This window comes from Schistocerca americana, chromosome 11 (genome assembly GCF_021461395.2).
Source record: "Schistocerca americana isolate TAMUIC-IGC-003095 chromosome 11, iqSchAmer2.1, whole genome shotgun sequence".
Taxonomy (NCBI): Eukaryota; Metazoa; Arthropoda; class Insecta; order Orthoptera; family Acrididae; genus Schistocerca; species Schistocerca americana.
In genome coordinates, this window is record NC_060129.1 from 85,887,115 (window position 1) to 86,175,472 (window position 288,358).

Sequence of the window (288,358 nt, forward strand, 5' to 3'; positions counted from 1 at the left end):
TTGCTAATAGCAGCGCTATCCTCAGTGAAACTGAAGAATGACAGGATCTGCTGAATGGAATAAACAATCTACTGGACTACAAGATATGAATTGAGACTAAATCGAAGAAACGCGAATACAATGAGAAGAAGCACAGATGACAATAGCAAGAATTGGTTATCACAAAGTACATGAAGTCTAGGAATCTACCATCTAGGCAGAAAAATAACCAATGATGGACATAGCAAGGAGGACATAATAAACAGACCGGCACAGAGAAAAAAAGACATTCCTGGACAAGAGAAGTCTGCTAGTATCAAACATAGATCTTAGTTTGAGGAAGATTTATGAGAACGTACATTTCGAGCGCGGCGTTATATGATAGTGAGACATGGACCGTTGGAAAACTAGAACAGGACAGGATCAAAGCATTTGAGATGTGGTGCTACAGAAGAATGTTGAAAATCAGGTGGACTGATAAGGAATGAGGTGGTCATCCCCAGAAAATACAAGCAAAGGAATGTATGAAAAACACTGACAAGATGAAGGGAGAGGATGATAGGACATCTGTCAAGATATCTGACAGTAATTTTCATGATACTGGAGGGAGCTGCAGAGAGTAAAAACTGTAGAGAAAGGCAGACCTGACTAATCCAGTAGGTTGCAGTTTCTACCTAGTAGGTCATAGGTTTGATATGGGTACCACTCAGTAAGGGTGTGCAGTTTGAGTGAAGCAAATCAACATTTGTGACTTACTATGTGGAAATTTTTCCAACAGCTTGCTTCAGTTATCTAGTAAAGGAAGATTTCATGTGTAGGACACGCTTACAGCAACAGTCAACATAATCCAATTTAGGGACACAAATATCTCAGTCAGTTATTTTACAGTATTTGACGGAGTGACACTGCACATCGCCGTAGACCAGAATGCAAATTTGTGAAATGTAGAGCTGAGCGTGTACAAATAGAGAAAAATTAAACCATCCCACCTAGTCAGATGTTAGCTCTGACATGCCTTACATGCCCATAGCGTTCTTGTTGCACATGAAATGCCTCCATCATGGTGATAAAACCATTGTTCATGTAGACTGCCAATAAAACTGTGCCAAGTGATGACTAAACCACCTAGTGCTTCCATCATTCATTTGACATTCATTTCCTACCCCGCCCATTATTTTGGTTCATATTAGTTCCTCAAAGTGAATTCTATTAGGCGAGTGTCACAACTGCCCACCCTAACAGACCCCATACAAGATGAACTCTCACTAGCAGGGTCCAAGAATCTATCACTGGATACACTGTTGTAGCTCCTTCGTCACTTAACACAGTTTTATGAGCAATCTAAGTGAACAATGCTTTTATCCACATGATGGAGAAATTGCAGATGTTAACTACTATCCTCTTCAATCGAAAATTCATTTTAAGACCACATTTAATAAGGAGTCACCATATAACACCCTGGGATGGTTGTAACAAAGCTTTGCTCTCTTAATGAGTAATGAGTTTTGACACTTTAGACGTTCACTTTAGCCTCTAGAATTCAGAGTTAAGCTAATCTGATAACATTTCCATTGGTTATACAATTGATCAGTTTACAACTTCAATGTTGGTATATCCTACATCGTTCCTAGCCTTATGCAGTGTAATTATCACTGTACATTAGACCTATAATGGTGGTTGTGTTGTCTAATAAAAGAACCTCTATACAGCTAATGTGACCCTGAGGCATTTTCATCCCTTCTCAGAACAAAATTTTAATCGATATTTAAAATTTTGGAGAATTTCTGTAAATTTCTTTACACTAACAATGTACGAGTATAGCTAAAGCTGTTGTTGCTCCGACTACGAAATATTCCGACTCTTCAATATTTGACTCAATGTCCAATGACCAACTACATGAAGGACATCAGTTTGCAGAAATGAGGAAACAATATGGTCGGCAGTCTCGTTTTCTGCAAACTGATTCATTAATTCAGCGCCTAGATACTGATATCATGACAGCATAATACACACATCAAAAAATGTTTTGCATCACCCCAGTTTCCAGAACTCCTTTTGTTTTCTGCAAACTGCCAAGTTCTATCTATCTGCATAGCTATTCCATAAAATGTAACAAGTACAGTTTTCTTCCTTTTTTTGGATTGGGGTGGCATATGTATCTATCGTGAAGTGCTCCTTTTCGTGACCTAGTTGTCTACAGAAGTACGTCACGTTCTGGTATCGGCTGTAGAATTCCTGCAATCTGTAGTTACAAAGACTGCCAACTGGGGTAGTGAGGGTGCTGTCAGCAATGGCGCCTGTCTGTCCAGAGTTGCTACAAGCGCTCATCTGATGATACCTGGATAGGAGAATGCACAGAAGGTTGAAAGAACGGAAATGTGTAAAGTAGTGAGATTTGCCAAGGCATCCCATACGTGGGGGTATTCAACACTGTCTGTCAGATCGTAACATGTTTCATGTCAGCAGCATTACAGCCAGATGAAGATCATGAGATTTGAGATTGTGCTTTGCTTCTCTGTAGTTAAACAAGAACTGCTTTTACAATTACAAATGACCAGCACATAAGGTAATGCGAATTATACTACCAGTATGACACAATAATAAAATATATGAACTATTCCATTATTGCAGCAAACGCAGAAATAGATACCGTCTTATATCATAGAAACATATTCTTATCTTTTAATCTGGAAAGTTGGCTGTGTCCTTTTCCTTTATAAGAATTTAACTGATTTTTATACTATTGACGATGATGCTTCAGCTGCATTATGACATAGGACCATGAACAATTATCATTATAACAGTTGTATGATTGTACTGTATTCTATCAATGTGTAGAATTGCTTGTCTAATCATTTGTGTGTCAAGTCTGTGTGGCAGGCACCTTGCATGAATGGCTGCTTAACCCCAATTGCCTCGCACAGCACAGAATACGAAGTCTATGATAATGAGACCACTGTATTTGAGTCCTACTTAAAGGTGAGTAGAAATGATGGACTGCAGTATTCACTTTTGCATTCTTTATTTAGAACAATATCACAGACAGATGCAGAGAGTCATTTCAGCATTATTGCAGAGATGTTTGTTGAACTGAATCCTTCACGATAGCATCTCCACGAGCTGCTGCTTGCCGTTCTGCCTGGCGATGACCCAGGGTTCGTGCCCGTGTGCGTCCCTGGCCTCAGTGTCAGCTCCTGCATCGAGCAGCACAGCCGCCACCTTTGTGTGGCCGCATCTTGCTGCACAGTGCAGCGGCGTCCACCCATACTTATCCCTGGCATCGGGGTCAGCAGAGGAGTCCAGCAATCGCCGTGTCACAGCCACGTGACCGCGGTATGCAGCCCAGTGCAGCGGCGTGTTCTGCCTGCTGTCCCCGACATCCACCTCTGCTCCACCTTCCAACAGACATGTTACTGCTTCCAGGTGTCCCCTCTCAGCTGCCCAGTGCAGAGCAGTCCACATGTCCTCGTCCCTCGCCCCCACTTTCGCCCCTGTCGCGAGAAGCACCCTGAGCTCCTCCACCGCCCCCTCCTTAGCTGCCTGGATCAGTCCTCGGCTAATCTTCTTTCCAGGAAGGCTCCTGCACAAAACATAAAAATTCTCACACCTTCCTTAAAACACACACTTAATAAAGAAAACATACAACCAAAAATGTATACATATGTCCAACAACGACCCTACTATATTCCCCTTCTATGATACGAAACTCGTATATTAAGGTATAGTGGTTCTGTCTTCAACCACTATCCATTAAAAGTTTGTTTATGCAACCTCTCAAGATTTTCATCTGTCAAATTCCGACACGCTGATTGCTGTAACTCACTTTCTTTCAACTAGGGGTGCTGTTTCTTAGCAGTCATTATATCCGCTACGATAGATGCTTCAGGAAGCTTATACTAGTTCTCAGTGAAACTATCAAAGATTACACACAAAACAATTTACATTTACATGTTAAAGACTTTCCTGACGTTAAAGCAAAATAATCCTTCAAACCTCTTATTGGTATATTTGGTGACCTTTATCAGCAAATTTTGCCAGCTTCTGTTTCACATAAAAGAAATTCATCAAAACATTTTACATGTAACAATGGCACGTAATCTACTACTTCTCCATCGTGTGTGTGTGTGTGTGTGTGTGTGTGTGTGTGTGTGTGTGTGTGTGTGTACAACTGAAGCCTGTAACAGTGTACAGTCTTCTAGATGAACATATTTGAAAAAACAGGGAAACACTGACACACACACACACACACAAAGTGTCACTTGTATCTGACAAGTTCACTACAGCCATCCTAAAAAAGAATACATATTGTAAAATACGTGTGGCATGTGCTGGTAACTAAAATGTGGCAACTTCTGGACAAACAAAGCAAATAAATGATATGTACTTTTCTTATTCTGCCAAGAGATTTATTACAACTTATCAACATAATATTCATCTTCCATATGCCCAGATCCATTCTGTTAAAATATCAGATGCGCACTAAAATGGTAATACGACTGTTCCAGTTAAAATAAATCCATGAAATGGAATGAAAAATTAATGAACTCTTACATACATCATGTACTCTGGATGAATAAGTTTTTTGAAAATTTATGTAACATTCCATAACCTGTCCTATTGAATAATGAGGTATAGAATGTGAATCGTGAAAAAGTCTACAATATTTAACAGCCTGCAAATCGTGTTGACCCCTATAGTGCTTTACTAGGTCCACCAATGGTTGTGGTGGTTGTGGTGGTGGTGGTGGTGGTGGTGGTGCTCCACTGCCTACCTCTGTTGTGTCCACTGGTTTACAGGGAACAACAGTGACATTTACTACATAGTAGCAATGTTGCTACTTCATTTTAGAACACAGAGTGCACAGAGATACCAAAATCAAGTTAAAGCATCATGGGACTGTGTATGAATAGACCCTGTTGTTTGGAATCCGAGGCTATGGTAAAGAGCAACTAAGTCGCTTCATCTATGTCTACATGTATACCATAAAATGACATGTCATGAGTAATGGCAAAACGACTCATTTTTGCCTGATCAACTGACGTAATAAAACCATTTAAAATATTTACAAATACATTGCAATAGCACTACTAATACCATAAAAGAGCTTGGATCCCAATTCCCACCAAATTTTTGCAGTTTGTTAAAATGTTTGTCCGAAAGACTACATGCCCGTCATGGGATAAATAAGCCATGGAAAGGGCCATCAGTATAGTAAACAAGAATGAAATCGGCTGATTGAGAGCAGCCAGACTGTTTGGTGTATCACAGGTGACTTTCTGAAGGCATGCCACAAACGAAGGGTCAGAGGTTTCAGACTACATTTGACGAGGGGTTTATGCAGGATATACTGTCCCAAAGGAACTAGCTTACTAAGCCGCAGAACAAAATAGTATCTCTCAAAAATTTAATAAGGACTGACTGACTGACTGACTGAATGGATTTATGCCACACAATCCTGATTTATCTTTAAGGGAGCTGGAAGCTGCTACTTTGGCTCATGCAATGGTATTTAATAGAGTTCAGGTTAACAGATTTTACACGCTATATGAATGTCCTCAATAAAGAAGGAATTTCACCAGCATGAATTTATCTGTACTTTCATGTGTGGACATGAGGCAAAAAATTTTTGCAATGACTGGAGAAACAAGTGGGGGTACTTACAATTGTTGAAAGGAGGTTGCACATTACAACATTAGCGTGCATGAATTCTGCTGCTAACTTTATACCTCCAGCTTTACTCTACCCCAGAAAAAACCGAAAGAGCAATTAACTGATGGAATACCTAGAAGAACTCTAGAAATAGGGCCAGAAAGTGGATGAATGGCTGGAGAAATTTTTCTAGTTTCATTAAGGTAAGCAAAGAGAATAAAGTGTTTATCACTGATGACGATTGCTGGAATCTCAAACATGTTCAAGTGCTGAAATGTGCCTATGAAAACGGAGTTTCTCTATTTTGCCTACTATCCCACTGTAATTGCCAACTTCAGCCAATACACGTTTGCATTTTTGGGCCCAGGAAGACCCATTATAATGAAAGTTTCAAACCTCCTAGAAACACACCCAACGTCACCCAGTGCCAAATGCGTTAGCTCATTGCCACTGCATAAGGTATAGAAGCATGTGTGGTTAATACTAAGAGTGGATTTCCTAACGTTGCTTGACTCACTCCAGGTCACACTGTTGCTGCCCTCTCGTTCGCCTGCATCACTTAGCTAGCTGAAATGTCCACACGCAAAAAGGGAGGCTAAGTCAAGGGAAAGTGAAAGTACCACTCAAGCAGGGCTGGGCTTCAGTTCCTAGTCAGCAGAATCCACCCTCTTTTGCGCAATGCTAAGTATGCAGAGCCTGTGGGTGCCTCGGCACCATTCTACCTCGCCGCCGTCACTGAGTACCTCGCAGCTGAGTGCTTGAGCTGGATGGAATTGTAGCCTGCAACAATAAGACATACGTAACCCTGCACCACTTGGACCTGCAATCTGCAACAATAAGATGCGCAACAAGCTGCCCTCTGACATCACCACAGAGGCTTTTGTCCTGCCCAACATCCAAGCAATCCTGTTGCCAAAGGAGAGTGAGAAGAAGGCATAAACGGCGGCCGCCTCTCTGGCTCGTGGGACACACAGTGCTGCATGCTCCCTGTATGCAATGGGCTCGGCCGGCAGCTTGGACGAAAACAATCTTCGCCTGTACATGGTGACCAAAATTCACATCCACCTAAGCGTGACAACATATATCCCAATTTTCCTGCATGTTCACATGTTTTACAGAATATTTCACCATCTGAAGAGGAATACTTCCACAAACAGCTTTGAGACTTGTAAAAGATAGCTCTAGATGACTCAAGGCACCATTTGATGAAGTATTTCCAGTTTGTGCTGCAGTACAATGCTCATTAAAGAAACGTAAAATAACTCTGGTTTCTTCTGGCTTTCTGAGTAGCTGTACCAACAACAAGCTTCTAGAAGAGAAAGTGCACCAGTGAAAATTAACTGAGGATTGACAGATATTTCGACAAGCTTACAAAAGAATATAGTTAAGCAGGGTGGAAGCCTATAACTCAGATCTCAGTGCAGATGATGACTGTGTTTGTATGTTCTGCAATATCATCTTCCATTCAAGACCAGGGGAATCGTGCATTAAATATACTAGATGTAAGGTATGGGCTCACAGTATGCTGATATCCCAGCTACAGTTATGAATTTTGTGAGAAATCTTTTCAGACCTTAGAAACATATGGATGGATATGTATTAAACCCTCAAGAGGTTTTGGCTTAGGGTGTTTACTTTTTCTGAAAATTGTGCACTATCATTTTGTCCCTATTGTAAGTATAAAATGACACATGCGCATAGTTTCTTGTCTTAATTTTTTCTTAGTATTGTAGTTTCATGTTTAATGATTTGTAATAATTTTTGTGGACGTCCTGGATTTTGAAGTGTTTACATAATAAAAAATGATTAAATTTTTGAATAAAAACAAAACATTAAAATAGTGTGTCATTTCTGGAACTGTTTCCTACAGCATTACAGGTCACTAAGGAACCAATGAAAAAGGAAGTTCTGGAAAAACAAAGCAAAATGGTTGCTGGAAAAGTGTGAGCATTCAAGATCAGGAGTAAGAAAGGAATTCTGTTGTTAAAAGCAGAGCAGGGCAAGGTTGGAAACAGTATAGTGAAGACCTCTATGAGTGAAAGGAACTATCAGATGACATGACACAAAAGAAATGGTTATCAAATAACAAAACATAGGGGACTCAGTATTAGAACTTAAGAAAAGCTTTGGAATACTTGCACACATACAAGACAATCTGGTTGGATAATATTACTTAGGAATTTCTATAACGTTTGGTGAAAGTGACACCCATATGACTGTTCAAGTTGGTTGCACAACCTATGACAAGGGACATACAAGCAGACCTTCAGAAAAAAATGTCATGCAAATACTATAGAAGCAGGCAAAGGCCAATAAGTGAAGAGTTCCACACAATCAGCTTGACAACTCATGCATCCAAATTTATGACGAGAACAACATACAGTAGAATGGCAGGGAAAGTTTAAGATCTATTATAGTCTGATAAGTTTGGATTTAGGAAAGATAAAGGTCTCAGAGAGGCACTTGCACTTGGTAATGGAAGCAATATTTACCAAAAATAAAGGAATGTTCATTGGGTTAGTCTACCTTTAGGAAGCTTTGGCAGTGTAAAATGGTGCAACTCATATAAAATCCTTAAAAATAGTTTAATAAATAGGGGAAATGCAGGTAACATATAGTTATATACAATAATCGACAGGGAAAAATAGGAATGGAAGAAAGAGGAACTAATTCAAAATATGCTAGAAATGGTTCACGCTAATCGCTTAAAACGAAAATCGAGGTATCACTGCTGCAACTGAAGAGATTCAGGAATAGAATTGAAATTCAGAATGAAAGGATTTCATGATAGGATTCGCTAATGGTATTGTTATCATTAGCAAAAGTGAGAAAGAATTACCAGAGCGGTTGAATGGAATGAACAGTCTAATGAATACAGCATTAGGATTTACAATCAAAAGAAAGATGAATGTATTGGGTAGTAGTAGAAATAACATTGATAACAAAGTTATGAAAATTAGGGACCACACTACTAGCAACAAACATAGACATGAGGGACAATGAAAGTTGCTCCAGCAGGGTAATACGACATTCCTCAGAAAACAAGACTACAAATACCAAACACAGGCCTTAATCTGTAGAAGAAGTATCTGAGAATGTACAACTGGAGCTGAGTAGTGAATGAAAATGAATCGTGCGCTGCGAGAAAAGCAAGAAAAGAGAATACCACATTCAGAATGGGAGGCTATAGGAAGATGTGAACTGATAAGAAAGGAACTGTGGAAGTTCTCTACAAAATAGGTGAGGATACTCATATGTGGGAAACTGACAAGAAGAAGGGACAGGGTAATAGTATGTGAAGACATCAGGGAATACAGCCATGGTACTACAGGGAGCAGTATTGCTACTCTCATGTGAAGAAACTCAGTTCCTCCCCCCACCCCCATATCTCACATAAATGTAGGTGGTGCTATCAACACTAAATTTCTTGGAGCAGCCAGAAAAGTAATCTATAACGGTTACAGTTTCTGCTCTGTATGTGTGTCAATGCTGGGACAGGCTGTTATGCAAAACTGCAGCGGCGCGACCAAGGTGCTCCATATCTTGAGGAGCTGAGGCAGAAGAGGCCTTTTCCACTTTCTTCTGATTTGATTCTTTAAGATCGTGTTTATTGTTACCAGTAGGTATTTAATTCAGAATTCTAGGAAACTTTCTCCTCTCTCATTCTTTCCAATAATTTTATATTGTCCCTTAACTATGTCTTTTTACCTTAGCCCTATTACAGCAACCCAATGATTATTAGATGTTTCTCTCTTTTTACATACAGAGATACCTATTCATTATTGTTGTATACTCTCTTACTGTCAGTTGATTTTCTGGGAGTGATAATGGCTTCCTAACCCGAATTATTGTTGCTATTGTTTTGCTAATTATGACACAAATAAATCACTGAACTCTTCAAAATTACTCCTGGGTTGCTATTCAGTGCTGACCTTTTCCTCAACTTCCTCATCCTGTTGATATCATCACATTCCTCTAACATGCCATCCTTCTTTCCATTTCAGTTCGCTGGTCACGTTAAATCTAGATTCAGGCATAATATTTTCTTTTTCACATTTCCCAGCCTTCCTACAACTCCCCCCATTCCCCCTCACGACTCCAATCGAGGATCTATGGGACTACCTCGAGTGTGCTGTTCATGCCATGGATTCTAAACCGAGAAGCCTAGTGCAGCTGGCCTGTCTGTACCTTCCAGAAACTCATTGACTCTCTTCCCACATACGTTGTGCTGCCAAAGGAGCTTATTCAGACCTTTGACAGGTTGTCACATTAATGCGATTAGATAGTGATGTGTTTCGAAAACAGCTTCTTTAAAAAAAAAAATGTAGAGCAGTTTTAATATACACTCCTGGAAATTGAAATAAGAACACCATGAATTCATTGTCCCAGGAAGGGGAAACTTTATTGACACATTCCTGGGGTCAGATACATCACATGATCACACTGACAGAACCACAGGCACATAGACACAGGCAACAGAGCATGCACAATGTCGGCACTAGTACAGTGTATATCCACCTTTCGCAGCAATGCAGGCTGCTATTCTCCCATGGAGACGATCGTAGAGATGCTGGATGTAGTCCTGTGGAACGGCTTGCCATGCCATTTCCACCTGGCGCCTCAGTTGGACCAGCGTTCGTGCTGGACGTGCAGACCGCGTGAGACGACGCTTCATCCGGTCCCAAACATGCTCAATGGGGGACAGATCCGGAGATATTGCTGGCCAGGGTAGTTGACTTACACCTTCTAGAGCACGTTGGGTGGCACGGGATACATGCGAACGTGCATTGTCCTGTGGAACAGCAAGTTCCCTTGCCGGTCTAGGAATGGTAGAACGATGGGTTCGATGACGGTTTGGATGTACCGTGCACTATTCAGTGTCCCCTCGACGATCACCAGTGGTGTACGGCCAGTGTAGGAGATCGCTCCCCACACCATGATGCCGGGTGTTGGCCCTGTGTGCCTCGGTCGTATGCAGTCCTGATTGTGGCGCTCACCTGCACGGCGCCAAACACGCATACGACCATCATTGGCACCAAGGCAGAAGGGACTCTCATCGCTGAAGACGACACGTCTCCATTCGTCCCTCCATTCACGCCTGTCGCGACACCACTGGAGGCGGGCTGCACGATGTTGGGGCGTGAGCGGAAGACGGCCTAACGGTGTGCGGGACCGTAGCCCAGCTTCATGGAGACGGTTGCGAATGGTCCTCGCCGATACCCCAGGAGCAACAGTGTCCCTAATTTGCTGGGAAGTGGCGGTGCGGTCCCCTACGGCACTGCGTAGGATCCTACGGTCTTGGCGTGCATCCGTGCGTCGCTGCGGTCCGGTCCCAGGTCGACGGGCACGTGCACCTTCCGCCGACCACTGGCGACAACATCGATGTACTGTGGAGACCTCACGCCCCACGTGTTGAGCAATTCGGCGGTACGTCCACCCGGCCTCCCGCATGCCCACTATACGCTCTCGCTCAAAGTCCGTCAACTGCACATACGGTTCACGTCCACGCTGTCGCGGCATGCTACCAGTGTTAAAGACTGCGATGGAGCTCCGTATGCCACGGCAAACTGGCTGACACTGACGGCGGCGGTGCACAAATGCTGCGCAGCTAGCGCCATTCGACGGCCAACACCGCGGTTCCTGGTGTGTCCGCTGTGCTGTGCGTGTGATCATTGCTTGTACAGCCCTCTCGCAGTGTCCGGAGCAAGTATGGTGGGTCTGACACACCGGTGTCAATGTGTTCTTTTTTCCATTTCCAGGAGTGTATTTCGTGTTTCAAACATGAATTTTCATGTCATGCTAACCAAACAAGAGAGAATCAGGCTGAATAATTAACAATAGGGGCTAGAAGTTAATTATCAATGATCTAGGGAGTGCAGCCAATTTAACCAAAAGAGAAAATTTCTAGTAAGTAAACAGCACAAAGTATTGCATAAATATTTAAGTCTAGCCAAAAATTTTATTAGCTATCAGAAATTCAGGGGAATATATAACTAAGTGGTGTGGAACAAATGGAAGTTAAATATCAGTGACTCTTCAATGTTCTGGTTATCGGAGAAGGTACAGCAGCAGCAATGGGTAGGGTAGAGAAGGCCGTCAGCAGCACCCTAACTGAAGGAAATCCTGTGGTAGTAACTGGAGAGTTTTGTGAAGATACGGAAAACTTGAAAGACAGGCAGACAAATATGACGCCTTTTCATCAAGGATGCAAGCAAAGCATGTTGACCACTAAACCCCTTCTGTGGGAGTGAGTGTTGCATGTGCTCTGCATGATGGCTAAACAGAGAGAAACAATATGGGGGCACTCCACACTGTATGGGAGCACCCAGAGCTGCCGTTAGGCCTGGGTTCTTATCCTTTGAGCTGGTCGCAGGTTGCATGCATAATGATCAACCTCACATGGGTGCATAGACGCTCACTTCACCTTTTCTGTGAATCTTCTATACAAGCCATTAATGAGAAACAGTTTCATCTGCTGTGCCTTAAATGTATTTAAAAAGTTTTCTTGTACCGTCTAAAGACAGTAAAGGATTGTGCTGAGAAAATTATTTTCAGATTGTTAACTCCGAGTTGGGAATAGCAATTGCTCTGAGTATCTACTTTACACGAACTGATTTCCTCAGGTCTATATTAGCTACATCATCAATCGAAAACTGTAAATATATTGTTGCTCAACATGATCTGTGCTGCAGTAGGCTACTTTGTACCAGGTGTTGGTTATGAGTGACACACTTAGTCCTCATCTTTTCTTGTGTTTACGCAGTGTGACACTATTGCTAGGTATTTTACTGTGAGTAGCAGTTGCAGAAGACACACTGAACCGCTTTAAACTCTACTTTATGCAAACAGGATTTTAGTGACCTGCACAGTGCACAGAATGAGGTCTGAGGCACAGCTCGTCTTGGCCCCAAACTAGACACATCACTGCTTCGGCTTATGTGCTGAGCAACGCATCTTTGTGCCCACAGCAAAATGACTGATGCTGTATACAAAGGGTTTGTACCTTTGTTGAGATACCTGATGCAGAAAGCTATAGGGCAACGTTTTGTACACATGCAATTTAACAGTGACAACAAATAATGAGGGACTGTTTAAAGGTCAAAATTTTTGAAGCTACGAAAATTTGGGCTATTTCATGACATGTGCTGGTAAACACTGTTAAATTTAGAGATATGTCTGAATGTGACAAAACTGCCTATTGGCTTCTGTCGCTGCTTCTTTGGCCGATGTTTGTCTGATGATTTTACTGATGTTACGGCAGCATGAGTGGCTGGCATTGTCAAAGCTTCACCCTCCATTGCCGGTGATGAACTGGAGCCGAGCTCACAGCCACAGACCATATGTACCTGTTGCATCAATGTCTGAGGGCTTTTCCGCGGTCATTTCCGGTGCAGTTGTACTCTTGCTACCTGCGACGGTCGTTCGCTGCATTACAGGAATCCAGGATCCGTTTACCTTAAGGCTTTCCGCTTTCTTGTTGAAGCCATTCACGTGTTTTTATATTTCTACAGCTTCTCTAATAAGCGGCTGATTTCTCAAGCTGGCCCAACCTGCAATGTCTCTTATGTTCTTTCATCCTGGTAATGATTGATCGTCCAGTCATCCCGTCTGTGGCAGTGAGGTGGGCTCCATTTCACCACTGGCAGTGGTGAAGCTTTGACAATGTCAGCCACTCGTGCTGGCGAAACGTCAGTAAAATCATCAGACGAACATCGGCCAAAGAACCCGAGATATAAGCCAGTAGGCAGTTTGCCAACAAGTGCCGACGAAAGCCTTAACAATTCCCTTTTAATCTGCCAGGCAACAAAAGTATTCTGAGGTACCAGCAAATGGCTGTTGTAGGCATCAATGAAGCTGCATTTTACAGGACAGAGACATCTATACAAACTCAGTGGCAAACATTATAGCCTTGAACACACACACACACACACACAGGTATGGGGACAGAGTTTCACACTTAACAATGGGAAATGCAGGTGATCATCTTGTGTCGCACTTACCTGGTTTCTGTTAGTGGCCCACCGAGCAACTGACTCACTTTGACCACCTCATCAGGGTGGCTGAGGACCGCATCGGCCCAACCCGCTGTGGCAAACACCAGCGAGTTGGCTTTTATGAAGGCGACAGCGACCTCTGCGAGGCTGGGACAGGAGTGCCTCACTGCCAGCACCGCTGTGCGCGCCGCGTTCTCTGCTGACAGCTGACTGGCCAGCTGCTCCTCACACTGGACCTTCAGCCCCCACACGCCGTACCTGTCGGCAGCTGCCAGGAGTTGTGGGGCCATGCGGGGCACCTCGGAAGCACGGAGGGAGTACATGTAGGCCAGCAGCTGGTGCAGCACCGGGCCCTCCACGTCGGGGACTGCGACCACACTGCTGCTGGCCTCCGGCGTGTCCTGGCAGAGCATGGCGGCCAACACGGGGCTCCTGCCTGCCAGGACGGCCCTGTGCGCCTCTAGCCGCGTGTCCCCGGCCACCAGAGTCACCGTGGCCCCTTCCCCAGCACCCGTAGCAGCAGCCTCTTGCACCTCCTTGGCGGCTGCCATTGTGAATGTTTCTGAAACAAGGCATCACTGAACAGCCATTTGCCCTTACGCAGCACCGTAAATTCATGTATTAGGCATAGGTGATCTGTGCTCAGCAGCAGCGGGTAAATATCGCCCATTACATGTCAATCACAACTGCATGACATCCTTCCCTAGCCACAGATGATAGCCACGTGTCTTCAACAATACAATATTATCAAACACCTGTATTTCTTACAAGAAGTCGACAGAAAGGGGTGATGACACTATTTCTGTAATTTCTAGTCGCAGTACAGTGTTACAAAACAATGAAGGTTTTAAATATGGAGATCAGGAGCAATACAAACAAGGCCTGGCGAATCTATAGCTCATAATCACTCCAGGTATATAGGAAACTGCTAGTAATTACCTTTCCTGTTCTACTCCCAAGTAGAGCGACAGTGAAACAAGTACTAAAATGTAGACTTTCACGGACGGAAATATCATGTCCATTATAATTATCCGGGCTGTTATGCCGCGGTCGGTTGATGAATTCTGTGTCAATTCCCAACGTTTCGTCTCCGACTGCGGGAGACATCTTCAAGGGGGTCAGTAGCTCGATGGAAGGTCCAACACACCCAGTACAGTCAGTAGCGAGCCAGTGGGTGTGTTGGACCTTCCATCGAGCTACAGACTCCCTTGAAGATATCTCCCGCAGTCGGAGACGAAACGTTGGGAATCGACACAGAATTCATCAATCGACCACGGCATAACAGCCCGGATAATTATAATGAACAGTGAAACAAGTGTCTATATGCCTCCTTATAAGTCCTAATTCCTAGCATCTTATCTTTGGGTTCTTACGCTAAATGTACGTTGGTAGCAGCAGAATCGTTCTGCTGTCAGCTGCCAAAGCCAATTCTCTACGTATTCTCAATGGTGTTCCTTGAAAGAACATCAGCTTCCCCCCAGGGATTGACATTTGAGTTTCCACAGCAGCTCTGTAACATTTTCTTCAAACCTATTGCTACCAAATGTCAGAAGCCTGCCTCAATTTCTTTGATGCCCTTCCTTCAATCCGACCCGGTGACGATCAACACTCACGCAGTACCCAAGAATAAGTCGCACTACTGTTCCATAGACATCTACTTTACAGGTTAGTTACACATTCCTAAAATGTACTGAGTACTTGCCTTCCCTTCTACCCTACTTACGTGCTCGTTCTATTTCATATCGCTTTGCAGCGTTACTCCAGGATATTTAATCGACGTGACTGTAAAGCAGCACACTTCTAATGCTGTAGTGGAGCACTACTGGGTAGTTTTTCCTAATCATCTGCCATAGCTTACATATTTCTACGTTTAAAGGTAGCTTTCATTCATTATACAAACAAGAAATTTCGTCTAAGTCACCTTGTACATTGCTAAGTCACTCAAAAACACCACCTTTCTGCACCTCAGCAGCATCAGCAAATAGCTGCAGAGTGCTACCCACCCTGTCTGCCAGCTCATTTATGTGTGTGGAGGACCACAGGGGTCCTCTCACAACACCCTGCCGGTACCCTTGTCACTGATGAACGCTCTTCATCAAGGACAGCATATTAGATTCTATTATTGAAGAAGTCTTTCAGCCACTCACATGTCTAGGAACCTTTTCTGTTGCTATCTCCATTAACAGGCTGTAGTGCGACAGTTGCAGACGCTTTCCGGAAATCTAGGAGTATGGACTACCTTTTGCCGTTCAACCAGAGTCCGCAGTATAATCATGTCAAATGACAAGGCGAGATTCACACATGCAATTATTTGTGAATTTGTGCTGATTTGCACACAGAGGCTCTTAAATAAAGGAAATTTATTTTCTTTCAAGAGATAACATGTTCAAGGATTCTACAGCAGACGAATGTTGACAACATTTATCTGTAATTTTGCAGATTCGTTTTTTTATTCTGGTTATATGGATGCACTTTTTTCCAGTCGCTTGGAGTTTTGTGCTACACAAGAGATTCACGACAAATGAAAGCTAAATTAGGGGCCTATGCCGTATATCGGGTGTCGCCAAACATTTTAGCCTAAGGGTCACACTGGCTGTCCTGCTAAATCCCAAGAGCAAGACCTGGCTACAGCCTCTAAGTTTCCCTGAGGCCTGATACAAGTATTGCTCTGCTCTCCTCGGTGCAATTCAGTTTTTGTGACGCTCATCACTGTCGTCATTCTTTACGAGCTGACAGTGGCACTGCAGTTGCCATTACGCAATGAACAGCTATTATTACTTGTAATCTGGGAGGGAACAAAATGTGTAAGACTCTGAAGTCGGAAACGAAATATCAAGCAAAAATTGGAAACATTAACGGAAAGGTAGAAAAGCTGTTAAAAGTGTTAAAAACAATATAGCAGGTGGCCTTGGATGGCTGACTGCAGTAATAAAATTGGATGAGCCAGACACTGCCACACACTAAAATCCCCAGCCTAAGAGCAAATGGCAAGAGAAACACAAAAGCTGAAAAGATGAATACCAAGTCGAATAGACAGCACCAGAGGGGGCAGGGATGAGTTAAAATGCAGGTAGGGTGAAGGGATGGAAGACAAGGCCACATGCCAACCCTTAGACTGAATGTTAAAATCCTCCTCTCGAATAAAACTTGAAGCTAGATCGGCTGTTCAGGCACTGTCACGTAACACTGCAGGCAGTGCGCCAGGAAGGTTAAAGGTCCGTCTCAGGGCGGCTAAATCTGGACAGTCCAATAAGATGTCAGACACTCAAGAGTGAACCACAGCGACACTTTGGTGGGTCCTCGCAACGTAGGTGACCGTGAGCCAGCGAAGTATGTCCGATGAGGGGCCAGTAAAGGACGATGTAGTCCTTGTGAAAAGCTCGCATGGAGGACTACCACACATTCGTCATCTCCTTTACCATTCGTAGCTTATTCAGCAAAGTCAGGGAGCAGCATTCTGTATACAAGAGCCCGAAAACTTTGCGGCATAATACTGAACCGAACAACAGATTCCGGTAGGCCGATCTCCAGACTTTACAAGTAGTCTATCTAGCTAGACTTTCAGCAAATTCATTTCCCAGGATTCCGACGTGACCTGGGGTCCACAGAAAGACTGATCGTCCACTTTGTTTGAGGATGTAAACAGACTCTTGGATGACCGTTAGCAAAGGATGGCGATGACAGCACTGGTGGAGAGCTTGCGAGGTGCTCAAGGTGCTCAAGGAGCCGCTACAAATGAAGAAGGACTTCTGATGCAGGGACAGATATGCTCAAGGGCGCGAGAGAATGCTACCAGCACTGCAGTGGAAACACTGCGGCCATCTTGCAAGGAGCGCTGTTCAGTATGTCGTGCATGACCGTAAACGAACCCAACATGACCATCGACCTTCGAGCCATCCGTGTATACTGTAAGTAGGCTGTTTATGTTTTCTTTATGTAAGTTTGCTGTTTATGTTTTTTTATTGGCAACGTTACGTAGCACTCTGTATGAAAATCACTGGCTGTGCTGTGTGCAGTATGTGGCTAGTTTGCATTGTTGTCTGCCATTGTTGTCATGAACTGCTATAGCTGGATGCGAACAGCGCGTAGCGCTGGGCAGTTGGAGGTGAGCCGCCAGCAGTGGTGGATGTGGGGAGAGAGATGGCGGAGTTTTGATAATTTGTAATACTGGATGTCAATTATGAATATTAAGGTAAATACATTGTCTGTTCTCTATTAATATCTTTCATTTGCTAACTATCCCTATCAGTAGTTAGTGCCTTCAGTAGTTTGAATCTTTTATTTAGCTGGCAGTAGTGGTGCTCGCTGTATTGCAGTAGTTCCAGTAACGAAGATTTTTGTGAGGTAAGTTATTTGTGAAAGGTATAGTTTAATGTTACTCAGGGCCATTCTTTTGAAGGGATTTTTGATAGTCAGATTGCGTTGCGCTAAAATTATTGTGTGCCAGGTTAAGCACAGTCTTGTACAATTGTTCTAAGTGGACGTTTCATATGTTTAAATTGTTCTAAGGGGACGTTTCATATGTCGACCCTTAGCCTAGGATACCTCACTGGAATCTTCTGATTTTTTCTTGTAGTTTGTGTATTTAGTGTAGCTTTTGTTTATTGCTAGTGCGTAATTGTAGAGAGAATCTCCTTTGTAGTTGCAGTCTTTCATTGTTGTACAGTAAAACAGTTGTGGCATGCATGTAGCTTTGCGCCAAGTATTTCGCTGCTGCAATTAACTAGATATTATTTTCAGTGCTATGTTAATGTGTTCTCTTATTTTTGCTATTCAAATTGTGCTTTTCTGTGTTATCGTATGAAATATTGTGACAATAATGGCGTGTGAAAAACGTAACACTCGGCTCCAAAGTAAACTAAGAAATGACAGTGAAGACGAAAGCAGTGTGTTGGCCCCACCATGTAATGAGTTAACTAATGTTCAAAGTAGTAATTTGGTAACTGTGCATAGGGAAATGGAGCGGGCGTCAAACAATGGCGTAGACAGTCAAACAGGTAGTGAACAGGGAAGCATTATCGATCGATCGGTCGGCAACAGCTCGCCTCAGGAATCCGAAATGATAGGACACAATTTTGCAAATACTGTAGATTCAGGTTTTGCGTCCTCACCGTTTTCTCAAATAAGTCAAGACACATTGTCAGCTTGTCAAAATGTGAATGTTGCCGGTGCAAATTCACTGCCGAAAAGCACTGAGGAAAGTGTTTCAGACACCAATGCATTGTTATTACAATTAATGCAACAAATGGGAGAAAAGCTTCAGAAGTTAGACACAATGGAACAACACCAGAGACAAACACAGCAACAGTTAGACACAGTGGAACAAAATCTTAAAAAGTTAGACACAATGGAACAAAATCAGAGACAAACACAGCAAAAGCTTCAAAAGTTAGACACCACACTCGAACAAACACGTGAAGATTTAACTGCTGAGTTACATAACATTGTATCGAAGTGTCAGAAAGTGTGTAATGACGTAAAAACACAAATTTGTGAGCATTTTCAACCTATTTTTTCGCGGCATGAAAATGCATTACAGAATCACGAAGTAGCCATAAAAGAACTGCAAACTATTGTTCATGAAAATCATGAGACCTTGCAAGCTAAAATGGACTCAGTTGCATCTACCGATTCGGTTACGCAACTTGCAAAAACTCAGGAAAACTTAAAGGACACAGTAGATACTCTGAAAATTGGTTCAGAAAGACACATGGAGGAAATTAGTTCATTATCAGAGAAAGTAGCCGAACTTTCGGATCAGGTCACTAACTTATCTACGAAGGTAGATGATAATCTGAATGACGCAAAACCGGTAGTCTTTAATGACACAGAAGAGTGCGAACAAATTAGGAAACTGAAACAAAATCTGAATCAAATTAATACGCAACACCAAAGAGAAATGCGGGAAGTACAAGATCAGCTGACACAGGTAATACAAGAATTACGTATTTCAGAGGACACTCGCGCCCCAATACGGGAAGAGGGACACAGAAATGCGGAACAGCCACAAAATAATAACACAGGGCATTTCGGTAATTATGAAAGAAATTGGCAATGGGCACCGAATTTTGAGATCGAGCCGCCGACACGTCGTAACAATGACCGACATGCTACTCGCCGACACGATGATTTTGATTATACGCTGTTCATTATTACACGTAAATTCAAAACATTTAAGAATTCTGCCAACGACATTCATCCACAAGCGTGGCTCCATCAATTCTCTCATTGTTTTCCTCCCAACTGGTCATTGGAGCACAGGTTAGAATTTATGTGTGGCTACTTAGAGAATGAACCAGCTGTAAGAATGCGATCGGTCATTCACGATTGCCACAGTGAAGGAGAATTTTACCATGCCTTCCTCTCAGCATATTGGTCTCAAGCTACACAAGACCGCGTAAAACATAGCATTATGATGATGAAACACTTTGAACAATCTGAATTTTCCAGTCTTGTCAAATATTTTGAAGACATGTTGCACAAGAATCAGTACCTGTCAAACCCATACAGCCCCTCAGAACTCATCCGCATTTGCTTAATCAAATTACCTGAACACTTACGGCATATTATTTTAGCAGGACGTTGCAAAGACGACATTGAAGCTTTTCAGGGACTGTTACAAGAACTGGAAATTGACATAGACAGTCGCGGGATGCGAAAACAGGAAAACAATCACTACAGGTCACATCCGTCACAATTCCGTGACGACAGAAACAATAAATGGCCACGACAAACCTATTCTTACAACGTAAATCGTGACCAAAACAGACACCACCCATATGACAACCACTGGCAGAGTAATAATAGTTACAGAGAAAGATCGCACTTCCATAGTAATGAATATGACAGAGACCCTCATAGAAACAGACAATTTAGCAACCAGAACAATTTTTATCACGGGAGACAGAATAACTTTAGACGCAACGGTCCAGCACGCAGTTACGACTCAGAGAGAAATTCTCCACCGCGTGACAGACAAGAAAGAAACTATGTAAACTACCGACAAAACGACAGACGTGAATTTCATCAGAACTGGCGAGCTTTAAACATAGCTGGGCCCTCTCGGCAAGCCGAATTTGTGGAAGTTAGGCCTTCTAATCCCAGTAACGGCGCGCGCCAACAAAGAAACAGACAATGACTCACACCGCAGGCAGCCGCGTGCGACCGCTGGCTCAGGGAAAAATAACATTGACGCTAACCTTGAGAAAAATTCCCGTATTCTTTACGGAGGAATACCGCATGATAATTGCATTCAAGTTGAAATCCTGCGTACTAGGAAGAGTAAAGGTTTACACCATATTTCACATGTAAAACCATTTATTGACAGATAATCTGCTTTTTAACTTAGTCTTTGCAATTGTCACTTCACGCTACTTGTACAATTTGTCACACTGAGAAACTGTTAACATGCAACTATGTTTAAAAGCTAACTAACCATCCAGCCAAGAACATAGGTAACTTAGACAAGTAATTGCTAATGCATTGTTATTGCGAACAGACGACACAGTGTAATTGTGTGTGTACATTCTTGCTTGTTAGTTGCACGATTAGAACATTTACCAGTACTGCTAATGAAATTTTCATGCAACATTTTGGTTTGCTTGAGAGTGGATTCAGGATTTGAGGTGCTTTCTGTGAAATGCCAGATGACACAGTGGTTAGTTTATGTGACAGCTACACGATTTTGTCACGACGCTGCTAATGCGTGACAATTTACAATATTGCTTTTGCGGTGTATCTGTTTTATATCTGCACAGTTTTTTCTGAATTCTTCTATAAAGTGAGACATGTTTTAGTGGTGACTTTTGTGCTATTGCTACAAGGAAACAGCCTTTTCTGTAGCACAACAATACGTTACAGCACAGTACTTTCTTCACCACGGCAATAAGCGTAATAAGTATGATATCTATACGCAAATCATTTCACTTTGTTTATCATGAGGTAAGTACATTGACTTCTGCAGAACTTAGCTTTCGGAGGACAATAACTACGACACTTCCCAGAGATTATCTTACAGCAAGACGCACATTTAGCGCTACAGGACATGTATTTGAGTGATTAATTTTGTACTAAAAACATTTATTTTCAAAGATATTTGAAGTACAATGATACAAAGGTTTTCTGTAATACATTTCATTCCATAGCTGTAATCTGTAACACCTGAGGGTATAATTACAATAAACCTCAGGGGGGTACACGCCTACTTTGTGTACCATGTGTTTGGCAAGCACAAGGAGCCCTAGCTAATATGGTATTTGCTTATACAATTTAACACATCGGTACCATATTTCTCTAACACATAAATTACACAGCTATCTGATCATTTAACTGAGAGAGACAAACCTTTTTACTACGTCAGTGACAGATGTTTACGCAATTACACAGTTGGGTAACTTCACACTTATGAAATTGTATTTTGTCTGTACTTTGTGAAATGTTCATATTTTTTCAGAACCATTGTGATACTATGAGAGCTTTGAATGATGTATTTGGTATGAGATCATGATTTTTAAAGTACGTTTGAGGTAGATGACACTACTGAAATGAGCAGAGAACTTTCTTTAGGTTTTGAAATTATTGGAGGAAGCTACGACGTTTTTGAGATTTGACTGAGGTGTTATGATGTTATTTTTACAACGACGATGTGTATTATGCTGTTGAGGTATGTTTATGTCAATAAGATGATGCTACCATATATGAGGAATGTGATTACGTGTTTATATGTATATGAATAATGAATAGAAGTTAGGGACTCTTGACTTGTGAAAAAGGATGTTGGAAACCGAGAATCATACTTTAAGAATTATGAAATGTGTGTGTAGATGCGTGAATGTATCACAATGCCGGCGAAACTTTTTTGGACGCTGTTATATTCATAGGATTTTGTTTCTACACATTTGCAACGTAAATTCTCGACCTGTGAAACTTTTATATGAGTCTGTCACTGTAGCGGAAAAATGTCGTAAATATTTCCATAAGAAAGTTAAGTGACCACCTGCACGTGCGTCGTCGGCACACAGCTGTGTCAGACACCTGGAGAACAAGCCATTAGGGTGTGCCTTTCATCGCTAATGCGACACGTCATTACTTGAAAACATATGATTTTTGTAATGCGTTGTGGGCACACAGCTGTGTCAAACACCTGGAGAACAAGCCATTAGGGTGTGCCTTTCATCGCTAATGCGACACACTCGTTACTTGAAAACATATGATTACTCGCACTTTGTGCTAATTACTGAAATGCTTATGAATTGATGGGAAATATTCGTACATCTGCACACCTGATTATGACAAGTGTCTTTCTACGAGAGTTGAGAGCCATTAATTTATGAAATGAAATGTCACATGACTACTGAATGATATTTTTATGCTTTGCTTTTCATAGTAGCTTATTTCATTTAATATCTGGTTTCCAGCTGTGTTGCAGCATTGCTTTTATAAAATAAAATGCATTTGCTAATGTGAACTCTTTCTGTCAACAGATCTATTAAATAATTATTTTATGATCCACATTCTTTAAAAAAGGAGCACTTGGAAAGGAAAGAACAATACGAAGGAACTAGTAACAGTAAAACATAATTTTCTTTTCTAGTACATGGTAATATTTTTTTTACAATAAGTTGTTATGGTGCACCACTTTAATTACATAGACATTAAGATGTGAATATGCATTTCCCTTGTCTGCATTGTTGTTTTTACTGTAATTTTTTTCTGCTTGAGCTATGTCGTGTTTAGGTATAAGTTGCTGCTGTTTGCCAGCCATAGTGTTACTGAATTGGACTTTGTGTTACTCTTCTAAGCTAGTTTTTCTTGTTTCCTGCACAGTGCCTTATATTAGTTGTAATATTGCACTTGCTTTGCTAATTTATGCTGCTAGCTTTGCCAATTTGCATTTTTTTGTCATTTCTGTTTGTGTTGATTTGTTATGTTCTGCTGCATTGCCTCGTCCCTTGGTATATATATCTGAGCTCAGTAGATTTAAGTTAGCTTAAGAGGGGGTAGACTATATAAGAAACTGACTATGGAGAATAGGTAAAGAATGCATTGCGAAAAAAGGATTTGGGCCCCAATGAGTATTGTACCATCAGAAATAATTATTTTGAAAGAAATATGAATAGAATACAGGAAGGAGGTATAGGTAGGATTTTCTTGGAAATAAATGATGAGGCAAGCAATGTGTGAACATATAAATACAGAAAGCATGCTTAGATAGAATTTTTTTGGTGGAAACAAAGGATGATATACGAGGAGAAAGCATGCTTAGATAGAATTTTTTTGGTGGAAACAAAGGATGAAATACGAGGAAAGATATAGGGAATGAAGTTTTGGGGTGGACTGCAGTACCAAATGTTACACTGAAAACAGACCCTGTCCTTTCCTTTTGTGTTATTCCGCTATATGTTTGTGTACCCTTGTGTATTTGTGTTTTTCCTGTCTTTATGTGTTTAGCTGATGAGAGCTATGTTGTAGAATTTTTCTAATACTCTGTTATTTTCTTTGTAAAGATGTTAGACCTTATTTATTCTGTTTTGTTTTAATGCTCATGTGTGAAGTTGACATTTCAAAAGTGATTCTGATCTTTTATTTTTGTACACATGTCATCATTCCTGTAACACTGATGTATATGTTTATTTCTATTCTTTTGTAAAGCCCCTATTACTACAAATATTATCTGTATTGTTATGTTTTTAATGATGTATTTTGTATCTTTGTAATTGTATTCTTATGTTATATAATTGTAATTGACACCAGTTCATCATATTATTAACTTGAAAGCATTCATTTCACTGCACACATTTCTGTTGGTCATAGTATATGGACAATATGTGAGAAGTAGGGACTGTTAGTATTTGCACGTGTGTCACTAATTCAGCAAGGGACTGGATAACAGCATTGCTGGTTTTAAAGACAATTCCAAAAACTTTGTGAGTGCACAAGTGGTGGTTATGGACTTGCTCTATTATACGCAAGACTCTTCAATGGTGATTGTGCACCTGCACAGTCGCAACAGATGGCTGCTGGCCATCTCTACAAGGACTGCAGTGGGTCTGCATCTTTGAAGACCCACCAATACCACACTTTCTACAAGGACTGCAGTGGGTCTGCACCTCTGGTGGCCCACCATTACCACAATCTCTACCAGGACTACAGTAGGTCTACTCTCTGATGACCTACCTACCAATCTTCTTCAAAATGTCGAATGACTCTGCTGTGGGTTTGCTCTGATGTGGCCCATTACCTGTCAGCATTTCAAGAATCCGCACTGTCTTACCGTTGGAAGGACAATACTACTTCTTCAAGACTGCATGGACATCCACTACTTCCGTGTGCATTGCCTTTTATTGCTCAGACTTTGATAAAAGAAACGGCAGTTTTACTATGGTGAATGATCAGGACTGTCTTTATTGACTGTGAGAAATTTTAGCTGTTGACCAACATTGTATTAATAAGTGTGTGCATTTGATATCTTTCTTACTGTAATTATGAAAAAATTTTTCAAATCTGTATTGGCCACTGGCCAAAAATATTTGTAAAATTTTTTTGTGGGGAGCATGGGGGCTATGTAAGTAGGCTGTTTATGTTTTCTTTATGTAAGTTTGCTGTTTATGTTTTTTTATTGGCAACGTTACATAGCACTCTGTATGAAAATCACTGGCTGTGCTGTGTGCAGTATGTGGCTAGTTTGCATTGTTGTCTGCCATTGTTGTCATGAACTGCTATAGCTGGATGCGAACAGCGCGTAGCGCTGGGCAGTTGGAGGTGAGCCGCCAGCAGTGGTGGATGTGGGGAGAGAGATGGCGGAGTTTTGATAATTTGTAATACTGGATGTCAATTATGAATATTAAGGTAAATACATTGTCTGTTCTCTATTAATATCTTTCATTTGCTAACTATCCCTATCAGTAGTTAGTGCCTTCAGTAGTTTGAATCTTTTATTTAGCTGGCAGTAGTGGTGCTCGCTGTATTGCAGTAGTTCCAGTAACGAAGATTTTTGTGAGGTAAGTTATTTGTGAAAGGTATAGTTTAATGTTTGTCAGGGCCATTCTTTTGCAGGGATTTTTGATAGTCAGATTGCGTTGCGCTAAAATTATTGTGTGCCAGGTTAAGCACAGTCTTGTACAATTGTTCTAAGTGGACGTTTCATATGTTTAAATTGTTCTAAGGGGACGTTTCAATACTACCACTGAAATGGGTACACTTCAAGAGAAACAGGCGACAGAGAGCCGCGGGGTGAACCGAGACTTTTGGGACTAGTGAGAGGTCTAGAGGAAGCTGCAGTCGAGGTACAGACCTTGGAGGTGTACGTGAGTGGGCCTGGAAGAGAGGTGGTAGAGGAGAAGACGAGTTCAGAGAGAAGGCACCGGACACACAATTTCTGTTCACCTATGGGAAGCATCCAGGTCATTTCATTGCCACGTTGATAGCCGATGCACGTGCTGCGCTTTACACATTGTTACAACTACTTCTGACAGTGTTAAATGTATGGTGCTGACGTCTTCCGAGGAGTACAAAGGTGCAGTAGTATAGCACCATGTTGTATTCAACATGTGCCACCCGAAAAGCAAAATGTAATGGACTATTGTGTTTTGCGACTGCTGTTTCTTAGTGAAGATACAGTCAGTTTAGCACTGAGTAATTTAATTTAAATTGCCTTAACGCTAAATTCAATGCAATTGCTTACTCAGAACCCAATTTTTACATCAGCTCCGCAAACTGTTGATTCGCAATGTAGCGATTTTTATGAAGATGGTTGCTGGAATTTAATTCTTCCACTCAAACAGTTTGACCAGCTGCAGAAGTTTGCTCATGTCCTTCCCTTCCGCTTCGTTGACCTGTGAAGAAAAATGCTGCTGCCGGCCGCGGTGGTCTAGCGGTTCTGGCGCTGCAGTCCGGAACCGCGGGACTGCTACGGTCGCAGGTTCGAATCCTGCCTCGGGCATGGGTGTGTGTGATGTCCTTAGGTTAGTTAGGTTTAAGTAGTTCTAAGTTCTAGGGGACTTATGACCTAAGATGTTGAGTCCCATAGTGCTCAGAGCCATTTGAACCATTTTTTGAAAAATGCTGCTAAATGAAACAGACAAAAATATTTACAGATGTAAATTAAGTGATGAGCAGCATTTGAAGTCCTGCTGATGATTTCCACTAGTAAACATGATTCACAACCATAGACAATTGTGAGTGGTGGTGGTGGTTTGTTTCTAGGGCCCTCAACATCCATCTTTTTCACATTCCAGTCTCCCCATTTTTCTGAATGATGATGGTGAGGAGAACAGGAACACCCAGTCTCTGGGCAGAAAAAAATCCGCCGATCTAGCCGGTAATCGAACGTGAGACCCTGTGATAGTCAGGTTCCAATACTAACCACTAGACCACGAGCTGTGGACAATTGTAAGTGGGATGTTACAGTTACATAAATTTTATTAATCATAATTACCATGCTTAATTTCATTATGTTTATTGAATTACGTTACTTAGGCACAGTAAAGTTTCAGGAAGTGTCATAATTAATTACAATTAAAGCGTTCATTTACACTATATATATATATATATATATATAGAGGTTCGTTGCTGTTTCATCTCAGTAACTCACGGAGGTAAGCCAGACGTGAGGTATCCACCTTCCTACGAAGAATCTTACCAATAGATTCGCGGTAGCATCGACATCAAAGCCCATGGCTACATTCATGATGAAAGAAGATACCGAGGAAGAATTACTCGTTGCTGCTGCGGAACTAACAGCGGCTTACGAAGTTGTCACGCATCGTCAGTCCTTCAGTTCTCTCGACTGTGACGTAAAAGTGAATGCCTCAATGTATCCCGACTACAAAGTCGCAGCAAAGCAGTCTTACAGCCAGAACCAAAGCTATAGCGATTGTTAAAAATATTATCGCACCACACTCCGTGTATGAACGCACAAAACATTTGCAGAGAGTTTCATTTTAGAACACTGGCACCGACGCATCGAACCAGGAGGCCGAAAAGGTGTTTCCTTTAGTTGACCACTACTTAGCTGAAACTGACAGAATCCAAAAGAAGCTGTTCAAGTTTGAGTCACGTAATAAGGAAACATCGGAGACAATTGCAAAGTTTTCTTTAGACCCTTTAAGACAACTGCAAATTCCATCAGATAAATTAATCGCTTTAGTGGAGGCAATACCAATAACTTCGGAGGGCTTCAACGACGCGCTCAGCGGAATGTGTTTCACCAAATTAAGGAGCGACTAGGAAACAATGTAGAGGGAACTGGATGGCCTGCCCGTAATCTCCACAGTACTAGTATCAAGCGCTGCTGCAGCCTTAACTCTAGACATTGAAACAACCGTCGTGAAAATACGTAATTGTGTTTCAATACACTCTGGGAGGACAAGTTGAGTAAGTTCTGCTTATACGTTGATGTAAATCATCAAACTCTTCTATCTCATTGAAAAGCAAGATGGCTCTTCTTAATGCCCGCAGTTGAGAGAATTCTTAACCTTTGGACAATTTTTTGACGCCAAAGAGGCCACTTAAAATAATTGGATTTTTTCAGTAATCCCATGCGCGAAATTTATTTCACGTTACTACAGTCAAACTTGGCTCTGTTTGAAAAATGTATAAAAAACGAGAAGAGTAAAGTCTCGATTATTGAAGTAAGAAATATATTAATTTACACTTAAAGGTGTCTAAATGAAAGGAACACAGCCAATTTTACGGGCATGCAAACAAACATGTATTTGAAGAAATTAAACAATGAGAACCCTAACCAAGAAATAATTTGATTTCAGAATTTGAACTAGACACAATGGCTTTCTGTACCATAACATGGTACAGAAATGGGGTAGTTATCTTCATAAAGATCAGGTATTTGATTGGATGACGCCATCTGAAACCACAGATTGCTCGACGATTGAAAACGCTGCTATGTACCTGAATAAAAATTATGCGAATATTTCAGGCGACAATTGTTTTCGGTAATAACATATGAGAGAGAGGTCTGAAGAGCTTTTCGAAACTCAGGGGAATGAACTGTTAACACTCCGTGGAAGAAAGGTGGATTTCCTTTCTTAAGGAAACCCAAAATCCTGAACACAAATGCCGACTACTAGAATCTTGCGAGTATTTTTGTTCTATTCCCGCACACAATGCCACTGTGGAAAGAGCATTTTGGCTGACGTCGACCCAGTGCACTGACGAAAGAAGTCGACTGCTGACAGGGACTGTGGAATCAATCTTACAGTGCCAGTTTAACTACAAGCTGACTTGCATAGAGTTATATAAATACGTAAAGGGAAAAAAAGATTTGCTGAAAGAGGTGAAATCTTCAGAAATATGTGGTGTACCAATTATTTCTCCGCAACAAATTACTTGTAAATGTGTTCTAAATAAAAATAATTTTAATAAATGAATTACTTGCTTCATTTCTAGTGCCCTGTATGAAGAGTGTCCCGACGAGTCCCAACTAGATAGAGCAATCCTAATCACACAGGAGATCGAATTTCGTGCAACATACAGATACAGTCATGAACGTAAGTATGCATGATAAGGGATGCTACGTATATACGAAGGACGCACGGAGATAACGATCGAGGTCCATCAAAATCTTAAACTTTATTCGTGATGTCGTCTCAGAAAGGAATGGAAGTACTGCAATATGCCAAAGTTTTTCGTGAAATCGATCAAGTCAACTGAAAATCCGCGTCGAAGCTTTGATGTACTTGAGAAGAACGATGTTGGTCCATTCGATGCCGGAGAAGAACGACCTCCGCCCTCTGTGGTTCGTATTGTGTGCTGCAGCTCCGTGCTACTGGCGTAACAATACTTGACCGTCACTCACACAGTGAGAACCGAGTTCGAATTGTTACGTTGTTTAGTAACAAAGCACAGACAAGTGAAGTTAAATGAAAGCGACAGAAACGCAGGAGGATGAAGAACGTTCCGGTCCTGTGCGGAATGCAGGGAAACCAAGTGCTGAGGCGTATTTCTGGTTCTTCAAAATGATCATGGACCTCGAGTCACGTTACAGCTACGACTGTAATTATTTACGACTGATAGCCTTTTAGAATGTTCCACTGATGGAAAGGTATAGATTAACGGACGCCGGCCGCGGTGGTCTAGCGGTTCTAGGCGCTCAGTCAGGAGCCGCGCGGCTGCTACGGTCGCAGGTTCGAATCCTGCCTCGGGCATGGATGTGTGTGATGTCCTTAGGTTAGTTAGGTTTAAGTAGTTCTAAGTTCTAGGGGACTGATGACCATAGATGTTAAGTCCCATAGTGCTCAGAGCCATTTGAACCATTAACGGACGAATTCAATCAAATGGCCTCCTATGTTACGGACAACTCACCTGATATTTCCCTGAAGAACTTAATATTCAAGAGTTATGCCTATTATTGCGTATAAAAATCCTCGAAACCCTGTGTCGTACGAAAGAAACAGATGGATTTTTGTGACAAACCACAGTGTAAGTTTTGTGTACGCCAGAACTGTCATGTTGAGTGTGACAGATTTAGAGCGACTGTTCTAAGAGTGATTTACAGATAAATAACGAAAAATACACAACTCAGATTCAAAGTCTGAACAAGCAGGAATAGCAACTTGAAATGAACTACGTAAGTGGAAAGCAGGGAACTTTTGTGAGAGCAAAAAGTTACGGACGTTTGAAATCTAAAAAAAAAATCTGATTACTAAAGCAATGTATGCGGACTACTAGAAGACTCTTCCGTTTCGTAAAATTTGAACCAACAAAGCATATTACAGCAGACAGCTATCATTTTATTCGTTCAATATCCATTTGCTTTCTTCTGGGCAATCAGTTTTACACATTTCTTCACGTGATCAGAATGAGTAGTACACCCATAAACGACGCCATCTGGCATTTTTCATCAGACAACTTTCGCAGTTTTTTTCTAGCAATTAAGATGGCGGACTTCGGAGGAAGAGGACATGATTGTGTAACGTCACGTCGACAACGCGACCATTAGAGACGGAACAAAAGCTGAGGTGAGGAAACGATGGAGAGGGGAAAATGGTCGTGCCCTTCCGAAGGAACCGTATCGGCATTTGCCTTAAGCGATTTAGGGAAATCACGGAAAACCTAAATCGGGATGGCAGGACGTGAGTTTGAACCAGCGTCCTCCCGACGGCGAGTCCAGTGTGGTAACCACTGCGCTACCTCACTCGATGCTGACGTCGTCTTGACGTTTTGAACGCCATGACAACTCCCTTTATTTTTACCTCCATGCATAATGACAGATTCACAATCACTGAAACTGAAACACCACCTCTGGATTTACGCGACGTAATCTACTCTGCAAACGTTAACCATCACAACTGTCAATAAACAACATGTAAAATTATTTGAAGTCCAATAACGAAAGAAAATATGTGGTTCGTAATAACGACACGTTACAACACAGAAAACTCGCTCTAACATGCAATAGAGACGTAATATAACATAGAAAATGCATAGACCCTTATACAGTACAACAATAACATCCCACATAGATGTAAGCACAATCTAATGTAATACTAGGTGGGAAGTACAAAGACGTACGTATAGTACAACAATTATCTGAAGAGGAACACTTGAAAATGGCAATTCTGCCGAAACGAACCCTTTGTGAATCAATGTAATGAACAGGAGTCAAAACAACTGGCAGCTAATTAGTACAGTCGTAGGAGAATGTCATTTTTACCTCATGTTCAAAAAAATGGCTCTGAGCACTATGTTTACCTCATGTTCGCAGCAGTCCCAGTAGAGAAGGTTTTATTCTTGTGTCGGTAAAAACAGGTAACACAAATTCAGTTTAGGGCCTAGTTAAACACACAATACCAATCATCGTGAGTAAGCGGCCCAGACTCACTGTGCAATACCTCGATTTCCAGCAGTTCCACGTAAACAGTGGGTGACCAAAAACCTACCATTCGCGTTGCTGCTACGTGTATGCAACGGAGCGCGGCTGCGATGCACGTGTGTAATAAATAAGCACCAATACGTAGGCAAGGCATCATCAGTGTGGCATTCCTGTCTCTCCGGCGTGCGTTCGGTAAATGCGAAAACGTGGACTATGTCGATGTTGCCAAACGAAACGGGACCAACGCGTTGTTATTCTGTTCTTGGCTGCCGAAGGCCAAACAACAGAACACATCCACCGGAGAATGAGGATTGTGTATGGGGCGGCACGGCTGTTGACAAGGGGGGGGGGGGGGGAGGGGCAGGAGGGCGTTGCCGCTTCATGGAAAAGCACGTCCCCATATCACAAACGATGTAACGCGGAAGTTACGCCAACAGGACGACGAGGTGGTCTGACGGGTAATGAACCCCTGTGTTCAAAGGATCCGATCTGATGTGATCCCTGCCTTTTGTCTGATGATGATGGTAGCGAAATGATGGGATGAAAACGTCGTGATTGTGTGTTTGTGTTTAGTGTCTGAGTGTGTGTATTTCGGTGTCTTTAGCTTGTATGATTTGATTAAATGCGTACGTTATAGTTCCTGGTACTTGTCATGATGGGGAATTTGGTTCTGGGGTCAGGTGGATTTTTTCCCAGATTCCTGATGAGTAGGTGTTTGGAGTCTGAGGATTGGTGGAAGAATTTAATGGACTTCTTTTGGATGATTTCTGGATTTTTTTGTATACTGTGAGCTGTGTAGATATGTGTCTGATTGATACCGGCTAGCATCAGCAGCAATTCTGAAGTATTTGTTTTGAAGTCTCTGTACTTTTGCGATATTGGTGTCTGCGGCCATTGACGAGATTTCGGAACCATAGGTGATGGCTGGTTCCATGGTGGTTTTGAGAATCTTCTTTTTGGCTTTCATGTTGGACAGCGGATATATGTACGGGGCGCGCGCTATGCGCCGACATCCCCCCTCCCCCCTCACCTCCCCCCCCTCCTCGCCAGACCGTATTGCCACCCGCGCTGCACCCGCCAGTCAGCCCGTACGCTGTTCGTTCTTTTCTTTCGACAGTCGACTCGACAATCGAGTTATCGATTACTTTCCTATGTAGCACGCGCGTCCACGTCATCGTATTTTATACGTTTCTCTCTAGCACATAGGTAGCTAACACATACCTACGAGAAAAGTAGCGGCCATTCTGGTAATCTTGATACGTTATTCTGTCTGGCATTTGTCGAGAAAAGTTGGGAATATTCTACTGTTTTCTTGTACAGAGAACCTTCGATACGTAGCGTTGTAAGTACGGACGATGTAATTAACCAATTTTCCAGGATGAATAGGTGCATAGTATTCATCATTTAAGAAAGAGGACCATAATTTTACCTTTTTTTATATCATAAAGGGCAATGTCTTGTATATATGTATAATCAGTTTAAATAAAACAAACTTTGCATATGACTTTCTTATTACGGTAAAAGTAAAGGTAGCTCAAGATATCTTTTGGGCTCCTCCTTGAGGTTTTTCTGTATCCACCAATGGCACCCGCCCCATATACATCTACATGGATACTTTGCAAATCACATTTAAGTGCCTGGCAGAGGGTTCATCGACCCACCTTCACAACAATTATTTATTATTCCAATTTCGTACAGCGCGCTGAAAAACGAACACCTACATCTTTCCGTTCCCTTATTTTATTGTGATGATCGTTTCTCTTATGTATGCCGGCGTCAATAAAATATTTCCGCATTCGGAGGAGAAAGTTGGTGACTGAAATTTCGCGACAATATTCCGCCGCAACGAAAAACTTTCTTTTAGTGATGTCCACCTCAAATCATGTATCATTTTAGTGACACTCTCTCCCCTTTTTCGCGCTAATACAAAACGCGCTGTCGTCCTTTTAACTTTCTCGGTGTACTCCGTTATTTCTTATCGTGTAACCGAAATTTGACGGATTCCTTATAGCACTTATGTCGATGACTTCAGACTTTTCGTTAATTAGGGTCAATTTCCGCACCATACAGATATCTTTTCTAAATCGTTTTGCAATTTGTTTTGATCTTCTGACGGATTTATTAGTCGATAAACGACAGCATCATCTGCTAACAACCTAACAAAATTGCTCAGATTGTCTCCTAAATCGTTTATATACATAAGGACATATAAGACTACCTTGGGGAAAGCCAGAAATCACTTCAGTTTTATTCTATGACTTTCCTTCAATTACTACGAACTGTGACCCCTCTGACAGGAAATCACGAATCCAGTCACATAACTGAGACGATATTCCATAAGCACGCAATTTCACTACAAGCCACTTGTGTGGTACAATGTCAAAAGCCTTCCGTAAATCCCGAAATACGGAATCAATTAGAAATCCCTTGTCAACAGGACTCAACACTTCATGTGAATAAAGCGTGTGTTTCACAGGAACGATGTTTTGTAAACACATGTTGACTGTGTGTCAATAGATCGTTTTCTTCGAGGTAATTCATGATGTTGGAACACAATATATGTTCAAAAATCCTGCTGCATATCGACGTTAACAATATGTGCCTGTAATTTAGTGGATTGCTCCTACTGCCTTTGTTGAATATTGGTGTTAGCTGTGCAACTTTCCAGTCTTTGGGTACGGATCTTTCGTCTAGTGAAGGGTTGTATATAATTAGGTATGGAGCTAATGCATCAGCATACTGTGAAAGGAACCTGATTGGTATACAGTCTGGACCAGAAGACTTGTTTTTGTTAATTGATTTAAGTTGTTTCATTACTTCGAGTATATTTACTTCTACGTTGCTCACGTTGGCAACTGTTCTTAGTTCGAATTATGGTATATTTACCTCGTCTGCTTTGGTTAAGGAATTTCGGAAGGCTCTGTTTAGTAACTCTGCTTTGGCAGCTCTGTCTTCGATAGTATTTCCATCGCTATCGGCCAGAGAAGGCACTGATTGTGTCTTGACGCCAGCATACTTTACATTCGACCAGGATCTCTATTTTGTGCCAGGTATACTTTGTTCAGCATAAGAGTAAACCCGGTGTAAACAAACACAAGCTGGACGATCAGTCAGCAGCCGCAGCTCTGCTCTCCCACACTGGCGGTGTCCCGTTCTTTGAAGTGGATCCAACGCACGAATTACGTATCTTATTACTACGTCACTGTGAATGAAACTAAGACATTCTTATCTACTAACAGCCATCAAAGTTTTTTCTTAACCACACTTTAACTACGTTTTATTTCAAAAACCGTGTTCTCTCACAGTTTCCATAAACGCCACTTGCGCTCTGATTGTCGCGCTGTTGATACGAATCGTGTAAATGGATAACTGTTTCCTGCTTAGTGAAACACGCACGCAGTGTCAAGAAACAAGTTGTTCTTAATGTTTTTCACGAGCTTACAGGGGAAAACCAGCTCTGACGTTTCTCGAGAAACACTATGTAATAAAAATAAGAAGGTGGCTCATTTATATGCGTGATGTAATCTATAGATTGATGGGTACGTGTACTTGCGGGCGGCGAATCGAAAATCGTAATTTAGTGTGTTTTTCTTTGTTCGGTTTGAAAAACTAAATCACTTTAACATGAAATTCATCAAATGTGTGGTAATTAATTCATACGTAATAACTTTTTCAAGAAAGTGCACATCTAGTTTCCAATTACATATCGCATGAAAAATTCTAGTTTTCTTTGGAAACACACATTCTTAGTTGTCGATATTTTAAAAAAGATTCTTAAATATTGTTGAAGTTAAGAATACATTACACAATTAAAATTTTTCGAGGAATATGAAAAGTCAAATACTCTGAATGTGCCCATTGTTTTGTAGGACAGATGTGATGTCTCGCGAGCCAGAGCGGTGAGCGTGGTAGAACAATGGCGAACAACAGTTTTCACGGCGTCGAGCTCACTACAACAATGCTGCAGTTTTGCAGTTGTTACCTTAACGCTGCAATCTGAACCCAACCGAACTGATCTGGAGCAGAGGTAATGGATTTATCGCGAGAACTGGCAGGACATTTAAGCTTGCAAACGTACTAAAAGCTTTGTGACACGTCACTGCTGAACGATGAAGAAATGCCGAACAGTACCTCATAAAAGAGGGCGAAATGTGGACCTTTTGCTGGCTTTGGATTCTGATGGCGTCCTTATGAACGTAGCAGCACTGAAATTTATTCCTCTGTCTCCGATAAGGAAGGAGTTGGATTACCAGGCGACTCACTGTAATACCATCAGCGGCTTCAATATTTAAATACCTAGGAAATCCTCTGAAAATGTTGAATGATGGTTGGTTGTGTATTTAGGACAGAATGCTGGAAAACTGGAAGCTTCAGGAGTGTTATAACTATTCTGTGGACCAGTGACTCGATAACGAACATTTGACAAGAGAGATGTAGAGCTGCAGTGGAAGGCGCCATCGCATTAACAGCGTCTCAAAAGCGTGGAAAAGAGGAATAAATACATTAGCATCTGAAGCTCATCCTGATGTTTACTCATTAGTGAAAAATCTTCGAGAAGATGCACAATACCACGGCCACCTAAATTTCGATGGGAAAAGAAGACAGAAGGGCGTCAGCAATGAAGAATGGCGAGTCGGTTACGAAGGCCAAAGAAACTTCAGACTTGTGTAAACTTAAACCATCTCAAGGACCAAGCCTTTTCTACGCAATAATCGCAGCACTTGTCTTGAGAGGGTCTTTTGAATCAAAATCTGTACGGGCAGACACCGAATAAAAATTCTTTAGAGTGCAAACTTCGGCAATAAACATGGAATTAAATCCATACCTCATCCCTCCGTTAGAAGGCGAGCAAACCTGCATGAAACTGGTGAGGACGAAATAATCATAAAAAAGCGACAGGTCGCAGTTTTGCAGCCTTTCCACACTTGCTGAAGCTAATTTCCAGTAACACATGTCGTCGACTACAGAAGGCCTGTTCAGGATGTGGTTAGGCGCTCCCTCGCCGCAAAATGGGACGACCAGACGATGTTACGTAGCGCATCTTTTGCTTGTAATTTTTGACTTATGGCGTTGAGGGTACGTGTTTTTCTTTTTGCTTATGTATTTTCACTTTAACTCCTTTTCCACAATTTTTGCTACATTAACTGTTAGTTCATTCCCTTCAGCCAGGAACCGCGCTGCTGCTACGGCCGCAGGTTCGAATCCTGCCACGGGCATGGATGTGTGTGATGTCCTTAGGTCAGTTAGGTTTAAGTACCGTAGTTCTAAGTCTAGGGGACTGATGACCTTGGATGTTAAGTCCCATACTGCTTAGAGCCATTTTTGTCAGTTCATTTTGCTTTCTAATTGACATGCTTGCCATATCGATTGCTACTTTTGTAGTGGCTATTACAAGTATGTGTTTTAAGGCATTTTTGTGTTATTGTAAGTAAACGGTGCAACTGCAATAAAATCTGATAAAGGAAATTTTACAGTTATAATCGACCTCAATGACTACAAGGTTTTGACATTTTTCGAAGCTAACAACATAACAGAACTATCAAATAAACCAACAAATATACAGCATAACTAAAGAAAAGTACTAATAGTTGTAATGCAATACTAACGGAATACCAAAAGAAATCACGTATTTTAATTAACCCACGCACACTGACGTTATGTGCTTAACTAAAGATACATAAATTCAACTCATACCAGCTCAACTGTCAATCTGATAAATAGCGCAATATATTTGATCAGCAAAAACTGAACAAACTACTAACAGAGCTGTATACATATAACAAGAAATGTACCACAAAAAATTCAGGTACTTTTGCAAAAGCAATAAAAGACATCCGGATTTCACGTAATGCGAAATTTCTCCCTTTTCACGTTGCAAACCTATATACAAAGATACCAGTACAGGAAAGAATATGAATTATGTAGCAAAATCTATTACAGCAGAGGAAAACGACTGTAGAAACTTATTAAATCAGAGGTCTCCTTAAAACGAATTTGTCAAAAAATTATTCTGAATGAAATGGAAAGATCTATATTCAAGCATTGGAGTAGCTATGGGAAATTCTGTAGCTGGCACAATTGTGAAAATTTTTCTCAACACATCAGAAGAAAACTTTTTACGCTAATAGTGCCCTGTACTTAATAAGATCGTTTACTATTATAGATATGTTTATGACACGCTAATGTTGATTTATGGAGACAATACAGACAATATTATGCTGAAGTTACTGAACATCCTCCATCACAATACCAAATTTACTGTGGAATTGGATATGGACAATTTAGTAAACTATCTTGACATAAAAATTAGCAAAGGCAACAATCGCCACACATTTGACATATACAGAAAACCGACCACCAGAGATAATGTAATAAATGCTAACTCTAAGCATCCCAAAACAGTACAGCATGCCTTCCTCCACTGCACGATTAATATAATTTACTTCTAGAACAACCAGCTATATAAAAGGAACTGAAAACACTGTTACATACCCTACAAAAATGATTTTGATCCAGATACACCAACCAAAAAAACACAACCGAAACTCACCACGATACATAACATAAATCTTACCAAAGGAACCTCAACAAAACATAGAACCTACATACTTACAATTTACTCAGGACGAATGTCAAATAAAGACAAACGCACTATTTAAAACCCCAAACATAGAACTGGCTTTGCATACAAACAACAATGTTACATCGAAATTTCGTTCAAGTGCAACCAAAATCTCAGAACATGCCACTTCTGGAATACACAAAACTGACGATTGCAACAATTTCTATATCGACTAAACCGCACGAACTTAATACCAGATTTTGAGAACACACTAGAAGCGGTAACTGATCAATCACGCTTCAGTTTCCACCTGAAAACTCAACACCACGAAGTAGAGCTAATTGAAACTGTGTTAGAAATATTACACAAAATACTATGAACATTCTGGAAGAACTGAAAATTTATATTCTTACCAGGAAATATCCACACGAAATTCTAACTGAACACAGATTTTAAACAGAAATACTATCTAGAAAACTGACAAAACAGAACACGAAAAGACAGTCAAATGTTAAACAAAATGTACATGGACCATAGATAAACTTTAAAGGAAAATAAGTTCACCGATAGGTAATAATCTCCGGTAAGCTGTTATTTATTTTGCAAACACATAGTAAAGAACTGTCAAAACTGAATTGTCAACATATCTGACAAACTTATTTTTACGTTTCGTAAGTACAAGATCTATTACACTTTGTGAGACATGACAAAGACTACTATATATGCAATATAGTCGTCACTTCCGACTAGATGTAATTACCAGTGCTAATGAAAATGCGAATCAGCCACAGTTTATGTACAGTTACTCTTACTGATGTTATTTCACAGGTCACTTGATAGCGGCAATAAGCTGAAACAGACCTGTCGTGAAAAATATTAAAAGACGTACCTCATTGCAGATAGTTTGCAGCATTAGTATCCATAAGGGACATTGAATTTCATTGTCAGTTCTCATTACGCTGAATCTTACTGTCAGTTCTCATTAATACAACAGACCTAAAACTAAAATTCACCACGGGACGTGATGACGGGCCGCCCTGAAGCGACACGCGGTTGGCCGCTGCTCTTGTGACCTCGGGCTGTGGCGTCGTAACTAGTGCGCGATCGCCCATTTGTCTATTAAAAGCTTTACTTCACAATGTATGTGGGCTGCAATGTAAGCCGCTAGAGTATTACACGGTCAGTAACGGACGAGCTGTGTCCTGCAGACTGACGTCACGACCACCTGTTGCAGCTGCGCGTGTGAAAGCAGTGGAGTAACGCTGGCTGGCCACTTATTATACGAAACTAAAAATATTAATAACTAATAAAGGAATAACCCGAGGAACGTCATATTTGATGTACAACATCTGTTGTGAAAACAAACAATATGTCAAAGTCTGAGATCAAAAATAGTTGTATTTTGGAAGTTAGTAAAATTCCATAAAAAAACGTAATTTTCCGACAGTCAAGAATTTAAATACAGTGCTGTAATAGTTCACCTTCAGATGTGACAAATTTGGAAAGTTTTTAGTTTCAGAAAACCTCTGGGACTTTTCTATAATAATAACTTCAAGAATTCTAAGTAAATATGTGTATTGTGTGTTAGGGTGCGTGTGAATGAGAATGCGTGCGTGAGAGTATGTGGGACGTTCGGCATTATTAAAAAATCATTCATGTAATTCTCTACAGGAACTGGCAAGTGTTCCAACTCTGTAACGTGGGAACGAATCCACTAGTGGTTCCCCTACTAGTGAATGTCGCATGTCCAAGTATGTATGCTTATGTTAAGACAGCCAGAACATTCGCGACTACATAATAAATTTCCAGATATAGAGTAAAGCTCATATTTCATTTTGTTCTGTTTATTTAATTAGACAAGTTTCGTGTTGCTTAATTTGATGACGTCAATGAGCCTAGAGAAGTGGTTGGTGCTTGCTAGATTTTGGCGCGAGCCGCGCACTAGAAGTGAGTTCTCATTTGTCGTAAGTGATGACAGCCAACGAGAAGCGAGACGGCTGGCCGTCTAGCGAGGAGATATAGTTTTGACTGTGGGAGAGTGAGAAAGGGGTAGTGATGGGCTAAACTGCGATTTTCCGATATCAGTGATTTCTGTGAATGCTACTTTTCAGTATCTGTTATTCTTAACTGTGATTTGTCGCAGTTAAGAGTCGCAGTTAAGAGTCGCAGTTAAGGAACCTAAGTCGCGTATCCCTCCGCCACTGCTATTTCTGCGATTTCTGCTACTTCCGCGATTTCAGCGACTTCTGCTACTTCTGTGACTTCTGCGATTTCTGTGACTTTTGCTACTTCTGCGATTTCTGTGACTTCTGCTACTTCTGCGATTTCTGTGACTCCTGCGATTTTTGCGACTTACCACCGCATGAAAAAGCTACATCTGTGCACACAGAAAATTGCATCTCAACAAACCTGTCATTGGTAAGTATGTTTTACGTTTGTTCTTCCGTTGGCTTTAATCTTGTATTAAAGAAACAACTGTGAAAATATTAATAGTGTAATTAATATGTAAATAGCCATAAAGTACTGTAATAGTTCGTGTTTAGAAAATGAACTCTAACGTATTGTTATGTTCTCAGGTACCCGAACTACATTTCAGTCACTCAGTAAAGTGATAACTCAAAATATCATTGTCAACAGATCTGAAGAAATTGCCACTGCGTCTTTAGACCGTTTTCGTCAGACGAGAGGTTAGTTTCTAAGTGTTTCGATGGACTTAATTACTTAAGTGAGATCGTTCTTGCAAATGTGAAATATACTCCATTGAGTGGCTTTCATTACAGCAAATATTAGCAATCTACTCTGCCAATTATATTGCTTGTAATTAGTGACAGCAAAAATTGTTTAATAATCCTTGTGATTTTGCAGACACAGTTCTGGTTGCTGTACGTATCTATCCACATCAAGGCTGTAGGGAGAGACTCGTGAAGATTCAAGAGAGCTCTTAGAGGATTTGCAGTTTAAAAGTGACATTATTGCGAAATAAGTGTGCAGATGAGTGATTAAACTGTGTTTTATTCAAGTTGTTGTGCGATTTTAAAGGAATAATAAATGTTAAATACAGTGAGCGAATAATGAAAATCTCATTTTCCACATGTTAAGCCGTCCTATACCCGTAATTTTCCGCCACATATTTATTGGTAAACACATGTTGGAGAGTGACATGCCCCCCCCCCCCCCCCTCTTTCTCCACAATCTTGTTGTGACACTGACCTGTAACATATCCCGAAGTCTACAATATGCATTTTGAGGCTGTTGATACGAAAGTGGGAAGTACAGATCTTACAGTCAAATCAGGAATAGCTTAACTGAATCCCTTAAAAGTAACACAGGAAAAGCTTACTTATGTAGGTGGTAGTAGTGTCGGCAAAAATTTCTTGTGTGTGAAGTCGCCATGTAGAACACCAGGTGTAAAACTTTTCTCCTGAGTCTTGAACTGTGTCGGAACAAAAGTGAGGCATTCATATGACTGTTTTCATTTCTCTACACTTATACAGATGTCTCTGAGTTCTGCTGTGTTAACATTGCAAAGTCCTGTAGGCATGTGGAGTATTAACCAAAACTGTCATATTGGAAGCAGAATCAAACACATTTGTTACGTAACTTGATATTTTCAGGAGAAAAAGGCAATGTTGCTTCTTATTAATACTGTATAATACATTCAGAGTCACAGCAGTATTTGACCAACCATAACTGATGCTGAATGTGCATGTCTTCATATAATATGAAGGACGAGTCCATTACCTCCACTTTTCTGTCTATAATGCTTCTGAAATTAGTGATCCAAACAAACATAAATAGAGGTTCATCTCTAGCAAGAAGCCATATGCTTGAATATTTCTGGTGTCTCAAATGCAGATTTGTCAGCGCTCATTTAACTTTACGACTCTGTATCTCAAAATGAACAAAAATGGACTTGTACCACTATTGAAATAAGCCCTTCATACGCACACACAGCACATCGATCTCGTGAGGCACAAGGCTATCATAACGAAGTACGTACGTCGGTCAACAGATGACACTAGGAAAAGTATGTTAACTGCGCTTTTTAGTTGCTACTTGCGACTCTCAGTTGCGATTTGTCACAGAAATCGCAGTTTGACTCGGTAGCGAGTAGCGTAGTATGAACTGTGCTCAACAGATGGCAGCGCTAACTCCGCTTTTTAGTTGCTACTTGCGACTCTTAGTTGCGACTTGTCACGGAAATCGCAGCTGGACTCAATAGTGTATCGCAGAGATGGGCGTAGTACGAACTTTGACCCACTGATGGCACTGTTAACCGCGCTTTCTAGTTACTACTTGCGACTCTTAGTTGCGACTTGTCACTGAATTCGCAGTTAGACTCGATACCGTATCGCAGAGATGGACGTAGTACGAACTTTGGCCAACAGATGGCACTGTTAACTGCGCTTTTTAGTTGCTACTTGCGACTCTTAGTTGCGACTTGTCACGGAAATCGCAGTTGGACTCCATAGCGTACCGCAGACATGGACTTAGTACGAACTTTGGCCAACAGATGCCACTGTTAACCGCGTTTTTTAGTTGCTGCTTGCGACTCTTAGTTGCGACTTGTCACTGAAATCGCAGAAAGCAGTGCTAAATTCGACCAATAGATGGCTCACATCTTTGAATATGAAATACTACTTGCGACTGCTAACTGTGACTGAAATCGCAGTTAGATTCTGTAAAGTTGCTACTGTGATATCTGTGACTTCTCAGTCACTGTGATTTCTAACATACGCGATTTCCTGCCCACCACTAGAAAGGGGAGTCACGAGCTACCTTTGATTGGAGGCGGTTATGCTGTATGTGACTTTTCGCATTTTGTGTAAGATGAAGTCTTGGGATCACTTTGGCGTTATAGTCCAGTGTTAATGGTATCTGGTAGTGACCAGAAACTGTTTATGAAAACTTTAGAGTGTTGTGATAATTCGTTTCGACGAAAATCGCGAGTGAACTTTGAATTATATAGCATGGCGGTACTGAGTATATTCTTACTGACTATTTTATAGCGAGCATAAACTTCTACTAAAGACAACCACTGAATATCGTGTGCAGATGTAATTGGCCGATCATTGACTGTGCTACAAGTAATAGGTTTCGGAATTCGGGAAGGTAGAAGTTCTAGCTGTTTTAGGTATGGTGATAACTGTGAGCAGAAACTTTAGTAATTTTCGTAAATGTGGACTGATGATCTTGCTTAACGGCAATAAAGATCTACTGACGGTTTAAATTTGAACTTCATGTTTAAAGTACGAGTGACATCCCCTTTCCGAATCATTTCTTTAAAGTACATAGAAAATTTTCAGAAAATTTTATAGCGGCCTCCGGCGTGTAGCTATGAAGTTACAGTTTCCTCAACACTGCTTTTCTGTGATCTGGTAAGTAGCTGCAGTCAGGAGTTTACGTGCGAAGATCTACCGCTGTAATGAGATAGGTGAACAAAAATTAAAAAAGAAATTGCATTGCCGCAGCAACATATAATCCGTCGCAATTGGTGCATCGCACGCACGCACGTAAAAACAAATCCGTCACAGGGCCACATCTGTGCAGAACCGCTGGACGTGTCAGCCAGTGCGCCTGTTGCTGTGAAGAGCCAGCCAGTGTGTCGCTCCGCGCAGCTGTCGTAACCCCGAGGGAAGTGACAAGACCATGACTCAGAGAGAACGTTTCACACTTGCATAAGCAATGCTAAGGTAATCGGCAGACCTACATCGACGGATAAGATGGTAACAGATCGCTTCTGCATACAAAAACATTGAGAAACCAGCCAGTGACCGGACACTCTTGCTCACTGACCGATGAAGGTGTCAGGTTTACCGCAAGGGAAATCAAAATTTTAGAATCAGCGTGCCTAGTTTATTCGATACACCAGTTCCCGTGAGATCACCGAAGTTAAGCGCTTTCGGGCGTGGTCGGCACTTTGATGGGTGATCATCCGGGCCGCCATGCGCTGTTGCCATTTTTCGGGGTGCACTCAGCCTCGTGACGCCAACTGAGGAGCTACTCGACCGAATAGTAGCGGCTACGTACACAGAAAACCATCATAACGACTGGGAGAGCGGTGTGCTGACCTCACGCCCCTCCTATCCACATCCTCCACCGAGGATGACACGGCGGTCGGATGGTCCCGGTAGGCCACTCGTGGCCTGAAGTCGAACTGCTAATTTATCCGAGGAGTTAGAAGCAGAGGGACGAAACAGTATTTGCCAACACAGAAGTACAGGTATAATGGCCAGATAGCTCGAAACACATTTTGGGTTTCAACAGAATGCGAAGAAATGTCTGTTTTGCTTGGGAACAAGAATCCAAGAAGGCGAACTTCTGAAATATTTATATTTTGTGACGAAGTAAATATAGCACGAACAGATTGGATGGCAGGCAAATAGTGTGGCGTATGAAAACACAGATATTGCCAAGGAAGCTTGTACACACTGCGAAACATGGTGAGGGTTTGCTGACGGTGTGGTTGCTGCAGGCTGTGAAAATTTGTATTTTATAGAAGGTACAATGGATCAAAACATGCTTGTATACATCTTCAGAGAATATACTGAAACTACACATCCCTTCTCAGGACACAGACAATACCACTGAATACTTATGGAAACTGCTTGAAGAGAACATCAGCAAAAGGCAAATGTCTAACAAGAAAGACGTAAAACAAGCTCTTCAAGAAGAACAGGACAAAATTCCATTGTAGATTCTTTCCAGGGGAATACAGAAGCGTCCGATTCCACTCGTCTGCTTTGACCCATGACGTCACCAGTATGGCGGTAACGACGATTCTCAACGTCTTCAATACGGCGCCTACGATGTCATTGCATAAACACGACAACAGACACGAAAATACATATAAACCAACAAACACATCTCCCTCCAAAAATATAATGAAACTAACGGGACCAGCGCGGGAAACTGGGGGTTTTTGGGTGGCGACAAACCAATTATAAATACATACACACACTACGATCCCACACCACACAAAATGACGACATAAAAACACCACAAAATTCCCAAATTCCGCTACACTCACAATATCGACAGGAATCGGTCGCTTCCCTTCACCTACATAGCTCAACCGCAATTGTCGAAACCATAAAATAAAAACCAATTATTCCAAAGATTATAATCACACCACAACTCTCCATACCACAAAACCAACACCTAAAACAACAGAAGTTGGAATCGGACACTTCCCTTGACCTATATAGGTGAACAGCAGCTCACGATAGCAAAAGACATACATAACTACGACACATTGGAATCTGACACTTCCCTTGACCTCTATAGCTCAAATACAACTGACGATACCAAAAAACTGAAATTGAGTACTTCCCCTAGGATACATAAATCAACCACAAGTGCCGATACCAAATCATCAACCACGAACACATGCAGCAAATAACACTGACCCAACAACACATAAAAACCCCACCAAACATCATAACACGCACACAATAGACCCAAAAAAATATTACCTACCACAAAAAGGTTCCAGCGCTATACACTAGGTCAGCCACCCCAATCACACACACGCACACAGACATACACAAAGAAACAAACCCCCAACTCGCATATTCTGCTTGCATACGCCGGATTTCACTATCTCAGCCACAAGCCCAAAAAGTTGCAGAAACTTAATGACGGAAATATGTTGCACCCCATTTCAGCCCGCATACGTGCACTATCAGACTTAGAAGTCACATCCATACCTAACTAAAGAAGCTTCCGTTGACCCATTCCCAGGCTGTATAGATATATATATATATATATATATATATATTAATTGAGTGGACTAATACTTTATGAAGTAGCTTTTGCATGAAATTTTCTATTTTATTAACTTGATTATCGCTACGAACGTATTCTGTTACTTGTTTTTCAGTAAAATCACTTATCGAATTGTCCGCCCCTGGTAGCTGAGTGGATAGCGTGACGGAATCTCATACGTAACGGCCTTGGTTCGATTCCCGGCTGGGTCGGAGATTTTCTCCGCTCAGGGACTGGGTGTTGTCTTGTCCTAATCATCATTTCATCCCCGCCGACACGCAAGTCGCCGACGTGGCGTCAGCTCTGAAGACTTGCACCAGGCGAACCGTCTACCCGACGGGAGACCCTAGCCACACGGCATTTACATTTACATTTATTGAGGTACTGTTGTTTCCACAGCATTGGCTCTTCAGATTTTGCATTCGCTTCATTTCACGTTCCATAACCTTACTTTTTTAAAAATATACAGCTAGATTACGTCTTGTACTCACTGTACGCTGGTCTGTGTGCTTGCGAAGCTACTATGCCGTATTTCATACTTTTTCATTCGCACTTACATATTACGACAATGTGCAGTTTAACTGATACACCACGTTAAGGATACCTTCAAGATAAGTCAGTGTTCTACGTTTCCTTATGCTACTGTCGGGAAACGGGACCTCATAGGCTGCCCATGTTTCAAAGACCATGACTTAACATCACTAGTACTGCTGACTTCTCGTAAGATTAGCATTTGGCTAAGTAAAATCTACTTAAACGTATTTAACAAATGCCTGCATCAGTTTTATAATTCCGACATATTTCAGTCCTCTGATGGAAACTAATAGCAAGAGCCAAGTCAATTCATACAGTTCTCGCAATGGAAATGAATGGGTCGTTTTGGGTTCAAGATGTTTCTATCGTCTGTAAAGAGGGGCACAGAAATTTATGCTGCACTTTCATCGTGACATTTTAAGGTCGAGGGCGTCGTGTCCACTAACATTCGCTGTTTTGCAATGAAATATACGACAAACGCACAGTCACGACTGCAACATCTTGCCTGCACAACACGCCACACGGAAACCGACGCCGTTCAGGTGGACCATTCACGCGCTGCGTGACGAGACGTCACGCTTTCCTGTCACGCAGATTTGAGTACAGCAAGAGCCTGGTAAGCGCTGCAAGGTTTATAAAGTCGTAATGCCGCCTCGTCCGTTTACTCACATCAGCAAATCACACAACATAACATTTTACGTCACAGAACTATGAAACACAGTCTACAAAAGGCAAAAAGATCGTAAGATCGGGTTGTAACTATGTATTTGTTTACGTTATGGCAGAATTAAATCCGACAATCCAGCTTATTTGTTGTATATCTCTTTACAAAAATTTAATATGAGCAAGTCCGTTCACTGTTATGTTCGTATTTCCCAAAAGCGGCGTAGATCTTAATTTGTTTGATATAGAATCTTTCGCACTAGTTGGTTGTTTACGTGCAGTTTGCATACAATGAAGTTACATTTTATTGTCATAAAGACAATTTAGCGAATTCTGCAGTTGAGTGAGTGCTTAATTACTGTTGCAAGCGGTAATAACGTTTCACGTTATATCACACAGCTGACGCGCTAACCTGTAGGCCTAATTCTTGCTGCCCATAAGTAACAAAAATTCGTGTAGGGAAACGTGTGGTAAGTGATTTAATTCTATTTTTAAGCGTGTAATCTGTGTTGCCAGGCGTGACAAGTGTGGATGGATACTTCTCAGTGGAAATCACTTAGAATAATTAGTCACTAGAGGGCAAATTGTTTCAGAAATAGCGTACAGAAGATGGCACAGGATGTAATTTATATCAAACCAAATGCTAACAAATAATTTAATGTATTCCATGATAAATTCATATTATTTGAAAACAGCTCTCTACACAAGTTAATCAGAAAGGATACTAAACAGCCACGTAAAAAACCAAGGATCACTACAACGATTGAAGTATCTTTTGAAAGGAAAAGGAAATTTATCTTTTTGCAAGAAGAAGTAGGAATCCTGAGTGGTTGCACGCTAAGAAGATACTTAAAATTACTAAGTGACATTATTAAAAATGAAAGAACATGTGCATAATGTTAGAAAGAAGACTATATGAAATTTAGTGAAGTGAGAGACAGCATAACCAGCCATAAAAAAACATTACCATTTAACCGAACAGAAGGGGCATAAATAACGAGTCACAGGTCATCATCATCATCATCATTTAAGACTGATTATGCCTTTCAGCGTTCAGTCTGGAGCAAAGCCCCCCTTATACAGTTCCTCCATGATCCCCTATTCAGTGCTAACATTGGTGCCTCTTCTGATGTTAAACCTATTACTTCAAAGTCATTCTTAACCGAATCCAGGTACCTTCTCCTCGGTCTGCCCCGACTCCTCCTACCCTCTACTGCTGAGTCCATGAGTCTCTTGGGTAACCTTGCTTCTCCCATGCGTGTAACATGACCCCACCATCTAAGCCTGTTCGCCCTGACTGCTACATCTATAGAGTTCATTCCCAGTTTTTCTTTGATTTCCTCATTGTGGACACCCTCCTGCCATTGTTCCCATCTACTAGTACCTGCAATCATCCTAGCTACTTTCATATCCGTAACCTCAACCTTGTTGATAAGGTAACCTGAATCCACCCAGCTTTCGCTCCCATACAACAAAGTTGGTCGAAAGATTGAACGGTGCACAGATAACTTAGTCTTGGTACTGACTTCCTTCTTGCAGAAGAGAGTAGATCGTAGCTGAGCGCTCACTGCATTAGCTTTGCTACACCTCGCTTCCAGTTCTTTCACTATGTTGCCATCCTGTGAGAATATGCATCCTAAGTACTTGAAACCGTCCACCTGTTCTAACTTTGTTCCTCCTATTTGGCACTCAATCCGTTTATATTTCTTTCCCACTGACATTACTTTCGTTTTGGAGATGCTAATCTTCATACCATAGTCCTTACATTTCTGATCTAGCTCTGAAATATTACTTTGCAAACTTTCAATCGAATCTGCCATCACAACTAAGTCATCCGCATATGCAAGACTGCTTATTTTGTGTTCACATATCTTAATCTCACCCAGCCAGTCTATTGTTTTCAACATATGATCCATAAATAATATGAACAACAGTGGAGACAGGTTGCAGCCTTGTCTTACCCCTGAAACTACTCTGAACCATGAACTCAATTTACCGTCAACTCTAACTGCTGCCTGACTATCCATGTAAAGACCTTTAATTGCTTGCAAAAGTTTGCCTTCTATTCCATAATCTTGTAGAACAGACAATAACTTCCTCCTAGGAACCCGGTCATATGGCTTTTCTAGATCTATAAAGCATAGATACAATTCCCTGTTCCACTCATAACACTTCTCCATTATTTGCCGTAAGCTAAAGATCTGGTCCTGACAACCTCTAAGAGGCCTAAACCCACACTGATTTTCATCCAATTGGTCCTCAACTAATACTCGCACTTTCCTTTCAACAATACCTGAGAAGATTTTACCCACAACGCTGATTAAAGAGATACCTCTGTAGTTGTTACAATCTTTTCTGTTTCCATGTTTAAAGATTGGTGTGATTACTGCTTTTGTCCAGTCTGATGGAACCTGTCCTAACTCCCAGGCCATTTCAATTATCCTGTGTAGCCATTTAAGACCTGACATTCCACTGTATTTGATGAGTTCCGACTTAATTTCATCCACCCCAGCCGCTTTATTGCACTGCAATCTATTGACCATTTTTTTCCACTTCCTCAAATGTGATCCGATTTCCATCATCATTCCTATCCCATTCTACCTCGAAATCTGAAACATTACTGATCGCATTTTCACCTACATTGAGCAACTCTTCAAAATATTCCCTCCATCTGCCCAAGGCATCCACAGGATTCACCAGCAGTTTTCCTGACCTGTCCAAAATACTTGACATTTCCTTCTTACCTCCCTTTCGAAGACTGCTAATTACACTCCAGAATGGTTTTCCAGCAGCTTGACCCATAGTCTCCAACCTGTTTCCATCATCATTCCTATCCCATTCTACCTCGAAATCTGAAACATTACTGATCGCATTTTCACCTACATTGAGCAACTCTTCAAAATATTCCCTCCATCTGCCCAAGGCATCCACAGGATTCACCAGCAGTTTTCCTGACCTGTCCAAAATACTTGACATTTCCTTCTTACCTCCCTTTCGAAGACTGCTAATTACACTCCAGAATGGTTTTCCAGCAGCTTGACCCATAGTCTCCAACCTGTTTCCAAAGTCTTCCCACGATTTCTTCTTGGATGCTGCAATTATCTGTTTGGCTTTGTTTCTTTCTTCAACATAACTTTCTCTGTCTACCTGGGTTCTGGTATGTAGCCATTTTTGATACGCCTTCTTTTTCCTTTTACAGGCTGCCTTGACTGTATCATTCCACCAAGCTGTTTGCTTCATCCTACTTTTACACACTACTGTTCCAAGACATTCTTTAGCCACTTCTAGTACTGTGTCCCTGTACCTTGTCCATTCCTTTTCCAATGACTGTAATTGACTGCATTCAACTAACTGGTACCTTTCTGAGATCGCTGTTATGTACTTGTGCCTGATTTCCTTATCCTGAAGTTTCTCCGCTCTTATCCTCCTACATATGGACCTGACCTCCTGCACTTTCGGCCTCACAATCCCAATTTCACTGCAGATTAAATAATGATCAGTGTCATCAAAGAATCCCCTGAATACACGTGTGTCCCTCACAGCCTTCCTGAATTCCTGATCTGTTATTATATAGTCAATGAGAGATCTGGTTCCCCTGCCTTCCCAAGTATACCGGTGAATGTTCTTATGTTTAAAAAAGGAGTTTGTGATTACTAAGCCCATATTGGCACAGAAATCCAAGAGTTGTTTCCCGTTCCTGTTGGCCTCCATATCCTCTCCAAATTTACCCATAACCTTTTCATACCCTTCTGTTCGATTTCCAATCCTGGCGTTAAAATCACCCATGAGCAGAACACTGTCCTTGTCCTTTACTCTAACAACTACATCACTGAGTGCCTCATAAAAATTATCCATCTTATCTTGATCTGTCCCTTCACAATGCGAATATACTGACACAATCCTAATTTTCTTGCTAGACACTGTCAAATCTATCCACATCAGTCGCTCGTTTACATACCTTATTGCAACTACGCGGGGTTCCATTTCTTTCCTGATGTAAAGCCCTACACCCCATTGTGCTATTCCTGCTTTGACTCCTGACAGGTAGACCTTGTATTCTCCCACTTCTTCTTCTTTCTCACCCCTTACCCGAATGTCACTAACAGCTAAAACGTCCAGCCCCATCTTACTTGCAGCCTCTGCCAGCTCTACCTTCTTCCCAGAGTAGCCCCCATTGATATTAATAGCTCCCCATCTCATTACCATTTGTTTGCCAAGTCGTATGTTAGGAGTCCCTGGTTTGTCAGTTAGAGGTGGGACTCCGTCACCTCCAAAGGTCCGAGGCATTTTGCTCTGATTGTTGCCAGCATCATATTTAAAGTACCAGGGAAGCAGGTTGCTAGCCTTACTTGCCCCGAGTCCCATTGGGTTTTACCCCTAATGGCTGAGGGACTAACCGGTGGATTTAGTAGTCTTTGCCGTATGAGCACAAAGGTGACCACGACTCAGAATATGTCCGACATGCCCAGCCTTATTCCAAAGTAACTGGTATCCTGACTGTCGGGACCACTTACTTGGCCACTCATATGTTGCCCGCGGTTCATGAACTAGGACATGACTACAGGAACCCACACCACGAGTCACAGGTAGCACTTAATAATCATTTTTCATATATAATAGAAATCGGTAGAGACAGACAGTTAAAGAGCAAAATCAGAGCAGTATCTTGAAAATATAACTTCCATAAAATTCAATCATATGAATATATTCCAACTTCGCCTTCTGAAATTAATAAAATTACACATCGCCTCGAAAATAAAACTCTTCTGATTTTGATGGCATTTCCAACAGAGTACTAAAAATTTTTCCCATTCAATAAGCGCAGTCTTATATGAAATGTGTAATGCATCACCAACTCCAGGTCATTTTTCCGTGCGACTGAAATGTGCAGTTGTTAAACCTCTGTTGGAGGAAGCTAATGAGACGGATGTCGGTCAGTACCGACCTGTTTCATGGCTGACATCCTCAAAAATTTTTGAGAAGATGACGTATTCTATGACATTATCTCACCTTAGTGACAATAGTATCCTTATCAAATTACAGTTTGGGTTTCAACAGAGCTCCTTTACTGAGAATGCCAATTACACGTTCACTCACCAGATTTTACAAGCATTACATAATAAAACAGCGCCAATTAGTATTTTCTGTGATCCCTCTATGGAATTTGACTGCGTGGATCACAGTATTCTCCTAGATAATTTTAGGTCATATGGGACTGATGGAATAGGCAACCAATGGATAATATACCTAAGCAAAGAATGTAGAAAGCTGTACTTAGTAACTCAAGCAATATAGTTCAGGGACATAATTCTGACTGGGAAGAAATCACTTATGAGTTCAGTCTTATACCACTACTATTCCTAATACAGGTAAATGATCGTCCATCGAGTATACAACATCTAGAATTGGTTCTTTTTGCAGATGACACTAGTATCGTAATTAATCCAAGCCCACATACGGAAACAAAAGAAATGGTAAACGAACTCCTCAAAATTATTAACGGCTGGTTTTCTGCTAGTGACAGAAGACATTCAGCTTCACACATCTACCGGTAGTACAGCAAGGATGAGTAACATGGTGAGAAAATATATAGGGAGGAAATTTCAAAATTCTTATGGGTCCATACTGATGAGAACTTAAATTGGGAAAAAACACTTCGCAACTCCCAAAACTTAGTTCAGCTACATTTGCACTTAGAATCATTGCAAATTTTGGCAGCAGACACACCAGTAATTTGGCATGTTTTGCATATTTTCATTCAATAATTTCCTGCAGAATAATGGTCTTGGTAACTCATCTTTCTTGTAAATAATCCACTATAATTCAAAAGGAACAATGATGTACATAATTACTATACGAAAATCAAAAATAACCTTACTACCCCACATTAAGGTTGGTGCAAAATGTTGTGACAAAAACTTTTGATGACTTACACAGTCATATGAAACGTCAGATAGCGAAGTAAAATTTGATAACAAAGTGATAAAGTTTGTCCATACAAGTCCTATTCCGTAGAAGAATTTCTATTACCGTAATGCGTAAAAGGAGGTAGGTAGGAATTACCAACTCGTGTCGGTATATTTAATTTTTTTAAAAAGTAAAAAGGCTATCAAATCTTCAGAATTGAACCTATATACAGATCAATTTGCGATGTAAAAGTACAACGACTCGTTCCCCATCATTAAGACATATCATGGAAAATGATCAATTGAACACTTAAGTAACAGCATATAGAGTACTCTTTCATAATGCACAAACATTACACAAACTTATTGTGAAATCACGAACTCCCAACGTAATTTTCGCCTCTCAACCTAACCAACATATTGAGTAATGCCACAGATCATTCCTTCACAACCTAAACACCACAAGATTTTAGAAGTGTTGAAATAAAGACAAAGTGTCGTTTTGCCGCCGGAGGCAATGTTATACGTAGCGATTGGTTGACAACCATCAAAGACAACGAATTTGGATTAAAAATTGTCGAAGACAAGGTATGTAACGAATTTTAAGCATTGCATTGTCAAATAGTTGTATTCCCATTTTTATTGGGACCAAACGATTTCGGTCCACCATCTGATCGTCTTCGGGTACCCAGTACCGAAACAAGAAAATCAGGTAAGTGTGTACAATTCTAATATGTAACTAGAATGTGCAAATACATTACATGCAGCCCATCACTCATTATTATAAGATACTTACAAAGTCGAGCTCAGCTATGCACTTTTACAGCTGAAATAACAAACGTAGCTTAAGTGATGTTCCATTACTGTTATTAACTGTCTACGAGTAACAGTGGTGTCCTGACAACGAACCAGCGTCCTATGCGCACGGGGTCGCATCGAGGCATGGCTGGCACTGCAGTTTCGCAGGATGAGAAACCTGACACATCGGAACACTAGCCACCTGAATCAGACGCCGTTTTCCGTTCACAACGTTGTTCTCACGTTTTTCAGAGATTAAATATGCGATAATGGGCGACAAATGTCGATCAATAAGTTATCAAAGGCTAGAGATGTAAATTTACCACAGTAAAGTCCCCTTTCTTTTGGTCGAAGCGGTGCTACTTTCTCTTGGGTAAAGCCTAATTTACACGTCGACACCGGGTTGCGTGCAAATACGCTACTGCCCACTGGGCATGCGCGGCGCGCGTTTGCGCATGTCATTGGTGAAACTAAACATTTTCGGCTTCTGCCAGGTTTGGAGATTAGTGGCGAGAGTCTGGAAGTTTGGTGTGGCGATAGGGTGTAAAACTGGCGTATGAAGTGAAGAAAGAAGGAAATGGTTCGTTTATTGGATACCTATGCTAGGCATAGGTGTTTGTGGGATTTAAATGGTGTGTACTAAAAAGCAGCCGCATTGTGCGTGAGACCATCATATGCGATTAGAGCATGAATGGGTTGACAGCGTCTGAGCTGTAAAGGAGAGTTCATTCGATTAGGAGTGGATACACAAAAGAATTAAGAAAAATACAGGCATGGGAAACATCTAGCTGTGGAACAGTTCACTTTTACAAAACTAAACCCCCTTGGTTTGAGTTGGCAGATTCTTTTTTAACGGAAACTGTTAACAGGAGGAAAAGTTACACAAATCGTTATGAATTTATTTGAAGGCGACAGCAGTGTTCATTGAGAAACGTAATTGAACTTCGCAATGTTGCCATGATTGTTGTAGCTTTTCATTCATGTCCCTCCTTGTTCCTAACTCAGTTATCGAGACGCTCCTGGTCTGTTAGCTGTGGTTGTACAGACTGTTGAGGAGCTGCTTTTCTCTGACAAACTACCGTCTGCAGCACTGACAATTTTGTCAACTGTTTCTAGCAGCGGTGGTATTGGTTCTTCATATAAGCGAAAGTGGGAACCCGAATTCCAAATGCATTTTTCACAAGACGGTGAGCTACATGCTTTGTTCGAAAATTAGTGAAGCATGTGGCCAGAAAGGCTAAGTTGAATGTTGTGTTAATGCAAAAGCGTCACTAGTTATTACATCTGAACCTTCTAGCACGATGAGAGTTCTGGACACTATACAATGTGATTTGTAATTTCACTTCCGGCGTCTTTACTTCACACACAAGAATATTTTCCCTTCGTCACTGCAGTACTGACTATTTAGGGGAAACATAACCTATTCTGGTAGCATTCTATGATAAGATAACTTTAAGGGTTTTGCATTACAATTTGCTTCTGCAAGATCGCTGAGCAACGGAGCTGACGTCTTATCTTTTTTCACTCATGGACCCAAACAGGTTTCTTATTTCTTTTCTCATGCAGTGATTTCACGCAAAGAGGCATTAATTAACTACGCCACAACTCGTACAGCTGCCGAAACTTTCAGTTTAGACACGACTACGGCACTCACAAAACTATGAAACTTACGTGATGATGTTTCGTTTGTGGGTCGCTCACCTGAGCGGTTATCGGCGCCCGTACAAATTCCCAATCTTTAGTCAGTCCGATCTCGCCATTTTGATAAAATATGATGATGAAGACGACACAAACTCCCAGTCCCCAAGGGAAGAATAATCCCCAACCCAGCGGGGAATCGAACCCGGGACCCCGTGATGCAGTTGTAGCAATGGTAGCCACTAGAACACGAGCTACGGACGTTAACACTGGTGTCACCGTGTCTTCTGTCATGTATTATAAAACCATCTGCGTGCGACTCGTTTCACAAATGCCGTAGTGTACACTAGCCTTAATGGAACAACAGCCACATAGACACTAGCAGTTAGCGAATGAGGAAACCGGATCGCTCCGAACGGCGCTCGTCTTAAGACATTCCAGCAGAGTCCAGCTGGCCGCCTTACCTGTCTCTCTCTCGGGTGCTCCAGCGGACGCCACTGCACCGCCCCTGGCTGCCGCCCGCCTGCCTTCTCTGTCAGAACTGAGCCGGGCGAGCGGCGCACCCAGCTGAGAGCCGCAGCGGCAGCCGGCGCTGACGTCACGGGGTGGCGTTGCCAGCTCGCCCCCCAGCAGCAGGCCGACGGCCGGGACCGCACTGCGCGGCACAGAGGCCGGGTGCGGCGCGGCGCGGCGCGGCGCGGCTGCACTTCGGCCGGACTGTGTGGACGTCGCCAGCTGGGGATCGAGTCTGACGACAGATGAGAAACTGAACCATCTTCTGGACTCAGCTGTACTGTGTAAACGCTATACCTGGATCCACCGGAGCAGGTTCAGGTGTCATCTAAGCTAGCACGTAACACGCTTTGCAACACGGCTCAAGTCGCCTATCGAGACGAGTATTGCGCTGCCACGCGGGATTAGCCAAGCGGTCTAAGGCGTTACTGTTATGGATTGTGCGGCTGGTCCTGGCAGAGGTTCGAGTCCTACCTTGGACATGGGTGTGTGTGTTTGTCCTTAGTATAATTTAGGTTAAGTAGTGCGTAAGCTTAGGGACTGATGACCTTAGCAGTTAAGTCCCATAAGGTTTCACACACGTTTGAACATTTGATTACTGCGCTGCGACCGCATATACAGGGAGTTTAAAAAAGAATATTCGTATATTGATTGCATATATTTATTAAACTTTAAGACATACGAATATGAATCATTACACACATATTTACGAACCTCTCAAGTTCAGATTACAGATGTTTCATATGTCCTCCATCAGTGACACGAACATTATCACATCGATACTCAAATTGCTTCCATACTCTGGCTTGTCATTTATCACTGTTGTTATGGCGGTATGCATCCAGTTCTTCAACTCCTCGAGGTTCTGTGGGAATGTTGGAACATAAACGTTGTCTCTAACGAAACCCCACAGGAAGAAGTCAGAGGGTGTCAAACTCAGTAACTGTGGAGCCCAGGTGACACATGCTAAGTCGCCAGCTCCTTGGCGACCAATCCAACGGTTCGGTAGAGTTTCATTCAGATACTCGCGCACTTGGTGACTCCAATGAGGGAGTGCCCCGTCTTGTTGAAAAATTAAGTTGTCTTCGTGCAGCCTCAAAAACAAGCAGTTTTGTAACATAGCGAGATACTGCTGACTGTTAACTGCCTTTCCATCAATGAAGAATGGGCCATAAACAGATGATCGGGATATCGCACGAAACACATTGACTTTGGGCGAACCTCGTACATGTTCAATGGCTGCTTATAGGTTCTTTAGGCCCCAAATTCGAACGTTGTGTTTGTTTACCTGACCACTAACATGAAAAGTCGCTTCTTCACTTAACACAATGTGTTATGCGAAAGTGTTATAATTGTCAATAGCATAAAGAATCTTGTTTACTAAATGCCACACTTTTGCGTTTGTCGTCGCGACGCAGAGCTTGTAACGGCTGTAACTTGTATGGCGACACACCAAATCGACGTCTCAAAACACGCCAAGTTGTTGTTGTAGGCAGTTGTAACTCCCGACTGGCACAATGAGTTCATTTTGAACGACTACATTGCAAAGTAGTATGAATTCGTGCAACATTTTCTTCATGAACATGACAGCGGGCAGGACTCTTTCCTTTACATACAAATCCTGTATCTAGAAACTGTCGATGCCATCTGCGAATGTACCACCCATTCGGATGGATCAATTTGGTACCTCAGGCTGAAACGTCTTTTCACTGTAATCACGGAACTGCACCCGAGAACACAAAATGATTTCTGCTGCGGAGTAGCCATTTTAAACATATGTCGGTTACCAAGCAAAACAGAAGACAACTGACACCTAGCGGCTATTAACATAAACTAGACTCTGTATTCCTTGCTCCAATAGCCAAGCCGAGGCGCAGCGATCGATAGTTTGCACAAAATAATACTTTGTAATATGTATATTCTTTTTGAAACACCCTGTATTCATCGTACATCTTACATACACTGTATTTATTATTGAAGATGTCGAGCTATAACCGTGGAGACAAGCAAACGGAAAAAGATCATCAAACTTTTCCTAAATACAAGCAAGATTTGCTGCTGTAAATTGTGTTAGATCAGTACAGAGATACAACCGGAAAGAAACGAAAACTCAGATTAAACCCATTGCGGCCAACAAGGTAAAGGCATGGAGAGAAGTTGCTGTTGACTTTAATTCTCGTAACACCACGGCAAATGGTGACTCGAAGAGCCTAAAAATGTGATACCAAAAAGCTAAGAAAAGGATCAACAAAGCATTCGCGCATGACGAGGTCTAATTATGTATGTGATACTTAAACTGGAGCAAAAATGATGGCTTAACTCTTCAAGGCTGAAATGTGTAGAGCAGGAGACAGTAATTTCCTAAGGCTGTAATGGAAAGTGGAGCTCCTGAAGCCACAATTTTTTTGTGCACTGATCTGCAAGTTTTTTGCAACCAATTTTGCTGTTTAGAAGATATTTTATAACCCCATTCGTTATGTTCTTGTTCTGATACAGATTTAGATAACACAGGCTGCCGTTCATTCACATCATCAGTAAACGAGGAGACAGCTGTATCTTCACGCGAAATTATTGCTCTCGTGGATGACAATGAAAACGAAAACAAAGGAAAGGATGTTTAGTCGAGCTGGTAACAACGATACTAAAATAATGTACAAACGTTACTGTAACAGCACAACGCAACGCATTTTGCACTGAAAATAACCTCTAGTTAAATGTATATGAGCAACATGCAAGCCAGTATTCTGTCATACGAGGGTGTGTAGTCTCCTTGGTCCAACGATGTTCCAGTGCCTTCATCACATCTCGAAAATGAGTTTCCTCCAGGCCTGCAAACTAGTTGTCAACTCTGGCTATCAGTTCTTCGTTTGAGGCGAATCTTCATCCTCTGAGACAAATTTTCAGTTTTCAGAAGAGATGGAAGTCTGACGGAGCCATATCAGGTGAATTAGTTCGCGTAATTTAGCCACGGCGACGGCACATGTGAGTGGGCGAGCATTGTCTTGATGGAAGATGATTTCCTTCCTTGCACATGGACTTTTTTAGCGTAGCTTTTGTTGCAATTTCAGCAGGAGGTTAGCATAGTATTCTCCAGTAATTGTTTGCCCAGTGGGGAGATAATCTACAAACAGAATCCCCTTCGCATCCCAGCACACAGATGCAATGACCTTTCCTGCCAACGGAATTGTCTTTGCTTTCTTTGATGGCAGAGAATCAGCACGTTTCCACTGCTTTGACGGTTGTTTTGTCTCTGGGGTATAGTAGTGCACCCAGGTTTGATCTGTGATCACAAACCGTCGCAAAAAATCTTGTTCGTTTCTCCTAAAACGGGCGAAACACTGTTCCGATATGCCCATTCTCGTGTATTTTGGTTCAAATGGTTCAAATGGCTCTGAGCACTATGCGACATAACTTCTGAGGTCAGCAGTCGCCTAGAACTTAGAACTAATTAAACCTAACTAACCTAAGGACATCACACACATCCATGCCCGAGGCAGGATTCGAACCTGCGACCGTAGCGGTCACTCGGCTCCAGACTGTAGCGCCTAGAACCGCAAGACCACTCAAGCCGGCTCGTGCGTTTTTGACCCAGCGTCGAGAGTCGCCGCACCCATCTTGCAGATATATTTTTTTTCATATCTAATTCTTCAGTTAAGATGTGATATACCCTTTCAGATGATATCTGGCAAATGTGAGAAATTTCACACCCTTTCAATCGGCGATCCTCCTTTGTGCACTTTAGCAATGATTTCTGGAGTAGTGACACATCTTGGCCGACCACTGCACGGATCATTACCTAATCTCTCCCGACCAAGTCCCTCAGTGTATTCTGGAAGTAGGCACGAATGACCTTTGCTTTCACACCTTTCTTTAATCACTGCTCGAATCTCAATTTTTTCCATCTTCGCAAATCATTGCGCCGGAACAACAACAGAGCCACGTCACCGCCACAGCTCTCTTCAGAGAGCGCTGACGTGGCCCGTGTTTACAGGCGACAAACAGTCCAGTCTAAGAATTTTTAACGCGTTGCAGCCCTGTCAGCAACTGTGATAAATTAATATATCAAAAATCCACCTCAGTTGCGAAATGTTACTGGTCTTTACCCAGGTCTTAGCTAGACTAATCTAGCCCTCTTCAGAAGCGTAAAATAAACTAACACACTCCAGAACAAGGCACGGTCAAATATAGAAAGCTACAGTACCGTGGGGCCAGGTGAGGCTACGCCACTCTGCTGAGGAACTGCCCTATGCCCCACTTCGTGGAGAGCGGTCGGTTAATCGCGGACGCTACGTCGCAACTGACTGCGGCACGCGGGTATGTACTGAGACGGCGGACCACGCGCATGCGCGCACGGAAAGTCAGAGGTGCCTGCCATTGGCTGTCTTTTCCTTATTTACTAGGAAATTACCTATAATGTTAAACTGTAAATTTGTGAGAGAACAAGGCACTAAGTAGATAGGATCCCGATGAGCGTTAACTGTAACCCAACACCATATTAACTGATAAGAAATTTACTTAGACGTTAAGTTCAGATTGTTACTTTAAAAACCACATATTATCACCGCTATGTTGTATGTTTCCGCACGATTTCATGTGGGGGATGAGCAAGGTTATATGTCCGTAATGCGAGAACTTCTCAGGGTTAGGACAAGGTGGAAATGAAATAATTTCCATTATACAGAGAGCAATACATAAATTTGATAACGCGAAATTTGACTAACGTTGTTATGCTACGGCATTACATTACTACGGAATTATAACTGACTGTGTGTGTAAAGGTTAGGGCATCATTTATAACTTTATGCACAGATGGTCAACGTTGTGTCTAGGAAACCTGTAGTAACTTAACCAAACATACACTAACTATAAATATAATATGTACGACCGTTCGTGATACAGGGTGGTCCATTGATCATGACCGGGCCAAATATCTCACGAAATAAGCGTCAAACGAAAAAATTACAAAGAACGATACTTGTTTATCTTCAAGTGGGAAATGAGATGGCGCTATGGTTGGCCCGCTAGATGGCGCTGCCATAGGTCAAACGGATATCAACTGCGTTCTTTTTTAAAATAGGAACCCCCATTTTAATTACATATTCGTGTAGTACGTAAAGAAATATTAATGTTTTAGTTGCACCACATTTTTCGCTTTGTGATAGATGGGGCGGTTCCGGAGGAGGTTCGAGTCCTCCCTCGGGCATGGGTATGTGTGTTTGCCCTTAGGATAATTTAGGTTAAGTAGTGTGTAAGCTTAGGGACTGATGACCTTAGCAGTTAAGTCCCATAATATTTCACACACATTTAAACATTTTTGATAGATGGCGCTGTAGTAGTCACAAACATATGGCTCAAAATTTTAGACGAACAGTTAGTAACAGGTAGGTTGTTTTAAATTAAAATACAGTACATACGTACATTTCAACATTTTATTTCGCTTGTTCCAATGTCATACATGTACCTTTGTGAACTTATCATTTCTGTGAACGCATGCTGTTACAGCGTGATTACTGTAAATACCACCTTAATGCAATAAATGCTCAAAATGATGTCCCTCAACCTCAATGCATTTGGCAACACGTGTAACGACATTCGTCTCTACAGCGAGTAGTTCACCTTCCGTAATGTTAGCACATGCATTGACGATGCGCTGACGCATGTTGTCAGGCGCTGTCGGTGGATCACGATGGCATATATCCTTCAACTTTCCCCACAGAAAGAAATCCGGGACGTCAGATCCGGTGAACGAGCGTGCCACGGTATGGTGGTTCGACGACCAATCCACCTGTCATGAAATATGCTATTCAACACCGCTTCAGCCGCACGCGAGCTATGTGCCAGACATCCTTCATGTTGGAAGTACATCGCCATTCTGTCATGCAGTCAAACATCTTGTAGTAACATCGGTAGAACATTACGTAGGAGATCAGCATACATTGCACCATTTAGATTGCCATCGATAAAATGGAGGCCAATTATCCTTCCTCCCAGAATGCCGCACCATACATTAACCCGCCGAGGTCGCTGATGTTCCACTTGTCGCAACCATCGTGGATATTCCGTTGCCCAATAGTGCATATTATGTCAGTTTACGTTACCGCTGTTGGTGAATGACACTTCGTCGCTAAATTGAACGCGTGCAAAAAATCTGTCATCGTCCCTGTAATTTATCCTGTGTCCAGTGGCAGAACAACTACACACGACGTTCAGTCACCACCATGCAATTCCTGGTGCATAGAAATGTGGTACAGGTGCAAGTGATGTTGCATTCTCAACACCAAGGTTTTTGAGATTCCCGATTCTCGCGCAATTTGTCTGCTACTGATGTGAGGATTAGGCGCGACAGCAGCTAAAAACACCTTCTTGGGCATCATCATTTGTTGCAGGTCTAGGTTGACGTTACACATGTGGCTGAACACTTCCTGTTTCCTTAAATAACGTAACCATCCGGCGAACTGTCTGGACACTTGGGTGATGTCGTCCAGGAGACAGAGGAGCATAGATAGCACACGCCCGTTAGGCATTTTGATCACAATAGCCATACATCAACACGATATCGACCTTCCCGGCAATTGGTAAACGGTCCATTTTAACACGGGTAATGTATCACGAAGCAAATACCGTCCGCACTGGCGGACTGTTACATGATACCAGGTACTTATACCTTTGTGGCTATTAAAGCGCCAACTATCACAAAGCGAAAAAAGTGATCCAACTAAAACATTCATATTTCTTTATGTACTACACGAATATGTAATAAAAAATCGGGGTTTCTATTTAAAAAAACGCAGTCGATATCCGTTTGACCTATGGCAGAGCCATCTAGCGGGCGAATCATAGCGCCATCTGGTTTCCCCCTTCAAGCTAGACGAGTTTCGTTCTTTGTAGTTTTTTGTTTGATGCTTATATCGTGAGTTATTTGGCCCAGTCACTATCAATGGACCACCCTGTATCTAGTCACAAGGGTGACGTGGAACAAAACTCTTAAGGGAAATGGTTAATTATTAGTTAGTAGTGGGTTCAAGACCCCTATGCATTTAAACAGATTATGCCAGTGTAATCGTTGATATACACACTCTAGTGTATCAGATATTAGCAGAACTGAACTCCCACCTGGACCTGGAAATCCGCTCTGCCCGCTGTATCCACAATGCCTCTGGTCCCACCTACCTCATGCGGGTGTTCTCTGAGTCCGCCCCATCCATTGACCATCTCCTCACCCAGGGTGCCCTGATATACCACCGTCGCCACCCTGTCGAATCCTCCAAATCTCCTCCCCAATCCTACCGTTGCCAGCGGTGCCTGATGCGCAATGACCACCTGACTCCCAACTGCAAAAACCCCCCCACCTGTCCCCATTGCAAGGCCTCCCACTTTCTTAAGAACTGCCCCAACCTCGCTGCTCCTCCTTCCTGTAATACCTGCAATGGCCCCCATCCCACCTACTCCCACAAATGTAAAGCTAAACCCCCTCCAGCCACCCCTGAGCTTACAGTCCCTGTTTGTCCCGTCGATCCCCCTGTCCATCCCAACAATTCCCTCCGTCCACCCCCCACGGCCGAGGACATCATCCAGTTCCTTACCGTTGTGCTCCAAAACATTCACCCTTTTCAGCACCCCCACACCTTCCAACAAATCTCCCTTGCCACTCGCTCCGTTTTCCACCTGAACACCTTCGCCACCTACTACCACAACCAAGCCCACTTCACCTTCACACACCTCAACACCCTAGTTTAAGTTTCTGCCCTTCCCTCTCTTCCCCCCCTCCTTCCCGCCATGGCGTGGCACGAGAATCACATCCTCTTCCAGAACATTCGCTCCTTCCCCTCCAACAAATACCTCCTCATGCACACCCTCTCCCACCACCAGGTCGACATCTTCCTCTTGAACGAAACCTTTCTCCAGCCCCACCATTCTATCCGCACCCTATATCCTCCACCGCACTGATGCTCCTGGTCCTCGTGCATAGGGTGGAGTCGCGATTGGCCACCTTAAGCATATCCCCGTCCGGCCACAACCTCTCCTCAATGACCCCACTGAACACCTTATCCTTAGCGTCTTCTTCCCCTCCCTCACCATTACTTGTGCCACCGTCCATGTCCGCTCCACTGCTCCTCTTCCTTATGACTTCATCTCGGACATTGACCGCACCTTCTCCACCTATGTGATGGCCGCCGACCTCAACATCCATAGCTGCACTCCTGCTGCCCTTCGGCGGTGGCATCAGTTGCTCTCCACAATCCAGGGTGACCTTGTTCCCCTTCCCCAGCACACCCAACCCGAAAGTGACACCACCCCCAATGTTGTCATTGCCTCCGCCAACCTCCTTGGGCTTATTGCTGTGGCAGTCCTTGACCCCACAGTTAGCGATGACCTCCCTGTCCTTCTCACCATAACGTCTGCTCACCGCCCCCCTCCGGCTCCGCACCCTCCACCCCCTCCCAAGGTCGTCCATGACTATTGCCGTGCCAACTGGGATGTGTACCGGCACTCCATCTCCACCCATGTCGAAAGCTGTCCTCCTCCTCTCATCAAACAGTTTTTTTTTCTTTATTGTGATTTTAAACACCTTATACAAAGGCGGGCTGTCAGCAGCACAATACGCCGCTCTTCAGCCTTGAATTGAGAACAAGTAGTACATAAAGGTGGCACAGAGAAGACAGTCAAAACGGTGGGCAAAAAATGTAGACACTAAAAATCGAAATAACATGGAGCCGTTCACGCTGGACGAGAAACAGCACTAACACTAGGCGACATGGTGCACATAACATGGATGATGGCGACGGCATATGAACGGTGGTGGCGTGACGGCGAACAACACTACACACAAACGAAGGCACACACACGAAACATTGACGGCGACGATCTCCGGCGCGCGAATGTTCAGTGAGCGTGTACGAGTCCGGGGACCTGCCAAGAGAGGAGGAGGAGGAGGAGGAAGGGAATGGGAGAGGGGAGAGCAGAGATGCCAAAGACAGAGGAGAGAGGGGGAGGGGAAGCCTGGGGGAAGAGGGGAGAAGGGAGGGGGGAAAGGCAAGAGAAGGGAAGGGAAGGGAGGGTGCCTAAAGAAAAGGACATAGGAATTGGGGGGGAGTATCAAAGTTGATAGGAGGGGTAGATAGAGGAGGACATTATCAGGGAGGGGGAGCTGGCAGAAGCCACCTTGGGAGAGGGTAAGGAGGGTGGAGAGATGGAGACCGGGTGGGACGTGGGAATACAGGTGCGGCAGTGGGCGGGGGTGGGAGAGGATCGGGGAGACTAGCAGGTGAGGAGGATCGAGTTTACGGGAGGTGTACAGGATCCGTATCCTTTCAAGGAAAAGGAGGAGGTGGGGGAAGGGGATGAGATTGTACAGGATCCGCGTGGGGGAGGGGAGATGGATGCGATAGGCGAGGTGGAGAGCATGGCGTTCAAGGATTTGGAGGGAGTTGTAAAAGGTAGGGGGGGTGGAGATCCAAGCTGGATGGGCATAACAAAGGACAGGGCAGATGAGGGATTTCTAGGTGTGGAGGATGGTGGAGGGGTCCAGACCCCACATACGGCCGGAGAGGAGCTTGAGGAGAATGAGTCAGGAGCATGCCTTGGCTTGGATTGTTCGGAGGTGGGGAGTCCAGGAGAGGCGACGGTCGAGGGTGACGCCAAGGTACTTGAGGGTGGGAGTGAGGGCGATAGGACGGCCATAGATGGTGAGATAGAAATCAAGGAGGCGGAAGGAAGGGGTGGTTTTGCCTACAATGATCGCCTGTCAAACAGCTTTTTATTTTCTTTATTGTTATTTTTAGCACCTTACACAAGGCGGGCTGTCAGCAGCAGAGTACGCTGGTCTTCAGCCTTGAGTTTTACAATAAATAAGACATAGAGGGGGCACAGAGAATACTAACAAAACGGCTGGCAAAGCAATGTAGACACTAAAAAACAAAACAAAAAAAAACATGGAGTTGTTCACGCTGGACGAGAAAACATCACTGACACTAGTGGACACGGCGCATAGAACATGGATGAAGGCGACGGTTCACGTGAACAGTGGCGTCGTAACGGCGAACAAACACTAAACACAAACGAAGGCACACACATGATACACTGATGGCGATGACCTCCGGCGCGCGAATGTTCACTGTGCGCGTACGAGTCCGGGGACCTGCCAAGAGAGGAGGAGGAGGAAGGGGAATGGGAGCGCGAGAGGGGAGAGCAGAGATGCCATGGGCAGGGGAGATAGGGGGAGGGAGGAAGGGGGAGGGGGAGCCCGGGGGAGGAGGGGTGGAGGGAGGGGATGGGGGAAAATGAAAGAGAAGGGAAGGGAAGAGAAAGGAGGGAGGGTGCGAAGGGAAAGGACACAGGAAGTGGGGGAGGATCAAAGTTGGTAGGAGGGGTAGATGGAGGGGAGGAGGACATCATCAGGGAGGGGGAGCTGGCGGAAGCCACCTTGGGAGAGGGTAAGGAGGGTGGAGAGATGGAGACCGGGTGGGACGTGGGAATACAGGCGTGGCAGCGGCCGGGGGTGGGAGAGGATCGGGGAGACGAGCGGGTGAGGAGGATCGAGTTTACGGGAGGTGTAGAGGATCCGTATCCTTTCAAGGAAATGGAGGAGAAGGGGGAAGGGGATGAGATCGTACCGGATCCACGTGGGGGAGGAGAGACGGATGCGATAGGCGAGGCGGAGAGCATGACGGCAAGGATTTGGAGGGATTTGTAAGAGGTAGGGGGGGCAGAGATCCAAGCTGGATGGGCATAAAAAAGGATAGGGCGGATGAAGGATTTATGGCAAACAGTATTGGCCAGCTTGAAGTAAAGGTGGGCATAAGCCTTAATGCCTGTGGGTAGAAAGGAAAGGCAATGTATGCCAGCATCGTTAGTAGGTTTGACTACCATATTGTCAGTTCTGTTGGAACTAGAACTTTATTTACCGTAAGGAACATTAATTAAACCTTAGTATTGAACGTTACCAAATACCTGATACTTCGACGCTTAAAACATAGAAATTCACCACGACGTCAACAGCCCAACGAATATCGCGTGAACAACTCGTTGCGCTAGGGCTGACCTCTCGTGGTGACTCCGAGAACTTTTCAAACCACTCTTGCGGTGTCAGACTCTCGTAGCAAGTGCGAAAGAACATAAAATATTCTCGATAAGAAATTCCAGTTTGGGAATCAAAGATTTGCATGCCTCGAGCGTGAACATAAAATCAAAGTATTGTGCTCTCATGCAGAACATGATATAAGAATGGAAACCCTTGAAATACATAAAGAAATTAAAGAATTAGAACTTGAAGAAATTAAAAGACTATCAGACTTTTAAACTGACACACTGTAAATTTCTTCCAGTCTTGTAATGTTTGATACTTACCTTGTCAATAAATTTCGCATGCATTGCATTGTGACCGCTGTTACCTTCATTTCCTTGGGGTATGTAGTCTGTTTTAATTTCTTTGTAGACTGATTCTTATCCTGGAATTATATGTGGGGTTTTGTATATATATTAATACAATCTAATCAATTTTCTGAGACCAATTTGTTATATAGAAGGCAGTTTTTTATATTATTCGTGGTGTTCTTCTTCTGATGGGGAATTAAATAACCAGGAGAAAGGGAAGAAAAATCTGCCTTTCAAATTGAAACTTTTCACATTTATTCAGTTTTTTCAAAAACTTTTTACATAAATTTATTGTTAATAAACGCCGCCCTCACGCCATAATTATCTCTGTTGTCTTCATGTTCTGCAGATGCTGGAATTTCTGTGCACACTCTTCTCCCAGCAAATACGTAGTCATCATTTCAGGTAGCCGCTCTGATGCATTGACAGCCATATTGTGGAAGACAAATGTTGCAACTGTGGTGTCACCGCCAGACACCACACTTGCTTGGTGGTAGCCTTTAAATCGGCCGCGGTCCGTTAGTATACGTCGGACCCGCGTGTCGCCACTATCAGTGATTGCAGACCGATCACCGCCACACGGCAGGTCTAGAGAGACTTACTAGCACTCGCCCCAGTGGTACAACCGACTTTGCTAGCGATGGTTCACTGACAAAATACGCTCTCATTTGGTGAGACGATAGTTAGCATAGCCTTCAGCTACATCATTTGCTACGACCTAGCAAGGCGCCATTACCAGTTACTATTGAGATTATGAATAATGTATCGTCAAGAGCGATGTTCACCATTTATGGATTGAAGTTAAGTATTCCACAGCTACGTTTTTTTTTGCTAGTCTAATTTCCTTGTCCTGTTCCAGACCTCACGCCAGCCTGCGTGAGCTAAAACGCGTGCCTTTCGGCTTCCTCTCAAAACCGGGTTGGCTCTCTTGCCAATCCACAACAGCAACTATTACAACTGCTGCACGATTTACTTTCATTCTGAGTCCTAAACTCAAACAGGGAAACCGCCTTTTCGCCACTCCAAACATTCTTTCAACTTCTGGTCTGGTCTTCTCGTGGGCACGATTACAGATTCGCTCAGCCGCCGTTTCTTCGCGAAGTACCGGCGTCAGCAAATACCTCCTTCACTGACAGTCACTGTCTCCCAGAAGTACGCCTTCCAGAATTTCTCTTGTTCTTAACTGAACATGTACATGTGAGTTTCCGTACATGTTGCTGTCATGGGCAGATCCTGGTCATCTAGCCACGATATTTAAATATCGCCGCTGAGCGTTTGACATCGATTGTACATAAAATCACCCGTGACGATTTCTAAATATCTCAGCACTGTCGCCAAAACTTTTTTGCAAATTTTTGGTAAGTTCCTATGGGACCAAACTGCTGAGGTCATCGGTCCCTAGGCTTACACACTACTTAATCTAACTTTGAAAGGGTACAGTACCGCCCGACATTGAAAATAGGTACAACATACTTCATTATTTTTGTCAGAACAACACATTTTTTTTTGTAAAATAACTCAATTTCAATTAATACAGTGAAGCCGGATACCAGTGTGGGAAAGAATGACAATTTATTTATTTAATTGATCACATGTGCACTCCCACAAAGTAAATCCCTACATCCAGTTTGGTGAGATCTGTGAAATGAATGAATGTATGGTCGTCTGCTAACCGCAGATAGTGAATGTGAATATATGATCATCTTTGAGTCGATCCTTTGGCCACCTTTGGTGGGACCAAAGAGATGAAATTTACCAGAGCTCTGAGCGTCTGAAATGTGGCTGACCAATACGATAGCAAGGTGCTTCCCCCACCTCGACACAGGTGCGAGAGGACCTAGAGAACGGCCATGTTTCAGCACTCTGCCGCTGGATCTTGTGCTGTTAAGATTCTTTTAGTTGTGCTTCGTAATGATGAAAGAGTGGAGACATGGTATGCATGTGGAATATTTAAGAGTAGTTTGAAATAATAATTTCTCTATTTGAGGAACTTTTGTGGGAGAATTAAATGTCAGGCTGGTAATATTAATGGGATTGTAGGAATCTTCAGAAGTGACCAACGGTCACAATGAAACCACGTGTAGCAATAAGTTGAAATACTTCCGTGTGCTTAAGTTAAGCTGAATTACTAGCGTGTGTACAATAAGTTGAAATATTTAAGAAATAGCGTGTGTACCATAAGTTGAAATATTTAAGAAATGGCGTGTGCAGGACTCGAAATTAGAGACGAGTAGTTCCACGTGGTCAGTACTGTGTGAGTCTCAAACTGTGTATGAGACAAAAGATAGAGAGAAGTACTCGTCCATGGTATCAGTTGAGGACTCGCGTGTGTGCTTAATATTAAACTGCATGATATGATTCCGTGTGACGCTAGATTTAAACTCTGAGAGAGAATCAAGGTGAGTCGGCCGTCTATCCAGCAACGCCACTTGGCTTGCATTGCACAGGAAGACGTGCAATTATCTCCAGAGTTCACGGTAGGAAAGTAGAATTACAAAGTGGGGCAGTGTCGTGTGAAACTGGGATAAATATTGATTGAAGTGGGAAAGCTGAAAGTGATAATGTTGTAACCATTCTTTGTGTAGTATTTCATATTGTTGTGTGGGGTATGTCATGTAATTTGGGTATGTGTGATTTGCATGGGGGAGTAGCAAGGTAGTTTCAAAAGATTTGTGGGTTATGCTTGTTCCTTCTGTATCGCTCGATCTGGACGAAAGTTTCGTGATGATGATTGTGAGAGTCGAAGTGTGAGGTATAATAAAAGATCCACCATCCTATCCAGAAAGTGCACTGTAGCCTTAAATAAATTACGAGACCATAATATAGAGATTCATTAATGTAAAGCCATGCCCACTGGGCGGAATTTCTCATGTGATATTGTTGTAGGTTGTAGAATTTGTGTGTTTAGGAATGAATCAGATAGTGAAAAGAAAGAGATTGGTGGCCTTTTTCATTGAATTGTATGTTGTCATAATGTCCCGAATTTATAATGTGTGCGCCATTCGTATTCAGTGGGATGGCCACGTGTTAATAAAAGCCGTTAAATAAAAGACAAAGAGTAAATGTGGTATTGCCAGTGCGTAGTGTACAGTCAGAGTTCTATAAATCACTGATAGTCAGATGCGTGTTTCCGTTGCGTATTATTCATACAGGAGAGTAATTTGTAACTAAATAGTAAGATACGAGAATTCATGTTACTCGATTAATTAAGGAAGAATCCACTCGCTTGGCAAACCACTCATCTTGCAGGCCTGACTGCTTGATGCCACAGTATGAGCAAGGCAAGTGGGTGCCTCTCATCTTAAACTAATTTACGCTAAGGACATCACTCACACCCACGCCCGAGGGAGGATTCGAACCTCCGACGAGGGGGAGCCGCGCGAACCGTGACAAGGCGCCAGAGACCGCGCGGCGATCGCGTGCGGCCACTGTCACCGCCAAGCGATTGATGGAGATTTGAGTGCGGTCAAGAGCACCTAAAACGCCAGAAAAATGTCAAATATCTCCTTCTACATCTACATATATACTCTGCAAACCACCGCGAGGTGCATGGCAGAGGTTACGTCCCATTCTACCAGTTATTAGGGTTTCTTCCCGCTCCATTCACGTATGGAACACGGGAGGAATGATTGTTTGAACGCCTGTGGGCATGCTGTAATTATTCTAATCTTATCCACACGATCCCCATATGAACAATAAGTAGGGGGTTGTAGTATATTCCCAGAGTAATCATTTAAAGCCGGTTCTTGAAACTTTGTTGATAGACTTTCTCGGGATAGTCATCAAGAGCCTTGCAATTCAGAACGTTCAGTACCCCTGTTACAATCTCCTACGGATTAAACAAACCTGTGGCGATTCATGCTGCCCTCAGTACGGTTCACGCACACACTTGAGCAGTATTCTAGAACTGGTCACACAGATGATTCGTAAGCAATCTCCTTTGTAGACTGACTGCACTTCCCCAGCATTCTACCAGTAAACCGAAGTCTACCACCTGCTTTACCCACGACTGAACCTATCTGATCATTCGATTTCATATCCCTACGAAATGTTACACCCAGGTTTTTGCATGAGTCGGCCGACTTCAACAGTGACTCATTATATTAGAGTAATATGACAGTACGGTTCTTCATTTTGTGGTCTGAAATTTTACATTTCTGAACATTTAGAGCAATTTGCCAATCCTTGCCCGATGTTGAAATCTTATCAGTGCAGCTTCTTTGAAATAGAACTTCATTATAGATAACTGCATTATCAGCACAAAGCCTGATTTTGCTATTAGTATTGTCTGTAAGGTCATTAATATACAGCATCAACAGCGAGTGTTCCAGCACACTTCCCTGTGGCGCACTTGAAGTTACTTCAACATCTGACAATAACTCTGCATCGAAGATAACATGGTGTGTGGCTGAATGGCTCTGAGCACTATGGGACTCAACTGCTGAGGTCATTAGTCCCCTAGAACTTAGAACTAGTTAAACCTAACTAACCTAAGGACATCACAAACATCCATGCCCGAGGCAGGATTCGAACCTGCGACCGTAGCGGTCTTGCGGTTCCAGACTGCAGCGCCTTTAACCGCACGGCCACTTCGGCCGGCCTAACATGGTGTGTCGTCCCTACCAAAAAGTCCTCAGTCCCGTCATAAATTTCACTTGTTACCCCATACGAATGTACTTTTGACAATAAGTGTAGGTGTGGTACTGAGTCAAATGCTTTTCGGAAATCAACAAATACTGCATTTTCCTGCTTGCCTTGATCGAAAGCTTTCAATATATCATGTGAGAAAATTGTGAGTCAGGTTTCACATGATTGATGTTTTCGAAATATATGCTTGTTGGCTTTGAGAGGGTCATTCTGTTCAAGATACCATATTAAGTTTGATCTCAGAATATGTTCTACGAGTCTGCAACAAATCGATGTTGGGTGTTCGTAGCGCCATTTTTTACCCATAAGCAGTTTGATTAATACCTTGTGGACAACTCTGCATGTCGACAGCTTAGGGTATTCATTTAATTATCATTTCATTCTAAGTGAGCTGCATGGTCACCGACGGTATGTCCGAAAGAACAGATACCATCTTCATATAGGTAAGGCTAACCGGCCATTGACCTTCTTCGTCTGTGCTGGATGCACACGCATTGCCCCAACTCTTACGGGACTCGGTAAGATGGTCTGCGGCGAGTAATGAGTGCAGTTGGCAGAGACACTACGAATGTAGTGTGTGGGCATTAAGTTGGAAATGTGGGTCTCACGGGGAGAGTGCGAGGGATAAATCCCTGCAGTCCCACTATCCTCTGTGCCCTCGGCGGCCATGTAGGCAGGAGATCTCGGGTTCGAGTCCCTGTCGGGGTACACAGTTTCAACTGCCCACGTTGATGTATCAACATCTGTCGACAACTTAGGGTCTTGAATTATCATTTCAGCTCTGCAAGCTGTTGCTACGTTTCATTTACAATGTTATCCAACATCCATTTGAAAGGTTCCTGTGGCGTGAAATCTTCAAGTTAACAGCAACATGCACGTTGCAGTCAGTGGCTGGTCTCTTTTGGTTGGTTTCATCTGATAGTCTCCGAGGCTTAGTTGCAACCGCTCTGCAGCGTTTTTGTCCAAGCGAAACCTCAGCATAATCCATTTGTTAGTTACCTCCAACAGTGGATTTGCCCCTTCGTGGAACGTGTGGGGACCTCACTGGGTCTCGTCGCCGTAGTTTTCAGTGGACACACCCGAATGCTGAGATATCTGTAAAATGAAGGAAATGAAACGATGGAATTCATATCGTGTAGGGTTGTTGCACACATAATTTTGCCCAACATTGGTCCAGAAAGCTCGGAAAACGGAGAGTATGGTTTGGTTTCAATAGTATGTAATGGAATCACATGGTAGTATTGCTGTAATTATCGTTACGACCAGTGCAGTGGTAGAACTAGTAACAAATGGAAAAAACCTTCCGAGAATTGACGTGGGTCCTAACATGAGATCCCTTGCACTGCAGTGCATGACGCAACCTCTGATCCAGCGACAAAGCTGAGATATTGGACGTCATTAGTGGCATATCGCTATATACACGTTCTAATTATCAACACACGTAGTATTGCCATAGCAGTCTGAGGACGTACTCGATAGTTAAGAATTTGACACGAACTCCATAGTTGCTGCTAATGGAGCCAAGAGATACCATACATAAGAGATGGTGAATAGTTATTGGTTGCTGTCAGAATTCCCATACTCAGCGGCAGAGTAAGAAAGGAAAATTCGTATTATTTGCAGTGAATAGTTAAGGGCCTAAAAAATGTCTTTGAATTAATCACCTAAATTGGCAACTATTATGAGATTAATCATTACATACAAATGGTCACCGGTAATTTCTTTAACTAACCTTCCAGGTCGAGGAGGAACGTATTTCGGGCATAAGTGAGGTGGGAATGGTGTAGTCATGTAATTACTTACCATTTTTGGTTTTAATAATAATTTTTCATTATTTCTATTTCTTTTTGTTAAAAGCAAAAGCGATGTTTAGCAATGCCATTACACTATAAACTGGCAGCTACAGTGGGAGGTGACAGGGTGGAGAAGAGTTTGTAACTATTTAATTCTAGCGAATTTTGCATGAAAACCAGAAATGCACTCGACCCTCTCCTTACCTACCACCTAATTAATTATGTGCACAACGGTAAGGAAGGGAGTTGATGGTGGACCCTGCTAGTTGGTAAAATGAGTGCATGCTCACAATAAAAATAGTAATCTACAGATTAAAGACAGGAAATGGGATTCTGCGTTTATCTGCGAAACGCTTTGCTGATTAAACATTACAGTGAGATTTATTATGAATCAGAACAGAAAGGTACTTTGCTGTCGATACAAACAGTTGGCTAAAAGATAGGGTATACTGAACTATTGTGAGAATAAGAGTTGGCTCGAGAACAAGGGGCTCCTACTGTCTGTGAGGCAATAGACTGACGATAATGACTGTAGGTTCTAATTAATCAAATATTACTCCCCCGACTATAATGCACCGAGCGAGGTGGCGCAGTGGTTAGCACACTGGACTCGCATTCGGAAGGACGACGGTTCAATCCCGTCTCCGGCCTTTCTGATTTAGGTTTTCCATGATTTCCCTAAATCGTTTCAGGCAAATGCCGGGATGGTTCCTTTGAAAGGGCGCGGCCGATTTCCTTCCCAATCCTTCCCTAATCCGAGCTTGCGCTCCGTCTCTAATGACCTCGTTGTCGACAGGACGTTAAACACTAACCACCACCACCACCACCGATTATAATGCAGTATCGCGATTAGTAGCGAGAGCTGAAATGGGAACACATGGGGAAACAAACAAGGTGGACTTGTAGCAAAGCGAGCCCTCGTGCTGCCGAGGACTTCTGTGCAGAAACGACAGGTCCTGCAGTGCTGGAGCCGCAGAATACTGTACCAGACCTGAAACCCGCAGCACGTGGTCGGAAGGCAGCGCTCTGATGATGTAGGCGCCGACTACTGCCGTGCAGCAACTCTGTTTCAACCCGTGGCCTCGAATGCTGTCCGAGAATTCTGTTCTGTTCGCGAAGCAGGGAAACTCGTGGATGCACAAGGATGTATCTCCAGGAAGAGGCACAGCAAATCCGCCTAAACCCGCCCTGTCGGTACAGGTGCGAAAACGCGGAGAAAGAATCTGCGTCTTAGGTCGCAGAACGAAACTGGAGTATGACCGAGGTCATGCTCCACAACGATTCCGAAAGAGTGAGACTAAGTCGCAAGACCGTCCGATTCTCATGAACATCAGATCCCGAATGCCATGCGCCCGTGCAACGCAAGAGCGAATCCAACGTGACTCAGCTCACCACTACCCTCGAAAAGCCGCGAATCTGCATTCAATATTGATTCCAGAATTCCTCCACACTATGTCAGAACATCATTCGCGCCGTTAGCGTCCGTTCCCTCCAATTTTGAGCAGGTCTTTGTGACGTCAACTGGCCTCAGTTTAAGTTGAACAACCATGCCTCTGCTATTTAGCTGGGGGCAATGAACTTGCCGTTTTACCGCCTACAGAAAACAACCTGGCAAGACCACCGGCCATCTGGCGCCAGACAGTCTCTCCCACCAGTGCACCGACCACAAGAATTCTCAGAATCATGAAGACAGTACAGTCAGTCAGCGCCAACAACCTTCGTTCCAGACGCACCGGGACGGTAAACACACAAACTGGGGCGACACTCAGACAGCTCGTAGGTCGTTTCGCCGCTCATACAACAGGCGAAACTCGATCGAGGTCAGTTGCCCCGCCAGATGCTCAAGCCCATTGGTGTACGACCCTCTCCGTATTTGCCGAAGTACAGCCCCCCCCCCCCCCCCCAACAAAAATGCAGTGTGTCGCGTCCTCCGGTGCTCGCCTTGCCACAAATCACCCAGAGAAATAGCAGAGAAAACTAAAAGCAAGACCACACACAGTTCCCAACATGCATAGCAGTCAAGTGAAAAGTAATTTGAGATATCAGTACAAATACTCTCATCAGAATGATCTTATTCGGCCGGCTCCCACCGTGAAATGATACAAAACATTAATCAAATGCGTGAAAATGAGAGGCGAAATGCAAAAGAAGGCATGGGACCTCTCTACAAGTGAACCTGAGTTTGGAGCGCCGATTTCCGCGTCAAGCGGGATCCTGTTTTCAGGTCAAGCTTGATCTGAGGTTATTTACTGTCTCAACCCAAGGATAAATGCTTCCTTCATACAACTGGTTGCAGAAGTAGCAAGCGAACTGTATAGCATTGCCCATGACAAACATGAAGCGAACACTAATCATTCTAGCATATCTATTCAAGGGCGTCGACTTTCGAAAACATAGGTGGGTGTCTATCAATGGCGGAATGTAGTATATGTTTTCTGGGGAGTCTTGATAGATTTTAAAATGCTTCTCTTTCCTTTATAATCTTCTATGAACACTGCCTGTGTCAAAGATCTGTATTGTGATAAAGTAAAGTGTACCAGTACTATTAGAGTGTGTTGAGACTGCGCTAGCTCAATCGGTAAGGCAGCTGACTTAAATGCAACAGAAATGACATCAAACTCGCGTTCAAATGTATTTGGACGAACCTACAGACTCAAAGGCGCAATGTATACAATATGGATCCGCCTACAAAAATAAAAATCTTGACCCCCTAACATAAAATGTACAACTTATCATTAATTAATGTAACTTTTATTACAGCGGTTAAAAATAGAAATTGGAGTGTGTTGTAAAATCCCATGTAATATAAACAAAGAGGTCATTCGTTTATTATATTCAAAGTATCTATCTATTGTTTGATTGCTTTGTACGTATAAAACCCGATTGTAATCAAATTGACCTCTAGAGAAACTGGACCATGGGGTGAACTTTCTGTGATGGAAGGTATTGATTATTTCACTGGCATCAACAGATCATTTTGAATACTGTGGAGGCTGAGTTCACTAACTCTGTCTTGGGTCATAAAACTCCACAGACTGTTCTTTACGAGTATCAAAAATAAGCATTCAGCTGAAGAAACAGCAAAAGGAATAGTTAAAACAGGCAACATTTTATACACTAATCTGGAACGCTATAGCTAAGATTGAATTCTCTGTTACTGACAGTTCTGTCAATTAACTGTCCAGGTTAATGAGGCTATTTCTTACTTCTGAGCTTTTTTGGTCTGGGAATTTACTGGATAAATCCTCCTCACATTCATTTCCAAGAATTACTACTGCAGTCTCTTCGTCGGAAACAGAATTTCTAAATTTTGTGAAAACAATTTCGAAGAAATAGTTAACTTTATGCATACCCTGAAATTTGCTCTTTTATTTGCCATTAAAATGTCCCACTTCTTCTTCAAAGTTGTAGCGTATGACACTCCTTCTTAAAAATTTTATTGATAGCAAGATAAATTATCAGCTGCATCTGAACAAGAGAACACGCTTTATCAAGCTCTACATATTCCCACTGCAATATCTGAGATGCTAAATTGCAGAGATTTTATCGCAGCGCTATCTCAAAAATGAATTTACATCTCTCTAATTGGTTTTCCGAAACAACCGCTTGTTCTCTTCCTTCTCTTTACTTAAAGCTGCACTAAACTGCACTCGAACAGGGCTTGGAAGGCCCAACGGTTACCGACCGGCTGCCATGTCATCCTCACTCAAAGGGGTCACTGTATGCGGTTATGGAGGGGCATGTGCTCAGCACACCGCTCTCCCGGCCGTATGACAGTTTACGAGACCGGAGCCGCTACTTCTCAGCCAAGCAGCTCCTCAGTTTGCCTCACAAGGGCTGAGTGTACACCGCTGGCCAACTGCACTCGGCAGACTGGGTGGTCACCCATCCAAGTGATAGCACAGCCCGACAGAGCTGAACTTCAGTCATCTGACGGGAACCGGTGTTACCACTGCGGGAGGACCGTTGGCTTCCCTTTACTTAGATGTCAATATTATTATTTACTGGGCCTTAAGTAGCCTAATAGACGTAAGCATAACGGATGGCTTTTACAGACTGGTCTCACAAGGACCAACGTGTCGGACGAAGCTTTTTTAAGGTACAAGAAGATACCAGAAGTTTCCATCTTTTAATTGTATGATTGACGGAAAGATTCAACGTTTCTACTACGTCGTAAAAGGACCTTACTTCTTGAATTCCACATGTAGCATCGTTATAAGTTGCTAGACATAAAGTGAGCACTTCACAATGCACATATTTTGCAGTCTTTTGTCTTTCTTGAATTCTCGTTCTGATCACTTTGCGTATGGCTGACATCTTGGCACCCTAACTGCAGCATTTAGTTAAAAAGTCCCCTTTCATCTATTGGACTAAGCATATCCTTTTCTGGTCCTAATGCACCTTCATCTTCACGAAAACTTAAAAAGCTTTCATTTATCTTCATGTCACAGGGCTTTGCACTGTAACATATCTAAATATCTGAGTTAACTCCTTTTTTTAGTGTAATATGTTGCTCGTGTAATAATATAAAATTATAAGGCATCATCATTATCACAAATAATTTTTTCAACGGCACAGGATAGGATATTCTGAATTGAAGGGCTAAGGTATTTTTGCGTATAGGCCTATTTTCGTTTACATGTTAGATCGAGTAATACCGGATTCTACTTTGCGAGAAATTTGCTGGTTCCTAAACAGTTTACTCTGTTGGATTTTCCTGTTTTCTCCCTGTCCCCGAAAAGCTATGTTATTCGATTCCGTTCATATTCACAATGAGCTCAAGCCCCTATTCACCCGTTCTGACTTTTCGTTAGTTATGAATACATACCGGCCTCAAATGTGATCTTCTTACACCACCAGACGGGCAACCTCCCACCTCGAACCACTTCCCTCCAAGCTGAAGGATTTTGTCAGGCAAATAACTTTTTAGTTATAACATAATCTGGGCGGTCATTTGTATAGTCCACCATATTAACAGGCCTAATTACATTAATAGCGATTTTGCTACTGTCTTCTTCTTCGCCTTAATACTTCCTGTTACAACTTCTGTCTTCATAATACCACTGACTTGTAACACTGCAAATTTCTGTAACCGTTGTTCTAAACTGAGTGGACTTGCCGTTATTACATCATTACTTCTTCCCGGATAATTGATGGTGTTGTCGAATAAAGATATGGCAAAAGTTAAATGTTCAGACACATGTGCATTACACAGTCTCCGGTATACAAAACATCTAAAATGGCTGATTATTTATCTAAATGAGATATTTTAGTATGCATATTGATTGTTGTCATTGTTTTGTTATAACTAATCTGTGCCACACTTTTGTGAGGTGCAAGGAACATGGTGCAATCAGAGTGTTACGAGAGACGGCAAAGACAAGGATTTTTTTGTACTCTCTGCTAAAACTTTTGCGTTGACTGATTCTATGAAACAGTGTTGATCTGACCATTTCTATGGGGTTGACTTTACTGTTTATCATATACACATTTCTGTGTTGATATCTGTATATATTTCAATATTTTATTTTGATTTTTAATTCTTAGTGAAATAACAATAATATTTTACTTTCTGGGAGCTGCCAAATTACCAGGCCTGCCCGCACTGCTGGTCCTAATGTTACAGCCCTGCACAGGCAGTGCGTTTCCGAACTCTACTCAGTCTAAAATGAGTACGTGGGGGGGCAACTCTGGGACAACAGCGACCCACCGACCACGTGTCTGCCCACACAAAGGCCTCTGTGACAGACCCTGGCCTGCGAGGACTATCGTGGTAGTGGGTTTAGCTTATAAGGATACGTTACTGTAACGAATATTTTCGAAATATGTCATTGTGACATTAATCGATTCTTCCTCTGTTAAATTTTTTGTCTTTTTTCAACTTTTATTTCACTGACGAGATACCGCTTATATCTGTATCAGGCATTGCTAACTTTAAAGAACTCACATACACAGTGGCTGTAAGAGGCAACAATATTATCAACACATTACTAAAAGAATATAACACATTCATACAAATCAAAATGAAAAAAATCCTTATAAATCAGATAGTTTGAATTTATTGCAGACAAAAAAAAAAATGCAAAGATTTATTTGTGAAAAGAACTACAAAACAACTCCTTTTACATACCAAATAATAATCATGACATGTTAACTTTCAGTATACAACATTTTCCTTCTCAGGTCATTTTCATATATGAATTTGTTCGCAATATTGGTACTATCAATATTTTAGTCATTTCTTTATCAACGTGCGAAAATTGCCCAATAATTCAATCTTTATTTATCATTGTTGACAGAAAAAACGTTTTCAGTCGTGTAAGTGCTGAAAACGACTGCTCAGAGGTACAAGAAGTAACAGGTATAGTTAAAATTATCTGAACAAATATCACAAATTCTGTGAGCATTTCACGCATGGGACAACTCTTTTCCCCACTTAAGATATTTTTAATGTTTGAAAGTTGGCCACTTCGTCTTCCTTCATTCTGCACAAATCTAGAAACATGCCCCCTACGCAGTGTTAGCTTATCTTCATCGAAAGTCTGCTCCATAGAACTGCACGATTCGATCGGCGCCAATTTGAGCGATGGCAAAAGCTTCAAATTATAAGTTCCAAAACATTTAAGTCAAATCTACGATTTAGCGAATCCACATCCACGTCAATTATTTAAAAAAATGTTCGTCTGTACATTTCCTGTTGCGTTTGACAAGTATGAGAATCAATATCTTCATTGTAGCAATTTTGGCATCTTCCTTCTTCTGTGCACAACTGGTTTATGAATGTTACATTCGACTCCTTTCCAAATCGTTTCATTCCACAACTCAGAAAATGTATTCCTTTTTGAAGATACACTTACAGACAAAGTTTCCACCAATGTTTTGATTTCCCAGTATGAGAACGGTTTCTTCTGAAAGGAAGATTGAATTTCCTCAATCCTCCCAAAAGCTGAAATTAACAGCTGTCCAGCGAGCGTTCTTGAAAACGTGGATGAGTTGCGGTTTCATTTCGCAACAGCTTGGGACACATTGGTGATCCAGTGACCTACGAGAAACCACTCGTGTTTGTGGAATACGTTCTATTGTACGATCGCTGTAGCGTCTCACAAGTATGTCGCCTGGTCCAGATGCCTTTCGTCTGTCGAGCACTTTCAGTTCATTCTTATATTCTATCACTTATCCCATCAAGGGCATTTCGGCGTTATTGCGATGACTGAAAGGAGGAACTGTATTAAGATATAGAGCTGTGAAAGAACCTCCGAAGATCGAGTTCCGTTTTTCGTTTTTCTTTATCTCACGTTTCAGTCTGAGTCTGGTCACTGGGTGGCTGAACAGATGACGTCTAAACCGTCATAGACAACGTAAGAGCCACAATTCTTATGGTTTGTAGTCAGATCGGTTGGCAATATTTCGTATGCGAACTAACCGAACGCTTCCTACAGTGCCATCTTAACACTTATTTTGGTTTTGTTGAGCTGTTGTTTATCAACTACACTTTGAATTCGCTTAAATCGGAGGTGAAGCTCTCTTTGATGTCGTAGAAAATGTGACGACATGGTTATGGGATCACAGTGGATTTCTCCCCATCCGTCACGACATTACTCAGCATATACTCGACTGTGGCGTATTGTGCAATACTTCTGACGTTTTCCATTCCTGCTTCACATCTCGGTTCCCACAGCTGAATATTTGATGTTGAGTACTGCCATCCTTCGTAATTTGTTTCCTGTAACTCTTGCTAAACGAAGTGTATCCTATCTTTCCTAACACCTTTACTAATTGACGCTATAACAGACTTAAGAACGCTGATGCTCTCACGCGTCAGCAGCCTATCTATCTGCTCGAGGCACATTTTGGTTAAGAACTTCGGGATAATCTCAAACTAATGTTTGGCTGTCGGACAACTGTTTTAACCTCGAGACTTTCCGCTCTGCACACGGCATACTGAAGTCCCGCCATCCATTACAGTTTAGCTCGGTCAGGACACTTGGTTGAGACGTCACTGCAGGTCTTCTCTTGAAGCGCTCTGCCACTGTGGGTCCCGCACTGGAGTGTAACGTACAGTCAGTACTGACGTTCTTTCACAATGTTTGCACTACGACAGTTTGCGATGATTCGATTCACTGACCCCCATTTTATCAGACTGAGCCTTAGCATTTGCCATTTCAGAGTTTTCACCTTCCCCACCACGATCAAACTTCCGACATTTCTTGCCACAGGTCATACAACGCAACCCTTTCGTTCGTTATTTCACCTTTTCTTGCAGGCACCTCCTCCTGATAGTCGTCTCCTGTGGATGGAAATGGCGGACTAATCCGGAATCTTTTGCCAATGGAGAAATCATCACGCCTCTTTCTCAGTTACATGCCACACGTCCCTGTGGATACATTCAGTCGAGACCGTTTGTAACGACGTCACTTTTAACGACTTGTTCGCTATAACACTAAAATCTAAAATCTAAACCGTGTGTGAACGCTATATTTAAAAAGTCGCTTAGTGCGGCAGCTCTTTTTGCGACTTATGGTATAAAATTAAGATTTTTGTTCCATTTTCGAAGAAATGCTTCGGCTGTAAGGTCAAATCTTAGTTTTTGTTTGTTGGGTATTTCGGGACGTAGCACTTTCTTTCCAACATTCGATTTCTGCAGACTGTTCTCTTCAAATCAGCTGTCGCAACGAATACATCGTCAAATGCAAAATGCGGACGCACATCTTAGATGCGAAAAGCAAACTATTATAACAGATTACTTTCAGTAGGAAAGTATATTGTAGTACTCGTTAGTGTACAGCATTTAAAGTTAAGGCAACTGATGAAAAAAGTAACAACATTGACAATGCTGTGGTCATAGAAAACTAGAAAATTAAACACCAATGTGTGTTATTTTTTCATAGAATAGAGATGGAGTAAGAGTGTATTCGTTATTGATGTCTTGTGGCCACATGTGTTAAGTATTTCCAGTGTTTCAGTAGTCTTCATCACACCTGTAGAACATTTTAAAGAGAAACTTAGGAGGAAGTGTAGGCCTGCCTGTAACGTATGTACAGAGTGGTCTGTCTTCACCTTGGTACCCTTGGTTAAATTTCATGAAACAGTGACTGAAGCTCAGGGGTGTCCTTCCTGACTGCTCTACCACACAGCACTCAGTTCAAGTTCTAAAAGTGCCCAACACTTTATCTCTTTCACCGTCCAAGACCATGTCCGACGTGAGTGAACAGTTTACATTGTTGCTCCTTCTTTCTTCACTTATTGAAGGTTTTCGAGTTTTGATGGCATTTTATTGCTGAACATACTGCACAATATTCTTCAGTCCCTCTCCACAAATAGTGCTTTTTAGGTACTGTATGTGTTCTGTATCTGTGCTACTTTTTCAACAGTCAACTCCATGACAGCCTAAAACTTACAGACACGAAAATTTTGTTAAAAACCAAAGCAAAAACCGGTTTGCGCAACTGTCGGATGTAACTACCGTAAACCCTCGGTTCCTTCTACGTCGTTACAACCGGTTTCGACTGTACGATGTCTCTGATGCAGTGTGGAGTACATTAACACACAAATCAAGAGTTCCGCTCAGTTCAGACATTCGCTAGAACAAGCCAGAAGGCCATTTCGCAAAAAAAGAGTAACAAAAAAGATGGTTACGATTTTCTTTTCCTTTTCTTGTAATGTTTTTCTGTCATTCTCAATGATTAGAATGCTTATGATATAGAATTGTAGTTAAGTTTTTCCGACAAATCCGTACTTGCTCTTACAAATTTTTGCAGTGACAAAATGTTTTATCACCTACTAAGTACCAACACAGTGGTTTCCATTGCCTTCTGCATCCTCATACCGTCGATCGTGGCAGATTCTTCGGCCTTTCAGAAGCGAGAGGGCGCCCTGGACCTCTGCCCCCTCCTCTGCCCTCTCTGACAAGGCCGCTGGCCGAACGAGGGTGACTTTCTATGCAGGAAGTCTACGGCCGCCTATGCTGATGGTTTTTATTCAAAATTTAATCAGTGGCGAGATTGGTACCGAAGACGAAGGACGTCGTGGTTATCAGTCAAATACGTTACGCCTAGACCATGCGTACAGTAATTTATAGACACACACACACACACACACACGCACGCACAGAGAGAGAGAGAGGGGGAGGGAGAGAGAGAGAGAGAGAGAGAGAGAGAGAGAGAGAGAGAGAGATGGCAGCCGCTCCCAGTAGCACTAAGAGCAAATAAAGAAGGAACGCATCCTGCAGCAGCAAAACTAACTGCACGAAATGGTGCAACCCCCCCCCCCCACCCTCCGCTATCATCTAAACCACGTAGTTGCCATGTAGTGATATTGAAATATATTTTGATTTTCAAATCTCATGACGGAAAGGGGAATTCGCACTATCAGTAGTCAGTAAGATCAAAGATAGATTTCAGTTGTCGACACATTTGTAGCTACCGCTACCGCCCATCGATCTCTTAGCCAAAACCAATTGTTGGCCTTGCTTGAGTTCAGTTTTGTTAACCAATTCAATCGGTAATTTCAGCTGAAGTTACTGACAAGAAAGAAGAGACAAGCAAATTTTGATTCGTCCGCCAGCGTTATGGTAAGTTGAGAGTATGTACGCACTACCGTAATAGCCTAATTACCTGCCTATAGCAGTTCAAGTTTAACATGGAGTCGCTATTTGGAGGCAAGTACATCTTTGGGGTTGCAATATTTCAGTATTTCACAAGGCTAAGGAGCGCTAAATATTATGGAAAATAACATTAAATTAAAATCAGTGCATAAAAATACACTTGGATTCTGCTATGTTGCTCAAAAATCGCGCTGATAAAGAAAAATATCGCCTAAATGGTGATGGCTGTATTACTTCAAAAAGAAATTGCTGAGTATTCTGTCATTAGTAGAGGAAATGGCAAATTATCACCGAATCTGGTCACTTGGGTAGTATCAGTTATGAAAATCAGTTCCAATGTGGAACTTTTTTTTTTTGGGGGGGGGGGGGGGGATTGGAGAGCGGAAGGATGACAACACATTCTGTAGTTCGTTCGTTTCCAAAAGCGGGCTGCTTGAATTCCTCCAAGCCGGCAGCGCCCTTCATCTCTCCCCTCAAGCCAGCAATTCCATGCACAATTAAATGTTAAAATAAGCACTCATTTATGCACTGTCAAATGACTAAACACGCAATGTAAAGGAAAATAAATTCCATCGTTTGTTGCGATGCATTTAAAAAAAAAGTTCAAATGTGTGTGAAATCTTATGGGACTTAACTGCTAAGGTGATCAGTACCTAAGCTTACACACTACTTAACCTAAATCATCCTAAGGACAAACACTTACACCTATGCCCGAGGGAGGAATCGAACCTCCTCTGGGAGTAGCCGCACAGGATGCATTTCATTTTATTGTAAAGCAGTGTACAACAACCGGTTTTCCTACATTGTCCACAGACTTCCGGTAGGTCTGCGAGTTGAATCGCTGAGCTAGCAATCCTTGGATTCGGGAGGCGAGATGGTCTGAATCCATCCGCCGCCAACGCTGAAAATGATTATCAGTGGATTCTCATTTTCAGTTTAGGCAAACGCCGAAGTTGGTCCCTTACTGTAGGACACAGCCAGTCGCTCCCGGACGCCTTTCTTTCCTGACAGTATCCAGTTCCCTTGAAGACGCACCCCTCTGCTCAGATGGAAAGAGCTGCATCAAACGTGTGCCAGGCATCTCTTCAGAGACTGCCGCCACTAAAAGCAATATGACAAATAAATGATGATCCAAATGTTCGTCACTTAGCTCCTGCATCTGCCTGCTGGGTTGCTCTTCAATGCAGAAAATGATCTCTCTTTTATTCCAAGAGGTGCCAGATGCGTACATAAATGCTTATGTTCGTGCAAGAACCGACGGAATATTCGATAAATAACTTTCCTGTCACTCTCTGCGCTACTTACATTTCAAAAAACCCAAAGTAAGGCTCAGCACATGGTAAATGTTAATATTTTGATAAAACGGAAAGGCAAACAAATCCACAAATATACGACGAGATTTTTCAAGCTAAACGATCGCCGTCGTGCACTGTTGAAAGTGATTCTTCACGAAATGCAGTCCGCCGTCGTCGGGCACAGAATTTGATCAAAAAGCTTCACAACCATTCTTGTCTCATCGTGAGAGAAAAGGAAATGACATCCAAAGAAGACTGCGTCAAAATATATTCCATTCTACATCACCAGCTATCTTCGGCAATATTTGGCGAAATGATGTGTTACGTGTGGTTTGCTGCCAAGCTACGCACTGAGGGAGGACTTTTTATGTGTCTAAATCAAGTTTGTTTTCCTCGGAAATCCTAAAAACAAGCATGTAACTGTAAAAATTCAGCGTTTGCAGCATGTGTAACATGCCGAGAATATCACTGCTTTCCGTGTTAATGTTTCAGAATACTAAGGAAGATCAATTCCACTTTAAAAGTTAAATGGAAATAAATTTAAAAAAATCGATAAGTTTCCGTAGAGGGACTCGTACTCACGATCCTGAGATTATTGTTCTAAACTGTTCCCCCTGCCCCAACCGCCACCTGGGAACCAGGTTGCCATGAGTGGCTCACGCAGCGACCGAAGCATGCCGCAGTTCGCTTGGCTGTATGGAGCTGCTATGTCGCTCATTTTCATTTGCGGCGGACGCCTGCACATACCACAGATGCTGGCGTTGAAGGGTAGCCGCGGTCCCTCCCCCTGTCAGTGAGTTCTGTGTGTGTGTGTGTGTGTGTGTGTGTGTGTGTGTGTATGTGTGTGTGTGTGTGTGTCTGCCTGCCAGCTGAGCTCTGCAGACAGCAGGGGCGACCGCCCCCGCCAGCTAGCTGCCTGCGACGGCTCTGCAGCGGTCTCGCTGGCCCCTGCCCTGTACCCTCTGTGCGATTCCTTTCTGTCTGCTCTGTGTTCGACCACCCGTCTCACCTTCCAAAAGTGGAAAAGCGTTTCCTTCAGCTGAAAGAGGTCAGTGTGACAATCTGTCGTAAGTGTAGGCTACACATGAGGTAACACCTAGGGAGATGTATAGCTTCCTTATTTGTGATGTGATCTGTTGAATCTATCGCTATAAGGTTTTCGGTTCACTTGAGCAGAGGATCGAATTACGCTCTTGTCGTTGGGAAAAGTTAGCGCAGGAGTGTTGGTATGGGATCGTGTCTCAGGTGCACAGAGACCAGATGGTGGGTGTCGCGTTACGTACTGTGCCTTACACACACGTTGTCCAAATAGGTCTGGACTGCAGAATGAGTCACACTGCAGAACAGTACAAACGTAAGACCTAAACGACAAGAGTACTCACAGTCCGTCAGTTTACTCCGTTGCAAACCTTCCAGTGTTTCAAATACCAGCTTGTCTCGGTGTAACCGCTATCCTAAATCGAAGCGTTAATTGTACAAGTGGAGAAAAAAAGAGAGGGTCGAAGACAAACAAACTCCTCAGACAGCATGACTTTGGCTCTATGAAGGAAGTCACACGACGTGGACTACAAAGTTATAAACTGCTATAACACCTGCTAGTCATCTGTCAGGAGTACTTTCGTTTGTATGTGTTGTCTGTGTGACAGAAATCATTCGGAACTATAAATATGTGCAAGAAGACATTATAAGGCAAGGTCCCGCGCTAATTTACCTTCAGTGTACGAATCAAAACATTTTGACATCCAGTCGATGAACTCAGTCCTGCGTTACAGCAGTAGTGTTCCTGAGCAGGCATAACACGTCACTGGAAACTGTGAGAAACTGAGTCAGAAAACTGTCATCAGTCGCAGCTTTGCAAGTTCTGTATGAGTGTGTTGCAGAACGAGAGATCTAACACTGAGATAGATAAAATTTGGTATATGTGTAATTTTTTTGTTGTTACCTGAACTACACATGTGGGAAACAAGGAGTGAAATTAGTTAGGACGAAAGCAACCTTGATTTAACGCTAACGGTGTGTGTGTGTGTGTGTGTGTGTGTGTGTGTGTGTGTGTGTGTGTGTGTGTGTGTGTGTTAGTGTGCAGTCCAATCATGTTTGGTAGTGCATCTCCAGTCCCCACGTCTCTGGTCCCTTCATTTCTGCAGTACAGTTGCAGCTGACATCTTTCATAACTTCAATGAGGTATTTCAGCTGCCATGTTCCTCTGCTTCTTTTCCCATTCGTATTTTCGTCTGTTATTGTTTTCAGGAGACTGTTACGTCTTAGCAGCAATTTCGAGATTTATACCAAATAAATTAACAAACGACGGAGCTGTTCCTCCTTGGTACCCAAAACGGGTTAGAACGCAGTTGCAGAAACAACGAAACAAACATGCCAAATTTAAAAAGACGCAAAATCCCCAAGATTGGTGGTCATTTACAGATGCTCGAAATTTACCGCGGACTTCAATGCGAGATGCCTATAGCAATTTCCACAACGGAACTTTGTCTCGAAACCTGGCAGAACAGCCAAAGAGATTCCGGTCGTATGTGAAATATGTTAGCGGCTAGAAACAATCAATGCCTTCTCTGCGCGATAGCAATGGAGATACTATCGAAGACAGTGCTTCCAAAACAGAGTTGCTAAACACAGACCTCCGAAATGCCTCCTCAACAGAAGACGAAGTAAATATTCCAGAATTCGAATCGAGAACAGCTGCCAACATGAGTACCGTAGAAGTAATCATCCTCGGAGTAGTGAAGCAACTTTAAATTACTTAATAAAAGCAAGTCTTCTGCTCCAGAGTCTATACCAATTAGTTTCCTTTCAGAGTATGCTTAGCTCCATACTTAACAACCATATACAACCGTTTGCTCGACGAAAGATCCGTAACCAAAGAATGGAAAGTTGCACAGGTCACACCAATATTCAAGGTAGGTAGTAGGAGTTATCCACTAAATTACAGGCCCATATCGTTACCGTCGATATGCAGCTAGATTTTAGAAAATATATTGTGTTCGAACATTATGAATTACCTTGAAGGAAACTGTCTATTGACACACAGTCAACATGGGTTTAGAAAAAATGGTTCGTGTGAAAGACAACTAGCTCTTTATTGACATGAAGTGTTGAGTGCTATTGACAAGGGATTTCAGATCGACTAAGTATTTCTCAATTTCAGGAAGGCTTTTGACATTGTACCAGACAAGCGGCTCGTAGTGAAATTGCGTGCTTATGGAATATCGTCTCAGTTATTTGACTCGATTTGTCATTTCCTGTCAGAGAGGTCACAGTTCGTTGTAACTGATAAAAAATCATCGAGTACAACAGAACTGATTTCTGGCGTTCGCCAAGGTGGAGTTATAGGCCCTTTGCTGTTCCATATCTATATAAACGATTTTGAAGGCAAACTGAGCAGCCGTCTTCGGTTGTTTGCAAATAACGCTGTCGTTTATCGACTGATAAAGTCATCAGAAGGTCAAAACAAACTGCAAAACGATTTAGAAAGTATACCTGAATGGTGCGAAAAGTGGCAGTAGACCCTAAATATCGAAAAGTGTGAGGTCATCCACATGAGCGCTAAAAGGAAGTCGTTGGTTAAGCGATAAATCAGTCTAAGTGCCGCAAATTCAACTAAATACCTAGGTATTACAATTACGAACAACTTAAATTGGAAGGAACACAAAGAAAATGTTGTGGGGAAGACTAACCAAAGACTGCGTTTTGTTGGCAGGACGCTTAGAAAATGTAACAGACCTACTATGGAGACTGCCTACACTACGCTTGCCCGTCCTCTTTTAGAATACTGCTGCGTGGTGTGGGATACTTACCAGATAGGACTGACGGAGTACATCGAAAAAGTTCAAAGAAAGGCAGCACGTTCTGTATTATCGCGAAATATGGGAGAGAGCCGGCCTGGGTGGCCGAGTGGTTTTAGGCGCTTCAGTCTGGAACGGCGCGACCGCTACGATCGCAGGTTCGAATCCTGCCTCGGGCATGGATGTGTGTGATGTCCTTAGGTTAGTCTGGGGCACTGATGACCTCAGCAGTTAAGTCCCATAGTGCTCAGAGCCATTTTAATCATTTTTTATGGTATAGAGTGTCACAGAAATGATACAGGACTTGTGCTGGAAGTCATTAAAAGAAAGGCTTTCTTTGTTGCGACGGAATCTTCTCATGAAATTCAAATCACCAACTTACTCCTCAGAATGCGAAAATATTTTGTTGAGACCGACCTACAGAGGGAGGAACGATCACCACGATAAAATAAGCTAAATCAGAGCTCGCACGGAAGATAGGTGTTCATTCTTTTCGCGCGCTATACGAGATTGGAATAATAGAGAATGGTGAAGGTGGTTCGATGAACCCTCTGCCAGGCACTTAAATGTGATTTGCAGAGCATCCATGTAGATGTTTATGTAGATGTAGATTTAGATGTAGATGAATTAACATTTGCTCCTCAGATTCCGTTTTGTCTGCAGCTGTAGGAGGTGGTTACAAGGTCGACGTGTGGTTGCATGGGTGAAATTAACACATGTTCGTTTACAACGTTCCTCTAGTGAAGTTTGCAGAACTACCAACGTAAGCTACTTATTATTCCGTCTCAAACTGACAGTTGCTCATCTGACTCAACAAATCTGCTTCATAGCTAATGATGTGGTGCAGGTGTGGCCTCGCTGCGTCTGTGACGCTTGTCTGGCAGTGTTCCAGGCTTGGTCGTGCCTCGTCCCCCCCAGTTCTACGCGTCCGTCGACGTCTGAACAGTCACCTGTGGACACTTTAGGCTGTGTTGTGGGCGTGGCCACTGGTAGCGACGTCTGTCTGCATGTGTGGCGGCAGCTGTCCTCCAGTCTGGAGGGACTCGGCTGTCGCTGGAGCAGTGCGACGACAGCGTGGTGTGTGTGTGTGTGTGTAATCACCAGCAGTCCCGAACGCTTTTTTTTTTTCACCAAAGTGTGTTTCTGAACATGTGGCTTCATCTTTTTATGGAAATAAATTTACTATTTCGGCTGGATGGACAACTATCTAAAATGTTCAGTAACTTTTCCTTTTGTAAGTCAATATTCTTTCTATGGATAGAAATTAAAATGTTTCTTTCAAGATCCAGAGACAGTTTTTCTCACACACTTATATTTCACATAAGAGTATACAGCCAACCTTTCACGTTCATTGCTCACACCTAGCCCATGTTAATTCTTGACTTATACGGAACTGTTTCGAATTGTTGTTTTTTAAAATGGATTATTCAGAGACTGTTATTAGTGAAGCGAAGTAAATCCAGTAAACAGATAGTGATTTCTGGTGTGAGTCAGAGAACGAGTCAGGGGATGTAATGCACACAGTCTACACAATCAATATAAGCAGTAACTGAGAATATCTTAGCCGGCCGCGGTGGCCGAGCGGTTCTAGGCTCTTCAGTCCGGAACCACGCGGCTGCTACGGTCGCAGGTTCGAATCCTGCCTCGGGCATTGATGTGTGTGATGTCCTTAGATTAGTTAGGTTTACTCAGTTCTAAGTCTAGGGGACTGATGATCTCAGATATTAAGTCCCATAGAGCTTAGAGCCATGTGAACCATATTTTGAGAACTTCTTCAGCCAAAATTAGACCTTGTAGTAGAGAAACTATATCAATGAACTTTATCTACTGGTATCAATACCATTTGCAATGCCGAGGTACCGTGACTTCATGTACAAAATGATAGTATACATGTTAGTTGAAGGGAGAGGGTATTCTCAACAGCTGGCTCTGACATGTTGTGCTGTGCTTGGTTTTTGGGTGCTGTCCTGTTCGACTATTTGAGAAGTGCCGAGAATGAGTTACAGGCTGAGTAGGCCTGCTTCCCGTATGCAGTGTTTCCCAGAAACACTCTCAGGGTTTCAGTAGGTCGTTGATCCCCTGTGTGAAACAACTCCTGCAAGGCTACATGCACGACTGCTTGTTAAGTGACGAATGATACACATTCCAGTCATAAAACAATGTTGTTTTCTTGAATAACGGGTAAAAGGTAGAATATCTCGTCGAATAAAGTACTACTATTCTTCTTTACTACCATTTTAGTGTTTTGATATACTTCCATTTCAAGCGCTTTCCAGACCAAGTAAGATCCCGCTGTAGAAAAAGTTATGGAAATGAGATATCTACCATTTCTGGAGCTAGCCGTGCAAATAAAATGTGCTGAATGAAAAGGTAACTCTTGAAGATGGTATTATTTAAGGTACGCAGCTGTTCACCAGTGTCATCAGTCCGACACAGCCAGGATATGACGGTGCTGGAACTGACAGGTGATGGACCACATTTATCGACTGTCGCTCGAGACAGGTCTGCCTTTCACTCGTAGAAGTATCGATAGTTAGCTGTAAGGGCTGCTCGGTGGTGACGGTCAGTTTATAGACATTACTCTATTAAACTACATGTGTATAAAAAGTGGTTCTATAGGTTTTGGCGTAAAGTGTCAGGACAAGGGGTACGTCCACTACTGTGTGAGTACGGCACGAGCCAGTCTGCTGTGGACGCAAAGCTGCACTGCCCAGCACAGGCTCAGACACAGTGGCGTGTGTAGTATGCAGGCGGGAGCCTGTACGGGTTGCTGTGAGCCTGTTCACATACAGTAACGTTTAAAGTTGTTTAGTTGCCTCTGCGGCTGACGACAGTGAGACACCTTTGAATAGTGTCACGCTGCATAAAGACGACGACCAAGTAAGTCACTTACGACGGACACCACACAGTTTTGGTTGGTTGGTTTTAGGGAAAGAGACCAAACAGCGAGGTCATCGGTCTCATCGGATTAGGGAAGGAAGTCGGCCGTGCCCTTTCAGAGGAACCATCCCGGCATTTGCCTGGAGCGATTTAGGGAAATCACGGAAAACCTAAATCAGGATGGCCGGACGCGGGATTGAACCGTCGTCCTCCCGAATGCGAGTCCAGTGTGCTAACCACTGCGCCACCTCGCTCGGTTTCACAGTTTTCAGTTGCTCATGTTGATCTGTAGAATTTTCTTTGTGTATTAAAGCAGACAGAGTAATCGCTATTCATACCTCAGTCTGTTGCATACTTGTGTGTCACTTTTTTTTCTACGTGCAAGCCTAATGTCAGTAACTTTCTCAACATAATTCTTTCTTCTCACTAAATCGAAACAGTACACGGAAGATTTTGAATTGCTCTAAAGGCACGTTATATGAAAGAATAATGGGTCGCTGTCAGGGCTTGTATGGAAGATGAAAACCAGGTGGAGGAATCACCGGTGCTCCAGTGTATGGCTGCTCACACCTCTCGCAGCCTCAGACCACCTGACTGCACGACAAGCCAGGACTCGCGGCGGCTCCGGCTGGTCCCGTAAAACTGAGTCTTCCCACCTCATTTCGTTCTCCTCTCTGCTCACCCGTTATATAAAGCTCGTGCAGTACTTGGATATATTCCCCTCTGTGACACACAGAATAAGATGGTTTACTGCGTCTTCGATTAACACGTATCCCACCCTTGTCTGCCTGTCTCTATTGCTCTGTGGTTTCACTATAGCCACCCAATGAGTACCACACACTTTCGTCCTACTGTGGCACGTCCTATGGCATTATCTATCCTACCTACTGCTGTTGCTATTCCACCTTTGATAGTCAGAACATTAAAAGTCTCCGAGACCAAAATTTCTTCTTTTTTTCCTGCACCATCTTACAGTTACATATGTCTGTACAAGTCTAATAGCCAACAACACTGATAAATCATAATTTATTTTTCAACGAGATTTTAATACTTAAGTGGTATTTTATGCGCTATTTGACATACTGGAAACGTTGTTTGAGGTGACACAACCTGCGTTCCCCAAACCAATTTAAACGAACTTATAGCCTGTATTGTAATTCATTTAGTGTGTTTCTCCTTTACTCAATAAAGAACAATATGATCATGTTTGAAACAACGAACATATTACAACTGCTGTTTACGTTCTTCAAAAAAATTTGAAACAGCACACGTAAATGTACTTCTCTACATTACTCCAAACTTGTCCTGCACGCTGTGGGAAATGACACGAGCTTTTAAGTTTGAGAAAGTTTTTATTAATGGTAATCTTTTTACTAACAGTAATCTTTCTGAAGATTTTACAAATTATCTTGATGTATATTAGGTCCTTGGCGTGATTCGTGATCTTCATCCAGGTCACTGCCTCGTATTTCCCACACTACTGGGTGTCAGTTTGACACACATACAATGTTCAGTTTCCGGGCTGCAACCGTCCTTTACTGTCTGATTCCCTTCCTCGCCTCTCCCCCCCTCCCCCCCCCCCTCCCGCTCTCCCTCAAAAATTATACTTACCAAAACGCTCAAATTGTATACACCACAGGGGTCTAGGATTTTAATAGCAATTAAAATAAGATGCATCCAACCGCATACAAGCAGACTTATTTTTACTTCACCCAGTGAATTGATACAGTGCTTTTCTATTTTCCGTGGGGGGATGTCTCATGATCCCATATTCATCCTCCTCCCCTTGTTTCCATGCAGGCCTTCTAGACGTCAGTTTACCAATGAAATTTATCATTCACGTCTACTGTATGTTGAGGACAAACTTCATTTTATTTCCGTAACAAGTCCACAGCACCACTTACAGACAACAATATCATCACACACAGACACACACAAACACACACACACACACACACACACACACACACATACGGTGTTTGTTTTTCCGTGACTGGAGAATGACACAGCTTCCTTTAACTGCCTCATGGTTTCATGTGTGCTACTAAGAGAGGAAGCTCGCTTGAAAAACACTTTTCTGACAACTGTAATTCTTGGATGAAATTTAGATTTATGTGATAATACTGTTATAACAGGTCAATTTCACACTGCCACAGCCTCTTTCTGTCGTTAAATCATGATTTTCACCCTCCTGCACCGCCTGATGTACTGAATTCTTTCTCACACTCAGCTTGAAACATCTTTTCGACCGTTCCACTATCTTCCAGTCCTTAAAACATGCTTTCAACGCTGTCTGATGATCGAAGTGTCACGTTAATTACATTAAAATTTCTTTCATAACCAGAAGAGTGTCGTGCCTGTCCAATTGATATGGACGTGTTATCATTCTCAGAGTAGCCGAATGACCTGAACTGCATTCCACTTGGTTTGTACACAACCACATAACATAACCGTCTTGCAGTTTGTCTGCTCTCTTTCCGATACAGTCATTTCACTATACAAAATTTGTACTACAAGAGACCACTGGAGAAAACTGCCCTTCACGGCTATTATCCATATGAAAACCAATACCACAATACCGTAAATAACAGGAAATCCGTAACTAGATTTGACAGTCCTCAATGCTTGTAAACTCAAGTTGATCACAATAGATGACATTAGAAAAAGGCAAGATTCAGCTTCAAACGACATGCATTTGTACTGGACTGGGATCCAGGCCTCCAGTCCAGGCACTATTGTCTCTGCTAAATAACCACGACAGATCTTGACAATCATTTTAACTATATGTACCAGCGTGTGTGAATGTTCAAACATTTTGTTGCATGAAGTTTTGTTTTGGGCGGGGATTGTGAATGGAGCACAATAAAATGGTACGAATCAAAATTTTTCGCCACTAGACAGATGATGAAACTGAAATGATTACACAACAAAGTGTTGCCTTACTGCATTTCGAACCCAGCACATATCATCGTTGTTTCCTAGCCACGTATAGATGTACAATGTCGGTTTACTTCACCACTAGCGAGATATGCTCCTGTCTGACCTAGAAATTAGGCGAGGAAAAATTCTGCGCCGACTGGGACACTTAACACTGTACATGCTATCACGAACTGACGTGCCGTCCGTTGTGGCCGAGCGGTTCTAGGCGCTACAGTCTGGAACCGCGCGACGGCTACGGTCGCAGGTTCGAATCCTGCCTCGGGCATGGATGTGTGTGATGTCCTTAGGTTAGTTAGGTTTAAGTAGTTCTAAGTTCTAGGGGACTGATGACCATAGATGTTAAGTCCCATAGTGCTCAGAGCCATTTGAACCATTTTGAACGAACTGACGTCACACGAAGAGGTGTTCACTGTGAAACAGTTTTTCACCTGTAACTAGGAGTGTAATTTATAAATCTGAAATGATTGAGAGTCGAAACCCGCATCAATCGCTGTTGTTGACATTGCATGCAGAAATATTAAAAACATGATTGCTTTTCACCTATGATTTTCAGTGCAAATGCCACAACCTGAAATCACCCAATAGAAATTTCTGTACGCGACCACTATTTAAAACCTTACCTGCGCTTTTAATTGAAACCTGGATGGCTTTGGTATGTTGGGAACAACACAAAACGATGGAACTGTTTTGTCCGAAAAGTGTAAGACATGGCAAAGGGATGTCTGAGTTGGACTCCCAGGTCAGTACCAACGTTTTCAACATCTCAGGAATACGTCCCTTGTCACTTTACATGGTTCAGTAATGAAATAAAATTTCTGGTGTAAGGAAGGTTAATGGTGAGCTTCCACTTGCTGGACTTCTGCCTCTGTCATGGCCCAACCTACACTGACTCTCCTCCAGTAGGTAGTGAAGGTATGTCGTGTTTATTGTAGGTTAGGAAGACAAGTGCAACCTTAAGTCGTATGAGAGAAGTAAGCAGAGCTGAAGAGGGCCTGTTCGTACGTGTTAAGTGTTTGGCTGATCGGTGACTCGAACGCAGACCTTGTGCATATGAAGCTAGAGTCATTTCAACAGACCACTGAACTACTCTCAGTGCTTTACCATTGCTCTGCAGTTAACAAATGATGCTTCTCATTGGATGAGCATTCTGTTTCCCTGGAGGTTCATTCTTTTCCTTGTTAATCCATATCGATGTTCACTAATTGCCTCAGCTACTCAATGTGTGTTTTCGACTTGATTTTGTAATCGCTGAAATAAAACAACATAACGGTCAGCTGCACTACTGGCATTATCGTAAGATGCGGAAATTTCTGCAGGAAGTGTTGTCTCCCATCTGAGCAGCTGTGACTTTATAAAAGTTTATGGTTACACCAGTACTGGATCATACAAAGTAAACTCGGCAACAAGTATCAATCAAATTTGAGAACGTTCTCCTGATAATGTTGTCATATTTATAACTGCAGTAGTGTGTAATTGTGTCAAGGGCAGTTAATTATTTTCTAGTGTTTTATTTTTTTGGTAGCGGCTTATAATTTTACTAAGAGAAGAGACGCATTTGGTTTATAAGGAAGTTAATCATAAACAGTCACTGTTGTGTTCTGAGAATGGGCCATTGTTATTCTGGTAGTCTCTTTCCTTTTTTATATTTTCAGAAGGAATTTATTTTTCAGTGTGAAGTGGTATTAAGCTACTAAGCAACTTCGTTTATCCAAAGTAATAGTTTTTTGAAGCTGTCATTCGATACTATAATTTCTTCTGTTATTATTAACACCATCGATCTTGGCAAAGACGAGGCTTGTCTTCAGTAAATGTAGTTTACATATCACAGATGATCACTCCGGATAGATTCCACGTGGAAAAATGTACCAAAGACTGTAGGGGTGTGGAAGGAGGCCTAGAAAAAAGTATCATGCAATTGTGTAAGAAAGTGCACAATTTTTTTCTCATTTAGTATACTACATTGATACATGTAGCCTAAAGAGGTATAATTAACTGAAACAAGGAGATCCATGCATAAGGTCGTAGAGATTTTGCTTGATGTGTTCTCATACAGGTTGGAATAAAAGTATATTTATCAATTGTAATTTTTTATTTGAAGCTGTAAATTATTCTGGAAGTGATGAATTATTTTTGAAGGTAATAAGGATTGTTGTTTACGCATTCGACAACGGTACACGAATTCAAATTCAAATGGCCCTGAGCACTATGGGACTTAACTTCGGAGGTCATCAGTCCCCTAGAACTTAGAACTACTTAAACCTAACTAACCTAAGGACATCACACACATCCATGCCCGAGGCAGGATTCGAACCTGCGACCGTAGCGGTCGCGCGGTTCCAGACTGAAGCGCCTAGAACCGCTCGTCCACAACGGCCGGCAGTACACGAATTATTTTGTGCATGTATGTGGTAAGTGTGTCGAAGAAATCACATCGGAAAATAGTTTTCCCATTTCGATAGGATTGTTTTCATGTGATGGTTTATTAGTATAGCCCAATCGATTATTGGCAAGCCACCAATCAACTTTAGTGTGACAGTTGAATTAAATGGGAAATGTTGAGGAAGAAAGAAAAAAAGTAATTTAGGGTTAAACGTCCATCGATTGCAAGACCTTGAGAGACTAAGCAGAATCTACAGATCCCAAATGTGGGGAAGGAAATCGATAGTGCCCTTTCAAAGGAAAAGTCTCAGCATTTCTGTTGATCGATTTAAGGAAATAAAGGAAAACGTAAATCAGGATGGCCTGGTGGACATTTGAACCATTGGGCCTTGGCTTTATAAAAAGAAAATGTTGGTCCTGAGAAAAAAATGTCAATTAAAGGCTAATGTGAGCCCTGAGAATGTAACAGTACGCATCTGGTGTAATGAAGGTCTTTTGAGCTAAGAAATGCTTCCCAGGGGTATGTACGTAGTAATTACCATCTGTTGTAATCGTGGTTGGCTGCGAAGGTTTTCATTGTGTCATTTGAAATTGTAGTATGTGCACATCAAACTAAAGGAGAAAAGTAATTATGGTTTTTATCGCCTCTGTGTCTCTTGTCTGGGACGACCATTGGTGTTGTTTTATACTCCGTCACACAGAAAACTTTTCAAGCCATCATTTCAGGTTAAAACATGTCACTCCCAGCAACTGGCAAAATAATTCGTTAATCAACGTCTCCTTGTGTGCAGTCAAGAACGTTGCTGCGTGCAGGCTTAGATTCCCACCCCACACAGAACTTTTCGTACGTTATTTCCACTTCAGACATGTGCACATCTCGCTACTGGTGAACTAAGCAGATGTTTATCGTGTATTTGGTGCTAGAAAACAATGATAGGAGTTGGATTCAAATCCCAGGAGAGGAACAAAATTCTTTGTCTCAGCATTTCAGATTGTCATCTCGCTACCAGCGAAATATTTGGTATATTACGTATTATTGTGCTTAGTTAACAGTCCTATTAGGTGATGGGTTGAATCCTCAACGAACACACAACTTTATGCTACGTCATTTCAACATGCACACACAGGCTTACCTGTGGCTGATACAATATTTAAGAGCTTTCGTACTTAGTTAGAACAGTTGCTAGATTGGAGTTGTGGATGCTAGACTAGTACAAAAGTTTTCGTCATGTTATTTAAAGTTGAAACTTAGTTTCTAAAATGTCATTTATTTAAATAGAGTTTATAAGCGCTGAAGACTCTTCTAATTATAAAATGTCCCGTAATATTTACATTATCGTGATAGTCTCATTGTGGACTCACAGTGTTGCAGATCCGTTTTTTCAAGTGGTGCCTATAGTAACCATTTTGTAGAGTGAAATGGCTGTACCAAAGAGAGATCAGAGGGACTGCAAGACAGTAACACTATGTGGGTGCCTACAAATTAGATGCAGTGGAATTCAGTCCGTTCGGATAGTTTTGAGGGTGATGGTACCTGAAGTGACCTGTTCAATAACTCTGTAATTACGTTTTGTGCAAGTGTTGGCTGTTGTATGTACCTTCTGGCTGCACCTGGGTTTGAACTACCTGTTGGATGGTGCTGTGAGTGACTGATGTGGGGAGCTCCGATGGTGCGACTGATTGTTATTAGCTGGTAATTCATTTTTATTAAGTAGAGCGCTATCCCCGTGGTCGGCGCGTCTCGTCTGCCAGTGTGTGGACGGTCCCTCAGCAGTGCTGGCTACAGTGAGCCACCCCCAGGTCCCCACGAGGACACGCCAGCCAGTTCACACTCTGCCTCTTTCTGTACTGCAGCGCACCAGCCGCTACGCAGCTGAGGCCCACCGCCACCGCCGCCACCACCACCACCACCACCACTGCCACCACTGGCGGCGCACCCCGCCAGACACCTGACACCTGCTGCGGCCGCACTGCCCACGTCTCCTCCACCTGAAGAAGCCACAGTCCCTGCCATCCTGTGGTGAGCAACCCCCCCTTACATATTAGCTCTACATTGTGGAAAAGGTGCAAAAATAAAAAAATGAAATGTAAGGGCTCATTCTAGATAAAAAGAGGATCAGTAAGGTGAAACGTAAGGGAAGATGAATAATGGGATGGTATCCACAGAATCAGGGACTTGTATCATAAGAGAAATAACATTGTAATACGTTGGTAGGGAAAAGAGTGATCTGTTGTGAACATTTCAGTGATTTACTCCCATCACCATCAGTAAAGCAACCAACATTAACTCAGATGTGTAAGCCAACGTCAAACACAGAAAATCGAGTCAAAGGGAGTATGAGAGCTGTAACTCTGTATTTAAAAGGATGTAAACATTTAAAAATTATGGGGTGTAGGAATGCTGTAGCAGGCAGAAGAGTAAATGTAGTTTTGAGACAATTTAGGGTCGTTGGTAGAAATGAGAAAGGAGAAATAATCCTTGAGTTCTTGATTAAATTTGTGCTAGTAACAAGAATTAAACTATTCAAGAATCAAAACAAAAGCAATAGTCAGAGGAGAAGGTCTGTACTGCCTACCCTCTTCAGGATCTGGACCACGTTGATTGCACCACTGTATAACAGGTAGTCCAAGCAACCACAGCCCCTCCTGGGGGTCCACAACTCTTTTATGGATACGTTCGTGGCAAGCACTGGACCCGGAGCTCGTGCACCTCTCTTTCCTTTCCAGTCTGCATACCTTCCCTTTTCATGTCCCTTCCAGTCCCCATTCCTTCCCCCCCCCCCCCACTCGCCTCTTCCCTGCACCTTCTCCTTCTCCTTGTTGTATGTTTTGCGCCTACATTCGAACCTGCGACCGTAGCAGTCCCACAGTTCCGGACTGCAGCGCCTAGAACTGCAAGACCACTGCGGCCGGCTCTGTCTTTTTAGCCATCGACATGTTTCTAAGTGGTGATTCTCCCCTGCTCTGTCCCCACTGCTCTCAAGAGACACCATTTACTTGAGTGCCCCTATTTTAATCCGCTGTATGCCTGTTTACAGCTGTCGCCTGATATTCTCCCCTTTTAGAAGATGATGCACGCTCAGCTGATGGCGTCCTTGCGTTTATAAGTGTTAGTGAGGTGAGATTCGTCTTTTGAAGCTCGTTTCTGGGAAAACAATCCCACTTCAGCAGCACTTTTCTAAGATTTCGTTCCGTTTTCAGTGCCCCTCCTCCAGTTTTGCTCCCGTTGCTGCTGATTTATATTCCTGTTTTTACCCTTCACTGAGCCACAGAATGGGCGGTTGTGACGTTAGCTGTTTTGTGCCCTAAAACTATAGTAAAAAAAGTAACAACAGGCATGATAAACAGAAACTCAGCCTACAGTAGATCACATTTCTCTCTGTCAACACATTTAGAGTGCTGAGATTACATCATTTATTGCTGGGAAGAGGGGTGCAGGGGCAGCCTCTTTAACCCAGAGCAGTATTTGCATCCAAAGTTTTCAGTTACTTGTTGGATATAATCCAATCATTGTCTCCCTCTACAGGTTTTACTCTCTACTGCTTTCATGGCATTTATTTCCTAATGTCTACACATGTATCCTATTATGCAGTCCCTTCTTTTCACAGTTTTCCCTGTAGTGCCAGTATCATAGATCCTGCAGAGAACTTCGGCAGTTCCTTTATTCAGTTCACCTTATTCTCAACATCCCCATTATGAATGCTCCAGTTCTCTTCCTGTATCTCCCATAACCTATGATTAACTTTCATACAATACTGTGCTCCGAATGTACATTCTCACATATTTCGTTACCAGATCGAGGCCTATCTTTGGTACCAGAAGCCCCAATTTTTCCTATAAAGATGTATTCCTGTGTTACTTTACTTCTTGTAACAACCTGGCTTTGTCTTTTTGTGTAAATTTGCTTCCCAGGTAGCAGAATCACTTAAATTCCTTTACGTTGTGGTCTCTAATTTTAATAAGTTTGTCACTGAGCTGTGCCACTGCTCTGCAATACTTTCATCTTTCTTTGTTTAAATCACAATTCTGTGCTCATCCAACTGTTCACTGCATTCAACAGCTCTGGTAATTCACTTTTGGTGAACATTGTAATATCACCAGTGAATTTTATTAATGCAATACCTTCTCCCTCAGTTTTAATTTAATTCCTGTGAAGTTTATTCAGTTCCACAAACGATTCCTTGATGTTAAGTTTGAATAACTGGGGAGACTAACTGTAACCCTGTATTGCCACTTTTTAGTCGTATTACTTTTTTAAATTTTTTACTGTTCTGTGTTGATTATTGTACATTCAGTTACGTATATAATCTTCCTGTCTTCTATAAAATTTGTATTTTTAGAATTTCACGTGCCACATTATTTTACATTGTCAATCTTTTTGAAGGTGGGCTAATCCAATGAAGGTTCCATTGATATTCCTTACGCCTTGCTTCCCTTATCAAATGCAAGATCAGATCTACCTTTCTGAAGCCTTTACCTTTGTTAAATACAATCTTTTCGTTCTCTAACTGATCCTCAGTTTTTCCTCCCGTTCTTCTACATATTAATCTTGCCAGAAATTCGAATTCATTAGCTGTTTAGCTCATTGTGCAAAAGCTTTTGCATTTACCGGTCCTTCCTCGCATCTCAAGTGTACAGATGATATTTTTTGGGAATGCTGGTTTATCTCTAATGTCACAGATGGTACAGATGAAGTTGAACAGTCGTTTCATTGCAACCTTCTGCAAGCATCATATAAGTTCCAAAGGAATGTTATTTAACCATTCTGCTTGGTTTTTATGCTGTCTTCCACAGCTTTGTTATTCCTCTGTTATTCTCTGGGCCTAGTGACTAATGTTTCCAAAATCGACTCTCATTTCTCCTCCTATGGCGTCATCCAGTAGTTCGTTTCCCTGATGGAGGTGCTGCTCTGCGTACCATTTTCATTGTACTGATGAGCATATCCCACAGAGGACAATTCAGTAATGACAGCACATGTTAGGCCAAATGTCTTGAAATTTTTCCTGGATATGATGTCCCAGAGATCATATACATTTCAAAACTTGTTGTTCAATAAGAAATTTTCTTAGTCGCTCGCTGTGTTAATATGATACTTTTCGAAGTTTCGAAATGTCACTTGTCCTTACCATTTTACTATCTGTTACTATTATAACAGTTATAAAGATAGACACTCATCTCATACAAATGCCTGTACCTGAAGCACATTGTTTGCTCCATACTGTTTGGTTTCAGGTGCCACACATCATGGATTGGTATCCACCCAATCCTAGGACGTTTATTATGTATAGTAAAAGACAATATAGAAAAGGGAGCAGACGAACCGCAAGACAGTTACGTTCTGTGGGCTACATACAAATAGGCACAACCCACTCGCATGGTACAACTTGATGTGATTGTCACTGGCAAGTCGTTTGCACTATCTGGACAGCTACTCTTGTTGTCAGCGTGTGTTCTGGGTTTGTGTTTGTGTGTGTAGGCCCACCGCCACCACCAATGCCGGTGCATCCCGCCAGTCTCTTATTGCTGTCTCTCACATGGGGTGAGTTCCCTCATTAAAGTGTAAATTCTCAGTCTAAATTTAGTTAGGTTCATCAAAGTGAAGTGGAAATAAAATCAGAACATACAGTCAGATGAATAATTGGGTGGTATCCACAGGATCAGGTCGTAGTATCATGAGATAGGGGTTAATTAAGAACAGGTTGGTAGGGGAAATAGTGATTTATTGTCAACAGTTCAGTGATTAATCTGATTAAAATCAGCAAACCGATGCCAACAATAATTCAGACAATGCCGTACACAGAAAATCTAGTCGCAGGGAGAGAGTATGAGTGCACTGAATGTGAAACACGCTGCATCACAAGAGATGTATTGTAATGGTCTAGTAGGGGTCAGGCAAACATACATTTAGGAGACCATTTCGGGTGCTTGGCAGGATTGAGAGAGGAGAAATAACCCAATAATTTGCCATGACATTTCTGCTAGTAAAAAGAAATATACTCGCCAAGCACCAAACAGAAGCAAACGTCAGCAGTGCCTCAACTTGTCAGTGTGTGGACCACCTTGATCGCCCCTCTGTAATTTTGGTGCTCATGGCCCTCTAAACCTGTTGCTCAAACTGACAGAAACATCATCTACAGCGGGCAGAGCTTTTGCTTTGCATATGTGTGGTTACTGGGACTGGCTGTTACGTCAAAGTCCACAATCATTTGTGGTACACATTCCTGTCTCTGTCTTGCCCAACACTCTCCTACACTCCTACACTCTCCAGCTACCTCTAGCACCATGGCAGTTATTCCCTGATGCCTTTACATGTAACCTATTACCCAGATGCTTGTACTTGTCACAGTTTCCCTCATATCACCGTCATCACCTATTCAGCACAGACGTTCCAGAGTTCCTCTTTTATAGTTTCACCTAATTTCAACATCCTCCTATAGCATCGCATTTAGAATTCCCCAATTCCCGTCCTGTTTTCCCCGTAATCCACGAGTCATTTTCATGCACTACTGTGCTGCAATCGTACATTCTGATTTGTCTTCCACAAATTAAGGCATCTTTGGTATTAGTAACTTTGTTTTGTGAGGAAATTCCTGTTTTCCTATGCTACTTTACTCCATACAACAACCATGCTTTGTCCCTTAGCGTGAAATGGCTTCATGGGTAGAAGAATTAAAATAAATATAATTCGTCTACTTTGTGGTTCTTAATTCTGAAGTAAACTTTGCCACCAATGTTATTTCTGCCACTCCCCAATACTTTCCTCTTTCTTCAGTTCATTAATCCTAATTCGGTGCTCATTGCACTGTTCATTACATTCACCAACTCATTCTCACTTCCAGTGAACAAAGAAATATCACCAGTGAATTTTACCAACATAGTCCTATTCACTTTCAATTTAAATTAAATTCCTGGAAGATTCTTCAATTCCACCATCCATCCTTCAGTGTTCAGTCTGAACATCTGTGGAGACTACCAGCATCCCTGTCTTTCACCATCTTTCATCAGAGTACCAGTCCTTATTGATTATTGTACATACTATGTTACCTGCTTCTCCCTTTGTCTCATATCTATTTTTAAAGAAAAAATTCGTACATTTTCACTGTTTCACATTGTCGGTCGTCATTTAAAGATTTACATATCCAATAAAGATCTCTTGATTTTTCTTATTCATTTCTTCCTCTATCAAGTCGAAGGTCAGCTCGGCCGCCCTGGATCCTTTGCTCCAAATTTAGCGTACTCAAACAGGTCCTCAGCTTTGTCTTCCATTCTCCTGTATGTTGTTACCATTCTTGTCAGTAATTTGGCCTTGCGCGCTTCCAGAATGTTTGGATTATTCTTTTCTGCAAGTCCGTTGTTATAACTCTTGTCTCATGGATTATAAAGACCAATGTGAATACTCATCTGATTGCCATGTTCCCAATGGTCACGTAAGTTCCGAAGGAACATTAACTGACCATTTTGGCTTGTTTGTATGCAACTTTTCTGTAGCGGTGTTAAAATGTGACTCTAACAGACAGTCCCCCACGTTTTCCAATTAAGCTTTCATTTTTTCTTATGTCTTCAGATAGTTCCTCCCACTCATAGAGGTCTCTAACGTACCGTTTTCTGCCATCTGTTTTCCCCCGCACGTTTAACAGAGGAATTCCTTTCGAACTCTTGTTGACACTTGTGCATTTAGTTTCACTGAAGGTTGTTCCGACTTTCTCATGTGGCGAATGTGTGCTTCCTACGTTCATTTCTTCTGATTCTTCGTGCAGTCATTCTGCTTTTACGTCCCTCAAATTTCTACTGATTTCATTTCTTAGTAACCCATAATGCTGTATTCCTGCCTTGTCCTTTTCCTTTTCGTCAAACATTTCAAACGATTTCAGTTGCCTGAGACTGCAGTCATGTGTGTGAATTACGTTTGCCCATGTGTGTGTGTGTGTGTGTGTGTGTGTGTGTGTGTGTGTGTGCGCGCATGCGCGTATCTATTGTTGATGAAGGCCTATGGACGAAAGCTTCAATTGTGAGAGTCTTTTTGTTGTGCCTATCAACAACTCAGCATCTCCACCATATGGTGACTGCTAACTTTCCTTCTCATTATATTGTTACAAATATTTCTTCAGAGTTCCTCTCCTTGTACCTACATTTATTTCTCAAACTTTCGTTATTGACATTTTCGGAGACGTCAACCACTGTATGCCTGAACTACCAGCTATGGCATTCATTATCGCATTATCTAGAACTTCATAGAAATTCAAATTTCCATTCCATTACTCAGCACTTCAGTATCCATTTATTTACACATTGATTCCTCATGACAATTCTCTTAAAATTCACTTCACTCCTCATCATAACTAAATTTTGATCTGACTGCAAATCGGTTCCTTGGTACACTTTACAATTCAATGCCTGATTTCGGAAGGTGTGTCTGGTTGTGATGTACTCCAGCTAGAAACGTCTTTACCATCTATAGCTCCGCCTCCCTCCCTAAGAGCCGAAAACGCTGAGAGACAGAAGCAGTCATGCAAATGTCACAGAATACAAGGTATAGCCTTGCAGCAAATCCACCATCGAGAACATGTGGCGGAATGATGCAGGAGGGCTCCTCCACAGAGAGCGCTTGCAACAGTAACACCGACGACCTTAAATGGCGAGCGATGCTAACGTTAAACATCTGTGAGGAATTTTTGAGAAAGTTGTGGCTGTGAGGTAACCTAGTGAGAACAGAACAATCAGGCTGGGATTCTTTTCAGAAACACACCAGTAGAGTATAACCAACAGTAAACAGGTGGGGTCAGGAACAGACGTCCTCCCAGCACAAAAGCAAGCAGTAACATTATGTATTAATATTGGTCACCAGCCTAATTAGGCATTCTTCTATCAAACAATATAATAAAGCAGAAGGCTGTTACTAAGGCTAACCCAACCTTCCTTGACACACACACACACACACACACACACATACACACACACACACAAATTCTTTCTTTATATCTGTTCACAGTGCAACACAGTAACCAAAACCTTGCAGATAAATGTAGTAATAACTTGGAAGTCAGACAAACAAATGGCTAATAAGATAGCAAACAGTAACACATGCCTCTCAACAACATGTACCTTAAATGAACTAGATGCAGCAGTTCATAGAATCAATCACCAACACACATGAAACTAATAGCAGTACTAAATGATTCTGATTTAAATGAAGGGTTCTTAAAGTCATAATGTATAACATCATTGCTTAGTACAGGCTCTGTATGCCTGTGCATTAACCAACTTGAATTAGAACAGCTAACACAGGAAGTATTTATTTCTTAAGCTCAGTCTGAAGCAATTGAACGGAATGCAAATCTAACTGCATTGGCTCTGAAGGAGCCTTTACTTTGCTTCATTAACTAATTAGCCTACAACATGAGGACCCTTAAACTTTTGTGGTTTGAAGAACCATGCTTATTAACAAAACTTCACATGTATGTATGGGAAATGGTAAGTATTCTCATCAATATTTATTAAGTGAAGCACAATCAAAACGTAGCTCTCTAAATAACAAATGTGCTTTGATAAGCAGTCTTTTAACATACTCAAAATATATTTGGCTGTGCAAATGCCAACACAACTTTAAAATCTAGTTCAGACACTTTCTCGTGAAATGAACAGTGATAAAACTTCGTAATTATGATCAAAGTGCATAAATGCAACAATTAATAATCTTTTTTGACTTCAAAGCCATATTACTTATCTTTTAACTAAGAACTTTAATATTCTCGGGCAGCTGGTCAGGAAAGGCAAATTATTTAAGGAAATGACAGCAGATAGATGTAAAAATGCACTGGAAATGGAATATTTCTCAAAATAAAAAACTGAACTATCAACACTATAACTCCACAAATTAGAAAGCAATCACAACAATTTTTACAGCTGCCAAATACGTCTCTGTCATAAGTTAGGACACACCGAATTGGTTTTTAATTTGGGATAATCATGGGTGTGAGGTGGAGCTTTTAGCAGCACCATGATTATTGTTAGAATCAACCAAATTTCACAAATACTTGGCCCATTTACAGACTGCCATATATAACAATTTCGTCGAAGGCAGGTGGCACTGGTGGCATAATTTGCAGCGGCTGTTAACATGGCGGCGATGCAGTCATAGCAGTACTGTTGGCCTCACTCTGCTGCAGACCTTGGCGTCGGAATTTTATTTTTACAGGTCCAAAAAGCAAGCCATGATATTAGTATCACCAAATACAGCACCCAACGCCCATAAATAACGCTCTTATTCTCATCTGGCCGCAAAACTCAAAGAATATTAGCCATAATGATGAGCTCCTGTTAGCGAGATGTTAACTGCAGCACTGCTCAGCTTAGCTCTCTGGCAGATGTCACAAGACCTAATACATTCAGTGACCTTTCTACTCGCACTATTGGCAATCACTATAACATTAGCCAGGTTATCTAGACGGTACATTGGCTCACTGTGGTCCAACACTAAGCGAAAATAATCTGGCATCTGTATCAAATTGGCTAGACCAACACACCCTCCATTCGTAAGTAATGAACTCATTCCTTATGTAAAAGATATTTTTAAGAATTTTGGAATGTTTCTTAATCTGAGAATACTGTATGTTATCAAAATTTACTTCCATAGAAGTCGAATTCTCATTTTGGTGGTATCTCATGTTTTTGTAAATTTGTTCAGTTTTCTTTTTTGCCTGAAACTTCCTTCATGTCATTATTTTGTAAAGTTCCATCTTCATTGCATTCCTTGGCTACCTCATCAATAGCATTGAGACAATGCATCTGCCACATAATTTTCTGTACCCTTTACATAGCAGGTGATGTGGGTCTTGTGATCACTGGCGAAAGCGACTGGGAGAAGGTATTGGAGGTCATCAGCAAATTTGAACTTGCACCAAGTGCGAAGCTAATAAACATAAAATCATGCATCATGAAAGTGGGGTGTGGAATATTTTTGCAAAACAGACGAGACCTCAATGTGGTTGCCCATACGAAAATTTAGGATATTGACTACAGGTCTGATATCAATCGTGCTACTGCAGCAAACTCTAGGAAAATCCTTCACAGCGTTCCAGTTAGCATCGGAGAACATAGCGCGAGAAGACTCGACGACATCCAAAAGCCAGACTCTGCAGATATGTACATGGTCTCTGAAGTCAACTGTGTGGCACAGGTTTTACCAGTAAAACGTGAAACAGCAGCAATATTTGTCACAGCTTTGGGTCATTTTGTAACTCTTGGTAACATTTTCAAGGTAAAGTTTGACATGTTGACTATTTCTGCTGGAAACCTGGGGGATAAAATCTCACCGATGCTATGGAAGAAGACACCCACGATCCTCACGTCCCACTTACCAGACGAAATTACTCCAACTGTCTTGAATCCAACCCTAGATGTAGAGCACATCCCCAATGGCTTTTATCATTGTGCACAATTTTCATTTGAACTCAGGTATACTCGAAACAGAGTTCACCCATCGAATATGGTAGAAGTTAGGAACATATATGTGGAATTTATTGGGAAGCAAAAGCAGAAATGTGACTGTTCAAAAGAGCTGCACTACAGCCAGAAGGTCATTTGGATAAATATCAGCAATACCAACAACTGTGCAAACTACTAGCACAGGGCGGTAAACAGGAAAGTAGCAACCACAGCAAAACATGAAATCCATCTGAGAAATTCGCCAACACGCAAGAATTGCGACCTGATAGACATAGAGGAAGACACGATTGTGTGCGCTTCACCGAAGGACGTCTGGCGAGTTATCAGACAATTGATAGCCACAATAACGCGAACTCTACCTTGCCTGCCGATTTTTTGAATCCTGGCGATGTAACATGTCCATTTATAATGAAGAAATGCTGTAAACAGAGTTAAGTCATGCCCTTGGTGCTACTCACACACGCCAAGACTGCCTGTCTAGACAAGCACAGTGTTATGCTTGGGAAAGAAAGGTCGTCTACAATCCGTATGTATGCAACAGAACAAACACAAACGAAATTGTAGTCACAAGGCCCATGTAATCAATGCAGTCTAGTCAAAGCCTGCTGGAGGCATCAGCATAACTAGCAAGCGAACAGTTTCTTCAGTGCAGTTTCTTCAGTGGGCACAAAAAGTTTGTGGGAAAACTTATTGTTCATTTGCACATTAGTAGAAAACATGTGAAATTTCAGTTGTACACAAGTGTCTCAGTAACATCGCTGAATCGTAACCTTTAGGTTCCCCACGCCTGTTGTAAGTAGGTTGTTTAGGTTTTCTTATTGGTAACGCCACGTAGCGCTCTGTATGAAAATCACTGGCTGTGCTGTGTGAAGTCTGTGGCTGGTTGGAATTGTTGGAATACTCGCCATTGTAGTGTTGGGCAGCTGGATGTTAACAGCGCGTAGCGTTGCGCAGTTGGAGGTGAGCCGCCAACAGTGGTGGATGTGGGGAAGTGAGATGGCAGATTTTTGAGAGCGGATGATCTGGACAGAGACAATACATTTGTAAGACTGGATGTCATGAACTGCTATATATATTATGACCTTTGAACACTATTAAAGTAAATACATTGTTTGTTCTCTAACAAAATCTTTCATTTGCTAACTATGTCTATCTGTAGTTAGTGCCTTCAGTAGTTTGAATTTTTTATTTAGCTGGCAGTAGTGGCGCTCACTGTATTGCAGTAGTTTGAGTAACGAAGATTTTTGTGAGGTAAGTGATTTGTGAAAGGTATAGGATATTGTATGTCAGGGCCATTCTTTTGTAGGGATTATTGAAAGTCAGATTGCGTTGCGCTAAAAATATTGTGTGTCAGGATAAGTACAGTCTTGTATAATTGTTCAAAAGGGGACGTTTCATACTGTATACACCTAGCATGTACCTGATGGCTTACAACAGACAAGACATTCCTGTTCTCAGTAAATGTACTTTGCCTGTCATGTATCGCTCACATTCGCGAACTTTAACTTTCAGTGTGCTGCAATCATGCGATTGTGAGAACTTATTTGGCCTTGACTCATTTGATTTGTTTGGCTTTCAAATTCAGTAAAATGTGCTGGCATTCAATGCATTCAATGCTAAAGACAGTGTAGCTATTTTGCTAAAAGAATTCCCTTAACTCTTTTCTGAACGTTAAGGCAAGGCTAACAGTTTTGTTCCACATATTGGTCTACTATGAATTTCTATGGTCAACCGAAATTTTACCAGGCTAGAACTGTTTCTATTGCATTACTGGACGAAATAGCCGCTGGAAATAAAGAATTGCAGCCTACCGGAGCTATTGTTCCCAGTGGTTTTTCTTCCAAACTTTCAGGTCGCATTCGCCTCTGCTTCGACTTCAAGTGCATGGTCAACCCACAAACTGTGATTCATACTTACTCCTTACCTCGCTCATAGGATCTCTTTGATAGATTAGGCGCTGGTCGCTACTCTTCAAAAATTGATTTGTGTGATGCGCGTCTTCAAATAACGCTCGATGAAGAACTCGAAAAGTGTGTATAGTGAATACTCATTTGTGCTTGTTTAAATATTTGCGTTTGCCTAGTGGCAGTGATTCCACACATGATGTTTTCCAATGTTATTAGGAACAGCTGACTGCTCAAGTGCCAAACTGTTCAAACTATTTAGACGATATCGTTGTAGCAGGTCGTACACCTGAAGAACACACTGCAAGTTTGCGTGCTTTGGGTGTTACCTGATGCAGGACTAAAGTGTAGACTGGACAAGTGTGATTCTTTTTTAAACATGAGTTACAGTATGTTGGTCATGTCATAAACAGTCAAGGTTTACATCCTCTTCAGTAGCATTTGTTAGTCATACGAGACCTGCCAGTTCCTCGCTATGTCACAGAATTGCAGTCAGTTTTAGGGAAAATGAACTATTATTCTCGGTTAATACCGAATGCTGCTGAAATTGGAGCACTATTCGACCACTTGCGTCGCAAGAATGTCCCCTTTGTTTGAACAGATAAGTGCCAAGTAGCTTTTCGAGAACTTTAAGATGCGTTGCTCAGTGATCGATGCTTAGTTGACTTTGATCCTGACAAATCAACTGTATTGCCAGTTGACGCTTCCTCTTATGGACTCGGTGCAGTTCTTTCACATAGACTTGGCTTTTCCAAAGCTCAGTGTAATTATTCACGATTAGAGAGAGGGGCACCGGCTATTGTGCATGGTGTCACCAAATTCCACCACTATTTGTATGGCATGAAATTCTACTTAGTAACGTATCACAAGCCTTTGCAGTCGTTGTACCTACTGGCCAAAAATTGCAATGATGGGCTTTGTTGTTGTCTCAATATCAGTACGAGATTGTAAATCTTAAGACAGATCAACATGGTAATGCGGACGTACTTTCACGTCTTACGATGGACCCTGATACAGACTTCGACGCTTCTGCAGCATTTTGTTGTCACATCGATGGTCAGGATTCTGAATTGCTTCAACCTTTGCCTCTGAACAACAGGAAAATTGCACAGGCCACGGAAGCTGATTCAGATTTGGAGATTCTGCTAAACTACATTCGCACAATTTTGCCTCGCTCATAGTATAGCATTAAGAAGTCCGTAGCGCGACTATACTTTGCACGTCGGCATAGCCTCGCTATAAAGCGAGGGGTGATTCTTGTTCAAAATGATAGTGGACTGACACTGGGGGATGATTACGAAACAGCGCGTCAAGACTGTACTCGGAAGGGTATGGACAGCCAAATAGAACAGCGTCACGCATGTGGGGAAATTCGGTCCGCTCCACCATAAAAATTCTCTTCTTGGCCTAAGTCGCAATCACCATGGCAACGTGTGCACATAGATTTTGTGGGATCTTTTTGGTTGCTTGTGGTATACGCTTATAGCAACGGTTTCTCACCTCCTATCGTTCTCATCCACAAGATGGACCATCGCTGGCGGACACTACTCCACCTGCTCAACCATCCTCAATATCCAGCGTCAAAGTATGGACGCAGACGGTGGGCGCGAGGCGAGATCGTTCGTCGACTTGGTGCTTGCGTGTATCTCATTTCAAGCCCAGACGGACTGCAGCGCCGACATCAGGATCAAATTCGCCACTGTAATGTGCACAGTGATCGTTGTGTATCTCTTCCACCAGATTCACAGATCCCGAGGACGCTGTGGCCACAACAGCTGTCAAAGGGTGTCGTCACGACACCGCGGGACGACCCCGTGGAGACGGAGGCGTCGCCTCCTCCTCTCGTCCTACCCAAGGAGCTGGACCCGCCAACGCCGCAGCAGCTTGCGGCTTCTCCATCTGGTTATGGGTCTCAGGAGTTGGATGCGTGCCCTTCTGTGCGTTTTCCGGGTGACGTTTGCACCTGAGTGCAGACCAGATGGCGGGCTACAACTGGAAGCCTGACGTCCGCTGCAGCCACAGTTTCCAGTCCACCGCTGCCTCCACGCTCCTGCCTTCCCTCCCGTTGTCGCGCTCCTTATACGACGACGGTCCGTCGTTTTGGGGGGAGGAATGTTATGGCGTAAAGTCGAGCGCCGGCACGCCGGTCGGGAACGATAGAGCAGACAGGGCTGTGAAGAAGACGTCACCCAATATCACGCTGACCGACCTCTGTCTAGGACGACAACGCGACAGCTGTGGCCTTCAGGGGAAGAGAACATGCGCACACTCCCAGCTTGTCGCGGCCACTTCTACATCAGAGATTAGTCGCACCAAGACCAGTCACTTAGGAATTGTGTATACTGAAGAAATTTCTTTCTTGCATGTCGCCCTTTGCTTGCAGCACTTCTTTGTTGTTGTGAGTTAAGTAATGTCATTGATTCATTTCGTAATACAACTCTTTATTACGATTTGCTAGAAGTATTGTCTAGTGATCCGAGAAGGAGGTTTCCTAGGCCGGCGGTATTCGACGGCTTGACAGTATACAACAAAATTCAGTCTGGAATCGGAACTAATGTGTCGTAAGTACTGGTAATAACACCAATTTTTAACTGCAGACAGAAGTTGCTCGACTGTCAGCACATTAGGTACAGAAGTAAATTCAGTGAAAGATCTCAAATGAAGATGTATTTTGAGTACAGAGCTTATGTGTCGGCAATCTAGATATAAGGAAATTCATAAGAGTTTTATATAAATTCCACATAGCACCAAACATGCGTCTAAAAATTATTTTTCAGTAAGAAAATATTGTAGAAAACTGGTGTTCATTAGTAATAGAGAATTATTCGGTTTGTTTTGAATTTTCACCAAAAGGAGAGTCCCTCTTTGAACTTATGGTAGTCCATAAACACTCTTGGTGTTATGGTACTTGCGTCGTTGTATGTACTACGTAAATTAGGGTGCAAACCAAGACTGGAGGATAAACTTTTCTGTATTCTTTATTTTATAAGTAACAAAGATCGCATAGAAGGCTGTTTTTATTTTACTCCAGAGTCGTTTGCACTATATTTAGCTTGATCGTAGGATGTCTACGAGCCGCTGGTGGTTGTTCCACTCGGCTAGCGCCAGCGGCGTGTCCCCATCGTTATTCCTGACTTCCCTGTCGGCCCCTGCCTCCAGTAGCGCAGTCGCCGCGTCTACTTGTCCACGCCGTGCCGCATCGTGCAGTGGTGTGTCCCCACTGCTATCCCTGGCGTTGCAGTCGGCAGAGGATGCCGCCAGCAGCCGCACCACAGCCGCCTTGTTATTCCATGCAGCATGATGCAGAGGCGTGTTCTGCCAGCCGTCCCTGGCGTTGACATCAGCTCCTTTCTCCAGTAGAAGCCTCGCCACCTCCACGTGTCCCCTGGCTGCTGCCCAGACCAGTGCGTTGTGCTGGTTCTCGTCCATCGCCTCCACGTCCGCCCCCTCTGTCAGCAACGCTCGCACATTGCTCACTGACCCCTCCTTAGCTGCCGCAATCAGCATCTTGCCCTTCTCTCCTCCAGAAGGATCCCTGCAACAAACGGAGAATACTTACAAATATCTCCAAACACGCACGTCTGAGGACGAAACACTATGGCAGAAGCAGAACTGTGATGAGTCCCTAAAAGTCAAGAAGGTTACCGCAATGCACTGGTGTCCAAAATTAAAGCTTCTAACTGCGATTTTTCGTCCTGTGCCCAATTCACGATGTAATCATGCAAACTGTCAACAGATGTCTGCACAACCGTGTTCTACACGGAAGTTAGCATTCCAGTCAACGGATAACCACGCCCACGACGAAGTCAGCGCAGCTAGCAATGGGGTAGTGTTTGCTGGGTACTTCCACATTCGCAATCGCTGTAGACACAGTCACAGATGGTGCAGTATAATACAGAGAAGACGCATCCCAGGCTCTCCGCAGTGGAGGGCTATTGGAAGAATGGGAGGAGGACAGTCACAACCTGATGTGGCCCGATGGCTTAATGTGAATCGCACTGTTGTTTATCTGATGTGGCGACTGTTTGTAGAGACGGAAACTGTATCTCGAAGACGAGGGCAGACCACGTATGATACGAGAAAGGGAGGACCGTTATTTGGTTAAAAGGGCAACACGGCACTGCCTTACTACTGCACGGCAACTGGCACCTCACCTTGCAGGATGCAGTGGGTGTGTTGTATTTAGTCAAACGTTATACAGAAGATCTCACCAGAGTGCCACTTGTTGTCAGGGGCTCGTTGTTTATGTACCTCTGACACTTCACAGAAAGAAATGTGTAGAGTGAAGTCGTCAACATCCCACCGAATGGCCGAACAGTGGGCAAATGTTATCTTCACACGTGAGTCCCAAAATGGTGTGGAGTGTGTTTCTCGACGGATTTCCATATGGAGGGAACGTGGAACAGGATTTCGTGACCCAAATATCGTGCAAAAGAGACTGAAATCAGGGAGGTTCTTTAATGGTATGCTCAGCGATTACGTGGACTACCTGAACACCTCTTCATGACATTGTATCGTATGGTATCGTGACGAGATCTTGGAACCTCATATGCCGTCGTTGCGAGGTGCTGTGGCCTACACTTCGTATTGATGGACGATAAAGGTACGCCTCATAGAGATCAGCTGATTGAAGGTTTCTTGGAAATTGAAGATATTGCACATCTGGGATGGTATGCTCGACCTCCCAATTTGAATCCCATAGAGCATGTCATGGATACACACCTCTACCAGAAAACTTCAGGGAGTTTGTTTTTACTCTGCACGGCAGAGTATACGAGAAGATGTAGAAAATCGTACATTCAAGGCTACAGCGAAGAGACAAAAGAGAAATACGAAACGTATTGTGGTCTCTATGACGCCAACCCATTCTCCCCATGAACAATGGAGAAGAAGTCATAACAACAATGATTGAAAATAGAAGACAGAAGTGGTAACACACTGTAGAAAGCATTAACATAACTCACAGTAGTCGGAATGTGGAGACTGCTCAAAAATTAGGTGGTATACCTACATGTACACCAGGCTTTGTTGGCAGTGCAGCAAACCAAATAGCCTTCCAGTAGCTGAAAAACGGTAAAGCGAAACACAGACTGAAGAAAGGGCATGCGAGTAGACTAGATGCTTTCCATGAAGAAAATAATGATACACTCGATCATACATTTACAATATCAGAACTGAAAGAAGCAGTCAAAAGTTTAAAGACTGGGAAGGCCGCATATTAAAAATGAACAGATGATACGTCTTGGTGTCGGCTCTAAATTGTGGCTGTTGGAGTTTATGAACTGCTGTTGGGCAAATGGATGAATTCCTGAAATCTGCGGACAGGCAAAAATAACTGCAATTCTTAAGCCTGGTAAGGACCAAGAAGATCCTAAGAGTTATCGGCCAATCTCTCTGTTGTGCACAACATACCAACTGTTTGATACTAAACAGATTCAATGAGCTGATTGAGGGCACCCTAATAAAAGAGCAAGCAGGATTTTGACCTGGTAAATCTTGTACCAGTCAAGCTCTCAGCCTAACCCACTATACTGGAGATGGGCTTGAGAAAAGACGAACTACAGGAATGGTGTTTATAGATTTTATGGAAGCATATGATACCATCAGTCTCAGAAATCTCATTGCAAAAGTGCAAAAAACAACAAAAAGCCCTCAATTCACTTCTGTACTCAAATCAGTTCTATTTAATGGAAGGTATTTTGTTGAGTTCCAAGGTAACAAGAGCAGATGGTGACTACAAAAAGATGGGCTTCCTCAGGGCAGTGTTCTTGTCACCAGGTTATTCAATATTTATACAAATGACCAGCCTATTAGTCCCTGGTCAAGATCTTTTATTTATGCTGATGATAGGGCAATAGCAGCTCAGGCATAAAACTACAAGGATATTGAGGAAATACTAGCTGAGAACCTGGAAAATCTTACCAACTATTACAAAGAAAACCAGTTGAAACCCAATCCAAGTAGGACCCAAACTTGCCTATTCTATCTTAACAACAGAGAGACGAAGCAAGAACTGAATGTTTGGTGGAATGACACAAGATTAAAACACTGTCCTCTCCCTGTGTACTTGGGAGTTACTCTTAATAGGACACTGTTATTCAAGAGGTATATTGAGAAGAGCAAGGCAGAAATCCAATCACCGAATAAGCTACTTGGCAAGCTAACAACATCAAAATGTCGAGCTAATCCAAAAGCTTTACGCACCACCGCAATGGCACTCTGTTTTAATATTTCTTAAATTTAAAGAACCTCTCTCACACCGACCTGATTTAGCTTCACTGATCAGGATAGTAAAAACATGCGTATATTAAGGGAATTTTCATTGACAAAGCAGGCTTATCACATTCACATAGTTCAATACTGTTCTGTCCTGATTAAATTAAGCTTAAATTCCATAAGGCAGTGAAGCAATTTCGAAGTCTCGGTGCGACGAAAATTGTCAGTCGATCTCCTGGAAACATTTGTAATAATTATTATTTTTCGGTGATCACATGCGGAAGACCGGAGATCTGCTGGTAAGACCGTGTTAGCCTATTTATTTGAAGTAACTGGATATCTTGAGCATTCAAAACGGCAGGTTCGTCCAGTGTAAATCAGACGTTCCCCACTGATCCCGTGCAACACGGCGTAGTAAGCAGACACTGTCAATAATAATAATCCGTTAAATAATACTCAAACATACTTACTTTAGAATGAGATTTTCACTCTGCAGCGGAGTGTGCGCTGATATGAAACTTCCTTGCAGATTAAAACTGTGTGCCCGACCGAGACTCGAACTCGGGACCTTTGCCTTTCGCGGGCAAGTGCTCTACCATCTGAGCTACCGAAGCACGACTCACGCCCGGTACTCACAGCTTTACTTCTGCCAGTATCTCGTCTCCTACCTTCCAAACTTTACAGAAGCTCTCCTGCGAACCTTGCAGAACTAGCACTCCTGAAAGAAAGGATATAGCGGAGACATGGCTTAGCCACAGCCTGGGGGATGTTTCCAGAATGAGATTTTCACTCTGCAGCGGAGTGTGCGCTGATATGAAACTTCCTGGCAGATTAAAACTGTGTGCCCGACCGAGACTCGAACTCGGGACCTTTGCCTTTCGCGGGCAAGTGCTCTACCATCTGACCTACCGAAGCACGACTCACGCCCGGTACTCACAGCTTTACTTCTGCCAGTATCTCGTCTCCCACCTTCCAAACTTTACAGAAGCTCTCCTGCGAGCCTTGCAGAACTACCACTCCTGAAAGAAAGGATATAGCGGAGACATGGCTTAGCCACAGCCTGGGGGATGTTTCCAGAATGAGATTTTCACTCTGCAGCGGAGTGTGCGCTGATATGAAACTTCCTGGCAGGAAGTTTCACACTTACTTTGGTTTAGTTCATGTATTAAACTCCTTCCCATACAGAATCTCATCAAGATGGCGACTCGCTCAACAATATATACATATAGATCCTCCTTTTACGACTAATCGGCAAGAAGTCCCTATTCTTTTCATAAGAGAAAACATACACTCCTGGAAATGGAAAAAAGAACACATTGACACCGGAGTGTCAGACCCACCATACTTGCTCCGGACACTGCAAGAGGGCTGTACAAGCAATGATCACACGCACGGCACAGCGGACACACCAGGAACCGCGGTGTTGGCCGTCGAATGGCGCTAGCTGCGCAGCATTTGTGCACCGCCGCCGTCAGTGTCAGCCAGTTTGCCGTGGCATACGGAGCTCCATCGCAGTCTTTAACACTGGTAGCATGCCGCGACAGCGTGGACGTGAACCGTATGTGCAGTTGACGGACTTTGAGCGAGGGCGTATAGTGGGCATGCGGGAGGCCGGGTGGACGTACCGCCGAATTGCTCAACACGTGGGGCGTGAGGTCTCCACAGTACATCGATGTTGTCGCCAGTGGTCGGCGGAAGGTGCACGTGCCCGTCGACCTGGGACCGGACCGCAGCGACGCACGGATGCACGCCAAGAACGTAGGATCCTACGCAGTGCCGTAGGGGACCGCACCGCCACTTCCCAGCAAATTAAGGACACTGTTGCTCCTGGGGTATCGGCGAGGACCATTCGCAACCGTCTCCATGAAGCTGGGCTACGGCCCCGCACACCGTTAGGCCGTCTTCCGCTCAAGCCCCAACATCGTGCAGCCCGCCTCCAGTGGTGTCGCGACAGGCGTGAATGGAGGGACGAATGGAGACGTGTCGTCTTCAGCGATGAGAGTCGCTTCTGCCTTGGTGCCAATGATGGTCGTATGCGTGTTTGGCGCCGTGCAGGTGAGCGCCACAATCAGGACTGCATACGACCGAGGCACACAGGGCCAACACCCGGCATCATGATGTGGGGAGCGATCTCCTACACTGGCCGTACACCACTGGTGATCGTCGAGGGGACACTGAATAGTGCACGGTACATCCACACCGTCATCGAACCCATCGTTCTACCATTCCTAGACCGGCAAGGGAACTTGCTGTTCCAACAGGACAATGCACGTCCGCATGTATCCCGTGCCACCCAACGTGCTCTAGAAGGTGTAAGTCAACTACCCTGACCAGCAAGATCTCCGGATCTGTCCCCCATTGAGCATGTTTGGGACTGGATGAAGCGTCGTCTCACGCGGTCTGCACGTCCAGCACGAACGCTGGTCCAACTGAGGCGCCAGGTGGAAATGGCATGGCAAGCCGTTCCACAGGACTACATCCAGCATCTCTACGATCGTCTCCATGGGAGAATAGCAGCCTGCAATGCTGCGAAAGGTGGATATACACTGTACTAGTGCCGACATTGTGCATGCTCTGTTGCCTGTGTCTATGTGCCTGTGGTTCTGTCAGTGTGATCATGTGATGTATCTGACCCCAGGAATGTGTCAATAAAGTTTCCCCTTCCTGGGACAATGAAGTCACGGTGTTCTTATTTCAATTTCCAGGAGTGTAGATAGCAGAGAAGCTATTCCATGGAGTAAATGGACGCTCCAAGGAATAATTGGGGTTGAAACTACTTTGCATTGATAATCGGTAAGATAAGAAGAGATATTTCGAGATATGTACTGAGTTACATAATTTATAAAATTTCTGAAAATATCGTGGAGAGACCGCTGCAAGAGACATTACACTGTTACTCTGCTGCTGAGTTTGCAAGTCCTGCTTGGGAGCAATGATGCCACACAAACAAGCAGGACACTGTCCTGAACCAGATGTGTAGACATATTACTGGATGTCTTAAGCCAACAAGAGTAGAACACCTACAATCCTTGTCAGGAGTTGCTCTGCCAAATGTCCGACGTTCAATACAGAGCAGAATTGAACGAACAAAACAGGTTCAAAATCAACGTCATCCGCTCCATGGGTACCAAATGTTACCTAAATGCCTTACGTCAAGAAGTGTGTTCTCCACTCAACCCAACCACTCACAGGTTCACCAAAAACTTCTACAAAAAGACTGTGACAGGAACAACAAGAACATGCACACGATTCTGAGGAAGTGCTGCCATCAGGTGCGGAACTTGAGTGGGAGAGATGGAAAACCGTGAACAGGCTACGTTCAGGAATAGACAGATGTAACAGAAATCTGCACAAGTGGGGAATTAGTGAAAGTGCTTTGTGTCCATGTGGGAGCATCCAGACGATGTCCGTTAGTAAACCACCCAAGAGCGTGCACGGCCCAAGACCTGATGACATGCACCGAAGTAGTGAGGGCATATGTGGACTTCTGGAAGAATGACATGTGAAACAAAGACTGTATAAAATTTTATTATACTGTATATAGGTTTCCATGAATTTTATTTTATAAATTAGAATTGCATTATTGTAAATTTCATAGAGGACAAATTATTCTATAATGTGTGGATTTATTGTAAATTGTTTATAGTATGCATACGAAATATATGTAGTAGTGACATGGGTTGCATCACATAAGCATCCACCAACAATTCCATAAGACTTGCGAGTAGCTCTGCGGGAGAAATGGTATTATTGCCTCCACATGAGATTGATGACATCATTCACAGCTTGCCTTGTCTATGTCCTTACCGCAATAACCATATCGTTGGTAAACTTTAAGTTTCATTTCTCAGTACTGCAATATGCTATCCTTCTACACTGATTCTTCTGGTCGACTCTCTTAAACCTCACTCTACTCTTCATAATTACTAAATCTATGTTTACACCTGGGTACACCTTACATCCCAATATCTGATTTCGGAATCTCTGTCTCACTATGATGTAATCCAGCTGGAATCTTCCAGTGTCTCTGGGTCTTTTCCAAGCTTATTTTTTCCTCACATGTTTGCTGAACAGAGTATTTGTTATTACCATCTCAATTTCAATGCAGAAATCAATTAGACTTTCACCCCTCTCATCCCTATGCCAAGCCCATATACCCCATGACTCTTTCTTATTTTCTTTCCCCTGCAACTGCATTTCAGTTGCATACTTCCTCTCTTTTCTCATTTTGCTTGTGTCGTTACCATGTGTACCTGAACTATCGTTGTTGGCGTTCGTTTGATTTCGAATCTGGTGAGAAAAACTCTGACATAGAGCTGTTCACAGTAGCCCACTCTCTCTCCTACTTCTTATACATAATGAATCCCACTCCCATTACAGCATTTTCTGCTGCTGTTGATTTTACCCCAATGTGTCTTATGACAAATCCTTAGCCTTCTTCTGTTTCACTCCAATGACCCCCCACCGTATCTAGACTGGGGCCTTTACACTTCCGTTTTTAGACTCCCTAGCTTTCTAATTACGATCAAACTTCTGAATTCAAAGCTCCAAGTCGTAGATGGTTAGCCCTTCGTAAATTATTCCGTCTCTTTTCCATTGTCACTTCGACCTTGGTAGTCCACTCCAAGAGATCCAAAAGGGTAACTTGTCTGGAATCTTTTCTCAATGCAGATTGTATCAAGACAGTTTCCCTGTTAACGACGTATGTCTTATGGATACACGTTATGTGGTTTTAATTTATTCGATTCCATTGCCTTCTGCATCCTCGCGTCATTGACCATTACTGACTCTTCACCCTTTTAAGGGCAGTTTCCCACCCCAAGGGAAAGGGAGTGCCATGAAGCTCTGTCGTTCCTCCACCCTATTTGACAAGGGCATTGTCAGGAAAATGACGACTTCTTAAGCTGGACGTCTTTGCTGACACTGCTGTTAATTTTCGTTCAGAGGTTAAGCAGTGCCTGTGCTGGAACCTGGGACACAGAAAATTTTGACCACTTGTCAATGGCGCACTCCTAAGCCATTGGTATATAAAAGCAGACACTGTCCCAACGTTTATTAGAGTGACGTATAAAAATGTGAAGTATGTCGTTCAAGAACTTTTTGAGATTTTGGTAACATTGTTAACAACGTCTTTTACTTTCGAAATAGTACAGCACCAAGAAGAAGCAGTGAGACATAAACGAAAGTTGGTAGGTGTGTTTCTTAATCTGGAATATTATGTATTTTCAAATTTCAATGCAGTTGCTCAAGAGTGGCGATAGTAGCACCACTACGAGGAAGCCATTCACGCTTGCTTTAAAAACACGCTGTAACGGGCTTGAGCGTTAGTTACCTTTGAGTCTGGACGCAGTGAGTTGATGTAGGGCAAAAATGCCTTTGAGACGACAAAGACGCTGTTAATAACATCTCATAGAGACTAAGCGAAGTCTGTACTAGGGCTACGAGATTCTGGTTGTTCCTTCCGTGATGTAGAAATATTTCACAGTAATGTACCCACTATACATGCCTGATGGCGGCGGTGATTAGAAGAATATTCGGTCGCAAGAAGACTGGGTTGCAGACGGCCACGTGGCACTATTGAGAGGGAAGACCATCCTGTTCTGCGTATTACTCTGGCGCATTGTAATACATCTCCAGCAGCAGTTTGAGCAGCAGTTATCACCAAGTAACACAATGAACTCTTACAAATCGGTTACTTTAAATACAGCTCCGAGCCAGATGCCCTGTAGCATGCGTTTCACTGATCCCAAACCACCAGCCTCGGTGCCAGTAATGGCCATGTTTTAATTAGGCCAGTTGGGAGCCTACAACAAGCCTTTCTGTGTGTTAGCACACTGGACCTACATCTGGAGTTATGGTCTGTGGTGCTATTTCGTATGACAGCAGGAACATTCTCATGGTTATCCCACACACCTTGTCTGTTTCAATCTGGTGATTCGACCCATTCTGCTGCCATTAACGAACAGGATTCCAGGGGTAGATTTTCAACAGGATAACGCTCGCTCACTTACCGCTCTTGCAACCCAACATGCTCTATAGAGTGTTGACAAGGCTCTGGGCATTCTCAATCATCAGGTCTGCTTCCAGTCGAGCAGATATGGGACATCATCATACAGTAACTCCAGCATCATTCACCAACAGCATTAACCGTCCCTGTACTGACCAACCAGCTGCATCAGGCATCGAACTCCATTATAAATACTGATATCTGATACTTGAGCAACACAATCCATACATGTTTGCATGCCTGCATTCGACCTTTTGGCAGTGCTCCAGCATTTCACGTGTCCAGTGGCTTATCTCGCACTTACATTAACTTGCGATCCTGCAATGTTAATCAGTTAAATATGTTACCCTGGCGAATCTATTCCCGACGTTTCACTGTTCTATATTAACAAATTTTTGGTTTTGCGATTCTTTTAAATCCATGTATTTATGACTGTAAACTATTTTTGTTTAAAGCTGTTCTAGCTTTTAGTCTTCCAAAGCCTATATTTATGTAGGACCTCTTACTAGTCACCACAGCCGTCTGATGCCGAAGAAAAAAGGAAGCGTTGGCTCTCTTTCGCCCTGTACATTGTTACTCACATTACTACCATGTTACGCACGATCTGTTCTCCAGGCTGGTTTTCTTAACTCACTCTCGACAAACTTTTCACTCCATTATCGAATATTGTCTTAATATGTTTCATTTCCTGCTCTTAATAGTTTATTTCCTCATGCTGATGTTTCTCTGTCGCTTTTTAGCCAGCTTTCTCCTCTATTTGTATTAGTCTTTTTATGCAGAAATATTTTTTCCTTTCCATGTCTTGTCTCTTATTCAACAACAATAATTTATTTTCTAATTTTTTTTCAGCTCCTTTTCTACTGAGATTCTGCTAATTTTATATCTAGTACGTGTAACATAATTTACAGACTTTGCCTGAGATCATATACATTAATTATTTTTGATTATGCTGCATCATCTTACATTGATGAGTTTCTGGTTTATCTACAAAGTATTCTTCGTTGTGCTCTCTATCTTTAGTCTTTCCTGTTACACTTACTTCTCGTTGGTTGTCTTCTTATGTCAAATGGCAGATGCTATTTGTATACGACAAATTGGGTAAATACCTATCAGGCTCTCTATCTTACAAAATTTCAGCGTACATTCTCTGTAGCTTTCTATATTATCAGACCAATGGATGAAGTTTTGTTGACTGCCTGTGTGCATAAAGCTTTTAGACTGGGAAAAGTATTCTCAGAAGTATTTGCTCAATTTGTGGACCACTCGAGTAAATGATTTGGCCTCCTGGATCGCCAGACATCGTACATCTGTGGCTGACCATAATAGGTAATTAAAGCCCGAAATCCTTGAATCACTGGGAGAGAATAAGTTTTCTTAAGTCCACTGAAACATTACTGATCCCATTGTCATTGTTAAAATACCTGGTAGGGTTCCATGTTTTCTCTTGAATAGGTACAGACTCCTCTATTGCCCAATAACTTGCTGGATTCTGCTCTGATTAATTGTAAAGGCACATTGAATACTCTGAATTGCCACGTTTGGGCCTGTTGAATTCAGGCATCAACTGAACTGTGTCTCGCAACAATATCAGTTCACTATCAGATAGGGTTACTATTTCAGAAACCGACATTAAAACACCGATGACTACCACTATAGATCAATGATTTCAAAGAAGAAAAGTGAAGTGATGACGAATTTACGCTGAAACTTCTGTCACTTCGCCTGTAAAACTCCCTGAGCTACAGAAGGTTGTACAGCTGTCGATATACGGCTACTGTGTCCATCTCCACTGAACCATGCCCACACAATAGGATTGACCTGATTTTTATTGATCCAAAATGGCCGCCTTTATCACTTGGACACCGACAGGTCCGACTTCCACTTTCGTAGAAGTTGCCACGAATGATTTCCAAAAACTGCCAATAGACGTTGTCACATACGTATCTAGTAGTAGGATAAACCGCGGATCTCAACTCATTTAACTCCCCCAGCAACGGTGTTACTACACACCCTGTGAGAGAATTTCTCATTATGCCGTTGGGAGAATAATCGTGGAAATGCAAGTGAAGGGTTCTTCCCTACATGGCTAATTCATGAGATAGGAAACCACGTACGTCTACGTCTACGAGATTACTCTGCTATTCACAATAAAGCGCCTGGCGGAGGGTTCAATGAACCACCACCAAGTTGTATCTCTACCGTTCCGCTCTTAAACGAGGCGCGGGAACATTGAGTACTTAAATTTTTCTGTGCGAGATCTCTTATTTTATCGTGATGATCATTTCTCCCTATTTAGACGGGTGCCAACAGAATGTTTTCGCAATCGGAGGAAGGAAAATGGTAGTTGAATTTAATGATAGGATCCCGTCGCAATGAAAATCGCTTTTGTTTTAATGATTGTCGATCCAATTCTCGTATCATGTCCGTGGCACTATCTCCACTACTTCGCGGTAATAAAAAATGAGCTGCGCTTCTTTAAACTTTTTCGGTGTCATCCGGCAGTCCCACCTGATACGGATCCCGTACCGCACAGCAGTACTCCAAAATAGGATGGACAAGAGTGGTGTAAGCAGCCTCTTTAGCAGACGTGTTCCACCTTTTAAGTGTTCTGCCAATGATTCGCAGTCTTTCGTTTGCTCTACCCACAACAATATCTATGTGATCGGTCCAGTGTAGGTCATTTGTAATTGTAGTCCCTAAGTATTTAATTGAATTTACAGCCTTCAGGTTCGTGACACTTACCGCGTAATCGAAATTTTGTGGATTTCTTTTAGTGCTCGTGTGAATAACTTCATACTTTTCTTCGTTCAGGGTCAATTGCCACTAATATAGACCAGGAACGAGAGAGGGCCTGTAACAATTCCTTGGGGAACGCCGGATATTACATTTGTTTTACTCGATGTCTTTCTGACAGTAAATCACGAATCCAGCCGCGCAACTGAGGCAATATTCAATAGGCACACAGTTTGGCTAGGAGACGCTTTTGAGGAAATGTGTCGAAGGGCTTCTGTAAATCTAAAAATATGGAATCATTTTGACATCCCCTGTCGATAGCACTCATGACTTCACAAGTATAAAGACCTAGTTATGTTCCACAAGAACGATATTTTTTAAGCCCTTGTTGATAATGTGTCAATAAATCGTTTTCTTCGATGTAATTCATAATGTTCAGACACAGCATATGTTCCAAAACCCTACTGCAAATCGACGTTAGTGATATGAGCCAGTAATTCAGCGGATTACTCGTATTTCCCTTTTTGGGTATTGGTGTGACAAGAACAATTTTCCAGTCTTTAAATGCGGATCTTTCTGTGAGCGAGCTGATGTATGTAATTGATAAATATGGAACTTTTGTGACACCATATTCTGATAGGAACCTGACAGATATACAATCTGGATTGGAGACCCTGCCTTTATTAAGTGATTTAAACTACTTTGCTACACCGAGGATATCTGCTTCTATGTTTCTCACTTTGAAGTTATTCTTGATAGGAATTCAGGAATATTTATTTCTTCTTATTTGGTCAAGACGTTTCGGAAAACTGTGTATAGTAACTCTGCTTTAGTGGCACTGTCACCATTGACTTCACCATTGTTATCACACAGTGAAGGTTATTGACTGCTTCTTTCCACTAGTGTGCTTAATGTATTACCAGAACATCTTAGGGATTTCCGCGAGATTACTAGACAGAGTTTTCGCTGAAAACTGAAACTGCTCCCAACACACCAGCACAGTCGTTATTTTTGGGGAAATATTTAGTGTTATCTTATGCAAGTCAGCTGTGTTAGGAACTGAACACGAGTCATGCAACAAACCTGTAGAAGGGTGTATAGATCCCCTTATATCCTTTCCTCGTCGAACGTCACAATTAATGAAAGGAAAAACATTATACGAGACCTACAACTTCTGCTTCGTCAAAAACGTAAAATAGCGACATTCGATTTCTTGACTTTATCACTTGGCTAACTGCCCAACATGTCGCGCTGTGATTGTGGACAGTCTACACGTAAAGTCACTGAACTCACCGCAGGCGAGAGACGGCGACGTCATCAGGCTGGGGAGTCGTCTGGGGAGAGGTGGGGGGCACAGCTGTGGCTGGGCTCCGGCCGTCGTCGCTGTGGCCACTGTGCGGCTGTGAGGAGGGGCCGGTCCTACTCTCTCCAGCGTTTGGCGTGCTGCACAGAAGGAACACTGCTTCCAACAGGGTTTTCACATCGAGTCCAGTGGGCAGATTACCACAGACTGTACAGCTGAGGTACTGTCCACACACAGATAATAGAACACACATTGCAAACGACAATAGTGGCCCACGTAAGACGAATGACAGCATTCAGGTAATCATACATCTTCCTTCTCCTCATTTTCTCATACCTGTAGCCTAGCATATTACACAATATTTGGTACAAAACAAAGCATAAATATAAGATTTGTACATAGCTCAACAACTGTGCTAACAACACCAATTGGTCAACATGATTTCAATACACAACAGCGTAAATCACAAAAAAAATTTGAATGACAGTAACCCTTAAATGCACTTAATGTGGTACTACCGTCATTAGATGGTGTTTGTAGCTCATATGTTAAGCGGGTTGGACGTCAAATGGGCCGACATGAAACAGAAGAGGCACCACAAGATACTAAATTCTACTGTCTATATTTTTACAATTAAATTCATAGAATTTTTGTCAATACGATCAGGGTTCACAACCATAGCAGTGAAAGATCAAAAACATAACGAAATACATTTTTTTTACATGTGAAACTTTATAATTTTTTCACTTACTATTGGCTGCATTTTTTGCTATAGGTACACTTTTCTTCATAAGTATGAGAGATTCTTGGATTAATTTTGCACAGCATACAATCCATACATAAAGGTGTATGAAATTCTAGATTTTATTTAATTTACAAGAAAATGAATGACCTGTTACATTTTAAACTTCATGTTTAGAAAAAAACTTAAATTTTATAGTTAATTATCTCAAACTTTACCACAGTTTTTAATAGAGTTGGAAAATTCTAGAGTTTTGCATTAAGGAGTTTGTGTTTAATAAGGATACCACGTTGGAAAAGGAATGGCATATTTATTTTGGGTGTTACATCTACCTGAGAACAGAAATTTGTGTTTTGCAGAAAATGGCCATTAAAGTTTCTGGCTGCATTTGGCATCTTTTAGAACTGTCCAGCACCATTAATAGTTTTTTTTCCATTTTGTAAATCAGTTTTCGTCTTTTCCACATTCCTATGATTCACTCTTTCCGAATTTATCACTTCCAAAAATGATTTATGTGCTTTCACTACACGCTCTCTGTTTACTGCATATTAAGCTTTGATGCAGTTCAATTTGCCCTTGATTCCCATTTTCTATAAAATACATATCCAGCTTTGCACACTATCATTAAAACATGTAACTGCATCATAAACACCAACAGCAAGTACATCTCTTCCACACAAAAATTGGTTTTTGGCAATCTTTTCCACGCACATTCATTAAAGCTTTCATTGGAGTTTGGGTGTCGCCATCAAGACATTTCTTCTGTGTCAATAGTCCCTTATTACACGTATGACCATCTCTGGCGCAAATATAAACATTCGAATTCTACACAGCGAAATACACGTATGTATGAGAGCAGACGTCTGTGGTAAGGGGTGTAGCGCTTAATCTTGGTACACGCAGGACCAAATAGCGTGCCTTATAATTACTGAAATATATATGTTTTATACATCAAACTTTTCAGAAAGATGTAATCTACAAAACAGACATATTTTCGAAAAGTCGATTTTTTTTTAATTTTTGACTTCCTACCCGCTTAGGAGACAGGAATCCGACTATAGGGGGAAGAAATTGGAGATAGGTATCTAAAAATCTCCTTGGGTTCTTTCGTCGCTGTTGTCTGTCAGAATGATGCGAAAATGAACCCAGAAAACGAAGAAATGGGTTATAAATCAAGAAGGGGATGAATTATGCCAGTGATATGATGTTGTGCAAGGTTGTTAGTTTGTGGGATGTTGCTTCCGAACTTTATTGATGGCCCAAAACAACACAGGGACCGCAACGCTCTCGTGATGCGATAGCACATGGGGAATGGCTCCAGTTCCGCCCTGGGGCCACGATGACGACAGCCTAAGTCGTCAACCGCCCCAGGCGTCGCGTCGCCCCCTGGGTAAACGGCAGACAGCCTGGCGGCTGCATCGGGGGTCACCACTGGGTGAGGTGAATGCCGCGCCGAAAACTGGGGTCAACCTGCATGGCTGTGTACAGCGAGAGAAACTCGACAGCGCCGAACTGCTCCTTTGCCAAGCAGACTACCGTCACAAGGGACGTCATTTCCGTCTCGCCGCTCGATACTCGCTATCAAAGACAACTGAGGCTTAAGGTATTTATGGTATAATGTAAAAGTTGATCTATGAGTACTAGAAGTAGACATATAACTTGTAGGGATTAATTCTTATCACTTTACGGTTCCATCAACTCGTTAGACTTCCTTGAGCCTTAGACAGAGTGCTCGTACGCCATTGCCGAGTAATAGCTGCTCTGCGAGTTTTTTCTGTATGTTGGTATTTTAATGCCTCACAAGGAGGTGACAAAATAGCCAAATGCAGTATGTCTACAAGGCACAATGTCGTTGATAAATGTTGCATAATATGAAACGAATGAGGTACGATAGAAAACAGTTACCGAATTTTCAGATGTTTAAGTGAATTTCGCCCACTCATGGTGAATAGAAAGAAACGCTTGTTGCTTACTTTCATGTTCCTTGCATCAAATTGCACGATAGATCGTCATGTGGTCGAATGAGTCATTTTAGATGTAAATTGCCAGTTAATTTATACGTCTATTTGTACTCTAAACATCACTATACAATTACTATTCTTTTTCCCCAAAATGGTAACAAGAAATACAGATTGAGTTATCAGTTCCCACCCATAGCTTTTTACACATTACAAGCATAGAAAGTCTTCTACAGAGTAGAAGGAGTTCTCAAGCAGAAACTTTCTCAATTTATTTCCAAATTTTACCATACTGTCAGTTACACATTTTATATCACAGTGTAAGTGGTCAAAATTTCTTGTTCAAACCTTAATGGCAACCTAAAGAAAACCTTAATGTTCAGTAATGAATGTAATTTTTTATTCTATTATTGTAATCATGTATCTCATGGTTCCTTTTGAACTGTAGTAGATTGTTTACAACAAGCTTCATGAGGAAATAAATATACTGTGAAGCGGTAGTCAGTAGGCCAAACTCCTTAATCAGATGGCTACAAGACGATCGCGTGTGAGAGCCACATATTATTGTTACAACACGTTTTTGGGAAATGAAGAGCTTCTTTCTTAAAGATGAATTACCCCAGAACATTATTCCATATGACATTGCTGAATGAAAAGAAGCAAAATATGTCAACTCACTGATTTATCTCTTTTCAAAATTTGCTATGATTCTATGTGCAAATGTAGCGAAACTAAGTTTTTTTAGGAGTTCCCAAATTTATGTTTTTCCAATTAAAATTCTCATCAATATGGACACCTAAGAATTTCGAAAGTTTCCACCCTATGTATTACTTCACCACCATGTGTTACACTTATCACTGATGCAGTACCCCCCAGAGCTGCAGAACTGTATATAATGTGTCTGTGAAATTCAGGGTGAGACAATTTGCAGAAAACCAAACAATGATACTTTTGAGAACTTTGTTTACCATTTCTTCCAGTTCTGTGTTAATACTGAGAGTGATAACAATACTGTTGTCATCTGCAAAAAGAACTAATTCTGCTTGCTGTACATTAGATGGTAGATCATTAACATATATGAGAAACAGTAGTAGACCTAAGATTGAGCCTTGGGGAACCCCATATGTGATTTCCACCCAGTCAAAATTATGTCCCTGAATTCTGTTGGTTGAGTTACTACTAAATACAGCTTTTTGCAACCTTTTGGTTGACTACACCATCAACCCTACAAAATTTATCTAGCAGCATATTATTATTTTCACCATCAAATACCTTGGATAGGTCACAGAAAATACCCACCGGTGCTGTTTTGTTATTTAATGCTTGTACTATCTGGTGTGTGAACATTTAAATGGCATTCTCAGTAGAGCACCCCTTCTGAAAGGCAAACTTTGATTTGGTGACAATATTATTGTTGCCAAGGTGTGATAATCTTCTACAATACATCCCCTTCTCAAAAATGTAGGTAAATGATAGAAGCAGCGAAACAGGTCGATAGTTGCTGATGTCTCTCTTATCTTTGAAATAAAAGGTGTCACATTCAAATTCAAAACTGATGCTATTCAGTCTGTGAATCCAAAGAAGAATGATGAGACCGATTGAAACTAGTGTACTGTTACAAGTCACTGTTTCAGAATTAATAATGCGATGCGTGACAGATAAAATTGAAGCATACTGAAAAAGCGGTGAGATGTCATTCTGGCTTCTTACACAAACACGCCGTCAGCTGCAGTGTAACTGATCAGGGTTTCAAATCTCCATGACAGGTAGACCGGACAGCACAGCACATTTATATAATGCCTGTGAACAGTGTCAGATGTTGTGTGATACTTGTGAAGGATACAGAGACACTTTCTACACATGCGTTATCTGCAACTGACATAAAGCAATAAGATTTTGGGGCATTTAGATGTTACAATGTAGCAGTGTTGAGTTGCACATGACCACGAGGGCGGGCATTATCGTTGTCAAGGTTACAGTCTGTCACGTCTGGTCAAGACAAGGGGAGAATGCCATATTGCATACCGGGCTCACAGTGACCCCTTTACAACTGTGCCTACCATCTGAGACCAAATAATGGTCTTTTATCAGCAATGTGTTATCCTGCACTCTGGTTCAGAGATTCATTTATTGGTTTAATTATTTATTTATGTCATTTTCTCAATACCCTCTCGGATGGAACAGCGATCATTGCAATTAATAAATAACAGACTCATTAGCCAGAACATTATGATCACCTGCCTATCATCGATTAAACGTGTACTGGCAATAGCAGCGTCACTTCACGAGGAATGACTGCTAGTCAAATGCATGCACAGTCGATGTAGGATCAGCAAATGTGCTGTCCATCTGTAGATGGGGAAGGTATGCTATATGTCTCAGTTTGAAGGAGGGAATTTTATGATGACCTGAACGCTCATCACGAGCACTTCGGAATGCACGACTTGTTGAGTGTTCGAGGAGGGCTATGGTGAGTGCCTTCGACATGTGGCGAAACCAAGGTGAAGCTATGTCCAGACGTCATGGGGTTGGGTGGCCAACCCTCATTACCTTCTCGAATGTTCTAGGCCAGGCTGATTGGTAGATCGCGACAGACGGTGCAGGCTCCAAGTGTGTCTGAACACACAGTGCCCTCAAGACTCCTAACAGTGTGCCCCTGCAGCTGACACCCCATACATTTGCCAATGTTAACACCATGACATCAGCAACTATGACTGAAATGGGCACTTGACCATTAGCAGCTCCTGGACAGCTATGCTGTGGAACAGAGACAAACTGGCGCTGGTTCCATTGTGCTCTAGGGAAATTCACCTTGACATTCATAGGTCCAGTACAGATTGTTCAAGGTACCATGATGGCCAACAAGTAATACACGCTTGTTTCAGACCACATACTACTCTTCATAAGGATTATGTTTCACGATAGCAGTGGCGTTTTTCAACCAGGTAATGCACCATATCACAAGGAATGGAAGTGATGGAGTATTTCGAGGAACAGAGTGCGAGTTTCAATTAATGTGCTGGTTCCACAACTCACCAGATGGGAATGCGATAGAACACATCTGGGATGTGCCTCGACGTGGCATAAGAGCTCATTCCTCCAGTGAGGAATTATTGGGAATTAGGAGCCTTGTGTGGGCAGTGTGGCGCCAATTCCCTTCCAGACCATGATGCGTCACTGCTTCTATCCATTGCAAAGATGGACATATCAGGTATTACATAGGTGATTATAATGTTCTGGCTGATGAGTGTTTATGTTTTAGTCCTTAGTAGCAGTTTTCATTTAGCCTACTGGTTACTGGTTTTGGTACACAATACCACCTCAGGACATCCTCTGCCATGCTCTCGGGAAACTACTAGGTACCTCAAGTATGTCAAGCTTATTTTTCTCTTATTTCTTTCTTATTTTGAACATTATAATATGGTATGTCTAAAATATAAGATTTTCACTGTCCTTATTTCTGTCTACTAGTATGCCCCAACATTTATACGGATATCGATGTGGTGCTCTGCATAGTGGCATTCGTTATTTTAAATCATCTTTCCTAACTTTCCTATTTCATTTTACATATTGCTATTAACACTACAGTGAGAACTGATACTGTAATTGCAGTAATAAACAATATAACTCTTACAACTATTGAAAGCCTCTATTAATACTACATCACCATGAATTTTCTCTAGAAGCTACAACTACTACTGTTACTACTATGTTACTACTGACAGTTGTTACTAATATTAACACTAATAAAAATACTTGTACTGCAGTTACAAAAGATTACATTATATTTTCTGACTCAGAGAGAAAGGTTACTATCTTACTGCCTTGTATAGCTTTGCTCTTTCCATATACAGTAGTCTAAGGTGGATGCACATACACACGCAATTTATTAGAAGGTGGGGTCAAATAAAAGCAGCCAGATATTAGAGTTCTATAGTACAAAGCAGTACAACAGAGGAAAGTAAATGCAGCACTAAGATGACTATAGCAGCTGTTGAAAATGAGCACCACTCATCTCTTGATGCTTTTGGGCCCTGGTCGGTAGGTTGCTGAAGGCGGATCGAATGTTGGATGCTTGAATTGCTGCAGTCTCATCTGGAGTGTTCTGCTGCAGTTCTTGATGACTGTGAAGGTTGTTGTGATTGACTCTGCTCTTGAGGGCTCTCGTGCAGTGTAATAACACACTGACATATCAGGTGACAAAGGTGGCCAGGTAGGACCCCAACCAGACTGACCTACACTAACAACTGTGAATCATGAAATTGTGTACCTGTGATCAAAGGTTCGGCTTGCTGTATGACCAGTTGCTCCATCTTCTTGGAAGTAACTGAACGCCTTTCCCTCCTCCATTAATGCTGCCACAAATAGCTCCCAAATGTTGGCAATGTGATGGGCCAAAGTCAGCAGCTGATTGAAGAAGGTGAAACCGGTAATGCTGCGTGCAGACCTTGCACACCAAAATCCAACCTTATTATCGTGCAAAGGTGTTTCGTGGAAGTTCTGCTGACTCTCTGCTACCCAGGACCTATGATTCTGTTAGTTGACGTAACAACTCATCGGAAATTAGTCTCCATCAGACATAAAGAAAAGATCCATGTCCAAGCCATTCATTGTTATCTCAGTGAATGGACATCCACAAATGTGGAGGTGGTTAGGAACATCTCCTGGTTTTAATACATGACCAATAGACATGCGATAGGGACATACAGGGTGGTCCATTGATAGTGATCAGGCCAAATATCTCACGAAATAAGCATCAAACGGAAACACTACAAAAAGAGATACTCGTCTAGCTTGAACTGGGGAAACCAGATGGCGCTGCCATAGATCAAACGGATATCAACTGCGTATTTTTAAATAGGAACCCACATTTTTATGACATATTAGTGTAGTACGTAAAGAAATATCAATGTTTTAGGTGGACCACTTTTTTGTTTTGGGATAGATGGCGCTGTAATAGTCACAAACGTACAACTACGTGGTATCACTTAACATTCCGCCAGTGCGGGCGGTATTTGCTTTGTCATGCATTACCCATCTTTAAATGGACCGTTTACGAATTGGGGAAATGGTCGATATCTTGTTGATATATGGCTATTGTGATCAAAATGCCAAATGGGCGTGTGCTATGAATGCTGCTCGGTATCCTGGACGAAATTATCTAAGTGTCTGGAGCGTTCGCCGGATAGTTAGCCTACGTTATTTAAGGAAAGTGTTCAGCCACATGTGAAACGTCAACCACGACCTGCAACAAATGATGATGCCAAGTAGGTGTTTTAGCTGCTGTCGCGGCTAATCCGCAAATCAGTAGCCGACCAATTGCGCGAGAAACAGAAATCTCTAAAACGTCGGTGTTGAGAATGCTACATCAACATCGATTACACCCATTCCATATTTCTGTCCACCAGGAATTGCATGGTGACGACTTTGAACGTCTTGTACAGTTCTGCCCTGGGCACAAGAGAAATTATGGGATGATACTACAAGATGTTTCACTGCATTACAGAATGGCGATGTACTTCCAACATTATGGATGTCTGGCACATAGCTCGCGTACGGTTGAAGCGGTATTGAATAGCATATTTCATGACAGGTGGATTGATCGTCGAAGCACTATACCATGGCCCGCACGTTCACCGGATGTGACGTCCACGGATTTCTTTCTGTGGGGAAAGTTGATGGATATTTTTTATCGTGATCCATCGACAACGCCTGACAACATGCGTCAGCGCATTGTCAATGCATGTGCAAACATTACGGAAGGCGAACTACTCGCTGTTGACAGGAATGTCGTTACACGTATTGTCAAATGCATTGAGGTTGACGGACATCATTTTGAGTATTTATTGCATTAATGTGGTATTTACAGGTAATCATGCTGTACCAGCATGCGTTTTCAGAAATGATAAGTTCACAAAAGTACATGTATCGCTTTGGAGCAACCGCAATAAAATGTTTAAACGTACTTACGTTCTGTATTTTAATTTAAAAAAACTACCTGTTGCGAACTGTTCGTCTAAAATTGTGAGCCATATGTCTGTGACCATTACAGCGCTATCTAAGTGAAGAAAGGGGCCTAACCAAAACGTTCATATTGCTTTACGTACTACACGAATATGTAATAAAAAATGGGGTCCCTATTTAAAAAAACACGCAGTTCATATCCGTTTGACCTATGGCAGAGCCATCTAGCGGACCAGCCATGGCGCCATCTAGATTCCCCCTTCAAGCTAGACAAGTTTTTTCATTTGACACTTATTTCTTGAGATATTTGGCCCAGTCAATCAATGGACCACCCTGAATATGCAGGTCTGCACAATCAGTGTGACATCCTGGCCTCTTGTGACAGGTGTTGGATTGATTTGGTAGGTCTCTGAAACATTTTCTGGCGCACTGCAGCCATGTTTTGTAGTGTGCAGGGGAGTTAAGGCATTTTTTTTTTGCTGGTTCAAAACAGATCCTGTTTGACATCAATTTCGGATTAAGCGTTGCATGGTACTCGTTGCTCACACTTTAACACCACTAAATTTCGCAGAAAACAACTGACCACACCGTTTCCACGACTTAGTTCTCACATAACTTTCCACAACGAACGCCTGCTGCTCCACTGCGAGTACCATCGCCCCCTTTGCTCTGCTCCACTCACACTGGTACAGCCCGCACTACAATCTGAACTGATGTGGATCACGTGGAGGATCACATTGCGTGCATGTCACAGGGTGTGGCTATATGCATATATTCCCGTGCAATCGTATCCAACCTCCCAGGCCACTTTCATTTGCTCCACACTGTACTAACAGAAGTATCTCTCTAGGTTTGGAGCCAGATTGGCCACGCCATCATGTCCGGCAATATTTTACTGCCTCGAGACAGCATTGCAACCGATCAAAGTGTATCACTTGTATTTCACTCATTTTTCTAATCTTCTTAGATACACAAGTGGTCAACTCCCTTAACACTTTTGTTATTGGACCAGCCAATCGTAGTAATGTATTGTTTTCTTCACAGTACCTAAGACCAAGAGCATGTCTTCGTCCCTGCATTGGTGTCAGAGGCCACTAGCAGATGGACTATGGAATTATTCAGCCACGTGTAGCTGTAATTACTACCAACACAGAAAAGGCTACTACTGGAGTGGTGCTGTGAATATAATGCATAGACTACTGGCATTACAGCAATGAATCACATTTTGTACTGGCCCAGATGAGTATCGTCAGGCACTATGGCGGCGACCTTGGTCGCATTCTTTCTGTTTTCTGGAGACATGCAGCAGTGTTACTTCTGGGGTCATGGTATGTGGATCCGCTGGGGATGACCTCAGCTCAAGACTCATAGTGACTGAGGACGCTGTCGGCACAATGGTATGCCACTGCCATCCCATGTCCCTGTTTGCTACCTCTCATGTAACAGTATTGTGACATCAACAATCAACAGGAAAATGCTCACCCACACATGGGATGTATCTCCATAAATTGTTTGCCTGATGTTGAAATACCCCCATGTCCCGAAAGACATCCAGATCTAACATGTCGGGTGTCAATCCATCGCAGTGCTAGTAACGGCGATATCAAGGACGAGTTGCAACGGTTATGGCCCACTTTCCCTCAGGAGAGGATAAAATGACTTTAAGATTTACTTCCCAACAGAACCAACGCATGTGTCCAGGTAATTGTGGTTGCAATACCAAACTATAAATTGGTTCATACCACTAAGTTATGTGTAAATTTGACTCGATTTTTCAATGACTGATATAATGTCACATACTGTATCAACATGTGAAGTAACATTTCGTTTCGTCAGGCCTTCCGAATACTTCAGTTCTTGTTGATGCAATGTATATTTAAACATAAACTCTACATCAAACGATGTTCATAGTCTTACGTGGCGGTTATCTTTCCAGTCTTACATGCTTCACTTTCTCCAGACTCTACCTTTCTCTTTTGCAGCTGATAAAGTCCATAGATTTATGTTCATGTATGATACTCATATAGCAACGCACCAGCAACCTACTTCCACATCCATTCCCTTCCAGTTTAATTTGGGAGATATATAACCAACAATGAAACTAGAAACTCCATCCACTACATTAATATATACAGAAACTTTGGAAAAGAATTTTAGCTTAGGAAACAATCCCCATACTACAACACTGAATGAACATAATACAAAGAAAGATGTTGACATCGATTAAAACAATAAGTTTACTGTTAACCATTGCCATCTCTGCTTTTTAGAAACTAAAATTCGATTTTTTCGCCATAATACTTCGCTAACGCCACCCTCCTCTAATTTGTTTAAATATATGCTTGTGTAGTGACAGAACTCACGACATGCCACAGACGGAGGTTGAGTGGGGACCTGTGGTCTGCACAGCTGTGACGAGGGTCCGGCCACAGTCGCTGTGCTCACTGTGTGGCTGTATATTGGGGGTTGGTCCTGCTGTGTCCAGTGGCTGGCCCACAGTGCAGAGGTAGACTGTTTCGATACATGTATTCACACAGGGACCACTGGGCAGCTGTCCATCCACAGATGATGGGACCAACACAGCCAAAGGCGACAGTGGGTCCACTAACCCACTAAGATAAATGACTTACTAGTGAGACAATCAGTTTACACGCTGCTTCTCTTGAGTTCCTCATACTAGCAGTTTAACATACCAAGTTACAGTCACTCAGAAGTTATATTGGCAAAACTTTTAAATGTACTTAATTTGCTACTATGTCCATCAGATGGTGTTCGTAGGTCATATGCTACAGACTGGGCGGTAGGGGGAACATACAGTAAATATGATGACAGATACTTCTGAAATGACCGGGGAAGCAAATTCAGAGAAAAATGGAGCACAATATCTGTCATATTACGAAGCTACTGCAGTAAAAATTTAACTTCCATTAAAACCTTTATCACAGAGTTGGAACTTCGGCCAATACATTTATTTTATTCACACTGGCCAATGAGCACCCACACGAAACAGGTGAACATTGAATAGTACCTGACTGGGAGGCTGAACGAATCTATGAGTATGATCAGCAAAATAAGCAGACACATTAATTACATAATATATATTTATGCCTAAGTGCTGATCACAGGTTGTCACTCACTGAAATTAAGAATTTTGTTTCGTTACTGTGTTCAGTGTAATGATTTTTATCAGACTGTGATTAGTGTGTGTGTGTGTGTGTGTGTGTGTGTGTCTTATATTAGTGCTTAATAATTTAAATATAAGTGCAATGCACAGACAAAGGAACTATGCTACATATGCTAGTTGATGGAAGTTTGTATGCAGTGTGATAATCTGTGAAAAAGTTGTGGCTGGTGTTTGGACAATGTGGAATTTACAAGTGGTGCTTATGAAGCAAGTGCTGTGATGGAAAAAGAAAAGTATTTCAAGAGCCGTGCAAACCATGCTACATGTAGCAGTGGTGTTTAATGGCAGTAACTGTTGGGAGATCCGTGTATCAAATGAGAACTACTGAAGATGTGGCAGTTTCTAGTTTTGCCAGTTGTAGTTTTGTTCTGTGTGTGTGTGTTGGTTAGCGTTTGTGATTTCTCATGAAGAAATTGGGCAATGAATTTACCATTGACATAAAAAGAGAGGCTTCATGTATATGCATGTAACGTGGATGGATACTTGTGTGAAGTGGCTGTCATGGTAAGCAATGCAATAGTGTACATAGCTTGACGCAATGAAGAAGATACTGGTTGGGTTTTGTGACATGCACCCTATTTAAGTTAAGAAATGCGTTTCCCAAATTTGCTTCTAAATAATTCAGATAGAATTACATATTTAAAGTTAATGTGTAAATAATAGGCATCTTGAAAACATAGCTGTGGCGATAAGCAGTTTCATTCAAACATTAATTCTCGTTTATAATTATGGGATACACTTCTGCAACAATAAAAATAAATGAGAAATGAATCACCGAGTGTACGGATTGTTATCTGAAGGATATGAATTCCAGTTTTTGAAGCAGCTCGGTAAGTAGTGCATAAATATTCAGACATATCTAACAATAAAAGTAATTTATGAAATTTACTTGTCACTAGCATTGTAGTGAGTATTTATATTGTGATATGTTGATTACAAAGAATAGAAGGATCTGAAGATCTCTTTCATTTTGATGTTGTTAGGAATGGACCAATAACTGGAACAGGTCAGATAAGGAAACACCTAAGCTCTAGCAGAAGAAAACACTGCAGGACTAATCTTTACTAAAGCCACTGGGAAAATTAAGCAAACAGTAGTCAGTAGATATTTGGCAGACCCTTCTCCAAGAACCAAGTACGGAGTTTTCACACAAAAAGCGCTTTCCTTTGTGTGTTGCACAAGCTAGTGACTGAAGTATGTCAATATCACGAGAAACAACAGACTAGAAGTGGGAAGGAAATGTGAAGGAAGACAAAGCATTATGCGGAACTGCCTGAAGCGGCAGAGCTGTTGTGAAACCCTGTCGCCTTTCTTGGGAGGTGGTCATGTGGTGTTTAAGAATTGTGTTTTTATACACCTTCTTTAAGAGAGATGTTTCATATATGCTCCGATTGAGAATGACAACATTTTCCTTAGAGCATAGTAAACTTCAAAAATCTTATTTCTAATACCCCTCGAATACTTCGTTAGAGTTAATGAATTTTGTTACAGAACTTGTCAGCGAATCCCACATATATATCTAGAACGTAAAAGGGAGATACAAAACACACAAAACTGTTGTACTGATATGGGTGCAGCGACTATTGTGACTGACTACTCCAGTACCACGAATATTTCAGATTTACAGAATGAGAAAATCAAATAGGGAATTTAAAACACGTTGCTGCCCACCTTGAACTGTGCTGCAGCATTCTAAGGTACACTATGTGATCAAAAGTATCCAGACAACTGGCTGAAATTGAATTACAAGTTCGTGGCGCACTGTGTAGGTAATGCTAGAATATAATATGGAATCAGCCGACCATTAGCCTTGATGACAGCTCCTACTCACGCAGGCATACGTTGAATCAGGTGCTGGAAGGCTTCTTGGGGAATGGCAGCCCATATTTCATGGAGTGGTGCACTGAGGAGAGGTATCGTTGTCAGTAGGAAAGGCCTGGCACGAAGTTGGTGTTCCAAAACACCACAAGATGTTCTGTAGGATTCAGGTCAGAACTCTGCGCAGGCCAGTCCATTACAGGGATGTTCATGCTGAGTAATCACTCCGGCACAGGCCGTGCGTTATGATCAGGTGCTTGATCAGGTTGAAAGATGCAATCTCCGTCCACAAATTGCTCTTCACCATAACCGCCTCCGAATTTTACTGTTGGCACTACACACACTGGCAAATGACGTACACCAAGGATTCGCCACACCCACTCCCTGCCATCGGATGGCAACATTTTGTACCGTGATTCGTCACTGTATCCACTGCAAGTACAATGACAGTTAGGTGGGAGGTGACAAAACTAGGATTTCATGGTCTAACGGCTGCTCTTAAGCCACACATCACGAAGGTAATTGCCTGGTGTAAGAAGCGAAAGCATTGGACGGTTGAGCAGTGGAAAAACGTTGTGTGGAGTGACAAATCATGGTACACAATGTGTCAATCGGATGGCAGGGTGTGGGTATGGCGAATGCCCTGTGAACGCTCTCTGCCAGCATGTGTAGTGCCAACAGTAAAATTCAGAGGCGGTGGTTTTATGATATGGTCGTATTTGTCATGGAGGATGCTTGCACCCCTTGTTGTTTTGCGTGGCACTATCACAGCACAGTCCTACATTCATGTTTTAAGCGCCTTCTTGTTTCCAACTGTTGAAGATCAGTTGGGGGATGGCGATTACATCTTTCAACATGATCGAGCACCTGTTCATAATGCATGGGCTGTGGCCGAGTGGTTGCATGACAGTAACGTCTTTGCGAAGGACTGGCCCACACAGGGTCCTGACCTGAACGCTACAGAACACATCTGGGATATATTGGAACACCAGCTTCGTGCAAGGTCTCACCGACCAACATCGATACCTCTCTTCAGTGCAGAATGAGCTGCCATTCCCCAATAAACCATCCAGCACCTGATTGAACGTATGGCTGCGAGAGTGGAAGCTGAGATGAGGGCTAAGGGCGGACCAACACCACACTGCATTACAGCATTACCGATGGAGGGCTTCATTGAATTTGTAAGTCATATTCAGCCAGGTGTCTGGATACATTTGATCACACAGTGTATACAAGAAAATGGATATAAGTAGTAGTGTATTTTACTGCACATGCACATCTAATTAAAATTTGTGGTGGACATTGTAGGCCTGGCAGTACACACATGTATCGCTGTGTAACGTAGAATTGTGACTTGTCTCACGCTTACCTGGTGTCTGTCGGTGTCTCTGCAATCAGATGAGTCAACTCCACAACAGTTTGTGGGTCGTTGACTACAGCCTCAGCCCAGCCCTGCGTCGCCATCACATGGAGCAAGTGGGCCTTTATGAAGGCGACAGCGGCCTGCTTCAGCCTGTTGGCGGAATGCCTAATCGCGATAACACCTGCAGCTGCCGCAGTCTCGACAGACAGCTGGGCGACCACCTGTTGCTCACAGTGTGCTTTCAGTACCGACAGGCCGTATGCGTCGGCGGCGACCAGCAACTGTGGGGCCATGCTGGGCAGCTGGGGCACCTGCAGGGTGTAGAGGTATGCCAGCACCTGGCGCAGCACAGGACCCTCTGTGTCCGAGAGTACGAGCTGGCTGCTGCTGCCCTCTAAGGTGACGCGACGCAACATGTCCGCAAACACGGGACTCCTGGCGGCCAAGACAGCCCTGTGAGCCACAAGCCGCGTGTCCCCGGCCAGCAGAGTCACCACAGCGCCGTCCCCGGCGTCCAGCAGGGCTCCCAGATCCACGGCCGTGGCATCCTCAGCCTCCTGAACTCGTCCCACTGTGAGCGATTCTGGAACACAGTTTCCCAAATGTTGGAAAAAGTGGGAGTGGCTGTCAGTGCAGAGTTAATCAATGCCACAATTTAAAGGCATTTCTAAAGCTGCTATCAGGATAAAATTTACACCCAACATAGATTATAGTGTGTAGATGAAGGAAATAACACTTTTGAAAATCTATTACATCTCCTCTTAAAACTTCCCTATTTGCCTGTGCAAAATGCCTCAGAAGGAATAGAGGCCTCTTTCTACAATTACCTGCTCAAAGTATCAAAATGAATATCTAGCACAAAACTGAGAGCATACATTGTTCAACACCCAGTCCCGATTTCTGCAGTTATTTAAGAAAACAATGATATTTCATGCCTGAAATCTGCATCCCTCTGCCCTTAACTGCTATACCAGCATGTCTCTTTCCAGGAATTGTTACAGGGGATCAAGTAACTGCTGTCACAGTCTGGAATGACTTTCTAGAAACGTGACATAGAGGTGGCGGGCATAGCTAGATGGCAACTTCTGACATATTCCAATATGACAATACCCAACATTTTGTAGGGTAGTGGCATAACGCACCCCCTCCTCCTCCTCACCCAATGGATAAAATAAAATTTTATCTGGAGTACAAATAACTGTGCCTAATTGCGTTTCGGTCACAATACTAAATTATTTCTAAAAGATCATGTTTATCATGACTATTTCGCAACAATTTGTAGCTATTACATAATTTACCATCAATAAATTTTTATTTTCAAATAATAGAAGTAATGAATGACACAATGTGGTGCACGCTACAGCTTGTCAAACGAATGTATGAACTTCATCTTCCAAACATAATGCTCCTGCTGCACCCAATAGTTTTCACTTTGTACCATGATGGAGAAATCGAGACATACAGATCACATATGCTTCAATATCTCATAAAAATTTCTAGCAAATGACCAGAAATTTCGTCATCACTCACTTCATAATAATAAATGAAAAAATATTAAACTTCAACTCAACACTTACTATGTAATGGCTACTATTGTAGTGTAAGATGTGTACAGTACTTTATTTTTATTATTATTTGTGGCACCTAGTCAGACACAAAGCGTTGGCAAGTTAAAATCGTTCGAGTTCTGACACTGCAGAAGTAAGGAGTCCAGCAATCAAGTGATTCAGAAACAGTAAGCAGAGTGCATGAATTTTCACTTGATTGATTTTAAGTAAAGGTGCAGGATGAGGGTGACGCCAGTGTCAATAGAGATAGAAGTGGTGTAGAGGAAACAGGTTTTGTAACAAGTGCATAACTTCACTGCAGACAGTTAGTTAACTTCCATTTTTGAGCAGTCTTAGACGCAATGAGGAAGGCTACATCATTACAAATAAGAAGTACCAATTGTATAATTGACACATTAGTCTGAGGTTTAATAAAGCACCTACAAAAGCTAAGTATCATTTATCTTTCATCACTTTCAAAATAAGAATTTTCTAAGGAAATATTCTTCTTACAAGGGAACCTCCCCATCGCACCCCCCTCAGATTTAGTTATAAGTTGGCACAGTGGATAGGCCTTGAAAAACTGAACACAGATCAATCGAGAAAACAGGAAGAAGTTGTGTGGAACTATAAAGAAAATAAGTAAAATATGCAAACTGAGTAGTCCATGCCAAAGATATGCAACATCAAGGATAGTGTGAGCTCAGGAGCGCCGTGGTCTCGTGGTTAGCGTGAGCAGCTGTGGAATGAGAGGCCCTCGGTTCAACTCTTCCCTCAAGTGAAAAGTTTACTTTCTTTATTTTCGCAAAGTTATGATCTGTCCGTTCGTTCATTGACGTTTCTGTTCACTGTAATAAGTTTAGTGTCTATGTTTTGCGACCGCACCGCAAAACCGTGCGATTAGTATACGAATGGACGTGCCTCTCCAATGGGAACCGAAAACATTTGATCGCAAGGTCATAGGTCAACCGATTCCTCCACAGGAAAACACGTCTGATATATTCTATACAACACATGACAGGAATATGTTGACGACCCACCTAACTTGTAAACTTGGCGAATGGGTAAAAAGATTCTTCTACCTTGCCCGATTTAGGTTTTCTTGTGGATGAGATAATCACTCCCAAAAAAGTGATGAAATCACAAGAGCTTGTCTCATAAACTGCACCAAATGAATGCAACAGTTTCACAGTCGCACAGTTTTCCCTGTGCTCTGTCAAAACATATGTTTTTAACGTTTTCAAATTTTTCCATGTGTATACCGTCAAATCCTGCATGTGTACAAGTAAATCTGAACATGTTCTGGAACTTTGGAGAGCGAAGTTGATTATGTGTGTGTTCCTGAACTTTGATAATTGTCTGAAAATAAAAAATTAAAAATTTTCACTCAAGGGAATACTTGAACCAAGGACCTCTCGTTCCACAGCTGCTCACGCTAACCACAGGACCACAGCTCTACTGAGCTTGTTTACTCCTTAAAGTTGCTCATCTTGAGCATGGACTACTCAGTTTGTACATTTTGCTTGTTTTTTTAATAGTTCCACACAACTTCTTCCTGTTTTCTCGATTGATCTGTGTTCAGTTTCTCAAGGCCTATCCACTGTGCCAACTTATAACTAAATCTGAGGGGGGTGCGATGGGGAGGTTCCCTTGTTAGTGGAGTTTAGTTAATCGCTAAGGATGATGACTTGGTGTGTGTGTTAGGGTGTTTGGGTGGCTGGGAAGGGAAGGGGGTAAGTGGAGCTCTAGCTAGTGTCTGTTTGCACTCTGGGATAATGCTCTCAGAAAGGTTGGGAGCCATTACTGTAGGGGATATGTCAAAGCCAGTCATAGAGAATATGCCATCTCTTCAACACACATTCTTTCCATCATTTCGTAATTGATGTCACCCTACCAAATTGTTGCAGATGGTACTGATAACTGACCTTTGTTGTTGTAAGTTATTCATTACAAGCTGTAATTAGCGCTGAAAATAGTCACAGTCCCAGTTACTACATTAGACGACCAGGTTGATCCTTTAAATGACGTTTTAAATTACTATTATTTATTGCAGCTATTTTCTATCAGCTAGCTCTGAAAATCTGAGAAACAAGGAAGCCCTGGGATAGACAACACTCCAGCTGAATTTGTCGAACCTGGAAGGATTGAAATTAGAAATCTGTTAAATACTCCCTTGTGTAACATATAGGAACAGGGGTAATTGCCCTCAGACTCTAGAGAAACATTATACGATATTTATTCTTAAAGGAGGAATGTCTTAAAATACAAAAATTACCGAAGTCTTAGCTTAGTCGTGAATGCCACATCAAATAAAAGCTTCCTCTGTCTTCGAACAATTGACACACGATTATCATAAAGTCAGTTTGGATTCGGAAAAAAACCGAAGAATTCAAGAAGGAGTAATATCTTTAAACTTAATTTTAAATTGTAAATAAATAGCTTTTGTAGGTATACAGGAAATGTTTCATGATGTAAAATGGCCAAATAAAGTTTGAGGTACAGAAGAGAGTAGGAATATGCATAGAGAGTGATATGTTATGTGGAAGCTGTATAAAAAAGGAGAGGACTTCTATTGGAGTGCACTCTACACAGGTTCTACACATATTCATGAATGAATCCGGCAAGGTAGTGTACTATAAACAATTATCTTTAATCTATTCAACAAACACGTACTTAGGAAGGGAGAGTAGTGTTACATATAGTATACAGGAGAATAGAGCAGGTATGCGTGGCACAGCTGTTTTATCTGAAAGTGAGTCCAATCTAGGCCCTTGCTAGTGGCCTCTGGGTGCATCAGAATGAGAATGCAGTCCCAAAAGTGCTCCTCCAGGATGAATTTGGCTAACGGGATTGAAATCATCTTCCAAAACCTTCACATACCGTTCGGTAGTCACCAAAGGAATACCGCACCGATTATTCCACGAGTGGACACTGCACACCACACAGTCTCCCGTTGAGGGTGAAGTGACATCTCGATCGCCAAATGCTGACTCTCAGTCCCCCAACTGTGCCAATTTCACTTAGTAAAGCATCCATCCAAATAAAAGTAGCCGACAACAACCTGGCGTGTTCGATGGGCATTCTAATTCCCATCGTGTCCCGCGCCTGTGGCACTGGACTGGATGAAGAAGACCCATTGAGTTCCCTCCACGGTCGCCAGATCGAACAGCTACGGACTTTTACTTGTGGGGAACTGTGAAAGATAACGTCTATCGACGTAAGCCACGCACGCTGGAGGAGATGACAGCGACATGTGCAGCGATCTACACTGTAACAGTGACTGACATAGTTGCGACGAGCCGGCCGTTGAGGCCGAGAGGTTCTAGACGCTTCAGTCCGGAACCCCGCTGCTGCTACGTTCGCAGGCTAGAATCCTGCCTCTGGCATGGATGTGTGTGATGTCCTTAGGTTAGTTAGGTTTAAGTAGTTCTAGGTTCTAGGGCCATTAGATGTTAAGTCCTATAGCGCTTAGAGAGTTGCGACGACCGCTCGTCGTTCTGCTATGTGTAAAGCCGTCGACTGTGAACTTTTTAACACTTGAAGTAACCATATGCTAAGCTAAAGGCTGTGCAACATATGTGATCGATTATTAAATGTAAAATAAACACATAAGTAATACTTTTCGTTCCTTATGGTGTGTATACATTTTTCTGGCGGACTGTATATGAAGAAGAAAGAAAAAACGTAAATTAGTTACGGAGTTCGGCGTGTACACATTTTATTCAAAATGTAAACGTCACAACATATATTCGGATTAAGGTTATGACATCTTCGGTGTGACAGCCGTCATAGGCAATGACGTGGCGCAGACGAATAGCGAAATTCTGCGTGACCCGCTTAAGTGTCGGAACATAGATGCTGTCGATGACCTCCTGAATGTCTGTTTTCAGCTCAACATTAGTCTCGGGGCTATTGCTGTACACCTTGACCTTAATACAGCCCCACAAGAAGAAGTCGATGTATTCAGATCAGGAGAAGATGGCGGCCAATCGAGGCCCATGCGAGTGCCTCCTGGGTACACCAGAGCCAGAATGCGGTCCCCAAAATGCTCCTCCAGGACATCAAATACTTCCCTGCTTCGAAGGGGTCGAGCACTATGTTGTATGAATCACGTCTTATCGAAATGATCCTAACTTCGGATAATCGTGATGATATCATCTTCCAAAACGTACAGTTCGGTAGTCACCAAAAGAATATTGCACTGATTATTTCGTGACTGGAGACTGCACACCACACAGTGCTCTGTTGAGGGTGCAAGACTTCTCGATCACCGAATGCGCAGTCTCAGTCCACGAAATGCGTCAATTTCGCTTATTGACGAACACTTCCAAGTGGATGTGGGCTTAGCCGCGAAACGAAACCATATTCACATCAAAGTCCTGTTCGTCAATTCTGCAGACAACAGTGTAGACGAAACATGACTGCTGGCTTAACGGCTGAGAAGCTTGAATTTTGTATGGGAAAAGATGCGGGTCTTCAACAACTACATGCCGCAGTGCCACCCAGTTGATTCCCAGCTGTTGTGCAGCTCGTGTGATAGATTTCCTGGGGCTGGTTTGAAACACAAGACTTGTCATGTTGATGTTTTCAGTCGTTTTCATCCATTTTGGACGACAGACATTGCGAACACTGTCAGCAAGAAAGCTACCCGTTCTCTCAAATTTTCCAAACATATTCTTTATTGTTAGCACACACGGACCGGTTGTCTTCAGCTTGATCTCGGTGGCACCACTTCCTTTGAGCCGCATTTGGGCTGCTATTACTAGCGTAGCAGGCCTCCACAAGCGGTATATGTTCAGGTACACTGTACCGTGACGTTTTCTCGTGCACATGGCCGACGCAACAAGTCACACGCGCATGCACATACTAATTACCATCATCCCCCGCGGCCAAGCATGCAGTTTGAACGTCATAAAGCAAACCGTTCAGAATCTATGAGGATTTCATTTCATGTAGGTCAATAATTGCACCCTCAAACTGCCTGACAGATTAAAACTGTGTGCCGGACCGAGACTCCAACTCGGGACCTTTGCCTTTCCAGGGCAAGTGCTCTGTCGACAGGACTACCCAACCACTACTCACGTCCCGTCCTCTGGGCTTCAGTTCTGCGAGTACCTCGTCTGCTACCTTCCAAACTTCACTAGCACTTCTGCCAGGAAGTTGCATATCAGCGCACACTCCGCTACAGAGTGAAAATTTCAACCTCGAAATGTCACCCTGTATGAATAACTTTCCTTCCTGATTTCCATCGTAAACATGTTGTTGTTGGTGTTGTTGTTGTTGTGGTCTTCAGTTCAGAGACTGGTTTGATGCAGCTCTTTCCTGTGTAAGCTCGTTCATCTCAAAGTACCTACTGCAGTCTACATCCTCCTGAGTCTGCTTAATGTATTCATATCTTGGTCTCCCTCCACGCTGCTCTTCAATACTGAATTAGTGATCCCTTGATGCCTCAAAAAATGTCCTACCAACAGATCCCTTCTTCTAGTCAATTTGTGCCACAAATTTCTCTTCTCCCCAATTCAGCACCTCCTCATTAGTTACGTGGTATATCCATATAATCTTCAGCATACTTCTGTAGCACCACATTTCGAAAGCTTCTATTCTCTTCTTGTCTAAACTATTTATCGTCGTGTTTCATATCCATACATAGCTACACTCCATAAAAATTCTTTCAGAAACGACTTCCTGACACTTAAATCTAAACTCGATGTTAAGAAATTCCTCTTCTTTGGAAACTCTTTCCCTGTCATTGCTAATCTACATTTTACATCCTCTCTACTTCCACCATGATCAGTTATTTTTCTCCCCAAATAGTAAAGCTCATTTACTACTTTAAGTGTCTCGTTTGCTAATCTAATTCCCTTGGCCTCACCTGATTTAATTCGAATATATCCCATTATCGTCGTTTCGCTTTTTTGATGTTCATCTTTTATCCTCCTTTTAAGACACTGTCCGTTCCATTCGACTGCTCTTCCAGGTCATTTACACTCTCTGAGAGAATTCCAGTGTCGTCGGTAAACCTCAGAGCTTTTATTTCTTCTTCGGATTTAAATTCCTACTGCGAATTTTTCTTTTGTTTTCTTTACTGCTTGCTCAATATATAGACTTAATGACATTGTGGATAGGCTACAACCCTGTCTCACTCCATTCCCAACCACTGTTTCCCTTTCATGCCCCTCGGCTCTTATAACTGCCATCTGGTTTCTGTACAAATTGTAAATAGCCTGTCACTCGTTGCATTTGACCCCTGCCACCTTCAGAATTTGAAAGAATTGTCAGAAGCTTTCTCTAAGACTAGAAATGCTAGAAACGTAGGCTTGGCTTTCGTTAATAACCCAAATAACGGTAAACATACGCCAGTGTATTGCCGTTACATCTTTCACGTTAGTCAAATATATTTTTTTCAGCTTTGGAAGGCAAGAGTCAATTGTGAATGGAAAACGAGCGCAGCACTGTTATGTCGTCCGTCAGTCCCTCCAGATGGGGATCCCACACCGCACAGAAATACTCCAGAATAGGACGGTCAAGCTTGGTGTAAGCAGTCTCTTTAGTAGACCTGTTGCATCTTCTAAGTGTTCTGCCAATGAATTGCAGTCTTTGGTTTGCTCTACCCAAAACATTATCTATGTGATCGTTCCAATTTAGGTTATTTATAATTGTAATCCCCAAGTATTTACTTGAATTTACAGTCTTCAGATTTGTGTGACTTATCGCATAATCGAAATTTAGTGGATTTCTTTTAGTACTCATGTGAATAACTTCACACTTTGCTTTATTTAGGGTCTATTGCCACTCTTCGCAACAAACATATTTTATCTAAATCATTTTGCTGTTCGTTTTGGCCATCTGATGACTTAACAAGACTGTAAATGAGATCATCATTTGCAAACAATCTGAGAGAGCTACTCATATTGTCTCCTATGTCGTTAATATTCTTCAGTAAAAACGGAGGGAAAAATTTGGAAATTTGTGGTAAGGTCTTATGGGACCAAACTGCTAAGGTCATCCGTCCCTCAGCTTACACGCTATTTAATCTAACATAAACTAACTTACGCTAAGGGCGACACACAGACCCAAGCCCGATGGAGGACTCGAACCTCCGACGGGGGGAGTCACACGGAGCGTGACAAGACGCCCAAGATCGCGCGGCTACCCGGCTGGGGAACAACAGATGGCCGATAACACTTCCTTGGGGAACGCAGGATATTGCTTCTGTTTTAATCGATGACTTTCCGTCTATTACTACGGACTGTGATCTTACTGAGAGGAAATAACGAACCCAGCAGCACAATTGAGGCGATTTTCCATAATCATGCAGTTTGCTTAGAAGACGCTTGTGAGGAACGGTGTCGAAAGTCTTCTGGAAATCTAAAAACATGGAATCAATTGGACATCCCCTGTAGATAGCACTCATTACTTCATGAGTAGTTGTGTTTCGCAACAACGATGTTTTCTGCATCCGTGATGACTGTGTGTCAATAAATCGTTTTCTTCCAGGTAATTTATAATGGTCGAACACACTATATATTCGAAAACCCTACTACAAATCGACTTAGTGACGTGGGCCTGTAATTTAGCGGATTACTCCTACTTCCATTTTTCAGTATTGGTGTGACTCGAGCAATTTTTTAGTCTTTAGGTACAGAACTTTCTGTGGACAGGTGGTTGTTTATAATTCCTAAACATGGAGCTATAGCATCGGCATAATCGGAAGGGATCCTGAGTGGGATACAGTCTGGACTGGAGGCCTTACCTTCATTAAGTGATTTAACCTGCTTGCTACACCGTGGATTTCTACTTCTATGTTTCTCATCTTGGCAGTTGTTCTTAATTGGAATTCAGGAATATTTACTTTGTCTTCCTCGGTGAATTAGTTTCGGAAAACGTGTTTAATAACTCTGCTGTGGTGGCACTGTCATCAATGAGTTCACCGTTGTTATCGGGCAGTGGAGGTATTGATTGCGTCTCGCCACTGGCGTGCTTTATGTATGACCTGTCGCTGTCCATTTTCACTGTCAACTGTCCTCAGTGCCAGTGATAGGCCGCAGACACGCACTGCCGCAGGAGGAACACCTGTTTCTGGAGGTGAACCGTGCGCCAAGTCTTATGACCATGGAAAGGGGTTGCTTGGACGAAAAATGCACTCTCGTCTACCTCTCGCTAAAGGGTCACTAAAGGTGGCGTTTGGACATTTAAGCTGCTGATTCAGAACAGCTGACACCATGAACTTGCCTTTCACATATAGGAAATGTTGAAACTGGTATAGCTACGGTCGCAGGTTCGAAATCTGCCTCGGGCATGGATGTGTGTGATGTCTTTAGGTTAGTTAGGTTTAAGCAGTTCTAAGTTCTAGGAGACTGATGACCACATGTGTTAAGTCCCATAGTGCTCAGAGCCATTAGAAACCATTTTGAAACAGGTATACAGAATCACTGCATACACACATACTAATCTTTCGTGCATTGCCTGGTGGATTTCCCTTTCACACATTTGTAACCACACGGAAAACGTTAATATTTGGTGTTCTGTCAAACATTTCGGTGGTTACGTCACTTTGTACGTACATCCACACACGACTCTCGGTGCTTACTCATTAAATGTTGTTTTCGTATGTCTCCCTGTGGTCGCCACGCCTACAGGAGAGCTGACAGGCTGCTCCCTGCGGAGGACACAGAGCTGTACATCACCATGGTCGTCGTATTGCAGGACAAAACAACTTGGTGGCCAAGGAATCAGGGTAGGAAAGATGTTTTGCTCAAAATGCAAGTCCGTCTGGAGACTACACACCCTGTTCCTCGATGCTCAAAAACTTGGTGACGTTTTCACAATTCTTCTCTTACTTTCGTTTCTATCCCTGTGTGGTCAACAGAGAACAGGCGATTGCTCCAGTGTTTTTCTTTCGTCCGTGAACATTATACTGCTGTGTGCATGTTATTAATACTCTACGGTTTATCTATCATATCTGGCCTCATTCCTGAATAACGAAAGACGTCTCTCCTGTATGTATAATACATCTGTTTGCTACCAGATTTTTCTGACACAAAAATTAAAGATTTCTGAGACACAAATTAAAGATTAATAAGATTAACTTAAATTGTATAGGCACTTCAGTATGTAGCAACCATATATACTATTTTCAGTTTTTATATATCTTGTGTACTTCACCGTCGTAAGTAAAATTGAGTACGCCTCTCACAAGACTTTCATTTTGCTTCTACGCATCTACCCTTCATTACCTTATGTGTTGCCCATAGAAAGGTACATTTTCAATTGCTTGTTTTTCCGTATGTACTTGCAAATAATAACCCATCTAAAACGTACGACCACTAACAGCCATAATTATTAGTCTGCAAATGGCGCAAGTACTGATATAATATTGTTTAGTACTCTGTTCTCACTCACCAATAGAAATATATGCACTTATACCCATTACACCATGTATGTATACATGTAGGATGGTGTCTGATCTGTACGTATAACTAACTACACACACTAACGCTGAATATTATACACTGAAAGGTCTCTGTTGGATTCCTTTCATGTTAATTTCTTAAATCTGTTGTCTTTTACAGCATACATTCCATTTCTAAATTTACTGTGGTGTTTCTGTCTCTATCTGGGAGGAGACTGAGCAGTGGAACGTGTTACTTTTACACATAATCAAGAACGATCTGTCACACTACTACACTTTAAAACACAGTTTATATGTAATTCATGTCACACAGTCTCATACGGAACCTACATCCGCTTTCTCTTATATACTGTATATGATAAGATACTGTCATCCCCTTCTCTTCTGTGTGAAAGGATGGATGAGCAAATGTATTTCTAGTTGCATGCTTGATGGTAACAGACAAGCCTGTCTGCTAGAGAATAGTAGGACCAACGTCGGAACAAGTAGCTACGCTTTCTAAAAGCCAAGAAGTTTCTATTCTTAGTATGGTCCTGTCCGTCCCTTGTCATGTTGGTATAGGAAGCTGCCTCTCTGGTCACCTCCGTTTTGTATCTGGAAGCGTCCTTGGTAGGGGCCCACGCCAGTCTGTCCACGGCGAGCGTCTGAAGTGGTAAGATCTCTGGCTAAGCGCGTTTCTGCCACGACCACAGGACAATGGATCTCTTAAGTCCAGCCTAACTGAAAATTTAATCACCTTTATTTCAGGTTTAGTTCTGAAATATCTAATGTTATCTTACATTGCAACGCAGTGTAATTCGAGTGTGAAGTTCAGAATATCTTCTAGTAGTTGCTTTGTCACTGCTTTGTGAGTAAAATGGAACCACGTGTGGATGATCCGTAACTCTAACTTAGATCATCAATCTTACATGTGAATGTGAGTGAGATTATAACGCCTCGTGTTGACAATGTTTTTCAATATAGCAACTTTTCTTTATGTTCAACCCACGTGGGGTGTACTTTGTGAGACCAGTACCACGTGCTTATACAATTGTTGGACCTATCATGTTAATAGTAAGACGATAGTAACCAGTTCGAGGTTTTTCTTTTTTAATTTGTGTTTCGATGTTATTTATTTTAATTATCAAAATTATTGCGGAGTTACACTCTTTGTGTAAACCAAGTTGACCATATGAAGCATGTAGTGTAATCATCAAAGTAGCCCTCAGCTATTCTTTTCGGGAAGATTTCACAGAGAGTTAGTATGAATTTAGTATGCCAGTGTGTGGTAATTTCATGATGGACAGGATTGCGCTACGAATGTAACTTCTTTGGGTGAAAATTGAATCGATTGGATGTGATTAATTTCCTCTTGCATATGTTTCAACGTTCTTCGGATGTTATTTTATGAATGCAGTGTTGTATGCAGTCTCCCAATCTTGGCTCCATATTTGATGTTCCGTAAGATTACAAACTCACATTTTCTCAATCCTAAATAAGGCACCAGTTTAGTTATGAATCATGTTTAATATGCTAAAATTTTAACTGAACAATGATCAATGTTAAAATAAATGTCCAAATATAAACTGATTTATTTCTTTTTATTTAAATTGTCTTTTTATATATATATCGCCGGTTAATTAATTACAGAAATTTTAAGTTTAAAAATAATTCGTAATTTCAAATGTTTGTAAAAAAAATGATTTTAACTATACATTCAGAAGAAGTACTTATGACATAGAAACTAAAACATATTATAAAGTAATTCTATTTCATAAATTTTAGATCGAAAGACTACATACTACGTTTGAAATTATATTAAAGTTTTCAGAAAGGCAGCTGAGAATATTGACCTGTCCAGGATTCGGAAAATAATACTGGTATCGACAGTAACGTTACGGAAAAGTAGTGCTAGAGGAGGATGTCCCGTTGCATGTCCTCTTACTTAAGTTCAGGCTCTAGTTCAGAACTGTGCGAACTGCGTCGGATAGAAGAGAGAAGCCATTCCGTTAGTTGGCTTAGTTCACCTCAGTCTACAGTACCCGTGTCTAAATATTTCCTTCTCATGTTAAGACTTAATTTTTGCGAAAAACTTAATAAGAGCGAGTTTTTCCTATTTCTAGATCTTGTCAGTTGGAAAATTAGATAGCAGATAATCGCTTTGGTTACAAGGAGAATAATTTAATCCTTCGTGCTTCCCACTTCCTGGGTTCCCAACTAAATACTTAGGATAAAACTGAAAACGCTCAGCCCATTGTGTCCAAAAGACTGCATATAAAAAATCATAGAAATATGCAGTCTGATTTGTTTTCAAAGGTCTGAGTCATAGTTCGTCTCGCATAGCTATGACGCGCCAATGTCTGCTCGCGTCCTGCCCATCGTGGAGTGCACGAGCTCGATTTCTCTGTTTACTCCCCACCGCGGCTCCGTGCACTGCTCCCTGTTACGAGCGAGCCGTGGCGCACACTGAACGCCGGGTAGCTACCAGGATCACTTTTCAAGTTGAATATGCACGGCTACGACCTTTCGAAATTGAGTTGTACGGGATGATCTTAGCCTGGACCCACAGGATGTAACTGGCATTCAGTTTTCCATTACTGGAAACGTTGTAGGTGTCAATATGCACACCAAAGAATTGTGCACCGACATTGACATCCACAACGTGCCAAACCTCAAGGACCCTGACGGACGTGGAAGGGCCTCCATTCGATTAGGGTCTTTGAGCTCCCGATTGAGGTCCCACCAGACATCTTCATGTCGTCTTCCAAGCCATATGCAATGTATGCAGTCACCAGGCCGACAGATGGAAAACCTTTGATACCTATCCTGTTCTCAACAGTGTCTGTCAACTGAAATTTGAATTAGTGAAGCATGTGCCATTCTAACTGGTTATAGGACGATGCAGGGCCATCGTCAGATGCAGCCCCTTACCTGTGCCTACTGCAACTAGGAAGGAAATTCCGCCAAAACTGCCCCTGGCGCTGGCCTGGAGAGACACCGCTCAACGACGCTGCCCCCATTGCGACGTCCACTGTCCATCCTGTCACCGATGCTGTGGTCACGGCATGAACTGCTGATCTTCAGCACTACTCACATGACCCATTACAAACGATGACTGCCATCGCAGAGACTGATCTGGCACTTATCACAGCATTGGAATCAGAGCTGTTAACTGGAGGAGATACTCACCTGCCTAACACCGATGACACAAACACAGAAATGGATCCTAGTGATGTACTGACTTCTGCCTTCCTTCTGTCAGCCATTGAGCCAATGGACAATTGCTGCCATAACCCTGAAAAGCAAGTTTGCAAACAAAAACCTCAATGGAAAAGCCAGAAATGGCACCATGACCATTGGATGACTACCGGTAACAAATGGTGCCTGATGAGAAACAAATGTCCGATGACGCCAAGTCCTCTGACACCTTTTCCCGTGATTGCTTAATGTCATAATGACACAGTGGTGCCAATCCTTTTTGTGTACAATCCAGGTGGCATAACTCTTTTGGTACCGATTCCACTTGTGTGCACGGCAGACGACACAACATCTATAGTAATGAGCTTCTGGGAATATGAGGTAGAGGATGACACCACACTACCGCCTTGCGCTACCGAAGGGAGTGTCCAGATGGAGGCATAGGGCAGAGCAACAACACAGTGACTGACAATGCTACAGACGTCACAGCTGGTGTACCATGGACAGCCACTGACAGAGTGCATGTAACTTCCCATTTGGGCATGGGGACTAAATAACACTGACAGGCCATGCTCAATGTCAATAACATCAATGCACACCATAAACTGACAATGTTACAAGGCTCACAGAACACAGGAGGAGATCTACGTCATGGATTCCGTCAGTTATTTCAGATATACCACTCATGCTTTCCACGCATCTGCCATTGGCAGTGGCATGACGTCCTTCTCTTTGAAGGCTTGATTGCCAAAGATTTCACTTTTCTCCTTAACAGAAGGGGCATGGCACTCACTCTACATGGCATCAGAACTGTAAACATCTACACCATCTGCCAAATACACACCATATGAAGCCCTCTCCACGATTCATTAAAATGTAAATATCGTGTGACTGGCGCCTCCCTCAGGTAGAACATTCGCCTGGTGCAAGTCTTTCAATCTGACGCCACTTCGGCGACTTGCGGGTCGATAGGGATGGAATGATGATGATGAGGACAATACAGCAGCCAGTCCCTGAGAGGAGAAAATCTCTGACCCAGCCGGAAATCGAAGCCAGGTCCTTAGTACTGGCATTCCGTCGCGCTGACCACTCAGCTACTGGGTGCGAACTTTCGATTCGTTGACATGTGGAAATAAGTACATGGTGATAGGGTCGATAGGGATGGAATGATGATGATGAGGACAATACAGCAGCCAGTCCCTGAGAGGAGAAAATCTCCGACCCAGCCGGAAATCGAAGCCAGGTCCTAAGTACTGGCATTCCATAGGGATGGAATGATGATGATGAGGACAATACAGCAGCCAGTCCCTGAGAGGAGAAAATCTCCGACCCAGCCGGAAATCGAAGCCAGGTCCTTAGTACTGGCATTCCGTCGCGCTGACCACTCAGCTACTGGGTGCGAACTTTCGATTCGTTGACATGTGGAAATAAGTACATGGTGATAGGGAGGGTTTCACACACCATACCAGCAATTCCCATCCATATACACGTCATCTCTCTCTCAAGCCCAATTGTTTGGGGAACATGAGCAGCTGAAATATGGTCCATTGGTTTTTCAGACCATGCACCCCATATAGGCACTTTCACCTCACGATGCCCCTGGAAACTGAACGAATCTCCAACATCTGCGTGAATGCCGACAGCTCATGGAGGCAATATGGAAATCCGGCACCCTAACTGATTCCTTGAAGAGTGGAAGCATCAGTGTCTATTGATCCCTGTTGCTCCAGAACTCTAACATGAAGGTCTTTACTTGACTTTTTACACCACACCTGAGAAGGGTTGCCTGCTTTGTGGTCTCCCACAATCAGGCGTCTTTAGGAGGTTGTCACAACATCTGCACTGCCTTATGTCGGTACTGTAACATTACTGTGCTTAGGCAGACACTGTGTCTGATGGGAGTCTTCGCTTCCCTTGATTTCAGCTAGGCCTTGGAAAGGGTTCATCGCTCTTATCTGGCAGCAGTGATGCCAAATATGGGATTCCCAGACAGCTGAGGTGCACATCTTGGATCCTATGTGATGGTCGACTTACGCTGTCCCACCTGGTATAATGATTGGTGTGGCAGATGCTCTTTACATACGTTCTCGCCCTGGAACCGTTACTTTGCAGCCTCCGTCAACTCCTCAGTGAGTCTGTGGGCGACTTGGTCCTTGTCCTGCGCAATAGAAACGATGCGGGTGGAGTACTAGGGAATTGCTTTAGGCAGCGTCATTAACATTTGCAAATCTCGCGCGTTGCCTATAGGACGTGGGCTGCCTGCTGAATGCATTACTCTGCTGTAGGTCCGTGACGTGATAACATGTCTAGGCATTGATTTTTACTGCCAACTTGGAGCGATTTGTCGCCCTTAACAATAGGCGCTCATTATGCTGGATCCCGGCAGAGCTCCTTTACAATTGACTCTGAACCCTGCACATCTATAATGGACGCAATATGCAAACGTTTGTCTTGCATCGCAAATCCTGCACATGGCCCAGACTTTTCACATCACGCCGTCAATGGATACACACGTGTTAGCCAAGCTGGCATGTTGTTTAAGGTCCGCTATGAGTCCCCCGCCCTCGTGAAGCGCAAAGAAGGCCTCAGTTTTTATCATCTCCAACATCAAACAACTGTCCTCTTTAAATTCTTGGACGCCAAGATGTGGCAACGTATTTCGACTTGTCTGATTAGCCTATTGACTAGTCTCTGCCCCAGTGCCGCTGACAAAGGTCCCAACGTCCTTTTCCTGCTGGAACTATTTCTTTCATGAATACAAATACATCTGGACCCCGCTTCTCCTTCCACATCTACCGACGGCCAAGGTAGCGTATGTCTCACTGCAATTGCAGCTTCTGCTGAATGTGATTGAGGAAAAACAGCCCCTTGTCTCGTGGAATGCTGTATAGAGGGAAGTGCAGGCCCTGACTATTGCGTCAGATGTTCACTCCACCTGATACATGATGATTAATGGAAAGCAGGTATTAAAGTCTCTTCTATGCAGGATACACCTCATAGCATCGCCATTACATACCACATGTGGCCTACAGCGATGGTTGTGAAGGCGAGGTGAATGATGTTTGGCCTTTGGTCCAGCAGATGTCGGCATTCATCTCACACATGACTCCTGACACCACTACAGTCCCAAAGCTTCTCTTCCCAGGCATGGACTATTTCCTGTGGACTATGACTCAATCAGGAGCTTGGATTAGCGGACATGCTGCCTACTACCTGTTTGGTGGTGGTCCCTCGATTTGTGGCAGTACCTTAATGACTGTTGTTGTGCAGTTGTCAAGAATTCTACGAACCAACAATATTTATCGAACATTCTCAAGGGTGCTTTCTGTAACCACCTTCGCAAATGGATCATACATGCTAGGAACAGCAACATACCTTCCTTTCCTCCATTTTACAGAATCTATCCCCTGAACAGTTATTCATACACACTTGTGAAAAGATGTGCGTCAGTGAATTACTAACTCTTCCCTACCACCCAGATGCTCTCCCAATGATGCTGAAGGCTATTGCCAGTCTTTGTGGGGATGTGCTAGTGCAGCGGAGATGGCTTAAAAACACAATTAAAAAAGACCTCCGTTGTATCCTCCTTTCCCCTTTGGTAAACATTAATGGTGTCTTATCAACTGGGGCTGCACATGAAGTTGAGGAGATCATTTTCTTTTGGGGGGGGGGGGGGCTTCGTTTACGATAAGAGTGGCGATGGCATTAACTTCTTCTTTTCCTTTGTATGCCTAGGTATAGCCAAGAATGTTAGAAACATGGTGAAAAAAAGTGGTCAGTGAGGCATAACTGACATTTTCTCCACTCAGGGACTGGGCGTTGTGTTGACTTCAACATCATGTTATCCCAATCGACACGCAGGCGCCGAGGTGACTTCACCTGAAAAACCTTGCAACAAGTGGCTGGACTCCACACAGGTGAGGCTCCTGGCCTATCCACAAGCATCATCATTGTATTCAGTTTTGTAGGCAATAACATTATTAAATTTTACTTTCTAATTATTGCGGCACGGAGTGGCCGCGAGATTTAGGCGCGATGTCACGGACTGCGTGGCCTCTCTCGCTGGAGGTTCGAGTCCTCCCTTGGGCGTGGGTGTGTGTGTTGTACATAGCATAAGTTAGTTTAAGTAGTGTGTAAGTCTAGGGACTGTTGCGCTTAGTTTGGTCCCTTAGGAACTCACACACATTTGAACACATTTTTTCTAATTATTAGTTTGCGGGTTATTATTACTGCTCTTGATTTTTGCTCATTTGAAATACTCCATCCAACTAATTCAACAAGAAGAAATACCTCTAAAGGAGTAGTTATGTACAAAGAACTGCATCGCCCATCTCTCACGATTTTTGTAATTCTGTGGGATATTTTGAAAAATTTGAGCATCATTTTGTATATGATTGCTGTGGCTTTGCGGAAGTTCGTTGACAATGTGATGCATTGTGTTGATTTATTGGTTGTCATTCCTCCAAATATAGAACAATTGTGTTGCATAACGTTCAGCAAATGCATCATGTAGCTGTTTCTCACTGATATTCGTCTCCAAAGTCAGTTTTGCACATATTTCTATAATACCAATAATTTTGGAAGTGCTTTCACTTCATCAGTGGCTTCTGAATGAGGTTCAGATGAAAGAGCTTTGTCAAGAAGCAGCAGACAAAAAGACGAGTGGGCCACCAAAGTGCTCTTCATTTTCTCTCAACTCTGAGAATACCATGAACTCTTTTTCGCTCTGTAGTGCATTCGTCCCTCATAATGAACTGACGTGATTGGAGTTCTGTACCCATTACAGTAGATTTGTGGGTACTGGATGGAGATATCGCGGTGTTGAACAGTCGACAGTAAGTTAGTTGCTGAAAGCAATGTTTGGCCACTATCGAAAAGAGTTGCTCAGTTCCAGATGGTGCAGCTGCAAGGGTACTACTTTATTCCGACCACATGTTTTCAAAATAAATGAAATGGACAACGTTCTGATGTTGCCTTCTGGGGCATGTAGGATATACTGTCCACGACATTGACTTGTAATTGTATGCATGGTTGTGTCATAGCCTATATGTTGTTCTGGAACCAATCCCAGAAGATTCGTTTGAACAGATGTGCCCAATTAGTCAACGTCACAGAGCGTTTCCCATTGCTTATTGTGAACGAAAACGTTGTTTGAGGCTCGATTCGGGGCAGCCACTCCCAGTAGTTTGTTAGGGACTGATAAGCATATGTCGTCCATCGAAACCAGTATCTCATTATTGAGGTTTGGTGTGAATCGAATGTTCGGGATTTGATTATTAGAATGCATGGATGTTAACCCTCAACTGGAAGCGATATTTTAACGAACATAACTATAATCGCTGGTCCAGATGGACCCTTGAATAAAAATTAAACACGATCCCCATAAAAGATATAATTCATATGTAAATGCGTAATGACTGTATTAAAATAAATTTTATTTTTTATATAAATAAACTTTTATTGAGTAAAAATTTTACATTGTGTTATTTGTTTAACTTTAAGTCCTATGTTTCATATTTTACAAGAAATTTTAGTATATTACTTTGGAATGTTACATGATTGCTTACATCAAAAAACCTAGATATACTATGGGGTTTCTCATAACCTCCGCTTAACATAAATAACGACTCTACATGCCACCAGTCAGAAACAAAAATAATGAAAACGAAACATGGAGGTGTCCGAATGTTATCTGTATCAGTACCTGAACGCAGAACGGCACTTGGTACACAACACTGCTTTTACTGCATGCCGTTTACAGATGAATTTAAAACAAGTGTCGCATTTTTGTGATTGTTTGCTGTTAGTTTTAGGACCACATCAATAACATTTTCCTCTTTTTCGTAATCCACATTGATTACAAGGTGAATTTTCTGCTCATTGTTCATTTTGTGGTTCACCAGCTGCCCCTAGAAAATTATCTATCCTGCTCTCAAATCTACTGAATATGAATAATCTTTCTTTCTGTGATAAAGGGCCTCATCAACTTTAGTCCAATTTCTTTTATGTAATGATTACTTTTCATACGTTTTACACCATTTGATGCCTTCCATAATACGAATCCACTCGCACTCGCAATATTCAATGTTCTTCTAGAGACTGAATAATTGGCGAATTTCTGATCTCATGTATCAACACCACCTTTCATTCTGTTGTAAAATTCAATTATCTCAGGTTTTCCACTATTTTCATTGACTGAATTCTCATGGTGCATTGATGAGATCTCCACTGCGCTTCGATCCTCTTTCTGGACAAAAGTTTTCAACGTTTTATCCTTCATGAAACCAAATAACATAGATCATACTACCTGTTGTTTATTGGCTAAACATTCTGGTGGTATTTCCCTTTTAATTTTGTTCATCGTTCCAATGAAGGTCAAGCCATTTTCAATCAGTTTGTCAACAAGCTCCACAGGAGGAAACCCATTATCGGCAGTTATATTTCTATTTGTTCCAAATAAAGGTTCTGCAACCTGCAGTACATTCTCTATTGGAACTGAAAGTTAGCTTGTTTTATAAGTAATTGCTTTGCCTGTATAGATAAAAGCATTGTATAGACAGTGTATTTTAGCGTCGCAAAGGCACTTACTCTTGCTGCCATATTTAGCAGACTTTGAGTTCATATAAAGCTTGAAAAAACATTTCCCTCTAAAACGGCGAAGCAGTTCATCAACCGTCAAATATTCTGAGCAGCTATATTTTTTTTTTTTTTTGACAGTTCAGAATGGAATCTCCAAATATTTCAGAGTGAGAGTAGCGCGTTGATTAGTTCTTCTTTCTTCCCAGAAATTCTCATATTCAAATCTCAAAGCAGATAACAGGAACACAAAACCGCTTTACTGACATCGTTATTCTGAATATATCTCGGCTTGTTACATCAGTTGCCCATAAACTCTGTATGTCTTCATGGCCAGATTCCAATACACTTGATAATAGTAACAACCCAAAGGATGCTTTCATCTCCATAATACTCACATGGTTAGTATAAGTAGCATTATTTTAATACTTTTCTGAATATTCTGTTATTTTCTGATTAGTGTGAGTGGAAATGCGTGCGATCATTTCATCTGATATCAGCAACTACCATGACTGAATTGGTGACATGCTCCGTTTTTGACGAACTGCATCGATGAGACCAGGCAGGTGAGTGATGATGGTGTGGCTTCTGACTCTGGACCTAGCTGGTGGATGAGTAGACCACTTTAATCGATTTTTACGTCAAAAATATGAACTACTTGAGAACCGGCTAACTCTCTCTACTAAATCTCCAGACGATGAATTACTTGAATCGAATTTCTTGTTGTGTATTTTCATCGTCACTTATGCCGTCATCACTTATGTTCTCTTAATCACAAGGTTGAAAATCACTTAAAGTTTCAGTGAGGCCCCGCTGTATTCTGTGCCTCGTTTTAAAGGCGATTATATTCCTTAAGGGCTCCTAAATAAGCGGAACGTAGCCTACCTGATCGTTTTCTCTTCTCAGTTGTTGGAAGGATATCGGCCTACGTACGCTGATTAACAGTAATCGTAAACAAAGGCATTCTGCATTGTTTGGGTGAGTAGTATACAAGCGGCCTAACCCGTCGGACGACTACAAATTAGGACGGCTTGCAACTGCTCTACTTTGTTCGCGACGTTGCAACTTGTTCGCTGATGTTTTCTGTTACAGCGTAAAGTCAAGCGCCGGTATACCAGTCGTGAACGATGGAGAGGAGATGGCTGTGAGAATCGCACGCTGGCCGACGCTTCTCCAGGATGACAACGCCAGAGCGGCGGCCCCTACGCGAAGACGACATAAGCACTGCGCCCGACTGGTCGCGGCCCAGTTAAGTTGTAGCTTCAAGGTCAGCGAGTTCTGTAGCAGCTTGGACGTTAGGCACTTGTATATCAGCAACTTAGGATTGTTTATACTGAAAAAAAATGCTTCAGATGGCTCTGAGAACTATGGGACTTAACATCTCAGGTCAGTCCCTTGACTTAAAACTACTTAAACCTAACTAACCTAAGGACGTCGCACACATCCATGCCCGAGGAAGGATTCGAACCTCCGACCATAGTAGCAGCGCGGTTCTGGACTGAGGCGCCTAGAACCACTCGGCCACAGCGGCCGGTGTTTATACTGAAGATCATTGCTTATTTTGCATGTCGTCCTTTGCTTGCGAACATCTGTGTAATTGACAAAGTTTTGTTATCTTTTCCTTTTGTAATAAAACTCGCGAATGCGATTTGTCTGAGTGTTGCCTAGCGATCCGAGAAAGCAGGTTTTCTAGAAACCCCATATTTGACGACTAGGCTGGATTTAACTTTTTCCATGCGTAATATGTTGACACGTGAGAGTAAAATTGCGTCTTATCAAAAGTAATGGCCATGCACAGTGAGAAAAGTGCTGGTAACACAGTTCGAGGTAGTGACAATCCCCTTGCACTGCTTTTTCTCTATGTGACACACACGCTCTGTCAATTTTGAATATGAACTATCAAAGGAAAAACTATGTCAATCGTGGCTTGGAAGAGAAAAAAAAAATGCACTATACAGCTTCTATGTTACAGGGTACCAGTTAAAATTGGTCGATTTTATTGATATATGCTTTCCACTGCCCTATCACTCCTTTTGTAGCCTGGTTCGCAAATGTACTTGATCCATTTTACCAAATTCCACTTCTCGGTGCGAGACTTGCACGTTTCCGCGGAAGACGGTGAATTTGGTATCTCCTATTGATTAACTACTTCAGTATCACTGTTACATAGTCTTATTAAAGTGATCGATTGTCTGGTATCTTCAGTCAATGGTCGGCGACAAAATTGGTATCCGTCATTGCCAGGTGCAATCTCGCCGACAGTCATCTTTCGTTACTTTTCCTGCATTTCCCGACAGGCATGTAAGGAGAACCGGTGTTGCAGAAGTCATATGGACTACAAATCATGTTTTTCTTGAAGGTTTCCGTTAGATATGGGTCAATGTCGACTTCTGGTATTTGTGTTTCTGCTGATGAGTTTGAAGTGGCTTCGATTTTGTGGCCAATAAAATCAAAATGTATTCGTGTGATACTCCTCTACTTTGCCGTTCAACGGAATACATGCAGCAGCGTGTCTCTCCAAAACCATGACGATCGGCAATGAAAGTTATTCAGAATTTCAATGTCTGTATAAAGTCACGCGCGGAAAATAATATGAGATTCAGGTGATGACCCTCCAGTGAACCTAAGTTCTTTTACTTCACATGAATGGTTGCATTTGAATATGTTAAAATAACCTGAGTGGCCATTTGTGGAAACAAATGTCATTGTACCTTGCGCGTTTCATTCATGTGCATTGGAAAGCCTTGTCACTAATATGACAGTTTTTCGCAGCTCATTGGCATTCCGTTGCCATCATTAACGACTGATTGAGGTAAATAAGGGAACTCTCTGGAACGCCATTTGGTTAAATTTAATCGAATGTATTACTGGAACAATTGTTGACATTTCAAGATCTGATTTTCAGCTTTTTCACGAACCATCAATCGATGTGAATAGTAATTCGTAGCTCTAATTTCCTTATTTGTTTCCTTAGTACTCTCTCAATTTCTTAGCTTTATATTGTGGCCGGCCGCGGTGGCTAAAACTTTGTAGCATCAGCAGGTATTCATTCAAGGCCAGATATGAACTATAGATTTAATTCGTTTGTAGATCGAATAAAATTTGTAATGCAGTGACAATTTCTCCTTTAGCACCTATACTGAACTGAGAACGTTAACCAACATATTCATGGATGTTTGCCATGAAGTAAATTCGAAATAATTTGTATCTATAATTGTCTACGCTAGTAGAGTTCCTGTAAGATGACATATTTTCCCTTGTACTGTGAATATTGTGATAGAATTTTCACACATTATACATGTAGCACCGGGTAATGTCATTTGGAAACGTGAGTTGTACTAATGTTTCTATAAAGTCAGGCGTAGAAAATATTATGGCATTCAGTTGATGACCCTCCAGTGCACCTAAGTTGTTTTACTTCATCCCATGAATGGCTGCATGTGGGTATGTTAAAGTAACCCGAGTGGCCATTTCTGCAAACAAATATTCGATAGGTTTATGTCACCTGGTACTAACGTTGATAATGTTGAGGGTGATGAATGTAATTTCGTCTATTCCTCTTATCCACCTGCTGAGTGCATTGCTGGTGTTTCGTTTTAGAGGGCACTACAAGTTTAATTATCAATTTTTACAATAACCCCACCTGTGTGATGCCTCAAATCATAATTAGCGCCACAGTGTAATGCACCAAGATATAGATCGGTATGCAGTGCTCGTCTGAATCGGAAAGCGCGTAACTGATTTATAGGAGAAAGGGAGGAAATTGGGGCTCAAACCCGTCGAGATCTAGGTCACTAGAGACAGAGCACACGGTCGGAATGTTTCAATGAGGAGGAAGGAATCCAGCAGTTCCCTTTCAAAGGAACCACTCCAGTATTTTCCAGAAGCGACAAGGTAATCACGAAAACTTAAATCTGGATGTGCAGATTCGAAATCTTCATCTTCCCGAATAAGAAAATTTGCTAACGACTGCATCATCTGGTTCACTTGATAGAAAAAGTATTGCTTCGCGGAAACTATTACAATTAGTTTGTCAAAAGAAGAGAAAATTGTGTCAGTTGTGTTATTCCGAGTTGTAGTTTGAAGTTTATAATTAACACCACTTGCTACGTCACACACGAACAGAAATGTCTATATCTATGTATAACTCACTTCACATACTTCATACATACGGAAACGCAAGAACTGCCGCTGAAGAATGTGACACACACAAATATGTTAAAAGGACACGTGCACCACCTATTCGACAATAAAATTTGAGTACGTGTCTATGGTAACGCCTCAATGTTGGCGTACCTGCACACACGGATAGCGTTTTCGCCTGCCGCCACTTGCATTCAGTTGAAAGTTGGCAGCTTCCGAGATGCCTCTCAGTTACATTTCCAATGTGTGTTACTGCTGTTAAAATGTTTGCTTAATTTCTTTCATTAATTGCTCACGTTTTGTCTTGGCGTGTTTTTTTTCTCGACACTTCCAATTTCCAGATTTTCCTTCGACAACTTTAATACAATCCAGAAATCTCCGTTTGTTGACACATAACAAATCAGCAAAGTTTAATCGCATATGATCGAGTAGTATAGAATCGAAGGAGGGACAAATAAAGAAACATTCATATACATATTAACAGTTCTTGTGTGGAGTTTTATTGTTTTTGTAATATGTGCCACGGAAGCAGTTGAATATGCGCATGAATCAGGTTACGTAAAGCTGAACCGCCGTTTTCGGGTATGGAAAGCTAGTTCGATGGATAGCCACATATGTGCATCACCTTTCCTATAATCTCGTCCCTCCAAATGCTTATTACGAAAGTGCTTTGCAATCGCCATTCTGTCAGATTTATGAATGCATCCGCTGCTCATTTTTAAGGTGTTTTGGCGTGATGGAACACATCAGTCACTAATAGTCGAAGGTTGCACAACTCGAGCCACATTAAGCTACCACATGCGACAACAGCAATAGAGTTCTACGTAGTTGCAGAAATTACTGGTTCTCGACGGACTTGAAGGTATCTTCCCCATTCTTCCTCCCCTATCAGTGTGGTAACCACAGACCACATTCTTTCTTACAGACCTTTAGCAATCCCACCAGCTTATTCAAAGGAGTTGTGCAGAGAGTTTGCAAGACAAACTCTTCTGGTAGAGAGGTTTGAGAGTCTCTAGGAACTTTATTCTGCCGTGATTAGCAGCAAAACGCAACAAAATATGCCTTTTTGGTGCGAACCGACAGAACGATCAAAGGAAGCTTCGCGTTTCGTGGTCCGTGCAGGCGAACGCATGGGCAGTCGGTCGACGCGTGATGAACTGGGATATCTCCTCTATACAGGGAGAAGCTGCTAAGACAGGCCTTCAGCGCTACTACACGTAATAAAGTGATTCTGGAGAAACAATACCGCAGGTAGAATTTCATCTGGAGTTAACGGCAGTAGGGATCCATGTCATTAAGCATTTCATATTTTCGGGAGTTGTCGGTGTTTCATCACAGACGTTTCGCTCTAATTTTCGCCACGGATAAATGTATAGAAGTTCGGTGGGTGCGCAGGCCAATCTCTGTTTCCTGAGCTACCGTTCCGATGCTCTCCAAATATCCTCTTAGGAACGTGTGTCATTATTCACTGATGAGCTTAAAAAACCTGTCAAATACAGAGACATGCAAACAGGCAGAACACGGCACTGCGATCGGCAGCGCTCATATAAGACAAAACGTGTCTGGCGCAGTTGTTAGATCGGTTACTGCTGCTACAATGGCAGGTTATCAAGATATAAGTAAGTTTGAACGTGGTGTTATAGTCGGTGCACGAGCGATGGGACACAGCATCTCCGAGGCAACGATGAAGTGGGGATTTTCCCTTAAGACCATTTCACAAGTGTACCGTGAATATCAGGAATCCGGTAAAACATCACGTCGAAGCCATCGATGTGGCCGGAAAAAAGATCCTGCAAGAATGGAACCAACGACGACTGAAGAGAATCGTTCAACGTGACAGAAGTGCAATCCTTCCGCAAGTTGCTGCAGATCAATGCTGGGTCATCAACAAGTGTCAGTGTGCGAACCATTCAAAGAAACATCATCGACAGGGGGTTTAGAGTCAAAGGCCCACTCGTGTACCGTTGATGACTGCCTGACACGAACCTTACGCCTCTCTTGGGGTCGTCAACACCGACGTTGCAGTGTTGATGACCGGAAACATGTTGCCGTTTCGGACGATTCTCTTTTCAAAATGTTTTGAGTGGACGGGCGGGTACGGGTACAACCGCGTGACTCCATGGACCCTGCATGTCAGTAGGGGACAGTACAAGCTGGTGGACGCTCTGTAATGGTGTGTGCTGTGTCAGCTGGAGTTATATGGGACCTGCGATACGTCTAGATACGACTTTGACGGGTGACACGTGCGTAAAATCACCTGCGTCCATCCACAACCACTGTGCGATCCGACGGACTGTGGCAGTTCCAGCAGGTCAATGCGACACCCCACACGACCATAATTGCTAGAGAGTGCCTCCAGGAACACTCTTCTAAGTTGAAACACTTCCGCTGGCGACCAAACTCCCCAGACATGAACATTATAGAGCATATGTGAGATTCCTTGCAACGTGCTGTTCAGAAGAAATCTCCACCCTCTCGTATGGAAAGCCCTGCAGGTTTCATGGTGTCTGTTCCCTCCAGCACTACTTCAGACATCATTCGCGTCCCTGATATGTCGTCTCGTGGCACTTCTGTGTGCTCATGGGGGGCCTACACGATAACGGCCACGTGTACCAGTCTCTTTGGCTCTTCAGAGTGCGTCCAGAATGGGAGGGACATCCGTCGTGTTGGTGCCACACTGATTGCCTTGTTTTCAGTGGAATGTGTTCCAGTATTTGCGGCAGCAGCTTATCTTCGGAACTCAACTTACTTGAGTGTACTTAGATTCAAATCAGTAAAACAGGGACCAACGACGCAGGTCTTGAGAAACACGCATCAAACGTTAATGTAGCAAGAGGGCAATTTTTATCCGTTTTTTTTCCTCAGTTAGCGTGGAACTTGAACTGACGATTAGTACACATTGTAAAGACTGGCTTGACCATGGTTTAAAACGATGATTATCTTTTAACACAATTTAGCGTAGGTACGCCACACCACTTTACACTTCCGTAGACGATGTTCAGAGAACTGTAACCAATCTGTTGCCATGAAGTTGTCGATGAAGAGAATGAAATGCGATTGAATGTAGAATTCGCAGAACACTTGTTCTTGTTAGTGACATGGTGAATGGATGTAGATACAAATATCATCCACGTACTGAAGAACTTTGGCGTTGGGGATAAGTAGTCTTCAGGTTGGCGACATGAAGGGTGTATGGTAAGGGACTCGGTATCGCATCCTGGGGATTGCCACAAGACGTCACACGAGGCCCATATGACACTTCTTTCTGGTCACTGATGTAAACGGTACGACAGGCTAGTAAATCATAGATAATTCGTAAAAGTGCGAGGTGCAGCAGTAGTACAGTCATAAGCTCCTGAAAAATCAAGAAATTAAGTCATAAGGTACCCACAAGTGAGCAAGATTTTTTCAGTGTCCATTGCACCAGATGTGAAGTTGTCAAAAATACCTCTACCCTTAGAAAATCCGTATTGCGTCTGGGGGAGCTTTTCCTGGTTTTTTTAACCACCATTCTAATCTGATAATATACCTTACATGCGGTGACTTCTCGCTGGGGAACGAGGGAAATGGTGCATCCATTACTGCACAGTACCATGACCAATCTGCCTTCAAGACGAGCCATTTCAGACGTGACCTGTTGACCGTTACAGGGATCTGTGTGAACACTGATACAAGAAGCGTGTCGTGACTCGATCCCACAGGATGAAAACAGCAGTCCATCCAAGGAACGAGGGAATAGAAAACAAGGTAGGCGGCTGAGGGTCGCTGACCCAGTAACAGGAGTAATGTAGTCGAATCGCCACTGAGAACGACAAGATTGAATTCCTCAAGAATCTTCATAATCTCGGCACCAAGTTTATCATGCAACACGCCTGCCCAAAATGTGTTGCGCTCGTTAAAATCGCCACAGAGTAGGAAAGGAGGTTCCAGCTGCTGTGCAGTGCATATGACTCGTCGGTGGAAATATACCACAGCCGACAGTCACAATGGTGATTCGACCAACTGGAGACGAGAACCTGACCGCTACCGCTTGAAAGCTGCGATAGCGTCGTGGAACATCAGTACTGGTGTGTGGCACAGCACACCACTGGTGAAGAGCGCAGCTCCTTCTCGGTCTCCCTCTCTGTCTTTTCAGTATACCTGATATCCCCAAAGGGGGCTGCGGTGTCAGGTTGAGAACTTGTATCAGAGATGGTTGCCAGTGCTGTTTTCCACGTCCAAAGGTCTTGTGTGAGTACGTCCTCGTTGGTGAGCGCAGATAGCGCATTCCATTGTTGTACCCTAAATCCTGCCATAGCCGCTAGGAGTTGGGAGGGGCGTTAATCATTGTCATAGAGTCAATTATTCAAAATGATAGTCACAATCGCATTATTTATTTTGCCGCCAACCGGTTTCGACCCGGTTGACGGCAAACGACCAAATGGTGTAAATTGCCCTGAAGATGACCCCAACGCGAGTTGAAACCAGTTGCCGGCAAAATAAATAATGCGATTGTGACTGTCATTTTGAATAATTGCTTATAAGTAAATTAATCGCTGTTTATCTCCATACACATATGTTGTCTAAGAATTGTCGTATGGGCCGCATTTGTAAAGTGGCAGGTGACTACTGTCTCTTTCCAATTGGGATGCCAGTGGCGGTGGTGACGGTCATGTGGAAGTTTTGTTTAGCGATGGGCGGTTATGCCGCAAACCTTGGAGTTAGTGGCGGGATATCCGGGCATATTAGTGGAATGGGAGGCTGTCGTACACGATCTGAGAGTGTGTACTGTGAGCTACCAGTTACCCTTCCCGAAGTGGCGTAGGCCCTTGTACGTTGTAGCTCTTGTTGATGGAGAAATACCACACATCGCCTATCTGAAACTGAGCGCTGACCAGAGCATTTTAAGCAAGGTGGAACCGTCGCCTAGCACGAATCGCCACACCTGCTTATGCACTGGTTCGCCAGTGAGGAAAACGTCAGAAATATCTACACGCGATTATAGAGGCAACCTAAGGTTCATAACACTACCGGTTCTTTCTCAATTAGTAATATACCCTAATGTTCGACCTGATAAAGGATTTTAATTTGACCGTGACTGTGTCTAATGGTCAAGGTATCGGACTATTTTCGTTTAAGCATTCCTATTGAAAGGAGGCAATAACAGAATAAACGAGACTAGAATCCCGGTTCTATTAATAATAAAGTAAACTGCGATTACACTCAAGGAAACGGTCGCCAGCCTAATTAGGAAAAGTGGTATCAAGAGCGAGAACGGTTCATAAAGGGACCTAACTATTGGGATTGACTTTACTTGCTACTGAAATTATATTTTGGAAATAAGACACGAAGCAGTAGCACAATTTATCAAGCAATGTAACAGAAGTTTTGCTTGAACAACACAGAAGGATAATAAGCGTTTTTGCAACAAGAGGCCCACAACAACACTTACATATTAAGGCAGACACCGAATGATTATTACAAGTGAACAATTATTAACTGTGGAGCAATACTAACTTCTACAAGAGGATCTTCGATCAGCTTACTTGTTGGAAAATAGTGTCCTTGAAACATTTTCTATCCTTGCTCAAATGGGAAGCAGGGATTGAGAAGGGAGTGAGACAGGTTTGTAGCCTATACCCGATTTTATTCAATCTCTATTTTTGAGCAATCAATAAATGAAAACAAAGAAAAATTTGTATGAGCAAATAACGTCAAGAAAGGAGAAATAAAAACTTTGAGGTTTACCTATGACGCTGTAATTCTGTCAGACAAAGCAAAGGAGTAGGAAGAGCAATAGAACAGAATGGACTGTGTCTCGAAAGAATGATATGAGATGAAACGAGGGTAATGGAATTTAGTCGAATTAAATCAGGTGATGCTGAGGGAATTAGATTCCGAAATGAGCCACTTAAAGTAGTCGATGCGGTTTGCTATTTGCGCAGCAAAACAACTGATGATGGTCGAAATGGAGATGATATAAAATGTAGACTGGAAATGGCCAGAAGAGCATTTCTGAAGAAAAGAAATTTGTTAACAACTAGTATAGATTTAAGTGTAAGGACATCTTTTCTGAAACTATTTGTATGGAGTGTAGCGATGTATGGAAGTGAAACGCGGGCGATAAAGAGTTTAGACAAGAAGAGCATAGAAGCTTGTGGTGTGAGATGTATGTCCACACCACCACAGCTCATCACACAAAACACTGATTTGAGTAATGAAAGAGGCCAAGAGTCATTTATTTGCCAATGTATAATATTTAACTATGCATTGTAATGATGTTGAAAGTTTACCGTCTTACCTCCTTGCTTAGGAACGCCAGATGAAAGTTGATGTCAAGCCCTGAATGGAAATTGCGTAACGGATAACTGGGGAGGGGAGCTTGAGAGCGCTACCTAGAGAGCGTGCCCTTTCCGTACGATACTAGGCAAGGGGCTGGAGGGCTCACACGCTGATGTGTGGGGCCCTGCATTCTATAGCTTTTATTTTAAATGAATTCCTTTAACTTGACTTCTTTGAGATTTTTAAGGTATGTTAAAGATTGATGGCAGTTGATTATTATTTAATTTAAACATTATCACTCGACTTTACAGCGATAGCAGCAATTGTTTCAGTTTACAGATATTACAATTTTACAACTTATAGCTCGAGTGTATTATATACTAACCTCCAAGCACATTTCTACGGGTAAGACGGAATTGCGTTGGCCAAATATGGCGCCCGAACAGCGACAAGAATCAAAATCTTAGCTGATCCTCTTGTTTTTAATATCATGTGGAACTGGAGACGGAACTTTTCTGGAAAGGACGGACGTGGATCATATTCTGGTGACTACCAACAGAACGATAAAATACAACTGGTGGCCGTAATTACAGTTACGAGTCGCTGTTTCAAGACAACGCAAAGGGAGTAGAATACTTTGTGTTTGTGAAAATCCTGCTTCTGTAGTGCATTTTGTGACATTCAAGTGCTGTTCTCGTTTAAAATCCAGCTTTCCCGCCAAACCTCGCTTCATTTCGAAAATTTATTCAGATTAGTTATCTTAAAAACCTTTCTTTCAAATTTTTAAAGTCAATTTTGGTGAAGTGCAAGATTTTCATTGTTTGACTGTAGTTGTCTGTATATGTTCTCTTGTAGTCATTCTTGTCATTCAAATCCAAGATGTGGAAACAGAGCGTTGGTGGGGGACAGCACCGTTGTCTTCAGTTGTTTACATTTAGTGGAACCCAAATCGTCTCTTTTGTGTCGTGCTATTCAGTTCTCATTGCCGCCAGTGACAATTGACTGTTTTAGTAACTCAGAGATAGACACCCCGTGTGAGCAGTACAGTAGTGTATCTAAAAATATTACCAGTTGGTCTATCGCGAAATCTTTGGCTGCAAACACGGCAGAAGACAAGCGAGTGGATAATTTCGCAGATGAACTTCCCGAAACAAACGCGGGTACATACCACGTCCGCTAGCGTGTAATTTCTAATCGCCCGGAGTCTCGGCAAGGCGTGTTAAATATAGAGGACGAGGAGCGTGAGCTAAGATTCGGACAAACATCAGAGATGAGTCAATCGGATAAACTTGACATGTGTACTGAAATGTGCCAGACAGAAGAACGGGAACGTGATGAGAAGGAAAGGCAACGCGAAGAGAAGGATAGGGGTGAGGAACCAGCCTTGTTGTTCTCCAACTTAAGATCGGACATGGAAACTGAATTTGATTCTATGGGAGGTAACTTAAAGGCAGATGTACGGACTAAACTTGACTCAATGAATAGTAATTTGAAGGCCCAATTAAAATCGGTTACTGGTAAACTCGGATTACAAATGGTTACAGTAAGGGAAGAAATTGACTCAGTAAAGGGTATTATAAGAACCAAATTTGGAACAGTCAAAATCAAGATAGATTCGGTAAAGGACGAACTAAAAGAAGGTCTCAAAGGTGAAGTAGATGCGATTAAAACCGACTTACGTGCAAAAATAGATAGTAAGATTTCCACGGTGGCAGATCAAATTGTGAAGTTGGAAAATGGCATGAAATCAATCGCCAAGCAACTTCAGCTTCAAGTAACCGCTTGCCAGTCTGAGGCGGCGAAGACGCTGAAAAACTATGAGGAAGTGTCAGGAAAGGTCAACCAGCTTGAAGATAATATCAAGAAAATAGGCGATAAAATGACAGAATTGTCAGATGACATGTCTAAGTCGAATAATTGAAAGTAAAATAAAGCATGGCTTAGACACGTACACCACGGAACTGAATAAGAGATATGAAGATTGGGTGGAGACCAAAGACAGAGAAATTTCCGACAAAGTAACGACCGAGCTCAAAGACACCGTAAAACCAGCCACCTTATAAGTCTTAGCTGCTCTCGGAAGTTCAGGAGACACAGTCTGTAGCGAGTTAAGACACATTCGACGTGTCTTCATGGGAGATTTACAAGAGTGGAAACGCAAACTTGAGGGTCAAATTGAGACAATGCTACACCGCTTAAATGACCTCCAAAACAATGACGCGCATGGGGAAAACAAAAGCGAATTACCAACCGTAAACAACTCGACGGAATATTTCGACCGCCAGCAACAAACTTCCACACGATCAGTACCGAAGCAGGACTACCGACCTTTACAGCCGGAACAAATAGCTCAAGTATCGCCTCGGGAATCTATTGAAAGAAGAGAGCGTATTGAAGCATAGAGTCTTTCAAATATTCATACCAGAGAAAAGAAACATTCACCATCTCGTATTTTTAAAAGGATTTTCTGGCATATTCCAGAAAGTAGGTCACACAGCCAAAGCATACAGTTTGTTATCGGATTCATTCAAGGAGACAATGCGTTATGGGGAACAGAGATGGTCGATAGATGTCATACCTATGCCGAATTGGAACACCAATTTTTGCATTAGTTTTGGAGCTCAGGAGTACGGCAGAGACTTCAGAAAGAAGTGAGTAATGCTGAAGCTTTTCATGCCAAATTTGTGAGTCTAAGGAGGTATTCTGAGAAGTACTTGAGGAAGATTCGCCCTTGGGATACACCAATCACCACTAAAGATGTAATGATGATTCTCAAGCCGAAATTGCCTATATCGATAAGGGAGACCGGGAGATGTTCTTATCCGTGTTGGACAGTTTAGACCTCATCTATAAAGACGCGCGTGTTCAGGACAACCACAGCTACGGATATCAGACTCCACGCGCACCGACCGCCGAAATACACGGCAGCCAACAGGTAAACGCTAACTGGCAGTCAAGTGGCGGAAAGAACAATGGCAACAATGGGAATGGCAACCAGCGGAACAGACGTAACAATAATTACAGCCTGTACCCCATTTATAACGACAATCCGAAAAACCATGGCAATGGCTACAAACGAAGTAGATACGGCAACGGTTACCAACATAAGAGCTACGGTGGGAGCCGATACGGCGAACAAAACAATGAAAGCTACCAAAATGGGTCGCGAAATCATAACAGTTTTCAGCAGCAGAACCAAGTCATGCAATACCAACAAAATGCACCACCACAGAAGCAACGAATGCAAAATATCAGCAGCAGTTTAAACAAAATCAGAAGCTGCGTGGAACATACAGTCCAACCATATTCTACACCCAAGTCAGGCCGCCGCCGAACTACAATTTTTGCAACCAACCGGAATTCGTACCAACGGTAACATGGTATCCAAGCTCTACCGTGACGATAACTGAAGACAATAGCAGGAGCGCTACGTCAAACGGTAGCAGCTCAGCACAAAGGAAAGCGGAGAACTGGAAGCAGCTGGTCCAGGCCTCCGTGGGTTGGCTGCGGAATGCGCAGGGGGCGGCTTCATGTCGGAGTCAATAAATCTCATGCACAGAACTCAGGTATATGTGAACAATTAATCGGAGAAAAGGTGACTAAACCAACAGAAGACGTATGGCAAGACCGAGTACAAGCTTCTGCGCTGATCTATATATCGCTCATTTACCCATCATAACAATTATAGACACAGGTACGAACGTGAATGCAATGTCGTTGTGTGTTTTCAGAAAAGTATCTGCCATAATCAAAGTACCCACTTTACCTGTTCAAGGCTGTACAGTCACGGGTGCTGTCGGTTCCATGATTCAAAGAGTAAACCAGTCCGAACAGAATCAGTGACAATTGCGTGTATGTGCTTAGTCGTGAAAAATCTATCCATTCCTTGCATACTCGGTGTGGAGTTTCTCCGCAAGACAAGAGCAGTAATTGGTATTTATAACGGTACACGGGTACCCGGGTTCGATTTCCGGCGGTGTCAGGGATTTTCTCTGCCTCGTCATGACTGGGTGTTGTGTGCTGTCCTTAGGTTAGTTATGTTTAAGTAGTTCTAAGTTCTAGGGGACTGATGAACATAGATGTTAAGTCCCATAGTGCTCAGAACCAGCCTATAACGGTACATACAAGCTGACAGTCAACGAGATAGCAATTACGGTTCAACTTACGCGTGACAAGATAAGAGTAGCGGATGGACAATGCCATGTTTTGATGCACCGACTGTACCGGAGGGGTAAAGCACGCAGCGATCACCTGTTGCATTTCAGCTAACACGTTGCTGATCGAATACGAGCAAATACCGGCTCAAGAAGAAATAATTCGCAAAACCATGGAATCGCTTGAACTAATAGACGCCCAGCAGCAGGATTTACTCCATCTTTTAATGAGATATTCGCCCGTATTTTCTACCAAGCCAGCGATAATAAGAGGCTTCGACATGATCATTCCCCAAGGCACGTACTGCAAGACCACCTGAGCGCCTGCCAGTGTGGCCGAGCGGTTCTAGGCGCTTCAGTCTGGAACCGCGCGACCACTACAGTCGCAGGTTCGAATCCTGCCTTGGGCATGGATGTGTGTGCTGTCCTTAGGTTAGTTAGGTTTAAGTAGTTCTAGGGGACCGATGACCTCAGATGTTAAGTCTCATAGTGCTCAGAGCCGTTTGCACCATTTGAACCACCTATGCGGTTTGGCAATCCAAGAAGGCAGTCGTTAGAGACGGGATAAGATAAATGATCAAGTGTAACATTATCGAAAACTCTGATTCACCCTATTGCAGCCCCTTAGTTCCTGTTATGAAGGAAGATTTCAGTGTAAGGTTGGTACTGGACGCTAGCAACATTAGTAAAATAATTTCACCGGTTTGCAGGAGGCCTCAACCGCTCGAAGAGCAATACCAGAAATTTAGAGGTGTAAGGTATCTGTCTAGTTTTGACCCAAGACGTAGCTACTGTCAGGTCTGGCTGTCACAACAATCGAGGAAGTATACAGCATTTATTTTCGCCGACCGGTCGTATCAGTTCAAAGTAGTTCCGTTTGGTTTGAATGTCAGTTCTAGAATATTTATTGCGGCTTTGGATTACGTTCTGGGACCTGAAATTTTAGACGTAGTACGGAGTACGCCGATGACTTGCTAATTGCCACCACTTCATGGGAAAACCACATCCAGCTGATCGAGAAAGTGTTCAGAAGGTTCACGGACAACGGAGTTACTGCCAACCCCCGTAAGTCAAAATTCGGTAAACAAGAGATCAAATTCTTAGGCCACGTGTTATCTTCCGAAGGAATTCGACCGGATCCCAAGAAACTTTCAGCTATAGAAAACTTTCCTACGCCCACCACGAAACGTCAGCTTAAAGGGTTCATTGGCATGGTGTCATTCTTTCGGCGTTTTCTATCCGGACAATGCCCTAACCACCCGTCATTACACAACATGTTGAAAAAGAACGTTCCGTGGAATTGGGCGGAAGAGTGTAAACGAGTTTTCGAGGAGATAAAAGAAGCATTACTCCCTAGTGATATCTTGAACCATCCAAATTTAGATGAAGACTTCTGTATATCTTGCGACGCTTCCTTTCAGGGTGTAGGCGCTTGTCTCTTCCAAGAAGAATAAGTAAACGGAGAGAAGAAAATCAGAATTATCAGTTTCGCGAGTCGCGTATTGACGGAGTGTGAGCGAAACTACTGAGTAACGAAATTGGAAGGTTTAACCGCCGTATAGGCGTTTCGGAGATTCAATTATTATATTTATGGTCGAAAAATAAAAGTTTATTCCGACAACGTCATAGTCCATGTCCTATCACGCATGCCGGAGGGAATGCCCGAAAACTGTGAATTTGAGGGAAAATTACGGAACAGACAGATATTGTTAATGGAAGACCCGATTCACTGAGACTACTACCTACAGCTGTGCAGACAAATGAAGACCTTGCATGACGCCGATAGAAAATGGAATAAAGTAAAGAGAATACTTAAGATAAATCCTCAACATCGGTTAGCCGGCTGTAGTAGCCGAGCGGTTCTAGGCGCTTCAGTCTGGAACCGCGTGACCGCTACGGTCGCAGGTTCGAATCCTGCCTCGGGCATGGATGTGTGTGATGTCCTTAGGTTGGTTAGGTTTAAGTAGTTCTAAGTTCTAGGGGACTAATGACCTCAGATGTTAAGTCCCATAGTGCTCAGAGCCATTTGAACCATTTGAACCTCAACACCTGTTAGTGAAATTTTACAAATTACTTGAAGGAGTATTAGTTCATCGGACAACAGAAACCGGAAGAAGGTGCGTGTGCATACCCCATGCCAATGTGGAACATTTGTTATGGTATACCCACCTGTCTTGGGGACACTTCGATCCTATAAAATGCAAGAAGAAAATATCGATGTATTGCTACGTTCCTAATATGCATGGAAAAAGGGTACACAAACTCCTAAAAAGTTGTCTAGAATGCCAGAAAGCCAAGCCATTTAATCTGTCTAATGGTTTTCCATTAAACCCCACATTAACCCAGAAACCAGGGCACGTAATAAGTATAGATCTCGAAGGACCACTCCCGACAGTAAGAATAGGTGCGAAATAGCTTGTGGCACTTCTAGATCTGTTTACAAAACGTATACGTACGCGACGAAATCGTCAGACGCGCAGCCGATTATAAGAAGAATACAGCAGGATTACTTCCCATGTTTCGGCAAACCGGAGGCCATACGTCCAGAAAATGCCTCGAACTTTATCGGCAAACAATGGAGAGGTTTTCTCGCAAGGAACAACATCAAGAAAATTTTAATCTCGAAATTCAGACCACAGTCAAATTTGACAGAACGCGTATTTAAGGAATTCAACCGATTCATCTGCACATAAATTTCGACACGCCAAACAAAATGGGTGGAATTTGTAACCCCGTTGGAGCAGATAGTCAACAACCGGCCCCACATGTCAACTGGTTACACGCCACCAGAACTACTGTCGAATCAAAGGGAACGCAACGAGTGGATCGATCCTATACCTAAACTTCAGAGCGATGAAGAAGAACTCGATGTAAAACAGGCTATGATTTCACATACTGTCCATGCGAATATCAGAAAGAGAGCACGCGATAAGAAGAACGGGAAGGTGGTAGACTACAAACTTAATCAAAAAGTACTAGTGAGGACGCATTGCAAACCTTCATTACTGTACCGTCTAAATAAAAAGTGGAGGTACTTGTACGAGGGTACGTACATAATTTTGCCCAAACGACACAATGGTTGCTATCTCATATTCGATCCCCTGTCTGGAAGAATAAAGGGTCTATACCACCATTAGTACATTAAGATGTATGCTTCGAGCCAAGAAAATAATAATGACCATTGAGGAAGTGTTTGCCCATCATATCTACAAAAAGACCGCTGAAAGACAAGAAGAAGAATGACTCCAAGAGTCAAGACACTGCCGCACAGAAAACAGGAAAGAAGAAAAGAAAATAACTAAGGAAAGTCGCCGACCACATTTACAGGACATTATGGAATTAGTTTTAAGTTTGTTATTAAGAAGATGAAGTCCTACGCGACTGCTGGCCGTGGATGACGATTTATATTGAGGTTTTATTTGAATACAAAGAAAGGACGTAGCCGTTGAGCCGACTTCAGACATTCTACATGATGAATTTTGTAGGATGTAAGACGAAGGAACAGACGGCGCGACACGATAGAGAGAGAACAATTATTCCTAACCACCGCATGTAAAGACAGATATAGACGTGCGGATGATAAAAGAAACTCGAGCGGCAAGTGAGATAATGAACCACGTGGACTGAGCGATAAGAAGGAAAACAAGGCAATGTACGACGTGACCCTGACAGAAACATTCACAGAATTTATCAGTCATTTGTCCCTTGACACGCCCAGCTTAAATATTTGCGGATCACCGCGCAAAGCGAATACTACAGAGCGCAGGAAGACGGGTTAATGCGACCACGCCTATTCAAAATGAAAGTTTCCACATTTAAAGATATACCCCTCTGAGAATGCTAGTTCATTGACCTTAACAGTGGCAATTCAAAATATATACAGGGACATTTACCCGAATATAGAGACCTATATAACAATAAATGCATCCGAACTAAAGACTTATGTCAAGTACAAGTGTACACTAAACACGAACAGTGGTATATGGTTCTTCTATTTCTCCACTCGTATTTTATGACGAAATAAATCTCTGGTGAACACCCTCGTATGAGTGTGCATAGGACACAATATTTCGGCAATCCACCACGTTGCCATCATCAGGTGCGCTGATGCACCCGAGATTTATTTCGTAACAGTGGTACGGTAAAAAAAATGGCTCTGAGTATTATGGGACTTAACATCTGAGGTCATCAGTCCCCTAGACTTAGAACCATTTAAACCTAACTAACCTCATCCATGCCGAGGCAGAATTCAGGCTGCTCCGCTCTGAAGCACCTAGAACCGCTCGGCCACAACGGTCGGCTGGTATAGTGATTTCGGAGCGGAAGAAAGATATTACTGAACAATGTATAAATGAAGTAAGCGAGTACTCACGCTACGTTTGTAAATCTGATGTTCACATCCTTATCCCTTGCCCTATTAGTGGTGTAAGCTTAGTGTTAAGCATAACCTAAACCACGATTTTTTTATTGTTTCATGATAGAAAATAGGCACCAAAAGGAACAGAAGTCACGGACATTTATCTACATGGATGAACAATTAACATAATGAGACTCCAGCTTCTCAGTGTCCTAGTCTTTCCCACGTTACTAGCGGGACTTTGAATTTCGCCGCGCTACACTCGTTCCCTCAGACATAAATTATACCGTCGCAGCGGTATGAGCGCTCGACGGCAGAGAAAATACCAAAATTGTAACTCTTTTTGTGTTTTCTATCCGTCTATTGTCTCTCGAGAGTGGAAGCTTAATGCAGACGTAAAAAACTTATTAGCTAGTCTTGATCTGATTTTAATGTATAGACATATTGAGGAAGTTATGAAATTCGGAGGATGGAAGTAGCAAAGTAAATTAAATTGCATTCAGTATCAAGATGATTTTAATTGGTATAAATTAGGGATTCCTGGACGATTGCAAAATTTCGGAGCAGACTTTTTACGCAGAAATGAAGTAGGAGATTCTTGAAGACCTGGAAGCCGCACGAAAGAAGACGTGTTAACAATGTAAAGGATGAACTCTTATCTACACCATTTCCCCCTGTCAGTTACATTTTGTTATTCTCTGTTCTTTTGCAATAATTTTTGTAGTGGAAATTGGTGAACTTTTGCTCAAAAACGCCACAAGGACCAACCCAACAATAGCTTTTCCGAATCACGAAGTCTGATAGCTTTTTCTGTAATACGAAGTCCGATTTGCATTTCATTCTTTCCCTTTCTCACGGTCATTTACGATTTTAAAACCCCTTTTAAATCACCATTTCTTCCCACATTTTCAACCTTTCCTTTTCTTCTCTTCTTTTTCTTCTTTTGTATTAACCACTACAACTGGCCTAGTAACGCCAGACAATCGTCAAACCGATGAGTTTTGCGAGCCGCACGATCACGGAGTGCGAGAAGTCGTACTCTATGCGGGAGCGGGAGGCTCTTGCCATTATTTGGGCATTCCATAAGTTTCGCTTCTTTCTTTGGGGTAAACATACTCGCATATACACAGACCATCAAGCCCTTTCTTTCTTGCTACTTTGACAGTGGCCCACATTTTGTTGGTCTGCCCCCTTTTAGTTGTTGTCAGGCAGACATTTGCGCTGCCTGATACGCTCCCTGCCCTTTTAACTGGTGACCCAGCTATGGCTGGCTTAGTTTTACATTTTATTCGGGCAGGGGGTTTTTATCGTTTAATCTGAGCGTTTGTTATGTCCATTTGTGTTGATTCTGGCCTTTGGCCTACGATTTTAGTCTGAGTTTTTAATGTGTTTCTCGGTGGTTGGCATTTCCTTTTTTATTTCTATGGTCGGCCAACCACCGTCACACTCTGTGTGATTTTAGTTCGTCTTGTCCGGTCTTTGTCTAAGTTTCTTTTGTTCTGTGTCGTCTGTGATCTATTCTGTTAATTGTTTTTATTCTCTGTGGGTGTTTTTTAGTATTTGGAAAAAGGGACCGATGACCGTAGCAGTCTGGTCCCTTTAATCCCACAAACCAACCAATCTTTCTTGCTATCATGCAAATTGCTTCATTCACGACTCCTCCGGTGGTGCCTTTCACTTCAAGAATACAGCTTCGAAATTATTTACATTAATGGTAAATCAAGCGTAGTAGCCGATGCCCTGTCCCGTTTGCCGCAAGGCATACAGGGTCGTTCAATTTTCAACCTTTTCTTTTCTTTTCTTCTCTTCTTTTTCTTCTTTTGTATTAACCACTACATAACCAAGTCAAGATACGGTGAGACAAGACCACAAACTACCATCGTCAACCCACGGCGTTGAACGTCAAAGTGTTTTGTGTTCGTGTGCAACATGCAAATTTATTAGTGTAAATTTAAGCGATAAGTAAATACCGCGCAATTCACACAAAAAAACTCTACAGAAGAGACAAAACCCCTGAACTAACTAAAACATCGTACAAATGTACAGACAATGATTAGTGTATAAGCAATCTACCTTTGATTTTAATGTTAGGTTATAAGTTTCTCTCTTTTCAGCAGGACTGAATTTATTAAATAATATGGAAGCTAGATCAAAGTGTTGTACAGTTACTTTTCAAGAGTGAAGGTCACCGCCTGTGCATAGACAGAGGAACACAAATAAGTGTGACACCGACCACAATGAACTGAAGCATGATAGTGCGAAAACAATGGACTTTAAGTTCAAGGCATGAACACTTCTATGCACTTATTTGATAAATATTGTGGATATTATGATATATATGCTATGTTAATTAATTTAAGAGTGTGATTTTGACCATTTAGATGATTGGATGTACTGTGTGCAACTACAACATCACTGGAATTATGTACATTCTCCACATGGGAGGCGATGAGATGTATTTTCACACTGCCACATCTCGTCATACAAAACACTGATTTGAGTATGAAAGAGTCCAAGAGCCATTTATCTGCCAATGTATAATATATAACTACGCATTGTAATGTTGTATTTTGACGATATACAAGGACCAATGAATCCAGCACCACTGACGCGCCTAAGAAACTATAGACAAATTCAGCGCGCATCTAAAAACATCGATATTAAAGACAGACTCTGAAGACAGTTGAATACTAAAAAAAAAAAAACAAGCGCGCACCCATCGTCCACTGCTGGACGATATCAGTCTCTTTTTATCTCCTGTATAATACGGACGCACCATTACATAGGGGTCATTATTAGACTTGTCATTTGTTAAATCCTACAGATAAATACTGTCATTTTGTTGCATGTGGGACTAGCATATGTGAAAAACGCAGATTGGTTAATGAATGGACATTTCTACGTGATTTGTAAACTTTTCAAACCACTCAAGTTCTGTCATTGTTATTGACGTAAGTGTTAACATGTTATATGTACGTTAAGTCCAAGTTCGTAAATACAGTGTCAATTACTCTAAATTTGTGTTTACTTAATCATTTACTTTCTATGTGCCAAGTATATTTTACTGTCTGACGTGTCATTGCGCGGACAGAACAGTCGAGGCCGACGTCAACATACTGCTTATATTCTCCCCTTTTAATCTTCCTGAAACTCAGTTTTAAAGTGGCCCTTAGGTACATTTTCAGTGCGAGTGACGTCCGGGAATTTCTTAGCAAACTTTACTTCTCCTACCGCACATCGCTCGCACAGAGCCACACTGTTCCACAACACATAATCAATGAGGAAGTACGAATAGAAATGGAGAGAACAGATACTGGTGGCACAACCTAATTAGAAGAAGGGATCTGCTGATAGGACATACACTGAGACATCATTGTTGTTGTTGTGGTCCTCAGTCCTGAGACTGGTTTGATGCAGCTCTCCATGCTACTCTATCCTGTGCACGCTTCTTCATCTCCCAGTACGTACTGCAGCCAACATCCTTCTGAATCTGCTTGGTTTATTCATCTCTTGGTCTCCCTCTACGATTTTTACCCTCCACTCTGGCCTCCAATACTAAATTGGTGATCCCTTTATGCCTCAGAACATGTCCTACCGTCGGGTTCGATTCCCGGCGGGGTCAGGGATTTTCTCTGCCTCGTGATGACTGGGCGTTGTGTGATGTCCTTACGTTAGTTAGGTTTAAGTAGTTCTAAGTTCTAGGGGACTGATGACCATGACATGTCCTACCAACCGATCCCTTCTGCTAGTCAAGTTGTGCCACAAACTCCTCTTCTCCCAAATTCTATTCTGTACCTCCTCATTAGTTATGTGATCTATCCATCTAATCTTCAGCATTCTTCTGTAGCACCACATTTCGAAAGCTTCTATTCGCTTCTTGCCCAGGCTATTTATCGTCCATATTTCACTTCTATACATGGCTTTTGTTGATGTTCATCTTACATCCTCCTTTCAAAACATTGTCCATTCCGTTCAACTGCTCTTTCACGTCCTTTGCTGTATCTGACAGAATTACAATGCCATCGGCGAACCTTAAAGTTTTTATTTCTTCTCCATGGATTTTAATACCTACTCCGAATTTTTCTTTTGATTCTTTTACTGCTTGCTCAATACACAGATTGAATAGCATTGGGGAGCGGCTACAACCCTGTCTCATTCGCTTCCCAACCACTGCTTCCCTTTCATGTTCCTCGACTCTTAAAACTGCCATCTGGTTCCTGTACAAATTTTAAATAGCCTTTCACTCCCTGTATTTTACACCTGCCACCTTCAGGATTTGAAAGAGAGTATACCAGTCAACATTGTCAAAAGCTTTCTTTAAGTCTACAAATGCTAGAAACGTAGGTTTGCCTTTTCTTAATCTAGCTTCTAAAATAAGTCGTAGGGTCAGTATTGCCTCACGTGTTCCCATATTTCTACGGAATCCAAACTGATCTTCGCCGAGGTCGGCTTCTACCAGTTTTTCCATTCGTCTGTAAAGAATTCGCATTACTCTTCACGGAGTATGATATCTCCCATTTCATCTTCATCTACATCCTCTTCCGTATCTATAACATTGCCCTCAAGTACGTCGCCCTTGTATAGACCCTCTATATAGCCCTTCCACCTTTCTGCTTTCCCTTCTTTGCTTAGAACTGGGTTTCCATCTGAGCTCTTGATATTCATACAAGTGCTTCTCTTTTCTCCAAAGGCCTTTTCAATTTTCCTGTAAGCAATATCTATCTTACCCCTAGTGAGATAAGCCTCTACATCCTTACATTTGTCCTCTAGCCATGCCTGCTTAGCCATTTTACACTTCCTGTCGATCTCATTTTTGAGACGTTTGTATTCTTTTTGCCTGTTTCATTTACTGCATTTTATATTTTCTCCCTAGATTCCCACTTTTTTGCAGATTCTTCAGTTTTAATCTGCAGTTCATAACCAATAGATTGTGGTCAGAGTCCACATCTGCCCCTGGAAATGTCTTTTAATTTGAAACCTGGTTCCTAAACCTCTGTCTTACAATTATATAATCTATCTGAAACCTGTCACTATCTCCAGGCTTCTTCCATGTATACAACCTTCTTTTATGATTCTCGAACCAAGTGTTAGCTATGATTAAATTGTGCTCTGTGGAAAATTCCACCACGCGGCTTCCTCTTTCATTTCTTAACCCCAGTCCATATTCACCTACTACGTTTCCTTCTCTTCCTTTTCCTAATATCGAATTCCAGTCACCCATGACTATTAAATTTTCGTCTCCCTTCACTATCTGAATAATTTCTTTTATCTCATCATACATTTCTTCAATTTCTTCGTCATCTGCAGAGCTAGTACGCATATGTACTTGTACTACTGTAGTAGGCGTGGGCTTCGTGTCTATCTTGGCCACAACAATGCGTTCGGTGTGCTGTTTGTAGTAGCTTACCCGCATTCCTATTGCTTTATTCATTATTAAACCTACTCCTGCATCACCTCTATTTGATTTTGTATTTATAACCCTGTATTCACCTGACCAAACGTCTTGTTCCTCCTGCCACCGAACTTCACTAATTCCCACTATATCCAACTTTAATCTATCCATTTACCTTTTTAAATTTCCTAACCTACCTGCCCGATTAAGGTATCTGACATTCCACACTCCGATTCTCCTGATGACGACGTCCTCCTGAGTAGTCCCCGCCCAGAGATCCGAATGGGGGACTATTTTACCCCCGGAATATTTTACCCAAGAGGACGCCATCATCATTTATCCATATAGTAAAGGTGCATTTCCTCGGGAAAAATTACAGCCGTAGTTTCCCCTTGCTTTCAGCCGTTCGCAGTACCAGCACACGAAGGCCGTTTTGGTTAGTGTTACAAGGCCAGATCAGTCAATCATCCAGACTGTTGCCCCTGCAACTACTGAGACATCAGGAGAACACTAATTTAGTACTGGAGGGAAGCGCGGTAGGGGACGGGAGGGGGGAGGGTGTTAGAGTCATAGAAGGAGCCCAAGTAATGAATAAAGTAAACAGGTTGAGAGGGATTTATGTTGCAGCAGTTACTTGGAGACGAAGAGGCCCGCACAGCATTGAGTATCGTGGAGAGCTGCGTGAAATCAGTCTTTGTACTGAAGACCATAATAACAACAACCTTACCGTTATTTTAAATAGCATTTGCTTCTTTATACTATTTATCACAAATGGGATATGTCGTGCCTGGATGTAATGTAATTTCAATAGTTGTAGACAGTTGCTTATTATAGCACACAAATATTAGAAAGCTTGCACGTGCACATCACTAATGCTGTAACTGTTACATGAAACTTAAATTTGCTTCAGCTGTTAGCATGAGGACCCTGAGACTAGTCCATCAGTAGACTCAGATGAAGGCTGTACATTTTAGTCATAACACGATATGAGACACACTATTAACTATGTATACATGACATCATAAACTCTTTAACTTCAGACCTGCACAATCATCATTAAGCTTGCCCTTCAAGCCTAACCAGTCACTGTTATGAATTTAGAACAGATAACTGTTACACTGTACTAATATTTTAAGACGAACAATCTTTAAGTTCGATAATTGAAGTCTATTCTTGGCAATTACACTTTAATAAAAAATCAACTATCCTTGTACGAAAAATACGTGGAGTATGTCAAAACTTGACCTGACTGAATACTTATAATGTCAACTACTCCACACAAGTTATTGGTTTTTTATGGGAGGTAATTAGTTTTCAGTTCTATGCTGAGATTATAGCAGCACTTGGAATAGGACCTTGTTTAAGTAAATGATTGCGCATGAAATAAGAGTGCCAAACCCATTGTTTAGGGAACAAAAACTTATTATTCATTAATAGAACAGATAACTGGTCTATGCAATCAGTCAGTACTCAAATGATTCTGTGAGATGCAGGTGGTGGCAGTGTCGATCTCATGTGGCTATTCAAAAAATGTGCCAAAAATTTCCATGGCTCTTGCTGTATATTCTCTTCTTGGTACGGTATTTCAGTGCTAACCAGTGAATACCTTGAAAAATGAGCCTACGTTTTTCGACATCCGAGGCTACATAAAATAATTTTGCCGCTCTTATTGCGTCGTTCAGTTCACATTGTGTGAACACTTTGCGTGCTAGCCACCTATTAACTGCTCATGCAAAGGAGCCTTTCTTTCAAGTTTCAGACGATTACACACCTACTTCCCGCTTGCATGAACCAGTGTTTCAAGTGAAGTTCTAACGTTTCAATTCTTTCACAGACTATTAATTTTAGAATTACATCAAATTCGAGTAGCAATACACTTACATTGTACACACTAATTTATCTGCATTGAAGCAACACGTTGAGTCCTCCCTACCAAATAAATCCTCAGTTAAGTCACAAATTTCGCATCATACCCCATATAATCTTACTTTTGGTAATAAGTGTGGTTATGGCAGTGAGTCAAATGATTTTATCGAAAATCCGAAATTACTGCATTTACCTTACTGCCTTGATTATGGCTTTAAGGATGTCATGACGGAAATGTGAGATGTGACAGTTTTAGAAATCCATACTGATTGGCAATGAGATCCTTCTATTCAAGGAACCTCATTACGTTTGAGGTGAGAATATGCTGAAAAATCCTATAAGAAATGGATGGCAAGGATATTGCATGGTAGTTTTGTGAATGACTCCTGCTGCTCTTCTACTAGATGGGTATCTCCTCGAATTTCTTCCAACTACAGGGCACTGTTATTTGTACTGCAGATTTACAATAGATATTGGTTAAGAGAGGGGCTAAATCAGACTCAAATTCGGTGTAGGGTCTGATAGAGATTCCATCACCCTCTGGAGCCTTGTTAAATCTCAGCTGTTTCTCTACACTAGTGACACTAATGGTACATCTATATCTGTCATCGTCACAAATTAGAGCAGTACCCCAAAATACCACCTCTAAAGAACCATTTCGGGATACTAATTCAGAGTTTCTGATTTTGCTTTGCTATTCTTAATTGCTGTCATTACCTGGTCTGCTAGTGTCTGAACACTAAATTTGGTACCAGATTTACATAATACCGGCATTTTCTTGGTTTTGTGAGAGATCATTGCTATTCTGTTACAGTATTCTTAGTAGGAGTCAAATTATGAAAAATCCAGGATGGAATGTAACAATATTACAAAAACGAAAGTTGCAACTCACCATAGAGCAGAAATGCTGAGTTGCAGATAGGCACAACAAAAAAGTCTCAGAGTTAAAACTTTTGGCCAATGAGGCCTTCATCAACAGTAGACATGCATATACACACACACGCACACACACACACACACACACACAGACACACACAAACACACACGCAACTCACACACATGACTGAAGTCTCAGGCAACTGAAACCACATTGTGAGCAGCAGCATGAGTGCATGATGGGAGTGGCGACTGGGTGTGGAGAGAGGAGGAGGCTGTGGCAGGGAGGGGAGCGACAGTATGGTGGGGTGGTGGACAGTGAAGTGCTACAGGTTAGACAGAGGGCAGCAGAGAGGTGGGGAGGGAGGGGAAGTAGCAGAAACGCAGAGAAATAAAAAGACTGGGGGTGGTGGTGGAATGACGGCTGCGTAGTGCTGGGGTGGTAATATGGATCCTTGCTGGATGGGTGAGGACAGTGACTAACAAAGGAGGATGCCAGGCGGGTTGTGGGAACCTTTGTCAGTCACTGCCCTCACCCATCCAGCTCCTACCCTATTCTCATTCTATCACAACATAACAGTAATTCCAACACCAAAGACAGTCTCTCTATTTCCCTCCTTTTCTGCTACTTCCCTCCCCCTCCCTACCATTCCCATTCCCACCATCTAACATGCAGCACTTCACTGTCGGCCACCCACACATACTACCCCTACCCCTCCCCACCCCAACCGCCTCTTCACCACCACCCTGTCGCCACTCCCATCATGCAGTGTTGCTGCTGCCTGCAGTGTGGTTTCAATTGCCTGAGAGTGCAGTCGTGTGTGTGAGTTTCGTTTGCGTGAGTACGTGTGTGTGTGTGTGTGTGCTTGTTGTCTATTGTTGACTACAGCCTTAATGACCAAAAGCTTTAATTATGAGTCCTTTTGTTGTGCCTATCCGCGACTCGGTAATCTTAGTAGGTTAGACGAAATTCTCTTTCATCAGCCAAATACATCTCATTTAGCATCTTCCTACATGTAGCCCCACGTTTTGCCTAGCATTCATTGACCAGTTGTCTCTTTTTCTTTAGATGTTTCTTTAAAATGACTGCAGACTGTGGAGTGTCCCTCTTATCATGAACTGCTCTACATATGTACAAAGTGTACAGCTGAATGTTCTTATATACCTGAACCACAATTTTTCTACATGTTTTTCTCCAGAGCTAAATATTTCGAGATTTGTATTCAAATAGGTCACAACTGCTTCTATATCTGGTTTGCTGAACATATATGTATTCTGCTACTTGTTTTAGTTGCCATTTGTACGTTGTAAATCATTGTTGCTTCATGGTCATTGATATTAGTTTCTGTGTGAGCTTCCTCAAAGAGTTATGGTCATTTTGAAACTATCAGAAGCAATATCACTAGTGGGCTTCCAAACAGTCTCTTGTAGTTAATTCTCAGACAACTCATTTAGAGGTGTTTCACCAGACATCTTGTCACCCCCACCTCTTACTAAACTGTCATTTTCGCAGTCGATTGTTGCACAATTAACATCTACTTCAACAATGAGAGTGTGACTTGGAAACTTATGTAACAGTGCTTCGGTTTTCTCTATAATTTTTAGTTGCATCTGGAGTATATCTAGAAGTTGACAGAGGGACCTGATTCCAAATTAATGCCCACCGATGATACTGAGTCTTTCCCAGACAGCCTCACACACAGTTTATGTTTCTGTTTTGGTTGGTACAATTTGTTTGTGACCTGGGACAAATGCCCTACTATCTCCATGTATATTTTCGATACACGCTGAAATTTTTATCAGTATCTCACTGCTGTCAGTTCCGCGTTTCCGCCAGCCTTCTGTACCGGGTATTATGTGAGCTCTACTGGGCCAGCTTCAAACCTGGCACGTTGTTATCAGTGCTTCAGAAGTTAATCACTTGAATTGTAATACTATCGCCAGTATGTGACTCTTCTTTGGAACTATTACTGACACTTTCTGGTCCCTATCGTTACCTGGACTGGATGAAGAGTAGTCTAATCTGAAAACCGTTGTGTCCACTCCGCACCCAAACAGCTACCTGAGCAGCAGCCTCTGATGTGTACCAAACACCTGACCCATTTAGGGTCTCCATAGAGTTCTCAACCCCTTGACGCAAGTCCAAGAAATTTCAGGTCGCTTTGTCACAGAACCTTCGAACTCTGAGTCAGAAGTTACATTCGATTCAGAACGTGGGGGGCACGACCAGTTTTGCACTGCAGCAAATTGTCTCACTGAAATTAGATGAGTGAGACCACCATTCTCAACCTTCTCTGACAGTTGAATGATCCAAGTGTGGCCGCAGAGCGCGGTCAGCTGCCGGTAGCACCACGTTCCCTCAGCAGTTGAGGGAATGGCCTCTTCAGCAGGCTGAGTAAGGCTTGCAGCCATGGACAGTGAGTACACTTAGTCTTCCCTCGCATCGTTTCTTGCATTTCCCTAACGGATACATTCACTTGCTGTACATTTGAACTCCCTAGTGTTAACAGATGCTATCCTTTCGTGTTTGCCTCTTCTTGACACTGCACATACCATATTACTCAAAAGCTGAAGTTAGTCTCAGTGACTCAGTTTCGATTTCAGTGGAAGCCGGCACCTCCTATTTGTTGGTTAGGGTGATAGGTACCGCGTGCTGGGTCCTCCCTGGTCCCTGCTCCACTGTCCATGCAGACTAGTCATACCACTGACAGACCGCTTACAGCCAAGTGGATGGGGGTGACAGATCATGTATATCCTGCAGAAACTGCTGACAGCCAAGTGGATCATGTACTTCCTGTAGAAGCTGCTGACAGCCAAGTGGCTGAGCGGTGATAGATCATGTACTTCCTGTAGAAGCTACTGACAGCCAAGTGGCTGAACAGTGCAGATCATGTACTTCCTGAACAAGCTGCTGACAGCCAAGTGGATCAGTGGGGACAGATCATGTACTCCGTGTAGAAGTGACAGCAGGAGATAGTAACAGGTATCTGTGGTATATCTGATACATCACAGCTGGTAACTCTCCAGAGACACCCATATACAGCAGCTTCCAGGCGACTAATCGTAACTTACGAACGTCAGCTAACTCTTCCCACGTTCGAGGACGGTGTTCACAGTGGGGCTGCAGTGTGGCTGGTGTAATGTTTTACAGAACAGTAAACAAGTATCATTGAAGTAAGCCTGCAGATCCTTTCTTATGTTCTGGGCCAGTTCAGCTCCAAGTACAGCAAGTTACCGTTAAGATCTGAAGCAGTCCGTACGCAAATGGATGTTTCCTTTACAGTGCAGTAGCATCTTCTATAAACGCTACTAATCTCGTGAAATTTTTGGAGGTTGTAGTCGAAAACCAAATGAAAATTATCGTTAGTTTACAGTAAATGCAGACAATGGGATACATGTTACTTACAACAAGCGCTACAGAAACACTGATTTTATGCGACAGACGTACTACACATCACTGGTAACTTACGAAAATTTTAAAAAATTTACGTCTATTCACTTTGATACACAATTAAAGATTGGATAAATGTTTCTTTGAATGAGGCTGCTACTCCGATAATTTTTATGGAGGATAAATGTTGATCGCAGCTGATGTTACAGCACAAAATACATATCTTATGGTACATGGCGCACGAAAACGGAATATATTACAACTCAAGCAGGATTTAAATACAGTTAACATGAAATATGTTTAAAATTGATGTGAAGTTTTAGGACGTGACTCTTAGAGGAGAAGTTATCTGTCATATCTGATTTTACTTGGACACGAAGGAAATAGAGGAAGTCAGTTTGTATACGAAATTATGAGTAAATAGCCATGGGAACTGCGGGATTCTCCAATTGAGCTGGCTTAGTGTCACATTTTGAACTTGCATGTCCAAGATGAAATCTGTAACATCAGTATGTCTCTAAAAAAAAAAAAAAGTTACGGCGTGGAACATAACACAGCTAAGTAAACCATTGCGAAAATTTTACCGATACGTTACACAGACAGATTAGTTTTATCACTTTAAGGGTCTATGGAATATTCAAGATGATTTTTTCAACTATGTACAAACTCTAGTGATTGATCAATGAGAGGATAAGGGACAAAAAATGTCTGATGTTGCCCAGAAGTGCATGATCCGTATGCCAGAGACCATTTATTCAATCATACTTTGTTACAGAAGCTGCAGTGTAATATCATGCAGCTACAGCTACAGTATGCATGATATCCTCATGGAGGGTGGTACTGTTTATCGCACATCATGACCTAGGATGCAGGAAGTCGTGAAGGACGTACCCGAAATGATCAGACACTAGAGTAGCAAGAAAATGTAATCAGCACTGTGGAAGGCGACCGCCATCTCAGTAGCAGGCAGTGGACCGGCCTGTACAGGGTAAGCCAGACGACCGTGTGGGACAGTCCCCATGACGATTGTTACTACCCTTATCACTTACAGCGTGTGCAGGGCGTACTAGACTGTCCACATAGGGAACGGTTCTGTCATTGATTTGTTCACCAGGCAACCACGATTCCGGGATCTGTGTTATCCATCCTGTTCACAGATGACGGCAACTTTACGTGGAGTGGTATCTTCAACTCTCATAACAGCCATCTGTGGGATGGTATGCAGAACGCCCATGGTATGGTGACAACGAATCATCAGCATCGGTGCAGCCGGAATGTGTGGGCCGGGATAATTGGCGGCCGTATTTTGGGACCAGTCTTCCATCCACATCGCCTAATAGGCCCGAACTATCGGCATTTCTTGCGGGTGTCTTTCTGGATGAAGTGCTATTGATGATTCAAATGGTTATGTGGCTGCTACACTTTGCCGTTAACGTCCAGACGCATCTCAATGGTGTCATCCCTGGTTGATGGATTGGAGACGGTGGTCCAGTTGCATGGCCTGCTCGTTCACCGCATCTCAACCCGTGCGATTTCTGGTTATGGGACCACCTCAGAAGTACCGTGGACGCGTAGCCTATTCCAGATGTGGAGACACTGGAGCACCGTATTCATCCTGCCTATGGCGCTGTTATGGTGCAGCCTGGCCGGTGTGAGACAGAGCACGCTACGGCGCGTATGCACGCATGCGTTGAGGCACATGGAAAGCCTTTTCAGTACATACTGGAACTGTCACTGCGTGGTACAGCGAGTATTAGGCCGCAGTCTTTGTAACAGTGTACGATTGAATGAATGGTTTCTAACGTGGAAACCATGCGTTTGCCGACGCAAATTCATTAGACTTTTCTTGTTCCGTATCCTCTCATCGATCAATCCCTAGAGTCTGTACGTGGTGGTGAAAACCATCCTGTATACGCAACATGATGACCAAATGACATTCCAACTAGAGCTTTCTACAAAACTAAAAGCAATGATACAGCGATACGCAATGACGTTGCATAGTTCGCTCTCAGTAGTCTTGTGACTGCACCGTTACCCAAAGCAGTTATCCCAACAAGTTCATTCCGGCGTGTACCACGGGTAGGTCACGCCCGACTCTGCCAGTTATACTACTGGGAAGAAAGTAGCGTGTGACGTACGTATTGCCTATCATCGAGGAGCAATGTACAGTACTGATACAAGTTTGTGTGACCCTTGGACGAGACAGTTATTTTACATCGTCTATCGCTGTTTTAAAAACAAAAGCTCGATATTTTCAGGTAGCAATCTAGTGTGTTTGAATACGACCGCCACCCCACGGTGCCGGCGTGAACTTCTCAGACCACCAGATAAGACTGCCGTGATTAAATATAATAGCACCAAATGATCCACGTGGACCATGAGGTGTCTGTAGTAGTAACGGATCAAACACTTACCTGAGTTGCCGGTTGTTAAACTATGTACGGTGGCTTCTATATAGGATTCGGAAACAGAAATTCGTAAAAATCTCAATGAAAAAGTTAAACATATTGTTAATTACTTCACAAAAATTGTTATCCGTTATCATAACCAGACTCCTATGAATCGAAGAAAGTAAAATTTTTTACCTGTAACAGAAACTGGGTGACTGCAGCCAGTAGATACGACTACCGCCACAAAAATGCGGACGAACCAACTAAAGCCTCTGCAGAACATGGCAGAAGGTCTCAGGTGTCGAGCCAAGTAAAGAACTTTTCCCTCAAAATAACTTCACCAAACTTGTAGTCTGCTGAACAACCTGAAATTTTACGAACAAGTGTAACCACAAAACACATTTTTTACCACTACCTGTATAGTAAATAAAGTAGCGTAAAGTAATAAGGATTACACCATTTTACAAGATGGATGCCACTCCGTTGTTCCGAATATACAGGGTGATTCACGAAGGTATGCAAATATTTTAATGTGTTATTTCACAACTAAAACTAAAGTAAAAAGTTCATATAAACATAGGTCCGCAAATGTTTAGTTACGGAGTTACGGCTAATCAAAGATTTTGCTTGAAATGAAGCAACTTCATCAATATGAAGCCATCGAATATCAGTATGAGGTTTAAGTAAAGCCCGATTTCCATTTACTTTGTTGTTCTTGTTCTGGTGAAACTAATAAAACATGTCCCAACGTGTATCTGCAGTAGTTTTCCTGAAGTTCCTGAGAAGCAAAGACGTAATTACGTAAAATTTTTTATTTATTTACTACTTCGCCTTTTTTTTTCAAAAAAAAAAAAAAATTCCAGATAACTGCGCTCTAAGAAACACAGGGTGTATCAAAAATTACCATCCGATTTCAAAAATTATAACAATTATGTTGCTTGAGGTAAGTTCGTGAACAACTTAGTACTGAAAATAGCAAATTCTCGAGTTTTACTTGGTTTCCGCTAGGTAGCAGCAGTCTGCGCCCATTTCAGTTCTGGTAAAAATGGTGTCGGGACAACAGAGAGCGTTTCGTGTTATACGTTTTGCGCAGTGCTGGTCAGTAATAACAGTTCATCGTGACCTTCGTACTAGGTATGGTGTGGATCCGCCTACAGCACAGAGCATTAGATGATGGCATGCACAATTCCGAGAAACAGGTTGGTTGTGTGAAAGAAAATCGCCGGGCCGTCACCGAGTGTCTGACACAGACGTCGAACGTATCCGCCATAGTTTCACAAGGAGTCTGCAGAAGTCCGTATGACAGCTCAACATGCCCAAAATGTCCATCTGGCGTGTGTTGCGTCGACGCTTACGCACGAAACCGTACAAAATTCAGATAATGCAAGCTCTTCGTGAAGGTGACAAACTACAACGTGTTGAGTTCTGTAATTTCGTCCTCAGGAAGATGGAGGATGACAGCTTTCTTCCACGCTTCGTGTTTAGTGACGAGGCAACATTCTGTTTAAATGGAAATGTGAACCGTTATAACGTGAGAATATGGGGTACGGAAGAACCACACGAAGTTTTACGACATGAGAGAGATTCACCAAAATTTAATATATTTTGTGTAGTTTCACAGGAAAATGTGTAAGGTCCACGTTTCTTTTCCGAGAACACTGCTACGGGAAGCTCATACCTTGATATGCTTCACAACTTTCTTTTCCCACAATTCGAGACTGATTCGGACGACTTCATTTCCCAACAAGGTGGGGCACCGACACACTGGCATCTGAAGGAGCGGGAATTTTGAAATCAAATGATTACCGAACGATGGATCGGTCGCACTGAACCAAATGATTCAGCCTTACATTACTGACCTTCAAGCTAACAGGACCTGACTGTACGTGATTATTTCTTGTGGGGGTTTATATAAGATTCTGTTTGTGTGCCTCCATTACGAACAACAATGAATCAACTTAGACATCACATAACAGCAGCTGTGGAAGCTGTAACTCAAGACATGCTCGCTGTAGTGTGGGAAAAATTTTAATATCGCTTTGACATATGCTGTACTGCTCAAGACGGGTATATTACACACCTAGGTAAAAGCATGAAAAAAATGTTTTTTCTGTTTCCCGTTCCCGATCCTCAAAAAACAAAATTCGTGGTATACGTTTATTAGTTTCAGAAATCTAGACGTGCCAAATATAATGATTGTTTATGAAATACCCTGTATAACGTTGGCAACTGAGTGCTGACTCGAATAGGGGCGATCTCCTAAACACGATATCATGAAAACAAAGATAGCACAGAGATGTTGGTGAAGAAACGAGCCCACCGCAAGATCGATCAAAATGTTATGATAATTATTACAAAACGTAGGAATACTTTTCATGAAGAATATTGTGACAGGCCATTGATAATTAATAACTAACATGCTCTTCGGGCTGATGTGTCAAATGAAAGCCATAGACGTTCGTAAACACTACAAAAGTAATAGTTCACGTGTTTAACTTGATTTATTTTGTAGCAGTACGGTTGTATAAATGTGCCAATACTCTGAACTTGCCGCAGCTGCACGTAATAAAGAGTTAGTTTGAGTTATTTAGTTGCATGCGTAATCATAATTGATGGTGATACCGTAATTAATGTGGAATGCTATTTCAGCCTATGTTTACTGATTGATGAAAATGGGCGTTAGTGAAAATACTAAATAAAAAAGTAAAGGATGCATTTTATGTAACGTCTTAGACAATAAATGAACAAATGGCAGATGGGCGCTCCTCTTACATGAGCGATACATAATCCTGTTTCTTTAAGTAGCATAATTCTTGTGTGTACAGAACAACTTACTTGAATATGATTTACATTTTTGTTAATATCTTACGCAATATTGCAGTTCTCATGTTTTGAGTGGGCACAAAATGACCGTGATATGTAAGGATATTTTTAATTTAATTATTTTGAATTTAATGTAAAGTACGTATGTAGGACAGCCTTAAATGTGAATATTTCTCAGAATTAAAAGTCGTGTCCGTGATACGTGACGCCACAGAGTGAGCGTGAATCACTGCGCGTGTTGTCTTTGCTCCTTTCGTTTCTTTCGTTCTATGGTGTTTAGTCGTTCGAGTTTCGGCAGCTTGCTGGCTTGGAAGATCGTTCCGGTAAATCTGAAGAGAGATCTGCTCTGCAATATAGCCGTGCGATTTAGCGCGAACTATTTCTGGGTGTGGAGTGTGGGTTTCCCTTAATTTACTGTTGCTCTGCCCCACTCTTTCACTTCGTGCAGGATTTGAAGTACCCTAAACACAGTCAGATAATTTATTTTGGAACACTTGTTGGAACTTTAGCTTCGTACTTGTGAGAATGAAGACAGAAGTGAACTTATAGGTTAACAATTATTCAAGTATATGAAATGAAATCGCCATAACTTATCAACGGTTTGCGTTAAAAGTGCACGGTTGGCAGATGAGCGTGATGGGGATTAGTACGTGCATGCGTTTGGTTTGGCCTAGCCATGAGGCACACTTTAATTTTCATGGGTTCCTCGATAAGCAAACCTGGCGCATTTGGTGGACTAAGAATCCGCATTCAGCGATCGAGAACTCTCAACCCTCAACGGGTCACGTAGCAGTCGGTGCGATACTCCTTTGGTGACTATCAAAAGGTACGTGAAGGTTTTGAAAAATTATATCATCCCCAATATCCAAAGTGACCCTGATTTCGACAAGATGTGGTTCATGCAAGATGGTGCTCGACACCATCGAAGCAGGAGAGTGTCTGATGTCCAGGAGGAGCATTTTGGGGACCGCATGTTGGCTCTGGGATACCCAGGGGCCCCTGGCATGGACCTCGACTGACAGCCATATTGTACGGATCTGAATACATGCGATTCCTTTTTGTAGGGCTATATGAAAGATAAGATGTACATCAAGAACGACAAGATCATTCCTTAGCTGAAAACAGCCATTCAGGAGGTCATCGACAGCATCGATGTTGCGACACTTCAGCGTGTCCTGCAGAATTTCGCTATTCGTTTGCACCACATCATCGCCAATGATGCCAGGCGTATCAAACATGTCATGAGCTAAATTCGAATATTTGTAGTGGCGTTTACGTGTCTAGTAAAGTGCGTGCACGCCTGGTAGTTTGTGACCAATTTATGATTTTTCTCATATGGTTCAATAATTGTCACCTTGCAGATTATTTTGCTACAGCTGATGTTATTGGTCGTATGTGATGATGAGCAGTGAACGATGTTTGCTATCGTGTTCAGTAAAGGAACAAAGTTTCTTGAAATGTTTGTACAAAGTAGTATGGTATTCTGCCTTAAAGAAGGTCTTGTCGTTGGTTAAGCCTCTTTCACTTTTTTGCAGTGAACACACAGTGCGTAGTCTGTTGTATAAATAATTCGAAAGCCAAGATCCCATAAATACTGTTTACTGGGTAACCTGTTTCAACACAGTAAAGGTGCCATCATTGAATCTGAATCTAGCTTGACATTTATAATCCATTTTTATTTAACGATACATGAGGCAGACCAGCTGATATAAAATCATTGTCACAAAAAAATTAAAACCATCTGCTCTCATGGTCATTCTTTTCCATCAGATATGTAACACCGAAGTCAGAAGATAAAACTACATATCTGATGGAAAAGAATGACCATGAGAGCAGTTGGTAATTTATTTCTTTTGTGACAATGATTTTATATCAACTGGTCTGCCTCATTTATCGTTATATCCAAATGGTTTGTAAATGTTAAGCTACATTCAGATCCGATGATGGCACCTGTAGTGTGTTGAAACCGGTTATCCAGTAAACAGTAATTAAGTGGTCTTGGCTTTTGAATTATATCTCTTCCACTTTTGTCTGTCCATTGCCAGTCTTCTCATTTCTGCATATTTGTCTCCTTTGATATTGTCCTGCATTTGATATAATTTTGTTCCTCTTTCCCTTTTTCCCTCCACCATTCCTTCTATTCCTTCCTTCAATAAACAGTCCCTCCTCAAACAATGTCCAATCCAGTTCAGTTTTTCTTTCTTATGACTTTCAGCATGTTTCTTTCTTCTCCAACTCTTCTCAATACATCTTGATTCCTTACTCGGCCTTCCAATTTCACTTTTTCCATTCTTCTCCATATCCACTTCACTAGTGCCTCCATCTCTCATCTTCCTTCCTCGATGTCCAGGTCTCCGCACTCCACAGTGAAATGCTCCAGATGTAACATTTGGAAAGTCTTTTCCTCAGATCTTTGTTCAGTGGTCCGCAAAGTAATTTCTGTTTCCTCTTGAATCCTTCTTTTGTCATTACAATTATTTTCCTAATTTCCATACATATCATCCATAATTACACTTCCCAAGTAATTGAACTCATTCACTTGCTCAATTTCCTCATCCCCTATCTTCATATGGCATTTTCTCCCCTTTCCTTCAGTTACCACGCTTTTCGTTTTCTTCTTATTAATCTTCATTCCGTGTCCTTCTAATTTTGTGTTTAGGTCATCTAACATTTCTTCCACCTCTCTTGCACTCTCTGCCCCCACAACTATGTTGTATGCAAATCTTATACTGCTTTGATAAAAAAAGATCTGCATGCACATGTTTTGCGTCTGTGCTGCACTTCTGCACTTTATTTTTGATTATTTGTTAATGGCATTGCTTTGAATCCACATTGAAGTGAGATCACCATACACTGATATTTCATTAATATCAATAAACATTCATGAACGTTGAACTGTAATGCTATTGCGTTAGTTAACGTTATTACCCGTACTGATTTAGTTGTACCAGTCATTTATCAGTAATTCACCAAACAGCCCATAAATTGTTAGAAAAATAAATCATTTCTCATCTGCACACCAGCGCATTAAAACGTCGGTGTGCGACCAACCTCTGTGACACATAAAGGCGAACCAGCCCGTGGTGTAGGTCTGATATTTTGGCCTTGCGGATTGCAGACACCGCTGCCAGAAGATACGGAGGAGACTCATTTGTAAATAAAATGTATAATTTAGAATTTGGACATCGAACAGGAAATTTTTTTATACGTAAATTCACGAATTCTTTAGAAAGTAAGGAAATATAAAGATTTTTATTCTCAGCACAGAACTTAATAATTGGAAAAATAAATTATTTAACGAAGCCATTCTATTCTACTTTTTGCAAGTCCTGTAAACAAAAGACCATAACCTGCATGATTCAACGAATTTGAAAGTTAAAATCTATATGCTGACTTCACACAAAATCCTAAGTAGTTTTTTCCTTCTGTTAAATCAGCAAAAGTACTAAAGCCATATGTCCTACACTACGGACTACAATGGCGTCGAAACGAGGTATAACAGCTGACATAGTAAACCTTGTTTCCAAATAAATGTCCACTGGACAGAGATATAACTGAAATCACTCTACAGAGGAATAGCCACTGGACCTGACAGAATGTCAGTACATTTGTATGTAGAGTATGCAAAAGAATTTTCTCCTCTTCTAGAAGCAATGTATCGTATATCATTTGAGGGGCGAAGCGTTGTAGATTTGGAATTCTCTCTTTACAGTTTCTAATAGTATTTGGGATAAATAAGGAAATGTAACATTATGTACAACTTGTACAGAAACTGGACTGCAATTATAAGTGTCAAAGAACATGAAACGGTAGCTTTGAAGCCTACAGCGTACGTAATTAAATCTACACATTGCTCGTCCTGTGAAGAAACCAAGGACAAATTGATAAAGGAAAAAAAACTAATGTAGAAGAAATGTAAAATTTAAGGCTATCAGACGAAATATTAATTATGTCAGAGACAGCAAATGATTTGAAAGATCAGTTGAACATAAAGGATATAGGCCTGAGAAGAGGTTGTAAAATGAACATCAATAAAAGTGTGACAATAATTCTGAAATTTCGTCGAATTAGATGAAGTGACGAATAGAGAATTAAGTTAGGAAATGAGCCACTAAGAATAGTTGCAAAACTTTGTTATTCGGACAGGAAAAGGACTGTTGATTCCCCATGTAGATGCGATATAAAATGCAGATTGGAACATCATCAAAGGAATTGCTAAAAAGGAGGAATCTATTAAGATCCGATATCAGTTTAAGTGTTAGTTAATGGTATCTGCTACGAGTGCAGCCGTGAGTGGAAGTGAAACGTGGATGATAAATAGTTCAACAAGAATACAATAGTAGATATTGAAATGTGGTGCAACGGAGAACGTTGGAGGTTAGATTGGTAGATAGAATAACAGATAATGAGTTACTGAATCAAACTGCAAGAAAAAGAAATTTACGTCACAACTTGAATAAAAGAAGAAATCCGTTGATAGGACATATCATGATACATAACATAGGAAAGTGGGAGAGGTAAGAGTTTCGGAAGGAAATTTAATACTGAATACTGTAAGCAGACCTAAACAAATGTAGGTTAGAGAAGTTATCCCGAGATGCAGAATTTTGCACAGGAGATATAAGCGTGGAGAGCAGCATCGAAGCAGTCAGTATTCGGACTAACGACCATGGCTACAGCTCAATGATGCTGTGAAGTAGATTAATGTGGGTTTAGAGACAGCACTGATATCAGACGACCTTGCACATGTAGCCTCTGGTGACTGCCAGCATTATCAACAGATTGGGCTTCGCTAGGCGTGCCCTACACCTAAACAGAACTGGGACGAGAAGATTGGTACAGCTGATTCATGAACATAGAGCAGGTGGACCTCGGGCAATAAGACGCGTTGTGAAACACCTCATGACACTGGCAGCAGAAATAGGTCTTTGCTAGGATAAATCCATACAACAGGTTTCCCTGCCTAAATACTATCTGCAACAATTTAAAAAATTCTCAATCAATGACACTTAAGACAGATTCTAACACATCTTCTACATGTCGTAAGGAAAAAGAGACCATTGATAAAAGCAATACAGGACACATCACAAACTTAACAATCATTCATATAAACATGCATTAGATACAAAATAAAATGTAAAAATTTGAAGCTGAGTTTAGTCGTTGAACTGCGCGTTACTGAGCGTTTGTCAAGAGACACAAAAATCGTATATGCAGTATTGTCGGTGCATGAAAGGACACTCTTATTGTATGACTACTTCAAATGGCGTAGAGTCACGTATATATTTCAGAAAAGGATCATAGTTTGAAGCAAGAATGACCTTAGTACGGTAAGTGAAGAAAAACTCTCTGGTCTATTGACTATTGCATGGACATGACCACATAACGCCAAGAAATTAATCAGTGTGGGTTTGTCTCAATCTCCTGGAGAGAGTGTGGACATTTTTCTCAATAAATTAGCAGAAGTACTTGCAAAAATGGCAAGTACAATAGTCTACATGTTGTTGTATAAAGACATAAACATATACACAGGTATCATAAATGAAACTAGTAGCATCTTCACAAATATCGTTCAGAATTTTGGGATACCCCTGTTGGTCAATAATACAGCAATGGTTACTACAATAATGGCATCAGTGATTCATCATGTGGCCAAAAGTATGGACAGGGAAAAGTGTGACATAGCTGTACAAGATCTTGGTCTATCAGAGTGTTTCTGTCAAATAACAGTAAAAACTGGTATGGAGAATTCTCTAAATTGCAAGTTTATGGAACACAATTATCAGAAATCATAATAGAAGATTTTCCAAAAGAACCAACAAACCAAACTTGGGATGAAGTGTATTGAAAAACGAACGTAAATGTAAAATCGTCTAAATTCTCAACACTTAAATTGGATTTTCAAAAGACCTTTTGAAAAACATCTAAATCAGTAAAAAATGTCTCACAAAAACCAATGGATAACAGCAGTTGTTAAGAAGTACTTCAAAATCTTGTGTACCTCGGTTACATTATAAACAATCATAATGAACCAGAATTATTAAATCTTTAGCGCAGTTGCTAAAAGATTTACAAAACGTTGCTAACTGCTGCAAAAAGTCATAAGTGCAATTTTCTTGCTACATCATCAGAACAAGAAGCTAGTAAAACTATGCATAAGTAAAATATAAAAGGTCAGTGGGATTAGGTGAAGTAACAATGTGTATACTGAAACACGGCACAGAGAATATACAAGCTCCCTTAACAAACATGACAGACGAATTTCTTCACTTCAGGGAAATATCCAGAATGTTTAAAACGGGCAAGAGGTGTACCCCCACTAAAGAGAGGTAAGCAGACTGTATATGTATGTAGAAAATTAGTGGCCCATTTCTCTGTTGTAGCCATTCTCGAAAATAATATAAACACTTACGAAAGACAGATTAATGAGTTACATGAATAAATACAAGATTTAAGTGAATAATTGCTGTATTTCGAAGTAGTATGATTACAGACCCCCTCACCCCCCCCCCCCCCCCACACCATGAACCATGGACCTTGTCATTGGTGGGGAGGCTTGCGTGCCTCAGTGATACAGATAGTGGTACCATAGGTGCAACCTTAATGGAGGGGTATCTGTGGGAAGGCCAGACAAACGTGTGGTTCCTGAAGAGGGGCAGCAGCCTTTTGAGTTGCTGCAAGAGTCTGGATGATTGACTGACCTGGCCTTGTAGCACTAGCCAAAACGGCCTTGCTGTGCTGGTACTGCGAATGGCTGAAAGCAAGGGGAGACGGGAAACTCCAGCGGAATTTTTTCCCGAGGGCTTGCAGCTTTACTGTATGGTTAAATGATGATGACGTCCTCTTGGGTAAAATATTCCAGAGGCAAAATAGTCCCCCATTCGGATCTCTTGGCGGGGACTACTAAAGAGGTCGTTGTTATCGGGAGAAAGAAAACTGGCGTTCTACGGATTGGAGCGTGGAATGTCAGATCCCTTAATCGGGCAGGTAGATTAGCAAATTGAAAAAGGGAAATGGATAGCTTAAAGCTATGCACAGTGGGAATTAATGAAGTTCGGTGGCAGGAGGAACTAGACTTCTGGTGAGGTGAATACTGGGTTATAAACAAAAAAACAATTGGGGGTAGTGCAGGAGTAGGTTTATTGATGAACAAAAAATAGGAGCGCGGTAATTTACTTTTAACAGCTTAGTGAACACATTATTGTAGCCACGATATACACGAAGCCCACGCCTACCACAGTAGTACAAGTTTATATGCCAACTAGCTCCCCAGACGACGAAGTGATTGAAGAAATCTATGATGAGATAAAAGAATTTATTCAGGTAGTGAAGGGAGACGAAAATGCAATAGTCATGGGAGACTGGAATTCGACATTAGAAAAAGGAAGATAAGGAAAAGTAATACGTGAACATGGAATGAGGGTAAGGAAAGAAACAGGAAACCGCCTCATAGAATTTTGCACAGAGCATAACTTAATGGTAGCTAACACTTGCTTTATGAATCATGAAAGAAGATTATATACTTGGAAGAGGCCTGGAGACACTGAAAGGTTTCAGATAGATTATGTAATAGTAAGACAGAGATTTAAGAACCAGGTTTTAAATTGCCAGCCGTTTCCATGGGCTGATGTGGACTCTCACCACAATCTATTGGTTATGAACTGTAGCTTAAAACTGAAGATATGGCAAAACGGTAGGAATTCAAGGAGATGGGAGAGGTTGCAGAGAGTTTCAGAGAGCGCATTGGGGAACAACTGATTACAATGGGGAAAGAAATATAGTAGGAGAAGAATGGGTAACTTTCAGTGACGAAATAGTAAAGGCAGGAGAGGATCAAGTTGATAAAAAGACGAGGACTAGTAGAAATCCTTGGGTAACAGAAGAGATATTGAATTTGATTGATGACAGGAGAAAATATAAAATACAGTAAATGAAGCTGGCAAAAAAGAATACAAACCTCTCAAAAATTGGGGATACGACACTGCGTGAAGATTTTGGCAGAGCATATAAAGACCTAAGTGGAAACAAGGCTCCAGGTGTAGACAACATACCATTAGAACTACTGATAGCCTTGGGTGAGCGAGCCCTGGCAAAACTCTACCATCTGATGAGCAAGATGTATGAGACAGGCTAAATACCCTCAGACTTCAAGAAGAATGTAATCCTAAAAAAAGTAGGGGTTGACAGGAGTGAAAATTACCGAAGTATCAGTTTAATAAATCGCAGCTGCAATATGCTAACACTAATTTATTACAAACGAATGGAAATACAGGTAGAAGGCGACCTCTGGGAAAATAGTTTTGGATTCTGTACAAATGTTGGAACACAAGAGCCAATACAGACATTACGACTTATCTTAGAAGATAGATTAAGGAAAGGCTAACACACGTTTCTAGCATCTGTAGACTTAGAGAAAGATTTTGCCAATGTTGACTCGGATAATCTCTTTCAAATTCTGAGGGTGGCAGGGTTAGAATAGCGAAAGGCTATATGCAATTTTACAGAACTCAGATGACAGTTGTAAGAACACTAAGCAAGCAGTAAAGGAAACAAAAGAAAAATTCGGAATAGGAATTAAAATCCATGGCGAAGATATAAATACTTAAGGCTTGCTAATGACATTGTAATTCAGTCAGAGACAGCAAAGGACCTGGAAGAGGAGTTGAACTGAATGGGCAGTGTCGTGAAAGGAGGGTATGATATCAATGATATCAATGAAAGCAAAACGAGGATAATGGAATGTAATTGAATTAAATTGGATGATTCTGAGGGAATTAGGTAAGGAAATGAGACACTTAAAATAGTAAAGGAGTTTTGCTATTTGGGGAACAAAATAAATGATGCAGGTCGAAGTAGAGGGGATATAAAATGTAGACTGGCGATGGCAAGGGAAAGCGTTTCTGCAGAAGAGAAATATGTTAACATTGAGTATAGATTTAAATGTGAGGAAGTCGTTTCTGAAAGTATTTGTGTGGAGTGTAGCCACGCATGGAAGTAAAACATGGACGAAAAATAGTTTAGACCAGAAGGGAATAGAAGCTTTCAAATGTGTTGCTACAGGAGAATGCTGAAGATTAGATGGGTAGACCACATAACTAATGACAAGGTATTGAACAGAATTGGGGAGACGAGAAATTTGTGGCACAGTTTGACTAGAAAGGACCGGTTGGCAGGACATGTTCTGAGGCATCAAGGAATCGCCAATTTATTATTGGAGGGCAGCGTGGAGGGTAAAAATTGTAGAGGGAGACCAAGAGATGAATACACTAAGCAGATTCAGAGGGATGTAAGTCGCAGTAGGTACTTGGATATTAAAACTGGCAAATTAAAACTGTGTGGCGGACCGAGACTTCGAGGAGTGGTAGTTCTGCAAGGTTCGCAGGAGAGCTTCTGTGAGGTCTGAAAAGTAGGAGACGAGTTACTGGCGGAAATAAAGCTGTGAGGAGGGGGCGTGAGTCGTGTTTGGGTAGCTCATATGGTAGAGCACTCGTCCGCGAAAGGCAAAGGTCCCGAGTTCGAGTCTTGGTCCGGCACACGGTTTTAATATGACGAAGTTGTTTTAAACGGACATGTGTAGAACATTGCTTTGTGGCGGATGTTTGGCCACCGGAGTTGCTGAATCCGAGGGAGCGTAAAAATTAGTTCCACAGTGTGCTAGCCTGTGTGACAACAGTTGTAACTGTTGGTCCATATTTAAATCTCCACATCAGCAAACTGTTTCGTTGGGTTCTGGGCACAAGATTAATTACTGACTAGACTTGGCAGCTTTTAGCATGCCTAATGTATGTGTTTCCGAGGAGCCTTCCACCTTTTGGCTCTGAGCGCTATGCGACTTAACTTCTGAGGTCATCAGTGGCCTAGAACTGAGAACTAACTAAACCTAAGTAACCTAAGGACATCACACACATCCATGCCCGAGGCAGGATTCGAACCTGCGACCGTAGCAGTCGCGCGGTTCCGGACTGAGCGCCTAGAACCGCTAGACCACCGCGGCCAGCTCGACCGTTGTGGGCGCTCGGCTCCATACTGTAGCGCCTAGAACCGTATGGCCACTCCAGCCAGCCCTTCCACCTATGGACCGTATGTTTGTATTAAATAATAAATGTAGCCATTCACTCGCCAGTTTGAACTGAGAGCTTTGTCATGATTTTGGGAAATGCATTAAAGCTTGGAATTGTCTCACGGACCGACCATTATAACGTCAAAGTGATGTCATATTCCGCAAATAATTCACTTGGCTAAGTTACATGGAAAACGTAATTAGTATAATCTTTTATTGCAGCCGTTGCATGTCTAGAATGTCTCCATATGGTTGATTAAGACATTTTGATTACGTTATTTATGAGACTAGTACATCGTTTGCTATTGGTTACTGTGCCATGAATTTCTTTCACTGGAAGCCTGGTATACATTCGTTATTGTTGTGGTCTTCAGTCCAGAGACTGGTTTGATGCAGCTCTCCATGCTACCCTATCCTGTGCAAGCTTCTTCATCTCCCAGTACCTACTGCAACCTACATCCTTCTGAATCTGCTTAGTGTATTAATCTCTTGGTCTTCCTCTACGATCTTTACCCTCCACACTGCCCTCCAGTACTAAATTGGTTATCCCTTGATGCCTCAGAACATGTCCTGCCAACCGATCCTTTCTAGTCAAACTGTGCCACAAATTTCTCGTCTCCCCAATTCTGTTCAATACCTCCTCATTAGTTATGTGGTCTACCCATCTAATCTTCAGCATTCTTCTGTAGCAACACATTTGAAAGCTTCTATTCTCTTCTTGTCTAAACTATTTATCGTCCAAGTTTCACTTCCATACATGGCTATACTCCAAACAAATACTTTCAGAAACGACTTCCTCACATTTAAATCTATACCAGAAGTTAATAAATTTCTCTTCTTCAGAAATGCTTTCCTTGCCATTGCGAATCTGCATTTTATATCTTCTCTACTTCGACCATCAACTGTTATTTTGCTCTTTTCCTAATCTTATTCCCTCAGAATCACCATATTTAATTCAACTACATTTCATTATCGTCGTTTTGCTTTTGTTGTTGTTCATATTATATCCTCCCTTCAAGACACTGTGCATTCCGTTCGACTCCAGTAGCAGGCCCTTTGCTGCCTCTGACAGAATTACAATGACATCGACGATCCTAAAAATTTGTATTTCTAGTCCATGGATTTTAATTCCTACTCCGAATTTTTCTTTTGTTTCCCTTACTGCTTGCTCAAAATACAGATTGAATAACATCGGGGATAGGCTACAACCCTGTCTCACTCCTTTCCGAACCATTGGTTCCCTTTCACGCCTGTCAATTCATATAGCTGCCATCGGATATCTGTACAAATTTTAAATAGCCTTTCTCTATTCTATCCCTTCCGCCTTCAAAATTTGAAAGAGAGTATTCCAGTCAACATTGTCATACGCTTTCCTTTCCTTAATCTATCTTCTAAGGTAAGTTGTAGGGTTAGTACTGCCTCACGTGTTCCAACATATCGACGGAATCCAAACTTATTTTCCCCGAGGTCGGCTAGTAGTTGTGTTTCCATTCGTCCGTAAAGAATTATTGTTAGTATTTTGCAGCCGTGATTTATTAAACTGTTAGGCCGGTAATTATCACATCTGTCAACAACTTATTTCTGTGGGATTGGAATTACTGAATTCTTCTTGAAGTCTGAGGGTATTTCGCCTGTCTCATACATCTTGCTCAGCAGATGGTAGAGCCTTGTCAGGGTTGTCTCTCCCAAGGTTACCAGTAGTTCTATTAGAATTTTGTCTACACATGGGGCCTTGTTTCGACGTAGATCTTTCAGTGCTCTTTCAGACTCTTCACGTAGTATCATATCTCCCATATTATCTTCATCTACATGCTCTTCCATTTCCTAAATATTGTCCTCAAGTGCAACGCCCTTGTATAGACCCTGTACATAGTCCTTCCACCTTTCTACTTTCCGTTCTTTGCTTCAAACTGGCTTTCCATCTGAGGTCTTGATATTCATACAACTGGTTCTCTTTCCTCCAAAGGTCTCTTTAATTATCCTGTAGGCAGCATCTATCTTACCCCTAGTGATATATGTCTCTACATCCTTACATTTCTCCTCTAGGTACCCTTGCTTAGCCATTTTGCACTTCTTGCCGGTATCACTTTTGAGACATTATATTCCTTTTTGCCTGCTTCCTTACTGCATTTTTATATTTTCTCCTTTCATCAGTTAAATTCAATATTTCTTCTGTTACCCAATGATTTCTTCTAGCCCTCGTCTTTTTACCTACTCGATCCTGTGCTGCCTTTACTATTTCATCTCTGAAAGCTACCCACTCTTCATCTACTGTATTTCTTTTCCCTATTCATGTCAGTCGGTCCCTAATGCTCTACCTGAAACTCTCTACAATCTCTGGTTCTGTCAGTTTACCCAGGTCCCATCTCCTTAAATTCCCACCATTTTGCAGTCTCTTCAGTTTAAATCTACAGTTCGTAGCCAATAGATTGTGGTCAGAGTCCTCATTTGCCCCTGGAAATGTCTTACGATTTAAAACCTCGTTGGTAAATCTCTGTCTTACCATTATACAATCTATCTGAGACCTTCCAGTATCTCCACGGATCTTCCTTGTATACGACCTTCATTCATGATTCTTGAACCAAGTGTTAGCTATGATTAAGTTATGCTCTGTGCAAAATTCTACCAGGTGGCTTCCTCTTTCTTTCCTTTCCCCCATTCCATATTCACCTACTACTATTCCTTCTCTTCCTTTTCGTACTATCAAATTCCAGTCACCCATGACTATCAAATTTTCGTCTTCCTTCACTATCTAAATAATTTCTTTTATCTCATCATACATTTCATCAATCTCTTCAACCTCTGCGGAGCTAGTTGGCATAAAAACTTATACTACTGTGGTAGGCGTGGGCTTCGTGTCTATCTTGGCCACAATAATGCGTTCACTATGACGTTTGTAGTAACTTACCCGTGTTTCAAATTTTTCAGTCATTATTAAATCTACTCCTGCATTACCCCTATTTGATTTTGTTTTGATAACCCTGTAGTCACTTGACCAGAAGTCTTGTTCCTCCTGTTACCGAACTACACTCATTCCCACTATATCTAACTTTAACCTATCCATTTCCCTTTTTAAATTTTCTAACCTACCTGCCCAATTAAGGGATGTGACACTCCACGCTCCGATCCGTAGAACGGCAGTTTTCATTCTCTTGATAACGATGGCCTCCTAAGTTGTCCCCATCTGGAGATCCAAATGGGGGACTATTTTGCCTCCGTAATATTTTACCCAAGAATACGCCATCATCATTTAACCATAAAATAATGCTGCATGCCCTAGGGAAGAATTATGGTTGTAGTTCCCTTGTTGTCATATACATTTAATTTCACTTAATGATTCCTTCGTTTTTTGACTAATAATTCCATTCTGTTTGAATTTAACTAAATACCTGTCTCGGTGTAAAGTTCAAAGCAACCTCTGCTGTTGTTCTGTGAAGTATGAGTAATCTTGCTAGATGACATCAGAGTAATAAGTATCTTTAAATTTTGTGATCATGTAATATGCATAATTCTTTAATGACCGACTTCTGTAATTTTTCTACATGTCGACTTTGTTTGATGAATTCGTATTGTGTGCTAGATTGTTTCATTTGGCCACCCACTCCTTACCCATCCAACCGAGTTCCCTGCTGCCTGAAGTATTGTACGCAATGGATAAACCAAATGAGGTAGCACTGTCTTTAACCGACTGGCCTGATATTCGGGAGGGTGGATGGTCCGCTCCTCATTCTGCCACCCTAATTTAGATTTTCGTGGTATCCGTAAATCATTTTAGGTAAATGCTAGGTTTATTCCTACTATGAGGCCACGGCTAACTACTTGTCACACTTTTTCCATTATAAGCCTCTAATGTCTCTATCAATGAATTTCGTTCACATGTCGTTCTTAAATTGTAATACCAAGACGTGTGCGATATGCCTGTAAAAGTGATCTACTAATAAAAAAAACTACTACTACTGCTACTAGCATTACTGCTACAACAATTACACACAAATGCTAAAGTACTCTTACATACCTGGACAATACATGCATGGCAGAGTGATCAAGAGTGTTCTGGACACAGTGTAACATATTAGTCTGGACTTATAACCTCATTCGTTCCTCAGTTTATCAACATTCAGAGGTACACTTTTCAGTCCTTCCTTGCCTTCTACAGATAATGGTCGACCTATCGTAGTCGCTACGTAGCACGCCATACAGATATAACTGCTGTTACCAAAATCATACCCAGTATTTGAGCTAAGAGGCAATTGCTACTAAATTTGTGGACGGGGAATGTGTGGAGAAAGCGAAGCACAATTTATTAGGCAAGAAACTAAAAAATTATGAAAAACAGTTTATCAGTGCCACATTTTCGTAGTAGGTACCTACTAAAATAAATAACTCCCTCATAACCTCCTTGCCATGTGGGGCCGACCCTCAGCCATGTCAATCTCTGCTATAGCGATTCTGGTTACTTCTTCAAAGTGGGAACAAACCCAGTACAGGCGCAATAGATTTATTTCTATTTTAATCTGGTCCTGAGTTATTAAGTCCGTATCTAATCATTTAATGACTGGGGCCATACTTCCTGACAGACTTCACTGAAGTGTGGAAACAGAGATCTGCAAAAATGCAGATGCCGGCCTGTGTGGCCGTGCGGTTCTAGACGCTTCAGTCTGGAACCCCGTGACCGCTACGGTCCTGCGTCGGGCATGGATGTGTGTGATGTCCTTAGGTTAGTTAGGTATAAGTAGTTCTAAGTTATAGGGGACTGATGACCTCAGATGTTAAGTCCCCAGAGCCATTAGAACCATTTTGAAAAATGCAGATAATCGAAATTAGTTACAGACCTATTAGAGTCCTTCAATTCTTTTCAAAACTCTATGAGAGTGTGGCTCGGATACAATACTGTTTTGTGTGACTGACCACAACTTCTTAACAGCCGCTCAGTTTGCCTTTCGCAAAAATTTCTGTATAGAGAAAACACTACTGAATCTCAGAAACTGGACGATTGCCGAGGTAAGCAAAATTAAAGATCTCGCTGTATGTTTTGTGAAGTTGACAAAGTCTTTGACTGTGAGGGCCACAAAGTTCTACAGAGAAATCAATTAGATATAGTATTAAATGGCATCCTTTCTCCATTGGTGGAGTCTGACCTACATAACAGAAATCGTAGGGTGCCGCCGGAATGAAACTGACCTCGGAATGGGGGAAAATGGCGTGCGAGGTCCCATAAAGACATCGGTATAAGGCACACTCTTGTTGTTAATCCTCATAAAACTATGTCGCCTTCCAGCGACTTTAAAGTGAGGTTTCAGACAAGCAATAATTACCTGCTGCCAACAGATGTATGCATTTCAGATCTTAAACTAAATTAAACGCAGTGTGTATAAAATTCCTATTGCTTCGTGCGTCAAAGAGAATACTTTAGTCCTATATGAGAATTTTAAAATGTTCAAATTTTTTAAAGACGAAAGCTAGTTAGCTGAACCAGGTGTGTGGTTATGTAAAGGTGGGCCGAAGGAGAGTCTTGTTTTATTAGTAGGGAAAGTAATGATTTTACTCAGAAGAGTTTAGTAATAGTCGGAGGGAAAAGAACTATAGCACGCAGGCAGTGGAAGTAGTTTGAGCACCCAGGGACTAAGGAAGAGGTAAAATAGCCACCAAAGTAACACAGCAGCACTGTCGCATTAAAATACAAAAATGTGTGGAGAGACCACTGTTCGTTTCGAAATTATTGACAGAGAGGTAAGATGACAGAAGGAAAGAGAAAAGGTCCAAGAACTCAAATTTCACCTGTGTATCGACGGAAACGATATAAGATTATCAAGAAGAAGTGTGGAGACAAGGGAAGTACGAGAAGGAACCAATAGTTATTACAGAACACGGCTATACGTTACAGTAAGAGAGAATGTGTACGAAGTAAAAGAGTTATTTCGTCTGAGAAATAGAGTGAGACTTTGAACTACAGCAATGGTGCAGACTTTGATATAAAACTTGAGTGTGTAGCGACTTGGTGGCTGAGCGAATGGGAAGTAATAAACTGATTAAGTATTGCACAAATTATTTAATGTCAGGACCAAAACACACGTTCTCAAAAGTGTGACATCAAATAAAGTGACGCCATCCAACTTGAGTGACGGACTGTAAATTTTACGGCAACATGTGTTAACGAAACTGAACTTTTACAGACACCGTGTCATGTAGATGATATTGTTGATATGAGAAGAGATAAAAAACGTTAAGAGGCGTCCGATGAGGGGAGCGCAGGAGACATGCAAATTGGTCTCCCCATTCGATCTAGTGACTGGGATATGTGGCACCGTGTACGTCACGTACTTGCACACGTAAGGCTGCAGGCGTTCCAAATAGTCGTCGTTTCGAACAGCTACAGTTGTGCACAACGTTGTTGAGTAAACTTCTGGAATCAGCCTGCACATAAACTGAACATGCAGCTTTCCTCCATGTTGTTACTTAGTTTAGTGAAAACATATATGAACCCAGAGCATCTGAATTTCTTCCTGCTGGCAAACAGATGTTACGTACATTACTGCTCTGTAGAAGTGTTCCAGCAACTGTCGCCTAAAACGTCCTGGCAGATCAAAACTATGTGTCGGACCAAGACTCGAACTCGGGAACTTTGCCTTTCGCGGGAAAGTGCTCTGGCAGGAAGTTTCATCTTAGGCACACTCTGGTGCGGAGTGAAAGCCTCTACATATACTTCTACATACATACTCCGCAATTCCCCATACGGTGCGTGGTGGAGGGTACCTCGTACCACAACTAGCATCTTCTCTCCCTGATTCACTCCCAAACAGAACGAGGGAAAAATGACTGCCTATATGCCTCTGTACGAGCCCTAATCTCTCTCATCTTATCTTTGTGGTCTTTCCGCGAAATGTAAGTTGGCGGCAGTATAATTGTACTGCAGTCAGCCTCAAATGCTGGTTCTCTAAATTTCCCCAGTAGCGATTCACGAAAAGAACGCTTCCTTCCCTCTAGAGACTCCTACTCGTGTTCCTGAAGCATTTCCGTAACACTCGCGTGATGATCAAACCCACCAGTAACAAATATAGCAACCCGTGTCTGAATTGCTTCTATGTCCTCCCTTAATCCGACCTGACAGGGATCCCAAACGCTCGAACAGTACTCAAGAATAGGTCGTATTGGTGTTTTATAAGCGGTCTCGTTTACAGATGAACCACATCTTCCCAAAATTCTACCAATGAACCGAAGACGACTATCCACCTTCCCCATAACTGCCGTTACATGCTTGTCCCACTTCATTGCGGATGCCTCACCTGCTTCAGTTGTCATTTAGATCCGTCAAGTATACATCAAAAGCAACATTCGTTCTGAAACCACTTTCAAAACCATGCAACTCGGGACAATAATAACTACTGCTAGTAGCACCATTATTTCCATTGTGCTGTAAGAATCAGTATTTACCAAAGATCATAGCTGACAGGAGACAATGCAGGAGTTCATAATAAGAGGTGTCACGCTACAGGCAGAGGAAAATAGTAGGGAAAAGAGAAAAACAGCTCGGTCTCACTTTACTTTTTCCCCGTTTTCATACCCGCCGCTTTTAAGTGTGGACAACACTGAGAACAGGAGATTGAGGGAAGTTACACGCACAGTATATACCTACCGTACGTTGATGGAAGGAGTACGTGGAGACTCACCAGACACGTCGGGCGCCTCGGCAGCCAGTGCAGTGGTGGTCGGCAGCGAGACTCGCCTCTTGTCCTGGACTGGGCTGCCGCCTCCCACCCACTCCGTCCGCAGTTTTCTGCGAGACCCCCTCCCTCCCCCCACTCCTTCCCCCTCCCCCCTCCGCACCGCCAACGATAACCCTTGCATAGGTCTGACATTCGAAGTATTTTTCCCGTCTCATCTTAGTCGAAGCACTAAGAAATCTTGCTCTTACGCAAACCCAGTAAGTGAATTCAAGTCGCGTATTGTGTCATCCAGTGGCCATACTGGCATCGTAATGCAAAGTGATGCATTCGGTATTTCTAAAATGTTTCACCGCTAAATGCGGTCCCTCCTTTCAATCATCGCACGAACACCGAAACAGCAGAGACTGAGATGAGCGATCGCGGAACAGAGTGGCTGGAGCCTCTGACTAGCAGAAAGCCACGTGGGCCACATCAGACGCTGTTCATTCCCAGCCTCAGCCCACTGCATTCCCCGGCAGCGACGTACTTGCCCACCACGAGGCGTTCATTTCAGTCGCCTTTCCCTCTGCTTCTCCGACATACGCACCCCGGACAGACCATTACTCGCCCTCTGGAGGCGCCTCGCACTTGCTGTCAGCACTGCGTCCAGCCATGACAGTGGTCTCGTTCCAGCGATGCGTCCTACAATTCATGACTAGATTTGTAGAGCTACGAAATTGAGAAGATCTTGACTGCTTATTTTCACTCGCTCTTCCTAACGGTCCTTGGCCTTTTCTATATCCTTCCTGTTGGACGAGAAGGGGTTCGCTCCTGAAAGTGTACAAAACTGTCGATAATTTTGTGATTGAGGGGGAAACCACACGAGGAAGCTGTTTGACACCGAATTTTCGAGATTCTTTTGGGGTGGGAAGATTTAATCAGAATTATAAGCAATTTTTATACCACTTAATTCATATTTCGAACACTTTTTGTGAAATTTTTTCAATAATTTCAACCAAAATTAACAAAGTTAGGCTGTGATGTCCGCTGAAGGTTGTGAGTATAGTTCTCCAATTGCGTGCAGTGCAGCCATTCCGATTTTCATCTGAAATCAAAAAGTTTTGATTTTACGTTAATAGCTTATTTTCTAAGAATATGAAGCTCATTGCAGATGAAAATAATGAATATTAAAATGTCTGCAGGCGTTGGAACAATTTACTTCGATTTTCAGGATTGTTTTTCTCTAATTATTCAAAGAAAAATACCCTTAAAACCATGATATCATCTCACACGGTGGTTCAAATATTTCGTAATTTTATAAATAATCATACTATCAAATTTCATAATGATCGGTTCTGTACTTTTTGAGCTAAACTGCACGCAAATGCAGAAAAAGTCATTTCGAGATAAACGCGTTTGAAAAATAAATTCTCGCAAACTAGAAATTCAAGGAAGTTAACAATAATGTAAAATTCTTTCCGATCAATCTGCAATTCCAGCTTCCTCTTCCTCATACGCTTCGTTTTGCGCTAGCAGCAGTACTTTCCTAGTTTTCCGACCTTATTTCGATTCCAATCAACTAAGTGTAAAATACGATGACCCGATAAAAATGCACCTATTCTGTTACTTGAAATATGTGCGTGAATAATGTACCGATGGAAAGAGAAAACACTCAAGTTTTACATGGTTCCCGCGAGGTAGCAGTCATGTACGCCCACTTCAGTACTGGTAAAGACAACAGAGAGCGTTTTGTGTTCTACGTTTTGTGCAGTGCGGGACGGTAATAGCTGTTCAGCGTGACATTCGTACTGGGTATGGTGTGGATGATCCAACAGCGCAGAGCATTAGACGATGGCACGAACAATTGCGAGGAACAGGTTGTTTGTGTAAAGGCAAATCGCCGGGCCGTGCCCGAGTGTGTGACACAGACGACGGACGCATCCGCCATAGTTTCACAAGGAGTCCGCAGAAATCCGTTCGACGTGCAGCTCGACAGGTCAACATGTTTCCGATGTCTGTCTGGCGTGTGTTGCGCCGACGTTTGTACACGAAACCGTACAAAATTCCGCTAATGCAAGCTCTTCGTAAAGGTGACAGGCAGCAACGTGTGGAGTTCTGTAATTTCGTTGTCAGCAAGATGGAGGGTGAAAGTTCTCTTCCACCCTTAGTGTTAACTGAGGAGACAACATTCCACTCAATGGAAAGGTGGACCTTAATGCTGCGAGAGTATGGGGTATGGAACAACCACATGAAGTTGTACAGCATGAGAGGGATTCTCCAAAATTTAATGTGTGTTGTGCAGTTTCACATGAGAAGGTGTACGGTCCATTTTTCTTTGCCGAGAACTCTGTTACAGGAAGCACATATCTCCATATGCTTGTGAGCGTTCCTAGCCCGCAGTTGGAGACTGATTCGAACGACTTCATTTACCAACAGGATGGGGCACCGCCACACTTGGAATTGGAAGTGCGGGAATTTTTAAATCAAAGGATTACTGAACGATGGATCGATCGCAATGGACCAAATGATTCACCCTTACATTACTGGCCTCCAGGTCTACGGTCCTGACTGTATGTGATTACTTCTTATGGGGGTTTATAAAAGACTCTGTTTATTTGCCTCCATTACCGACAACAATGAGTGAACTGAGACATCGCATAACAGCAGCTGTGGAGGCTGTAACTCAAGACATGCTCGCTGCAGTGAGAACAGTTTGAATACCGGATTGACATTTGCCATTCATGTCAAGGGAAGCATATTGAACAACTACGAAAAGGTATGAAAAAACGTTTTTGAGTTTCCCGTTAATGATAAAAGCGCTACGGTCGCAGGTTCGAATCCTGCCTCGGGCATGGATGTGTGTGATGTCCTTAGGTTAGTTAGGTTTAAGTAGTTCTAAGTTCTAGGGGACTGACGACCTCAGATGTTAAGTCCCATAGTGCTCAGAGCGATTTGATTTTTTGAATGATAAAAGATAATTCATTGTACTAGGGTCATTAAGTAAGTAATGCCCCACATTATTTTGAAAAGTCCGTTAATGTACAAAGACAAATGTCCCTGGTGATGCTTCACATTTTATGTTTGTTTTGTGCCCGGTGAAGTTTCGAACCGTTCTGGCAGATGTCAGATCCGTAGTACAGCGTCAAAATGGCATCTACATACGACTCACGTTACAAGCAGCGTGCTGTTATTGAATTCTTGTGTGCAGAAAAACGAGCCGTGAATGGCGATGTTGCAGTTGATAGGAGTACAGTTGGTCGATGCGAGAAGAAAGTTACAGCCTCAGGAAATCCAGAAACAGAACCCCGTGATCAGCCACGCTCGGTATGTCCTGTCACAGCCACTGCTCCAGACATTCTGAGTCGAGCGGAAGCCATTATTCGTGCCGACTGGCGCAACACAAATCGATAATTAGCTCTACAGTTGTCGGTCAGCAGTGGAAATGCGTCTGCAATGATCGAGACTCTCGGATATGCAAAGAGGTGCTCACGACTGGTTGCACGAATGCTCACAGCGGACGACAACTTTCAAAGAAAAGCCATTTCATCTGGAGTTTTGAGACTCACAGAGGGACCCTTCTGTCACGGATCGTTACCGGTGACGAACGCTGGGTGCGCCACTTTGTGCCGGAAACTAAAAGGCCGTCGATGGAGTGGCATCATCCTCATTCACCACAAAAGAAGAAATTCATTACAACCCCCTCTGCCGGAAAAGTCATGACGGCAGTATCCTGGGATTGTGATGGCGTCATTCCGGTAGACGTGGTTCCATGGGACTCAACAAGTCAACCATCAATTCATTGGCATACGCGAAGACTCTGAATAAACTCAAGAACCGTTTTTGACATGTCCGATCGGACAAGAAACCAGCAGAAATCTTGATCCAACACGATAATGCATGCCCGCACATAAGTATGAGTACCCGGGAACACATCGCCAAACTGGGTTGTGCATCATTGCGGCATCCATCCTGCCGTCCAGACCGCCCCCCCCTCCCACACACACACACACTTGCATCTCTTTGCGCCGCTTGAAGATTATCTACGGGGGACACTGATGATGACGAAAGGTCCAGTTATGCAGTGAAAACATGGCTACGCCCGCAGGACAAGAGCTTTTACCAGCGGGGAGTACATGCTCTTCCACAACATTGGGGTACAGCCAAAGATCGTGATGGAGACTACGTAGAAAAATAGGACATGAACAAGACATGTTGATGTATATTGTCACAAAATTCTGAGTCTTAACAATATATACGTTCTGAGGAAAAAATGTGGGGCATTACTTAATGAACCAACCTCCTATATCTTTGTTAGTTCCAAAAATGTAGACGTTCCAAATCGGATGATTCTTTTTCATACACCCTGTGTAATGAAAACGACGATATAATTTGACGTGAACTGTATATTAAACATATCATAAAATGTGCAGACTGAGAGTGACTTTACGTCTTTTTCCTCATGTGCAGCGCCCTTCTTCGCAGTTTGTCTATTGCTCAGCTGGTGAGTAATTACATCTCAGAAAAGAAAAAATAAACCTTGATAGCGACTGCTGGCGGTCGAGGGCACAGGTTCACAAGCGATATGCGGCGCCTCGCCTTCGCTAAGTCGGCGGCTCCCTACGTCACACCGACAAAGCGCGGTTCACTGGAGAGGCTGCTTCAGTTCCCAGAGTTGCTACATGGCGAGCGAGGCAGGAACGTAGTGGAACCCATCCTACCCCCACCACCTCGAGTGTTTGTGATATGACGTAGAAATTTAAAAAGATTAGATTATTCAAACATATGTTCATTTTGTACTGCGCATCTTTCTCGAGGGTTTGATGCATAAAATATATATGTTCGAGGATTTGTAAGACAAGTTATTCGGTCTTAAGTATGCCAAACTGAACTGGAGTGCCACGCTTCTTCATACAGCATTCTTCTATCACACATCACTGTATTTTGCTCTGTGGAATTCGATCGTGTATATTTTGCAGTGGAAGCCATGAAACGTATATTCAGGGCAGTGGAGTTTAAATTGTCCTGTAGTGTCTTTCCTGCTCCTAGTCATTCGGTTTCACATCCTGCCTCATCCTAAGGAAGAAAAAAAAAACCAGTGAAAACAAGAGACCATCAAAACAATACACATCTCTTTAATCCTTAGGTCCCAGAATTTTTTTGTCTCTAATCTTGCTACAGATTTCCATGGCGTGCCTTCCTTCCTGTGAAAGAATCTATTACCTCATAAAAGTCTGTCAAACGGTCTGCTATATGTAAAATCAAGATGTCGTGTTCTAATACTGTAAAAGCTGTTAATACGCGTAGTACTCAAGACTTGTGTGGTTTTTCGACTTGATTATGTCTATTTTTCCACTGTCTGCTAGATAAAATGAACTGCCCTTCCTAATATTGCTGCAATTGTAACACACACCAAATAAGTGAGACTGTTTTCGCACAAATGATCATTTTTATTTACCTCGCTTACGTAAGTAACATGACAGCATAATTCACGAAGTATCAATAGCAAATGCCTATTAGGCCTACTACAAGCAGAAAGTTTTATATTAAGAAATAGTATCACGTTTCGTTCATGAGATCGAAAAATAGTACTACCAAATCTATTATATAAATTTGCAGTCGTCATATTCTTCCACATAATTTGTGTGGTGTCGCCGTTTCCTCTCCTTTCTGGTTCTAACAAGAATCTTTTCATCAAAAATTCTGTAAGTATTCCTTCCATTGTGAAAGCTTATTCTCTGGTTAATTTCAGTAACGCTGCCAGCACCACAGGTTCAATTATCGTGCGTTTGTTCCCAGTTCAGGCGTCATTACGTATTCGTACGACTCGTTTTCCGCTCTCTACCGAGAGCAGAACTTAATGCGACTGCTAACAGGGGAGTGTACAACTGGTAATGTAGCGATCTGGCAAAAATTTTCTCTCAAAATTTCCTTTTATTGGATAAGCGCAGAAATTTAATATGTAATCCGTCTTACCAGTTATTTCCACTCTGATAGTCTGAATTTATGGATTTAACTAATAAAATAACGCTGATAATTCGCACTTCCAATCAACCACATAAACAAACTGCAAATAGCATTCACCCATTCTGGTTTATTCGGCTCAGCTCGTATAGCACCGTCCTCTGCTTTTATTTCTAGACGCGAGGGAATTCCCTGGTAGAGATATCACTTAGATTATGCATACATGCGAAAACAACTTATGATTCTTTCAGATACCAACTTAGAATGTGTTCAAAAATATCCAGAACTTCGCAAATGATACATAAAATGAAACAATTTAATATGAAATAAAAGAAATTATTCATAAGTTAACGGAGAGCAAAATTTAATTTTGGTAGAGGACTGGTATTCGAGTGTAGGAAAAGGAAGAGAAAAAAAATTCACAATGTTGTCAAAAGTACGTTTTTGGTATTAGGTGCATTGTGCTGCAACGTACTACCAGGTCCTCCATACCAGCGACCACAGTAGTCATTAACCATCGTGAGAGAGCAGAATGGGGCGCTCTGCAGAACTCACAGACTACGAATGTGGTCAGGTGATTGGGGTGTCACTTGTGTCATACGTCTGTACGTTAGATTTCCCCATACCTATACATCCCTAGGTCCACTGTTGCGGATTTGATAGTGAAGTGGAAACGAGGAGGGAGACGTACAGCACAAGAGCGTACAGGTCGACCTCGTCTGTTGACTGAAAGAGAGCGCCAACAGTTGAAGAGGGTCGTAATGTGTAATAGGCAGACATTTATCCAGACCATCACACAGGAATTCCAAACTGCATCAAGATCGACTGAATGTACTACGACAGGTATGTGAGTGATGAGTGAAACTTGCATTTCGTGGTCGAGCGGCTGCTCATAAGCCACACATCACGCCGGTAAATACCAAACGACGCCTCGCTTCCTGTAAGGAGCGTAAACACTCGACGATTGAACAATGGAAAAACGCTGTGTGGAGTGACGAATCACAGTACACAGTTTGGCAATCCGATGGCAGGGTGTGGTATGTCGAATGCGAAGTGAACGTCTTTTGCCAGCGTGTGTCGTGCCAACAGTAAAATTCAGAGGGCCAACAGTGAACTTCTACACATGTTAGTTGTAAATAAGCTGGAAAACAGTAACGCTAGACAGAGCGGTGGACGAGTATACTCCCACATCTCGTTAAGCCGGCTTCTAAGACCTCATGTTCCGTACCTCAAATTGTTCAGTGGAGCAATCTCTATGTCCTGTTGAATTTTTGTTCGGCCTTACGAAAACACCCTGTATGTAATGTTAACAGTATCAGTCCTTTGACACGTCCTTCAGGTGCGGCTGGATTCACCTTTCCACCTGACGATGTAGTTCCTTTAAGAGCAGCGTGCTGAATTCTGGCCGCAGGGAAGACTTGAGCCTGGTCCCCTGACCGGCGACGTCTTGTTTCCTCAGCAAACGGAGAGCCGGCACTGCCCCAAGTGACTTCCTGAAGTCAGTAAACTAGGAGGAGTCAAGCTGGCCGCCGATGTCTACAGCGCTGTGACACTCAAGGAGAGTACGTGATACGCGAGCCTGTAACGTGTTCCATAACTCAACAGCTGCTTGACGTCAGCAATGATTGCTTCTAATTTCCTTCTTGGAAAATGTCATGACTTGTGCTTTTTTAATTTACTTCGTTGCTCCATGTGTTCTTGTTTTAAAGCTGTTCTTTTGGTTTTTGCCCTTCGAATTTTCATTAGAACGGCAACAAGAAATGAACTCTCCTTTACTTCGTGCTATCTCGTTGCAAAACGGCACGCTCTGGTGAAGGCGAGCCCCGCGCTATCACTGGCGACCCCTACGCTGTTGACCCGCGACGCGTCAAGGGAGCGCCTGAGTGTTTTCCTGGTGGACAGTCACTCATCAGTGCAGCTGGCCAGTGGTTTCAAGCTAGCTGCGAAACCACAACTAAATAACCGACTGTCATTCCACGACGATACGAGTTCCACAAAACCTTCAAAAATTATTCTATCTTAATGTCTGATGATGTGTTCATTGCACAGGCATGATTTCACGTTGTTAAATTTCATCTCTCTCATTCTATGAAGTCCATTCATTTCAGATAATTTATTTTACTCAAATATGATATATTATATTTATTTTTCTCATGTTAATTGCAAATATATATGGGTTTTGGGAAGATGAGCTATTGACATTACGATATCTAAAGCATTTATTGCAAAATTACAAAAAGTCTTAATTGCATCATATATACTGAAGGAGCTGAAGATACTGGTACTCCTGCCTATTTTCGTAGAGGGCCCCAGCGAACACGCAGAAGTGCCACAACTCGACGTGTCATGGACTCCACTATTGTCTGAAGTAGTGCTAGAGGGAACTGACCCCGTGAATCCTGCAGAGCTGTCCATAGATCCGTAAGGGTACGAACGGGTGGAAAGTTTTCTGAACAGCACACTGCAAGGCATCCCTCATATGCTCAGTAATGTCCATGTCTGGGGAGTTTTGTGGCCAGCGGAAGTGTTTAAACTCAGAAGAGTGTTCCTGCAGCCACTCTGTAGCAATTCTGAACGTGTGGTGGTGCCGCATTGTCCTGCTAGAAATGCCCAAGTGCGTCGGAATGCACAATGGACAGAAATGAATGCAGGTGATCATACAAGATGCTTACATACGTGTCACCTGCCACAGTCGTATCTATACGTATCAGGAGTCCCATATCACTCCAACAGCACACGCCACACACCATTATAGAACAGTGAACATACCTCTGCTGACATGTAGGGCCCATGGATTCATGACGCGGCGTCTAGACGCTAGATACAATATCAAACGTGACTCGTCCTACCAGTCAACGTGTTTCCAGTCATTAACAGTCAATATCAGTGTTGACAGGTCCAGGCGAAATATCCTCAGACTACTGGAAGACTGTGAGAGTTCCTATTCCACATAATGCAGGTGCTGACAAGTGAAAATTCTACAGACCCACAAATTTAGTGAGGTACAGTCGCCATATGTTCAGACGAATTATTTATGGAAGAATGGAATAAGTGACAAAAAACCATGTCAGGGGAGATAAGCATATGCTCCAAGGAAATGCAGGCATACACCAGGCTGCACGTACCCTGCAACTTCCTCTAGAAGAGAAAGGCAAACATTTTGTTATAGCGTTTGTAGATTTGCGGACATTTTTTGACAATGTTCATTGAAATACCTCTTCGAGTTCTCAAAGACACTGAGATGGAATATACACTCTGTGATCGAACATATCCGGACGTCCCCAAAAACGTGCGTTTTTCATATTAGGTGCATTGTGCTGTCACCTACTGCCAGGTACTCCATACCTTCGACCTCAATAGTCATTAGACATCGTGAGAGAGCAGACTGGGGAGCTCCGCGGAACTTACGAACTTCGAATGTGGTCAGGTGATAGCGTGTCACTTGTGTCACACGTCTGTACTCGAGATTTCCACACACCTAAACATCCCTAGGTCCACTGTTTCCCATGTTATACTGAAGTGGAAACGTGAAGGGACTCGTAGAGCACAAAAGGCCGACCTCGTATGTTGAGCTACAAAGACTGATGACAGTTTAAGAGGGTCGTAATGTGTAATAGGCAGACATCTATCCAGACCATCACACAGGGATTCCAAACTGCATCAGGATTCACTTCAAGTACTATGACAGTTAGCCGGGAGGTGAGAAAACTTGGATTTCATGGTCGAGCAGCTGCTCATAAGACACACATCACGCCGGTAAATGACAACGCCTCGCTAGGTTTAAGGAGCGTAACAATGAATATTGGGAAAACGCTGTGTGGATTGACGAATCACCGTACACAATGTGAAGATCCGATGGCAGGGTGTGGGAATGGCGAATGCCCAGTGAACGACATCTGCCAGCGTGTGTAGTGCGGTGGTGTTACGGTGTGGTGGTGTTTTTCTTGGAGGGGGCTTGCACCCCTAGTTGTTTTGCGTGGCAATATCACGGCACAGGACTAAATTTATGTGTTAAGCACCGTCTTGCTTCCCACTGTTGAAGACCAATTCGGGATGGTGATTGCATCCTTGAACAAGATCGAGTACCCGTTCATAATTGACGGCCTGTGGCGGACTGGTTACACGACAAGAACCGGGATGAACTGGCTTGCACATAGGCCTGTCCTGAATCCTATAGAACACCGTCGAGATGTTTTGGAACGCTGACTTCGTACGAGGCCTCAGCGATCGACATCGACCCCTCTCCTCGGTGCAGCACTCTGTGAAGGATGAGCTGCGGTTCCCCAAGAAACCTTCTAGCACCTAATTGAAGGTGTGCCCGCGAAAGTGTAAGCTGTCATCAAGGCAAAGGGGGGGCCAACACCAAAAGGAATTCCAGCATTACCGATGGAGGGCGCCGCGAACTTGTAAGTCATTATGAACCGGGTGTCTGGATAGTTTTGATCAGATACTGTACGTAGTGAAAGGTTATTCACATTAAGTACAGAAACAAGAAGGTGGTTATAAGTGTCGAGAATGGAGAGAGACAGGACTGTAAACAATCGCCGCTTGTATTGAGTCTGCACGTGGAGCAAGCTTTGAAGTAAAATCAGGAGATATTTTGGAAGATAATTAAAGATCAGGGTAAAAAAATAAAAACATTTAAGTATGGTTACGACATCCTAATGTTATAAGGCTTGCGAAGGACTTGGAAGAGCACTTTGAATAAATGGATAGCGACTTGATCATATATTATAAGATGAACATCGAGATTAGTAATGAACGACAATTTAGTGTGGCAGAATTACATGAGGCAGTGCCAAGCTAATTCGATTAGGAAATGATACACTAAAAGTAGTAGATGACTTTTACTGTTTGGACAGCAAAATAACTGATGAAGACTGTAGTGCAGAGGATATAGAGTGTAGAGTGACAATAGCAAGGAAAGCTATACTGAAGAAGAGGTGTTAGTTAAGGTGTAATATCAGTTTAAGTGTTAGGGAGTATGACATGTAGGTATTTGTTTGGCAGTAAATCGTGGATGATTAGCAGATCAGACAAGAAGTGAATATAAGCTTTTACAGCATGGTTCTACTTTAAAAAATGTTGAAGGTATGATGGACTGAATAACAAATAAAGAAGATAGAAGAGACAGACAAAAATTTGTACCAAGGCAGGGATTTGAAATGAGAATCCTGCGCACTACCGAGAAGCAGTAACTACTACGCCACGCTGGCACAATGGCTTTGCACAACTCCACAGACTATCCTAGAGCACCTCCCTCCCCAAACCAAATCCATATTCACACCTGAGGCCGTTTGGTAGGAATGGGAATTTTAATTGAACATTGAGGCATGCAAGGGTAGTGCACACTGTTCTGCAAACCTACTGTAGCAGGGTGGCGTACTAACCAGCACATCTGACTAGTGTGCAGGCCAGACAGGTTCAGATCCTGGCCTTGGTATGAATTTTCATTCATCTCTCCAGTCTACATATATCTGATGTTTCAGACTTGAAGAGATCTCTGGAACCATATACTTTCATTTGATTAGGTGACGAAGTACTTAACTGAATTGAGGGAAAGGAAATTTATGACGCAATTTGAGTAAAGGAAGAAGCTGGTTGATAGGAGACGTCTTGATACAATAATGAATTGTCGATTACAATGTGGAAAGATACGTGGACAATGGGGGTAATAGTTGTGGAAGGAGACAGAGGCTTGAATAAAGTAGGTACGTTGAAATGGATATAGATTGCTGTAGTTATACAGAAATTAAAAGACTGACGACCTCATCAGAAACAATCAAGGGAAGTTGTATAATGAGGTAGGACTACAACTTGAATAAAGGTGGCTGATTTGAGTGTATACCAAAGCGGACTGCCCAACGTGTCTTAACGTTCACCTCCATGTAATGCGACGTGGGGACAGTGATCGTAAGAAGCAAGACGAGTGTCACACCTCGTTAACGACAGCAGGCATCAAACCTATTATTAATTGCTGCTGTCACTGTGTGTCTGGCCATTTCAACAAGTTTGCGAGTGAACTTTGCTAAGAAAGCCGTATACAATGGACATTTAGCGTTGGTAGCCAGCAGCACATGACACTGCAGGTCTTCAGCTGTGCCAGACAGCACAGTTGCTGGGCATTAGCGGGCTGGAGGTGTGCAGTTTGGCCCGACGTATCACAGGTCTGCTCTCTCGTCAAGTGACGCGAGGCCCTGAGTGCACCGAAGAAGCAACGAGGCATTCTGCCCGGTACGTGTGGAGGCTGCAGTTAAGCTCGAAGCGGCTCAGTCAGCTTTCGCGGTGTTTCGTGTACCGTTACTCAGGCCCGCTCATTCAGGTTACCGTGAACATGGACCACCGTATGTACTTTCGTACATTCTCGGTGTCCAGGTGTTGCCATTACTGAGCCGTGACTGGTCTTGGCTGGATAGTTTTACTGTCGAAGCTACGCTCTTTGCGGCGTCCAGGTTGGCCAGTGCCCTCTAATTACGACGGCCGCGGCTCGCGAGAAGAGGCGGCAGTGACAGGGGGAAGGAGGCAGCGCGCGGGGCGCCGCGGGCAGCCGGCCGGCGCTCCGTGTACTGCGGGGACGCGCGCTGCTGACACTCCGGCGCCTGGGTCTGGCGGAAGCAGTCACCGGCCGACACGGGCTCTGTTGAAAGAGCCGGGTCTGTCTGGAATCCTGAGCAGAGCGCCGGAGCTTACCCTGGCGAGCAAACTAACGGCGATCTCCTGGACTGACTGTAAATGGTGAGCCACTTGTTGTAGAACTTTTGGATGTCATTGCTCCGTGTAGCCTCTTTGATTTTCGCTAGTCATTCCTTCAACCACTTGGATGTGGGATACTTGGTATTGCAAGTCCGTCTAACTGCACTGTGCACTGATTCTGTTGCTTTACAAGTGTGGCCGATATTCGGGGATTCTTTTATTACTATTATTGTTAATACATTAAGTCGTCAATTTTATGAGTGAAAGCTTATTCTCTGTATAAAACTCGAGCCGCCAATTTAAATTGCAATTGCCAACTTCATTGTCGTTGGCAACTGTGATAGTAACAACTTTGCATCTTCAAATGGCGCTTTGCTTTTTAACGATGTCTGCGGATTGTCTGATCATTATCACCTTGAACTAGTTGTGGTTTAAAAATTTATCAAGTGAAATTTGACGACATTGGAGACTGTGTAATGAACTATTACTTCAACAGTAACTGGGATTGGCACACTATAACGTTTAACATCTCGTCCAGCGTTTGGCGCTAGCCAGTACTTGGCTGTTGGTTTTATGAATTTAGTGAACTGTGTATTAATACTGGGTTTGTGTGATCTAGAAGCCGTTATTGATTTGCGCAGGCCCTCCTGCCTGCTGGTGTCACTTTAACTCTCGAGCACGGAATTCAGACGTGCGGCCGATGTGAACGCCAAACGTCGAGAGGGTGCTGATTGCTGTATAAATCTTTCAGGCTATTGTAACATCATATTGGCGAATGTTTTCCATAATAGTTAATTCACGTGTTTATGAGACCTTGCTATTTGAGTATTTGTTTTGAAAGCAAATAGCTTTTACAAATTGTAATTTTTCATATTCACAAGTGATTAGTGAGCTCAGAACTGTAGTTATGATACGGTTACATTTGTGTAAAGTAATTTTTTATTAATTTAAAGTTGTGGCCATGAGGCTGTTTCTCTTTAAAATTATGTTTTGAATTATTCTCATTGCTTTTATTCAATTGAATAACCAGTGTAGATCATCCCAATTGCAAATGCTAATTAAGCATTGTGTTGTTAACAGTGCTCTGTTTTAATTAACGTCGTGAGAATAAATTTTTGTGTCCACAAATGAGGCCAACATTCCACTCCAGAAGCCCATGTGACCTGCTTACTGTTCTACCACCTTACCACTCACTTCTGCACTTCCTGATGAGCTTGCTGTAGACACTCCCATTTCGATAGATTACAACAGCCACATTCACTGCAATGAATGGATACGTGTCCCTCTTGACAAACGCTCAGGAACCTGATCACATCTCAATAGCCCCACTAAATCTATCGATCTTAGTCGCATAGAAATGCGAGTCTGCGAGTTCCTGGAACAGCGTGTGATCGCAGCTCACCCCCGACTAGTAGCTCTACAGATGTAGTCATCATTTGGTGCATACCATACGAAATCCGTGTATTTCCTTCGTAGCCGAATGGAGGCCACTGTCAGGGGTACATGCAGTGTTGACGGTATTTGCATCCTTATGGCGTGCTTGTCAGGCGATGGACTGGAACAGGCTCTGATGTGAGCGCCCACCTGGCTACCATGGAGTCGTACTGGAAGATGCTGCGAGGTCAGAATGAGCAGCAGGGCGGTTGCCATAATTATCACGTGCCCTTGATGTCAGTGCTGCGAGGCGCTGCGCAAGAATACTTCCAACGTCGGACCCCGAGAAAGTTTGATGAGGGGCTGGTGGAGGCGGGGGGGGGGGGGGGCGGGGGTGAGAGGGGAAGAGGTTCTGGAGCAGAGGGCAGGCTGGGGACAGAGAAGGTGGGAGGTGTCAACCCAGTCCAGCAGTGGCCAAGAAATGGATAAAAGGCTGTCTTCACGACAGCCCGCTACACTGGCTGCTGCGGCACAGAGCTGAGCTCACACATCTGGTAAGTCTCTATGTGTTTCTTCCAGCACTGTGCGGTGTGCTGTGCATATCACTTTCCTCGACTTGACGGTCTCCTGTTCTCAATGTTACCCTCCTTAAAATCGGTATCTATGAGAACGAGAGTAGCTAGAGGTGGTACCGAGTTTTAATACAATTTTCTCAAATGTTTCTACCACCTCTAGCGCAATAGCTCTTGATATGCATTCCGGTATCGGTTCACGTCATCTACACATTTCAGCAGCTACTGATTCTTATGGCGTAGTCTACGTAATGGAGCCACTGGCCACACTAATTATTGTTACATGTTGTGTGCCACAGAAATAGGTTCCCGAGGGCCTGCTACTTTTGATGCAAACTTGTCAGATTCGACAACTGAAGCAGTAGAGATCTGCTGGAATACAGTCCTAATATACAGAGGGATTCACGAAGATATGGAAATGTTTGGTTACGGCTAATAAAAATTTTGCCTGAAATTTAGCAACTTCGTTAACATGAGGCCGTCGCAAAACTGTACGAGTTTAAAGTAAAGCACGATTCCCATTTATTTCGTTGTTATTGGTCTCATCAATATAGTAAAACATGTCCCAGTTTTCCAGAATATCCAGAGAAGCAAAGGCGTAATTTCGTAAAATTTTAAATTTGTTAACTGCTTCGCCCAATTAGTTTTTTTTTAAATTCTAGACAATTACAGAAAGTTTTCAACAGAAGTTGTAGAGAATTTAATTTTGGAAAATTTGTGGTAAAAGCGTTAACTGGAACTGTATGAATGTGTCACATAATCTGCTTTTATTTATACCACAGCACACGAGAATTCGTGTTAAACCGAAAAAAAACGAAGCTCACTGTTAAGAAACTTGTACAAAGTACATAAAATTTCACAATACAATCACAATCACAATAAATGTTCAGAAACGTCTCCACCGAGTTCAGTGCATTTAGCTGCACGTGTATGAACAGATTTTGTTGCTCCTTTCAGTTTCACAGACTTGTTCATAATTTCGTCTATTGCATTCATAATGCAACCAAGTAGTGCCTCACGTTTATTGACTGTCATCATAATCTATGCCTTTCATCCATCCCCATAAACGAAAATCCAATGGTGTTAAATCGGGCAATCTGGGTGGCCACAGACGTGTAGCACCACGACCAACCCATTTCTGGGGAAAATGTTCATTTAAATGTGCAGTATCTGCGCTGATGAAATGTGGAGGAGCGCCGTCATATTGAAAATACATTTGCAGTCGCGTAGCAAGCGGAATATCTTCGGGCAAGTGGGGCATTTCTTCTTGAAGGAATTGTAAGTACGACATGCCAGTTAGACGTCCTGGGAAATTGAATGGTCCAATAAAGTGAGTGTTGATTATACCAGACAACAAATTTATGCTAAATCGCTGCTGGAAATTGCGCTGCACTGTTGCTTGTGGGTTTCCTTCAGACCATACGTACTCGTTAAAAAGATTGTTTATACTATCTCGAGTAAACAGTGCCTCATCAATAAATAAAACGTATTTGTGTAACTGTCGATTCGTTTTTAACCAGTTTCAAAACTCCAAGCGAAGGGCAGGATCTCCCAGGTGTAAATGATGCACTATTTGTTTATGGTAGAGACACACATTATTGTACTTCAGTGTACACCATACCTTACACTGTGAAATGCCTAATAGTTGAGAGATACGCCGTGTACCGTACACAGGCTACCTTGAACAGCATCCATAATATGCTCATCATCGTCTTCACGTGTCGAGCTCTCGTACTGATTATGAACGCTAGGTAGAGAAGCTACCTCCCGTAACATTCGAAATACTCCACTAATGATTCGTCCATTCGGAATCCTCCGAGACGGATAACGTCCGCGATGTTCGTCAATTTCAGCCGTAGCATTGCCATCACATTTTCCAAAAATAAACACTATATCGGCGTATTCATACGTCGTAAATTTGAAAGGCATCCCTATTTCAGAAATAATCTACAAACTACAACAGTTACTATATGGTTTTACTTAAATACACTGTTCTTATTGTGTTCTTTGATTGAACAGTACAGAAAACTAACTCGTGTAAAGGTTAGGGGACGACTGAAACAACTCATTAATGGTAACCAACAATGACATAAACGTTTCTACATTCTTAATGAAAAGTAAACAAATTTACTTGTATAACAACTTTGCCTTCTCTGGACGTTCCACTGCAGATAGACGTCTGAGTCATGTTTTATTAGATTCAACAGACCAGTAACAACAAGATAAATAGAAATCGTGCTTTAATTTAACCTCGTACAGTTTTGCGAGCGTGATGCTTGGCTTATAAGCAGCCGCTCGACCATGAGACCAAAGTTTTCTCATATGGTTCAAATGGCTCTGAGCACTATGGGACTTAACAGCTGTGGTCATCAGTCCCCTAGAACTTAGAACTACTTAAACCTAACTAACCTAAGGACATCACACACATCCATGCCCGAGGCAGGATTCGAACCTGCGACCGTAGCAATTGCGCGGTTCCGGACTGCGCGCCTAGAACCGCGAGACCACCGCGGCCGGCAAAGTTTTCTCACCGCCCACCTAAATCGTAGTACTTGCCGTGGATCCTATTGCAGTTTGGAATTCCTGTATGATGGTCTGGGCAGATGTCTGTTTATAACACATTACGACCCTCTTCAACTGTAGGCGCTCTCTGTCAGTCAACAGACGAGATCGGCCTGTACGCTTTTGTGCTGTATCACATTGGAAATAGTGGACCTAGCGATATTTAGGATTGTGGAAATCTCGCGTGCAGACGTATGACACAAGTGACACCTAATGACCTGGCCACATTCGATGTCTGTGAGTTTCGCAGAGCGCCCCATTCTGCTGTCTCACGGTGACGAATGACTGCAGATGTCGGTCATATGGAGTTCCTGGCAGTAGGTAGCAAACAATGCACCTAATATGAAAAACTTATGTTTATGGGGTGTCTGGATGCTTTTGTTGTGAGGGTGTGCGGATGCTTTTGTTCTCGTAGTGTTTGCCTATGACCTCCCATTAAACCCCTGGACCCATTTCACCGAAATATGACAAACAAACAAACTACATGACTGTGAGCTTCATCACTGCTTGTCTTGTAGCCTTCCAGGTCGACAGGAGTGGGAATATGGACCATATAGTATTTTGACAGCGCATGCCATATCAGCTGCTCCGTATAATAGGCATGTTGTGTTCATATAGAGGTGGCTGGTCTTAGGAATCTGCTTTGCTGTGATGCCTACTAATCGACTGTACAAAATGGTTTTACAGTGGGTAGGCTGTACTGAACAACAGTGTGTTGGGATCAAGTAGAACTGACCTGGTTTATCGATTTTCTTTGCATGACATCAGGGGCACTGATTGGTTTCAAGTCCCTGATGTGTAAGCTGCAATCCCCAATATGTTTGTTGTGGGAATATTATCAGCCTGCTTTATCGACATGTTTAGTAATGGCTACATATGTGGGTGGCCATGGCTGGGGAATTTCTAAATGGATAGAGGAGGGGATGGACTGAGGGAGGGACCAGGAAATGACGGACTGGGTAAGTGGAGGCAGGGGGAGATGATAGGAGGCGATGGACCGAGAGAGAAGGAGCAGGAGAAGACATAAAGAGAAATGGGAGCGGGAGGAGGTGAACACTGAGTGGCCGGGAGTAGAAGATGAATGAGGAGAGGCGGCTGGGGTAGATGAGTGGGGGATAGGAGGAGATGGGTAGGAGAGATGGGCAGGAAGAGAGGAAAAAATGTAGGGAAGAAGAGATGGTTCAAAATGGCTCTAAGCACTATGGGACTTAATATCTGAGGTTATCAGTCCTGTAGACTTAGCACTACTTAAACCTAACTAACCTACGAACATCACACATACCAATGCCCAAGGCATGATTCGAACCTGCGACTGTATCAGCTGCATGGTTCCAGACTGAATCGCCTAGAACCTCTCGGCCACAGTGGTCAGTGAAGAAGAGATGGGTTTGGAGAAGAGGAGGACAGAAATGTAGAGAGGTGTAGGAGATAATGGAAAGAGAAACGGTGGCAGGAGGAGATGGATAAGAGAAAGAGGCCAGGAGGAAGTGGATAGGGAAGGATGGGAGATGCAAAGGGAGAGGGTGCAAGAGGAAATAGATATATAGAGGGGGCAGATTTAGGTGGAATAACAGATTGGAGGCAGGAAGAGATGGAGAGGGAGTGATGGAAAGGCTATGGACAAAGTGGGGAGGAGGATGTGGACAGTGAGAAAAGGGAAAGGAGAAAATGGAGAGAGGGGGTGGAGAAGATGGACAGAGTGAGAGGGAGGAGGAGGAGATGTAGAGAGAGAAAATAGAGGAGATAATCAGAGGTAGAGGGAGAATGAGATGAACTGAGAGAGGGGTTGCAGGAGCCAGATGGATAGTGTAGGTGAGTAGTTGTAAGATGGAAAATGATGAGGGCATAGGACTGGACAGACAGACAGAGGGGTGAGGAGGAGATGGATGAAGACAGTGCGCAGGCAGAGATGTATGCAATATATGTGCCATACAGGTTTGCAAGTGAAATTGTGGGAACAGTGACATACAACTGATCCTCTAAACTGTACACCCATATCACAGACATTATAGTCAGTAAGATTTTGGAATATACAGGCTGATCCAACTTTATAAAGTACCTTGAATAATCGGCACATGGACAACACTGACTCAGGAAATATCTTTCTTATGGAACCGTACTGGCTTTTTGTCCACACAAAGTAATTACTGCTATCGACAGAGGACCTGTAGTTGATTCCATAATTCTAGACCTACAGATAGCTTTTGACACCGTTCCTCACAACCAGCTTCTAATAAAATTACATACCTGTGGAGTACCATCTGTGACTGGATTCGTGAGTTTACGCTATAAAGCTCTCATTATTCATCTCTTGGTGCTCCATCTCTCTTTCCATCCCTCGTTATCCCCATCCATCCCCATCTGCCCCTTTCTCTAGCATTCCCTTCTCTATGTATTTCAACCTCCCCAGACATGTAGCCCCTATTAAACGTGATGACAAAACAAGCTGATAATACTCCCACAACACACCTATAATACTGAATGGCCTACATGTCAAGGGCTTGAAACCATTTTCTTCTCTTGATTTATATGTTGTGGTGCTCTGTATGGCAACTGCAGGGTGAACCATCTCATACTTGCACTGCAAATATTATGGAAATGGGATATGATATTGACGTGCAGTTTTCACAGAATGAATTGGAAGCCAGAGTCTCGTACTGTTCGTCAATACACAGATTGTAATAATACATAGAAACTGTATTTTCTGTACCTGCAATTTTTCAAATGAAACAAATCTTACTGCCAGTAACAAACTAAAAATGGGGTAAACTATAATTTCAGTGCTGTTTGCTGCAGAAGTCTAGTGCGAGCCAGTTATGGGATATCACATTGTGAGAAGTTTCCACATTGACACTTCTTTGTGCCATTCAACCTGCATAGTTGTTAGATCGATGTTGTTACGTTGGTTTACAGTGTACTTGTGTGTTCCATGAGTGCACTGCTATGAGTTACTAAGTGACAGTCTAAGCAGTATCTCATTTGTGTACAATGGGATTTATCGGTGCAGAAAAAGCTGACAAGTTCATGGTGTATGGAGAGTGTAGGAAGAATGCAGTGCATGCGGCAGGAGCCCAATCTCGGCCATCTTCTCAATCAGTTGTGTGAAAATGATAGTGTAACAACTATGGAACGCAACAGAATGAAACAAGTGATGACAGATGGGGGAAAATTAATTTTCTTGCTGTTGTTGCAGTTGATCAACACAGTACCTCCTGTGCAATCGATTGTGGAAGTGGCATGAGTCAGGCAAGTGCCCTACACATTCTCCATCAGCGTAAATTCCATCCCCATTACATCTACCTCAGTCAAGTGCTCCATGGAAACAATTATAAGAATCGTGTTAACTTCTGTACATAAGCATTACGACTAGTACTCCAGATGTTTCATGTGTCTTCTTTCGTGGTGAAGCCAGGTAAACGGTGAAAACGTGCACTATTGGTATGTTGACAATCCCCATTGGCTTCCTTGGGTGGAATATCAGTGCCCATGGAGTGAAAACATTTGCTGTGGGATAGTAAACCATCAAATCATAGGCATGAGTTTCATAGATAGAACAATGAATGCGCACAACTATCACAGCCTCCTAACAAACCATCTCCCACAGATACTACAAGGCTTTCCTCTGCGCACAAGGAGGAACCTGTGTTACCAATATGACCGCTGTGCACTACATAGTGCGTGGAGTATTACGGCGTGTCTTCACAAATTGTTTCCAAAACGTTGGATTGGATGGCGAGGACCAGTACGTTAGCTGCCCCATTTTCCAGATTTGATGCCTGTTGACTTTTCTGTGGGGAAAGCTGAATGACGCTGTCTGCAAGGACATACCGACTACACTTGATGATACGCAACGAGTCATAACTGCAGCCTGCTCGGAGATATTGGACGAAATGCTAGCATGTGTGCAGCAGTAGCTCCATATCAGATAGGAAACGTGTGCTGCCGTTGCTGGTGGTCATTTTGAACACAACCTGTGATGGTCAGTTACCTCGTTACTGCCCAGAATGCACATAACTAGTGCACGCATTTACGTTGTCCTTTAGTGTGTACTACCACAGGTATTGTACAAGTGACAGTGTGGCAACTTTACAAAGTATTTATATTGTAAGCAGCTTGCACTAGAATCCTGCAACAAACCAACCAACATTATAATTTACACTATTTTTAGTTTCTTAATGACAGTAAGCATTGTTCCATTCAAGAAGTGTACCTTTGCACAAAAAATACACTTTACAAATTTTATTACAAACTGTTTATTGGCCAACAATACGGAGCCCTGACTACCTGTACGTTCTGTGATAACTGCGCATCAATAGCACTTTCCATCTCCGCAATATTTTCGGTGCAAGTTTTATGTTAGTCACCCTGTATGTATACTTTACATTTTCTGTTATGCATATAGCTGCATCCAAGCTGCTGTCCTGGAAACTAGCATGAGTTCTTGCAGTTCCTATGTGACCAACCAGTACATCCGAACATTATGAAGCACCGAGAAGAAAACTATCTATTGACACATAATCAGCAAGGTCTCAGAAAATATCGTTCTTTTAAAACACAACTAGGTCTTTTTACTCACGAAGTAATAAGTGCTGTCGACGGGGGATTCCTATTTTTAGATTTCCAGAACGCTTTCGACACCGTTCCTCACAAGCTTCTTCCAACCATGCCTATGGAATATCTCCTGAGTTGTGCGACTTGATTCGTGATTTCCTGTCAGAAAGGTCACAGTTTGTAGTAACAGACGGAAAGACATCGAGTAAAACAGAAGTAATATCCGGCGTTCCCCAAGGAAGTGTTATAGGCCCTCTATTGTTTCTGGTCTGTATTAACAACATAGGAGACAAATTGAGTAGCCGTCTTAAAATCTTTGCAGAAGATGCCGTCATTTATTGTCTTAAAATGTCATCAGATGACCATACCGAATTGCAAAATGATTTAGATAAGATATCTGTGTGGTGCGGAAAATGGGAATCGACACTGAATAAACAAAACTGTGAAGTTATTCTCATGAGTACTAAAAGAAATCCGCTAAATTTCGATTACGCAATAAGTTACACAAATCTGAAGGCTGCAAATTCAATTAAATGCTTAGGGATTACAATTACAAATAACCTAAATTGGAACGAGCACATAGATAAGGTTGTGGGTAGAGCAAACCAAAGACTGTGATTCGTTGGCAGAACACTTAGAAGGCGCAACAGGTCTTCTAAAGAGACTGCTTACACCACACTTGTCCGCCCTATTCTGGAGTATTGCTGTGCGGTGTGGGATCCCCATCAGGTGGCACTGACGGATGACACCTGAAAAGTTCAAAGAAAGGCTGCTCGTGTTATATTATCGCGAAATAGGGGAGATAGTGCCACAGAAATGATATGTGAATCGGAGTGGGAATCATTAAAACAAAAGCGCTTTTCGTCGCAATGGGATCTTCTTATGAAATTTCAATCATCAGTTTTTTCCTCCGATTACGAAAACATTCTGTTGGCACCCATCTACATAGGGAGAAATGATCATCACTATAAAAAAAGAGAAATTAGGGCTCACACAGAAAAATTTATGTACTGGTTTTTCCCGCGCACCATTCGAGAGTGGAACGGTAGAGAGACATCTTGAAGGTGATTCATTGAACCCTCTGCCAGGCACATTATTGTGAGTAGCTGAGTAATCACGTAGATGTAGATGTAGAACCCTGCATAGCATATGGGGCTCTATCTCGAAAAATCCGTTGACAGGGTACGATTTCATTCCTCTGCTGAATGTACCCCACAGCCATTTGGGAAGCTTGAGAAAGGGGTCACATGTTGCCACTGGGCGCGTCCTGTGGAGCAGAGGACACTCAAGTTGCCCTCCTGTGACGCAGTCGCCATGCAGAGCAGACGCTCCTGTATTTACAGCCTTCTGTCGTAGCTGACCGCACTTTGCCGACTTTTCCCTTCTCTACTCTCTGGTACAAGAAACCAGCTTGCTCTAAACGCGCGCTTCCTTCTTCTCTCTTTCCTGCACCCGTACTTCCCTAACAGACTGATGAACGTCCCTAAACTCCAGCCTGGACAAGACCTAGTGTACTCCGTAGGTTTCAAAATGTAGCAGAATGTTGGTTTCTCTGCCAGTGGTCTTCTCTCGCATTCTTGACACAGTCCACTTCCACAACTGGTGCGATTTGTACAATTATTGTGAACTGGTTTGACTTTACCACTATACAGGAAACTGGTAACATGCCTTGTTGTACATAAAGAACGTGAGTGAGTAATGTATGAGGGAGTGCCTGATTTTCTCTTCATATATGCGAGATGACTCATATAAGATTTTGACCTTGAAAATACACAATGTGATCAAAAGTATTCGGACACCAGGCAGAAAATAAGTTACAAGTTCGTGGCCTCTCCATCACTAATGCTGGAATGTAATATGGTGTTGGCTCACTCTTTGCCTTGATGACAGCTTCCACACTCGCAGGCATACGTTCTATCAGGTGGTGGAAGGTTTCTTGGGGAATGGCAGCACATTCTTCATGGAGTGCTGCACTGAAGGGAGATATCGGTTTTTCGGTGATACCTGGCATGATGCCGGTGTTCCAAAACATCCCAAAGGTGTTCCATAGGACTCATATCAGGACTCTGTACAGGACAGTCCGTTACAAGGATGTTATTGTCTTCTACTGCCGCCTTAGACTCTGCATTATGAACAGGTGCTCGATCGTTTTGAAAGATGCAATAGCCATCCCCGAATTGCTCTCCAACAGTGAGAAGCAATGAGATGCTTAAAATATAAATATAGGCCTGTGCTGTGATAGTACCACGCAAAAAACAAGGGGTGCAAGCTCCCTCCATGGAAAACACGACCACACCATAACACCACCGCCTCCGAATTTTACTGTTTGCACTACACACGCTGGCAGATGACGTTCACTGGACATTCTCGGTAACCACACCTGCCATCAGCTGTCCACATTGTGTACCGTTATTCGTCACTCCACGCAACGTTTTTCCACTGTTCAGTCGTCCAATGTTTACGCTCCTTACAGCAAGCGCGGCTTTGTTTGACATTTACCTGCGTGATGTGTGGCTTACGGGCAGCCGCTCGACTGTGAAATCCAAGTTTCCTCATCTCCCGCCTAACTGTCATAGTAGTTACAGTGGATCCTGATGCAGTTCTGAATTCCTGTGTGACCGTCTGGATAGATGTCTGCTTGTTACACATTACAACCTTCTCAAGCTGTCGGCAGTCTGTCAGTCAACGGACGAGGCCGGCCTGTGCGCTTTTGTGCTGTATTTGGCGCTTCACGTTTCCATCTCACTATCACATGTCAAATAGTGGACCTAGGGATGTGTAGGAGTGTGGAAATCTCGCATACAGACGTGTTATAAAAGTCACGTCTAATCGCCAGACGATGTTCAAAGTCCGTGAGTTTTTGTGAATTTTTTGATTAATTTCAGCCAAAAATAACAAAGTTGCTCTGTGATATCCGCTGAAGATTGTGAGTATAGTTCTCCAATTACGTGCAGTGTAGCCATTCCGATTTTCATCTGAAATCAGAAAGGATTTGATTTTATGTTACTAACTTATTTTCTAAGAATATGAGCCTCAGTGCAGGTGAAAATAATGGAAATTAAAAACTGTGCAGACGTTGGAACAATTTACTGCGATTTTCACGTTTTTTTCTCCATTTAGGCGAAGAAAAATACCCCTGAAATCATGACATCTCCTCATAAGTTGGTTCATATAATAAGTAATTTTATACACAATCATACTATCACATTTAATAATGATCGATTCAATACTTTTTGAGTTAGACTGCACACAAATATGTAAAAAGTCATTTGGAGATGAACGCGTTTGAGAAATCAATTCTTGGAAACTCGAAATTCAACAATAATGTAAAATACTTACCAATTGATCTGCGATTCCAGCACCATATAGTAACCATTCTTCTTCCTCACTGGCTTCATTTTGCGCTTGCTGCAGTGCTTTGCGTGCCTTCCGACTTTCCTTCGATTCAATGAACTACGTCGATTGTGCCAGCATACGCGCTGGTTATCCATTTGTTCGGCGTAACTGAAGCTTTACGTGTCTCCTACAATTCCTGCCTCATTCATGGCCATCAGAAGGGATGAATTTCCTTCATTGAATAAGCCAGCTGCTAAATACGACGCCAAATCAACCACTTTTAGTCCGGAGTGCAAGTGTTAGCGAGCTAATCACCAAATAGTGGAATTAAAAGTTTCATTAGCATTTTGTGTGTGGCCACCTACATATTTCTCCAGTAATTCATCCCCTGATAAATCTTATATTGGAAGAATTTGTTTCTGTACGAATGCGAATTTAGCTTTGCAATTTTGACAGAGTATTCTTGGATAGTTAACTTAACGATTTATACAATAAAAACTTGATTTTTCGAACCTCCTAGTATGGTTTCCCCATTAACCATCGTAATCCAGATTAGGTTATTATATTAATTTAGATTTTCTATCCAGTTTGTTGAAAGTAAATAAATCGTGGAGATTTACTTACTCGTCAATTTACAGATTCTCCAGCAGTTGTTTATTTGGCCTGACAGCATTGTCCTTACATCATGTTCTGCAGAAGCGTTAGTTGGTTCATCTGCATTTTTGTCGCAGTACTCACAGCTGCCGACTATAGCAACTCTTACCCCAGTACAGGTAAAGATTTTACTTGTATAAATTTACGTAAGTCTGTATATGATAATGAATAACCAGTTTTAGCAGGTACTGGAAAACATATTCCATATTTTCATTAAGTATTTTATATATTTGTTTCTCGATCCTGAACTCACAGTCTACCACTTTGGAACTGACAATTCGAGTAAGTGCCATTATTTTTCATTACTTCCAGAAACTTTTCATGGTTCAAGAAATTCATGCAGTGCAAACTTATCTCATTGCTAGACTTATTTGATGATTTAATAACTGATTTGGGTCATTTGATTATTATGTGCAAAATCTCTAACTTCACTGAGTTTCTATATTATTACTTTTGTTTTTATAGTCTGTATGAGTTGGAATACAGTTTACATATGTGTTACATACGTGTTGGTAGACCTTGAGAGTGGTAATCATAGCCTTTTTCTGAATTATTTTCATAAAGGTTTACTGGTCCCGTCTAAGTCAACATAACACATCAATAGACGAAGCTAAACAGCATCTATTTCACATAAGTAGTCGTGGTATACAGGTATTTGACATGTCTTCCAGGATTACGGTAGTACATTGTACACCGCCTTCCATAAATTTATATTTACAGAAAAACCTTCTTACGTTCACAATATTTATATAACCAATTAAAAACACAAATCTGACAATGGTAATCATCTTAGGAGGTATCCATCAGTAATTGTAATGCTTGTGCTGACTACGGTATATCCCTGTTTCTTATCTGTTTAAATTCATTGAGGTATGGGTTCAAAATTATGGTATGTTTGCTTCCAACGTGTCCTTTCATCAGTGGCAGAATTTTTAAATTAATGGTGGATATCATCATTGTGGTTCAGCTGAACATTTGCTTTCATGTAGAACAGAGTTCCATAGAACCTTCACATGGGCACAGACAGTAAATTTTGAAGGAGTGTGAAGTGTTCCCATCTATATTGATAACTTGTAGCACTTACTCCTTCAATTTATTTTGAACAACATACTAGTTTCTCTTTTCTTGGAAATAATGGTTATTTTAGGAAGACAGGTATGAGCTTAAGAGCCAGTTACATGGCACATGCTGCAACTATGCCAGTAGCATTATCGTTCTCTTGTTAGTAACATTAGTAAATCAATAATAAACCATGTTCCTCTTCACAGTGTGAGATATGGCATGTTCTCTATTATGATTGCTATCTGAGTGAATGTCCATCAAATTATTGCTACTTACTTTCTGTAACAATACGTTACAGAAAGTAACTACAAGTAGGTCTACATTTTCGTAGCAGTATGTAGCTGATACCACATGGTAAACAAAATGTCATTCAAGAATGGGACGTAATTGATGTCTGTAGATCATAAATTTTAAGTAACCACGTTGGTGTCGTCTGTAAGCATTAATTTAATTTCACACCTAATTAACGCCTGCTGTGTGCAGATTGTTACCAGAAATTCGAAGCATAAGGGGACGCTAGGCTATACAAAAATGTAACACCTTGTTCTGATGCCACAGAGACTTCCTGTGATGGGACAAGGTTTTAGCCAGTTAACTGATAAGTTACTGATTTTATAATTGCTAATATCAGGCTGAACAGCACAAAGGCTTTACTCCAATCAAACAAGATATTTACAGAAAAAGAATTTCAGTTTCAATGCTCTAAGGTATACACAAATACAAAGATGGGAATATTCCTCTGAAAGCCAAATTATTTTTATTCCTAATTGCAAAGTATTCAATACATTTAATTGTATGAATTAATTATTTTAATAATTTGAGGTTCTCCACATTTGTAACATCCAATTAGAGTTCCCTGGAATTTTGTGTAGGGCACCTTTTTCTAAAGAGTTCATATGATGGTGTATTTCATTTTGATAAGACCAGTACTGTGGCGAAGTGTTGCATTAAGACATAAGTGAAATCTGTTTATTCCATCTATTTCCCCAGAGTAGGTTTTCAGCTGTTTACGTGATGTACTGCCACATCATGTGATGCTTATTCCAGGAAGGCAGGATGGTTTGGTTGAGTTACCCAGTGGTTACAGACAGGTGACTCATAACTTTCATGTAAAATATTGGGAGTTAGTTGTTGTAGGATATACACTGCAAGTCTAATGTCAGTGACATTTGAGCATCTCATGTACCTGGTCAGTGTGTGTCATGTGCCTTCTGCCTAGTCTGATGCACTGTCACGACTTCCTCCCTGTGCCAACCTCTTACCTTCAGAGTAGAACGGGTTATTTCACGTTCCATGTTGAAAATTCATACCAGGACGTAATATCTCAGAAATAATTTGCTTATGTTTGGTTGTAGTAGACACCTTCGACGGAGGAAAGCCATCTTCCCCTCTGCATGTCTGCCTCTCAAATCCGCCTTACTTTGTCCTTCATCTGTGATTTTGCTTTCAAGGAAACAAAATTCCTTCATCTATTTTGTGATCCCAGTCTTTGACGTTAAATTTAATGCTAATCTCATTTCTGGTATTCTTCATTACGTTAATCTTTCATTTGTTCACACTAAGTACGTATCTGCATTCATTTGACTCCCCATTCCATACAACAGACCTTATAATTCTTCCTGATCTTCACTGACAGTAATGTTTTCAGCGAATCTACCCCATGGCACTTTATAACCATGACTGTTAATCCAACTCCTATATTTCGCTTTTATTTTCATTACTGTTTCCTAAATGTATAGATTAGACAGTTGGGGAGAAACACCGTTTCTCTACCTTACACCCTCATTAAGCACATCTCTTTTTTCATAGTCTTCTGTTCTTCTAGCTTCTTCTGTGTTCCTATACATATTATTGTATACCTAAATTTCCGAGTATTTCTAGTCATTTCACACTGTAGAACGCTTTTCATAGGTCGAAGAATTCTATACAAGTATCCTGATTCTTCTTAACTCTTGCATATATTACCAAGTGGAATGCAGCACTTGTCGTCTGGGTTCTGTCGTGTTTCCTATGCACCTACGCCACATCTGTTCTCCAGAACAGAGCTTTCTTTGTGGACCAAAGTCTCCTCCAGCCACTCACCAAGACTCTTAAGCTCAACATCGAGGCGATAGCATACAGGAAGATGGCACACTGTAATACTTGAAAATCGAGACAATCCTCTGGGCTGCCAGATCTGTCCTTTCGTTCCTCGCAATTCCGATGTGTCTTGGTACCCAGCAAAAAGACACCTAAATCCCCAGTCGTTGTAGATGGAGGAGGGACTAGCTTCCCTGCTGAGTACAAACGTTTTACAGAGTGAAGGGAACTTAGAAAATCGGATGAGACAAGAAATTTATCACTGGAAGAACGTCTCACCTACTCCAATGACCGCAAGATCGCATAAAATTCTGCATAAAAGACAGTAAGCGCTTAAGGCAGTCTGATCTTGAGGACAAGATCTGTCAAAAAAAAAAAAAGAGCAACCAACAGGATCCCCATGTAGCGATAAATGCATAAAAACAGCTATATTGTTGTGGTGCCCAGGTAAAATGTCATAAAATATGTCATTAAAAGCGGAAGCAGGAGTGTAATCTCTCTTGTAGCGCCCCAAATCTAAAATCACTCTGGGTCTCTCCAGTAACCATGGCAGCAGGCAGTTAAAACCCTGGATTTGGGGCAGTACATGGTGCACGTGGATCACAAATGGCATGTGGCTCTTAAATGGTTGGAAATAAGGGGGATGAGCAACATTATAGAGTGTGGGTGAAGTTGGAGCTGTGTGGAATTTGCATGCCTGATGAACTAGGTGGAGCTGCTGGTGACCCCCCAGCCTCAGCACATAGGCTGGGTATGGGACTGGCCCTATAGCGACCTGTGGCCAACTGGAGCCCCTCAAGGTGGACAGTGTCAATTCAAATCAAAAGGCCTCGCATAAACCATGCACCCATAGTCCAGCCATGAACGTATGAAAGCCGTATAAAACTTCAATGCTCAGATACACATTGCTGCGGCTCAATGCAAGTTCTTTAGCTGTCAGAATCTACATTCCTAAATCAATAGCTAGGTTCCGTGGTCTCTCTCAGGAATGCTGGTCCCCATGTGCCACAATGCATCCCTTGTGCATCAGCTCTCATCTGTGACAAGATTTTAGCTCACATTCCTGATGAAAACCTCCAATAGAATCTTCTGAACCTCAAAGATCGATTGCTCATCTCATGACTTCCTATCATTCGAGTTTCTGAGCAGGCTGCCACAGCAGCAGCTTTTATCGAAGACCCAACTCTGTTATTAGCCACATAACCCAAATTGGAAGCTTTGCAACATTGATTGTAGCCCAAGTCTGGAAAAGTCCTCAATGCCATTTCCACAAGGTGAATTGTGTTACTAGGTGTTAGTGTACCCACAAAGCTGAAATTTGCCACACCTGCACTTCTGTGTCTGTGGACTGGTGACTGGGCGACACCAAGGAATATTCTACCCATTCATATTTTACAGAAGCGACACTGGTACAGGCTATTGTCTTGCAGTTTACTCAGTTCCTTTCTATACAAGCTAAGTTGTAACGCAAGCCAGTCACCTTCCAGACTGACACTGGGTCATCAGCTACAGTAATCGACTGGCCTACACAAGACTTAATGAAGTCTCCTCCAGGCACACCAGGCGAATGGGCTACCCGACTGGAGACCCTAGTCACACGGCATTTTCATTTCCATACCTTCACAACAAAGTTATGTTGTTTTAGTAACAACACCATTTCTGTTACAGGACGTATCTGTTAGAGGAATTTTCCATAGCAAACGCTACTGTGGCGCCACAGTAACTCCAGCTTGGATTCTGATGGTTGTGGCGCCTCAGGTCTCTAATCTATCCAGCTTAGACTTATTCCATGCCTTGGGGCTTGAGTTCTGCGCCACCTCTGATGCAGTCCAAGCCCTGGGCCTCTCCCTACACCACCTACATCTTGGTTAAATTAGGCCCAGTGTGCTGCCAGTGAGCATCCTGGTGTTCCAGTCACATATATCTCTTACTGCAGCTCCAAAATTATTTAACGTCTGTAGCGTCGAGTTTTCATACCAGGATAAGTGTCAACAGGACTAGCAACATCTTCAGGACGAGAGCGTCTTCAACCCAGTAACACACAGCCAGTGGGCCCTTCCAACTTGACTGTGGAGAAACCATCAGGCACTGGCTGCATTTGTCGTGACTTCCATGATACTGTGAATGCCCAATCTGTAGTCGTCAGATATATCACTCCTATGCTTCAGGACAAAGTTTACATCTCGCTGGGTCTGTGGTATTTGCCAAAAATGACCTTCATTATGTTTATTTGCCAAAAATGACCTTCATGATGCTTATCTCCACCTCAAACTGCGTAACGGCTCCCAGGAGACTGTAATCATAACCATCATAGACACTACTTTTGGATTGCTCCAATATACATAGCTTCTGTTTGGCATCGCCAAAGTTACATCGGTTTTTTGGAGGTACTATGTTGTTGTTGTGGTCTTCAGTCCTGAGACTGGTTTGATGCAGCTCTCCATGCTACTCTACCCTGTGCAAGCTTCTTCATCTCCCAGTACTTACTGCAACCTCCATCATTCTGAACCTCCTTAGTGTATTCATCTCTTGGTCTCCCTCTACGATTTTTACCCTCCACACTGCCCTCCAATACAAAATTTGTGATCCCCTGATGCCACAGAACATGTCCTACCAACCGGTCCTTTCTTCATGTCAAGTTGTGCCACAAACTCCTCTTCTCCCCAATTCTATTCAACACTTCCTCCTTAGTTATGTTATCTACCCATGTTCAGCATTCTTCTGTAGCACTACATTTCGAAAACTTCTATTCTCTTCTTGTCCAAACTATTTATCGTCCATGTTTCAACTCCATACATGGCTACACTCCATACAAAATCTTTCAGAAACGACTTCCTGACACTTATATCAATACTCGATGTTAACAAATTTCTCTTCCTCACAAACGTTTTCCTTGCCATTGCCAGTCTACATTTTATATCCTCTCTACTTCGACCATCATCAGTTATTTTGCTCACCAAATGGCAAAACTCCTTTACTACTTTCATTGTCTCATATCCTAATCTAATTCCCTCAGCATCACCCGACTTAATTCGACTACATTCCATTATCCTCGTTTGCTTTTGTTGCTGTTCATTTTATATCCTCCTTTCAAGACACTATCCATTCCGTTCAACTGCTCTTCCAAATGCTTTTCTGTCTCTGACAGAATTTCAATGTCATCGGTGAACCTCGAAGTTTTTATTTCTTCTCCATGGATTTTAATACCTACTCCGAACTTTTCTTTCGTTTCCTTTACTGCTTGCTCAATATACAGATTGAATAACATCACGAAGAGGCTACAAACCTGTCTTACTCCCTTCCCAACAACTGCTTCCCTTTTGTGCCCCTCGACTCTTATAACTGCCTTCTGGTTTCTGTACAAATTGTAACAAGCCTTTCGCTCCCTGTATTTTACCCCTGACACCTTTAGAATTTGATAGAGAGTATTCCAGTTAACATTGTCAAAAGCTTTCTCTAAGTCCACAAATGCTAGAAACGTAGGTTTGCCTTTCTTCTAAGATAAGTCATAAGGTCAATATTGCTTCACGTGTTCCAACATTTCTACGGAATCCAAACTGATCTTCCCCGAGGTCGGCTTCTACCAGTTTTTCCATTCGCCTGTAAAGAATTCGTGTTAGTATTTTGCAGCTGTGACTTATTAAACTGATAATTCGCTAATTTTCACATCTGTCAACAAGTGCTTTCCTTGGGATTGGAATTATTATATTCTTCTTGAAGTCTGAGGGTATTTAGCTTGTCTCATACATCTTGCTCACCAGATGGTAGAGTTTTGTAAGGACTGGCTCTCCCATGGCCGTCAGTAGTTCTAATGGAATGTTGTCTAGTCCCGGGGCCTTGTTTCGATTCAGGTCTTTCAGAGCTCTGTCAAACTCTTCACGCAGTATCGTACCTCTCATTTCACCTTCATCTACATCCTCTTCCATTTCAATAATGTTGTCCTCAAGTACATCCTCCTTGTATAGACCCTCTACATACTCCTTCCACCTTTCTGCTTTCCCTTCTTTGCCTAGAACTGGATTTCCATCTGAGCTCTTGATATTCATACAAGTGGCTCTCTTTTCTCCAAAGGTCTCTTTAATTTTCCAATAGGCAGTATCAACCTTACCCCTATTGAGGTAAGCCTCTACATCCTTACATTTGTCCTCTGGCCATGCCTGCTTAGCCATTTTGCACTTCCTGTCGATATCATTTTTGAGACGTTTGTATTCCTTTTTGCCTGCCTCATTTACTGCAATTTTATTTTTTCTCCTTTCATCAAAATGGTTCAAATGGCTCTGAGCACTATGGGACTTAACATCTGTGGTCATCAGTCCCCTAGAACTTAGAACTACTGAAACCTAACTAACCTAAGGACATCACACACATCCATGCCCGAGGCAGGATTCGAACCTGCGACCGTAGCAGTCGCGCGGTTCCGGACTGAGCGCCTGAACCGCTAGACCACCGCGGCCGGCTTTCTCCTTTCATCAGTTGAATTCAATATGTTTTCTGTTACCCAAGGATTTCTACTAGCCCTCGTCTTTTTACCTACTTGATTCTCTGCTTGCTTCTCTACTTCGTCCCTCAGAGCTGCCCATTCTTCTTCTACTGTATTTCTTTCCTCCATTCCCGTCAATTATTCCCTTATGCCGTCCCTGAAGCTCTGTACAAACTCTGGTTTAGCCGGTTTATCCAGGTCCCATCTCCTTAAATTCACACCTTTTTCCAGTTTCTTCAGTTTCAATCTACAGTTTATAACCTATACATTGTGGTCAGATTCCATATCCGCCCCTGGAAATGTCTTACAATTTAAAACCTGGTTCCTAAATCTCTGTCTTGCCTTTATATAACCTATCTGATACCTCCTAGTATCTCCACGATTATTCCATGTATATAACCTTCTTTTATGATTCTTGAACCAAGAGTTAGCTATGATTAAGTTATGCTCTGTGCAAAATTCTACCAGACAGCTTCCTCTTTCATTTCTAATCCCCAATCCATATTCACCTACTGTGTATCCCTTTTCCTATTCTCGAATTCCAGTCACCTGTGACTGTTAAATTTTAATCTCCCTTCACTACTTGAATAATTTCTTTTATCTCATCATACATTTCATAAACTTCTCCATCATCTGCAGAGCTAGTTGGCATATAAACTTGTACTACTGTAGTAGGCATGGGCTGCATGTATCTTGGCCACAATAATGCTTTCACTACGCTGTTTGTAGTAGCTTACCTGCACTCCTATTTTTTTTATTCATTATTAAACCTACTCCTGCATTACCCCTCTTTGATTTTGTATTAATAACCCTGAATTCACCTGACCAAAAGTCTTGATCCTCCTGCCACCGAACTTCACTAATTCCCACTATATCTAACTTTAACCTATCCATTTCCCTGTTTAAATTCTCAAATCTACCTGCCCAATTACGGGATCTGACATTCCGCACTCCGATCTGTAGAACGCCAATTTTCTTTCTTCTGATAACGACATCCTCTTGAGTAGCCCCTGCTCGGAGATCCTAATGGGGGACTATTTTACCTCTGGAATATTTTACCCAAGAGGACGCCATCATCAGTTAACCATACAGTAAAGCTGCATGCCCTTGGGCAAAATTATAGCTGTAGTTTCCCATTGCTTTCAGCTGTTCGCGGTACCAGCACAGCAAGGCTGTTTTGGTTAGTGTTACAAGGCCAGATCAGTCAGTCATCCAGACTGTTGCCCCTGCAAGTACTGAAAAGGCTGCTGCCCCTCTACAGGAACCACACATTTGTCTGGCCTCTCAATAGATACCCCTCCATTGTGTTTGCATGTACGGTATGGCCATCTGTATTGCTGAGGCACGCAAGCCTCCCCACCAACAGCAAGGTCCATGGTTCATGGGGGGCGGGGGGGTGGGGGGGGAATGAGCAACACTTAAAGGACGTCTCAGGGACCGTGAGCTACCTCGACAATTTTCTGGTTGTTGGAAAGTATACAGCTGATGTTGCTCTTCTCCCCATTCACAGAAGCTTACCTTCGTTGTAATCTTGGCAAATGTTCTTTTTCCATCCACCAGGTCGAATATTTACGACACATCTTCAGGACATCAGGCAAATGGCTTACACCACATCGTGTGCCTGCCTTCCAAAAATTACTGGCCTCGATAGATGCATTCCAGCCGAAGTCTAAGTCCGCGAAACTGCTATAGACCATTCATGCCCCATGCTTCCGCGATTCTGGCACCACTCGCTCTGTAACAGAGTTCCCTGGAAGTGGCCATCTTAATGTAATAAGGTGTTCCAAAGCCTGAAGAAGGCCCTCTTCGACCTACTTGTCTCATGGCATACAATCCAACGAAACCATTGGTGTTAGTAGCCGATGCTGACTGGCACACTTTTGTCCCATATTGAGAATGGTGTGGAGCGACCCACTGCGTTTGTATCCACTTACAGCAGGATAGAGGAACCACATAGAAAAGGAGGCTTTGGTCATCATCTTTGGCAGCAAACGCTTCCATGCCTACATCTATAGCTGCCGTTTCACACTCATGACAGATCATAAGCCTCTAATGCGTCTCTTCAAGTATTCAGCAACTTGCCACTGTGCGCTCTGTTTCTCTCAGGATATGCCTATGGTATCCATTATCACTCTAATGCCGCCCCTGCCAATGCCAATATCCTATCGCGATTTCATGTCAGCCAGAACCCAGAATTTCATGAGGATCCAGAAGTCTGTTTTCATGAGGACAGTGATACTGCCATCATCAAAGACCTATATTCCAAGTAATGCACGCCTTTTGGGATAACACACAGTGACAGGCCAAGTCCTCCACGAGGTTTTCCATTATACAACAGAAAGATGGCCTGCTGACAAAGTAATGTCTCGTGTACCCTGACCTCCAAGCCTTCTGTAGCACGCTGCAAAAGTCTTTATCCTTGCATCACATTGTGCTGATAAAGGCCGTGATGGGCCGCGCTCAGGTCCTCATTCCCAGAACCCTATGGCATTGGGAAGTCATTTTGATTCTCCTAGCAATACATCCACTGGAAGGGTGTGGAGACACTTAATGCGAGAATGGTGAAAGAGTGCCTCACATGTCAAAACAAGCAAGCTGTGCCACCCTGTCAGTATTTTCCATGGCCTCCTATGGGGACTCATTGGTTGTCTTCATTTGGACTTTGCTGGCCCATTCCTTGGATCTGTGTGGCGTCTGATTTTGAATGTGAGCAGAGGGTTCTGCTTTGTGTTTTTCATGCCATTCACAACCTCAGTGAAGACGATCCAGATTGTTTCGTGGTTGTTCGCCCTTAAAGGCGTCCCAAAAGCCTTGGTCACTGACAATGGCCCCAATTATAATCAGCAGAATTCTGATTCTTGCTGTTCAATTTAATTTCATCAGTCCACATGGTCAACCTCACAAATCACCATTTTCCCTAGAATCAGAACAGCCCCATACCTTCTTGGATCAATAGATGGTGTAGGTTTTCTTTGCAGGATCCAGTGCAGCTGTGGACAACCTCCCTTTACTCTCCATTTGATTGGGCAGGCAATGTTTGAATTCCAGTTGCTGCGAAGAGGCTGTTGCTGCTGGCATATCCATGATGTATGGGCCCATCATGGATCCAAACCACTAATGGGTGGCATAACTCCTTCTTGCACTCCAGACGCCTGTAATGTGACTCTCTTTGCGCCATATACCATTTCCCCCACCCAAGACCTCCTGTGGCCAGCCGCAATTCGTCACACTCTCATCCCATATGAATAGAAGTGGATCCAGTCCCCCCCCTTCCCCAGAATGGTGAATGCTCCAACACTGTCGAGGCCTCCAGGGCCTGCTGTGGCCTAGATGCACTTTTGGGGGAGAAGGGCGGGCAGCGGCAACATGAATTGCGGTTGTACCATGTATGTCACAGAATGTAATGCTCATCCAGTCCATAGCAGCCACGCAAGATTTTCAGAAGGCGCACTAAGAACTACAGACCAATTGATATCTCGACAGGCAAAAGTAAGAGGTCGCTGGCCTTATCGCAAGACCGTGCCCGTATCTGGTCACTAGTTAGAACGGGACAGCACGGTTCTTCCTGGAGAATAACTATTTAAGGAAACCCAGGGATCACTGTGGACATCTCGCCGGCCAGTGTGGCCGTGCGGTTAAAGGCGCTTCAGTCTGGAACCGCGTGACCGCAATGGTCGCAGGTTCGAATCCTGCCTCGGGCATGGATGTGTGTGTTGTCCTTAGGTTAGTTAGGTTTCATTAGTTCTAAGTTCTAGGCGACTGATGACCTCAGAAGTTAAGTCGCATAGTTCTCAGAGCCATTTGAACCATTTTGAACCATCACTGTGGACAGTTCCCATCGACGAGAGTTGGCTGATTCATGCTATTGTCTATACGCCATCGATGACGACAATGCAGCGGCGAGAAGTAGGGTTCTGATTTGGAAAACAGCTCTCACCGAGTGTTGGTCATTTCAATGTTTAGTTCCGGCTCCAGGGATTTAGGTGGAGACAAATCCACAGAACTGTATTTTGTTCGGAAACGCAGAGGAGGTATAGTCAGATTGTAACTATAAATTGTGACAAACAGTTAATTTGCCTTTCGAACGGACAATAATGAAACTAAGAAAATATTTTGCTTCAACTGGGATACTCAGTAACGAAAAACAGATGGATTTAGCAGAAATTATGAGCTCCACAGTGAGAATAAACAGCTAAAGGATAGTTCTGTTGTATGAATGCATAAACCCCACAGGAATTCCCCCACATAGATGCGGCACAGTCATAGGCTTGTCCTCTGAAACATGCTTTATAATTGCACGAAAGTTACCCATGTACTTGTCATCTTGTTTGTCAACTTCAGTAGGATCTAAGTCATTAAGGGGGCCTTAATGCAATCTCCTGACATCCACAGATAATCACCACATCGATGAGAGGGTCTAGCCCTTTTCTGTTTCCTTCCCACCCGCTCCACCAAGCCTTAGTCCTGGCGATGTTTCATATCTTTTGCCTTGTTCATCATCATGTGAACAAAATTTTGACCATGGATTAGAGTAGCTATATAGTAAGTACTGCACGCCTGGATGTTGAAATATTGATCATGCTTCCACACCAGAAACTTGGAGTTTTCCAGGGCTGTAACATTTTGATTACTACCTTTACCAGATTTGTCATAGCGAAAAACAAACAGTACTTACAGAAGACACCGTCCTCTTTGGCAGAGTATACTAAATAAAGTTGAATGTACGATATTGGCAAATTTGCAAAGTGAGGGGAAATATATAAATTGCATTAGGCAGAGAAAAGTTTTGGAATTGTTGTAGCTTCATGTGGTAATCAAATTTTTTGATACTTAGCGAACAAATACTTATCTCATAGTTACAGCCCAATCGTGCATTGTCTCCACGCAGCCAAACATTACTATTACCAGTCAATGATCGGCTCAATTGGACCAGAGGACCCAGTCCACTCCATGTAAACACAGTCCACACCAGTATGAAGCTAGCACCAGCTTGCACTGTGTCTTGTTGACAACTTGGGCCATGACTTCGTCATCCAATCAGACCACCGTCTTCCAGTCGTGTAGGGTCCAACCAACCAATGAGAGGGGCTACAGGGAAAGTCGTGCTGTTATGCAAATGCACTCATGTTGGTCACCTGTTTTCATAGCCCATTAACGTAATTTCGCTGCACTCTCCTAAGAGATGTGTTTATCGTATGTCTCACATTGATTTTTGCGGTTGTTTCGCGTAGTGTTCCTTGCCTCTTAGCAGTGACAAACGCGGCTGCTCTCGGCCCCTAAATGAACGCCGTCGGCCACTGCCTTGTTTGTGTTGAGAGGTACTCTTGGCATACTCTTGACGCTGTGGATATCCAAATGTTGAATTGTCTGACGATTTCCGAAATGGAATGTCCCATTTGTCTACCTTCTCCTTCTAATCAGCGTTCAAAGTTTATAAATACCCGTAGTGCGGCTATAATCAAGTTGGAAACCTTTTCATGTGAATCACCTGAATACAATCGACAGCTCGGCCAATAAACTGCCGCTTCATACCTTTTGTATGCCGGACTACCGCCATATGTGAAAGTGCATACCGCTATCCCATGATTTTGCCACCTCTGTGTGGATGTAGCAGCAGGCATCTCTCGTAGTTTGATTCTCGAACTTCAACCATGGACTTCCTCTGGTGTTTTTCTGATGATATGTATATGTCCATTGCACCTAAACAGATAATCAACAAACCCCTTCTAGCCAGCATTATTTTATTGATTTCGTTGTTTGTTATCTTATTAGTCCCTTTGACTTTTCATGGTGTGCCTTTAACAACACATTTCAAAAGTATTCCGTTTTTCAGTTCCTGATATCATAGATTCCAGGTCTCACATTTACAAGATGCAACACTACAAACACGCTTTTAGAAGCATTTTTCTGGTGTGTTACCAGTCAGTTTTAGAGGCTAACATCTTTTTTCTAGGTTTTGTTCTGATTCTTACTTTTTCCTCGCTCCTTACTCCTCCAGCGATTTTATTTCCTAAATAAGTAACAAGGTGTTAGAGTACGTGGCCATCCACGACAGGTACTCGGACGCTGATTTGTCGTTGTTTTGTCACAAACCATTAGTAATAAAGTTTCGTCATGACTTTGTCCACTTCATTTAAGGTGGAATCTAAGATGTGCTGGATCAAATGGTGTCGTTAAGGATATGTGAGTATTCACGTGACTTATTATTTTGACACAGGAAGAATGTCGTATTGTTTTGCTGACTTGTGAAGAACAATATTCCTACTAGGAGTACTATGTGGGTCATTTTTGACCCACGATGGATTTTAGAGGCCGTTACCCGCCTCTATAATCATCGCACGACCAAACGCTCCCGTGACTTTTCATCATTTATGGGGTTGTACAACTTACCAAAATTTCGTCCCCCCTAGCTCACTCACCTAGAAGTACGAAAAATTTATCTATTATACCAGTAGTACGATGTGGGTCATTTTTGAGCCGTACCTATTTAATGCACAGTTTGATATCAGGTAATACCGGTTTTCTGGCACTAAATAGTTTCTGGGCACGCCTCGGCGTTATTCACGAGCTGTTAGAGTATATTATACTTTGGGCAAAAAAGAAAGTTAAATACAAATTATTCGGTTGTCGAATGATACTTTATATCAGCGAGGCTTTCCGTTTTCTATGGACTGGCGACATGCAGACCTACACGGAGTAACATTGCAAAACTACAGAATAACGTGTGACATATTACACTTCATTATTTTCATCGTGACAGCGACAGTATAACAGAGGTAGTGGCGGAGGACATACGTTGCCATATGTAATTTTATTTATGTTCGAAACAGGCTTATGTCTCTTGAAGCTATTTTATTGGTCTTGATGCAGCTGCTGGTCTAAGACATTTTTCATGAATTCTGGAGAAGTCTATATTACTATAGAAGATACCATGGTCCATATTTATTGCAACTGTGGGCTGTTTTTCATTCGCGACAACATATTATACAGTGCAGAATCCCCTCGCCCCCTCCTACACTACTGTCTGGAGCGCTGCTAACAGTTCTCATACACTGTCACGACTGACAGCTTCTTCACCTCCATGAAACAGGCAGATGAGCTGAAACGAAAAGTAACAAGTTCAGTTTGTGGTCTTTGGAGATCACTCAATGATTTTCTTGCTGCAGCAGGAAATGGAGACGACACATGGTATCAACACACTTACAAGTCAGAGGACCATCTTCTCGCAGCTTACCACAGGAAAAATTAAAAGATATCCGTATCCTGAGTAGCATGCATTCCATTCTCACCCGACGCATCCACAAGCATCTCAGGCAGCACCACCTCCTTCTCACTACCCAACGTGGCTTTCCTTCGCTGCTGATGACCTTCTCCTTCACCTCACTCACTTCCCCTCTGAACAACTCAGCTCCCGTCGCTCCGCCATCTTCCTCTCGCTCGACCTTGAACGTGCTTACGACTGTATATGGTATTCTGGTCTCCTCTTCAAGCTCCAAACTTTCGCCCTTCCTATTAACTACGTCCGCCTGATCGAGTCCTATCTTTTGCAATGTCCTTCCTATGTCACCATCCATAATACGGATTCCTACACCTTCTACCCCTCCGCCAGTGTGCCGCAAGGTTCTGTCCTCTCCCCTCTTCTCTACCTTCTATGTACAGCGGACATGCCACTACCTTCAGCCCCCATCCACCTTCTCCAGTACCCTGATGACACCGCCTTTCTTCCCCTCATCCCCTCCCTGCAATGCTGTCAACACCTTCTCCAATCCCATGTTGACCAGTTCATCACATGGTGTAACCTGTGGTTGCTCAAGGTCAATCCTTCAAAGACCTAGGCGATCACTGTACGCAAAACCACCCATTCCTTCTGTGAATTTCTATCTCTCCATCTACGGCCATCCTACCAACCTCACCCCCACCATCAAGCACCTTGGCGTCACCCTTGACCGTCACCTCTCCTGGATCCCCCATCTCCAGACAATCCAAGCCAAGGCACACTCCCAACTCCGCCTCCTTAAGCTGCTTTCTGGCCGCACATGGGGTCTGGACCCCTCCACCATCCTTTACACCTATAAATCCCTCATCCGCCCTATCCTCTGCTATGCCCATCCCACCTGGATCTCTGACTCTTCCACCTTCTACAAATCCCTTCAAATTGTGGAACACCATACGTTCTGCCTTGCCTATTGCATCTGCCTACCCTCCCCCATGTGGATCCTGTATGACCTCATTCTGTTCCCACACCTCCTCCTTTTCTTTGAATTGATACAGATCCTCTACACCTCCTGAGACTTGATTCCCTTCACCCACTTGTCTCTCCCATGCTTTCCCACCCCTGTCCACTTCTGCGCCTGTACTCCTACATCCCACCCACTCTCCATCTCTCCACACTCCATACCGTTCCCCAAGGTGGCTTCTGCCAACGCCCCCTCCCTGATGATGCCCTCAACCCCTCCATCTACCTCCTACCAATTTTAATCCTCCTCTTCCTCCACCTGTGGTTTTTCCCCAGGGCACCCTCTCTCCCTTCTCTTCCTCATCTCTTCCTCCCTCCCTCCTCTCCCCTGGGCATCCCATACCCCCCTTCCTTTCTTTCCCCCCTCACTTCTCCTCTGTCACTGGCAACTACATCCTCCCCCTCTGTGTCCTACCCACACCTTTTCCCTTTGGTAGGTCCCTGGCTTTGTGCATGAGCAGTGAATATTCATGCGCCGGAGATTGTCGCTAGTGTTTGTGTGTGTCTTCGTGTTAGTGCTTAAGTGTGTCTATGTTAGTGCTCCACCGTTTCACATGTGTAATTTCTGTCTTCTCTGTTTGTGAACAAGTGCTGAAAGTTTTTTGTTCGGACATTGCGCCTGTGAATGACTTCATGTAGTTCAATATGTATGACTACCGTTTTTTATCCACCATGTTCGTTTTGTTTTTTCGTCTCTCGTCATGCTACATGTGTGTTATCTGTGACCAAAGAGCGGCATAGATAGGCCGTTGCCGGCCTACCTTTCATGTAAAGGTGTTTAAGTAACAATAAAGAAAAAAAAAATAACATGCGTGCTGGATGTCAGATGAATGAGACTACTGAGAGGTAACTTCCATAAACTGTGAAGTTATATAATGTTTTTGACCAAATCGCTAGGTACTACAATCTCTGAGTTGTTACCCAACGATGCCCTGTACGTGTCTTTTCCTTGACCTCGCCATGATTAACGCTCGCACAATTTTTAAGTTACTTACCTCTAAGGAGATTTCACATCGGGACCTTATCCTCAGAGTAGCGGATGACCTCGCTGCCTGTTACACACTTCGGACAAAAGTCAGTCTCCCGTTACAGGCACTCGATACTGCCAATGGCCAATAAGGAGTTAGAAGGTCTTCTCAAATTCAGGTTTCCTGCTGACAACGAAACAACAAAGGGAAATAAAACGTCAAGTGCAACAAGTATGTGTGCAAAAGATGCCGAGCAAAAACTGTTGTCGGCTTTCTGAATCCCAGAGTAGGCAATTCTGTCACGTCCTTTTTCTTAAGTATACTTAAATATTTATAATTATAGGCTGAAGTTATTTGTTCTTATGTTTTATTTCCTTCATTGCAATAACTACAAATAATGCAGTGCATTTTAGTCACCTACTGCTTTTTAGAATCTTTCACAAATATTTGGTACTTATTCATCTACTAAAGGAAAAACACTATTAATACTCACATAAACAATATGTTTTGATTCTGTTTCAATCTTTTTATAAAGAAAAACATTACAACATTTCTTTACCAAATTTACGAAAGATTGTGGAATTTATTCTCTAACATTTAAAATAAAAAGTGTTTACTTAGAGAAAATTTATATTTGACCATGTACTGTTCATTTTAGAGACGTATTATCAACATGAAGACACTCAAAATACCACGCAAATACGAACAAAATGGTGGTTTTCTACTGTGGGCCAAAAATGACCCACATGGTACTACAAGGGGTATAGTGAAGTCTAGTTCTTTCAGTGTTAGGAAGTGATGGTTGACGCAGATTCACTTGTGGCTCAAGCATGTTCTCACATGGAGGGTGCTGTGCAAGGGGGAAGGTCTACTCAGTGACGCTGTGTTGCAGAAGCGCCCACAGCAGGACAGATCCAGGAGGGGAAAGACGCTGCAGCTGTGGACCCGGGCACCCTGCTGGACGCTGGAGGCAGCGCCGTGGTGACTCTGGTGGCGGGCGACACGCGTCTGGCAGCGCACAGGGCCGTCGTTGCCGCCAGGAGTCCCATGTTCGCCTCTATTTCCAGCCACGGCACGCTGGAGGCCGCAGTCCCAGACGTGGGGGGCCCGCTGCTGCGCCATGTCGTGGCCTACATGTATAGCCTGCAGGCCCCGCAGCTGGCCAGAATGGCCCCCCAGCTGCTGGTCGTGGCTGATAAGTACGGCTTGTCAGGCCTGAAGGCACAGTGCGAGCAGCAGTTGGCTGCACAGCTGTCTGTTGAGACTGCGGTGGCCACAGCTGTGCTCGCTATTCGGAACTCCTGTAGCAGCCTTAAGAAGGCCGCCGCCGCCTTCATAAAGACTCATATTTCACACGTGATGGCGACAAAGGGCTGGGCAGATACACTGCATTGTCAGCCTGAAGATCTGATTGAAGTGCTGAAGCTGCTGTCTGAGCCACCAGCAGAAACCAGGTAAACACAAGACAAGCTACATGTCTACATTGTGCATTCCTATGTAGTTCTGTGTGTGTGTGCGTGTATTTCCAGCTCCTGAGTTTCTTTACGTGTATCTGTGCTGCAAAATACACCATCACTGACAGACATTTTCTGATATCTCACGATGCTGTCATTGATTTCTCGTGTTAGATTAATGTTGTAGTTGTGGTCTTCAGTCAAGAGACTGGTTCAAAGGAGCTCTCCATGCTACTCTATCCTGTGCAAGCTTTTTCATCTCCCAGTACTTACTGCAACTAACATCCTTCTGAACCAGCTTAATATATTCATGTTTGGGTCTCCCTCTACATTTTTTACCCCCCCCCCCACGCTGCCCTGCAATACTAAATCAGTGATCGCCTGATGCCTCAGAATATGTCCAACCAACGGATCCCTTCCTTTAGTCAAGTGCTGCAAATTCTTCTTCTCCCCAATTCTATTCAATACATCCTCATTAGTTATGTGATCTACTAATATAATCTCCAGCATATTTCTGTAGCACCACATTTCGAAAGCTTCTATTCTTTTCTTGTCTAAACTATTTATCACCCATCTTTCACTTTCATACATGGCTACACTCCATACAAATACATTCAGAAAAGGCTTCCTGACGCTTGACCCTATACTCGGTGTTAACAAATATCTCTTCTTCAGAAACGCTTTCCTTGCCACTGCTGGTCTACATTTTATATGCCCTCTACTTCGACCATCATCAGCTACTTTCGTCCCCAAATAGCAAAACTCATCTACTACTTTAAGTTTGTCATTTCCTGATCTAATTCCCTCAGCATCACCTGATTTAATTGAACTACATTTCATTATCCGCCTGTTGCTTTTGTTGATGTCCATCTTATATCCTCCTTTCAAGACACTCTCCTTTTCTTTCATCTGCTCTTCCAGGTCCTTTGCTGTCTGTGACAGAATTGCAATGTCGTCGCCAAACCTCAGAGTCTTTATTTCGTCTCCATGGATTTTAATTCCTACTCTTAATTTTTCTTTTTTTTTTCCCTTTACTGCTTGTTCTATATATAGATTGAATAACATCAGGGATACGCTATGGCCCTGTCTCAGTCCCTTCCCAAACACTGCTTTCCTGTCAAGCCTGTCTATTGTTATAGCTGCCATCTGGTTTCTGTACTAATTGTAAATAGCCTTTCGCTCCCTCTATTTGACCCCTGCCACCTTCAAAATTTGAAAAAGAGTATTCCAGTCAACATTCTCAAAAGCTTTCTCTATGTCCGCTAATGTTAGAAACGTAGGTTTACCTACCGTTAATCTATCTTATACGTTGTAGGGTCAGTATTGCCTCACGTCTTGCAACATTTCTATTGAATCCAAACTGGTCTTCCCCATGCTCGCTTTCTACCATTTCCATTCGTCTGTAACGAATTCGTGTTTATTATTATTCTGCTGTTACTTGTTAAACTGATAGTTCAGTAATATTCACACCTGTTAGAATTAAAGAAGTACTAAATCCAACTGGGTCTATTACCGGATAGGTTAGGTTAAAAAAATCATTGGAGAACTTAATTATTCGTAGATTTATAAATGGTTTTATCATTATTTGCGGTCATTAGCTGTGCTGAACTGCATATGTGCAACAGCCTTATAGTTTCTGGTGTAAAGTATCTGAATAAGCGGTATATTGCTGTGAAGAGGGCGGAGCTGTATCAGCAGTGGGGTGGACACAGTTATGTGCTGCTCACAAAAGATGTACACCAGACACAACGATGTGTAGTGTCAGCAGCCAGGGCAGCGAGCCTACAGGCTTTATTCTGCGTGCTGTGCAATTCACCAAAATCTCTTTACTCAATATTACATATATTGTTGTCTGCTGTCTCTTCTGGTGTTCACAATGAGATACTTACAACCGATATATGCTGCATAAAAGAAGGATGGCGTTGATCAACAATCGCAGCGCAGTTCAAAGAGATCAGAAAAGAATTTAAAACTTTCCATCTCTGATGTTGTCATGACATAAAAATTAAACCTTGAAAAAAATAGGTGCTGTACAGAAGACGGTCAGACTGATCGCTATTTCCATATCACTACTGCAGTTTGATTTCTATGTTCCTCCTTCACTTTCTATGTTCATTTCTGAAATATACCTACGGTTCACAGAACAAACTTTGTTTATTCTTCCCAAGTAGTAGAGTGTTATTAGATACAGGTCTTAAGATGTGTGCTAGAATCCAAGAAGAAGGGTGCAGTGCTGAATCGAATCATGAGGAAGACATCCGTTGCAGGACGTGACACAAGTACGTCTCCAGGAAGCTGTAGGTAATTACTCCTCAAACAGCCTGTGGCCACTTCAGGAGACAACAGACCAGTCTCTGCAACCCAGAAAGATCCACAAAATGCGCAGATCCACACAACGCTTCCCATTTCCTTTCGCCTTGTGTTCCGTTGTTCCAAAGGATATGTGCTGTAATTTGGACATTCCCATTCTCTAGCATATTAGGAGAGGTGGTTTTATTAGTCAAAACACTGTATGTGCTTCTTGGTGGAACATCTGTCAGTTGTCTACCAACCTGGCAGCCTTGCTTGTAGTTCTCTATGCTGTTTCTAAAGGCTACCAAAAGAACTTCACAGTGTTAGGACATTCCCTAGCTCATACATTGCAGTTACTGATACATCTCCCACAACATGAGTATTCATAAGACCTTTTGTCTCATTATCATTTTCTATATGCTGTATCACTTAACAAATGCACCATAAAATCCTAATGCCCAATAGTTCATACATATTTGCTTTTTGCAGATGTTTTGTGTGTGTGTGTGTGTGTGTGTGTGTGTGTGTGTGTGTGTGTGTGTGTGTGTGTACAGTATGTTCAGAAATTTCCTTTAGAGACTTATATGATTTGTAGAGGAGAGTGAGTACTGGAATCCATGTCCAGAAACAAACCGTTTCCCTCCTACGACAGTTTCAGTTCAGATGTTTAACTCATCCACTTCTGCTTGAGCAGCTGAGTTACGTGTGATGCAGTACAGTTATTAGATAACAATTCGAAAGAAATACAACGAAAGATTCCTTTATCAGCTAAGCCTCCTTGTTTGTATTACCACTTAAATATTACGTGTTCACATTACTCCAAAACAAAAGATCCAGCTAGCGTACTGTACATGCAGAAGGTAATGTTTAAGTGTTAATGCAAACAGATGTGTGGAACTGATAAATGGATGCTTAGCTATGTTTACTTTCGACTGTTACCTAATAACTGTACTACATCATGCCTAATTCACTTCCTGAAGCAGAAGTGCATGATTTAAACATCTGAACTCAAACTGTCGTAGAATGCATACAGCACATTTCCAGACGGGGTTCCTGTTCAACATATTATGTTCTCTCCCCCCTCTACAAGTCCTAGTAGTTTGTAAAGAGAATTTCCGAACACCCTATGTATGCTTCCATCACTGATAGAGTTTCCACTCATCGACCTGTATCTTCTCCTCACTTGTAGCAACCACAGCTTACTTTAGTCACATTTAATGATTGATAATGATTTAATGCGTATTTACACAACATTGCATTGTCTCCTGTGTTATGTAACCCATGTCTCCTTAATTTAAATCCAACTCTTTCCTTCGTTCTACAGGAAATCTTCTTATCACAGTCTGATAGAACTGTATATATAGAATATAAGAATTAAACATAATTTCTATTTTCATTCGAATAACAACTCCTGACTACATATCACGCATAAGTGTATGTATAGAATGCTTCTGTTTGCCTTTTTTATCTTACTTATTGCTCAATGTTCGCTAGTTTATTGAGAGTGCTCGTTGGCCAATGTGAAACAAATATATTTACTTGCCTATTTTGGTGACAGTTAAATGTATTAAGGGAATGGCTGCACAGTATCACACGTCTGTATCACTTGCTTCTCTAAATTTCTTTTGGTGCACAGTTCAGAATCTGCTCTTCTGTAATTTACCAGCTGTGCATCCTACAGCCAAGTCCCTAACAGCTACCGATACAATCTGATGATAATGGTACAAGTTGTACATGTAAAGATTATTTCCATTTTTATTTCTGTGGGAATGTTGTTTCTATGTATTTAAACTACGCTGATGACTAGTTGTCATATCAGTTCAACGTAAATGTTGACCTTAGCATGTACCTTTTATTTGTACTTTAATTTATTCAGCCTGTTGGTTGCTAAACGATGCTACTAGTGTGGGGGCTAAACCGATTAGCGCAGGGTAAGTCCTTCATCTCAGAGGACCCCCTACTGATGTTGCAAGTGTGTGTTCTATTAGTTGTGTCTGGACAGACTCTCAGCAGCATTGTCTGCAGTGGGCTGCCCTCTGTACTCCGTGTGCACTACGTGACCACACCCTGTGTCTCTGCACAGCACTCCAGCCACTGGAGACAGCGAGGTCACCCCCACAAGTCAGCTGCACACTGGCCACAAAAACTGCAGCAGGGCTCCTGTTCCAGCTGCAAAGCACACAGCTACCTGCCCCACTTCCACATTTGACGATGCTTCCGTCTCTTTCCTGCGGTGAGTACTGTCGCTATACATGCACGATTTCCACATTCACCATACCACTTATGAGGGCGTTAGCCAAGTAATCTTATCGAAAAACAGAATTTCACTTTATTGTATTTTTCGATAAAATAGAAGTTATAATTGTCAAGAAATGGCATTTTATTTGTTAATTTTTGATGTTTGTGTAAGCATGTATCATAATGTTTCTCGAGATATTTCTCTGGGAACAGAGTGTGAATTACAACCCGTTCAGACCACAGTTATTTAACAAAGGTACTATAAACAACTTTTACTCTCCAAATGTAGTGAATGAATAGGTGTGTCGGGTGAAAGTTATCATTTCAGTGATGGTTTCCCATCTCCTAAAGTAAATTTTTATAAAATTGGTGTTACAGCTACATTTATGCATTGTAACTAAAAATATTACTTTAATGAGAATAAATAATTATCTACAAGTTCGTTATGGTCGTCAAAAGGAAATTATAATGGGTCATTATGAAGGAAAAGACGTAAAAATAATATCCATTAGCAGAATAAAGTTATGGAATGTTGTAGAATGAAATTTAATTTTTATGTGATTTCCTGTATTTTTTTTTCAAATTATTTTTTGACATGTCAGTCTTTAGTAACAACTGCAAATTTGCGCCATACTGGGTGTAAAATACCTGTTTAACATTTGCAACAAACAGTAGCCTTAACTAGTAGGTCATCCTATCAAACGACCTCACTTGGCTCAAACTTTCAGCTATCAGTTTTATTTCCATGTTTGTTTTGCAGACACTCTAATTGCGTTTCACAGGATGAACCGAAATAGCACCATTGGATGAATGGCGTCTGTAAGAGACGGAGGTTCAGTCTGCCACGAGAGGCGAATATGAGACCGTCTGGCAGTAGTTGTTGGAAATCATTTGTTGGAACATCAGCCTCAATGAAACTGGAAGTCACACGTGCAGTCGTGTGGTGAGGTAGCCTAGTAGTAAAGGCGACTGCTTGTGATGAGCGAGAAGTCCGTATTCGACACCCAGTATGGGAGAAATTTTCGGAGGTCACTACATAATGGTCAAGATGGCTGCTCATGTTAATCCGGCAATCCAGCTGCACGTGTGGTCAGGTCGAGTCGTGTGTAGTGGCGTACGACGTCTTCTGTAAACAAATCCCTGCAATTGACAATGTGCCACAAGTGTTGTGGGTACAGATCTTGACTCAGCATGGGGAAATTTATGCAGAAATGGATCCTGATATTGACTTATATTTATGCAAATCGATTGTCGATGGTAGCAGATAATGGTAGTTGACTTCAAGAAAAACTGTGAGTGCACATTGCATTACATTTGTTGCATATTTAAAGACCTGCTACCTGACATTTTAAAAAGCATGTCGTGCATTATGCAATTTTATGTATAATACCGCATTGTTCTACATCACTAGTAAAATTAGTTTTGAACTATAAAAGGAGGGTAATAACAATGAATTTCAAAGTAAATTAAATTATTTGTAGGAAATAGAGTATTAATAAATGATAGTAATTTAGAGCAGAAAATAGAAACATAGGAAAGGAATGATCTCCAAATATTATTTTACTGTTAAAACAAAATATAACATATAAATTATGGTTTGTGTGCTTGCCATTCCATGTGGGAGGCCCTTGGCAGAAACGTTACTATATGAAATACATCATGAGTGACTGCGAGTGTATTTGTTTATACTGTCTATGGAGTAGTGACACTTATTAGATCTTATCTAGGGCATACTATTGCACTATTTGTGTTGCCATGGCTAGATGTAGCTACCCATATTCATGTCATATGTGTGCTGTTATCTTGTATGTCTCTGAGCATGATGTTTTTATCTTATGCAATGTCATAGGCTGGAGTGGAACCACAGAACTTAAACTTTAAGATTCGCCTCACCATATAACATATTCCTTAGATGTAATGAGTGTCTCAGTTCTTCAATTAGTCGTTTTCTTTCCCATTTTAACTGTTGTATTGAAAATGCATATCAGGTAAATGAAAATATCACATGTGATGCCTCCTTTCTTATAGTTATCTTTTTTTGTCTGTTTTAGGTATTGAACCTCTTATGAGTCTTTGTCTAATGTTGTTGCTGTGCTTGTGTCATTTTCTGTGCCCGCACCTACATCAATGTCTTTGGTGTGTCTGAGTTTGAGTCCTCCCAAGGATCGTGTTGTGGTTGCTATGTGCTTGTCTGAGATCTGCCATATGAGTTCCCTCGTCTGTAGATTTCGTGCAGTGTTCTTGAAACCTTAACAGCTGCGTTGCTTAGAGCACACTATTTGTCTGGCTCTCGTAGCATTTCTTTGATGTCGTTATGCTCTGTTACAGATCTTATATGTGTGAGGGTGTTGAATGTAATGTCACATGTTCAGGAGACCCATATGCCCCACATGTGCATGTAGTACTCTAGCTAAGGCCCACTCCGTTCAAGCCGAGTCGCAATGTGAATAACGGCACGGCTTGGATTCTTATGCTTGTGATGAAGCTGTACCTGTAAATTGTGGAAGAAGGAGAAAACACGATGGCCTTTGTCGGTCATCTCCTAGTCCATTTTTCAGGTGTCAAGATGGCAGTTATTTAATTGACTCACGTCTACAATGTTTTCCCCTGTTATCACTGGAATCTAGTCATGTGTACCCCTCTTCACCCAGCACACCACCGCTCTGTGGTGGATAATGACGTCAATGCGACAAGACCCCAGAACGATACACACGGCTTCTACTGACGTGGTGCCAAAAGCACGCAGCATTGTGAGTACCGTGCTCCTCTGTCCTAGCCTCACTGTGCCTCCATAGGCCACTGGACACAGGCAGTGTGTTTATGCACCTGCTGTGAAGCATAGTAAGCCTTCCAAGAGAGCTGTGTCGTATGTTTGTAGCGCATGGACAGGGCCATATACTGATTTCATTGCTAATGCACTTACTGTTAAAGTCAAAGACAATGTATTTTGCACGTGAACAATGCGTATACATGCCCACAATTAGCAACAATGACCGTATTCAACATGCCTCCTTAATATAATTAAGGCGTTATACAGTAAGGTATTGTGTGACATAAGAATTTCTTTATTATTCAAGGGAATATATGGGAGCGAAAGAAGTACTGTAAAGTTTATATTTTGGTACAAAGTCCATAAGTGAATTTAAGGAAACACAACGCCTGCTCCACAGAGATTCCAGTACTGTGTGCTTTGGTGAACCAGGACAGTCAGCCATGGGCATGCATGAACTGTGGATCCAATTAACATTTAAAAGTTTCGTACGCCATGCAATACAATTCACACACAGTAATACATAATCATGGAAGACAGAACACTTATTCTTAAGTTACATCACGAACTGGAAACTGACAAGCATTTGCCAAATGTCTTGCATAAAAGTAATGCAGGTGATGTAACACAAGAAGAGGTGCATCCAACGAGAAGAAAGTATCCAAAAAATTATTAAAGCGACAGACCACAGCGAGAATCTGTAGAAATGCCAGGTACCTCTCTGCTTGAGGTGACAAGCAAACATGCACACCGCAAAACATACGATATTGTTAAACACAGTGTACATACTGTCGAGGAAAAGCTTTAAAATATATTGTATCTAGTATATTATTGTAACTGAAATATTACTATAATGCGAATAAATAATTATGTACCAGTTCGTTATGGTCATCAAAAGGAAATGATGGGTCATTATGAAGGAAAAGACGTAAAAATAATATCCATCAGCAGAATAAGGTTATGGAATGTTGTAGAGTGAAGTTTAATTTTTATGTGATTTCCTGCATTTTTTCTTCAAATTAGTTTTTGACGTTTCAGTATTTAGTAACAACTGAAAATTTGCGCCATAATGGGTGTAAAATACTTGTTTAACATTTGCAACAAGCAGTAGCCTTAACTAGTAGGTCATCCTATCAAACTACCTCACTTGGCTCAAACTTTCAGCTGTCAGTTTTATTTTCATATATTAGTGGAATCTCGGTAAAGTACGTAACAGAACAGGAATTATACCAATTTATAGAGTTACGAAAACTTGAGAGACGTAATCTCCTGCACCACCTGTCGATTTGGGGGTTAGAGTAGACCCAAGGTATTCCTGCTTATTGGAAGAGGCGATGGAATGGAGTATCCCACTTTTCAGCCTAATAAGTTCTGGTCCCCTTTTAAGGTTTGACCTCGAACTTCCCAAATTCTACAGACGTGCAGACGATTTTGGTATGGACACCTTACATGGTGCACCAGACATCCATTATACATTTAGATCTTCACCACCTCTTATTGTCACAGCTGTTCAACTCCGCCAACAATTCAGCTGTTTCGGTGAGGTCACTTTCCAGGGTACATCCCATTCTCCACTGTCCTCTTTCATCCCCCTCACCATAGAGGATTGCTCTGCATCCACTATCCAGCTTGGTAGCCATCCATCTTGGGCAGCTGTCAGGTACCCTCTTGGTCCTAGCCCCCTAACAACACAGGGATCACACTGCTGATGTCTGAGCTGCATACTCCCCACATTTGCCAAGGAGTACATGCCCATCTTCTTGGGGAATCAGGACTCCTGGCCACAGCCGTCGTGCCAGGTGGCCTTTGCTGTGGCTGGGTGGCGCCTGTGGAGAGAGCCTCTGATCAGAGTGTGTGGCATCAGGGCGCACGACCTGCAATAAAGTGCACCAAGTCATCTCTTGTTGGGGACTGGCGCCAGCAATCTCTAAGAAGGCAGGGTAAACTACAATGTTGACAGATATGATCCTGAATTTTCCCCTCCACAGTTACACCATGGGAGGAACAAAGGAGTATGGAATAGAGAGAACCTTGTTCGCCAAGGTATTTAGTCTGCAGAAGAATAGATGGGCACTGCTTTCTGGCTATAAAGCCTCTATTTTCTTTATCAAGAACCTGGAGGACGAGTTTGACGAAGTGGCTGTATTATCGAAAATGAGAAATGTGGCAGTCCTAAATTAGACAGTATCGTCAGCCCAGCCCTGGCCATTGCTCGCCTGTGAACTGCTGAGTCATATTCCTCTTTCTGTAATCCTCCATCAACATGGTCCCCCACAACATAGTCGACGGGATTATTTTCCATCAGGACCTTCTCTTGCGATCTGACGACAAGCACCACACCAATTTAGAGCAGTGGGGTGTTCACTTCATTCGGCATATCTATACAGGACTGAAAAACAATAGGGTTGCTACTGGTGCCTACCTCTTGCCCTTTGAGGGTGGTTCATTTCCCAAAAAATCAAGGTGATGGTATATCGATGTGATGTAAAACCATACGTCCTACCCCCTATATGGTGCTTTAACTGCTGGTATTTTGGGCATATCTTTTCCCACAGCAATTCCAGCACCACATGTTGAGACTTGCGAACCGTTACAACATTCTCTTTTCAAGGCAACAATTTCTACTCGTAATCAAATGGCAAACTTTTGCATGGCAAGAAAACACACTCATAACCAACTTACTGTATAAAACACGTAAGCACGTTGAGTAAAAGCCGTAAAAGGTATTGAATTGAAAAAACACACAACAGTTCTTGCTGGCTATAAACAATATAAAATAATCCACTACGGCATACATTAACAACCTTGCTTGATTATAGCCATAAATACATAAACACAAATTTACATAAGTTAGAGCTTCCAGATGAGCAGGAATTCCTTATGCAATTGACTAGTTCTTACTACGAGGAAAAAGGATTTTTTTTTTCTTTGTAGTAGTACCTTTTACATGTGAGTCTAGTAATACCAGTTATGGCAGGCGAGAGAATGGATCACTCTTAGTGCCTTGCATTTTAAACAGTACAACCATTGGTGCCTTAGACTTTCACAGACATAGCAGAGGCTAACAGTCGAACAAACCCGTAGGTGGCCGGCCACGGTGGCCGAGCGGTTCTAGGCGCTTCAGTCCGGAACCACGTGACTGCTACAGTCGCAGGTTTGAATCCTGCCTCGGGCTTGGATGTGTGATGTCCTTAGGTTAGTTAGGTTTAAGGAGTTATATGTTCTAGTGGACTGATGACCTCAGATGTTCAGTCTCATAGTGCTCAGAGACATTTGAACCAAACTCGTAGGTAAGCTGGGAGAGGAAAGAAGCAATCCGAACCACAGATTTACTCTGACTCGCCCCCCCCCCCCTTTTGGTCCTCAAAAGGGGACAAACGGACTACCCTTTCTAATATTACCACCTTCCCGCAGGTGGGCAGACGAGAATGAATGGCGGGAAACCCCCAAAATATACGGTTGATATAATTAACAACAATAAGTACATTGTATTCAATTAAACTTCATAAAATCTGTAACAATCAATACGCAACTTCTGGTGCGTTACGACTCCCAGGGTGAACCAACGCTACACCTCTGCCGAGCCGCCCGCTGCCAGCCATTTCAACGGACACAGGAAGGTGCGTCGATTTTCAGAACCTCCTCGCCGGTCGACAGCGTACGGCCGAACTGCAAATTAGGCCCCTCGCGACTCACGCTCAGGAAGATTCCTTTCGCGACGAGCAGTTAACGCAGCATACCATGGAGCCACTGCTCGCGTCGCTTACGCTGATGCCGCGGTCTGCGCGCTGTCCCTCTGGCAACAGCAGAGAAGTCGCTTCTTCATGCCGCAACTGCAAACTCTCCACAAGAGCCCATACAGCCACATCATAAACCCACGCGAACAGCCCATTTTTCCCCTTTCCCTCTAGAGGGAGACACCGAAGCCTTCAAGTGCGACAACAGCACCACCGCCAGAGATAGGAGGGCGACTGCTTCACACTACGTGCTGTGGCGCGCTTTTCAAAGCTAACCTTACTATGGCTCACCAGTGCTCCCAACACCACCAGTCCCTAGCAGTTCCAGGTCTGAGGACGAGGTGGAGATCGTAGAATCCCTCAAGGTCCTAGATCTTGCTGACGCTTCAGATGCAACAGTCCTGGATACCAGCACTCATGGTGACACTGAGGCATAAACTGTCTCCTTGATCCCTTCATGCATTCCCAAATGACTGACTACCTATTACTCCAGTGGAACTGCGGCGGTTTTTTCTCCCACCTCGCTGAAGTATGACAACTTTTAAGCATTACATTTGCGTTTTGCATTGCTTTTCAGGAAACGTGGTTTCCTGTGATGTGGACCCCAGCCCTTTGTGCCTGACATGGGTACTACAAAAATTGTACTGACTTTGACAGACTGCAAGGAGGGGTCTGCATCTATGTCTATGTCTGTAGCGAACCTATGCCCCTTGAAACACTTTTGAGAACTGTGAGGACAATGCAGGAAATTACCATCAGCAATATATACGTCCCTCCAGACGATGAAGTTTTGCACCATGTATTAGCTGCACTAATTTCTCAAGTCCCACCCCCACCCCCACGTTTCCTATTTCTGGGTGATTTTAATGCCCATAATCTTGTTTGGGGTGGAACCAAGATTACTGCTGTGGTAAGGCTTTCAATGATCTACTAACTCACCTCAGCTTTTGCCTCCTCATTACGGGTGCCCCCATTCTGTTTAGTGTGGCATATGACACATACTGAACCATTGATCCCTTGGTTTGTAGTCCTGGTCTGCTCCTTTATATCCACTTGAGATCTCACGACGACTTGTGTGGTAGTGACCACTTTCCACTCTTTCTGTCACTACCCAGCATCGCCTGGACACTTGCCCATCTGGGCTCTTACCAAGGCTGAATGGGATGCTTTCAAGTGCACTACAACTGTTGAATCTCCTTTGTATGGGACCACCATTACTACCATTGTTGCCCAAGCTGAATCTTGAATCCCTTGTTCCTCAGGTTGCCCCAGTGGAAGGCAGTACCTTGGTGGTCAATCAAAATCGCTGTGGTCATTAGAGACTGTAGGTGAGCCCTTCAACATCATAAGTGCCATGGATTGCTAGAGCACGTGATTACCTTCAAACAGCATCGTGTCCAGGTCTGTCAGCTCATTGAATGATGGGAGTATTGGGAACGATACATCTCCACCATTGCACAAAAACCCCTCCTTCCCAGGTCTGGACCAAGCTCAGGTGCCCTTATGGATATGAGACTCCTGCAGGTATACATGGAATTTCGAGATGGAGCTGTATATGCCGATCCACACATAATTGCAGAATGTCTTGTGGATCATTATCTTCGCACCTCTGCATCTGAGAATTAAACAGTGGTGAAACGACAATTCCTATCTCTCACTCCACACCAGTCCCAGCCATATAGTGCTCCCTTCAGTGAGTGGGAATTGCTCAGTGCCCTTGCCAATTCTCTTGACTCAACCCCTGGGGCAGATCACATCCATTCCCAAAAGCTTAAACGTCTGTCAGTGGATTATCAGCGCCACTTCCTTGCCATCGTCAACTGAATCTTGAGCGATGGCGACTCCCCATCGCAGTACCAGGAAAGTATAATCATCCCAGTGCTAAAGCCTGGTAAGAACCTGCTAGATTTGGACTGTTATCGTCCTATCAACCTCGCCAACGTTCTGTGCAAGCTGCTTGAATATATGGTGAGCTGGCCATTGTGTTGGCTCCTCAAGTCTCAGCGTCTTCTGGCTCCCTCCCAGGGCTTTTTTTGGCGAGTTCGCTCCACCACTGAAAACTTACTCTACCCGGAGACTGCCATCTGAATGGTCTTTTCCCGGCGTCAGCACCTCATTCCTGCTTTTTTTTCGTACGACGAAAGCGTACAGTATCACTTGGCGACACCACATCCTCTCTACTCTGCATGAGTGGTGTCTTTGGGGCCCGCTCCCGATTTTTATACGCATTTCAGAGCTCGAGCTGGTGCCTCACACTGTTCGCCTCACATCCAAGAGAATGGGGTCCGACACGGCTCTGTCCTGAGCGTTCCAGTCTTATTAATCATCGTTGATGGTCCTCAATATCTCCCCATCTATATGCTGATGATTTTTGTATTTCCCTTTGCTTCTCTTCTGTTGGTGTTGCTGAACGTCGACTGCTGGAAGTCATACAAAAGGTGCAGCAGCGACACTTCACTCACAGGTTTCAGCTGCCAAGACTTGTGTCATGCCCTTCTGTTTTTGTTGTACTGCCATCTCAATCTGGAACTTTACCTTGATGACCAACTACTTAATGTAGTGGAGACATTCTGCTTTTTGGGACTGGTCTTTGATACTTGCTTAACTTGGCTTCCCCATCTTCGTCAGCTTAAGGAAATGTGCTGGCAGCATGTTAATGTTATTCAATGCCTGCACCACAACGAATGGGGTGCTGATCGCCCTACAATGCTGCAGCTGTGCAAAGCACTTTGCAGTCCCTTCTTTTCTATGGATGCCTGGTGTGTGGTACTGCATTGCCCTCAGCTTTCCAGCTGCTGGACTCTATACACCACTGTGTGACAGGAGCTTCCCAAACCAGCGTCCTTGTAAAAGCTGGTGTTCCTCCATTGCGAATTAGGTGACAGCAGTTGCTTGCGAACTATACTACCCATATTCATTATTCGCCTTACCATTCAAATTATTATCTCCATTCCCTAATATGGCTATCCATCCCTGACAACTGCAGCGCAAATTGGGGATGCCAATTGCAGTTTGTGTTTGCTTCTTACTGATCTCGACACTTTCCTTCTATCACTTTTCTATGTGTTCACTTCGTGGTCCATACCACAGCCACTGCTTCGTCTGGACCAATCGCAAAGCCCAAAAGGCTCAGTTCCACCTGTGGCCTCCACTGGCAGTTTTTCTTTATTCTTGGTGAGTTCCAGGACTCAGAAACAGTCTACACAGATGGCTCAATGGCTCTTGTTGGCTTCGCTTATGCTCACGTTGGACATGCTGAACAGAGCTCCTAGCTGAATTGCTTCAGTGTTTTCACTGCACAGTTGGTAGCTATCTCTCGCACTCTTCAGCATATCCATTCCTGCACAGGTGAGTCCTTCGTCATCTCCAGTGACTCTTTAAGTAGCATACAAGCTCTCAATCAGTGCTTCCCTCACCACCCTTTGCTGTTAACTATACAGCAGTCTCTTTGTGCCCTCGGCGACAGCGGACATTCAGTGACCTACATTAGGACCCCAGGACATGCTGGGATCCTGGCAGTGAACTTGCTGGCAGGCTGACCAAACTTGCTACCAGTAAACCAACTCTGGAGATCTTCCCACTGGAGACTGATATCCAGTTGGTCTTATGCTGTAAAGTTTTCAGGATCTGGGATGCTGAATGACACACGGTCAGTACACCAAATAAACTATGTGTTGTTAAGCAGAATACGAATCTGTGATAATCATCCATGCAAGCCACTCGCAGGGAGTCTGTTGTCCTTTGCTAACCCCACATCAGCCGCACCTGGCTGACTCATAGACACCTCCTCCATCGCTAGGACGTACTTCAGTGTTGCTGTAGGTCCCACTTGACTGTCGTCCTCATCTCACTGGACTGCCCCAGTTTAGTTGCTCTGCAGTGGACTTTTAACCTTCCCATCACACTGTTAACGGTGTTGGGAGTCAATGTCTTAACGGTTGACATCGTTTTACGTTTTATTTGTGAGGGGAATTTTTATCACACAATCTAATGGTGAGCATCTGGCTTTTTCTACCTTTATTTTAACTCTTCCTCACTCTTTCTTTGCTGTTTTTTTAGCCTTGATGTTCGTATTTTCCCTGTCCAAGTTCGTCTAGCCTTGTCTTTAGGCTGGAGGTTTTAGTGTGTTGCAGAGTGGCTCGCTTACCCTTTATTCCTGTTGTGATCAGCCAGTCCTGGTCATCTGCTATATTATTCTGATACCATCCACTCTTTTTCCTTTTAGTTTGCGTTTTCACCTTTTGTTAGCCTTTTTTGTTTTCTTCTTCAGTGTGGTTTCGAGCCAGTCTTTCGCCTTTTACTTTACCGAATTCGTTTTGGTAATGTTTTTAACCCGAGAACTGTTTGAATGTTGGGAAAGGGACAGATGGCAGCGTAGTTTGATCCCTTTACTCCCCCACACCAACCAACCAACTAAAACTGCCTCTCATAAAGAATCGAGCTCAATACAGTTTTCGTAGTACTATAGCTAGGAACATGTCAGATCTATTGCCAGAATGTACAGATATATTTTATATCAGACCTCAGCTTGTAAATCACATCCAGCGAAAATGATAGTTGAGTTTGACAATGCATATGACTGAATGAAAAACAATTTTTAATATGACTGTGAGCAAAATGCGATTTAACAGATGAGTGACTAACATGATATACAGTGTTATAATTAACGAGGCATCCACAGTCATCGTTAGTCAGCATCTTATGACACCACTATACCCAGATTAGTATGGGATGGCTGCTGCCAGCAACATCACAGTCTACTGATTTTAAATCACATCTCGTAATATGACAAGGACTTCAGGTTTCCAAGATGAAGAAGATATGTAAGGAAAATGCTCATAAATCTGTTTGCAGTTCAACAGGAACTAAAATTTGCAGAAAACTGCACACGTTCGAACAGCAAGACCAGTAATTGACTACGAAAAAGTCCCAGCTCATAAAACTAGCCTAAATATCATCTCCATAAATGTAACAGACGAGAGGATGCTTGCGGATCTTATGTATTTTCCCACAATTTACAATACGGTTTGAGTTAGTTAGGAACATAACCGTATGTCAGTGCTTGAAAGGGTAGACGGCTGTGACACAAAAATTACTTATAAGATACAAGTGGTAACTTTCATGAAGACTTATACCATTGGTAAAAGTGTTTAGCAGTAGTATTTCCACTGTCCACAACATTTCCAAACAGAACACAGGCAGTGGTGTATTCCTTAATGTGTAATGACAGCACCTTCAAGACCATCTTTAGTGTCACAATGCTACAGGACATGCAGATGTTGGATCTCAAGCCATGGAACTGAACGTCACGAAAGACAAGAAATTACTGCTATGTCCAAATTCATTCTCATTCCATATGAAGCATCTAGCAGATACACTTCGATCAATGTAGATCTAATAAATCACAAGCTAGATTCTGTTTCCGAGTATTAGTTGGACACAGTTTTTTTTTTCAGGAAATAATCTAAATAATCCCTTGCTGACCACAAAACTCAGAGCCAGCAGGTAGGAGGTAATTTGTGATAATGTTCCCATCACAGATAAATTATACAGTTTTCTATCCCTCCAAGTTTACTTTGCCTGCAATTCTGAATAGTATACAAACGATGAATGGAGCTGCATGGTGGGAAAAACATGTTCACCAACAGAGCAACTTACAAACACACGGAATTCAAGTGCATTCCTAAACCGAAATATACTGATCACCAATGCACTAAATCACTATTTTAAAGAAAAGAAATCCTATTAACTGTCTCTCAAAGTGAAAGATAAAAAAAATCTGTTAAAGTGTCTGTTCATGCTAAGCAGGAAATCTAACTTGCGGTCGTGATGTGAAACAAAATTTAAACTGTCACTCATGTTCATTACATTACTTTGCGAGTTCAACTTTTCTGAGTGGTTTTCCTGGATATCAATTCACTTCAGTGCATGTTCATTGTTTTCAGTGTGATTGGCTTCTTCTTTCTTAGTGCATTAGATTAATTTCACTTCAATTATTGCTTATGGCACATACTGTCTCTCAAATGGTTCAAATGGCTCTGAGCACTATGGGACTTAACTTCTAAGGTCATCAATCCCCTAGAACTTGGAACTACTTAAACCGATCTAGCCTAAGGACATCACACATATCCATGCCCGTGGCAGGATTCGAACCTGCGACCATAGCGGTCGCGCGGTTCCAGACTGTAGCGCTTAGAACCGCTCGGCCACCCCAGCCAGGTGCCTCTCAAAACTACTTACTATAACTGAATTATATTTTATAGTAGGTTTGTGTTCCTGCTACTTTCATGAGGTGAAACATTATTTTTCATCACTAGAGAGGTAAAATTGTGTGCCAAAATTATAAATGAAAAAAACTGTTTTGAGAATCATTCATTTAAAAGTCCATTAAGTATAACAAATTTTTTATAAAGTCATCCATACATTTCAGAGTGAATCATAAGTTACCCCATTTCCTGTTAGTATTCTATGTACAGTAATCCATATGCAGAGAGCAAACTTTTAATTTGTGGGAACACAGTCAGTCCCATGGTTTGAGATCCTACATCTGCATGTACTGTAGCACTGTGACACTAAAGGCAGTCTTGAAGATGCTGTCATTACATAGAAAGTGACACACCACTGGCTGTGTTCTGACAGGAAATTTTTTTGACAGTGGAAGGACTGCTGCTAAATACTGAAAGAATTGGGAGTGACTCATTATTACTAACAAAGTTAATATGTATGTAATATTTGTCAAAAATATGAGAGAAAGTGCTAGGAAAGCTTATGATGTGTAGTTTTCATTTTCATGCATGCAATTTTGGGCATGGTTTGCAGGTACCCACCATATCCATTGTACATCAGTGCTAGAAACGCCACTGAACAAATTGCCTGCTACACCACACCCCATCAGAGATCACTCGTGTATAGAAGGTGGCTATCATCGGTTCACAGCTGAGGCACACCCATGCTGGGTGGTACCACTACCAGCCCCAATAAGCACACATATGAAAGGCAAAGACTCATCGCTCTGTAGAAGTTGTGTGTGGCTGCTTCAGCAACAGATTTAGAGTACTGAGAAGCGGATCATTTTTTAATAGCGAAAAACTTTGTGGCACAGAAGCCCACATACGACTGATCTAACAGAATATAGACTTGCAGCATCTTGTTCACCCAGAAAATCTGTTGGATTGGAGGAGAGAGGATCATGCACTGGGTGTACTCATGAGGCAACGAGCTGTAATTAAAGTGGAGATTCCATAAAATATTCAGTAGTAATGAGAAACCGTCGCAGATTAAGTGTCTTAAATCGTCATTGATTCTGGTCAGGTTATAAATGATGACCATTAAAGTACCACTAATGATAGATTTACGCCTGTTTGTGAAGCAGCTTCCACAGCTCTCTATTAAATTGCCCAAACAGCTGAGAGTCTGGCTCTCATCTGCAGGAGTTTCTTGAATCTGGAAATGTGACTTTGACGTCTGTCAGTGATCTGTGCATTTAAAAACTAAGTAGCACTACTTCAAACATTCAGTGTCTGACCGTGGGTACACCTTCACCAGACTACACACACACATACACACACACACACACAAAACACACACACACACATTCTCAAACACGTGTGCGAGGCAAACATAAATACACTGCCTTCAGCAGGACCTCACCAAGTTAAGCACTGTGGGAGTGCCGGCCGGTGTGGCCGTGCGGTTCTAGGCGCTTCAGTCTGGAACCGCGTGACCGCTACGGTCGCAGGTTCGAATCCTGCCTAGGGCATGGATGTGTGTGACGTCCTTAGATTAGTTAGGTTTAAGTAGTTCTAAGTTCGAGGGGACTGATGACCACAGAAGTTAAGTCTCATAGTGCTCAGAGCCATTTGAACCATTTGAACTGTGGGAGTCAGAAGGGCTTCAGAGGTGTTGGTTCCTGTACAGTTACTCAGGATTCACGCCTGTTTCTCTATATATAGAAAAGATCCATTATTATTTCATGCAGTTATCAGAACTATAAAATGAGTTCTGAGTATGTCAACTGTATGATTTTCAATAGAATAAGCAACATTTGCAAATCTGTCTGCCCAAAATATTTCTAGAAAAAGGAATTATGTATTTTATCGATCAGCGGATATTGGATTCATTATTTTAATATGTCATTTACCAGAATAATGGAAATAATTACTTCTTAATTGACTTTAGTTTCAAAAAATGTTACTAAATTTTTCTCCTGAGCACATTCCGCACAGTGCGTTGTATCAGCATGTAGGTACTTTCGTTTAGACCCATCCTAGCGAGATTGTCGCATGTAAATTACATACTGCAGCACTTTCCAGGAAACAAGATTTACTTTCCAACGGTTGTCATATCGAGACAAGTATATTACTTTACTGTCATGATCTCGCTGTCGCCTTAAGGCGCATCACAGCCGGAGGAATAAAAGACGAAAGTTTCTCTCTCTCTTTCTTTCTCTCTCTCTCTTTGTCTCTCTCTCTCTCTCTATGTGTATGTTTCTGTGTGTGTGTGTGTGTGTGTGTGTGTGCGTGTGTGTGTGTTTGTTTGTTTGTTTGTTTGTTTGTGTTAGTTCTTGTATGCATGTGCATCTGTCAATGAGTGTGATTGTGTGTAGGGGTAGAGGAGTCCAGTTTGGTATCATTGCTGTATCCGAAACGTAACTACTAAAAGGTTTCCAGGTTAACAGTAGCTTTCTCTGTTTGACGAGTTTGTGTCAAGAAACTTGTTGATAATTGGGTTTACTTTTGTTCCTGTAATAACAGAAACTTCTCTTTAAATAGCAGGAGACGTCATTAGCATTATTTGTCACATTTGCAAGTGTCGGAGAGGACTGCTGCACACAGAGACGTAGTAATGGCTGAACGAAGTGGAAGGCAACAACTTCTATAACGACTGAATTCTAAGGTCAAAAAACTAACGATCACGAATTAAAGTGACAAAATGTGATAACTTTGTATCTTGAGAGTTGGAGTGTAGGAATTTTTTGTGGAGAGTGCATGAAGAATTTGAGGATGACGTAACTGTGCATCTGTACGTCAATATAAAACAACTTTCTCAGTGTTCTGTTTCACAGAAGGGAGATTTATCAGTTGTCAGAGAGATGAGTTTTAGAATTGGTTACAGTGTACCACTCTGATACGCTTCTTCATTAGAAGTGTGTGTTTGAAGGAAACTAAGAGAATTTCTGTGTTTTGTGTAGGACCCTCTCTGCAGCGGAGAAAGGAAGGAGGCTGATCAAGGCAGCTAGCGATGGGACAGAGCAAGAGCAGCAGATGCTGCTGGCAGCTGGGGCTGATGTGGGTGCGACGGATGGGAACAAGAATACTGCCCTGCACTGGGGAGCCTGGGAGGGTCACGTGGAAGCGGCGAGCTGTCTGGTGGGGGCTGGCGCGGAGGTGGACGCCGGGAACTGGGTCCAGAACACGCCGCTCCACTGGGCTGCATGGGGCGGCCGGCCGGCCGTGGTGCGGCTGCTGGCGGAGGCCTCTGCAGACCCTAATGCCAGGAACGTGGACGGGGACACGCCGCTGCACTTCGCGGCCGAGCATTACCGCATGGAGGAGGCGACGGCACTACTCGATGCAGGTGCTGACAGCGGGGCCAGGAATCACAAGGGGAAAACCCCAGTGGACCGCGCCAGGCAGTTCAACCACCAACACTGGATAGACAGGATAACATGAGACTAGCACTACAATACACACCTCTGAAGTAAATAGAACACTGCTCTAGAAATATCACAACAGTAGTGACAATGTGAGATTCATATAAACTAAAGTGTGTTGTAAGAAGCGAGTTTCCTTCCATGAAAAGTCAACAACAATCGAAACGTATATCATTAATAATAAACATGTTTTTAACTAAATTCATTATTGTAAAGTAGTTGGTAAAAATATGCTATTACACATAACACCACAGCCAGTGTGGTAGAAAGGCGCTGTACTGTTGCGGTAAGTTGCTGGACTACAGTAACAATAAATCTTCAATTTAATCAACAACAATTTATTTATTCAGCCAACTGTACAGTTTGCAAACTCAGCCAGTGAGTGTCGGCCAAGTATGACTTTAAGTAAACAGTTATGATTGGAGCCCAAAGAGAGTCGTCTGTACAGAAAAAGAGCACGTTGTATTGAGCAGGAACATCAGTCATCCCCAAGGAAACCCCAGAGGCTTTGTTTGTGTCTCAGAATACTGTAATACAGTATCACAGTAGCTGTGGAAAAAATAACAATGATTACTCAAAACAAACCATTCCTCTTACAATACCATAGAGATATTACAGCACTTCTTAAAAACATATTTTCTTACTTGCCAAGGACAAGCATTTACAAGAGAATAACACTCACTAATTATATCCATGTCTTGCGGAGATGCAAATGTGTTCACAATGCAACAATTTCCAAAATTCTTGATAAGGCATACACCCTCAGAAAGTTTCATTGAAGGAGTCCACATACATGAAAATAAATCATCTTTGGTAAAACAATCACTGACTGGATCTTCAATGTAGTATGCTGCACAAAGTGGAAACCGTAAGATCACGACCACTTAAAGAAATAAAAGGTAAAATACTATTAATCTGGCCTTAAGAGTCAATGTAACAATATATCAAACAATGCTCAGAGCTGTATCCCATCTAGAGTAATTTAAGATTATGTTTACATGTTATTCCAAGCCAATTACATACATGAAAAACAGTTTTGCATCACCCCACTTCCCAGAACTCCTGAAGATAGATGTTGACTTTGGCTACTGTATCACAGACACAGTCTATTTTACTGTTCAGAGTTGTCTATACCCACCCAAAGATGTAAACAGCCATGTATGAGCAGCGCCTAGTAGACAGAGGGAGACCGACAGCTGATCAGTTCCAGTCATTCCACCAAGAAGAAGGTATATGGCTAGTGTTGTCTGTAGTTCAACCCTGCCTAGATGGTCAGTACTGCGGTCTGATTGCGTTCGCATTGTTTGTGTCAGGAAGGGCTCTCAAGAAGGGAAGTGTCCAGGGGTCTCAGAGTGAATGAAAGTGATGTTGTTCAGCCATGGAGGATATAAAGAGAGAGAGGAACTGTCGATGACATCCCTCGCTCAGGCTGCCCAAGGGCTAGTATTGCAGTGGATGATCGCTTCCCACCGATTATGGCTCGGAGTAACCCTGACAGCAACGCCACCATGTTGCATAATGCTTTTTGTGCAACCACAGGACGTCGTATTACAACTCAAACTGTGTGGAACAGGCTGCATAATGCATAACTTCACTCCAGATGTCGATGGTGAGGTCCATCTTTGCAACCACGACACCATGCAGTGTGGTACAGGTGGGCCCAACAATATGTGAATGCATCCCTCAGGACTGGCAGCACTTTCTCTTCACCGGTAACAGTCGTATATGCCAGCAGTCAGACAACTGTCAGAGATGTGTTTGGAGGTGACCCAGTCAGGATGAACGCATTAGATACACTGCCCAGCGAGTACAGCAAGATGGAAGTTCCCATGCTCTTTTGGGGTGGCATTATGTGGGGTCGACGTACGCCACTGGTGGTCATGGAAGGGGCCATAATGGCAGCACGATACGTGAATTCGATCCTCCGATCGATAGTGAAACTATATTGGCAGCATATTAGCGAGACATTCGTATTCATGGACCATAATTTGCGCTCCCATCGTGCACATCTTGTAACGATTTCCTTCAGCATAACGACATCGCTTGACTAGAGTGGCCAGCATGTTCTCCAGACATGAACCCAATCGCTCATGCCTGGGATAGGTAGTGCGGTTTATGGACGACGTGACCCTTGAACCACTCGGAGGCATCTACGCCGAATCGCCATTGAGGAGTGGGACAATCTTGAGCAACAGTGCCTTGATCAACTTGTGGGTAGTGTGCCACGACGAATACAGGCACGCATCAATGCAAGAGGACGTGCTACTGGGGGTGAGAGGTACTGGTGTGTACAGCAATCTGGATCACCATCTCTGAACGTCTCGCTCTATGGTGGTTCAACATGCAGTGTGTGGTTTTTATGGGCAATAAAAAGGGAGGAGATGATGTTTATGTTGAGCTCTATTCCACATTCTGTACATATTCCGAAACTCTCCGAAACCGAGTTGATACAAAGCTTTTCTTGATGTGTGCGTTTTAGCTGGTCAAGAGGCATCAGATAAGGCGCTCTTGCTTAATTTCTCTCTGTAAGTAAATGAATGTATGAAAAGGAACTTCATATATGTCGGTCAAACGTGACCATACATATAATTTGACATAAACTTCTACCTATTGTGTGAAACTAGTATATAAAAAGAAGACGAAAATAAACTTAAGTAACCAATTGCTCTAACTGGAACGACTTAGCAGAAGTCTTGTTGGGCAGAGTAGTGCCCAACAGCCAACAGCGTTCCATAGCTTACAAACAGAGTAAAGTTAACACTACGCTGGATACCTGTAGGAGGCTCACGAGGAAGAGTAAATAAGCTCACTATGCAATTAATACACAATGGCCTACGGTTACTATTAAATGAAACGTAACATATCCAAATACCTCAATTACGATACGAACAAAGAATGAGTGACGGTGGATAAACAGTGTTACGTGGATTAGTACAATTTAGAAGTTAGCCAGACTCCCCTTTAAGACAAGTAATGACCTCGGTCACAAAACCTGGCTTAGGCCTGTACTATTCGTATTTTTATTTAATAATGGACATTTATACTAGATCTTAAGTCACTGGCAAGAATAGTAGGAATTAGTACACAACAACAAAAATAAATAACAAGCAGCCAAATCAGTAGTTTTCTCAGAACAGTCCATCAGTTGGCTCACACTAAAACATATTGTAAACCAGAGCATAGGTCTGTAAGAGAAGTGCGGAATACTAACACAAATCAATCACAACTAACGAAATCTGCAGTTAACACCGAAGAACGGTTACTCTCACAGCCCATGAATTGACCACACAGAAATGTATCTGAAGTTCCACCACTGCATGCAATATATAACTGCTAAACTTTGTACAAATTGACCAGGCAAAGGCGCCAGCAAAATCATAGAGGAGAACATTAACTGAACAAAGATAGAGGTGGAACGAGAATGCGATGGATTACTGCGATGTGAAACCAGTACTTGGTGAGACATATCAAGTGTCACAGTTAATTACAAGAATCGCATTATCGAGCAATCCAAACCATTTTCCTTCCGCCTAAGGCCTGATGTATTAATCACACAGCTCCATTGGTCATCTACAATCCAAGACTCTGCAAAGTCCAACAACCGCAAATACAGCAATAATAGGTCCCCCTCAGCGTCCATGACTCTGACCACGAAATTCTCCGTCGGTCATGTAAAATTGTCCTTCATGTGCCCAAAATACCCTGTGCTCGGGCACCTACAGCTGACCAGCGGAGCTAGGAACTCTTAGCTTCGCTGGAACCTAAGAGTGCGCGTGAGCTACTGATACACACTGGTGCCAAGAAAACAGAACACGTGTGTGGCACATCCATATTACTGGCATATGAACTCTATGGTTAGAATGCATTTTCACTTCAAATCTAAGCCTGCTTCTGTGTGTGCAGACGATGAATTAATTGGCGACCTCTGTTATAATATGACATTAATAGCAATACTCACACCACTTAGTTCTGATCCCAGACTAAATTTACTCATGTGTCAGCAGTAGAGATGGTTTGAGAGCTAGTGTGTTCATAGCAGGGCGTTAGTAACAATATTTGCACCATATCGTTGGCGCATGATATGAAACAATATAGTAGGTTTATGTTTATTTACAACGAATTGTAGAAACCCGTTAGTAACACATGTCCCAACAGAGCGGCAAAACTGTAGTTCTACAACACATTACGATGTGTGGGGTAAAATAGACCTTCACGGTGACATTGCAGGGTGCTGCAGCACATTTTCCCTTTTTCAATTTTTGCCTTCGATCCGTCGTCTGTGCATCTCCCTGCACCAGGCGTCACATCGGCAGAGCGCCTGCAGGTGCCGCAACTCTGGCAGGGCGGGTGCCCTAGTCAGCTGTGTCCTGAACTGCAGAAAATGTACCGCTTGTTCAATATGCAGATTGAATAACATTTGGGATAGGCTACAACCCTGTCTCACTCCCTTCTCAACCACTGCGAGGGCTTTGTGTGTATCTTGGCTACAATAATGAATTCAATATGCTTTTCGTAGTTGCTTACCCCCACTCCTATTTTTTAAATCATTATTAATCCTACTCCTGCATTACCTCTATAACCCTGTATTCACCTTACCAGAAGTTTTGTTTCTCATGCCAAAGAACGTCGCTAATTCCCACTAAATCCAGCTTTAATCTGTCTATTTCCCTTTTTACATTTTCTAACCTACCAGCCCGATTAATGGATCTGACATTCCACGCTCCGATCTGCAGAACGCCAGTTTTCTTTCTCCTTATAATTATGTCCTCCTAAGTAGTTCCTGTCTAGAGATCCGAACGGAGGACTTTTTTACCTACAGAATATTTTACCCAAGAGGGCGCCATAATCATTTAACCATACAGTAAAGCGGTGCCCTCGGAAATATTACGGCTGTAGTTTCCCCTTGCTTCCAGCCGTTCACAGTGCCAGAGCAACAAGGCCGTTGTGGTTAATGTTACAAGGCCAGGTCAGTCAATCATCCAGACTGTTGCCCGTGCCACTACTGAAAAAGCTGCTGCCCGTCTTCAGGAACCACACGTTTGTCTGGCCTCTCAACAGATACCCCTCCATCGTGGTGGCAACTACGGTACAGCTATGTGTATCGCTGAGGCAAGCAAACCTCCGCGCCAACGGCAAGGTCTATGGTCCGTGGATGGGAAATGGAATATATTACACATCAAAAATGAAATTGATACCATTTTCATTTCATCATGCACACATTTCATTATCCAAATAAAGTTAATAAAAGGGTAGAAGTTCCCATTCAGACAAAAGTGAAACTGTGACCTATGAACACAAGACAGTCAAACAAATTTCACGAAGTTAGACATGAAATGGAACTCACCCTAGGCAGAATGGTGCAACTGAGGTGGTAATTCAAATAACACAAGTACAGGGAATAATTTACTACTTTTTCTATAATTCAAGTAAATAATTGTGATTGAGTTAGTGATCCGTCAGCTGAGTTGCTGATATCCACATTGATGGAAGCTAAACTCTCCGCGAATGATGAAGTGTAATATGTCTATCAAACGTTTGTAAAAGTTAAGCTATCATTACCTATAGATAATGAGGAATTCATACTTCAGCCGCACAGCTATTGACCTTCACTTGGGGAGTATCAACAACATATACATCTACACGGATTCTCTGCAAATCACATTTAAGTGCCTGGCAGAGGGTTCATCGAGCCACCTTCACAATTCTCTATTATCCCAATCTCGTATAACGTGCAACGAACGAGCGCCTGTGTCTCTCTGTACGAGCTCTCAGTTCCCTTATTTTGTCGTGGTCATCGTTTCTCCCAATGTAGGTCTGTGTCAACAACATATTTTCGCATTCGGAGGAAAAGTTGGTGATTGAAATTTCGTTAGAATATTCCGTCGCATAGAAAAATGCCCTTGTTTCAATGATGTCCAGCCCAAATCCTGTATCATTGCAGTGACACCCTCTCCCATATCTCGAGATAATATAAAACGTGCTGACCTTCTTCCAATTGTTTCGATGTACTCTGTCAATCCTATCTGGTAAGGATCCAACACCGTGCAGCAGTGTTCTAAAAGGGGACAGACAAGCGTAGTGTAGGCCGTCTCGTTAGTAGATCTGTTACATTTTCTAAGTGTCCTGCCAATAAAACGAAGTCTTCGGTTAGCCTTCCCCACAATAATTTCTGTGTGTTCCTTCCAATTTAAGTTTTTCGTAATTGTAATTCCTAGATATTTATCTGAATTTACGGCATTTAGATTTCACTGATTTATCGTGTAACAGAAGTTTAACGGATTTCTTCTAGCACTCATGTGGATAACTTCCCACGTTTCGTTATTTAGGGTCAACTGCCAATTTTCGAAGCATTCAGATATTTCGTCTACACCGTTTTGTGATTTGTGTTGATCTTCGGATGACTTTATTAGTCGATAAACGACAGCGTCATCTGCAAACAACCTAAGATGCCTGCTCAGATTATCTCCTAAATTGTCTATATAGATAAGGAACAGCGAAGGGTCTATAACACTACCTTGGGGAACGCCAGAAATAGCATCTATTTTCACCGATGACTTTTCATCAAATTACTGCGAACTGTGACCTCTATGACAGGAAATCACAAATACAGTCACATAACTGAGACGATATTCCAGAAGCACGCAATTTCACTACGAGCCGCTTGCGTGGTACATTGTCAAAATCCTTCCGGAAATCCAGAAATAGGGAATCAATCTCAAATCCCTTGTGAATAGCACTCAACTCGTCATGCCAATAAAGGGCTAGTTGTGTTTCACAAGAACGATGTTTTGTAAATCATTGTTGACTGTGTGTCAATAGACTCTTTGCTTCGAGGTAATTCATAATGTTCGAATACAATACATGTTCCTAAATCCTGCTGCATATTCAATCCTCAGTGCGTTTTCATTTAAAACATTTATATATATATATATATATATATATATATATATATATATATATATGAGTTACTATTTTTTTGCTGCCAGCATAGCTGAATGGTTATCGTCATTGCCTTCAGTGCAGAGGGAAGAGAGTTCGAATCCTGGAACCACCTCAGTGTTTCTATGAGACCCGGAAGTCTGGAAAACGGTCCACCCAGCCCTTGAGGCCAGTGGAGTAGCTCCTCGAATATAGAACTGGTGATACCGTCAGGATACATCTGTGGCAGTAGCAGATGGAATTATAGGCTACATGACGATCACAAGGGCCACGGTCATAGACAGCTCATCAGTCTGATTTGTAGGCGTAAGTTGCCGAGACTGAACAGACCTAAGGCTTAACCTCTTAATGGTTGTTTACATTTACGTATATTTTGTATGTACAGTGTACAGGTGATATGTCACTAGGACAGAGTGTACACTTTTTCACGATTCAACACTATGAGGTGACAAAAGTCTTGAGTACCTCCTAATACCGTGTCAGACCACCATTTGCTCGCCGGC

The 288,358-nt window shown here is 42.4% G+C and overlaps 2 protein-coding genes across 3 annotated transcripts; both read right to left on the reverse strand.

Moving 5' to 3' along the window:
* Positions 1 to 2,984: 2,984 nt before the first annotated feature.
* On the reverse strand, positions 2,985 to 99,554 carry LOC124553268 (ankyrin repeat domain-containing protein 65-like). The gene is made up of 4 exons (XM_047127153.1): positions 99,325 to 99,554; positions 55,785 to 56,068; positions 13,629 to 14,184; positions 2,985 to 3,559 (listed from the first exon to the last, which is right to left on the reverse strand). Exons 1-4 carry the CDS (start codon positions 99,552 to 99,554, stop codon positions 3,079 to 3,081), a joined length of 1,551 nt encoding a protein of 516 aa, XP_046983109.1. The 3' UTR covers positions 2,985 to 3,078.
* Positions 99,555 to 113,849: 14,295 nt separating this feature from the next.
* LOC124553790 (neurogenic locus notch homolog protein 2-like) lies at positions 113,850 to 216,326 on the reverse strand. 2 transcript variants are annotated; one of them, XM_047127768.1, is made up of 5 exons: positions 216,270 to 216,326; positions 195,915 to 196,084; positions 142,184 to 142,760; positions 127,139 to 127,288; positions 113,850 to 114,424 (listed from the first exon to the last, which is right to left on the reverse strand). In XM_047127768.1, the coding sequence occupies exons 2-5, from the start codon at positions 196,000 to 196,002 to the stop codon at positions 113,938 to 113,940; spliced, it is 1,302 nt and encodes a 433-aa protein (XP_046983724.1). In that variant the 5' UTR covers positions 196,003 to 196,084; positions 216,270 to 216,326; the 3' UTR covers positions 113,850 to 113,937. The 2 variants fall into 2 exon arrangements, with proteins under 2 accessions (XP_046983724.1, XP_046983725.1); XM_047127769.1 differs by having other exon boundaries at positions 216,236 to 216,298.
* Positions 216,327 to 288,358: the final 72,032 nt, after the last annotated feature.

Coding starts and splice junctions, on each gene's coding strand:
- LOC124553268 (XM_047127153.1), bottom strand. CDS start 99,554: ATGGCAGGGACTGTGGCTTCTTCAGGTGGAGGAGACGTGGGCAGTGCG. Junction 56,069..99,324: donor GGACCTGGGGGTGGCTCACT/GTAGCCAGCACT, acceptor ATCTGTCGTCAG/ACTCGATCCCCAGCTGGCGA. Junction 3,560..13,628: donor GGGCCACTAACAGAAACCAG/GTAAGTGCGACA, acceptor TGTTTTGTGCAG/GAGCCTTCCTGGAAAGAAGA.
- LOC124553790 (XM_047127768.1), bottom strand. CDS start 196,002: ATGTTCTGCAGAGGCTTTAGTTGGTTCGTCCGCATTTTTGTGGCGGTA. Junction 142,761..195,914: donor TCACCCAGTTTCTGTTACAG/GTAAAAAATTTT, acceptor ACTGTGTTCCAG/AATCGCTCACAGTGGGACGA. Junction 114,425..127,138: donor GTCGCCGTCTCTCGCCTGCG/GTGAGTTCAGTG, acceptor CGTTTGTTGCAG/GGATCCTTCTGGAGGAGAGA.